Source organism: Cetorhinus maximus, chromosome 26, assembly GCF_964194155.1.
Source record: "Cetorhinus maximus chromosome 26, sCetMax3.hap1.1, whole genome shotgun sequence".
Lineage (NCBI taxonomy): Eukaryota > Metazoa > Chordata > Chondrichthyes > Lamniformes > Cetorhinidae > Cetorhinus > Cetorhinus maximus.
This window is the reverse complement of record NC_135904.1, coordinates 14,366,212-14,634,162: the sequence shown is the minus strand read 5'-3', so window position 1 is coordinate 14,634,162 and position 267,951 is coordinate 14,366,212. Positions and strand designations below refer to the sequence as shown.

Below are 267,951 nucleotides of genomic sequence, written 5' to 3'. Positions count from 1 at the left end.
GGGGGGGTTTGAGGGGGTGGGTTTGAGGGGGGGTTTGAGGGGGTGGGTTTGAGGGGGGGGTTTGAGGGGGGGTGGGTTTGAGAGGGGGGGGGTTTGAGGGGGGGGGTTTGAGGGGGGGGTTGGGGGGGGTTTGAGGGGGGGGGTTTGAGGGGGGGGGTTTGAGGGGGGGGTTTGAGGGGGGGGAAGAGGGGGTGGGTTTGAGGGGGGGGGTTTGAGGGTGGGTTTGAGGGGGGGGGTTTGAGGGGGGGGGTTTGGGGGCTTGAGGGGCCGGGGGGGGTCTCACCTGAAGCTGTGAGCAGGACCCGGGCCCCGCTGGATTTGATGCTGTGGGTCAGGGAGGTCCCTCTCAGGTTGTAGTTGAGAAAAGCGGCCGCGCAGCCGAGTTTGGCGAGTCCCAGCCACAGGGTGACGAACAGGGGCTCGTTTCCCACTAACATCGCCACACAATCCCCCGGCCGGAGTCCAGCCCGGGCCCGCAGGGCTCTGGCCACTCGGTTACTCCGCCTGTCCACCTCCGAGTAGCTGAGGGTTCGTCCCTCGAACATCAGGAAGGTTTTGTCGGGAGTTTTGTGAACTCGGAGCAGGAAGAGATCGAGCAGAGTGAAGGTCGGTGCCTTCCTCCTGTAACCCTCCACCCGCAGCCCCATCGACAACATCCTCAGGCTGGTTCTCAGGTCCAGCCACCAATAGGGGAACCAAACCCTCAGCAGCCCCGCGGACACCAGCCCCGCGGCCAACAGGCTGCACCAGGCCAGCATCCCGGCTCCGGACACCGCCCGGGACAAATCCCAGTCACTGGGGTCAAACTCCGGGGCTGGGCGGAGATTCCGCCGCAGTTGATTCAAAAGAAAAAAAAACTCTTTCGAGTTACCAACAGTCCCAGAGTGTAACTCTTTCGAGTACAATCACAGTTCTTGGTTTCCGGGAGTGGGACGCGAACCCACAACCCTCTGATTCAAAGGCGAGGGTGCTATGGACTGAGCCACAGCGGACACCTCGGCTCAAAAAAGGGGCAACCCCGGTCCCGGGTGGTATTAATAACCCGCCCAGGCTGCGCTCCTGCTGCCCCTGCAAACCCTGACCCTGACCCTGATGTTCATCATCTCATCCCGTCCACAAACTGCTCAGGATATTCACAAATGCTTCATTCTGAGTGACGCTCAACCCCAGGGCTCAAATTCCAAGTGTGACTAATCCACTAACCAATGTTAATTAATAAACAGGGCAAAGGCTCTTCAGATCAATATTTACAGCCTCGAAACAGACCTTTCGGCCCCTCGGGTCCATGCTAATCTTTATGCTTCACAGGAGCCTCCACACAATCACTGCCACATCCTCATTCTGATCCTTTTTCTTCCATAAACATACAAACTAGGAACAGAAGCAGGTTACTCAGCCCTTTGAGCCTGTTCCACCACTCCAAAGTGATCATGGCTGATCCTCTGTCTCAACCCCACGCTCTCGCCCTACCTCTTGTCGCCTTTGGGGGGTCCAGGAATCTGTTTCCTTCTTAAATATATTCAGCGACCTGGCCACAATTCAATCGAGGCATTCAAGGGGGCATTCGATGACTATTTGAATAGAAACAATGTGCAGGGGTACGGGGAAAAGGCAGGGCAATGGCACTAGGTCATAATGCTCGTTTGGAGAGCCAGTGCAGACACGATGGGGGCAAATGGCCTCCCTCTGTGCCACTAAAATTCTGTCATTCTATGATACCACAAAGGCTATGGGCCCTGACAATATTCCAGCAATAGCACTGAAGACTTGTGCTCCAGAACTTGCCACACCCCTAGCCAAGCTGTTCCAGTACAGCCACAACACTGGTATCGACCCAGCTATGTGGAATATTGCCCAGGTATGTCCTGTACACAAAAAGCAGGACAAATCCAACCCGGCCAATTATCATCCCATCAGTCTACACTCAATCATCAATAAAGTAATGGAAGGGGTCATCAACAGTGCTATCAAGCGGCACTTGCTTAGCAATAACCTGCTCAATGATGCCCAGTTTGGGTTCTGCCAGGGCCACTCAGCTCCTGACCTCATTGCAGCCTTGGTTCAAACATGGACAAAAGAGCTGAACTCCCGAGGTGAGGTGAGAGTGACTGCCCTTGACATCAAGGCCTATTTGACCGAGCGTGGATCAAGGTGATGTGTCACTTGAATGTTGAAATCCAGAGGTCGATAATCGCCACCTGCTGGCACTTCCTGTAAGTGCGGGTGCTTTACCTCAGGACTTACCGTCAATCTCAATCTTAGTTTTCAGGCATATCTGCCAGTTGTTAGTTATGAAGTCACTTGTTCACTTTTTGACTTGGTGGTAGTTTTGTGGTGCTCCCAATTACTGACCCTGTGCCTGTGCTGTATTTATATCACTCTCCCTCTGTCTGGACTGTATTTATGTTACTCTCTCTCTCTCTGTGCTGCATTTATAACACTCACTCTCTGCCTGTGCTGTTTTTATCTCTCTCTCTCTCTGCTGTATTTATGTCACCCTCTCTCTCTCTGTTCCTGTGCTGTATTTGTCACTCTCTCTCTCTCTCTTTGTGCCTGTGCTGTATACATGTCACTCTCATTCTCTGTTCCTGTGCTGTATTTATGTCACTCTCTCTCTCTGTGCCTATGGTGCATATATTAAAAATAGAGAAAAAAAAATTCCCTAAGATGTCCCACATGAGCTGGGACATGTTCATAATTTCCAAAAAAAACTTTATTAAAATGTTTAAAACCCTACAGGAAACCTCAACCCGCCCGTGGATGAGGTTTCATGTTTTTTCTACTTCCCGCCGGGGCTCCTGGCCTGCCCGCTAACCTTAAGGTTGGACGGGCCGGTCCACTAATTAATTTAATTGATCTGAACGTCGGCCTCGATTGGCCATTGACAGGTCGATGGGCCAGTAGCTGATTTTGCTGAGCCCCCGCCTTCCTGAAAATTTAAACGGGGCACGGTGAGGTCAGGAGTTCCGCCCGACGTCATCCCGCGTCATTTTACACATCGGCGAGCGGGGGCGGGGCCCTCCTAATGGGGTTCCAGACAATCCTTCCGTCAGAAGGTCTTTACGAACAGGTGGTCCTCTGGCTCGTAGGTAAGGTCGACCGCAGCAGCTGCTTCCTTCTGTGCTTCCTTTACCTGAGAATGAGAACTTTGCAAGGTCTTAGTCAGTGCTATGCAGTAAGCAAACATATTTTCACTCATGTCGTGTACGTTCATTTCCCTGATGGTCAGGGGAGCGCTTATAGGCAATTTTACAAGACGGCCCATTATTATCTCACGGGGGGACAGTCCTGTCACTTTGTTGGGGCTAGATCTCATTAGCGTAAGTGCTAAGGGAAGTACTTCCGGCCACTTTAATCCTGTTTCTGTACAGAGTTTTGCTATTTTTGTCTTGAGGATACCATTTTGTCTTTCTACTGCTCTGGCTGATTGCGGGTGGTCGATGCAGGACAAGTCTTGCTTACATTGTAGTCCTTTCATCACTTCCTTGACCACTTGACCTGTAAAGTGGGGTCCGTTGTCGCTAGAAATCCGTTCAGGTATTCCAAACCCAGGGATAACTTCTCTTAAAAGTAATTTGGCTCCCGTGGTAGCATCATTTTTCTGGTGGGGAACGCTTCTACCCATCTGGAGAATAAGTCCATTATTACTAACACATGTTGTAGTCCCAAACATTTGTATAAAATCCATTTGCATATGTACAAAGGGGCCCCATGGCTGGGGTTATGAAGCAGGTTTAACACAAGGCGTTTTCCCGCATTGTACTTTTGACAAGTCATACAGTTGGTAGCAATGCTTTCAGCAATAGAAGCAAATCCAGGTGCACACCAGGATTTTTGCCTAATATAATTCATCCCCCCTTTTGCACCATGTGTGAAAGAATGACAGGCATGTGCAAGCCAGGGGAGCAGGTTCTTTGCAGCCACCACGCGGCCGGCAGTGGAGATCCAAAGACCATCAGGCCTCTGGCAACAGCCAGCGGCAAGCCAAACCCTCTTTTCCTCAATATCAGCCGTGCTTTGTAATCGGGACAAGTCGTCAATTGTTAAAGGGTTAGAGGGAGCACTGGAATGGATTGGTTAACCTCCATCCGGTCAGGTCGGGCTGCTGCAGCCTTAGCCGCCCGATCTGCATTTCCTTTAGAAACATCATCTCTTTGATTGGTGTGAGCAGCGCTACAGACTTGGGAAACAAAATAGCCTGTAACAAGTTTCTGATAAGCAACCCATGTTTGACGGGATTTCCAGGGGCAGTAATAAAATCTCTCAGTTTCCAAAGTGGACCAGAATCGTGAACTACCCCGAAAGCATGTCGCGAATCAGTATATATATTGACAGGTTTCCCTTGGGTTAAGACGGAGGCCCTGGTAAGTGCAAAACGTTCCACAGCCTGTGCAGCTCTGAATGCTGGCTGGGTTAGGCACTGCCGGGAAGGTTGGGATTACACAGTCATTAACAGCTGGCAGATCTTGGAACAAATCGCCATTCTTCCTTACCGGGTTTTTTTTTACAGGTAGGATTGGGGTATCGCAGGGGCTCATGACTGGGATGAGAACTCCTTGCTGGAGGAGGGCTGTACCTCCTGAATGCCCTTTTCCGCCGCCGGACTTAAGGGGTATTGCGCTTTCCCAGGCAACGGTTTGGCGGGGTTAACTTGAACGCGAAACAGTTCGGCAGATAGAGTTCGTCCTACCTCATTCGAGTGCTTAGCCCACAGCCGTGTTGGTACTTGCTGAAGCAATTCCTGTTCCTGTTGTCTCGCTGTTTTCGGGGAGGAATCATAAGACCATAAGACATAGGAGCAGAAATTTGGCCATTCGGCCCATCGAGTCTGCCCCGGCATTCAATCATGGCTGATAAGTTTCTCAACCCCATTCTCCCGCCTTCTCCCCGTAACCTTTGATCCCCTTACCAATCAATAACCTATCTATCTTGGTCTTAAACACACTCAATGACCTGGCCTCCACAGCCTTCTGTGGCAATGAATTCCATAGATTCACCATTCTCTGGCTAAAGAAGTTTCTCCTCATCTCTGTTCTAAAAGGTCTTCCCTTTACTCTGAGGCCGTGCCCTCGGGTCCTAGTCTCTCCTACTAATGGAAACATCTTCCCCACGTCCACTCTATCCAGGCCTTGCAGTATTCTGCAAGTTTCAATCAGATCCCCCCTCATCCTTCTAAACTCCATTGAGTATAGACCCAGAGTCCTCAAACGTTCCTCATATGTTAAGCCTTTCATTCCTGGGATTGTTCTCGTGAACCTCCTCTGGACCCTCTCCAGGGCCAGCACATCCTTCCTGAGATACGGGGCCCAAAATTGCTCACAATATTCTAAATGTGGTCTGACCAGAGCCTTATAAAGCCTCAGCAGCACATCCCTGCTTTTATTTTCTAGTCCTCTCGAAATAAATGCCAACATTGCATTTGCCTTCCTAACTACCGACTCAACCTGCAAGTTAACCTTAAGAAAATCCTGGACTAGGACTCCCAAGTCCCTTTGCAATCCATATTTCTGAATTCTCTCCCCATTTAGAAAATAGTCTATGCCTCTATTCTTCCTACTAAAGTGCATGACCTCACACTTCCCCACGTTGTATTCCATCTGCCACTTCTTTGCCCATTCTCCTAACCTGTCCAAATCCTTCTGCAGCCTCCCCGCCTCCTCAACACTACCTGTCCCTCCACCTATGTTTGTATCATCTGCAAACTTAGCCAGAATGCCCTCAGTTCCTTCATCTAGGTCATTAATGTATAAAGTGAAAAGTTGTGGTCCCAACATTGACCCCTGTGGAACTCCACTAGTCACCGGCCGCCATCCTGAGAAGGACCCCCTTATCTCCTGGTTGTTGGCGCCCAAACATTGTGTGGATCTTCCTTCGAGTAATGACGATCTGCTGCTTGTTTGTGAATGTGTTTGAAGGTATAAGGGGAAGAGAGAGAACGCAGGGTGTCTCAAGGGAAGTAAGAAAACAGGTACAGCGTAGGAATCAGTATGGGAGCAGCTGCAGCAAAAAGGGGATAAGGGAATGCTGGCATATTATATGCATCAGAGTTATGGCCCGCCCAGTTGTAAGTTTAAAAAAAAATGGAATTGGATCACCCGTGTTGTCCCCAAGAAGCAATTCCCATTGGAAGGCACTTGGGGATCTCAATAAATTAATGCACTTAAGAGGAGCTCTAGAATCAAAAAGAGGCAAGGTTAAACAACCCCAGTGGGATGCCGATTATAATTGGTATTTAGAAGATTTAAGGGAAAGATGAAAATTTTGCAACTGAACAACCCATTTGGTCACCTGTTACCCCCAGGTTGTAGACTGGTTTAGAATAGACCTCAGAGTCCAGTAAAGCATCGATTCTTCCATAGGGCGTCAGCCTTGAGTATGTGGGTTTCCGAGTCAAGAATCGCTTAACCCCTGGGCCCAAATCTTTTGCGTAGTGGCCGGGACGAACATACAAGGTGCAATGCGGTGCCGATATGTCTGTATGATGGAATAGCAGCTTCGCTGTTGCTGGCAAGTCCATTTGCAAGGCTATTCCTCCATGGCCCATAGAAATGTTCCCTGTTTCCAAAAGAAAGAATGATCCCACTTGTGGGGCTGCCATTATTGCATATTCCTGGTCATGGCCTTCCTTATCATAATATGCCGTACAATGTAACTCATAGTGCTGTCGCTCACTGTCTATGTCATCCACGGGTAAGATGTTATTCAATTGAGATGATGTTTCGTTCAGAAGGTGGCACCCTCATTGCTGCCACTGCTGGGGTTGTGGGGACTGACCAAATGGGTTGTTCAATTGAAATTATCTCCGTTCTGCCTTCCTCTATACCACCCTCTGCCTCTTTGCTGGTGCCCGCTGTACGGTGAGTGTGGAGCAGGTTGAACCCGACCTGCGAACATAAGCATCTCGCTCGTATTTTTTTTTAAAGGGTTTCTGCTGCTGATGCTGATTCTGGCGTTGGCAATGTTGCAACACACTCGTTACCTCAACCAGGGGTTTGGCTTCCCATCCAATACAAGTTGTACAAAACATATTCTTCATACCGGGTTGCAAACTGTTTACAATAACATTAACCATTGCAGGTCCTCCTTCACCCTCTTTTAGACCTGAACATTCTGAAAACACTTTTCGTACTCGTTTAGCATAATCACCCATGTCTTCGCCAGGTTTCTGCTGTGTGGCATTAATTCTAAACCCGTCTACAACCGGGGGGTATCAGTCCCTTATGGCCGTTAAGATTCGATCCCGGAGGCTAGTGAGCTCGCCCCCTGGGATAGGCCCTTCCTGCCATTCACTTTTGTCCTTAACCTGTTTGCATTTGTTTGTCCCTAAACAGGCGTCCATCAACACCTCAATATCCTCTTTAGTGGGCTGGTGGCATTGTTTCGAGTCCGTATGACTCTTCAACAGAGCTAAGGAAAAATAGAAAAGATGTGAAATTTAAGCTGGTTTAAGGGGGGGTGGGACAGGTAGAGCTGGAAAGAGGGTCAGTGATAGGTGGCGATTGCCAAAAGATGTCACAGACAAAAGGACAAAGAGGTGTTGACGGTGGTGATATTATCTAAGGAATGTGCTAATAGGCAACATTAAGGGCAGAAAGCAGGACGAGCAAGGTACAGATAGCCCTAGTGGGGGTGGGGTGGGGGGGAAGGGATCAAAATAAGCTAAAAGGTAGAGATAAAACAATGGATGGAAATACATTTAAAAATAATGGAAATAGGTGGGAAAAGAAAAATCTATATAAATTATTGGAAAAAAGGGGGGATCGGAAAGGGGGTGGGGATGGAGGACAGAGTTCATGATCTAAAGTTGTTGAACTCAATATTCAGTCCGGAAGGCTGTAAAGTGCTAGTCGGAAGATGAGGTGCTGTTCCTCCAGTTTGCGTTGAGCTTCACTGAAACAATGCAGCAAGCCAAGGACGGACATGTGGGCATGAGAGCAAGGTGGAGTGTTGAAATGGCAAGCGACAGGGAGGTCTGGGTTATGCTTGCGGACAGACCAAAGGTGTTCCGCAAAGCGGTCACCCAGTCTGCGTTTGGTCTCTCCAATGTAGAGGAAACCGCATTGGGAGCAGCGAATGCAGTAGACTAAATTGAGGGAAGTGCAAGTGAAATGCTGCTTCACTTGAAAGGAGTGTTTAACTACAACTATATAGATAAAGATTACATAAATTACCATATCAGCAGATTTAATCAGGGCACCATTGTTTCATCTAGCACATAACAGGATGCAGTTGTAACCACAAACTTTTCAAAGATACTCTGCTTGATTAGTTTATACTGCTTGATTAGTTTATACTGCTTGATTAGTTTATACTGCTTGATTAGTTTATACTGCTTGATTAGTTTACATCATTCATTACTGCAATATAATCACTTTTAGACCATTTAACCCGTTAGACACTTTAGCTGACTAAAGCTCTATTCCACAATGTCACCCTCTCTGTCTGTGCCTGTGCAGCATTTATGTCACTCTCTCTTTACGTGTGCTGTATTTATGGGCAGAATATTCCCCCCGTTGGGGGGGAAGTTGATGGGCGGGCGTACTTCCGATCGGTGCACCTGATCGGAGGCGCGGCACCATTTTACATGGGCGGGCCAATTAAGGGCCGCCCAGTGTGATGTCCGCAGGGAAGCGCTGTGTGGGCGGGGGGGGGGGAATGCCTAAAATCGAGAGTGCGCTCTTTCACGCATGCGCACGACAGAGCGCACTCATCTCCCTGAGGCTAAGTGCTGCCTCAGGGAGATCGCCTCTATTTTCAAAAATATTAAAAATAGAGGAAAAAAAATTCCCTTACATGTCTCCCTCATGTCACAATGTCACATGAGTTGGGACATGTTCATAATTTCCAAAAAAACTTTATTAAAATTTTTAAAACCTACATGAAACCTCATCCAGCCCGTGGATGAGGGTTTCTTGCTTTTTCTAATACCCGCCAGGGCGCCCGGCCTGCCCGCCAACCTTAAGGTTGGACAGACAGATCCACTAATTACTTTAATTGATCCTGTCAATGGCCTCAATTGGCCACTGACAGGTCGACGGGCCCACAGCTGATTTTGCTGAGCCCCCGCCTACCTGAAAATTTAAATGGGGCGGGGTGACATCGGGGGTTCCGCCCGACACCATCCTGGGTCATTTTACACATCGGCGAGCGGACGGGAAAATCCTACCCTATGTCTCTCCCTCTCTGCTGGATTTATGTTGCATTCTCTCTGTGCCTGTGGTGTATTTATGTCTCTCTCTCTCTCTCTCTCTGCTGTATTTGTCACCCTCTCTCTCTCTCTCTCTCTCTCTGCTGTATTTGTCACCCTCTCTCTCTCTTTGCGCCTGTGCTGTATTTATGTCACCCTCTCCCTCTGTGCCTCTGCTGCATTTGTATCACTCTCTCTCTCTCAGTGCCTGTGCTGTATATATGTCAGTCTCTCCTTGTGCTGTATTTATGTCACTTTCTCTTTCCCTCTGCTGGATTTATGCTGCATTCTTTCTGTGCCTGTGCTGCATTTATGTCTCTCTCCCTCTCTCTGCTGTATTTGTCACCCTCTCTCTCTCTTTGCGCCTGTGCTGTATTTATGTCACCCTCTCCCTCTGTGCCTCTGCTGCATTTGTATCACTCTCTCTCTCTCAGTGCCTGTGCTGTATACATGTCAGTCTCTCCTTGTGCTGTATTTATGTCACTTTCTCTTTCCCTCTGCTGGATTTATGCTGCATTCTTTCTGTGCCTGTGCTGCATTTATGTCTCTCTCCCTCTCTCTGCTGTATTTATGTCACCCGCTCTCTCTCTTTGCACCTGTGATGTATTTATGGCACTCTCTCTCTCTCTTTCTCTCTCTGCTGTATTTATGTCACACTCTCTCTCTCTCTGTGCCTGTGGTGTATTTATTTTAGTCTCTCTCTCTCTGTTCCTGTGCTGTATTTATGTCAGTCTCTCCGTCTGTGCTGTATTTATGTCACTTTCTCTCTGCCTGTGCTGTATTTATGTCACTCTCTCCCTCTCTGCCTGTATGTTATGCTTTCCAATCCTCCCTGTCCATTATGAAGAAACAGGAGAAAAATAAGCAAAGAAAATCCAGTGAGAAACCAGGAGACCATTGACAAACAGTAAGGAGCATAAATACGATAACCTTTGCACACACTTTTTCTGCACATCCAACAGCCCACACAGTGAGAAATACAAGCGAGTTATTCCATATTTACTATAATTTTCCCAAGTGTGGATAAAATTGTGAGTTTACACAATAAATTAAATGGAAACCAGCAGAATATGGACAAAAGGTCAAAGCACAGGAGCAATCATGTGATTTTCGATGAGGGTGTTCACCAGGACATGCTGACTACAAACTTTGAAACAGCAGCTGTTGAACCATTATTAGTTCAGAGGTCACTTAGGTCAAGAGGTTGTCACGTACTCCCTGATTTATTACAATGATCTATGTCCCACTGTATCTTTAGGAAACTAGGAGATGGAGGAATAGAGACTGCCTCTTCTTGGTCTTCAGTCACTTCCACAACTAAATCTGTGCAGAAGTGGACTGAACTGGCTTTGTGCGTTATTATACAGAGGGTCACTGGCATTGTCTTCATAGCTGTTGGTTTATTTTCTTGTTCGCAAATACTGAGGCTCCAAGTTTCTGCGTGTGAGGATTGCACTGTCGATACAGCATTGATAATTTCTAATTCGCCATCGTTCTACCAAGAACCATAGGGCCTCTCTCTCCAATAGCGAGAGACAATGGGTTATATAAAGCTTGAGAGGCATCACTCCACAAGCCTGTGGCGAGGTGAGGCGCAGGTGTCCATGAAGCACCACAGTCAGTATGGGGATTGAACCAGCAGCCTTGGGGTAGAGACACTGTGAACCACATCAGCTCTGGACATGTAAACGCTACCTCACATGGGCCAGAATTTTACGCTCCCTCCCGCCCGCCCACTCCGCCCCTGGCCGGTTCTGAGGTGGGGGGGCTGGTGGGGGGAGTGTGAAATTTCAGGGATGGGATTCCCTCCGGACTCCTGCCCACCCCGACCTCGCAGCAATTTTAGCCTCAATTTTGAGACTGGCGGGTGGGTGACAGCTCGGGGTGGGGGGATGCGGAAATAAAGTAAGTTCGATCTCAGGCGAAAAGGGCAGTGGGGGGTTGGGCGGGGGGGGGCACCTCTATCAGAAACCCCCTTCTGACTGGGGGACACCCTCCGCATGAGACGCGGTGACCTCCGGCCACTGCAGCGCTGTTGCTGGAGGGACTGGAGAGCTACCGGCCAACCTGGCTCTCCAAGGCGGAGCTTCCTACTGAGTGAGGGGGTGGCAGCCCCGCCTTATGCAAATGACTGAGGGGGTGGCAGCCCCGCCTTACGCAAATGAATGAGGGGGCGCCAGCCCCGCCTTATGCAAATGACTGAGGGGGTGGCAGCCCCGCCTTACGCAAATGAATGAGGGGGCGCCAGTCCCGCCTTATGCAAATGACTGAGGGGGCGCCAGCCCCGCCTTATGCAAATGAATGAGGGGTGGCAGCCCCGCCTTATGCAAATGAATGAGGGGGCGCCAGCCCTGCCTTATGCAAATGAATGAGGGGGCGCCAGCCCCGCCTTATGCAAATGACTGAGGGGGCGCCAGCCCCGCCTTATGCAAATGAATGAGGGGTGGCAGCCCCGCCTTATGCAAATGAATGAGGGGGCGCCAGCCCTGCCTTATGCAAATGAATGAGGGGGCGCCAGCCCCGCCTTATGCAAATGAATGAGGGGTGGCAGCCCCGCCTTATGCAAATGAATGAGGGGCAACAGCCCTGCCTTATGCAAATGAACGAGGGGTGGCAGCCCCGCCTTATGCAAATGAATGAGGGGTGGCAGCCCCGCCTTATGCAAATGAATGAGGGGTGGCAGCCCCGCCTTATGCAAATGAATGCTGGTTAGAGCGTGAAGTGGCAGCGGGGCAGTCCGAGTGGGCACGGACTGCACAGACCAGCTGTGCCTCGGTTGGTAAGACCCCGAGTCAGAAGGTTACAGGTTTAAGGTCCACGGCAGACACTTGAACACAAGATCCAAGTCAACAGTCCAGAAGCTCTGAGAAAATGCTGCACTGCTGGACGCGTATCTTTCAGATGGGACTTTAAACCAAGGTCACTGCTGACCTCTCAGGTGGACATAAAAGATCCCATGGCATTCTTTCAAAGGGCAGCAGGGCTGATTGTCTCAGTATTGTCACCAATATGTATCCCTCGACCAACATCAATTAGCAGATTTCCAGCATCCGCAGTTTTTTGCTTTCAATAAGCAGATTACCTGGTCATTATTTCACTGCCCTTTGCTGCCCACTTCCTATGTTACAACAGTGACTACACTTCTAAAAGTACTTCATTTGTTATCCAGTGCTTTGGGATACCCTAAGATCATGAAAAATGCTACATAAATGCAAGTCTTTCTGTACAACATGTGCACACACATGCACGACATCAAGTGTGGAAATGTGTTCTGTGTCAAACATGCACATCATGCACAGGGAGGTGGATATCACATCACCTGCTGTGTTTGCATGTCTAAGCATTTTTAATGGATGGATCTACGACCCTCCTGTCAGCTTTGAAATCATTTTATCCCCAAATGTCTACTGCCCAGAGATCCAAGCGAAAGTGTGTTGGGGATTTCAACTCACAGACAGACAGACAGTCAGTAAATCGAGAGTAGATACAGCTCATGAAGCTTTTTATCTTGGTTTGTTTGGCTATTAGTGGAGTTGGCAGAGTATCAGACTGCGACTTTCCTAACTTCAATTAGTGTAACATGGGAAAGTAGTGGGTGACCTAACATCTCAGCATGCAGAGAGCCATCATGTGATGCACTACCTTATATTGTTAGTTAAAGTTGTTGTGCACTGTGTGTTCTGAATAAGAAAACATGCAATAGGAGCAGGAGTAGACCATTCAGCCCCTCAAGCCCTGCTTTGCCATTCCCTGAGATTAGGGCTGATCTTTACCCAACTCAACCTTCCCCCCCTGTCCCCATAACCCTTGATTCCTTTAGTCTCCAAAAACCTATTGATCTCAGTCTTGAATATGAATGGACTGGATTTTCAGCCCTGGTGATCAGAGGCGGGCGGGAGCTAAAATCAGCCCCACATGCCAGTCAGTTCCCAGCTCCATCCAGTCTCCGGGCCATTCACACAGTGGGTAACTAACCCGGATCATTAAACCCCCTAATCGAGGCCAATTAAAGGAGTTTGAATGGAACTTTCCAATCTGCCACCAGGTTCCCACAGGGACCAGTCCAAGGGGGGTGGGAGGTGGGGTGGGAGGGGAGTGGGGTGGGGTGGGGTGGTGGGGTGGGAGGGTAGGGGGGTGGGGTGGGGGGGGGGTGGGGTGGGAGGGGGGTGGGGTGGGAGGGGGGTGGGGTGGGGTGGGGTAGGGCGGGGGTGAGGTGAGTGGGGGTGGGGTGAGGGTGGGGGTGGGGTGGGGTAGGGCGGGGGTGAGGTGGGGGTGAGGTGAGTGGGGGTGGGGTGAGGGTGGGGGTGGGGTGGGGGGGTGAGGGTTGGGGTGGGGTAGGGCGGGGGTGAGGTGAGTGGGGGTGGGGTGAGGGTGGGGGTGGGGTGGGGTAGGGCGGGGGTGAGGTGGGGGTGAGGTGAGTGGGGGTGGGGTGAGGGTGGGGGTGGGGGCGTGAGGGGGGTGCCCGGGTGGCCCAGAGCCCTCCCTGCCAGTCTGGATGCAGGAGTAGCCAGGGATTGCCCTGTGGAGGGGTATCCCACTCCCCTCCCCCATAATGCTGGCCTGGCTGTTGAATTTATTTTTTAATTAAAGGTTTTAAACAGAGGCGCCTCTGTCTTACTCACCTTCCACTGCTGCTCCTGTCAAGCTGGGAGATGTTTGATTGGCCCTTTGAGAGCTCGTGGATGGTGACCCCGCCCTCTCTCCGTTAATCGGGGAAAATCACAGGTGAGTGGCTGTTTCCCCCAAGGGGTGGGCTCTGGACCCAGAAACAGTCCCGACTCCCACCCCTGATGGGGGTATCCAGCCCAACATCTTCCCATCCACAGCTCTTCAGGATAGAGAATTCCAAAGATTCACAATCTCTGACTAGATACGTTTTTCATCGTCCTCCTAAATAGCCAAAGCATTTACATTGAGATGATCCTCCACCCCCCGCAGTGCCCAGTTCTACACTCTGCAGCCAGGGGGAAGCAGCATCTCAGCATCTACCTTGTCAAGTCCTCTCACACATTTTATACAGTTCAATGAGGTCACCTCTCATTTTTCTGAACCCAAAGAATATACACCCTTTCTATTCAATCTCTCCTCAGGGCAATCCTTTCATCCAGGAATCAATCTAAACGTACCTTTGTTCCACTCTCTCTAAGACAAGTACATTTTCCTTTGGTTACGAAGACCAGAACTGTAAACAGTCTTCCAGGTGTGGTCTCACAGAAGCTCGATATCATTGCAGAGATATTTCCTTAGTCTAACACTCCAACTACCTGGCAATGAAGTTTAACATATTACTTGCCTTTCCTCATTGCCTGTTGTACTTACATGTTAACTTTCTATGATTCACGTACAAGGTCACCCAACTCAATCTGCTCGCCGATGTTTATGAGTCTCTCACCTTTTAAAAAATATTCTGTTTTTTCATTCTTCCTACTAAAGTCAACAACCTCACATTTTCTACTCCAGCTGCTACCTTCTTGCCCATTCATTTAAACCCGTCTATCTCCTTTTCAGACACTGTTGTGTCTTCTCACAGCTTACACACTCTCCTAGTGTTTGTTGATCACCAGCAAACTTAGATATATTACAAAACAAAAACAAAAATACCTGGAAAATCTCAGCAGGTCTGACAGCATCTGCGGAGAGGAACACAGTTAATGTTTCGAGTCCGTATGACACTTCAACAGAACTAAGGAATGCTGTCAGACCTGCTGAGTTTTTCCAGGTATTTTTGTTTTTGTTTTGGATTTCCAGCATCCGCAGTTTTTTGCTTTTATCTTGGATATATTACACTTGGTCCCTTCATCTAAGTTATTGCTGTAGATTGGAAATAGCGGAGGCCCCAGCCCTGATCTTTGCAGCTCTCCACTAGTTAAAACTTCTAAGCCAATACATTACTCCAAATGCCATAATCTCTAATCTTCTGTGACACTTTATCAAATGCCCTTGAAAATCCAAATATACACATCCACTGATACCCTCCACGCTGCGAGGGACACCCTCAAGAAAATTCAAACGGATTTGTCAAACACAATTTCCCTTTCAGAAATCCCGACGCTGTCTAATCACATTATGGGCAGAATTTTACCCCTGATGTGTGGGCTCGGTGTGGGTGGGTGGGAAGCCAAGCGCTGCCCACGATCGGCAGTGCCCCGCGATTTCACACGGGTTGGCCAATTAAGGCCGGCCCAGCATGAAAGGCGGCTGGGAATGAGCGAGAAGGAGCGGGCGTGGGCGGGGGGCATGATGTCCGCCTGGTCCAATGGTGCCCCAGGCAGCCCCCGGGAAGGCTGACCCGGATGGACGCTGAAGTCCCCATGGATCCGGTTGTGGGTGGACACGGCAGGCGGGAGGGCAGGTCACCGGGGCAGCCGGCCCCACGTTTCTCTGATGAGCGCCTCAGTGCCCTCCTGGAGGAGGCGGCAGCCAGGAGGGAAACCCTCGTCCCCGGAGACAGGAGGAGGCCCCTGGCACCTCACCAAGAAGGCCTGGGAGGAGGTGGCATCCAAGGTCAGCAGCCACGATGTGGTGAGGCGCACATGGGTCCAATGCCAGAAGCGCTTCATTGATCTGCTGCGATGGGGAAGGGTGAGGACTGCGTTGGCATGGGTCACTTTGCAGAACAGGTAAGAGCTGCTCAACCCCCCGCCGTGGACCTCAGAGGTGTTAGAGTGTGAGTGGCAAATGTCAATGAGGCAGGAGCTGGCCCAGGGGGTGAGCCCTGGCTGCTTGGGCTGAGTGTCTTGTGGGTCCAGGGTCACAAACCGGCTCAGCCCTGTGAGGTGTTCCTCAAGTGGGGTTGGCCAGGCTGCAATGGTGCTGCAGGTAGAGGGTGGACTCATCGATGCTCCTCTGTCCTTTCAAGAGAAGACATCCCATAACAATATTGAGAGGTTGTAGACTGGCGGGGGACCCCTACACCTCCTCATCCTCTCTCTGGAGCTGGAGAGGCACCATGCACCTCGGTCAAGCGGCCGTGGTGAGGTTGGGGTGTCAGAGGGAGGTAAGAGAGCAGTGCACTGAGGTGAGAATATCAGTTATTGCAATCATTTAATGTGGTCCCTATATTGATGTGAGCCTCGAACCTGGAATCCCCATTGATAATGGAAAGACGAGGGCACCATGATGCAGACCTCTGTCTCACCAGGGTGCCAGGGATACACAGTGACAGTGTCACTTATGTGTCATGTCCTTCGTGTCCCTTTCAGGTTCACCAGCAGGCGGCCGCTATGAGGAGCCTGAAGGCCCACCCCTGACCCTGGAGGACCACCATGCTGAGCCCGCACCTGCTCACACCCTCTCTGTCAAGCAGGCACCAGCACAGATACCAGCACCTCGGTGGGCACAAGATCAGCATCTAGTATCTCGGTGCACATTGGTGAGGGCACTTCAGCCTCGCTTGAGGTGCAGGCGGAGGCAGAGAGTGCCCAGGGCACCGGCAGTCAGAGGACTGCTGGAGACCAGGACAATGCTCAGTCGATGGCTGATGATGAGCCTCTGGAGTTGTCCATTAAGTGGCAGATGCTGGATGTCCAGCAGGGTGTGCGGGAGGACCTGGTGGAGATACATGAGGGTCTGCGTGCCATTGTCTCTGTTGTGGAGGAGTCCATGTGGGGCATGACCACTGCGATGACCCTCATGGCCGAGCGTACTGCCTCCTCCATTGAGAGAGTGGCGACTCTCATGGAGAGGCTGCTCCAGGGCCTCAATCAGGGGCTCCTGGGGATACGCTCAGACCTGGAAGTTCTTACAGCGGCAATGACCTCAGGTGGTCAGTGTCCATGTCCTCAGCATTTTCCTGGCTGTGCTCATCCTCGGACTCACTGCTGGACTCATCATCTGTGGCCTGTGGAGCTGCATCAAGATCCTCTTCCTCCAGTGGGTCCCCCCTTGCCAGTGCCAGATTGTGGAGAGCGCAGCATGTAACCACTATCAGTGGCACACGTTCTGGGGGTTACTGGAGTGCACCCCCTGAACAGCCCAGGGATCGGAAGCGCATCTTGAGGAGACTGATGGTTCTGTCTACCACAGCCCTTGTGGAGCCATGGCTCCTATTGTACCGCTGCTCGGCCTCTGTTCGTGGATGGTGGAGAGGCGTCATGAGCCACCTTCTGAGAGGATAGCCCCTGTCACCCAGCAGCCATCCATCCAGCCGGGCTGGAGCACTGAAGGGCCCCAGCATCTGGGAGTGTCTGAGGATGTAGGTGTCATGGGAGCTGCCAGTGTACCTTGCACAGACTTGTAGAATCTGCATCCTGTGATCACACACTATCTGCACGTTCATGGAGTGGAAGCCCTTCCTGTTGACAAAGGCACTGGGCTCACCTGCTGGCGCCTTGATGGCCACATGTGTACAGTCTATAGCACCCTGGACACGGGGGAAGCCAGCAATGGCTGTGAAGCCTCTGACTTGCTCAGCCTGGCTGGCCTCGTCCATATGGTAAAGAATAAAGGTCAGTACCTGCCTGAATAGAGCGTCTGTCACCAGCTTGACACAACCGTGGACAGCTGATTGGGAGACTTCACACAGATCCCCCACTGAGTCTTGGCAAGAGCCGGAGGCAGAGAGGTTGAGGGTCACTGTGACCTTCAGAGCCACTGGCATTGGGTGTCCACCCACACAGTCAGAGCTGATCTCAGGCCCGATCACCTGACAAATGAAGGTCACTGTCTCCCTTGAGAGACGGAGCCTCCTTCAGCACCTCAGACATATTGAGGTAGCTGCATTGCCGTCTGTAAACCCTGGCGATAGTGGCGTCTTCTGCGGCCCCTTCCTCCTTGACCTTCCTGCTGGCCCTGCACCCCTTGTGCCTGCACCTCTCCTCTCACAGGTCCCTCCCCTGGAAGCTGCATTGGGACACCTGGCCTCCTCTCCCTTCTGCCCCTCTCTTCCCCCACAGAGGAGGTGCCTCCAGCGGAGACCACAAACCCCATTCCCAGGGTAAGGGAAGGCTGTCTGATACCTGGAAGGGTCCACACGGTCTGAATCCTCCAGGGGCCTGGAGGACAACACTGAGTCCTGAACTGAGACCTGGATATGCTCAGAATGCAAATGTGAAGCGAAATGAAGCTGTCCTGTTGACAGAAGCAACCAGCAGCAAATAAGATCCAAACCTCCTCACCACTCACAGTGACAATGCCCCTGACCCTTCATATCCCACCTGTGGATGAGCTTTTGCTGAGTGTGGCCTGCCCGTTTTGCCCGTGCGATGGCCAAAAAAAATGGCACAGGCTACGTAAACTCAGAGACAATTGTTGTGTCAGGGGCTTTAACTGGTCTCTTCACTAATGGCGGGCGTGCCTCCATCTCCATTGCACGCCCACCTAGTGAAATACCGCGAGAGTGCGCGCTGATGTCGGCCGAACATCCTGAGTTATTTCACGCTCCAGTGGGTCAGGCGTGTACCCACCGAGAGAGAAATTCTGCCCTATGACTTTCTAAGGGCCAAGTTACTATGTCCCTGACATTAGATTCTAGAATTTTCCATACGACTGATGTCAGGCTAACTGGTGTTTAGTTCCCTATAGTTTGGAACATTTAAGTTACATTTGTTGTCTTCCAGCCCACGGGAACCATTCTAGATTCTCGGGAATTTTGGGAGATTACAGCCAATCATCCATTATCTCTGCAGTTACCCCTTTTAAAAGCTCCAGGATTTACGCCATCGGGTCTAGGGAATTTGTTGGCTTTTAGTCCCATTCATTTCTCTGGTACCTTTTCTGTATTAATTACGTTAAATTTCTCACTCTCATTAGACGTTGGTTCCCCACTATTTCTGATATGATTTTTGTTTCTTCCACTATGAAAACAGATGCAAAATATTTTTGTTTAACATCTTTCTATCTTTAATTTCTAATTTTTCTGCATCTTAGGGACCCATCTTTACCTTTGCTACTTTTAACATATTTGGAGACAACTTTACAATTTGCTTTTATCAATCTTACCAGTTTATTATTTATTTTTATTTACAATTTATTCTATTCTCTCCATCTTTATCGATGCCTTGGCCATCATTTGCTGAATTCTAAAACCCACAGGTCTCATGACCATGTAAAAGGCATTTCCTTAAAGTGGTCCGCGTGTGTGTGTCTGTGTGTGCGTGCGTGTGTATGTGTGTATCTATATGTGTGCACGCGCATACATGAGTGTGTGTAAATGTATGTGTGTGTGAGTGTGCGTGCGACTGTGTGTATTTATGTGTGTGCACGCGCGAGTGTGTGTGAATGTATATTTATGTGTGTGTGCGCATGAGTGTGTGTGAATGTGTGTGTGCGTGCGCGCGAGTGTGTGTGTGTATGTGTGTGTGTATCTGTGTGTGTGCGCGCGCGCGAATGTGTGTGAATGTATCTGTGTGTGTGCACATGCAAGTATGTGTGTGTATCTGTGTGTGTGTGCGTGCGCACGTGTGTGTGTATCTGTGTGCGCGTGCACGTGTGTGTATCTGTGTGTGTGCACGTGCACACGTGTGTGTGTATCTGTGTGTGTGCGCGAGTGAATGTATGTGCGTGTGTGTGCCCGTGCACGAGTCTGTGTGTGTGTAGCCCCCTCTTAATTTGTGAGTGGTTCAATTTAAAAATAACCAGATAAACTTAGTCTTTAGCAAGATAAAGTTTAGTTTATTACAAAACTACAGCTGAAAATTACTTAAGTAAAAATGATAAAGTTATTAACTAAAGTACAGATACAAAGATTAAAATGCAGACAAAGGAAAAAGATACTTAAAGATGAGATTTCAAATTAGTCTCTGTGAGATAGTGTTGTGGGCCCATTTCTTGAGTTTCTTCTTACTGAAGGGAAGGGATTAAAACTTGAGGTTCAGTTTAACAGCTGAAAGTTGATGGCTCCTGCAGTCGACTATTTGGAGGTTTGCCTTTTCAGGCGGGTGGGGCTCAGCAGGTTTTTGGAAGAGAGAGAAGGCTTCCTATTCCTCACTAATTCTGTAGTTATGGCACTTGCAGGTTGCCTGGACTCTCGGCAGAACAGCAGTTGATTTCTTAGTACCTTCCTCTTTGTCCACCCTTGGCCAAGTACCCTCTCTGATGTTGTTTCTCAGAGTTCTTCCTGGGGTTCTGCACAAAATGGCTGTTGTCAGCCTGTCTTTATCACAACCAAAACACAATGGCTGCTATGTTAATTGTGATGAAGCATTGTTCCACCAGTCAATTAAGTTAATTACATTGAGGTCCTTTGATGTCCGTTCCCGCCTCCTTTTCCTCAGGGGTAAAAGGGTTTTTCACACCTTTTAGAATTCAACGGAAATCTTTGCATTTTCAGTAACTCCTTGTAGCCACCTCTAGAGATTGGAGTCTGACAAGGTTTGGATCAACACTGGAAGGCACCACATTGTCAATTCTTCCATTTGGAAAAAGGCTTTTAGACTCAAATATAAAGATTTGAAAACAGAAATGGGCCTTTAAAACAATTTCCTTAAAATATTTGGACAAAATCATGCAGATTGTGTCAGGAACAGGGAGGGACAAGTTTGACACACCACCCAATCTTCAGGTTTATGACTCATTTTGACAACATTGCACCCCTCTATTTTTATCTAATATCACCCTCACCTCTCTAGTCAATTGTTGAGCCACTTTTCCAGTGCAGTTTTTATTCCTCAAGGGAAGGTTATATTAATAATTGAGTTATTTCTTGAAATGCTCACTGTTCATCTCCAAACATATCTTTTATTTAATTTCCCAAACTACCTTAGCCAACTTGCCTCTCATGCCTATGTAATTGGTATGTTGAAATTTAAGAGTTTAAATTTATTTGAAGTTAGGTCTTAGTTTTATACTTATTCCCATCACTTTCAAGCTCAACATGAAATTTAACCATAATCACACTTCACCATAACAGCTTTTCCTATAGGGTTATTGATTAACTCTGTCTCATTACAAAACACTAGATTGAAAATAACCTGCTCCCTAGTTGATTTCTTGACATATTGCCCTTGGAAAATGTCTCAAATGTGTTCCATAAACTTGCCCACCAAATCACTGTTGCCAATTTGAATTCAAGTCTCTAGTTGTGATATTAATTCATCTATCTTGTTACAAATGCTTTGTGCGTTCAGATATAACACCTTTAATTTTAACTTTTTATTACTTTTCCCTTGTGTGTTCACTTAATGCTTGGTGATCTTCATGCAACTCTGTCCCTTCCTGTTCCTGACACAATCTGTATGATTTTGTCCAAGTAGTTTAGTGTTCTACAGTCTTGACCTTTCTCCTTTGGCTTATAAATTTACCCTTTCTTGAACCCTCCCCATTCCCATGTTAGTTTAAATCTCTATCTACTGCCTTGGATAAGTTATTGCATTTAAAAAGAATACGTTTTTGCATTGAGTAAACCAAATGATTGAGAAAGGACAGTTTATATCGATTGGGTCGGAATTTGCTGGATCAGGGCATGTCCAGTTTGTAAGACATGTTGCAACATCCTTTAGCTCAAAAGATGTTTGGCCCACAATGTTACTGACGTGTAAACTGATGGGCATTTGGGACCTTGCTAAACGTTGGATCAGGAGATACACTGACTGTTACCAATAAGAATTGAGTATTGAGAAATGAATAGAGGAAAGACTGTGATGGAGACGAATTCAATGTTAAATCAGGTACAGAAACACAAAGAGAGAGAACGAAACATTGGATTTTGAGAGAAAAGAGCCAGAAAGGAAAATTAAGAAAAAAAACAGCTATTAGAAGGGATGAGACTCCAAACTTTTATTTATTCACTTCTTGGGTTACAAGGGTTGATAACGAGAGGTCATTAACAATCATCATGTGATTACTGAATCACAGAAATGTTGTAGTGCAGACGGAGGCTATTTGGCCCATTGTGTCTGCACTGGCACTCTGAATGAGCAATTCCCTTACAGCCGAACCTCTGCACATTCTTTCTTTTTGGATAACAGTCTAATTCCCTTTTGAACGTCTTGATTGAACCTACCTCCACCACACTCTCAGGCAGTGCATTCCAGGTCCTAACCACTCCTCCAGCTCCTCCATCTCCTCCTCAGCCAGCTCCTCTCCCCATTGCAGCGCCAGGTTGTAAAGGGCGCAGCAGACGATGACGATGTGTGACCCCCCTCTGTGGACTGTAGTGCAGGGCTCCACCAGACCGGTCCAGGCACCGGAACTGCATCTTCAGCATCCCGATGGTCTGCTCCACCAAGTTGCGAGTTGCAGCATGAGCCTCATTATAATGTCACTCTGCTGCAGTCTGAGGCCGCCACACAGGTGTCATCAGCCACGGCCTCTGCGGGTAGCCCTTGTCCCCAAGGAGCCAACCCTGCAGCTTCTGTGGACCCTGGAAGACTCCTGGGATCTGTGAACGACTGAGGTTTTAGGCGTCGTGCACACTCCCTGGAAACCGTGCGCAGACCTGCAGGATGTGTTTCTGATGGTCGATACCAGCTGCACGTTCAGTGAGTTGAAGCCCTTGCGATTGATGAAGTCCACCGAGTGTAGCGATGGAGACCTGAGCCCCACATGAGTGCAGTCAATCGCACCCTGCACCTGTGGGAATCCCGAGATCAGGGCAAATCCAATGGCCCTTGCATCCTGGCTGTCCCGGTCCTGGGCGGAATGCACAAAGTTGTTGCCATGGAGAAGATGCACCCGTGACCTCATGGATGCATTTGTGGGTGGCAGATTGTGAAATACCATAGGGGTCACCTGGTGGAGTCCTGAAAAGAGCCACTGGCATAGAAATTGAGCGCCGTGGTCACTTTCACAGCCACTGGCAGTGGGTGCCCTCCATGTCCCCTTGGTGCCAAGTCCTGCAATAAGTGGTAGATGTGAGCCACCAGGTCCCTAGACATGCGCAGTCATTGGCGACACTGGTTCTCAGTCATCTGCAGGAATGGCAGCGTCTACAGACCCTGAGTGTCGCTAGGCACCGACCAGCCACGGCTCGCTGTCGCTCCTAGGCAGCGTGTGCAGGAGCCCCTGCTACCCCTTCTCCATGAGGCTTCTGCTCCTGCTTTTGTGCGGCCAAGAGCCACAGTTGCTCTCTCCTCCACCTTCTATGGTCTCTGTGGGCCATCAGGCATACAGCCAGGTCACCAGAATCCATGGTCCATGATCCTGACGTGGCCCTCCTACAGAATGAAAGAGAGAGAGACATGGTTATCATGGCTGTACTTAGCACCTTTCCCGGGCCTGTGTGACTGCCCCTTAATGCTTCCCGGAGAGTGCTGGTCACCCCTTGGATGGCCAAAGATGAGTGCGCTGCACGGCTGCCCTGTCAACCTGCGACATGGGGGACACTGGTCCGAACCAGGATGCTGAGATTGCAAGAGGCTGTGAGCACCTCCAGCAGTGACTGCTACATGGCCAGCATTGGTGAGGAGATTGTACAACGTGTGCAGTCCAACTGCTCCACGGTCCACCGGGTGGTGGCGGACTCAACGTCTGTGCTGGGGGGTGGGGGTGGGGGTGGTGGTGGTGGCAGGGTGTGGGGTGTAAGGTATGGAGCGCTTTGTGGCCCTTTGGTGCCTCTGTGTTGCTTGCATGGGCGGGCAGGCTAGGAGCCTGAACCCAATCATATCACTGTGGCTGTGCCTGATCTGTCTCAGTTGCAGAGGCTCGGTCAGTTTATACAGGTGTCCCTAATGTGTGCTACTCCCCTCGCCTACCCTGCCCCCCTCCTCCATTGCCTGTGCGCGGGATGCAGCACCAGGGCAGCACTTGACCCCTTCCCTCAGCAGTTGCCTCTGAGGCTGGCCAGCACTTGCCCTCGGACATCATCCACCCCTGCCCCCCCTCAGCAGACGCCTGCGGGGCCAGGCATCAGTTGCCCCCACCCTCCGGCACCCCTGTGGCCTGTAAACATCGGGCGAGCTGTGGAGAACGCTGCTGCTCACTAATCTCAGTTCCCCCAAAGTGAAGGCCGCCAAGTGCACGTTGCCTTGTGCTGTAGTGAAACACGTCGGAGTGATTTCCCACCAACGTGAACGGACGATACGGTGGGGTTCCAACAGCCTAGCGGGATGGCCTTTTAATTATATGCTAATGTATTACAATTAGCTCCCCGCTGACCGATGGCGGGAAACGCGGCCGCTATCAGCAGGCTGAGTGGACAATCGCCACCTGCCTTCACACCATCGTGAAGCAGGTCCCGCCATGTTTTCCACACCCACCACCAGTCGGAAAATTCCACCCAGAGTTACCGTTCCTTACGACTCTCCTTCAGAGCTAGAATAGTGAATATCATTGTTTTGCTTACAAAGGGGTAAAAGTGTTGCTGGTCCCTGAGTGGCTTCTGCCACGTGGCAAAAAGCAGCGGCAAATTCACGCACAAAATGTGTATCAAAAATAAACCTCCCGTGAGTTACGCACCCGGGATGTGGAGAGGTCCGAGTTTCTGGCAGCAGCTGGAGGCCATTCATCAACTGCTCATGTTGTGCTTGACCCTGTGAAATCGCTGCAGCATCAGCTACACAGACAGGGAGATGAAACGAGCTGAGAATTTGCCAATGCCCCTGAGTTGATTCTCAGCCCAGTCGCTCAGAAAACAGACATCAAACCTCACCACCTTGCAGCTCCGCTGACCCCAGTTTAAACACGGGTCACAGAGGGATCCACTGCCTTGTGTCAATAATGGGTCTGGGGGGTAGGAGATAGGAGAAGGGCCTCCTGTCTTCCATCATCAGCGACTGTGGAACTTTTCTGTTCTGCTTCTCTCTGTTTCCTTAGACATCTGCCTATCCTGGGACTGTGCAATTTTATGAAATGTGCTCCCAGTGTACGCCAAGAATAGTACAGTGGAACTTTTAATACATAATCAGATTTCTAAAATGGTCATATGCTGAAAGGTGCTGGTGTGGCAGAGTCTTTGAAACACTCTTGTGGAGAGCGAGGGGGAGACAGACACTGGTTGAAGTCTCCTGGTTTAGTGCAATCATTTAAATTTGCCTGAAGATTGCCAGACGTAACAGGGTTGGGATTCCTCCAAGTTCAGGAGCATTAAATTTCTCCTGTGTATGGAAGCCGCTGATCTTGCAGTCACGGGAAAGGTTAAAGCTGTCCTTACCCTTTCATACCTTGCCTGGAAGTAACTGACCGGAGAAGCAGAATTTCTCAATAGATTAAAATGAAGTGATCACATTTACCCCTGAACATTGAGGCAGTTGGAGAGCTGCTTTAGCTGCAGAACTCTCACTGAATACAGGGTGTTTCTCTCTAGTAAGCAATTCATCTTGTTCTATTTGTATGTGAAATTTCAAATTACACCAATATCTCCGAGACAGCTCCCATTCCCCCCACTGTCCGAAAATAAAATACTGCAGCTGCTGGAAATCCGAAATAAAAATAGAAAAAGCTGGAAACACTTAGCAGGTCAGGCGGCGTCTGTGGAGAGAGAAACTGTTAATGTTTCAGCCCCATCAGCTCATGTTAGAACAGGAAGAAGCTGGAGTTGCAACAATTTCTAAGGAAGTGAGCTGGGAAAGGGGGAGGGAGGGGAGGGAGAAGAAAAGGGAAGCTGTGTGAAGGCAGGAGAGGTTAAATGACAAAAAGGATGATGGTGCAAGGTGAAAGGAGACGGCGATGGGAACATTAAAGAAACAAGAGATGGGTCTGGAGGAACTGTAGATGACAACAGTAGAATCATTATCAACAGCTACTGTCTGAAAATGTGGGAGCAATGGTTATGATCTGAAATTGTTGAACTCAATGTTGAGTCCAGAAAGCAGTAAAGCGTCTCATCGAAAGCTAAGGGTCTGTTCCTCAAAGTTCTGTTGAGCTTCACTGGGACAGTGTAGGAAGCCAGAGTCGGTTTGGGATTGGGGTGGAGAATTGAAATGGCAAATGACAGGAAGCTCAGGGTTGGGTTTGCAGACTGAGCAAAGGGTGTTCCGCAAACACTCAGTCAAACCCAACCTGTAGAGGAGACCCCACATTGTGAGCAGCAAGTATAATATATGTAACTGAAAGAAGTACAAATAAGTCATCTGATAGTTCTGATGACAGGTCACAGATCTGAAAGGTTAACTCAATTTTCCTCTCCACAGACTTGCTGGATTTTCCCAGCATTTTCTGTTTTTATTTCGGATATCCAGCATCCGCAGTATTTTGCTTTAGTTCCGGTAAATCAGTGGGTGGATTGATTAGAGCTCGCCAGATGGTCATGGGATAATGGGGAGTGGGGCTGGGAGAATCAGACAGGAGAACCTACATCAGATTCCTAGCACCAGGAAAACTCTCCCCAGTTACGTTGGGATGGGAAATGCCTGATTCCTGCCGGCCAACAGGGGGATGTTGATTAGACTCATCAATGAGTCACTTACTGGCGATTATCCCTGAGCTCATGGGAATTTCGTGGTGGCTCAGGGATTTAATGGGAGTCACGTGGATCTCCTGTGCCTCCTGAAAGACCCTCTTGTGTTTGCCTGCGGCCTCATGGGGTGGGGGTCTCTTGTTGACAGTGCCTGATCGAGCAACCCAGCACCAGTATCAGGAAGGGGGTGGGGGTGATGCTGAAAGCCACCCTATGCCCTCGCCTGAAAACCACCCCTCCCCACAACCACCCCCTCCCCCTCCCCCACCACCCCCACCCCCCCCACCACCACCCCCCTCCCCCCCACCACCACCCCCTCCCCCTCCACCCCCACCCCCCCACCACCATCCCTCCTCCCCCCCACCACCCCCCACCCCCCACCCGCACCACCCCACCCCCCCACCACCACCACCCCCCTCCCCACCACCACCACGACCCCCACCCCCCACCCGCACCACCCCACCCCCACCCCCCACCCGCACCACCCCACCCCCACACCCGCACCCCCCCACCCCCTCCCCCCATCCCCTTTCCACCACCACCACCCCCTCCCACCCCACCCCCCCAACCACCACCACCCCCTCCCCCCCAACACCACCCCCTTCCCCCCCATCCCCCTTCAACCACCACCACCCCAACCACCACCACCCCCTTCCCCCCCCCCCAACCAACCCCCCCACCACCACCCCCACCCCCCCTCCCACCCCACCCCTACCTCCCTCCCCCCCACCCCCTCTCCTCAGGCTTCCTTGCTGAATGATAGATCAAGTTGTTGTAGAGCAGAGGTTCACTAGATTGATTTCTGGGGCGAGAGGGTTGTCATATGGAGGAGGGATTAACCAGAATGAGTCACTGAAGTTTAGAAGAATGAGCTTTGAAGCTGCTGGGACAGGTTGAGAAGCTGTTTTAAAAAAAAAGTAGGAAATCCTTGGTTTTACAAAAAGAAACATAGGAAGTGGTGCTAAATCTTTATAAATCTCACCGGCAATTATTGTGTTCAATTCTGGGCACACTGCACTTTAGGGTGGATGTGAAGTGATTATTAAGGTACAGGAGAGATTTACTAGAATTTTATGGAGGATCAGGTGCTTCAGTTAACTAGAGAGATGGAGACCTTAGGAGCAGAGAGATTTAGGAGATGTGATAGAGGTATTCAAAATCATGAATGGTTCTGACAGAATAAACAAGGGCCAATTGTTTCTACTGAGTTTATGGTCAGTAAGGGGAGGGCACAGGTTTAAAGTAATTGACCAAAGAAGCAGAAGGGCAGATGAGGAGAATGTATTTTACACATCAAGTTGCTGTGATCTGGAAGGCGCTGCCTGAAAGGGCGACGGAAGCAGGTTCAATAGGAACTTTCAAAAGGGAATTAGTTAAATACTTGGAGGGAAATATTTTACAGGGCTACGGGGAAAGAGTTGAGGAATCAGATGAATTGGATAGGTGTACACAGCACAGGCACAATGGGCTGAATGGTCTCCTTCTGTACTGAATCATTCTGAAAATAGACAAATGAGGAATTCACTGGATTAAAATGCAGCTCCCGGAGTGCCGGATTGCACGTGGGATACTGTACAATGTCGTTCACGGAGGGGGTTCTGACCTGACCGAGGGTTAATATGAATCCATTTCTCTACTTTCACAAGTGTGTTGTGTTTTTTCATTGGGAGTTTAGTTGCATTTATCAGAGTTTTGGCTGGTTTATTGAGTGAAGCTTTGTGGCCATTGTGTCTGCCAAACTAGGCGGCTGGAATCGTGTGGACAATTCCAAACTGGAGAAACTTCTTTCAGACCAGGGTCAGTGTGAACCCAGCAGAGCTGCTGTGGGGAACACGGTGGTCAGTGTGAACCCAGCAGAGCTGCTGTGGGGAACACGGTGGTCAGTGTGAACCCAGCAGAGCTGCTGTGGGGAACACGGTGGTCAGTGTGAACCCAGCAGAGCTGCTGTGGGGAACACGGTGGTCAGTGTGAGCCCAGCAGAGCTGCTGTGGGGAACACGGTGGTCAGTGTGAGCCCAGCAGAGCTGCTGTGGGGAACACGGTGGTCAGTGTGAGCCCAGCAGAGCTGCTGTGGGGAACACGGTGGTCAGTGTGAGCCCAGCAGAGCTGCTGTGGGGAACACGGTGGTCAGTGTGAGCCCAGCAGAATCCCAGAGGCGGCCTCTCGCTCCATTCATTGTGGCCCCGACACTATTTCTAAGTTTGGAAATCTTGAGGTCGGGTTTGGAGCGTCAGACGGACCGTCAATAGCGACCAATGGGAGGTCGGGAATGGCCCCTTTAAAAGTCTGAAGCTGGCACTTGGGGCTTTGGCGGCCGATCCCAGGATCAGATCCCAGACTCTGACCGACCGGGAGAGGAGATTAAAGCGGAAAGCAGCTCAGCACCATGATCCGGGTGAGGTGTCTCCGGGGAGGGAGCAGAGGAGCCGAGTCCGCCCATTTCTTAGGAGCTCTGGTCAGTATCGCCGCTTCCAGCCGCTCCCGGCTCCCGGCTCCCGGGGCGGGGGGGATTCCCGCCGGGGGGTGGGATTCCCGTCTGGAGCCAGGGACCCGGCTCCCGGCTCCCGGGGGCGGGGGGGATTCCCGGGCGGGGGGGATTCCCGCCTGGAGCCAGGGACCCGGCTCCCGGGGGCGGGGGGATTCCCGCCGGGGCGGGGGGGGGGGGGTGGGGGGTGGGATTCCCGGGGCGGGGGGGATTCCCGTCTGGAGCCAGGGACCCGGCTCCCGGGGGCGGGGGGGATTCCCGTCGGGGGGTGGGATTCCCGTCTGGAGCCAGGGACCCGGCTCCCGGGGGCGGGGGCGATTCCCGGGCGGGGGGGATTCCCGCCTGGAGCCAGGGACCCGGCTCCCGGGGGCGGGGGGGATTCCCGCCGGGGCAGGCGGGATTCCCGTCTGTCCCGGCTCCCGGGGGCGGGGGGGATTCCCGGGGCGGGGGGGATTCCCGCCGGGGCGGGCGGGATTCCCGTCTGGAGCCAGGGACCCGGCTCCCGGGGGCGGGGGGGATTCCCGGGGCGGGGGGGATTCCCGCCGGGGCGGGCGGGATTCCCGTCTGGAGCCAGGGACCCGGCTCCCGGGGGCGGGGGGGATTCCCGTCTGGAGCCAGGGACCCGGCCGGAACCCTCCAGTTAGAAACTTCCAGCCAACAAGTAACCTGTAAGAAACAGGATTAACACAGACACAGTCTCCGCCCGGGAAGGAATGATTTACAAAACCCCCAATTCTCATCGGAAATTTCGAGACAGATTCATTGGGGGTGAAATTGGGACAGGAACAGGGGGGAAAAACCCTCTAAAAGCGAGAATGTAAGATGGATATTTCCTCAGTCCCTCACTCCCCTGAGAAATTGCTGCATTTCCAGCCTTTTCCTGCCCTGACCTGAGCTGTTGGGGCTGAAACATGAAGAGTTTCTCTCTCCACAGACACTGTCTGACCTGCTGAGTGGTTCCAGCTTTTTTGCTATTTTTATTTGGGATTTCCAGCAGCTGCTGGGTTTTATTTTCGGACATTGGGGTGGGGGAAGGGGAGCTGGTCTCACAGATATTGGTGTAATGTGAAATTTCACATACAAATAGAAGAAGATGAATTACTCACTGGACAGAGAGAAACATCCTGTATTCAGTGGGAACTCTGCAGCTAAAGCAACCCTCCAACTGCCTCAATGTTCAGGGGTCAATGTGATCTCTTCAACTTAATCTACTGAGAATAAATATGTAAAAAAAAACAGACGTTTCCAACTTTTACGAGAAACCTGTTCTTAAATTGACAGCAAGTTTGAAGGGACTTTGGCGAGAAGTTCGATTTAGAAATTATTGATCATTCAGAGTTGATTTTTGTGTTAATATTGACTTTAATAACTGGCGCCAAGTAAATAATAAAAGGCGAGTTCTCCCAGCAGCTGTGTATTTTTATAGTTAAGTACTAAAGATGATAGTTGTACCTGTCAGATTTTGGTGCTCCGGGATGGTTTCTAAAGCCAGACAGAGCCGCACTGCCCTCGATTCCTGCAACCCAGTCCTTCCCGCAGTTATTTCTGTTATTCCCGCTGTGAAATGTGTGAGATTGCTGTTGATCCCGGATTACAGGCGATGTCCTGCACTGTTAACAACACTTAACACACCTAAAATTCACTTTGGGTCCCAGGGCTGAACCCTAAACCCGCGTTTTCAATAGAGCCGAAGCTGTTTTTGTTTAACAGACTCTGAAGAGCGGACATCCCGAAATCCCACTCCCCTCGGGTCTGGTTCCCCGGCTTTTTTACTGAAGTTGGTACTTGGAAGCTTGTTGACCTGATGCTGAACTCATTTCATTAACTTTTATGTTTAAATCTGAAATGTGAATTAAAGAATTGCAGAAATCCCCATTGGGAAAATGTCTTTGGGCATTTGCTGAACATTAAACTGAGTTTTGGAACAAACAATTTCTGCCCCAGTAAAATCTCTGCTAACTTTCCAACAAAAGCTGTTTCACGGCTGCTGACCCTAATGAATCGGTCTCCAAAAGCCAGGAGGAGAGTCAGGGAAAGAAATGGTGTTCACAGGGCCTGTGTTGGGTGATGTAAATGATCCCCTGCGTGTTCCAAACGTTGTCATTACATCTTACATTAATAAGCTGACTTTCACAGAGAAATGGCCCTTCACTAAAGTAACATCTCATGTAACCTTCACCTGATTGAAGGGGAGAGAGTGAGACTCGGCCAGAGAACTCTGAGATGCTTCATCGTTTTCACAGACTCTGCTTTCTTTAAAGGGTCACTAAGTTGAAATGCCCAGAGAGCCAGTACCGACACGATGGGCCGAATGACCTCCTTCCGCACTGTAACCATTCTGTGTAATTCAATATGCTTCTCTTTAAGAGTCCATTCAACTAATTACATTCGTTCTTCTCCTGCAATTCTCCTGGGTTTAGTATAACATGAATGAAAGTTCTCTGTCAAGTGAGAGCAATTTATCCAGACAAGTCCCTGACAAGTGAAGTTTATACATTCAGGGTACCTAGGGATGGACAATAAATCCTAGGAATACAGACTTTAAACGATTACCTGGTGGGAGAAGGTGAGTGGTTAGCATTCCTGTGCCCATCCTGTTGTGAAATGATAATCCAAATTGGATTATCTACTCCTGCTTCCCTCCCTCCTGGTAAAACTGTACCTTTGCCCAACCTGGGCCTGGTTGAGATTGAAGAGTTTACCATGTGTTGAACGCCAGAAGTACTCGTGCTGGCAGCGGCTGCAGCTTCAGTGTGGGGGTTTTAAAAAACACTCATTCTCGGGGGGTGGGTGTCGCTGGCTGGGCCCAGCATTTATTGCCCATCCCTAATTGCCCCTTGAGAAGGTGGTGGTGAGCTGCCTTCTTGAACCGCTGCAGTCCCTGTGGTGTAGGTACACCCACAGTGCTGTTAGGGAGGGAGTTCCAGGGTTTTGACCTAAAATCAAAACCTAACAAAATCAGCATCATTAGACTGACTGGATGGAACAAACATTGATCCTGTTCTTGTTAAATGAGGAACTGTGAAGCATTTAAAAGTTCCACACTGTCGGTGTTGGGTAGATTTGATTTGTTCTGGTTTTTTTTTAGAAAAGTAATTGAGCTGAGTGACCAGTTCCTTTTTGAGTAATTATCTCTGGGTACAGTACCGCTCCATCGTTTTGCTTACCCTGACATTCCCTTTCACAAGTGTTATCCGTCTCCGAGCACTAGAAATAGCAACATCTAGTCCAGCAACTGCCCTTTAACAGCTGGGCCAGAAAAAGAATTGAAAGAAGATATACGTCTGCAGCACTAACTGAATGACCATAAAAGTTTGAGTGGCCTTAATAGTCCTCAGGTTACAAAGCACTAAGTAGCCATTCATTTTTTTTTTCATCCTGTTATCCCGACATTATAGCACGTAGCAAGTGTAAATACAGAGCATTGCCAGTGCTGCAATACTGGAGTGCTCGGAGAGTGAGGAGGCCTGATCACCTAACACCTGAACAGTGACATGTGGAATGGGTTAAATATTCTTACACTGTAAACAGGTGGAATATTTAGTTATACTGCTAATGTTGAAACTGCAACTTTCGTTGTATCAAATAAACTTTTGGTGGTTGTATTTATTCCTGAACTTTCATTGTGGTGTTGGGGAAAATACTCAGTGCAGTGCAGCAACATGATATATGTTGCTGAGTGTCTTCACACTCTCTTATGTTTTACCAACTTTTCACAAAGTCACTTTCACTGGCTACATCATTAACCCGAATCTGAAACGAGAAGATGAGAACCATAGACTATGAAACTCTGGTGGCTCCTACTCCTGTACAGTCCCCAAATGATGTCCACTCTCCGGAAGGGTTTACAGGATAGTGACCAGGAGCAGAAGTCACGGCCAATTTTATTTTCCCCCTCCCTAATCTGGGAGTTCGAAAGCCATTTGCTGCCCCTGCGGTTTACTGACGATCCTTGTGGTTTGTGTGTCTCACACTGCTTTTCTCAACAAAATCACCGCGGTTATTATCAATTCTAACCCTATAAAGAACCTATTTAGTTATGGGAGTATATCAATTCAAAACTGATTGTGAAATGTGAAAATAAAATCAAAATTTGCAGAATTTTCGGGACTGTTGTGATTTGTCATGAGCAATCTTGGGCAGCAGCTGATGAATGCCGGCTATCTGTGGTGCCTGTGTGGTTGTGTAGTCATTCATTCATTAGTGTAAATTGTCCTTTGGTGCTGGGTCTATTCATCACCCTGTGTGACGCTAAGGAAGAACTCATTTTAACTGCAGATCCAGCTCCTGGAAGCATAGGAAATTTACAGCACAGGAGGGGTCCTTTCGGCCCATCATGTCTGAGCTGGCCAAAAAAGAATTATCCAGCCTAATCCCACTTTTTAGCTCTTGGCCCGTAGGTTACAGCACTTCAGGTAAATATCCAGACGTTTTTAAAATGGGCTTCTGCCTTTACCATTCAGACAGTGCGTTCCAGATTCCCACCATCCTCAGGATGATAAAAAATCCTCCTCAGCTCCCCTCTGATCCTTCTACCAATTACTTGAAATCCCTGCCCCCTGGTTATTGCCCTGTCTGCTAAGGGAAAGAGGTCCATTCTATCACGGCTAAGGCTCTTCACACATCACATGATCTAATGTCCGCTGGCATATAAAAATGACCAACCTTTGCAGACTGAGTCACATGTGCAAGCACAAAGACTTCTTAACCACAAAACATTGTATAAATGTTTGCAATGTTCTCGTGAGTTAGGGTGGACAACAGGCAATGTTTGCACTTGTTCCAGCCTGGCTGCGATTGTGGTTGTCAACCTCCCAGATTGTCCTGTGTCTTCATGAATTAAAGGTTAACCTCCCGGGCAATTCAAGCAATTGGGAGAAAAATCACGGGGGCATTAAAAATTGCATTTTTTTCATTTACTCTTGAGTTTTTCGCGATAACATTAGGGATGATGGTAACGGGGAAAGACTGTCTAATAATTGAGAATCATCCAATGTGATCATGAAGAGTCAGCTTATTTTCCGATTGGATGCTGTGAGGATGTGGGTGTCAGGCGATCAATGTCGGGGGTGGAGGCGTAGGGTGATGGGAAGTGGGAAGCCACATGTGGCATAACCTCCTGGAATATGTACAACCAGAGCTGCTGCCCTTCGTTGTGATTCTTTTACAAGCCCATTGTTATTGCTTTGTGATGTCATCATTCGGTCTAATCTTTCCTGTCCCACAGCCCCTCCAATTTCCAATGATGGATGAGTGTCGTTGACTCCAAACTCAATATTGAACCCCACATTGAAACCCTTCCACAACATCTGCTCAGTCTTGGTACCTTCTGATGGCTTTGTCTTGTTTCTTTCAGATTGGCCGAGCTGTTGCAGGATGGGTGCACAAAACTTTCCAAAGCACTCAGACTGCTGCTGCTGCTACTGCCATGGAGAGTCCCTTTGTTGCAGATGACGATCACAAGGAGAAGGCTACTGATTCACTTGCCGAAGAGTGCCCTGTCTGTTCCTACAATGAGTGGGACACTCTGGAAGAAGTCATTGTTGGGAGACCAGAGAATGCATGTGTGCCCCCTTTTACAGTGGAAGTAAAGGTATAATTCAGAGCCCTAGAGGTGCACCTCTATTTTACACCCATGGTATCCAGTAGAATATACAATTATAACACGTTACTTTCTAAATATGCTCACTATACCAGCATGTTGGCAATCCGTTATCACACTGAAGTTTAAGCTGGTTCATTTGCTGCTCAGATTAGGCACATAAACAAAATGAGTTTACACCTGTCTAGAATTCTAAAGTATTCTCTCCTTCATACATTATTTTGCCCAATTATCAGTTGAAATATGAATTGTTATTGGAGCTAGCTACAGTAGTTGTGTTCTACAGTAGCAAGCTGATCTTTCACTCCAGTATTTCTACCTTTGAAAAAGAGTGAAGAGAAATTCACAGATAAAAACTATTTGCGATAGGTTAATAATGGAGAGATTTGGAAAAGGAAGGGGCAATGTATCTCTGGGTGGTTAAGCCCTGGTAGAGGTTTGCTTGCACTGAGGTTAGGACATAAGCACATAAGAACTAGGAGCAGGAGTAGGCAATTCAGCCCCTTGGGCCTGCCCCGCCATTCAATACGATCATGGCTGATCTCATTTCAGCCTCAACTCCAATTTCCCACCCTTTCCCCATAACCTTTCAATCCGTTACTAATTAAAAATCTGTCTATCTCCTCCTTAAATTTATTCAGCGTCCCGGCATCCACTGCACTCTGAGGTAGTGAATTCCACAGATTCACGACCCTTTGAGAAACGTAATTCCTCCTCATCTCTGATTTAAATCTACCACCACTTAGCCTAAAACTAGGGCCTCTCATTCTAGAATGCTCCACAAGGGGAAACATCTGCTCCACGTCTACTTTGTTTATACCCTTTAGCATCTTATATACCTCAATTAGATCTCCTCTCATCATTCTAAACTCTAGCGAATACAGGCCTAAACTGTTCAATCTCTTCTCATAAGACAAGCCCCGCATCTCTGGAATCAATCTAGTGAACCTCCTCTGAACCACCTCCAGTGCAACTACAGCCTTCCTCAAGTAAAGGGACCAAAACTGTGCACAGTACTCCAGGTGTGGTCTCACCAATGCCTTGTACAGTTGCAACAGCACTTCCCTATTTTTATGCTCTATTCCTTTAGCAATAAATGCCAAAATTCCATTTGCCTTCCTTATTACCTGCTGTACCTGCATACCAACTTTCAGCAATTCATGCATGAGGACACCCAGATCCCTCTGCACTGAAGCATTCTGAAGTTTCTTTCCATTTAAATAATAAGTCGCCTTTTTATTCTTCCGACCAAAATGGATAACCTCACACTTACCCATGTTAAACTCCACCTGCCAAATTTTGGCCCATTCACCTTACCTGTCCATATCCATTTATAAATTTCTTATTTCTTCATTGCAACTTACTTTCCCACCCATTTTGGTGTCATCTGCAAACTTAGCTATAGTACCTTCGATCCCTGAATCCAAGTCATTAATATAGATTGTAAATAGTTGGGGCCCAAGGACCGAACCCTGTGGCATCCCACTAGTTACAGCTTGCCATCCAGAAAAATACCCATTTATCCCGACTCTATGCTTTCTGTTGATTAGCCAATCCTCTATCCAAGCTAATATATTACCCCTAACTCCGTGTGATCTTATCTTGTGTATTAATCTTTTGTGCGGCACCTTATCAAAGGCCTTCTGGAAGTCCAGATGTACTACATCTACAGGATCCTCATTATCCACTTTGCTTGTCACATCTTCAAGAACGCTAACAAATTAGTCAAACACGATTTACTCTTCATAAAACCATGCTGACTCTGATGGATTGCATTTTGACTTTCCAAATGCCCCATTACTACTTCCTTAATAATGGATTCCAATAATTTCTCAGTGACAGACATTAAACTAACTGGTCTATAGTTTCCTACTTTCTGCCTCCCCCTCTTTTTGAATAAGGGCATTATATTAGCATTTTTCCAATCCACTGGAAACTTTCCAGAATCCAGGGAATTTTGAAATATTATAGCCAATGCATCCACTATCTCCACTGCCACTTCCTTTAAGACCCTGGGATGTAGGCCATCAGGTCCTGGGGACCTGTTACCCTTTAATCCCAACAGTTTGCTCAGTACTTTTTCTCCCGTGATGGTGATTGTTCTAAGTTCCTCCTTCTCTATACCCTTTGCACTACCTGTTAACTATTGGGGTGGTACTAGTGTCCTCCACCGTGAAAACTGAGGCAAAATATTGACTGAGGGACTCTGATTTGGCCCGCTCTATTCAGCACCTCACAAGAGCAAAAAAATAACCATCGTGAAATGATTGAGGAGCAGGAAGCTTTGGGTTCAGAACCCATCTGTCATGTGACACTTGCTGTGGTCAGTGTCCTGTTCTGAATAGCCAATTAGAACAGAATTGAGGAGGACTGGAAGCAGGAACCTTGGGTGGAATTTTCCGGCCCCTCCCACCAGTGGGATTTTCCGGTCCTGCCGAAGTCAATGGACTTTTGAACAGCTCGCCACATTTAAAAGACCCACTCCCACCCTCGATGGGGCCGTAAAACTCCGTCCCTTGCAACTACCAGTGATTGCGTCATGACAACAGCACAGAAAACAGGAGGAGGCAGGAACTGGCCAATGCTGGAAAACTTAAAAAATGTTCATCAGGATTGGATAGGCCTTGAGGGAAATAAACTTGCAGGGCTATGGGGATAGAATGGGGGTGTGGGACTGACTGGGCTGCTCTATAGAGAGCCAGCATTAACCCGATGGGCTGAATGGCCCCCTTCTGTGCTACGATTGTGATTCTGACTGAATTTGTGTGAATTTTAAAGCAGCCCTATCATTGGTAACCATGGGCCTGTTCATGTTGGGAATATAGTAGAGCAGCTGTGGAAAAGGGAGCAGTGAGCTGGGGAGGTGTAGAATGAACAGAGAGTGTCGCTTCACTAAAATTCCAGCATTGACATCCACTGTGTGACATTTAATCTCTAAGCACTGAGAACTGGAGTAAAGGTTACTGATCCCAGGAACAAAGTTGTGATTCCAGTCCAATTCTATCAAGAGCAAATCCTGTTATCCGAGGTGAAATGGCCTGGCACCAGCTGTAATGAACAATTCCCTTTCAGACTGTTACTCGTTTATCCCAGACTGACCCCACTTGGCATAAACCACATCTGAAACATCTGCTTTGTAAGTGGAGGAAAAAACTATTGGATCATTTCTAAAAACGAAACAACTGAAATAGTTGGAAAACACTCTACAGCAACGTTAGATCACATTTATGTGGCATTGCCCGTGTAACAATGCTTCAGTAGAGGGAGGGAGGTGAACACTGAGCAAAAAATGAAAGAATTCATGGGGACAGAAGGTACCTCATCTCCCTGATTCAAACTTGGTACGCACAGAAACTAAAGAAGGAATGAAAGGTGTTCCTGGGAGAAATCCCTCACTATTAGGGGTCAGTCCACAAAGAGTGTTCAGCAGCTTGTGTCAAACTTTGTTTTTTAGTCTATCAGATGTCCTTAATGAATATTGCAGTGAAGCATTGAGGTGAAGCTGAGGGACACTGATTCACATTGTTAACTGGAGTCTGATTTTTTTTGAATGGAGAGACTTGGGGAATCTTTGAAAGGTTTCGCACCCATTACAGAGTTTGGTTTAATTTGTTGAGTGAATGAAGTAAATGCACTTGATTGAGGGCATGCCAAATCTTTAGGCCACATGATTCTGGGCCGGGTGTGGCACCTTGCAATGTTTACCCAACTGCGTTTGACTTTCAATCGATCTTTTACAAATAAGCAAAAGCAAATTGAAGCCTCCTGTGAATAGAAAGTGAGAGAGATTAACTACCACTGCTGAATTCTTCTAACCAGCTCTGCTTTTAATCTGCTCTACTTCCTTCAGTTAAAACGATGAGGAGACACTGGGCCATCAAACAAAAGATTCAATCAAAATGTCCTTTTTTAGAGACAGATAATGAATGATTTGGATTTTTTAAGAAAGACAAAGGAAACTCAACAATTTAAATAAATGTTTCTGCCCTTGTCGAAAACGCACTCCAGCCCCTGTGGTGCCCACTGGTAACAGAAGACCTCAAGCATACTGGCAGACGCCACATGCACCTTCTCAAGGATCACTTGGGCATGGCTAAAGCCACGGAAGAGAGGCAGCTGGAGTGACCCCCCTCCCCACCCCCACACATGGGCGGTGTCCAATCTGGACCTGTGGATAGCCACCTTGGTAATGGTCCAACAGGAGACCCACCAAGACCCACCCCTTCACCCACCTGAAGCCCTCCTCACTGGCTAACCTGGAAGTCAGGGTTTTATGCAAGTGTAGGTTAGTAAGACACTGATGGAGGCATTTACTGGGACCCCCTGCACCCAGTGCATTGCCATTTCAATTTTGCCCAGTAACATGCTTTCACTTCCCCACAGATGCTGCCGGACTTGCTGAGGATTTGTAGCTTTTTCTGTTTTATTTTAGATTTCCAGCATTGCCGAATTTTGCTGTCGATTTTTTAAGTGTCTCATTTCCTGATTGGAATTTAGCCCATATTTACAAACTATACCCGCAGCAAAATAGAGACCACTTAGCAGAAAGAGGCTCACTCACAATCAGGTGGTTAGTGGGAAGAGGGACTGTTGACTCTTTCTGTTGCCAGGGAGCTAAACTGGAGAAACGAGAAGCAAGTCACAAATCTGCTAAATACAAATAGCAGATTTAACTGTGATTCTAAGGAACTGAATCAAAGTAACTGGAGTAGACTCCCTCCTCCAGGGCTGATGTTACTTTCTAATGAGCAGCTCATTCCAGATCACTTTCAGTTCATTGTCAATCTCTTTAACACTTGAAGTTTAATTGGTTGGAATAACAACTGAAACGTCTTTCCACAATCTGAAAGTAACTATTAACAGACACGCGCCATGCTCTAAGAATTATATTTAATCCTTTCATGCGTAATGTTAAGAGCAGAATTCACAATTGTTAACACATGTTTGGGAGAGGAAGAAATTATTTCAGCTGAGGGCTGGGACAAGAATATAAAGTAACAAATAAAGCACTTAAATTATTGGAATAAAGATCAAGGAAAGTTTCAAATTAATGTGTGGCCATTAAAACAAATTGCCTGCAGTTACAATGTGGCATTGTGAGTGAAGTTTAGTCAGTAACAGCGCTGTAAAACAAGCAAGGGTGGCATAGCGTGTAATTTCATGGAGTAGCTGTTTATCAGCTGTATCACTTATTTAAAAGCAAAATACTGCGGATGTTGGAAATCTGAAATCAAAACTGAAAATGCTGGAAAAACTTAGCAGGTCAGTGGAGAGGGAAACAGTTAAAGGTTCAAGTCAGTGTTACTCTTATTTAGAGTACTATTTATATAGTTTAGTTAAAACTGAGAGTAGTTTGTATTGCCCAGTGTGGGTAGTGACAACAATTTAATGACAACTTGCGCGCCAAACAGCATAAGCAGCAAGCGATAGACAGAGCTAAGCGATTCTACAACTAATGGATCAGATCTAAGCTCTGCAGTCCTGCCACATCCAGCCATGAATGGTGGTGGACAATTAAACAACTCACTGGAGGTGGAGGAGGCTCCACAAATATCCCCATCCTCAATGATGGAGGAGCTCAGCACATCAGTGCAAAACATAAGGCTGAAGAACTTGCAACAATCTTCAACCAGAAGCACCAAGTGGATGATCCATCTCGGCCTCCTCCGGAGGTCCCCAGCATCACAATGCCAGCCTTCAGCCAATTCGATTCACTCATCGTGATGTCAAGAAACAGCTGAAGGCACTGGATATTGAAAAGGCTATGGGCCCTGACCATATTCCAGCAATAGTACTAATGACTTGTTCTCCAGAACTTGCCGAGCCCCTAGCCAAGCTGTTCCAGTACAGCTACAACACTGGCATCTACCCAGCTTTGTGGAAAATTGCCCAGGTACATCCTGTACACAAAAAGCAGGACAATTCCAACCTGGCCAATTACCACCCCATCAGTCGACTCTCGATCATCAAAGTAATGGAAGCAACAGTGCTATCAAGCGGCACTTGCTTAGCAATAACCTGCTCACTGAAGCCCAGTTTGGGTTCCACCAGGGCCACTCAGCTCCTGACCTCATTACAGCCTCAGTTCAAACATGGACAAAAGAGCTGAAGTCCCAAGGTGAAGTGAGAGTGACTGCCCTTGACACCAAGGCTGCATTTGACTGAGTGTGGCATCAAGGAGCCCTAGCAAAACTGGAGTCAATGGGAATCAGGGGGAAACTCTCCACTGGTTGGAGTCATACCTATCACAAAGGAAGATGGTTGTGGTTGTTGGAGGTCAGTCATCTCAGCTCCAGGATATCACTGCAGGAGGTCCTCAGGGTAGTGTCCACGGCCCGACCATCTTCAGCTGCTTCATCAATGACCTTCCTTCCATCAAAAGGTCAGAAGTGGTGATGTTCGCTGATGATTGCACAATGTTCAGCACCATTCACGACTCCTCAGAAACTGAAGCTGTCCATGTCCAAATGCAGCAAGACCTGGACAACATCCAGGCTTGGGCTGACAAGTGGTAAGTAACATTCATGCCACACAAGTGTCAGGCAATGACCATCTCCAACAAGAGAGAATTTAACCATCGCCCCTTGATGTTCAATGGAATTACCATCACTGAATCCCTCACTATCAACAGCCTGGGGGTTACCAATGACCAGAAATTGAACTGGACTACCATATAAATACTGTGGTTACAAGAGCAGGTCAGAGGCTAGGATTTGTGTGATGAGTAGCTCACCTCCTGACCCCCCAAAGCCTGTCCACCATCTACAAGGCACAAGTCAGGAGTGTGATGGAATACTCCCCACTTGCCTGGATGAGTGCACCTCCCACAACACTCAAGAAGCTGGACCCCGTCCAGGACAAAACAGCCCACTTAAAAAAAATATTCACTCCCTCCAACACCGACACACGGTAGCAGCAGTGTGTAGCCTCTACAAGATGCACTGCAGGAATTCACCAAGGCTCCTTAGACAGCACCTTCCAAACCCATGACAATTACCATCTAGAAGGACAAGGGCAGCAGATAGTTGAGAACATCACCACTTGGAAGTTCCCCTCCAAGCCACTCACCACCCTGACTTGGAAATATATCGCCGTTCCTTCACTGTCACTGGGTCAAAATCCTGGGACTCCCTCCCCAGCAGCACCGAGGGTGCACCTACACCACATGGACTGCAGCGGCTCAAGAAGGCAGCTCACCACCACCTTCTCAAGGGCAGCTAAGGATGGGCAATAAACGCTGGCCCAGCCAGCGAAGCCCACATCCCGTGAATGAATTTTTAAAAAACTGTTCCTGAGGTATAGTTCTTTACAAGTGTTTAAAAGAGCCAGGTATTCCGGTCTCTATGAACTATTATTCATTAAATCTTTTATCATTTGATGGTTTCATTCCAATACAAGCTTTTGGTTTAGTGGGGTTCTGTATTTGTATTAATTTAGGGTTTAGTTGCTTTATAACATCAGCTCTGGGACTGACTGCGCTCAGTGATTGGGTTCCTGATGATGCTGAAGTTCGGACAGCAGTTTGAAGGTTAATTTTCAATTGCAGCTTTTGAAAAGACCTTTAATTATTTCACAAATGGTTTATTGTTGTTTTTGACTGAGGAATATGCCAACATTCATGAATTTATCCAACATCCAGTGTATCACAATAAAAATAAACTTATTATAGAATCGTAGAAAATCTACTGTACAGAAAGAGGCCATTCAGCCCATTATGTTTGTGCTGGCCAAAAAGGTGCTATTCAACCAAAACCTACTTGCCAGCTCTTGATCCATAGCCCTGTTGGTTATGGCATTTCAAGTGCATATCTAAGTATTTTTTTAATGCGATGAGGGCTTCTGCCTCTACCAGCCTTTCAGGCAGTGACTTCCAGACCCCCACCATCTGGGTGAAAAAACTTCCCCTCAACTTCGCTCTAATTCTTCTTCCCAATTACTTTCAATCTATGTCCCCTGATTATTGACCTATTGTAATGGCCCTTCCCAACTATTCTATCCAGGCCCCTCAAATGTTGTACACCTCAATTAAATCTCCTCTTTCCCAACCTGTCTAATCTTTCCTCAGAGCTAAAATGTTCCAATCGTGGCATCATCCTCATAAATCTCCTTTCTAACCCTCCTCTGTGCAAACGCATCCTTCCTGTAACGTGATGACCAGAACCATATGCAGCATTTGAGATTACAGTCTTAACTAGTGCTTTGAATTGCCTAGCATAACTTCCCTGTTCTTATACTCCATGCCTTGGCTAATAAAGGAAAGTATCCCATTTGCTGCCTTAACCACCTTCTCTATCTGTCCTGCAACCATCAGGAATCTATGGACATACACTCCAGGTTCCCTCTGTTCTTTTACACTTCTCAGTATCCTCCCATTTACTGTGTATTCCCTTGCCTTGTGTGCTTTCTCCAAATGCACTACCTCACACTTCTCTGAATTGAATTTCATTTGCTAGTTTTCCACCCACTCGATTGTCCATTAATAGTTTGCTCTAATCTACAGCTTTCTTCTTCTCTATCCCACATGGCTAATTTTTGTATCATCTGCAAAGTTCCCTACTTTCAAATCTAAATCATTGATATATAGTGTGTACAGGAAGGAACCCAGTACTGAGCCCTGTGGATCCCCCAATGGAAACAGCCTTTCTGGCCACAAAAGCACCTGTCAACTCGAACCCTTTGTTTCCTGCCACTGAGCCAATTTTGGATCAAACTTGCCACTTTCCTTGGATCCCACGAGGTTTTAGTTTTCTGCCCAGCCTGCCATGTGGGACCTTGTCAAAAGCCTTGCACAAACCCATGCTGATTACATCAAACACACATTAGCTTCTAATTATGCTGAAACATCTGAGTGGTTCACACAACGAATTACGGTGACTTTAGTGATTGTTGTGTTGTAGGCAGCCATTTTGTGCATAGCAAAATCCCAAGAGAGGCAACGAGCTAAAGGCCTGTTACTCTACTCATGGTGTTGGTTGAGGAAAGGATGCTGCCTCCAAGAGAGCTCCTGTCCCTTCAAACCCTGGCAAGAGATCATTACCATCCATAGGAGTAACAGAGAGGACCTTGATCTTAGCTGAAGGAAGACTGCTCAAACCTGAGCTGCACTCCCTCAGCACTACACTGGAACGCTCGCAAATTCAAGTGCTGATGAGAGTCAAGCCCACAACCCTGGCCTGGAAACGAGCATGTCTAATGAATCAGACTGATCTTAAAATTAAAGCACCAGCCGGAATTTTCCAGTCCCTGACGCCGGCGGGATCTTCCGGTCCCGCCGATGTAAACGGAGATCTCAAGGGTTCGCCAGCCCCGCCCCGCCCCGCCCTGGGGGTGCTGGAACATTCCGCCCGCCAGTTCTGTTTCACTCTGTTCATGCCCAAGAGGATTGCCCTGATTTGTAGTTTATTTTTCAGGCCAACACTTACGAGAAATATTGGCCCTTTTACCAGCAACATGGAGGTCAGAGGTTTCCAAAGGAACATGTGAAGAAAGCTGTTGCAGAAATCGATGAGATGTGTAATGTTCTCCGTGGGGAGGGAGTCACCGTCAGGCACCCAGAGCTCATTGACTGGTCTGAATGTTATAAGACACCAGACTTTGAATCTACAGGTAAGTAAAAATTCTGAATTTCCTTGAAGTATTGTTCTACAATAATAAGAGTGATGAATCCAAATAAAAGCATATATTTGGTGACTGTTTGTGTTTATCAAGGTGAGGCCTAACTAGAGCAGAGCAATGCATTTTCTATTTTATTCAGGTATGTGATCATAGTGGGGTCTGGGTAAAGCCCCGCCCACCATCACTGTCCACCAATGGATCTTGGCCCTTTTTCTAACTTTGCCCCTCCTTTCCTGAAGGTACTGCCTCTCTCTGTGACCAACAGCCCTCTGCTTCCCACCAATTGGCTATTTCTGAGTGAGCCCAGCAGGCAATTCGACCAAGAAAGATCACCTGTGGAGTTTGTCCTGTTCAAACCTGATGTCTATGCAGGGCAATGAGGAGCAGGGACCAGGGCTGATAATCTCTTTTGTCCCAGTATTTGTCCTTTGTAGTTGAAGGTGACTATGACATCAAATAGAATTCATTGAGTAGTTTTAGATGCGATGTGTTTGAAGATGCTAATCAGAGCTCAGAAGTACACCATTGGTCAGGAAAAGGAAAAGGCCATTCAGCCCCTCCATCCTGTTCCACCATTCAATTACAGCATGGCTGATCTTTACCTCAACCCTATTTACCTTCCATATCCCTTAATACCCATACCCAACCCATACCTTCATACCCAGTATACCCAATATATACCCTTCATACCCAATCCATACCCAACCCATACCTTCCATTTGCCTTAATACCCATACCCAACAAAAAATCTGCCGATCTCAGTCTGGAAAACACTGATTGATCCCCGGCATCCACGGTCTTTGGGGAGACGGTCTCAAATATTCATTGTCCCTTGCGTGAAGTATAAAAGTTGGGAAATCTTGCTACAACTGTACAGGGCATTGGTGAGACTGCACCTGGAGTACTGTGTACAGTTTTGGTCTTCTTACTTAAGGAGGGATATACTTGCATTAGAGGCAGTTCAGAGAAGGTTCACTGGGCTGATTCCTGGGATGACGGGGTTGTCTTAGGTGGAAAGGCTGAGCAGACTGACCGTATCCTCATTGGAGTTTAGAAGAATGAGAGGGTGACCTTATTGAAACATGCAAGATTCTGAGGGTGTTTGACAGGGTAGATGCTGAGTGGCAGGATCCAGGAGAGGGGGCGCACAAAGTGTAAAACACCGGGGCCCATGCCCTAAGGAAAGGGTCTGGGCTCGAGCTAATATTTTCCATGTATCTGAGTGATTGCTTCATGACGCGGCCGCTCCCTCATTTCCTGAATAGTGGCGAGTGTGGGAAGAGGGGGAAGGTACCTGTCAATCAAATGGATTTTCAGTGGCTTTGATCCAACCATTTCCAAGACCTCGTTTATTCCAGTTCCTCAATCCCGAGACATTCAGACTTGCTTTTTACCTTAAGAGTGAATGTCTCTCTGATACTGTCATCCTTCAGCATGTTAAGGTCTAAATTGTCACATATCTTTTTATTCCTTAGTATTTTCAATTTTAACTTCGCTTTTGCCACAAGGAGACAATGATCTGAATTTATATCTGTGCCAGGATACGTGTGAATGTTATTCATTTTGTTTCTAAGATGTCGTTTCACCATCACATGATCTATTTGATTTCTATACACTTCGCCTGGACTTCTCCGATTGGACAGTCATCTCTTTGGTTGTTTCAATAAGGTCTTTGCCACCATCAGATCGTTTTCTTGGCAAAATTGTTTCAGGCTCTCTGCTCCTTCATTTCTGGTTCCAAGGCCATATTGACCAATACGTGTTCCTGATGCACCTTCACTGATTTTCGCACTTAAATCGCCTGTTACAGTTACCGCATCAGTGGATTTGATCTGATCAGAACACTTCAAGATGTCACAAAAAAACGTCCCTATTTCCTGCTCACTCTGATCTGTGTTGGGGCATAAACTTGTCTGACAACCAGGTCAAAAGGCTTTCCTTTGATCTTAATCATGATCACTCTTCCTGAGATTGGCCAGCCTTGAAATGGTCTCTTGTTTTCTGGATTCCCACTCCATTCCTCTGCTTCTCACCTCTCGAGAAGTAAAGCACATGATTCCTCTTTTCCATCTGACCAGATTCTAACTATCTTACTTATGCAAGTTCTACTAAGTCAGTACAGTGTCGGTCCATTACCTGGACACAGTTATCAAACTTCCCTGCCTGATATAAATTCCTTATATCCCACGTCCCGACTCTTAAGAAGCTACCACTTCCGTTCAGGCTCAGAAGTTGATCTCCCTTCTGCGTTTAGGTCAGCTCTGTCATAAATCTGTTGGCTCATTTGTTGAGCAAGGGCTTCACCTTCTCTGTCATTATTTGCAACAGAATTGGCTGTAGGAAGCCCAACTTCTTCCATATCTCCTATTCTTTCATTATGACTTTGAGGCTTATACTGTGAGTGACTGGCCACATTGCCTTGCTGAGTGTCAGGACTATGCCCTTGGGTGTGTCACACATCTCACTGGGCTCGAGCCTTCTAAGCCATTGTCCTACTAACTTGTTAGGATCTTCTGCCTCTTCCACCTTTCCCAGACTTTGTGCACATTAGAAGGATGGTGTCCCCATGCCCACACCAGCTGAAGTGAAAAACAAGTTTCAATGTCTCAAGGATTGAGGAATCAGAACAAACAGAGGCCTCGGAACAAGAAATGAAAAGCAAATGGGAAGCATGACAGTTTACAACATGCTGCAAAATGGAAAAGAAAGAGAGACAAGGAGTGGGTGACAGTTGAGATACCAGCAATGATAATAGAAAGAGGAAAGAAAAATTGTATAATGAGAAGTGGGATGAAGTATTGGAGCTGAAAAGAAATCAAAAAATGAGAGTTATACATGAGAAGGTGAAATCGGAGGGATAGAAAGAAAGGGATAACAACAGATAGTAGGTGCATAAAAGACAAAAATGGCAAAATATAATTTGAAAGGAATGCCCATTTAAGACAGGGGCGAGAAAAATTTTCTCTCTCAGAGGGTCGTGAGTCTTTGGAACTCCCTTCCTCAAAAGGCAGTGGAAACAGAGTCTTTGAACATTTTCAAGGCAGAGGTAGATGGATTCTTGATAAACAAAGGGGTGAAGGATTATCGGGGGTAGGCAGGAGGTTACAATCAGATCAGCCATGATCTTATTAAATGGCGGAGCAGGCTCAAAGGGCCGAGTGGCCTACTCCTGCTCCTAACTTGTACGTTCATATGTTCGATGCAGCAGCAAAAAGATAAACAGAATTGTACGATGATCCAAATAGAGGGGGTCCGCAAGATATAGATGCAAATGAAGGACCAAACATTAAGATGCCAAAGGTAAAGAATTTTTAAAATTGATGTGTGCAGGAAAAGATTCAGGCGTAGATGAAGCAACAACAGAACATCTAAAAGCCCTTGGAGAAAGAGAATTAAAAGTTTTAACAGGAATTTGTGATCATATATATATATATATATATATATATATAGACCAAAGGATACATTCCAAGTGACTTGAGACATTCATTATTTGTTAAGATACCCAAGAAACTTAAAGCAATAGAAAGCAATCAATCAGCTTTGAACAATAAACTTAATGAGTCATCTCATCAATTTGATTTTGAAAACCATAATAGAAAGAAATAATAACACATTTGTAGGAGAAATTGAAGAAACACAGTCTGGACTGAGATCTTGAGTAGGAACAAAAGAGGGAATATTTAACCTAAGAATAATCTTCAATAAATATCTAGAAATAAACAAGAACGTTTACATATGCTTCAGAGACAATGAAAAAGCGTTCGATCGTGTTTATTACCAAAAGCTAATAGACATGTTGCTGAAATGTGACATTGACAGTAAAGATGTGAGATTTATCCAGAGTCGATAATTGGGACCAAATAGTGAACATCAGGATAGAAGATAGACAATCAGACATGTTTCAAGTGAAGAGAGGAGTACGACAAGCCTGTTTACTGTTGCCAAAATTATTCGTCTGTAATGGAGCTAAGTTGCACCTTGTTATCTCTGAAGAGGCACTAATGACTCTGTGGGCTGCAGACACAAAATTCAAAGGGAATTATACCAAGGCCATCTACATTTCATTAGCTAGGCCTGGCTACTGGAGTGTACTAGTTTGCTAGGACAAAGAGCCCTGCCACCTTCCTTCATAATTCCTAACGGTTGGATAATTAACAATCTTAGGAACACAGATAAAGGAATATACACCCGTTGCTAAAGCCAAATTGGAGGGATGGGAGTCATGTGACATGACCTCTTCCACCTCCCCCCCCACCGGCCCCCAACCCCTTGCCCAGCTGGAGGAACCAGTAATATTGCCTTGTGGAGCTCCAAAGCTCAGTTTGTCATCTTCCATCTAGATATCAGCAGCTCAGAACGAGGGGAAGGGTTTTCGGTTTGTCGGGCGGGTGTGGTGGGCGGGTCCGGGAGCGGCTGGGGGACAGTCCGCTGCCTGCGATTGGCCCCCTGACTGCGATATCACGCTGACAGGCAGTGTGAAGGGCTCAGCGCTGCCGGCATGGGGGCGGGAGGAGGGCAAGTGCAAGGGTCCGTGCCTGCGCGGGGGAGGGCAAGCACAAGGGTCCGTGCCTGCGCGGGGGGAGCATGCACCGAGAGCTTCCTGAAGGCCGGGGGAGCTTCCTCACGGAGCTGAACCATTTTAAAATCAAAAATAAAGACGGCTGCTCCTGCCCGCTGTGATCGGTCGCGATTCCCATCAGAGGCCAGCGTGAAACTGATTCGCGTCTCACTTACGGGATGCAGATGAAGGCCCGACCGGAATGGCACCAACTCCCCCCACTCTCCCCATCCACTTCCTCGATTGTCCAGACCCCCAGCAGGAAATCACATCAGTCCAGAACACGTCTGCATCAACCTGGTTCTCCCCGATACCTGCAGCAGGGGTGGGGGCCTGTTGTCTTGGGCAGCCTTGGCAGTCGTCCTCTGGAGCCTCAAGGCCTGGAGGGCCCCGTCTTACTCTAACTGTCCTGCTGTGGGCCGGCTGCTCCCTCTGTAGTCGCAGAGATCAAGGCTGGAGGGGTCGCAGACAAGGAGGGGTTCCCAAAGGGCCAGACACCCTCAGAGAGTCCTGAGTGGACGTCCCAGGGGTGTCCAGCTGCTGTTCCTCTTCCCTTTGGGTGTCTGCAGGCTCCTGCCTGACTCCTTGATGGGAAGGGGCACCTGGAGGGATGTCCAGATGCCCCGCGCCCTCTCACATAACCACAGCAAAAGCTCACCCACGGCGACAGCAATGGAAATCCGGTCTTCCCACATCTCCGGCAGAATCTGCTGGACCAGGTTTTCCATAACTTCTGCCACCCTCCCCATGGCGACCTCGATGTGTACACAAGTCGGCACCACTTCATCAGCCAGTAGTCTGACAGACTCCACCCCACGTGCCGCTCTGTCGAGGGCCCCCAACTCCTATGCCTCAGGTGCCATCGCTTTTTGCCGCCTCACCAGCATCTTGTGGACGGCCAATCCCTGAGGACCCTCATTTGAATCAGATGTTGCAGATGCCTCTTCCCCAGCCGCCCTCTAAGTGCCGGTGAGCTTGGCTGACCCTGCATCCTCCTGCCGCGGACACGTGTCCGTGAAGTGACCACCAGAACGTGAGAAACCTTCGAAATTAGATCTGGTACCCACCAGGGTGTGTCTCTGGGCTGGTGGAGGGGGTGCAGGTGACAGTTGTGACACCTCTACAGGTGCACTTGCTTCACCCATGATCCTCTCCAGGCTTGTCTCACCGCTGGACTGGGCTTTGGGTCCCAGGCCACTGGACTGGGCTTTGGGTCCTTCTAGCCTCACCCTCCTCCTGCTGGCACCTGTGAGAGAGGAGAGAGCGAGTGACTGGAAGAGCTGCCTCCAACAGGAGGAATGCATCACCCTGAGGTTCCTGTGTGACTATCTGAATGGATCCTTCCCGGATCTAGGCCGCCCGCTGACCTCTCCATCTCCACAGGCTCTGCCCCTATCACCCCCTGCCAGCAGAGGTGCCCGCTCCTCGAAGCCAGTGCGGTTTTTCAGGTGTGGTTGACCCCCTTCCATTTTCCCCTTCTCTCTCTCTCTCTCTCCTCTGCAGTGTTAACCTATCCTGCACAAAGGAGGCATCACTAACTTTGGGTGCTGGAGCTCCCCTGTCCCTTTCTCCCTGAAGGTTGGGTGATTTGGAAGTCTGGGCACCTTTTAAATATGGCTCCCGGGTCTGACAGCAGGGAGGGCACCCGGGAACCTGCCCCTCGACACGAAGCCTCAGGATGCCCCCGGATGCATAATTAATGAACGGCCCGCGCGATACAGCACGAATTCCCAGCGGGATCCAAGGTGAGAAACACTCACCAAACCCACCACTGGGCACAGTCCCGGGATGGAAATTTCCACCCACATTGTCAGTATTTCAAACACTCGATCAGAGCCGGAAAGCTACAGAGATCTCTGCTCGAGGGCAAAGGGGAGGGCAGCAGATAGAGGGGGCAACCTGGGCTAGCTGGATGACAGGCGTCACCAAGCGGTTGGCAGTCGAGCTGCAGCGGATGTGTGAGGATGGCACAAGGCAGACGAGTGGCACAAAATCCTGACAGCGAATCTCCTGGGGGGAGGAGCTAAAAGCAGTTGCAGCGGATCCAATCCGAACAAGACGGGGCGGAATTGACTACAATCCCCAGAATTCTGCAATTCTCTGCTCTAATTATAGGTCAGTATGGGTGGGGATGGTCCAATGTGAAACAGAGGGTCCTGCAGATACTTCCTAGTGTTGGCTCCTACTCTTTGGCGCGATTTCTCCTCCAGTGTGAGCACCCTGGTCTGTAAGATAAGGCAAATAAATATGTCCAAAAACAAAATAGATTTCAATTGAAGGGAGAACGAAATAAATACTTTTGGTATCTTGTTAATAAACATTATAATTTTTTTTGAGTCTTTCCTGGGATGTGGGTGTTGCTGACCAGGCCAGCATTTATTGCCCATCCCTAGTTGCCCTTGAGAAGGTGGTGGTGAGCTGCCTTCTTGAACCGCTGCAGCCCATGTGGTGTAGGTACACCCACAGTGCTGTTAGAGAGGGAGTTCCAGGATTTTCACCCAGCGACAGTGAAGGAACGGCCAAGTCAGGAAGGTGAGTGACTTGGAGGGGAACTTCCAGGTGGTGGTGTTCCCATGTTGTCCTTCTAGGTGGTAATGAGGTGTAAGATCTCAGTATAATGGTTAACTGTCTGATCTGTTGAGTAACTAAGTGAAAAACGTTTACATTAGCAGCTCTGTTGTGAATTTTCCAGTAGCCAGCTCCTAATGGAAAGTTCAAGCTGAATTTCAGAGCATAACTTTCCAAGCTGGAACCAGGAGGGGAGTGAGGAATCTAGGGAGTCCAGAAAGTCATCAGATCCCTGCCTAGGGTTGAGATTGCTGTGCACTGAAAACACAGGCATAAGCTGTTGATCTGGACGGGCAAATAATGGCCAACAGTTCAAATGATAATCTTACACTGGGCAACAAGCTAGAAATCTAGAATTCCACACATATTTCTATTGCTCAGTGCTAATAAAAAACAGGTTTTCCAGTGATAACGATGTTTTCTTTGTGTAGCTAATCAATCAGGAGTGAGGAGGGGAGTCCCGGTGAGCATGTCTATATTTGCAGAGTTGACCCTCAGCAGGAAACTTTGAAAGCTGCTGTTTTTAAGCTGCTGCAGTTATTCCAGTGTCTCAGCATCCACCTCATAGCACTAAAGTAACTTTTTCTGGGGTTGGGCAGGTTAAGAAAAGTATAGGGCCAGTTTGAACTCCCGGTCTCAGTCCCCAAATCCTTCAAGGGAGTTGCTCGGGGTATTTTCTGATTTGCCATTCCGCACAGTTAGAATCCACAAAGAGTCCTTGCACATTGTTATTCATCCGGGGGTAGGGTCTCTACCAGAGGTAAAGAAATGAGTTTTCTAAAGTATGTACGTTCATATTTTTATAACAATCATTTTTTCATCAAATGAGAAAAAAACTTTGCATAAAATGTACCTTCTTCAAACACTGCTTCCCTTTTGAGCAGAATGGATTAATGGATTGTGGATTCTATCAGTGATTTCTCGTATTTAATGTTGGGATAGACAGACTTTTGGTCTCTCAGGAAATTAAGGAATATGGGGAGTGGGCAGGAAATTGGAGTTGAAGCCCAAGATCAGCCATGATCATATCGGATGCCAGCTCGATGGGCCGAACGGTCTGTTCCTGCCCCTAAATCTTGTGTTATGATATCGAGGGGTAATAGTGAGGGATTCAAACCTAGTTGTTGGGATTATTGTAACTCTGACACTGATTAGTGGGAATTTTCTCACACACATAACAATATTAAATGGAGACATGATAAATGGTGAAAAAGCATTGTAAGGATGCACTTGATGATTGGTTTAATGATGATGCCCATCACATTTTGGGAAGAAAAATACAAGTGTATTCATGGTATTTTAACTAAAACAATTAATGTAAAATAATTGTCTTCCACAGAGAGCAGTGGGGGATGGGTCATTGAATGTTTTGTTAGGACCAGATGAGGAGGGGTCGAGTGGTTCCTCCACGTTCCCTCTCCTCGTTTGGCTGCAACAGGTTTTTTTTTTGTTTGAAAGGGATATACTTGCCAATTCTGTGAGTACTTAACTGTTTACACACTGTGACCATAAAAGAACCAATAGGACAGGTTTTCTTGAATGTAACCAAGAAAGAGCTTCACTTTATTATACAGAAACTAATCTAAGTAAAATAGTAAAATGTGCACTGACTTACATGCGCACACACACACACATACACACACATACAGATGGAAAGGATAAGTTGGCCTAATTAGAGCCCATAAAAGTTAAAAGGAATTCACAGTCTGTAGTTTGTTGGCTCAGTTGGCTGCAGGCTGAATCTGGTGCTCTTCTGTTTTCAGTATCAAGGTGATTTAAAACTTCAGGTGGATAATCTATTTTTTCTTGTGGAAGTACAGATGTGGAGTTGAGTTCTTTCTTTAAAACCTCTGTCTGCCGCACATGGAGAGAGAGTCAAACAATGGCAGACAGGGCCCAAAAACTTCCAAGTTGGGCGGAGGGAGAGAGAGAGAGAGAGATAGTGATGGAGGGATCTCTCTCAGTGTCTCAGCTGCTTGTCCTCAGTTGTGCTGAGCTGCTTTTCTATCCTTCCTGCCAAAGTGGACAAGTTCACATTTTCCCACATTATATCCCATCTACCAAATTTTTGCCCATTCACTTATCTTATCTATATCCCTCTGTAGACTCTTTATGTCCTCTTGATAACTTTCCTTCCTACCTATCTTTGTGTCATCAGCAAATTTAGCAACCGTACATTTGGTCTCTTCATCTAAGTCATTGATGTAAATTGTAAATAGTTGAGGCTGCAGCACTGACCTCAGTGGCACTCCACTCATCACATCCTGCCAACCCAAAAATGACCCGTTTATGCATACTCTCTGTTCGTGTTAACTAACCAATTCTCTATCCATGCTAATACATTATCCTCTACAACATGAGCTCTTATTTTGCTGAGCAACCTTTGATGTGGCACCTTGTCAAATGCCTTCTGGAAATCTAAGTATGCCACATCCACAGGCCCTTAATTCACATTGCTTGTTACTTTCTCAAAGAACTCCAACCAAATAGTCAAACATGATTTCCCTTTCACAAAACCATGTTGACTCTGCCTGATTGCATTGAGATTTTCTAAGTGCCCCACTATAACCTCCTTAATAATAGATTCCAGCAATTTCCCTGCTACAGCTGCTAAGCTAACTGCCCTGTCGTTTCCTGCTTTCTGTCCCCCTCCATTCTTGAATAGAGAAGCCTTCATCCCCTAGAGATAAAGGTCAGCATTCCATTAGACTTTTTGATTGCTGAGTCTGGACAGGCTATAGATAACACTTGGGATATTTGTGGCCTGTGTTCCTCAGTAACTGAAACAACATTGGGGTCATTCACCAAGATATTGAGGAGCCATACAAATGAACCGTAATCCTAATGTTAGAATGGGAACTGATACTGATGACACTGGGGAGGGGTGGGGTGGGGACTTGACATCCATCACCTTGATGAGCACAAAGGACCATCCCTTCCCTCTATCCCAATTCTGCTACATTTTCTGAACTAGACACTGTTATGTTGGATATTGGCTGAGACGAGTTTATCACATTATGTTGTACTGACAGTAATTTCCTCTCCTCAGGAATGTATGCAGCTATGCCAAGAGATATACTGCTGGTGGTTGGGAACGAGATCATTGAAGCACCAATGGCATGGCGTGCTCGCTTTTTTGAATACAGAGCATACCGGCCGCTCATCAAGGATTACTTTCTGCGGGGAGCAAAGTGGACAACTGCTCCTAAACCACAAATGTCTGACAAACTCTATGACATGGTAAGCATTGATTCACATGGACAGTTTGCATCAAAGTGACTATTCCTTACACCATTAAACTGTTCCTCAGGACAAGGCAGCCCGCTTGATTGACACCCCATCCACAAACATTCACTCCTTCCACCACCAATGCACAGTAGCAGCAGTGTGTACCGTCTACAAGATGCACTGCAGGAACTCGCCAAGGCTCCTTCAACAGCACCTTCCAAACCCATGACCACTATCATCTAGAAGGACAATGGCAGCAGACAGATGGGAACACCACTGTCTGGAGTTCCCCTCCAAGCCACCCACCATCCTGACTTGGAAATATTGCTGTTCCCTCACTGTTGCTGAGTCAAAATCCTGGAACTCCCTCCCTAACAGCTCTGTGGGTGTACCTACATCACATGGACTGCAGCGGTTCAAGAAGGCAGTTCACCACCACCTTCTCAAGGGCAACTAGGGGTGGGCAATAAATGCTGGCCCAGCCAGTGACACCCACATCCCATGAATGAATTTTTAAAAATTAAAGATTCAGCAGAAGTGGTGCAGTCAATACTGTGTGAAATTCAGATGGTCAGAGTCCAGAGTGCACAGGACTAGACTTTCACATAATGAATTCTCTATCATAATCATTGTGGCCAAAATCCTCTCTCCCTTCCTCCCTCCCCAGACCCTTCAATGGATTTGTCCACCTTTGTTTCGAACAGAGGGGTGTGCTTCCCACTGGAGTTGGGATTCTAATGGAGAATAGGATCCCTCAGTAAACTCTGTGTTAGTTCAGGAATTTAAATTAATTTTAAATATTGTTGATTCATGGTCTGATAGTAAATGTGACAGAGATTTCCTTTCTGCTGCATGGAAAAAAGCTGCAAGTATTCCTAAGAATTATAGAGTAGTTATAATGGGGGAGATTAATTTCCAAATATTGGCTGGGATAGTATTAGCGTAAAGGGGAGAGAGGGGCAAGAGTTCCTAGAGTGTGTTCAGGAAAATTTTCTACAGCAGTATGTTTCCAGTCTATCGAGAAAGAAGGCACTGCTAGACCTGGTTCTCAGGGATGAGTTGGGCCAAGTGGATCAAGTGTCAGTAGGACAACATTAGAGGATAGTGGTCACTGTGTCATAAGGTTTAGGTTCACTATGGAGAAGGATAAAGAACAATCTAGAGTTAGAATAATTAACTGGGGGAAAGCCAACTTCACTGGGTTGAGAATGGATCTTTCCCAGATTCATTGAATCGAAAGGTTGGCAGGAAAAATGGCACCTGAACAATGGACTACCTTTAGAGAAGAGAGAGTTCAGGCACAGACAAGGTATATTCCCACGTGTATTCCAACACATATCCCTGGGTGACAAAGTGATAGAGATTAAGATAAAGAAGAAAAAGTGCTTTCGACAGATTTCTGGTGGATAACACAACCGAGAACCAGGCTGAGTGTAGAAGGGGAGGTGAAAAAGGAAATAAGAGAAGCAAAGAGAGACAATGGGTGCCAACATAACAGGGAATCTAAAAGTCTTCTATAGCTATATAAATAGTAAAAGAGTGGTAAAAGGAGGAGTGGGGTCGATAGGTTCTTGACTAACGAAGGAGTCAAATGTTATTTGGGGTCAACACAATGTGGAGTTGAGGCCACAGTCAGATCAGCCATGATCTTATCGAATGGCAGAGCAGGCTCGAGGGGCTGAATGGCCTACTCCTGCTCTTAATTCATCTGTTCGATTAGGGACCAAAAAGGGGATTTATATATGGAGGCAGGACATGTCTAGGGTATTGAATGAATATTTCACTCCTGTCTTTACCAAGGAAGAGGATGCCACCCAGGCCTTGGTGAAAGAGGAAGTAATTCAGACACTAGAAGGGTTTAAAATTGATAAGGTGGTGTTATTGGATAGGCTATCTGTACTTACAGTGGATAAGGCATCAGGACCAGATGAGATTCATCCAAGGATATTGAGGGAAGTGAGAGTGGAAATTGCAGAGGCTCTGGCTGTAATTTTTCAGTCTTCCTTAGATTCAGGAGCGGTGCCAGAGGACTGGAGAATTGCAAATATTACAACTTTGTTCAAAAAAGGGTGTAAAGATAAACCTGGCAACTACAGGCCAGTCAGTATAACTTTGGTGGTGGGTAAACTTCTAGAAACAATAATTAAGAACAAGATTAATATTCACATGGACAAATGCGGGTTAATTAAAGAAAGCTAGTCTGGATTTGTTAAGTGCAAAACATGTTTAACTTGCTGGAGATTTTTGAAGAGGTAACTGAGAAGGTTGGTGAGGGTAATGCCATTGATGTGGTGTACATGGACTTCTGGAAGGCTTTAGATAAAGTGCCACACAACAGACTTGTGGGTAAGTTAGAACTCATGGAATAAAAGGGAAAGCAGCAACATGGATACAAAATTGATTGAGTGACAGGAAACAGAGAGTAGTGGTTAATGGATGTTTTGCATGCTGGAGAAAGGTTTGTAGTGGAGTTCCCCAGGGGTCAATGTTGGGACCCTTGCTCTTCCTGATACACATTAATCAACTAGACCTTGGTGTACAGGACGATACAAAATTTGGAAGCACTGTGAACTGTGAGGAGGACAGTGTAGAATTTCGAAGGGACATAGTCAAGTTGGTGGAGTGGGTGAACAAGTGGCAAATGAAATTTAATGCAGAGAAATGTGAAGTGATTCATTTTGGTAGGAAGAACATGGAGAGACAATATAAAATAAAGGGTACAATTCTAAAAGGGGTGCAGGAGCAGAGCAACCTGAGTGTATATGTGCATAGATCATTGAAGGTGGCAGGACAGGTGGAGGGAGCAGTTAATAAAGTATATAGTATCCCAGGCTTTATTAATAGGGGCATAGAGTACAAGAGCAGGGAGGTGATGCTGAACTTGTATAAAACACTGGTTCAGCCTCAGCTGGAGTATTGTGTCCAGTTCTGGGCACCACAGTTTAGGAAGGATGTGAAGGCTTTAGAGAGAGAGTGCAGAAAAGATCCACGAGAATGGTTCCAGGAGTGAGGAGCTTCAGTTATGAAGACAGATTGGAGAAGTTGAGTCTGTTTTCCTTAGAGAAGAGAAGCTTGAGAGGAGATTTGGTAGAGGCATTTAAAATCACGAGGGATTTGGACAGAGTAGGTATGGAGAAGCTGTTCCAATTGGTAGAAGGGTCGAGAACCAGAGGGCTCAGATTTATGGTAATTGGCAAAAGAAGCAATGGCGACATGAGGAAAATCTTTTTCACACAGTGAGCAGTTAGGATCTGGAATCCACTGCCTGAGAGTGTGGAGGAGGTAGTGTCAATCGAGACATGCAAGAGGGAATTGGACTGATATCTGAAAAGGAAGAATGTGCAGGGGTTACAGGGAGAGGTTGGGGAATGGCATTAATTGAATTGCTTCTTTAGAGGGCCAGCACAGACACAATGGGCCAAATGGCCTCCTCCCCTGCTGTAGCCATTCTATGATTGATTGTGAAATTTGATTTTATTACGCTGTGATCTTGGAGCTGAAGAGTAAATGTTGCTGCTACAGGATTACCCCATTCGTTCAGTGGAGGACAGACACAAACTCGCTGCAGAAGGGAAATTTGTAACCACCGAATTTGAACCGTGCTTTGATGCTGCCGATTTCATGAGAGCTGGGAGGGATATATTTGCACAAAGGAGCCAGGTGGGTACTCTACATCACTCAGTCCTTCACACCTCCGTCAAGGTACCGTCCCATTGTCATTCGGTAGGACAGAACTTGAGTATTGCTGAAAAAAGAGACATGTCGAAGCTTTTCATCTTGCACTCATCAGGACACCACAAGAATACCAACATAAGGGGAAAACAAGAATTTATACTGTATGAGAAGAGAGTGCTAATTGGCTGGCAAATGGACTCTGATTGGTAGAGGCATGGCCATGGAGAATGCACCATTGATGGTGACTGACAGTAAACTGCCAAGTATTGTTTGAAATTTAAACCAGGCAGCTTGACCCTGACTGGTCAAGGCATTGCCATGAGGAATGAGTCAGCGAATGGCTGTCACTTATTTTGTTTAGCTGAAACAGGCGCAATGTGTGTATATGTTCTTTCTGTCTGCAAAGAACAGGGTCCTGTGTATTAATATATGTAGCTTCCAGTGCACGCAAATGGGTCAAGTCTGACTGACGATCTTAAATTGGTTGTCAGCGTAATTCTTAGCACACTGAGGATTATTTAGCAAATGGTGCATTCTCCATGGCAATGCCTCTACCAATCAGAGTCCACTTGCCAACCAATCGGCTCTCTCTTCTCATTGAGTAAAAGTTATTTTTCCCCCTTATATTGGTATTCTTGTGAAGTGTCCTGATGAGTGCAAGACTGAAAGCTTCTACATGTCTCTTTTTTAAGCAATACCATTGTCTCCCTAATTTCCCCTGCCCAGCCTCAGGTTACAGCTATTGTCCCCACATACAAACTCACACTTTCTGATTTAATTCTTTCCATTGAAGTCAGGGCTGTGACCGTAACCTGTGGACTGTCTCGCTTTTTAGATTCAATATTAAACATTAACAACTCTGACAGGTTGAGATCCAGTGTGAACGATGGGCTTGTTTCCATTTTCTAGGTGACTAATTACCTGGGGATCGAGTGGATGAGGAGACACCTTGCACCAACATACAGGATTCACACCATTTCCTTCAAGGATCCAAACCCCATGCATATTGACGCCACCTTCAATATCATTGGACCCGGTTTGGTATTAGCGAATCCAGACCGCCCCTGTCATCAAGTAAGATTATTGAGAAACACTGCAGCTTCTAATTCTGATAAAGGATGTAGGAACAGATAAATGCTTTTATTGTTTTTCACTCCTGATGCTTCACATTGTTGCTCTTTACCAGACTAATACATGTCAATATAATTGATAACTGAGGGTCTCATTCCTGGAGCTGTGTACCTCTGTTTTAAGAAATTAAAATAATGAGGGATTTTCTGATATTGACCCTGCTATACAAGGTGGGGAGGGGAGGTCCATAACCTTTTTACAGCATCTTCTCTGCATTAAACGGTCTGTTTCCTACATTTGATGAGGAAATTCCTCTTGTAAGATAATGAAACAACCATACCCCATTCCAAACTCTGCAATACAAGATTTCTATTGTGGTGGTGGAAGGAGGGAGGTGGAGGGGGGTGGAGGGGGTTAGGGAAGGGTGGAGGTGGGTGAAGGGTGGTGGAGAGGGATGAAGGGTGGAGAGGATTGGAGGGGAGTGAAGGGGGGGTGGAGGGGTGAATAGAGTTGGGGGGTGAAGGATGGTGGAGTGGGGTGGAAGGGGAGGAGGGGGTTGAAGGGGGTGGGGATGGAGAAGGGGTTGGAGGAGGTTGATGGCGGAGGATGGTGGAGGGGGGTGGAAGATGGCGGAGGAGGTGGAGGATGGTGGAGAGGGTGGGGATTGGTGAAGGGGGTGGGGGCTGGAGTGGGGTGGGGGTGATCATCAGTACAGCTCCAATCCCGCTGCTCTTAAAGGTTAGGGAGGAAATAGAATGATAAAGGAATGAGAACAGAAAATGCTGGAAATACTCAGCAGGTCAGGCAGCATCTGTGGAGAGAGAGAAACAGAGTTAACGTTTCAGCTCTGTGATCTTTCACAGTTCTGATGAAGGTCATTGACCTGAAACATTGGGGAGAATTTTCTCCCTGTCGGGCAGGCGAGTTGGGAGCAGGTGCGGGTGGGCGCAGAGCCGATCGTGCACGCCGCCATTTTACATGGGCGGGCCAATTAAGGTCCGCCAGTGTGACGCGCACCCAGAAGTGCTGTGCGCTCCCCGTGCGGGCGGTGGGGGGAGGAGGGAGAGTCAGGGCCTGCGCACGAAAGAGCACAGAAATCTCCCTGAGGCACAGAAATCTCCCTGAGGCAGATTAAGTTCAGTGTCAAAGATGGTAAAAATAAAAAAATAAAATTATTCAGACACGTCCCCTCATGTGACAGTGTCACATGAGCTGGGGCATGTTTATAAATTTTCATTAAAAATCTTTATTCAATTAATAAATCCTTCATGAAACCTCGTCCCGCCCATGGATGAGGTTTCATGAAAAATGTGAAGGCCGCCTGGGCTCTTCGCCTGCCCCCCCACCGCCAACCCTTAAGGTTGGACGGGCGGCCCTGACAATTGCTTTAATTAGTTTATTAAAGGCCATAACAGGCCTTTGACAGTTCGGTGGGCTCACAGCCGACTCCGGTGTCCCGACATCACCGCGCGTCATTTTGAAGATTCTGCCCATTAACTCTGTTTCTCTCTCCACAGATACTGACTGACCTTATGAGTATTTCCAGCATTTTCTGTTTTTATTTCCAATTACCAGCATCTGCAGGATTTTGCTTTTGTTTGGAATGATAAATGTTCACATTCATAATTACTTAGATAATATTCTCAGAGTCAGAATGGTAAATATTAGCTTTCCACTCATGTCTATTTTGTGACTGTAACACTGGAGAGAATTTCCAGTGCCCTGCAGTCTTGGTCACAGGACGATAGGGGCAAGAGGATACCCTATACACCACTCAGCCCCATAGGGGCAGGTGGATACCCTATATACCACCCACCCCCCATAGGGGCAGGTGGGTACCCTATACACCACCCACCTCCCATAGGGGCAGGTGGGTACCCTATACACCACCCACCTCCCATAGGGGCAGGTGGGTACCCTATACACCACCCACCTCCCATAGGGGCAGGTGGGTACCCTATACACCACCCACCTCCCATAGGGGCAGGTGGGTACCCTATACACCACCCACCTCCCATAGGGGCAGATAGGCACCCTATATACCTCCCACCCTCCATAGGGGCAGGTAGACACCCTATATACTACCCCCCCCCCCCCACCACATAGGGGCAGGTGCATACCCTACACACCGCCCCCCCCACCCCCCCTCACTGTAGGCAAGGGGTTATCTTGGCAGCGCCTGAATGGTGGAGATTTTACTCAGGAATTTGCTGGGAGGCCAAGGAGAGAAAATAAGTGACCAAAATAGAATTGAATGTTGTCTTTGTGGATCTGGTTGTGAAAAAAAAATCAGACAATTTCTTGTCTCTCTTAACTGTGCTAAAAAGGGAACCCTGTTGGCAAACTGAAGAAGGAGTTTGTATCTGTCCAGAGTGCAGATTCTCAGAACTTGTGCCTACATCTCACTCAGACTGGGAAAGATAAAAGTTGTTATCCACTGCCTGACTTGTCATTCTTTAACTCTCAGATTGATGTTTTCAAGAAGGCTGGTTGGACGATCGTCTCTCCGCCAACTCCTCTGATATCTGACGGTAAACATTACTTCACCATTCCAACATTAGGAAAAAAACATGAACATTTCACCCTAATAACTAATGTGATAAGATTATTTTTTTTCTTTATTTGTTCATGGGATTTGGCTGTCACATGCAAGGCTAGTATTTATTGCCCATCCCTAATTACCTTTGAACCAAGTGGCTTCAGAGGGCAGCTAAGGGTCAACCATATGGTTGTGCATCTGGAGTCACACGTAGACCAGGCTAGGTAAGGATGGCAGATTCTCTTCCCTAAAGGACATTATTGAACCAGATGGGTTTTTAAGACAATCATTGATAGTTTCATGGTCGCTATCGCTGAGATTAGCTTTCAATTCCAGATCTTATTAGCTGAATTCAAATTCTGCCAGCTGCCCTCATGGGATTTGAACTGATGTCGCCCGGGCATTAGCCTGGGGCCTCTAGATTATTGCCACTTGGTTTAAGAAATGACTTTGGGACAGCCAAGTCCAATAGTTGGGTTAGAACGCTGGAGTAGTTTTCCCACTAGGTTGTGTCATGTTCCTGGCGCAATTGGCCCGAAATCAGTCAAACCAGTGCAAACATCGCAGAATTTCGAGCGCCAGTTACGTCCTGCGCTAATCGAGTCTCTGTGACCTTTTGCACTGGTTTAAAAAGCATCACACTGGAAGATGGCCCAACCCACAAAACTGGCCACACCCTCAGGTTAAATTAATCGCCATGGTGATTTTCCGCTAATTGCGCTCGTTTTTAAACCTCCAAAGAAGGCTCTTAAAAACATTCTTTGGTGCAAGGAAGGTATGTTTTAAAACTTTTAAATATTAATTATAAGAACGGACTACTGTAAACTAATGAAACTAATGAATGGCTCTGTGTAGTTGTTATGGACAACGGAGAGAGGCAGACTGAACTCTCAATTTTTCTTGCTGTCTGTCCATAAGCAGGAGGTGTTTTAATTTTTGAAACAGACTGTGATGTATTCCCCCCAAACCCTCTGTTTGTGAAGTCAATTTTAAAGGGACTCACAGCAAACTCTCTTGTATTCCATAGCACTGGTTGATTATGCTGATTCATGAATGATTTTATGCTTGTGATTATGCAAATGTGTTTGAGCTGAGACTTGAATCAAAATCAATTTGGAAAACTTTCACATTTTCGAGCTCAGACTGCTGCTTGTGCCTAAAGTGGAAACTCAAGTCCGCCGTACTCAGGCGGTGTGAGTCCAGCCCTGGGTTATTTCACACTGTTGTTGAGGTGCTCTGGACTGTGCCCAAGCCTGGTCACCATCTGATCCAAAGCCCTGGTCAGTACTAATTTTAGAGACCGTGGGTTAGGTTTTCTAATCGGTGATTATTCGGATGGTTTGTTATTGGCTCCCATCAGACTGATGGTATGTTGACTAGGCCTGAACTGTTAGCGTGCTGACCAGGCCTGAATTTGTACCATTAATTTACATGGACAGTGGCATTGGGAGATTTTTTATCTGTGGGTGTGTAGGAGAAGGTGCGTACACAGATTGTTTGGGTTTTGAAATGCAACAGCACTACATGTCCTATCTGGCTTGCTGTAGCCATGTGACCTCTGCCATGAGGGCCTCTTTATAGGCTGTCATTTTACAGGAGAGAGGACTAGTGTGTTGGTGTACGAGCTGGTATCAGACAGGGGCAAAATACAGGGAACGTGCGCTGTTTTTAAAAGAAAATGACAAATTTCTTGATGGCCAATTTATAAATCTCTAAAATAATATTGCCCAAGAATGCAGATTGTAATGGAATGCAATATGAGGAGATTGTGATAATGCTGCATTTCATGTTTCCCCGCAGATCATCCCCTGTGGATGTCATCCAAATGGTTATCCATGAACGTTCTGATGTTGGACGAGAAGAGAGTGATGGTTGAAAGTAATGAGACTACAATTCTTAAGATGTTTGAGAAACTGGGTAACTTATCATTCACAATTACTTATATTTCTTGAATTAAAATGCACAATGCCTCTGCCTACACAGATAAGTTGATTGGGAATTTTCTGCATTAGGGTCAGTATCAGGAACATTAAACCTCCTGCAATGAGTCCCAGGTACTTGCTATTTGTGAACTGTTGATTCATTACATGGCCCCATTCACTGGCCCTTTTATAGAGTTCCATGCTCCATGACCTGCCACGGTTGTGGGTGGGGGAGTTATGGTGTGTTCTACTCCTGACTTTACTCAGTGTAATTACAGCCTACAGTTCACTCCTCACTAGCCATCGATTTCTATTCATGCGTACTGATAACACTAGCTTGGGTCATTGACCTGCTGCTCTATTCCTCAGTTGCTGGTCCAACTGACTGACCATTAGCCTGGACAGTTCAAATTCTAAACAGTGCTGCCTTATGTACTGTTAAACATTAAGAAAGGACATGTAAACGTGCTGAATATTGGCACCAAGCCACAAGCAGTTAAATGAGAGAGAGAGAGAACACAGAATGCTGCTGAAAACTTCACAATAATAATGCAAGTTTTCAAAATTACTTTTTACTAATTGATATGGAATAAAAACATAGTATCAGTAATGGTGACCATGGAACTACCGGATTATCATAAAAACCCATCTGGTTTGTTAATGTCCTTTAGGGAAGGAAATCTGCCATCCTTAGTTGTTTTGACCTACAAGTGACTCCAAACCCACAGTAATGTGGTTCGATCTTAATTGCCCTATGAAGTGGCCAAGCAAGACATTCAACTGTGTTTATGAAGGTGACTCACCACCCACCTTCTCAAAGACAGTTAAGGATGGGCAATAAATATTGGCATTGCCTGCGATGCTCACATCCTGTGAATGAACGCTAAATGGCAGCCCAAGACTTTTACAAAATATTTTCTTTCCATTTTTTTTTGTGAAAACCATAAACCCGTGGCTTTCCTTTCTTCATGTCTTGCCCGTGAGTGGGGAAAAGTCTGACCCCCATCTGCAGCATCTTACAGCAAGAGTCCAATGAAGAGTCACTCATCAATAGGCTGAGATCAGCACCTCAGTCCTCAGGTACAAGGTGAGCATCATTGGGATCTCACCTTCAGTAACTCTGCTTGAATCTGTGGCTCTCGACACAGAGTCAGGAAGCGTCTCAAACCATCAGAAACCCCTTGATTGGAATCTCGGCTTGGAATTCTCCCAGGCCTCTGTTATGCTCGACCTACACATCCTGAACCTCCCGATAGATTATACCTTAGAAATAGCCCTCAAATATACACAATTCACCTTTAATGTAAAGGAATCCTTTCATCATATTGCAGCCTGGGGGATCCTGTCCTAAGTACTGGTTTCTCTGAATAGACTATCCAAACCTATTGATTGCTATATGCACTGATCCCAGGGGGTAGAACTACACTGTCCTTAATCAGTGGGGTAAACACACTCACCCAGACAGCCAGCAAAGCCACTGTAGGGCTGGAGCGAATGGCCACAGATCACTTCTCCTTGCCAATATTCAGAGATGTAAGTAAATAGAGTTGCTGGTTTTTAAACCTTCCTTAATGCCTGTTCTGTAAGAGTATTTCTCAAATTGCTTTGGTTGAAGGCCCACTTTTCAAATGGATTAATGATCACAGAGTCACCCACCTAAATTATAATCCTACAAATTTCTGGCATATTTACATATCTGAATGTAAAGCTCATCAGTGTCCTGTTAAAGGGACTTGCATGAAATGTTGCAAGAGCTGTCTGACGCATTGGAGACATCAGGAGATGAGTCCACCATTAACTAGAAAATCTTCTTTTTTCCTTCTCCAGGAATTGAAACAGTTAAAGTCAACATCCGTCATGCAAATTCGTTGGGTGGGGGCTTTCATTGCTGGACATGTGACGTCCGTCGTCGTGGCACCCTCCAATCATATTTTGACTGAGTATTGCAGGGGGTCAGGTCATTGAGAAATCAAAGAGGCTAATGGAATATTGACCCTTATCTCAATGAGGCTGGAATACAAAGGGATGGACGTTTTATATAAAGGTCTGCATTCAGTTCTGGCACTGCACCTGGACAAGACCTTGGAGATGTAGATTCACCAGAATGATACCGGGGCTAAAAAGGGTTAAATTAGGAAGACAGGTTGCATAGACTACTCTTGTATTTACATGAACATAGAAGATAAAACACTAATTAAAAACACAGGCCCTACTCCCGCTTCTAATTCGTATGTTCATATATAAATATGTTTGTATGTAATTGGTATGATTGAGATGTTTAAGAAAAGTGAAGGATTTGCTAGGGTAGATAAAGAGAAAATATATCCACTGAGGAGATCTTGAACAAGGGAATTACCCTCAAAATTAGGGCTAAGGTATTCAGTGGGATAATGTCAGGAAACGCTTCTTCACAGAGGGAGAATTTTAGAATGATACAGCACAGGAAGCCATTGCCCAATTGTGTCTCTCTCTACTCTTTGAAGAATTATCTTATTCATTCCACTCTCCTGCTTTTTTCCATAACCCAGAAAATTTCTGTCCTTCAAGTATTTATCCAATTCCCTTTTCAAAGTTATGCTTCCATCGCCCTGTCAGGCAATGCATTCCCGATTGCAACAACTCACTGTGTAAATTCTCTTCCCTCAACTCATCTCTGGTTCTTTTGCCAATTACTTTAAATCTGTATTTTCTGGTCACTAATTCTTCTGCCAAAAGAAACAGTTTCTCCTTATTTGTCCTATCAAAACCCTTCATGATTTTGAACAACTCTATTAAATTTCCTCTTAACCTTCCCTGCTCTAAGGAGAACAATCCCAGCTTCTCCACTCTGTCCACATTACTGAAATGCCTCATCCCTGAAACCATTCTAGTAAATCTCCTCTGAACTCTCTCCAAGGCCTTGACATCCTCCCTAAAGTGTGGTGCCCAGAACTGAACACAATACTCCAACTGTGTCCTAAACGGTATTATAAAGCTTTAGCAAAATATCCTTGTTTTTGTATTCTGTACCTGCTAAAAAAGCCAATGGTCCTATAACAGCTTTCTCAACGTGTCCTGTTTCCTTCAGAATTGGTGTGAGTACACCTCCTCCCCCCCAAGTCTCTTTGTTCCTTCACCCCTTTTGGTTATATTGCCTCTCCTCATTCTCCTGATCAAAATTCATCACTTGGGTAGGTGGTCAAAATCTGGGATGCTGTCACGCAAAAAAGCTGTTGAGGCTGAGGCCAATTGGAAATTTCAAAACTGAGATTGTGAGATTTTTGTTAGGCAAGAATATGAATTGACCTAGTTGAATGATGGAACAGGCTTGATGGGCAGAATGGCCTCTTCATGTTCCTATTTTCTTACGTTAACTAGGTCTAAACCTAAACACAAATACAAGTTGGTGATTCATTTTGGTCAAGCACATGCATGAACTGTAGGTTTTTTTGAACAGTGCCTTCCTATTTCAAGCCTTTCTTTTTCATCATTCTCCCCTTCAGGAGATGTTTAAAATTCACTTGTGATCTGCAACAGAGGTCCTCTGGCTATCTTCCAAACATTTCCTTCTCTTCTAATGAATGTGGCATTTCAATTTCTATTGAGTGAGCAGTAGTTTCAGGATAACTGTGAGACTATTACCTGGTCCTCAGCTTACTATTGTCATTCCCGTTACTGGAAATTTGGACGGTCACTTCACTGGATCATTTTATACTTTTATTAAATTGACAGAAATTTTAACAAGGACCATGTTTATATTTGAGGTATGAATTGGCAGTTATGCGTTGCCCATTTAAAAAAAAAATCATGTCTCAGGTGTCATTTGGCAGTTATATCAAGGCAAATGATTTGGCACAGTACAGCACATCACCACAAATTCTTTAACTGTCTGTACGTACCCCACCCGGTGCTCAAGAGCCAAAACTTTTCTTCATCAGCCTGAGTGACAGTATTAACGACAAATTACTTCTGTTATAATTGGTGCTTCACAAAGACATCTCACACGGCTGAAGATCCCAAAGTGACTGGGGATTACACAGGGAAAGTATTTGCAATCAGCCATGTATGGGATTCCTCAATGTGAAACTCTTTTAAAAGGTAGCGAGGGATTATAAGACTGGAAGGCCTCTGATTTTTGCCTTTGTTTAATTTGTTGTCAGTCTTAAAGTGTTTCTAGGTTTTGTTTGAATGATGCAGTCACTTGAACCCTGGAATGTAGTTGTTATACTGTTCCTCAAACACAGCCTGAAGCTCCATGTTGTGCAGTAGCTTTCTGTTTGGAAATCATAAAAATGGTGTTCATGGAATTAAAATTTCTCTCAGCTGGAATTTCACTGTTATACACTGATACTGAACTAGACACCCAGAGAATCCATCGAGAGGGGTTTTTAAAACATAAGCCCAGGAGAGGGTGCTGCAGCCTGAGTATTAGTAACAGGCACTGGTGTTCAGGGACTCTGGCTGCCGTCTCGCACCACTGCTCTCAACTTTTGGTGAGATCAAACCCCTTAGCCCGTTTTTTCCTGTTTGAGGGATTTTCCATCCTTTGGTTCTCTGGTTTTTGCTGCTTTGAGCAGTCTCAGCGTTTGACACCCAGTTCTTCCGAGCAGCCTCCAACATGGATGGCTCCTTGGCATTTTTGAGAAGAAATTAGTATTTCTGTCCCTGCGTCAGACACAACCACACCGTGCCCCCTGGGGGAAAACCCAGAGTATCAACTGCCAGCAATATCCACCAGGCACCACCCTGGATCCATAATTCCCCAGGCTTTTCCCTTGTGTCTGGGAACTAAATGTTTCCCAGGTGCAAAAAGCTGGACAACTATTAGAATTCAGCTACCACAGAATCAGTGCAAAACACTGTTCCCTGAAAACAGAATAAATGACAAATGTAATAAAATTCTGGCATTTCTTTTGTGAACATGAGATTTAGAATAGCATTAATTCAATGGTTTATTCGTATTTTGCTGCAATATTCTGAATGACCATGCTTCTACTTTTAATTTGTGCTCTTTCCCAATAAAAGCTCTATTGCATTTTATCTCTGGTGGTTTGGCTGTGATAAATTATCCAATGTCGGTTAAAATTGATTTAAGAAACTGAATGGCAGCATTGGGCTCGAGATGGGAGTGGGGTGATTTTGAGGGGTTGAGTTTTTAGACAGGAACATTGTTAGGGGTATTTTGAATTTGACAGGAGTTATCAGCACCCAGAAGGGGTGATCCCACTGCCAATCCTTTCATCCAGTCTGAGCTGGGGGAGCAGCAGAGCTGGGAGCTGGTCTGAGAGTGGGTTCTGGAAGCGGTTAATCTGCAGAATCCCTGCTCTGGGGTCTGTCCCCGGAACGGTTGGACCTCACCGGCACAGGTGTCTGGCTCAGAGTCCAGGCATCTTCGGGGCTACAGCGATAGCCGGAGCCCAGGAACCACAGCCTGAGTAAAAGGCAATAGATACCCCAGGAGTGAGCAGTCACCGGATAAGGAGCAGGTTGAAGACTCTCCCCAGGACAGGCCCCCTCCAAACACTAAACCCAAACAGTTTGTTACCCTGATGGCTCTGGGGGAATGAACGAATCAGCGGCCAGACATGTAACCACAATGGTGAGGGATCACTGAATAGAATGGCTGCAGCACAGGAGGCCATTTGGCCCATTGTGTCTGTACTAGCTCTCCGCAAGAACAATTCACCATGTGCCACTCCCCTGCCTTCTCCCTGTCGCCCTGCAAATCTTTCTTCTTTAGATAACAATCCAATTCCCGCTTGAAAGCCTCAATTGAACCTGCCTGCACCACACTCTCAGGCAGGGCCATTCCAGATCCTAACCACTCGCTGCGTGAAAGAGATTTTCCTCGTGTTGCCATTGCTTCTTTTGCCAATCAGGTTAAATCTGTGCCAGCTCGTTCTCGATCCTTTCACAAGTGGGAACGGTTTCTCTCCATCTACTCTGTCCAGACCCCTCATGATTTTGAATACCGCTATCAAATCTCTGAGCCTTCTTTTCTCCAAGGTGAACAGTCCTAACTTCTCCAATCTATCTTCATATCTGAAGTTCCTCATCCCTGGTATGATTCTCGTGAATCTTTTCTGCACTCTCTCTAATCTTAACATCCTTCCTAAAGCGCGATGCCCAGAACTGGGGCTGAGCCAGTATTTTATGCAAGTTTAACATAACCTCCTTGCTTTTGTACTCTATGTCCATATTTATAAAGCCCAGGATACTGGATGCTTTATTAACTGCTCTCTCAACCTGCCCTGCCACCTTCAAAGATTTATGCACACATACACCCCCCAACACATACCTCCCTGCTCCTTCAACGCCTTTAGAATTGTACCTTTATTTTATAAATGCAAAATACTGCGGATGCTGGAAATCTGAAATAAAAACAGAAAATTCTGTAAAAACTCAGCAGGTCGGGCAGCGTCTATGGAGAGAGAAACAGTTAAGGTTTTGAGTCCGTACTGCTTTTCTTCATTTGACATTATTTGACCAATTTGTTGCCCAAATTATTCCTCTAAGGAATTGATCAGCTCATTAAAAATATAGCATCCCTCCTCGCTGAGTGACAGGAAACAGAGAGCAGCAGGGAACAGTTGGTTTTCAGACAGGAGGAAGAGTCACATGGATTCGAAACGTTAAACCTGTTTCACCCTTTATGTTATGTTGTGTCTCTTCGCTCTTTCCACCAAAAAATGAATCTCGTCACATTTCTCTGCATTAAATTGAATCTGCCAGTTGTCCACCTGTCTGTCCTTTTGAGATTTATCACTATCCTCCCCCGCAGTTCACAATACTTCCGGGTTTTGTGTCATCTGCAAATTTTGAAATTGTGCCCTGTGCACCCCAGTTAATAAATATCAAGAAAAGCACGGACCATTTCATGGCTCCCTGGTGAACCTCACTATATGCCTTCCTCCAGTCTGAAAACCCGACTGTTCACTGCTGCTGTCTGTTTCCTGTCACTCAGGGCGGGGGGGATGCTGTATTTCATGAGCTGATCAGTTCCTTCAAGGAACAAGTTGGGCAGCAAATTGAAGCGGAACAATCCTAACCCTCAAAACCAAAACCAAAACCAAATCCTGCGGATGCTGGAGATCTGGAATAAGAACACAGAATGCTGGAAAAGCTCAGCAGGTCGGGCAGCGCCCGTGGAGAGAGAAACCGAGTTAATGGCTGGGAGTTTTCCTCTCCCTTTGCAGCGGGCGTCATGGTGGGTGGGAGAAGGCCAAAAATCGGTTTTATGGCGTCGTGACACCCGGTCGTGATTGTGCCCTCCGGCTGTCAATGGTGGGCCGCGATTCCTGTCGCAGAACATCAGGAACGTCATTTCCATATTTTTGCATGTCATTATAAGGACTACTCGCTAGAATCACCCACCCCTCACGCTGGAACATCCGGGGTTGGGGCACATCGGTGTGCGATTAGAGGGATGTGTTTCACAAACCGGGAGATAAACTATTTGCACCCGGCGACCTGCATTTTGTTCATCACTTCGAGGTTCGTTCACCTACCTTGCATCGGGTAGGGCTCGTGGGAATCAGCGCCAGGCTTTGCAGGCAGCACCACTTCACTTTCGGGGCGTTATCACGGGCAAGTCTCTACCTACCAGACCAGCGGTAAGGCGGGGGTGCAGGGCTAGGGCTTCCCTGGGAAAGCTGGCTCAGGCTGGAGAAGGGGCAGCAGGGCTAGGCCTATACTAGGAGTTATGAGTGGGGAAGGTCGCACTCAGACACATGACTGGGGGGAGGGTGAGTTGGGGGGTATATGTTCTACAGTGTAAGTAGCCTCAAGGTGGGGATGAGTGAGGTCCACATGGGCCATAGGCACATCCACCTCAAAATGTTCAGCGGCTGACAGACAGACAGCAGAAGCATGATCGAGGGATACAGCGGGTGGATGAGGAGGTCTGTGAGGGATGGAAATCTGAACATGATGCTCCTCCCGGATGATGGGAGGGATTTCCACACTCACACGGTGGGGTCTAAGCTGGTCTGGCAGTGAGAGCTCAGCACCACCATCTTCCAACCTGCAGCGATGGCGCAGTAAAAATTACAATGAGGAAAAGCTCTGCTGGCGAGAGCTCTGAGGGCAGATTGGAGGCAGCTGCATGTACTGGGGGGGCGGGGGGGGGGGGCTGGTGGTGATTACATTGGCACCCAATTCCCAAATGAGGAGAGAGGCACAGCTGAGACATGTTAGGAACCTTTCAATGACAGTGCAGGGAATCAGATGAAGCAATGATGCCCGTTCATGCGAGACTAATCCCGCAAAGTGACGCTAATCGATCTCCTTGTTTTAACCCTTTGTTTGCAGTGTGAAAATTCTCCAGGGTAATAACAAACTCCAGAGCAACTGGACAATCTCCAGAAGCCTGTTAGAAAGTTAGCACTGGATGGTTCACTGAAGAGAGGCCTCAGGCCCCATCAAATCTCATTTCCTGAATGAACATTTATCCTCATGCAGGGAGTATAGTTAATAAAACTGGGGAGTTACAGGCACAGATTGCCTTGTGGGATTATGATGTTGTGGTGATAATAGAGACCTGGTTTAAGGAAGAGCAGATCTGGGTGCTAAATATTCCTGGTTACATGGTGTTCAGAGAAGAGAGGAAAGTGAAAAAAGGAGGAGGGGTGTTTTTGGTTAAGGAGAGTATTGCATTAGGGGAGAAAGAGGATGTGTTAGAGGATTCAAGAACAGAATCGGTTTGATTAGAGCTAAGGAATAAGAAGGGTAAAATTACATTGCTCAGTGTAATATATAGACCACCAGCTAGCAGGAAGGATACAGAGGAACAAATCTGCAAGAAAATTAGAGAGAGGTGCAAACATTGTAGAGTAGTTATAATGGGGGACTTTAATTACCTATATATAGGCTGGGACAGTGGTAGCGTAAGGGACAGTGAGGGACAAGCATTCTTAGATTGTGTTCAGGAGAATTTCCTGTAGCAGTAAGTGTCCAGTCCAACAAGAAAGGAGGCACTGCTAGACCAGGTTCTTGGGAATGAGGCGGGCCAAGTAGATCAAGTGACAGTGGGGGAACATTTAGGGGACAGTGATCATTGTATCATAAGGTTTAGGATGATGGTGGAAAAGGACATTGGTCAATCCAGAGTAAGAATAATCAACAGGCACTGAGCAGACTTCAACGGGGCAAGAATGGAGCTGGGCTGGATAGACTGGAACCAAAGGTTGGCGGGAAAAACAGTAGCTGAACAATGGGCTACCTTGAAAGAGTAGATGGTTTGAACACAGTGAAGGTATGTTCCCTTAATCGGGAAGGGTAGGATAACCAAATCCAGAGCTCCTTGGACGACAACGGAGATAGAAATTAAGTTAGAGAAGAAAAAGTGTGCTTACAACAGTTGTCAGGTAGCAAATACAATTAAGAACCAAGCTGAATACAGAAGGTTCAGAAGTGATGTGAAAAAGCAAAAATGAGAAGCAAAGAGGGATTATGAAAAAAGACTGGCAGCTAACATAAAAGATAATCCCAAAGTATTCTATAAGCACATCAATAGTAAAAGGGTGGTAAAAGGAGGAGTAGGGCTGATTAGGTGCCATAAACGGAATTTACATATAGAGGCAAGAGGCATGGCTGAGGTGTTAAATTAATACTTTGCATCTGACTTTACTATGAAGTAGATGCTGCCCAGACCATGGTGACAGAGGAGGAAACTCAGTCACTAGAATGGTTTAAAATTGATGAGGAGGTGGATTTGGATAAGCTGTCGGAACTTAAAGTTGAGAAGGCACCGGGACCGGGTGAGATGCATCCAGGAATATTGAAGGAAGTGAGAGTGGAAATTACAGAGGCACTGGCAATAATCTTTCAATGTTCCCTGGATGCGGGGGAGGTGCCAGTGGACTGGAGAATTGCAAACATTACACCCTTGTTCAAAAAAGGTTGTAAAGATCTGCCCTGCAATTACAGACCAGTCAGTTTAACTTCGGTGGTGGGGAAACTTCTAGAAACAATTCTTCAGGATGGAATTAATAATCACATATAAAAATGTGGATTGATTCGGAAGAGTCAGCATGGATTTGTTAAAGGAAAATTGTGTCTAACTAACTCGCTGGAGTTTTTTGAAGAGGTAAGAGATAGTTGATGAGGGCAAGGCTATTGATGTGGTGTATATGGGCTTCCAAGAGACGCTCGATATAGTGCCACACAACAGACCTGTGAGGAAAGTTATAGGTAATGGAATAAAAGGGACAATAGCAACGTGGATACAAAATTGGCTGAGGGATAGGAAACAGAGAGTAATGGTTAATGGGTATTTTTCAGGCTGGAAGAAGGTTTGTAGTGGAGTTCCCCAGGGGTTGGTATTGGGACCCTTGCTTTTCCTCATATATATGAATGATCTAGATCTTGGTGTGCAGAGGACAATTTCAAAGTTTGAGGATGACACAAAACGTGGGAGAATTGTAAACTATGAGGAGGACAGTGTAGAACTTCAAAAGGGCACTGACACATTGGTGGAGTGGGTAGATAAGTGGCAGGTAAAGTTCAATGCAGAGAAGTGTGAGGTGATACACTTTGGTACAAAGAACATGGAGAGACAGTATAAAATAAAGGATACTATTCTAAAGGGTGTGCAGGAGCAGAGAGACGTGGGTGTATATGTACATAAGTCATTAAAGGCGACAGGGCCAATAATCCAGAGGCCCGGGCTAATGCCCTGGGGACTTGGGGTCAAATCCTACCATGGCAGCTGGTGAAATTTGAATTCAGTTCATAATTCTTGAATATAAGAGCTAGTCTCAGTAATGGTTAGCATGAAACTATCATTGATTGTTGTAAAAACCCATCTGGTTCACTAAAGTCTTTCAGGGAGGGAAATCTCTCATCCTTACCCAATCTGGCCTACATGTGACTCCAGATCCACAGCAATGTAGTTGACTCTTAACTGCCCTCTGAAATGGTCTAGCAAGGTCAGTTCAAGGGCATTTGGGGATGGGCAATAAATGCTGGCCTTGCCAGCGATGCCCACATCTCATGAAAGAATAAAGAAAAATGACAGGTAAAGAGAGCTGTTTCCAAAGCATACAGTATTCTAGGCTTCATTAATAGGGGCATTGGATACAAGAGCAGAGAGTTTATGGTGAACTTATATAAGACACTGGTTAGACCTCAGCTGAAGTATTGTGTACAGTTCTGGGCACCACATTATAGGAAGGATGTGAATGCATTGGAGAGAATGCAGAAGAGGTTAACATAAGAATATAAGAAATAGGAACAGGAGTAGACCATTTGGTCCCTCGAACCTGCTCTGCCATTCAACAAGCTCATGGCTGATCTTGTGTTCCGATTTCCACATTCCCATCTAACCCCGATAACCTTTGATTCCCTTGCCTAACAAGAATCTATCTACCTCTGCCTTAAAAATATTCAATGACCCCGACTCCACCACCTTCTGAGGCAGAGAATTCCAAAGTCGCAGAACCCTCTGAGAGAAAAAAAATTCTCCTCATCTCTGTCCTAAAAGGGTGACCCCTAATTTTAAAACAGTGCCCCCTAGTTCTGGACTCACCCACAAGAGGAAACATCCTTTCAATGTCCACCTTGTCAAGGCCGTTCAGGATCTTATATACTTCAGTCAAATCACCCCTCACTCTTCTAAACTCCAGTGGTAACAAGCCCAGTCTGTCCAACCTTTCCTCATAAGACAACCCACTTATTCCAGGTATCAATCTAATAAACCTCCTTTGAACCACTTCCAATGCATTTACATCCTTCCTAAAATGAGACCAAAACTGCACACAGTATTTGAGGTGCAGTCTCACCAATGCACTGCAAAACTGAAGCATAATATCCTTACTTTTATGTTCAATCCCTCTTGTAGTAAAGGATAGAATGGTATTTTACAATGGTTTTTGTTTTACAAGAATGAGACACTTCAGTTTTGAGGAAAGATTGGAGAAGTTGGGACTGTTTTCCTTGGAGAGGAGAAAGCTAAGAGGAGACTTGATAGAAGTTTTCAAAATAATGAGGGGTCTGGACAGAGTAGATAGGGAGAAACTGTTCGGACTTGTAAATGGATCGAGAACCATAGGGCACAATTTTAAAGTGTTTTGCAAAAGAAGCAAATGCGAGGTGAGAAAACAGCAGGTAGTTAGGGTTTAGAATGCACTGCCTGGAAGTGTGGGGGCAGGTTCAATTCAGGCATTCGAGGGTATTGGATGATTATCTAAATAGAAACAATGTGCAGGGTTATGGGGAAAAGGCAGAAGATTGTTAAAATGCTCAGAGAGCCGGTGCAGACATGAAGGGCTGAATGGCCTCCTGCTACAGCGTAACAATTCTGTGATTCTGTGATGTTTATTCCGAGAGTGTAGTATTAGAGTGCAGTTAGTGAGGACCCCAGCGCCTGGGCTGAAAACAGCACTTCCAAGCACATGGCCAAAGCAATGTCATAGCAGACGGTCATGTTGGGAGGGGTGCGTGGGGGGAAACCTTGACACGCACCCCCCATTTCAGAGACGTGTTCTCTTCAACACGGGAACAAAGCCCTTGAACCACATTCACTGAGAAGTCGTTGGGAGAAAGAGGGCCTTTGGAGATTAACGCTGACACTTGTCTTTTTCTCATTGATGCTGGAGAGAGGAGACCATCAGGAAGATGGAGGGGGGATTTATCGCAGCCTGCATTATCGTTTAGGGGCAGGAGAGAAGAAGGAGAAGATTGAGACGGAGGAGCCAGGCTTGCCAAAGAGGGAGTAAGACCCTCAAGATCAAGGGCCAGCAGGGTCTCCACTGAACCCAGGGGATAAGGCTCACAGGCACATTGTGTGTAGACAGTTCATAAGACCTAGGGTCTACAGAACTCGCATGTCTTACCTACAGATGAGTGAGAGACAGTGTCGCCGACAGCTCCGCATGTTCAGGGATCTGGTGACTCACATTTGCCACATTCTCCACAATCTACCCGGTTATGTACACAAAAAGCAGGACAAACCTAACCCAGCCAATTACCACCCAATCAGTCTACTCTTGATCATCAATAAAGTAATGGAAGGGGTCATCAACAGTGCTATCAAGTGGCACTTGCTTAGCAATAACCTGCTCACTGGCATCCAGTTTGGGATCCATCAGGGTCACTCAACTCCTGACCTCATTACAGCCTTGGTTCAAACATGGACAAAAGAGCTGAACTCCAGAGATGAAGTGAGAGTGACTGCCCTTGACATCAAGGCAGCATTTGATCGAGTGTGGCATCAAGGAGCCCTAGCAAAACTGGAGTCAATGGGAATCAGGGGGAAAACTCTCTGCTGGTTGGAGTCATACCTAGCACAAAGGAAGGTGATTGTGGTTGTTGGAGGTCAGTCATCCCAGCTCCAGAACATCACTGCAGGAGTTCCTCAGGATAGTGTCCTCGGCCCAACCATCTTCAGCTGCTTCATCAATGACCTTCTTTCCATCATAAGGTCAGAAGTGGGGATGTTCGCTGATGATTGCACAATGTTCAGCGCCATTCACGACTCCTCAGATACTGAAGCAGTCCATGTCCAAATGCAGCATGACCTGGACAATATCCAGGCTTGGGCTGACAAATAGCAAGTAACATTCGCACCACACAAGTGCCCAGCAATGACCATCTCCAACAAGAAAGAATCGAACTATTGCCCTTTGATGTTCAATAGCATTACCATCACTGAATCCCCCACTCTCAACATTCTGGGGGTTATCATTGACCAGAAATTGAACTGGACTAGCCATATAAATACTGTGGCTAAACGAGCAGGTCAGAGGCTAGGAATCGTGCAACACGTAATTCATCTCCTGACTCCCCAAAGCCTGTCCATCATCTACAAGGCACAAGTCAGGAGTGTGATGGAATAATCTGCACTTGCCTGGATGAGTGCAGCTCCCACAACACTCAAGAAGCTTGACACCATCCAGGACAAAGCAGCCCGCTTGATTGGCACCCCATCCACAAACATTCACTCCCTCCACCACCGACGCACAGTAGCAGCAGTGCATACCATCTACAAGATGCACTGCGGGAATTCACCAAGTCTCCTTCAACAGCACCTTCCAAACCCACGACCACTACCATCTAGAAGGTCAAGGGCAGCAGATAGATGGGAACACCACCACCTGGAAGTTCCCCTCCAAGTCACTCACCATCCTGGCTTGGAAATATAAATTGTCGCTGGGTCAAAATCCTGGAACTCCCATCCTAACAGCACTGTGGGTGTACCTACACCACATGGACTGCAGAGGTTCAAGAAGGCAGCTCACCACCACCTTCTCAAGGGCAATTAGGGATGGACAATAAATGCTGGCCCAGCCAGCGAAGCCCATAACCCGTGAATGAATGAAAAAATAAGCTGGTGTCACAGGGACTGGGAGGGCACACATTGCCAGTGGCTCTGAATGTAACAGCCACTCTGAACATGGTTGCTCCAAGGCTCCACTGGGGACCTCTGTGGGATTTCTCAAGTGTCCACGCACAGATGCATTAATGAGGTCACAGGCGCCCTTTTTGCCAAGGCCCACAATTGACCGAGATCAAGCAAACCAGGAGGCCAGAGCACTGGGCTTTGCTGAGATTTCTGGATTGTGGATGAAGTGCAGGGTACCATCGACTGCACTCATGTGGCTATTGAAGCTCCTTGGCAACAGGCATTGCAATATATAACACAAAAACAGAATTACCAGGAAAAACTCAGCAGGTCTGGCAGCATCGGTGGAGAAGAAATCAGTTAACGTTTCGAGCCTTCACGACCCTTCGGCTGAACTGAAGCATAGTTAGGAGAAAGGAGAAATATAAGCTGGTTTAAGGTGGCGGGGGCGGGGGGAGAGAGAAGTTGAGGGTGTGGTGATTGTGGAGATAAGCAAGCAGTGATAGGAGCAGATAATCAAAAGATGTCACAGACAAAAGGATCAAAGAGGTGTTGAAGGTGGTGATATTTGTCTAAGAAAAGTGCTAATTAAGAATGGAAGACAGGATTTTCAAAGTACAGCTCTAGTGGGGGTGGGGTGGAAAGACTAACAAGGTTTTAGTTTTAGATTTAAAAATATTGGAAATAGGTGGGGAAAGAAGAATCTATATAAATTATTGAAAAAAAAAGGGGGAGGGGGGAGAAACGGGGTGGGGATGGGGGGAGGGGGAGTTTAAGATCTAAAGTTGTTGAATTCAATATTCAGCCCGGAAGGCTGTAAAGTGCCTAGTCGGAAGATGAGGTGCTGTTCCTCCAGTTTGCGTTGGGCTTCACTGGAACAATGCAGCAAGCCAAGGACAGACATGTGGGCAAGAGAACAGGGTGGAGTGTTAAAATGGCAAGCGACAGGGAGGTTTGGGTCTTTCTTGCGGACAGACCGCAGGTGTTCCGCAAAACGGTCGCCCAGTTTGCGTTTGGTCTCTCCAATGTAGAGGAGACCGCATTGGGAGCAACGAATGCAGTAGACTAAGTTAGGGGAAATGCAAGTGAAATGCTGCTTCACTTGAAAGGAGTGTTTGGGCCCTTGGACGGTGAGGAGAGAGGAAGTGAAGGGGCAGGTGTTGCATCTTCTGCGTGGGCATGGGGAGGTGCCATAGGTGGGGGTTGAGGAGTAGGGGGTGATGGAGGAGTGGACCAGGGTGTCCCGGAGGGAATGATCCCTACGGAATGCCGTCAGGGGGGGTGAAGGGAAGATGTGTTTGGCAATATATAAACTGGAAAGGTTACCAATCGCTCAATGTACAGCTGGGCTGCGACCATAAGATCCTGATCATGCAGGTTTGGGCCAGACACACCCAGGAAGTGTCCATGACTCATACATCTTGAGTAGATCACAGATCCTGGATATCTTCGAGGGACCACACAGGATCCAGAGGGCTGGCTCCTCAGTGACAAAGGGAACCCGCAAAGGACATGGCTGACGACGCCTGGTCAGCAGCCTCAGACTCCTGCCGAGAGAAGGTATAACAAGGCTTATGCCACTAGCCAAGCATTGGTGGAGCACACCATAGGGCTCCTAAGATGTGATTCCGATGCCTGGACAGATCTGGTGGTCACTGCAGTACGGTCACCGGGGGGTCTCACAGATCATGGCTTGCTACGTGCTGCACAGCCTGGCGCTGTAAAGGGGGGAGGATCTGCCAGATGATGAGGTGAAGGAGCTGCATGTCTCTTCCACTGAGGAGGACCTCAAAGGGGATGAGGCTGGTGAGTTGCTATTGCTCTCATTTCGCCTATGGACTTCAATATGAGAGTGAATAGTTACGCATCAGGCTCACATTGTCCTGACCCTTTGAAGGATGATGAACCCTCGGCAGCGTGTGTCCTGGCTGAGATGAGGTGCTAACTGAGGAGGGTGTCCCGGCATCAGACGTCAGAAGGTGCTGCCTCTCCAAGCGTCTCTCCAGCACCCCAGTCACAAAGGCAGTGTACAAGAGCCAGGAGCTGTTGGTGAATCCTCAGTGGTCCCATAGCTGTGTGACAAGGCTCCTCAAGGAGATCCATCTCAAGCAATGGAACTACGCACTCTGTCTAATATTAATGGTGAATCAAATAATTCACACTTGGGACAAGACCAGCCAATGATGTCCTGCTGTTGTGAATCCATTTAGAGATTCTTCCAAATCACACTGATATCCAGCACTCTCAGCCAGGGATCCTGGGCTGCATTTATCCTCAGCTTCTGCAGCACCTGAGCATGACAACGTCAGACACTTGTCTGCCAGGCATTAAAATGCCTCCTCTTTAACACAGACATTGTGCCCTCAAGGCCTGCGCCTGGCCCTTGCCAAGCCCAAAATGCACGCACCATGAAGCCCTCAAGGGCACGCATCATTGCGAATGAAGAGCGCACTTCAGCTTCAGTACATCCTTGCTCCTATCCCATTGCACCCCTCCACATTGTCCGAAGCTACACGTGTGATTCCAGAGCCTGCTCGAAACCTCTATTGGCCGCCAGGAAACACCATTTGCGATCAGTGACCTGGGCGAGTGCCCGGGTGAGGGGACGCACGGCGCTGCAACCGGAGTTTGTGACGAGATCCTTGTCTCTGTAAGACACGGGAGCGCAGGGTGAGAGACACCCAAGGTCGGGCGTTCGGGCGCCAGGACAATAATGTGGCTGAGAGCGGCTGAGTTTCATCACCTTGAGGTGGAGGAGTCCCCAGTTATTGGTGAGCTTAGCAGACATACACTCGGAAAGTCGAAAATGCAGCTGTCTGGGCCCTGCCGGGAGACAGAGAGCACATGGAGTGGCATGATATACGTCCCTTCTCCAGGCGTGAACACATCTCTGCTTGTACACTATAACTTCACCTTTCAAGAATGAAGACAAGATAGGAGAACACCTCTTCCTCAATCTTACACAGCCAAGAATAAACAGGACCTGACCCTGCAAAGCATGTGAACGAGGTTCAGTCCACAAACATACTTAATATTAAGGTCGAGGCATCACTGATGTCGAGAATGATCTGTAAGAGGGGCACACTGTGTGCTGATATGGAAGCACACTACATAGACAAGAGGCCCATGATAGTGACATCTGCGAAAAGTGGGAGGAGGAGCCATGGTACCTGATTGACAGCAACACAACTCATCATAAAAAGGAGGCAAACACAAGGGGAGATGTGAAACGGGTGTGATTTTATTTACATTTGTGAACATTATGTTGTGAACACCCATGCTGCCGCTGTGCTCCTAAATCTTTGTAGCTTTCCTAACCTTACCGCTATGTCTTGGTGCTTCTCCAACATCCACAACAGAGGTGGAGGCAGCCTGCTGACTGCTACACTCTGCTGTCTGTGATGACCTTGGCAGGTATCCTCTGGAGGGCCCGGACCTGCTTTGGATGTCTTGCTGTGGGGCAGGTGCACCCTCCTGGGCCTGTGGAGCTGGAGGTGATGGGGTCACAGGAAGAGGGATCAGCCGGAGAGTCCTGAAGTCACCTGGCTGGTGGCCCCGGGGTGTTGAGCTGCTGGTCCTCTTCCCTATGGGTGCCCGAAGGCCTCTGGCTGACTCCTTGAGAAGAAGGGGCAGCAGGGGTAAGGTCGAGGTAGCCACTGGTGGATGCCAACAATGGCTAAAGCAATGCAGTGCAGCTCCTACAGCAGTGCAGAACCGATGTCCTGGACCAAAGTTTCCACAGCAGCTGCCAACCTGCCAGTGTTGGCCCCGGTGAGTTGGCATGCTGGCACTATCACCTCAGACTGAAGGTGGATGGACTCCTCCATTGTGCGTTGCAATCTGAGGAGTGCAGTGGACATCCCTTCCCGATGTCCCTATGATTGTCGCTGCAGCTCCAGCAACTGATTGGGGATCGGGTCCTGAGGCTCATCACCTGATAGACACACTCAGCAGAATCATGGCCTCCAGCTGTCCTCCGAGTGCCACCGACCTCGGGTGTCCCGGCCTCCGCCTGCTGTGGACCAGATTGTGCGTCGTGCTCACAAGATCGTGACCCCGAGCCTGCTCTAGAACTAGGTCTCACCGAAGTCTGTCTCTGTGATGCTGCAGGGTGTGGGTGAGCGCTGTGACAGATCTTCTATGGTTCTCTTCTCTGTTCTTTCTTTTCCCCTTCAGGTAACCTCAACTGTAACTTATCTGCCAACTCTGTTAACTTGCCTTTAGATACTTTTTCTAACCCAACCAGAGTTATATCCTTTACTTCCAAAAATGTTTTAGCCATGGATACACCCATTTTTGCAGTCTCACCACTTTAAAAATCCCTCACACAAACCTCTGAATTCAGATGGCTTCTTGTATTTGTACCCTTAAGATTCACCAACTCCAAACCAATCAAGGAATTTCAAATATCCCACAAAAAGCCCCGATTTGTTATGGCAAATGATGTGTGCCAAGTGGATCAAATCCATGAGGGAAACCTGATCACGTGGTCACAACAGTTTTACAATTGTATTTATTTCGAGATGTGTGCCCTGAATTCAGAAGTAATAAGTCCACCAAGATTCACTACCCCCTGAGAGAAGAAATTCCTCCTCATCTCTGTGTTAAATGGGGGACCCCTTACTCTGAGATTATGCCCTTTGGTCCTAGACTCTCCCACAAGGGGTAACAACCTCTCAGCATTTACACTGTCAAGCCCCTAAGAATCTTATATGTTTCAATAAGGTTGCCTTACTGAGTATAACTCTGATCCACATGGTCACTGTGTCCAATACAGCAACTCTGAGTATAACTCTGATCCACACAGTCACTGTGTTCAATACAGTATCTCTGTGAGTATAACTCTGATCCACACAGTCACTGTGTTCAATACAGTATCTCTGTGAGTATAACTCTGATCCACACGGTCACTGTGTTCAATACAGTATCTCTGTGAGTATAACTCTGATCCACACGGTCACTGTGTTCAATACAGTATCTCTGTGAGTATAACTCTGATCCACACGGTCACTGTGTTCAATACAGTATCTCTGTGAGTATAACTCTGATCCACATGGTCACTGTGTTCAATACAGTATCTCTGTGAGTATAACTCTGATCCACATGGTCACTGTGTTCAATACAGTATCTCTGTGAGTATAACTCTGATCCACATGGTCACTGTGTTCAATACAGTATCTCTGTGAGTATAACTCTGATCCACATGGTCACTGTGTTCAATACAGTATCTCTGTGAGTATAACTCTGATCCACACAGTCACTGTGTTCAATACAGTATCTCTGTGAGTATAACTCTGATCCACACAGTCACTGTGTTCAATACAGTATCTCTGTGAGTATAACTCTGATCCACACAGTCACTGTGTTCAATACAGTATCTCTGTGAGTATAACTCTGATCCACACAGTCACTGTGCCAAATGCAGTACCAGTGTGAGTATAACTCTGATCCTCTTTAATTTTTCCGCCTCGGCTCCGGCGCCGCCAGTGTCCAATCAGAGAGGGACTTGCATTGACGTCAGCGTAGGTCAGAGGTGAGGCGGACCCGAGTGAGAACCCCGGGTCCCACACGCGGGAAGCGACAGAGTCGGCGGAGCGGGTTCGGGGGATCGGAATCGGGATCAGGAGCCGCCGCCGCGAGTCTCTGAGCGGATCGTCCCCCTCACCCGCCCCGGGAGCGGCACCGGGCCCTGTCCCCGGGGCCATGAGGCCGTGAGCGGAGCCCCCGCTCCTCCTGCCGCCGGGGGCCGGGCTCCGGGCTCCGGGCTCCGGATGGAGTGAGAGAGGCTCCGGCGGGGAGAGGTCCAGTCGCCCGCGCCGCCTCCCGCCCGCCCCCCGCGCTCCCCGGGCCGGCTGACCCTGGCCATGCTCGGCCGCTCCCGGGTGTGAGGTGTGACCGGGGGCCGGGGCCGGGGCCTGTCCGGGCCGGGGGCCGGGCCGAGGGGAGGCTGGAGCCGGCCGCTCGCCATGGGCTGCGCCCCGAGTATCCATGTGTCCCAGAGCGGGGTGGTTTACTGCCGGGACTCGGACGGTTCCAACTCCCCGCGTCAAACCACCGCGGCCTCCCAGCAGAGCGGGGCACTGGCCGGCTTCTTCATCAGGACAGAGCGCTCCGGCTCCGCCTCCGCCTCCGGCTGCCGGCCCCCGGCCAACAAGGAGCAGAGGGACCCCGGCCACAGCATCCAGGAGGAGAGCCAGGCCAACCGGAGCTGGGCCAAGGTGAGGGGGTGGGGATTGGCGGGGGGGGCGGGGGTGAGGATAGGGGATGGGGGATGTGGGGATAGGGGGTGGGGGGGGGGGATGTGAGGATGGGGGATGTGGGGGGTGGGGGGATAGGGGGTGGGGGGGGATGTGAGGATGGGGGATGTGGGGGGTGTGGGGATAGGGGGTGGGGGGGGATGTGAGGATGGGGGATGTGGGGGGTGTGGGGATAGGGGGTGGGGGGGGATGTGAGGATGGGGGGTGTGGGGGTGGGGGATGGGGGTGTGGGGATAGGGGGTTGGGGTGGTGAGGGGATAGGGGGTGTGGGGGATAGGGGGTGGGGGGTGTGGGGATAGGGGGTGGGGGGTGTGGGGATAGGGGGTGGGGGTGGTGAGGGGGTGGGGATTGGTGGGGGGGTGTGGATAGGGGGTGGGGATTGGTGGGGGGGTGTGGGGATAGGGGGTGGGGATGGTGAGGGGGTGAGGATTGGTGGGGGGGTGTGGATAGGGGGTTGGGGTGGTGAGGGGGTGGGGATTGGCTGGGGGTGGGGGTGGGGATTGGCGGGGGGGTAGGCATAGGGGGTGGGTGTGGTGAGGGGGTGGGGATTGGCAGTGGTGGGGATTGGCGGGGTGGGGATTGGTGGTGAGGGGGTGGGGACTGGCGCTGGGTGGTGGTGGTGGGGAGGGGGATTGGCGTTGGGCTCTGGGGAGTGAATCCCTGGCTTGGACCTGTTAATTTTTCTGCCCTGTTTCTGGCTCTTGAAGGAATCCTTCCATTCGGCCCCTCTTTCTAGGGATACCTCTGCCAGCCCCCTGCCAGAAAGGGGAAAAGATAACCTATATCCAGGATCTTCTCCTATCTGCAATGCCCTGTGTGCTGAAAACCATAGAAAATCCCTATACGTGGAGCCCCTCTGATGTCTTGGATTCCCCTGTGTCCGGAGGGATGCTTCTCTCCTGGCCCCTCTCCATTTTGTGGAGAACCCCTTTCCCCTCCCCTCTGCTTTCCCCTCCCCCCACTTTCCCCATCCCCATCCCCATCCCCCCACTTCCCCATTCCCCAGGTTGTATTCTGCCCCATTGTCCCACCACAGCCCAGTACTGGGTTGGCTTTCGTTCCCCTGATACCACCAGATGGATGACAGGAACTTGTCAGAATTTTTCAGTAACGATCCCACTCACATTGCCCCTTGAAAAGTGCCCACACAACTAGAACTTGTTTTCAGTTGATTTCAGAGATTAAAGTTTGTTTCCTTAGTTTAAATACAAATTCAAGCTTTGATTGGGGTTGAGTAAGATTGTTTTTGGTCTTGTCTGTAGACTTGGCAGGAGAGCGGGGTCAATTTGTTTGTTCATGGGAGTATTGAGCTCCATTTTAAAAAGAGACTTTTCAGTTTTTTACTCAAGTGTGTGTTTATTATAGTAGGTTTAATTTTATTTAGTGATCTTTGCTCTAGATTCAGAATGGGCTGTAGGTTTATTTGGCAGATCTCTTTATACAAAACCTTCTTATACAGTTGCAAAATTTGAGTCCTTCATGCAAGCAGTTACCTTTTGTACGTATTAACTATTGGTGGATAAACATTGTCATCAGTCAGTGCCAGCAATAATATACAGACATCCATGCTTGGGCATTATTTTTCTGAAGTTGGTTTTGATTGGGGGGTGGGAGTGGATCAATATTAGTGAGGAGATGTGATGAACTTGCTCTTTGAACAATGCCATGTTAGCTTTAAAATTCATTTCAGATTGATCCAGTTTCTTATCCTCGAGTTGTTGGTTTTTGCTTGATCTTTATTGATAACCACTTTGAATTGTAATTTGACTTGATGCCAAGGGCCTTTTACCAGTAGTTCCCATTCACAGACTGGTTAGGCTGAATGGGATGTTTCTGGGCTCTAACATTTATATTTATATAATGCCCTGTGTCCAGATGTCTCAAACGTGGAACACGTTTAATTTTGGAGTGTAGTGATGGTTATCTAGACGGTATTTCCAATGAACTTTTTTGTACTGAAATAGGTTAATCATTTTTGACAATAACAGTTTGAGCTGTAGTTTATTGTAACGAAGGGAGAAATTTAGATGATTTTTTTAAATTTAAAGACTATCAGTTTTTCAAGTTGCAAACAGATAGCTTTCCCAGTCAGAGGCTGGTACATTGCTCAAGAGGCCACCAACTGACAGTTGGTGTGGTCTGATGTACCACAGTGTAACAGAAAGGCACGTTCCCTGCATTCTACTTGCTGTTACACCACAAAAAAACCTTGAGCCTTATTACAAAGTGCCTTCAGTTCTTGCACTGTGGATGTGAAGTACTATTTTCCTATTCCTGTTGATTTTTGCTGCCTGTGGACCTGGTGGGTTTTGAACATTTGCCGTTACAAGGTGCCAAAAGGATAATGCTGGTTTCGTTGCATTAAATTTGAGGTTGAAACATGAAAGAGGGGTTCATGGCACTGAAGCTGCTGCCTGCCCCATTCATGGGCCCTTTGATCAATTTTGTGATCTGGATGAGCACTACTGGATTTGGATATTGTCCTAATTTGACTGTCCAGCATCAGTTCACATCACACCAAGTGGCAGCATGGTTAGCTGCATAGTAAAGCTTTCTCCATGATGCTCCAACAATCTTTCTTAACCCCAACCTTTGGAAAACATTCCTGTCTTCTCTGCTGCCAACCTTCAGCCATCCTGCCCATAAGAATGGAAAAGGTGTGACACTTGCAGATGTTGAATTTCAGAGGGTCTTGAGTGTGCTCATACAAGGGACACAAAGTTAACATCGAGGTACAGCAAAAAATTAGGAAGGCAAATGGCATGTTGGCTTTTATTGCAAGGGGGTTGGAGTGCAAGAATAAAGAAGTTTTGCTACAGTTGTCCAGGGTTTTGGTGAGACCACACCTGGAATACTTTGTGCAGCTTTGGTCTCTACGTTTAAGGAAGGATATACTTGCATTGGGGGCGTTACAGCAAAGTTTCATTAAATTGGTTCCTGGGACGAGAGGGTAGTCCTATGATAGACTGAGTAATTCGGGATTATATTCTCTGGAGTTTAGAAGAATGAGAAGCGATCTCACTGAAATCTACAACATTCTGAGGGGGCTTGATAGGGTGAACGCTGAGAGATTGTTTCCATTGGTCGGGGAATCTAAAACATGGGACACAGTCTCAGGATAAGGGGCCAATTATTTAGGACTGAGATGCTAAGAAATTCTTTCATTCAAAGGATTGTGAAGCTTTGGAACTCTCTACCCCAGTGGGTTTGGATGCCCCATCGTTGAATATATTTAAGGCTGAGGTGGACAGAGTTTTAGTGTCTTGGAATCGAGGGATATGGGGAGCAGGTGGGAAAGTGGAGTTGATGCCAAAGATCAGCCATGATCATGTTGAATGCTGGAGCAGGCTTGAGTGGCTCTATTACCCACTCCCTGCTCCTTTTTGTTCTTATGTCTCTGCATGAGGTTGGCATTTCAGGACACTAGAAAGGCAATTGTACATCCCAGAAACTGGGTTTTGACACTTCCGCTTCCTTTCAAATAAGGTGCACTATCTGGGGAATTTTGTCTCTTCAGATTCAATTAAGCCCATAATTCCAAACATTTAATTTTTCCAGCTCTTTTAGTGACAGTGCACCTTCTATTTACAAGTTGCCTTCTTCCAAAACTTGTGTTCTGTAATTAGCTGCTAGGAGGTGTGGAAAATCACTGAACACCCCTTTTTCCTGTCTCTCTGCCTGCGGTCACCCTCATGACAGTTTGATTGGCAGTGAGCCAGGGGGTTGCAGGAACACCTCACTTGGCATAGTGCATTAACACTTATAATCCAATCACTGAGAACCTGTGTCAGTTTCAACAATTAATGGATTGTCTACTCGAGGGCTGGCTAAAGACTGACCAGCCCTGTGGATCTGATGGCCTGCATTCTAGGGCCGCAAAGGAATTGGCTGTAAAGATGGTGGATGCATTGGTTGTAATCTTCCAAAACTTCCTAGATTCTGGAAAGGTACCAGTGGATTGGAAAACTGCAAATGAAACAACTATTCAAGAAAGGAGGGAGACAGAAAGCAGAAAACTCTAGGCCTGTTATTCTAACATCTTTCATTAGGAAAATGCTAGAATCCATTATTAGGGTGGTAGTGGCAGGACATTTAGAAAATCATAATACAATCCGACAGAGTGAACGTGGTTTTGTGAAAGGGAAATCATGTTTGACAAACTTTCTAGAGTTCTTTTGAGGGTGTATCAGGCAGGGGGCAGATAACGGGGTACCAGTAGACGTAGTGTATTTCGATAAGGTGCCTCATAAAAGGTTATTGCACAAGAGCTCATGGTGTTGGGGATGATATATTAGCATGGATGTAGGATTAGCTAACAAGAAACAGCCGGGATACATGGGTCATTTTCAGGTTGGCAAACTGTAACTAGTGGAGTGTCGCAGGAATGGGTGCTGGGGTCTCAACTATTTATGATCTATTTTAAGGGACTGACTGTATTGTAGCCAAATTTGCTGAAGGTGCAAAGATAGGAAAGCAAATTGCGAGGAGGATATAAAGAATCTGCAAAGGGATGTAGATAGGGTAAGTGAATGGGCAAAATATTGGTAGATGGAGTATAATGTGGGAAAATGTGAACTTGTCCGTTTTGGCAGGAAGAATAGAAAATCGGCATTTTTTACAATGTAAAGAGTCTGCAGAATGCTACAGTACAGTGGGATCTGGATGTCCTTGTACATGAATCGCAATATATATAAGGCTGAGTTAGATAAACTTTTGATCAACAAGGGAGCCAAGGGTTATGGTGACAGGCAGGAAAGAGGAGTTGAGGCCACAGTCAGATCACCCATGACCTTATCGAATGGTGGAGCAGGCTCGAGGGGCCGAATGCCCCACTCCTCCTATTTAAATTATATTATCAATACACTCATCAATTTAATATCAAATATCTTAATGGATTCAGTCTGGGGGACAGTTCAATGGGACTGTCTTAGCCGCTATGTAGTAAAGAACTGGATCTCTGCTACACATGATGGGATAGCCTGGCAGCTTCTCTGTAGCATTTAACATTGGCTACCTTCTACACCTTGTAGCAGGAGCTGGGCACACTGATGTACTTTTGTAAAACAGTGTGATGCTATTGGCTATCACATTAGATGTTGTGAAGCAATCCTTGAGGTTTTAATGCATCTTATTAGAACTGCATCGGAAAGACTATTCCAAAGGCCAGTGAGCGTTTACATTTTTTTATTCATTCATGGGATGTGGGCTTCGCTGGCTAGGCCAGCATTTATTGCCCATCCCCAGTTGCCCTTGAGAAGGTGGCAGTGAGCTGCCTTCTTGAACCGCTGCAGTTCATGTGGCATGGGTACCCCCACTGTGCTGTCAGGGAGGGAGTTCCAGGATTTTGACCCAGTGGCAGTGGAGGAACGGTGATATATTTCCAAGTCAGAATGGTGAGTGACTTGGAGGGGAACTTGCAGGTGGTGGTGTTCCCATCTATCTGCTGCCCTTGTCCTTCTAGATGGTGATGGTCATGGCTGTTGAAGGAGCCTTGGTGAATTCCTGCAGTGCATCTTGTAGATGGTACACACTGCTGCTACTGTGCATCAGTGATGGTGTGAATGTTTGTGGATGTGGTGCCAGTCAAGCAGGCTGCTTTGTCCTGGATGGTGTCAAGCTTCTTGAGTGTTGTGGGAGCTGCACTCATCCAGGCAAGTGGGGAGTATACCACCACACTCCTGACCTGTGTTTTGTAGATGGTGGACAGGCTTTTGGGTGTCAGGATGTGGGTTACTTATTGCACGATTCCCAACCTCTGACCTGCTCTTGTAGCCACAGTATTTATATAGCTAGTCCAGTTCAGTTTCTGGTCAATGGTAACCCCCAGGATGTTGGTAGTGGAGGATTCAATGATGGCAATGCCATTGAACATCAAGGGGCAATGGTTGGATTCTTTCTTGTTGGAGTTGGTCATTGCCTGACACTTGTGTGGCATGAATGTTACTTGCCACTTGTCAGTCCAAGCCTGGATATTGTCCAGATCTTGCTGCATTTGGACATGGACAGCTTCAGTATCTGAGGAGTTGCGAATGGTGCTGAACATTGTGCAATCATCAGTGAGCATCCCCACTTCTGACCTTCTGATGGAAGGAAAGTCATTGATGAAGCAGCTGAAGATGGTTGGGCCAAGGACTCTACCCTGACGAACTCCTGTGGTAATATCCTGGAGCTGAGATGACTGATCTCCAACAACCACAGCCAACTTCCTTAGTGCTAGGTATGACTCCAACCAGTGGAGAGTTTTCCCCCTGATTCCCATTGTCTCCAGTTTTGCTAGGGCTCCTTGATGCCACACTCAGTCAAATGCTGCCTTGGTATCAAGGGCAGTCACTCTCACCTCACTTCGGGTGCTCAGCTCTTTTGTCCATGTTTGAACCAAGGCTGGAATAAGGTCAGGAGCTGAGTGGCCCTGGCGGAACCCAAACTGGGTGTCAGTGAGCAGGTTATTGCTAAGCAAGTGCTGCTTGATAGTACTGTTGATGACCCCTTCCATCACTTTACTGATGATGGAGAGTAGACTGATGGGGCGGTAATTGGCTGGGCTGGATTTGTCCTGCTTTTTGTGTACAGGACATACCTGGGCAATATTCCACATAGCCAGGTAGATGTCAGTGTTGTAGCTACACTGGAACAGCTTGGCTAGGGGTGTGGCAAGTTCTGGAGCACAAGTCTTCAGTACTATTGCCGGAATATTGTCAGGGTCCATAGCCTTTGCAGTATCCAGTGCCTTCAACTGATTCTAGATATCACATGGAGCAAATCGAATTGACTGAAGACTGGCATCTATGATGCTGGGGACCTCCGGAGGACCATCCACTCGGCATTTCTGACTGAAGATTGTAGCAAATGTTTCAACCTTATCTTTTGCACTGATGTGCTGGGCTCCCCATCATTGAGGATGGGGATATTTGTGGAACCTCCTCCTCCAATGAGTTGTTTAATTGTCCACCACCATTCACGACTGGATGTGGCAGGACTGCAGAGCTTAGACATGATCTGTTGGTTTTGGGATTGCTTATCCCTGTCTATCACTTGCTGCTTATGCTGTTTGGCACGCAAGTAGTCCTGTGTTATAGTTTCAGCAGGTTGACATTTCATTTTTAGGTATGCCTGGTGCTGCTCCTGGCATGCCCTCCTGCACTCTTCATTGAACCAAGGTTGATCCCCTGGCTTGATGGTAATGGTAGAGTGGGGTCTATGCCAGACCATGAGGTTGCAGATTGTGTTTGAGTACAATTCTGCTGCTTCTGATGGCCCACAGCGCCTCATGGATGCCCAGTCTTGAGTTGCTAGATCTGTTCAAAATCTATCCCATTTAGCATGGTGGTAGTGCCACTCAACACAATGGAGGGTATCCTCAATGTGGGCGGGACTTCATCTCCGCAATGACCGTGCAGTGGTCACTCCTTCCGATGCTGTCATGGACAGATGCATCTGCAGCAGGCAGGTTGGTGAAGATGAGGTGAAGTATGTTTTTTCCCTCTTGGTACCCTCACCACCTGTTGCAGGCCCAGTCTAGCAGCTATGTCATTTAGGGCTTGGTCAGTAGTGATGCCACTGAGCCGCTGTTGGCGATAGACATTGAAGTCCCCCACCCAGAGTACATTCTGCGCCCTTGCCACCCTCAGTGCTTCTTCCAAGTGGTGTTTGACATGGAGGAGCACTGATTCATCAGTTGAGGGAAGACGGTACGTGGTAATCAGCAGGAGGTTTCCTTGTCCATGTTTGACATAATTTCCAAGAAATTCTATTAATGATTTCGCTGTGCATTGGGTAAAGTTGGAATTCAGAAGATTAAACATGGTGCCTTTCACAAACCCCAATGATCTGTCACATTTCATAGACCATGAATTACTGGTCAAAGGTGGTTACTGTTTTGCAGGGATTACTGTGAATAGTTAAGGTGAAATCGAGGCAAAAAGAACAATTTACAATGGAAAATCAGTGGTTATTGTGTTGATCCCAACTGGGGCTTTGTGTCCCCTCAATGCTTTATATAAGTGTAGGTAATGGCTGCAAGCCATTGGAAGGGCATAATCCTCTTGTGAGTTACTATCAATTTGCCCTGAACCTGTGGCATTTACTCTAAAGAAAGACCTACATTTATATAGTGCCTCATACTTCTCAGAAATGCCCCAAAGAACTCCCTATATAATGAGTTTTTGTACTTTGAATGTGGTCACTGTTATACAAGCCAAGGATTAATCATAATGCCATTACGTAGAGTTTATTGTACAGCTAGCAGTTGAAGGTTATACAACTGTGCAGCTAACCTGTGTAATAAACCAAAGCAAACACGTCATACAGAGACGTAGGTTGAGTTTGTCCAGTAGGAACTGGTTCTGGGTTCTTGAGTTCCCAGCCTAGTAAGGAGCTCCTTCCTTGCAGTGTGTGTCTATTTTCACTTTCTGTCTGAAGCAGATGTAATGAAAAATGTAACTATTTTTAGCGTATCAGTGCATTGCATTTTGAAGTAACCATGTTTTTTTTTCTGTGGGAGGATTCCGTCAAATCCTATGGGAATCAACAAATCTTGATCCCTACTCTTCCTCAGATTTTCATTCCTATATTGAGAGTTTTGTAACTACTTAAACAAACTCTTCAGCCTTTTAATTGGTTTGGAAAACAATTCCTGATGGAGATGTGTGCTGTTAGTGCCAGTGTGTAGAATACTCTTTCACCTGAACCGAGTGTCAGCATAGAGCACTCCTGAGGTCATATATACAATGAGTTGGATGTACAGCCACGTGCAGCATTCCTAACAATGTGCTTAAACCCCCAGCACCACTGTGACATTTCCACTTCCCACCCTGCGAGCCAAATGGTCCTTTTGAGCAAGACTGTCAATTTCAGAATGAGCCCTGGGCAGTTTTGAACTTATTCCCTGGGAGCTAGATTACAATTATTCCAAATTTGCATTCAGGATCTTTCTCTCTTGCAGACTAGAGACTTATTATCGATCACATTAGTTAAAGGCTCTGCCACTCACCTGGTTGGTAGTGGGTTTTTTAAAACACTGAGATACAGACCTTGTAATACTTGGATGAAGCACCAATGAGTGAATCCACTATGGCTAATTATGGAACCTAGTAGATAGGGGAGTTGAATGGCTGAACAATGCCTGGATTTTCAATGATAGTCAGAGTTGCACTACACCAACTGCCCCAGGAAATTCTCAAAAGCAGATTCGCACCTCTCCATAACAATATCGTCAATTTATTGCCCAACCCCACAATTTGGAATGTGAAACAACAAGTACTAATTCATTATTTTGCATGAGAATTCTTGATGAGATTTGCTCTTCAGATTACAGTCGGTCAGATGGCTCACTGTGGTCTATTTGCATGTGTACGTTTGTAAGTTCAAAGATCATCTGGTTAAACAGCAACTTTCATAAGCAGTTATAACCTATTAGTGCTGTCATCCTGAATGGATATGTGAATCATTTGGACAGTGATGTCAACACCGACTTGTCCCATACTGCAGCTTATTGCTGAGCATGGGTATGGAGTACATGGTTTCCAGTCTGAAGTGCATTGATTTATATCTTTCACATTAATTTAGAACATTAATGTCCCAATCCCCTGCTCGTTCCCCATAGTCCTGTACATTTTTTCCATTCAAATATTAGTTCAATTTTCTTTTTAATGATCCACTGAATATGTTTTAGGCATTGCATTCCAGATCAAAACAACTTGCTGTGTTGCCCTAACAGGAAACCTCGCAGGTTACTAATAAAGCATGGCAACAGGTTAAGAATTCTAGAGTTCAACTCTCAGTCACCAAAGTTATGACTCAAATGAAGCCTGAATGACGTGTAGGGAGATGATTCAGTGTGTCAAATTCTCACTAAGGAAATGGGTCAGTGCATCATTGCAAAAGTGAATTTTGTTTTTAAAAAAAGTAATTTGATTGCTGTCCACGTATTCACCTGATTTCTGATGGTAGTTGCACTGATTAAATTCTCTTCGGTTTGTGGGCCAGATTACACAGTCACCTTGTGCAGAGTGATTTATAATTACTGCAGCTTGCTCTTCCGTTGAGTAATTGTAGCCAGTGTTGGTGTTAATTTGGTAATCTCCCACTACATAGTGAGAAATGTGAAAATACACAATCAGCATTCTCCCTCGTATTTGTGATAAGTGGATTTTGATGACTGACTTGCAAGGCATTGACTAATGGTGTGCTTGTCTGAGGTGTTCTAGGTCGTAGTTTGGTCAGTGGATTGAGATGTTGGGATTGGTTTACTATAAATAGATGTGTCTTGGGTAGCAGGGAGATATGATAAATCTCTCAACAAGTGAGGCTTCTTGGTAACTCGAGACATTCCCTCCAATATTTCATCATGCTGCTCAACCCTGACATTCTATTTCTAACCCTCAATTTTTACAACTTAATATTTAATGAGTTGTTTTAAATTACAGAAAATCTGAAAAATCTCTGTGTAATTCTGACACCAATATTGTAGCAATTATTGTAAATGAAAACTATTTCCTACTGTAAGGGGGAAGAGCTTTGCCACACATGCTAATTGGGAACCGGCCCTTGGATTGGTGTTTGCTTCAGTTTGGATCAGTTTGATTGACCCCGAAATCTCCAGCTATAATAGGAATCCTTTCGATGATCTGAATGAACAACATTTATTCTCTTCCTCGTCAAGACCAGAACAGCTTCCCCCTCTTGGTGATATTTTTTTATTGAAAAAATACTTTATTCATAAAATATCTGGAAGAACATTACAAAACATTTCTAAATTGCCATCACAAAAAGTACAATCAGATTCAACTTTTACACATGGATCATGAGGTGCTTCAATACAATCAATGAATATTACAATCATTTCAATATGGTCATTACAGACAATCAGACAGTGCAATGGTATTGGAGTTATCAATATACATCATGTTGCACTCTGAGGTGCTTCAATACAATTATAATACAATTAGTATTCAATGCATACATTCATTGTGAGCCGTACAGCCCGAGGGGTCTATACAATTCCCAGCCCCTCGGTGCACTATGGCAGAAAGGTCTTAGACAGCGACCTTTCCCCATTGCGCCTTTGTGGCAGCTGCCCCAAGCTTTAGTGCGTCCCTCAGCACATAGTCCTGGACCTTGGAATGTGCCAGTCTGCAACACTCGGTCAGGCACAGTCCTTTGCACTGGAAGACCAACAAGTTTCAGGCAGACCAAAGAGTATCTTTCACTGAGTTGATGATCCTCCAGCTGCAGGTCCGGATGATTTGTGTTCCAGACTGCTGAGGGAGGCAAGGGAGGAGATCGCAGGGGCTCTGACCCAAATTTTTAATTCCTCTCTGGCCATGGGAGAGGTGCCAGAGGACTGGAGAACAGCTAATGTGATTCCGCTATTTAGGAAGGGTTGTAGAGATAAGCCAGGGAACTACAGGCCAGTGAGTCTCACGTCAGTGGTAGGGAAACTTTTGGAGAAATTTCTGAAGGAGAGTATCTATCTCCACTTGGAGAGGCAAGGTTTGATCAGGGATAGTCAGCATGGCTTTGTCAGAGGGAGGTCATGCCTAACAAATTTGATTGAATTTTTTGAGGAGGTGACCAAGTGTGTAGATGAGGGTAGTGCAGTTGATGTAGATTAGATGGATCTCAGCAAAGCCTGAATGGGAGACTTATAAAGAAGGCAAATGCACATGGGATACAGGGTAATTTGATAAGGTGGATTCAAAATTGGCTTAGTTGTAGGAGATAGAGGGTGATGACAAAAGGATGCTTTAGTGACTGGAAGCCAGTGTCCAGTGGCGTACTACAGGGATCTGTGCTGGGTCCCCTATTATTTGTCATTTATATAAACGACATAGATGACTATGTAGGGGGTTAGGATTAGTAAGTTTGCGGATGACACAAAGTTTGGCCGGGTGGTTAACAATGAGGTTGAGTGTCTTGGGCTACAGGAAGATATAGATGGGATGGTCCAATGGGCAGATAAGTGGCAGATGGAATTTAACCCTGAAAAGTGTGAGGTGATACACTTTGGAAGGAGTAATTTGACAAGGAAGTATTCAATGAACGGCATGACACTAGGAAGTTCTGAGGAACAAAGGGACCTTGGCGTGTGTGTCCATAGATCTTTGAAGGCGGAGGGGCATGTTAGTGGGGTGGTGAAAAAGGCATACGGGACACTTGCCTTTATCAATCGAGGCATAGATTACAAAAGTAGGGAGGTCATGTTGGAGTTGTATAGAACCTTGGTGAGGCCACAGCTGGAGTAGTGTGTGCAGTTCTGGTCACCACATTATAGGAAGGATGTGATTGCACTGGAGGTGGTGCAGAGGAGATTCACCAGGATGTTGCCTGGGATAAAACATTTAAGTTATGAAGAGAGGTTGGATAGACTTGGGTTATTTTCGTTGGAGCAGAGAAGACTGAGGGGGCAACCTGATCGAGGTGTACGAGATTATGAGGGGCATGGACAGGGTGGATAGGGAGCAGCTGTTCCCCTTAGTTGAAGGGTCAGTCATAAGGGGGCATAAGTTCAAGGTGAGGGGCAGGAGGTTTAGGGGGGATGTGAGGAAAAACTTTTTTACCCAGAGGGTGGTGACGGTCTGGAATGCGCTGCCTGGGAGGGTGGTGGAGGCGGGTTGCCTCACATCCTTTAAAAAGTACCTGGATGAGCACTTGGCACGTCATAACATTCAAGGCTATGGGCCAAGTGCTGGTAAATGGGATTAGGTAGGTAGGTCATGTGTTTCTCACGTGTCGGTGCAGACTCGATGGGCCTCTTCTGCACTGTGATTTGTCTCAGCCCGTAGAGCACAGAGTCCTGTGTCGCAGAACTGCTCGGGATGAACCTCAACAGAAACCACTGCATCTCTCTCCAGTCCTTCTTTGCAAAGGCACATTCCACAAGGAGGTGAACAACAGTCTCGTCCCCACCACAGCCACCTTGAGGGCAACGTGCTGAGGGGGTGAGACTCCTAAAGTGTTGGAAGGATCTGATGGGGGAGGGTCTTTCTCACCACCAGCCAAGCTACATCTTGGTGCTTGTTGGAAAGTTCTGGCGATGAGGCATTCTGCCAAATGATTTTGACAGTCTGCTCGGGGAACCATCCGACAGGATCCACCATCTCCTTTTCCTGCCAGGCCTCCAGGACGTTATGTGCAGACCACTGCCTGATGGGCGTGTGGTCAAAGGTGTTTCTCTGCATAAATTTTTCCACGAGGGACGGGTGGTACGGCACGGTCCAACTACTTGGAGCGTTCTGCGGCAGCGTGGCCAGACCCATCCTTCACAACACCGGGGACAGGTAGAACCTCAGCACATAGTGACACTTGGTGTTTGCGTACCGAGGGTCTATGCACAGCTTGATGCAGCCGCATGCAAAGGTGGCCATCAGGATGAGGGCAATGTTGGGTACGTTTTTTCCTGCCTTCTAGAGGCTTGTACATCGCGTCCCTGCGGACACGATCCATTTTCGACCCCCAGATAAAGCGAAAGATGGCACGGGTGTTCGCCACCACACAGGAGTGTGGAATGGGCCAGACCTGTGCCATGTACAGTAACAGCGAGAGTGCCTCACGCCTGATGACCAGCTTCTTACCGGCAACAGTGAAGGGGACAAAGGATCGGTCAGCCCAGTTCCCAAAAAACATGGTCTCGCTCTTCCCACGATTTACCTTGACTCTCGAGGCCAGTTCGAACTGGTCGCAGGTGTGGATCAGTCTGCGCACCGACAGCGGATCCGAGCAGAAGACGGCGACATTGTCCATGTGCAGGGAGGCTTTGACCCGAGTGCCTCCACTGCCTGGGATCGTCACTCCTCCTACGCCCGGATCCTTCCTGATGGACTCAGGAAAAGGTTCTATGCAACACACAAACAGAACAGGGGAGAGAGGGCAGCCCTGCCTGACTCCAGATTTAATAGGAAAGCTTTCTGATTCCCACGCATTGATTGAGACTGCGCTACTGATGTTAGTGTAGAGCAGTTGGATCCAGTTGCAGATTCCCTCCTCAAACCCCATTTTGGAGAGCACATCCACCATGTAGGTGTGCGATATCCTGTCAAAGGCCTTCTCCTGGTCCAGGCTGATGAGGCAGGTGTCCACATCCCTGTGCTGTACATAGGCAATCGTATCCCTGAGTAGCGCGAGGCTGTCAGAGATCTTCCTGCTAGGCACAGCGCAGGTCTGGTCAGGGTGGATCACGAATTCCAGAGCGGACTTGACCCGATTGGTAATGACTTTGTACAGAATCTTATAGTCCACATTCAACAGTGAAATGGGTTGCCAATTTCTAATTTCCTCCCTTTCCCCCTTGTGCTTGTAGATGAGGGTGATGATGCCTTTCCTCAGGGATTCTGACATGCTGCCGGCCAGAAGCATACTCTCGTACACTTCTAGCAGGTCTGGGCCAATCCAGTCCCACAGAGCAGAATACAACTCAGCTGGCAAGCCGTCGCTTCTGGGAGCCTTACTCTTCTCGAAGGACTCAAGGGCCTTGGTCAGTTTGTCAGGAGTTAGCGGTTTGTCCAGGCCCTCCTGTGTACTGTCTTCTAAGACCTCCGTGATAGAGGACAGGAAGGACTGGGAGGCCGTGCTGCCTGTCAGCTTCACGTCATACAGTCCAGCAAAAAAGGATTTGTTGAGGCAGCATGAGCAGGTTTTCTGGTTCAAAGTTGGAAAAGCAAAGTGGATCAGTGCCATTTACCTCCCCCATCCCCCTCTCTCTGTCATGCTTGTGACTGGTGTCTTGTGGTTTGTTTCTGCTTGCCCATTCCACTAACCAGCCCTTTGAACCATAAGATCAATTTGTTCCCCTTTAGTACCAGCCACCACTGGTTAAAATTAATGTTTGCCTTTGTTTAGCGTAAAGGTGGTTTAATTTTTAAAATACTCTAGTGCTGCCATCATCTTGCAACATTCAATATTTCAAATTAACTTTTGTGTTAATAAATTCTGAACACCTTGTTACAGGAACAGGCTGATCCTCTCTGCATTTAAATAAGACTGTGTATGCAATAACTGAGCCAGCATGTGTTAAATGAGCAAACCATCCAAAAGTGACCTCAGTGTTCCACTCTTAAACTTTTTTGCAGAAGTAGAGAAAGAAAACCAACTCTAGAGTGAAAGAAAGGGAGGAGAGGTTAAATGATGAAAGGGATGATGGTGCAAGGCAACAGGAGGCAGTATTAAAAGAAACAAGGTGGGTCTGGAGAAGCAGAAAATGACAAGAGCAGAATCATTATCAACAACAGTTCTCTGAACAAATGGGAACGGTAGTTATGATGTGAAATGGTTGAGTTCAGTGTTGAGTCCAGAAGGCTGTAAAGTGGCTCGGCAACGTGATGTTCCTTGAGCTTCAGTAGAACAGTGTTGGAGGTTGAGGAGAGGGGAGGGGAGGGGAGGAGGAGGAGGGAGGCGGGGGGGCGTGGGGGCACCTGAAGCTCGGTCATATTTGCGGACTAAATGGAGGTGTTCTGCAAAACAATCGGCCAATCTGCATTTGGTCTCCCTAGTGTAGAGGAGGCTGCATTTTGAGCAGCAAACACAGTTTACTTAATTGAAAGACTCAAAGTAAATTGCTGTTTGATCTGGAGGGAATGTTTGGGGCCCTGGATAGTAGAAATGGAGGAAGTGAAATAGAAGGTGCAGTAGGATGATGTTGGGTGGGTTGAAGGGGTTCATGGAAAAGATAAAGCCTTTACAATTCTGGGAGGGGATAGGAAGAATATGCTTGGTGGTGGCATTGTCCTGGAGGTGCGAGAAGTAGCAGAGAATGATCCATTGCATGTGGTGGCCGGTAGGGTGGAAAGTGAGGACACGAACCCTAATGTGGTTCTGGGGAGGGCTGGAGGGGGGCAAGAGCTGAAGTGCAGGAAATGGGAAGGACATGCTCAAGGATCCTGTTAACTACTGTGTAGGGGAATTTGTGGTTCTGAGAAAAGGAAGATGTATCGGATGTACTGACATGCAAGCTGGCGGTGCCATAACCAATGTGACGGGGGTGAGAAAGCTGGAAGAATAACAGGAAGATGGGGGTAGGAGGAAGTATATTCAAGGTAGCTGTGGCTGTCAGTGGGCTTAAAAGTAGTTTTTGGTCAACAGGCTTTTCTCAGAAATGGAGAAGTCAAGGAACAAAGAATTGGAGATGGACCTTGTGAAGGTGAGGGATGGAACTAGAAGCAAAATCGGTGAAATTTTCTAGTTCAGCCAAAAGCAGCATTGATACAGTCATCGATATACTGGCAAAAGAGGTGGGGGAGAGGGCCTGAGTAGGGCTGGAACAAAAAACACATCGTAGGCTTAGCTGGGACCCATACAAGTTCCCATAGCAACACCTTTTGTTTGGAGGAAATAAGTAGAGTCAAAGGGGAAGTTGTTCAAAATGAGAACAAATTGAGCTGAGCAGAGGAGGGTGGTGGTCGGTAAGGACTTGTTGGACCTCTGGTCAAGGAAGAAGCGGAGAGCCCTTACACTGCACTGAGGGGGGCAGATGGATGCTTACAGGAACTGGACATTCATTGTGATAGTGACATAGTTCAGGCCAGGAAATCGGAAACTATTAAGTGGCAAAGGGCATCTGAAGAATCGTGGACAAAAACAAAAATACCTGGAAAAACTCAGCAGGTCTGGCAGCATCTGCGGAGAGGAGCACAGTTAATGTTTTGAATCCGAATGACCCTTCAACAGAACTAAGTAAAAATAGAAGAGAGGTGAAATATAAGCTGGTTTAAGGGTGGAGGGGGTGGGACAGGTAGAGCTGGATAGAGGGCCAGTGATAGGTGGAGATAACCAAAAGATGTCACAGACAAAAGGACAAAGAGGTGTTGAAGGTGGTGATATTATCTAAGGAACGTGCTAATTAAGGGTAGAAAGCAGGACAAGCAAGGTACAGATAGCCTTAGTGGGGGTGGGGTGAGGTGAAGGAATCAAAAAAGGCTAAAAGGTAGAGATAAAACAATGGATGGAAATACATTTAAAAATAATGGAAGTAGGTGGGAAAAGAAAAATCTATATAAATTATTGGGGGAAAAAAGGGGGCGAATCGGAAAGTGGGTGGGGATGGAGGTGAGAGTTCATGATCTAAAATTGTTGAACTCAATATTCAGTCCGGAAGGCTGTAAAGTGCCTAGTCGGAAGATGAGGTGCTGTTCCTCCAGTTTGCGTTGAGCTTCACTGGAACAATGCAGCAGGCCAAGGACAGACATGTGGGCATGAGAGCAGGGTGGAGTGTTGAAATGGCAAGCGACAGGGAGGTCTGGGTCATGCTTGCGGACAGACCAAAGATGTTCTGCAAAGCGGTCACCCAGTCTGCGTTTGGTCTCTCCAATGTACAGGAAACCGCATTGGGAGCAACAAATGCAGTAGACTAAATTGAGGGAAGTGCAAGTGAAATGCTGCTTCACTTGAAAGAAGTGTTTGGGCCTTTGGACGGTGAGGAGAGGGGCAGGTGTTGCACCTTCTGCGGTTGCATGGGAAGGTGCTGTGGGAGGGGGTTGAGGTGTAGGGGGTGATGGAGGAGTGGACCAGGGTGTCCCGGAGGGAACGATTCCTGCGGAATGCCGCCGGGCGGGGTGAAAGGAAGATGTGTTTGGTGGTGGCATCATGCTGGAGATGGCGGAAATGGCGGAGGATGATCCTTTGAATGCGGAGGCTGGTGGGGTGATAAGTGAGGACAAGGGGGACCCTATCACGTTTCTGGGATGGAGAAGAAGGTGTGAGGGCGGATGCGCGGGAGATGGACCGGACAGCTTGAGTGCCCTGTCAACCCCCGTGGGTGGAAACCCTCGGTTAAGGAAGAAGGAAGACATGTCAGAGGAACTGTTTTTGAAAGTGGTATCATCAGAACAGATGCGACAGAGACGAAGGAACTGAGAGAATGGGATGGAGTCCTTACAGGAAGCGGGCTGTGAGGAGCTGTAGTCAAGGTAGCTGTGGAGTCGGTAGGCTTGTAATGGATATTGGTGGACAGTCTATCACCAGAAATTGAGACAGAGAGGTCTAGGAAGGGAAGGGACGTGTCAGAGATGGACCATGTGAAAATGATGGCGGGGTGGAAATTGGAAGCAAAATTAATAAATTTTTCCAGGTCCAGATGAGAGCATGAAGCAGCACCGAAGTAATCATCGATGTACCGGAGAAAGAGTTGTGGGAGGGGGCCGGAGTAGGACTGGAACAAGGAATGTTCCACGTAGAAGAATCGTGGATGTCAGTGGAAGAGGCTGGATAAGGGGAGAAACATTAGAGTCTGGTATTTCTGGACTTGCTGCTTGATGTGATTGATTAACCATCTTGGCCCTTGTGCTGTATGATTTAAATTCATATCTGTGCTTTGGAAAGGTTTAAATTACAACTGAACTTTGTTATTTCACAGGGAGCAGTTGCTCTAGTTTAGGAATCTTTCGAACATCTTTGAAATCTTGACTCGTACTAAAATTGCTGAGTTCAAGCAGCTTTACCTCTCAGTGATTTATCATTGCCATAATTACATAGGAACAAGGAGTAGGCCTTTCAGTCCCTCATGCCTGCTCTGTCATTTAATAAGATCATGTCTGAGCTGTTACTAACCTGAAACCTGCATCCCACCTACCCCTGATAACCTATCACCCCCTTGCTTACCAATAATCTACCCACCTCTGCCTTAAAAATATTCAAAGATTCTGCTTCCACAGTCTTTTCAGGAAGAGAGTTCCAAAGACTCGCGACCCTCTGAGTGAAAGAATTACGCCTCATCTCTGTTTTAAATGGGCGACCCTTTATTTTTAAACAGTGACCCCCACCTAGTCCTAGATTCTCCCATAAGAGGAAACATCCTCTCCACATCCACCCTGTCAAGACCCCTCAGGATCTTGTATGTTTCAATCAAGCCTCCTCTTAGCCTTCTAAACTCCAGTGGATACAAGCCTAGTCTGTCCAACCTTTCCTCATAAGACAACCTGCCCATTCCTGGTATTAGTCTGGTAAACCTTGTCTGAACTACTTCCAGTGCATTTACATCCTTCCTTAAATGAGGTGACCAGTACTGTACACAGTACTTCCAATGTGGTCTCACCATTGCCCTGTACAACTGAAGCATAACCTCCCCACTTTTGTATTCAATTCCCCTCACAATAAACAATAACATTCTATTAACTTGCTGTACCTCTATACTAGCCTTTTGTGATTCATGCACTAAGACACCCAGATCCTTCTGAATCTCAGAGGTTTGCAGTCTCTCACCATTTAGATAATATGCAGTTTTTGAAGTGCTGGATAGTATTACTTTGTGTGATTGACCATTGTAATGTTGGGTGCAGTGAGCTGATGTTTGCAGGGCCTCTGCATGAAGAGTGAGTTGTATACTGGTACTTACTGGAGAGCACAGAAAATTGCTCATATTGTCATCAATTGAGGGTGATTTTGTAACTTGTGGCTTTCACAAATGATCTGTCACCGTAACTTGTGTTCTGCATTGAATAGATAATTGTGATATACAAGAATATCATTGAGGGGCTCTGATTCCAGCATGGCCTGGTTGGGCTGAATGGCCTGGTTCTGTGTCAAAAATCCTAGGATTATATAGATTAATTGAGATTTGGGAGTGAATTGCAACCAGTAATTGAGCCCACCGATTCCTATTATATTGCTACATTCAAGAGGAATATTATTGTTGTTAATAGCCAGCTCTTGATTAGATTATCACACTGTAATCACTTCCAGATAACTGTTTTAGTCTCTATAACCTAGCAAACCTCTTGATTAGACTACACTGCCAATTCTCCAATTATTTTTTGTATACTGTGCGTGCATTGTGTCAGCTGTGGCTCAGTTCATAGCACCCTCGCCTTTGAATCAGAGGGTTGTGGGTTCATGTCCCACTCCCGGAAAACCAAGAACTGTGATTGTACTCAGAGTTGCAATCTGTGACTGTTGATAACTTGAAAGAGTATAACTGGCTCTGACTTCGTGGGATCTCTCTGTTCAGAACCATTGCACATGTGGAATATTTGAAGAGTGATATTCGTCAGATGAAATCTTGTCCATATTAGGAACACTGAAATGTTCCCAACAAGAGAGAATCTAACCGTCGTCCCTTGACGTTCAATGGTATTGCCATCACTGAATCCTCCACTATCAACATCCTGGGGGTTACCATTGACTAGAAATTAAACTGGACTAGCCATATAAATACTGTAGCTACAAGAGCAGGTCAGAGGCTAGGAACCATGTGACGAGTAACTCACCAGCTGACTCTCCAAAGCCTGTCCACAAGGCACAAGTCAGGAGTGTGATGGAATACTCCCCACTTGTCTGGATGAGTGCAGCTCCCACAACGCTCAAGAAGCTTGACACCATCCAGGACAAAGCAGCCTGCTTGATTTGCACCACATCCACAAACATTCACTCCAACACTGACGCACAGTAGCAGCAGTGTGTACCATCTACAAGATGCACTGCAGGAATTCACCAAGGCTCCTTAGACAACACCTTCCAAACCCACCACCATTACCATCTAGGAGATCAAGGGTAGCAGATAGATGGGAACACCATTACCTACAAGTTTCCCTCCAAGCCGCTCACCACCCTGACTTTGGAAATATATCGCCGTTCCTTCACTGTCACTGGGTCAAAATCCTGGAACTCCCTCCCTAACATCACTGTGAGTGTACCTACACCACATGGACTGCAGCAGTTCAAGAAGGCAGCTCACCATCACCTTCTCAAGGGCAACTAGGGATGAGCAATAAATGCTGGCCCAGCCAGCGACACCCACATCCAATGAATGAATAAAAAAAAACAAAAATAAGGTGGTGTTCATAGAGATTTTCATTTGGCCCTTGGTTGAGCTGTAAATCCTAGAAGAAAGGGCTCTGTAGGAAAAGCAGTAATAATTACAGCTTTATTTTTAAAGTTCAAGGCAATGTCAGACTTGATTATATTTAAAGAGGCATCTCATGATTTAAAGCAAGATGTTCTCTTAAAGGGACAGTTAGCTGCTCCTTTTTAAAAGAAAATGTAGTTGTTTTTTACGTTGAAAAATCCGAATTTGTATTGTAGCTATGGTGGATCAGGCTAAATGTGAAATGAAAACTTGCATGGTCCAGAATAAAATTGGATTATGTTCATTTAGTGTATCAAGCGCCATTATTCATTATCAATGTGTGCTGGCGTCTGCTGACCCAGTCAGTCCAAAGCTATGAACTGCGTACTAGCGAATATTAGCTAACAGATTATTCTAACATAGCAATCCAGTTATCCAAGCAACAGTTACTAATCTTTGGCAGAAACTACTTTCACAAACTCACTTGCTAGATTTAAGGCATGACTGTTGCAGCTTGTGTTGTCTTAGCTTCCTACAGCTTGCATTGGGTAACAAGAGCAGCAGGTTTTAAATAAGAGGGTCAAGCCAGGCTAATGACAATGAATGTGCGTGCGTGACAGTAGAGATGAGGGGTGCTTGTTAATTTAAGCAGCATTTGCCTGATATCAGCTCTGGAGCAAAACACTCGTACCGATACTAAAATTATTGTTTAAATCCAGAGAGGTAGCCCAGTTGAACAAGGTTTGCTGATGTTGCTAACGACACTGAGGTGAACATGAATGAGCTGTTCTCACACTAATACCCCACTCGTTCCTGGTTCTCCTGCTCCGCACAAGTTGGATTTCTTTTAAAACACAAATTACCTGTTTGTTGTGTGGAAGAAAAAAAATCTCTCAAAAGTCACTTTTAAAAAAGACTTGCATTTATATAGTGCCTTTCATGCCCTCCAAACATCCCTGTAAAGCACCTTATAGCCAATGAGGTACTTTTGAAGTGTAAAGTAGAAAACACTAATTAAATTGCAGGGAACGGGCTCTAACCAAGCAATATGATAATGACCAGATAAAATGTTTTTATGGTGAATGAGAGAGAAATGTTTTCCGGGAAACCAGTGTTAACTTCCTCCTTGTTCTTCAAAATAATGCCATGGGAACGTTAATATCCACCTGTGAGGGCAGACGGGGCACCTGTTTAATGTCTCATCAGAAAAACACCTCCAGCAGTACTATACTGGAGTGTTGCTGTAGATTTTTGTGCTCAAGCCTCTGGAGTGGGATCCACAACCTTCTGACTTGGGTGAAATGCTACCAACTGAGCCACGACTATTATAAGGGCTGATTCTAAATAAAAGAGGGCCTATTCTGGACCGCAGGAGGTGGGGTGGAGGTGCAGGATGACCTGCCCTGGGATATGGTCTTTGTAACTGCCTGTTGGTGCATCATACCTGAACATCCGGTGTCTCTTTTAGATTCTGACTGACTTGTGCATTTCTAGCAGTTTGAGAAGTGCAGAACCACTGTGTTAGAACACACAATCTTTCATTACTTGCGTCTGATTAGTTCCAGTTATATTTCCTCAACTGGTTCTTTAACCTGTCTAAGCATGCTATGCTCACTTATTTAGGCCACTGACTTGTGACTGTTTTTAACAAGAAGTTAATGTCACCACATCTCACAGGCATTGCATTGGACTGTGTTTATTTGCCTGGCACTCTGACCATGTGCATCTGTCATTCAAGTTCCCAGGAAGGTACAGTTCCAGTTTGCTCAGTAACAACCTGAATAGAAATGGATTCGGTGTCTAAATTACCCGAAAAGGGAAGATATTGTGTCAGGTGAGGAAAACGTGGGAGAGAGAGAGTCCACATGTGTTGAGACCAATGGATAACTTTACCAGTCATATACCTACCATCTGAAAACTCTGACCGGCTATTGAATTTTTATCCATTCACGAGATGCGCATGTCATTGGCTAGGCCAGCATTTATTGCCCATCCTTAATTGCCCTTGAGAACTGCTGCAGTCCATGTGGTACACCCACAGTGCTGTCAGGGAGGGAATTCCAGGATTTTGACCCAGCAATAGTGAAGGAACGGCGATATATTTCCAAGTCAGGGTGTCGGGGAGTTTGGAGGGGAACTTCCAGGTGGTCGTAGTGGTCGTGGGTTTGGAAGGTGCTGTCTGAGGAGCCTTCGTGAGTTCCTGCAGTGCATCTTATAGATGGTACACACTGCTGCCACTGTGTGCTGGTAGTGGAGGGAGGGTGGTAGAAGGGGTGCCAATCAAGCGGGTTGCTTTGTCCTGGATGGTGTCAAGCTTCTTGAGTGTTGTTGGAGCTGCACTCATCCAGGCAAGTGGGAAGTATTAAATCACACTTCTGACTTGTGCCTTGTAGATGGTGGACAGATTTTGGGGAGTCAGAAGGTGAGTCACTCACCGCAGGATTCCTAGCCTCTGACCTCTTGTAGCCACAGTATTGATGTGGCTAGTCCAGTTCAGTTTCTGGTCAATGGCAATTAAGATAAGGGTACGTTTGAGGGATTTTATTCACAGCCAAGGGCAAAACTGTCCTTCATGCTGACTATGTCTAACTCGATGTGACCCATAGGTTAATTGCTGGATTAGGGGCCTAACTAATATTATTATTTATCCACCAAGGACAGACACTGGTATCCAGCTTTTATCTGAAGGGTTGCTGTTGTGCTTGTGTCATCAAATGTTTGTGTCAATTACTGGGAGCTTGCACTTGTAATCTGCGGGCGTCACAGGCTTATACAGTCATTGAGCAATATGTGGCACGTGAGACTGATTAAACACTAGAGAGTTGATTAATCCAGATTGAAAGAGCAGCTGGTTTGGACTGTGTAGGAGATGGGGAAGGGGGATAGATCGCTGAACACCTGATAAGCTGGATCCAGTGACGAGCGAGTGATGTAAATCCACGTTGCTTCACATTGTTTATGTAAATCCACGTGGATTCACATTGTGCTGAAATGTGACGTAACTGTCAGGAGAGTATGTCACAGATTACACTCTGCTGCCTGCGTTCCTTTAAGTTACAATATCCTCATTAATAACCCTTTTCCCCCCAATCTGCATTGTCCTTTTTTTCCCCTTCCCCTTCTGTGTCATTTCTGAAAACTGGTTCTCTTGGTTTCAGTGGTTAACATCTTAAAGTGCCTATTATGCGTTGACCTAGACAACCAACTATTGAGAATATCAGAGCCGGGCCTATATTCCCATAGGGGCCTCTGTACAGTGACGTAAACAACAACCCTAATCCTTCCTTGACCTCTCTGTCTCAATTTCTGGTGATAGACTGTCCACCAATATCCATTACAAGCCTACCGACTCCCACAGCTACTTCGACTACAGCTCCTCACACCTCGCTTCCTGTAAGGACTCCATCCCATTCTCTCAGTTCCTTCGCCTCTGTCGCATCTGTTCTGATGATGCCACTTTCAAAAACAGTTCCTCTGACATGTCTTCCTTCTTCCTTAACCGAGGTTTTCCACCCACGGTGGTTGACAGGGCCCTCAACCATGTCCGGCCCATCTCCCGCACATCCGCCCTCACACCTTCCTCTCCCTCCCAGAACCATGATAGGGTCCCCCTTGTCCTCACTTATCACCCCACCAGCCTCCGCATTCAAAGGATCATCCTCCGCCAACTCCAGCACGATGCCACCACCAGACACATCTTCCTTTCACCCCCCCGGCGGCATTCCGCAGGGATCGTTCCCTCCGGGACACCCTGGTCCACTCCTCCATCACCCCCTACACCTCAACCCCCTCCCACAGCACCTTCCCATGCAACTGCAGAAGGTGCAACACCTGCCCCTTTACTTCCCCTCTCCTCACCGTTCAAGGGCCCAAACACTCCTTTCAAGTGAAGCAGCATTTCACTTGCACTTCCCTCAATTTAGTCTACTGCGTTCGCTGCTCCCAATGCGGTTTCCTCTACATTGGAGAGACCAAACGCAGACTGGGTGACCGCTTTGCAGAACACCTTTGGTCTGTCCGCAAGCATGACCCAGACCTTCCTGTCGCTTGCCATTTCAACACTCCACCCTGCTCTCATGTCCACATGTCCATCCTTGGCCTGCTGCATTGTTCCAGTGAAGCTGAACACAAACTGGAGGAACAGCACCTCATCTTCCGACTAGGCACTTTACAGCCTTCCAGACTGAATATTGAGTTCAACAATTTTAGATCATGAACTCTCTCCTCCATCCCCATCCTCTTTCCGATCCCCCCCCTTTTTTTTCCCAATAATTTATATAGATTTTTCTTTTCCCACCTATTTCCATTATTTTTAAATGTATTTCCATCCATTGTTTTATCTCGACCTATTAGCCTATTTCGATTCCTTCAACCCACCCCACCCTCACTAGGGCTATCTGTACCTTGCTTGTCCTGCTTTCTACCCTTAATTAGCACATTCCTTAGATAATATCACCACCTTCAACACCTCTTTGCCCTTTTGTCTGTGACATCTTTTGGCTATCTCCACCTATCACTGGCCCTCTATCCAGCTCTACCTGTCCCACCCCCCCACCCCCTTAAACCAGCTTATATTTCACCTCTTTTCTATTTTTACTTAGTTCTGTTGAAGAGTCATACAGACTCGAAATGTTAACTGTGTTCCTCTCTGCAGATGCTGCCAGACCTGCTGAGTTTTTCCAGGTAGTTTTATTTTTATTTTTGTTTTGGATTTCCAGCATCCGCAGTTTTTTGCTTTAACCCTAAACCAGGGTCTTGCCACCTCATTGTGCCAGTCGAAATGGGCCAATGGTATGGGTTATGGTAGGAGCCATCTTGTGCTCTGGTCTAGGATGGTGACTTTCTTTCTGAAACATCAACAGTACGTGTGGCAAGTGGCAGAGAGGAGTTGGTGAGCTGAAAAAAACACAAAAATGCTGGAAATACTCAGCAGTTCTGGCCTCTGTGGAGTAAGAAATGGAGCGAACGTTTCAGGTTGATTAATCTCATATCTCTAGTCTTTCCAATTCTAATGAGAAAGTTTTAAACAAAAATAGAGATAGGGAAAGGCAAAATGGGAGGAAAGAACAAAAGGCAAGGTAGCGATAGGGTGGAAGGCAGGAGAGATTAAATGACAATGGATGATGTTGCAAGGCCAGAAGAGGTGATAATGAGGCAGACAAAGAAACAAAAGATGCACAAAAGATGCGTCTAGGAGGGTGTGAATAGGAAAGTAGAATCATTACCAACAGCAAAAAACAATGGGGGCAGAGATTATAACCTGAAATTGGTAAAATCAGCATTGGGTTCAGAAGGCCCTAATGTGCCTTTTCGAAAGATGGGGTGCTGCTCACCGAGTTGACATTGAGCTTCATTGGAACACTGCAGGAAGCCAAGGTCAAAATGGAGTGCAGGATTAAAATGACAGGTGACCAACAGCTCCGGGTCATGCTTGTGGATTGAATGGAAGCAGTCTCCCAATTTGCATTTAGCTTCTCCAGTGTAGAGGAGTCCACATGTGAGCAGAGAATACAATATTAACAGTTGTTTGGCAGTACAGAACTTGAATATTGCTGAAAGGAGAGACACGTTGCTAAAGCTTTTCATGTTGCACTCATCAGGACAAATGCAAGAATGACAAATTTCAAACAGTCAGAATTTCTACCACAAGAGCAAAGTAGTGCTGATTGGTTGGCAAGACAACTTCGATTGGCTGTTGCGTTCCCATGGAGAAAGGAACAGGAAACTATAGGCTTCCCAAGCTATGGGGTAATTCAAAAAAGGCACAAGAACTTGAACATATTCCTTTTGTTTGCAGAGAATGGGTGCCTGTGTATGAATGTATGTTGTTTCTAGCAAGCTCATTTACACACTTGCATGGTGCGGGGTGGGGGAGTGATTGAGTAGTGGACCAGGATGTCACTGAAGGAACGGTCTCTATGCATTGCTGGAAGGGAGGAGTATGCTGGAATTGAGGGGAATGTATTGAACATGCAGGCTGGTGGAACGTAGGTGAGGAGAAGGAGGACCCCTTTTTTAGTTTTGTGGGGGAAGATTGGCGGAAGAGAGGAAGGAAGAAGTGTGGGAATGGAATGGACACAATCGATCCTGGGTTGAGAAAGGAGGATGTATTGAGCACAGGTTTGGAAGGCTGAAATGGAAGTCCTGATGAAAGCTAATCAACCTAAAACATAACTCGTATTTCTCTCTCCACAAATACTACCAGACCTGCTGAATGTTTCCTGAATTTTCTGTCTTTATTCCTGCATTCTCAATATATTGCTTTTAAGTGAGTGAGCTGAGTTGTGTGAGGCTGAAGTAACCAGATCACTGAAGTACCATGGTTAGTATCTGGTAAGATGTATAATTAGTTTGGTTTGAGCTAAAAAAAAACAGCAAGGGGCAAACATTGGTAGGAATTTATAGGCCACCAGACTAGTGGTCATGTCGGGCACAGTATAAATCAGGAAATTAGAGGTTCATGTAATAGAGTAATCATGGGGACTTCAAACTACATATAGACTGGGTAAAACTAATTAGCACTAATGCTGAGGAGGGCGAATTCCTGGAATGTATACAGATGGTTTTCTAGAGCAGTATTTTGAGGAACCAACTGGAGAACAGGCTACTAGATCTAGTATGGTGCAATGAGAGAGGACTAATTAATAATCTCATTGTAAAGGTGCCTCTAGGGAAGAGTGACTGCATATGATGGAATTTTGCATTAAGTTTGAATGTGATGTAGTTCAATCACTAGGTTGATTGAAGACTAGGGTCTTAAATCTAAACAAAGGAAACTATGGAGGTATGAGGGGCAAATTGGCTGAGGTCGATTGGGAAACTACCTTGAAAGGTATGATGGTAGACAGGCAATAGCTAGCAATTTAAAGAATTAATACATGGGTTACAACAAATTTAAGCTCCTTTGAGAGACAAAATCCCAGCAGGAAAGGTGATCCAACCATGGCTGCTAATGAATTCGGAGTGAGAGTCAGCCATTCGGCCCCTCGGACATGCTGTGCCATTCAATAAGATCATAGATCTGATTGTGGCCTCAATTCCACTTCATTCCTACCCCCTATAAACTTTCACTGCCTTGTCAATCAAGAATCTATCTAATTCGGCCTTAAAAATCATCAATGACCCTGCCTCCACCGCTCTTCTGGGGAAAAGAATCCCACAGACTCACGACCCTAGGAGAGAGAATTCTAATAGCTGTTTGGTAGTACACAACTTATCAATCAGGCTTGCAGTGTGGTGCATTAGTGTGTACTGGAAGCTACATATATTAATGCACAGGGCCCTGTTCTTTGCAGACAGACAGAATATGTGCACACATTGCGTCTTGTTTCAGCTAAACAAAATAAGTGACAGCCATTCGCTGACTCATTCCTCAGGGCAATGCCTTGACCAATCGGGGTCCAGCTGCCTGGTTTAAACTTCAAACAACAGTTGGCAGTTAACTGTTAGTCACCATCACTGGTGCATTCTCCATGGCAATGCCTCTACCAATCAGAGTCCACTTGCCAACCAATCAGCACTCTTCACGTACAGAGCAAGAATTCAGAGTGTATTTGGGACATTTTCCTAGAACAATATGTTGTGGATCCAACCAGGGATCAGGATATTTGGATTTGGTAATGTGTAATGAGGTAGGTTTAATAAATGATCTAATAGTAAAAGATTCCCTAGGAAACAGTGATCATAACATGATGGAATTTAGTATTCAGTTTGAGAGTGAGAAACTTAGTTCGGAAGCATCTGTGCTAAACTTAAATAAGGGTAATTACAAAGGAATGAGGACAGAGTTGGCTGGAGTGGACTGGGAAAAGAGTTTAGCAGAAAAGATGGTTGATGAACAATGGCAGACGTTTAAGAAAATAGTTCATGACTCAAAACAAAGATATATCCCAGTGAGGAAGGATTGTAGGAAGGGGATAAACCAACCATGGTTAACCAAGGAATGTAAGGATTGTATCACATTGAAAGAAAGAACATACAATGTGGCAAAGATTAGTGGTAAGCCAGAAAGTTGGGGAAAATTTTAAAAACCAACAGAAGATGACCAAAAAATAATAGAGGGAGAAAATAAACTTTGAGGGTAAACTAAACTAGCAAGTAATATAAAAACAGACAGTAAGAGCTTCTTTAAATATATAAAAAGGAAGAGAGAGGCCAAAGTCAATATAGGCCCCATTGAGAAATAATCATGGGGCAAAAGGGGGAGGAAATAAATACTAATTTTGCAACCATATAGTCAATCCTGTCATCTAAATCATTAAGATAGGTTATAAATATATGAGGCTGCAGCACTGATCCCTGTGAGACTACATTTGCTACACCTTGTCAACCTGAAAATGCCCCATTTATGCCTACGCTCTGTTTCTTGTTAGCTAGCCAATCCTCTATCCACAAGGGAAAAGAAAGTAAAGATTGCAAAATTTGATGACAAAGATGGGTAGGAAGGTGAGTTGTGAAGATGATGTAAGGAGTCTGCAAAGGGATACAGATAGGTTAAGTGAGACGGCAAAAATTTGGCAGATAGAGAATGTAAAATGGGGGGATAGTGGGGGAGAATGGCGTGGAGGTAGATGATCATTCACAGGATGTGGGCTTCGCTGGCTGGGCCAGCATTTATAGCCCATCCCTAAAATAATGGTAGGGTTGAGCAGTTTCAGCATGGATTTATAAAAGGGAAATCGTGTTTGACAAAGCTGTTAGTTTTTTGACAATGTAATAAGCAGAATAAATAAGAGGGGACCTGTGGATGTGGTATATTTGGATTATCAGAAGACTTTCTCAATAAGGTCCCACACATGAAAGTCTGCTGATGACAAAACCAGGTGGGAATGTGAGTTGTGAGGAGGATGCAAAAAGACTTCAAAGGGATTTTGATAGGTTAAGTGAGTGGGCAAGAACAAGGCAGATGGAATATAATGTGGAAAAATCTGAAGTTATCCACTTTGGTAGGAAAAATTGAAATGCAGAGTATTTCTTGCACGGTGATAAATTGAGCATTGTGTACAGATTTGGTCTCCTTACCGCAGGAAGGATATATTTGTCATGGAGGGAGTACAGCGATGGTCCACCAGACTGATTCCTGGGATGGTGGCATTGACCTATGAGGAGAGCATATAAACATATGAACAAGGGGCAGGAGTAGGCCATTCAGCCCTTCGAGCCTGCTCTGCCATTTAATAAGATCATGGCTGATCTGATAGTAACCTGAAACCTGCATCCCAACTAACCCTGATAACCTATCACTCCCTTGCTTACCAAGAATCTACTCACCTCTGCCTTAAAAATATTCAAAGACTCTGCTTCTACTGCCCTTTCAGGAAGAGAGTTCCAAAGACTCATGACCCTCTGAGTGAAAGAATTTCACAGCATCTCTGTTTTAAATGGGTGACCTCTTATTTTTAAACAGTGACCCCCCTCATTCTAGATGCACCCACAAGCGGAAACATCCTCTCCACATCCACCCTGTCAAGACCCCTCAGGATCTTATCTGTTTCAATCAAGTCGCTTCTTACTCTTCTAAACTCCAGTGGATACAAGCCTAGCCTGTTCAACCTTTCCTCATCAGACAACCCACCCATTCCAGGTGGTAAATCTGGTAAACCTCCTCTGAACTGCTTCCAATGCATTTACATCCTTCCTTAAATATGGTGACCAATAGTGTACACGGCACCCCAAATGTGGTCTCACTAGTGCCCTGTACAACAGAAGCATAACCTCCCTACTTTTGTAGGGAGATTGAGGAGACTTGGCCTGTGTTCTCTAGAGATCAGAAAAATGTGGGGTGAGGGGTCGGTGCAGACTCGATGGGCCGAAGGGCCTCTGCAATGTGATTCTGAGTCTGTGATCCCATTGAAACATACAAAATTTATACAGGATGTGACAGGGTAGATGCAGGAAGGATGTCTACCCTGGCTGGTGAAAAGAGGGGGCTTGTGTCTTGAACCAGGAGACACAGTCAGAGGAGGAGGAATTTTTTCACTTAGGGTGGTGAATCTTTGGAATTCCGTACCCCAGCAAGCTTTTGAGGCTCACCATTAAGTATATTCAAGACCGGATCGATAGATTTCTAAATATTAAAGATATCAAGGGATATGGGGGTAGTGCAGGAAAATGGCATTGAGGTAGAAGATTAGCCATGATCTAGTTGAATGGCAGAGCAGACTCGAGGGGCTGAATGGCCTACTGCTGCTCCTACTTTCTATGTTCCTGGTGAGGGGCTGCACCCTGAATTACAGAAAAGATCCCTCTTAAAGTCATCTACTGGTCAAGTGACTCAGATTGTTTAAGCATTTATTTTGTTTTGTTAATTCCAAGGTACACAGATATGGATAAGTTATAATCATGCAACGTTGGACATATGTACTCAGTGCAAAGCTGAAATCACTTTATAAGTAGGATCACAGAGCTGGGTACATCACATAAGATATACAACACAGAAACAGGCCATTTGGCCCAACAAGTCCATGTTGGTGTTTATGCTCAATAGATCTTCCTCTCATCTTTCCTCTAAATCTATCATCCTAACCACCCATTCCTTTCTCCCTCATATGCTTGTCCAGCCTCCCCTTAAACACATCTATACTGTTCACTTCAACCGCTCCCCATGTTAGTAAGTTCCACATTCTCACCACTCTCTGGGTAATGACGTTTCTTCTGAATTCCCTATTGGAATTCTTGGTGACCGTCTAGTATTGCTGGCCTCTATTGTGCTCTTTCCCCACAATAGGAAACCTTCTGTGTCTACTTGATCATGGCTGTGAATAATTGGCACTGTATCGAAGCATGGCTAGGGTTGCTGCTTTACTGTAGAACAAGGTAGGATAGTGACTTTATTTTATGGCCTGTAAGAAGTCTATTTGCTTTTCCCATAAATTGGCTCCCTTGTTTCATATTTGAGCTCTGCTTATGCGGAGCTTAACAGCCTGAGTGAGCCTGGCATATAAACAGCAATGTGCGATGGGTAGAAGTACTTGAATCGGTGCCAGCTTGTTTTACCTTGCTGTTACCCAAAGCAAAGCCCCTCCTCTGCATTTTTTTTCAAACTCTTCCAAGAAATGTCTGCTATTTGAAACTGAATTGTGATCGAGCTCTTTTACTTTTGGCTTTTGCAGTTTTTCTACATATAAACAATTGGAAAACTCTTTTGCATCCATGAGTAAATATGTATTTACCATGAGCTTGTGATTCGGAGGCATAAAAACCATAGAAAATAGAAGCAGGAGTAGGTCATTCGGCCCTTCGAGCCTGCTCTGCCATTCAGTATGATCATGGCTGATCCTCTATCTCAACGATGTACTCCTGCGCTCTCCCCATAGCCCTGGATGCCTTTAGAGTCCAGAAATCTATCTATTTCCTTCTTAAATATATTCAATGACTTGGACTCTACAGCCCTCTGTGGTAGAGAATTCCATAGGTTCACCACCCTCTGAGTGAAGACGTTTCTTCTCATCTCAGTCCTAAATTGCCTACCTGGCATCCTGAGATTGTGACCCCTTGTTCTAGGCCCCATCCCAACCAGAGGAAATAAAGACTGCATCCAGTCTGTCCATCCCTGTCAGAATTTTATGTTTCAGTGAGATCTCCCCTCATTCTTCTTAACTCCAGTGAATACAGACCTAGTCTGCCCAACCTCTCCTCATGCAACAGCCCTGCCATCCCAGGAATCAGTCTGGTAAACCTTTGCTGCACTCCCTCTATGACAAGTATATCCTTTCTTAGGTAAGGAGACCAAAACTGCACACAATATTCCCAGGTGTAGTCTTCCTCCATGAAGACAGAACTAAAGTAGTTGTTTAATTGCTCTGCCATTTCCTTGATCTCTATTATAAATTCTCCAGTTTTGGACTGTAAGGGACCTACATTTATCTTCACTAATTTTCTTCTTTTTACATACTTATAGAAGCTTTTATGTTCCTTGCAAGTTTGCTCTCATACTCTATTTTTCCTTTCTTAATCAATCTCTTGGTCCTCCTTTGCCGAGTTATAAACTGTCCCCAATCCTCAGGCTTGGCACTTTTTCCAGCAACTTTATACTTTTCTAGCAATTCCTCTTTTGGATCTAATACTATCCTTAATATCTTTTGCTAGCCATGGTTGGGCTGCTTTTCTTGTTATGTTTTTGTGCCAGAAAGGAATGTATAACCATTGCAATACATACATTAGTTCCTTAAATATTAGCCATTGTCTATCCACCATCGTGCCTTTTAATGAAATTCCCCAATCTATCTCAGCCAACTCAAGCCTCATACCTTCAAAGTTTCCTTTAAGATTTAGGACACTAGTTTCAGATCGGACTACTTCACTTTCCATCCTAACGAAGAATTCTATTATGTTATTGTCACTGTCACCTAAAGGATCCCACACAACAAGATTATTAATTAACCCCTTCTCATTACACAATGCCAAATCTAGGATAGCCTGTTCCCTGGTCGGTTCCTTGACATACTGGTCTAAAAAACCATCTTGTACACACTCCAGGAATTCATCCGCCACAGTTTTATTGCTAATTTGGTTTGTTCAGTCTGTATGTAGGCTGTAAGTGTTCTACTCAGAACTCCTTTGTTTTACAGTGAATGCTTCTAGGTGTTTCTGGAGATGCACTGTTCTATCACCACGGTACGTGTGTGTAAACGGCTAAAGGATTCTGACTGAGGCCGCAATGAATTGTAATCCTGGAGCATTTCGGTATCCCAGAGGTGGGTAACCAGGGATAACAATGAGGGAGGAGTGAAAGGATAACAATGAGGGAGGAGTGAAAACATGAGAAGTATCCATGGTATCGAGGTACAAGAACAGATGTTATAAGCATTTCCATGCTGAGCATTTGGTCTGACTTCAGATTAATGAAATAAAGCCAAGTTCACCTGATCAATAACTAGTTTAATTTTAGGTCAAGTTTAAGGTTGTGGTGATAGGATAGTGCACGTGTCAGAATTGAGAAGAGCAAACTTTGGATTTTTGAAGAGACTGGAACAAACAGTAGAACTAGAAAGAATTTGAGAGACTGGAGCTTGAAACTTCCAACTGATGCTAGCAGGAGGCAAACACTTAAATTCAGCCTAAATTCCTCTGTTTTTTTTTGCTTGAAGTACTTATTTCCATTAAACTAGTGAAGAAGGGAATATCTGAGGCACAAATTCAGATATTTGTTTACTAATATCAAAACTTTAAGTCTTACATTTTGAGGATCACAAAAATATGAACATGCAAGCAAAGTGATGGCCCAGGCTATTTGCATAGTTGCAATGATCTGTTCATTTTCCCCAAGTTCCTTGAGGCTCGATGCGTAGCATGTTTGTCTCTGGGTCAGAAAATAGAGCTTTCAAACCGCAGGCCAGGACTTAAGGCTGATGCCTGGCTCAGTGTTGATGGCTGTGAGGTTACGTTGAGGCTTTTTCTGCCAGGAAAAAGCTGCAGTGGGAGGAGTGTTTCATTGTTCTAGATCAAATGGACCATCTTGAATTGAACCCTTTCAAAAAGTTCTGAAATCTGGGAAACCCTATCTATATTAGAGTATGTTCAGTGATCTGTGTAATCCATCAAATCTCCCAATAGAGCATCTGGAAGCTATGGAAAATTGTACTTACAAAACGTTCAGTTCTAGTTTAGCTTTGTCCTCACTTGACATTATTTAACGGCTAAGCGTTTTTTAAAGATCAGCCAACAGTAAGGATTTAGTGCCGCAAAAGGATAAAATAGCTAAGGGAACTTAGAGTGCAGTATTACAGCCTATTCAATACAAAGATGTTTAGTTTGAATTGAGTTTAAATTCTGTAACAACACATCCTTGTGCAGTTTAAGGTTGTTTGATTCGGTTTGCTGGATCATCCACATTTATTCTGAGAGAAGTGATTAAGCAGGAGGGGTGGTTTCCCCCTGCAGTGTTGTTGCAGAGCAGAGAGCCTGCTTTACTCCCTCTACCCCACATTATACTTTCTCCAACTATTGTGCAAAAAGTTGCACACACTGACTAAGATGTTTCTGTGGGCAGTCCCTCACTGTATAAATCGTGGTTTGTTCAGCACCAGGAGCTGCACCCAGCATTAGGGAATGGACCCCTGTTAATAGGATCGACTCTCGCTGTGTTGCAGTTACTTGCAGTCTGTTTCCTGACTCAGACCTCCCTAACCTCTGTAGACTCTGCTATAATCTGTGTTGGAACAAGCAGCAATGTGACTGGAATGTTTTCGAAGGATCTATATTTCTCCAGAATCCATAGAGCAAAGGCTTAAGTTGTTTTCTGAATGTATGTGCACTTTGTCTCTCTGACAGTCTGAGGGTATTTGGTGACAAATTTGGAACATGAATCTAAGAATTGAATGGACATTTGAGGGAAATAAATTTGCAGGACTATGGGGATCAAGTGGTGGAATGGGACTGATCAGATTGCTCTACAGAGAGCTGGCAGGGAATTGATGTGCCGAATGGCTTCATTCTGTGCCCTAATGCCTCTATGAATCTGACTCTCTCACCCTGAACTACCTGCAGCACAGATGATGCTTTGGTGTGAACACTGTTGGCTGGAGAGTTGGATGGCACATGGAAGTAAATGGGCCTCTCACAAAGGCTCCACACACATCTCATTATTTAATGGGAAGGACAAGCAATACAGGTGTGACTATATTGGTGTGAGAGCAGCAGTGATGCAGGTGTGAGTATGGTGGTGAGAGGGGAGCAATAAGCTGGCTTCTGTATGTGGGTTAGGGGAGGCAATTACTAATGTGGTGTGGTGTGCTTGGTTTAGCTCTTTTAATCTCTAAATTCCAAAAGAGTTTTGGAAAATGTACTGTAAAATGGAATATTAAATGGGATTTATTCCTGGTGATTGTCACTTATTGAAACCAGCTCCTTCAGTCATTCACTGCTCTCCCGTTGGTTGGAGCTTCTTTGATTTATAATTGGATTATTTTGCTTGGTGCTTTCACTAAAGGATATTTTACACTTTGCATTCTTTAATACAGCTGAGGAAGTGTAAACCGCCACTATTAGTATAAAAATGCACTGGTGTTTACATGTCGAATCATGAATTCTGCTGAAAGCCCAGCCTGAGGCTCTGAGCAGCAACACAACTGTTCCAAGGTTACGGACATAATCGTATTAAACACAGGATTCTTCAGTAATCTGGATAAGGAGAGAGAAATTCAGAAGGTGAACCAGTGAAGGGGGTAAATGGTGAGTTAGGTTTCTGCCTGTGCTCCGCTTTTTGTCTTAACTTTAATAACCTTCTATCTCTGTGAATTAATTAACACGGAACATTAAAGGTAAAAATCTTGCTGAACTTGTTTCGCTAAAGTCGTGGTGTTTTAGGCAGAGGCTAAAGCACAGTGAGGCGTCTAATGTTTAAAATTGCATTTCAGAAAAGCATCATGTTCGGTGGAGCCCCTCACTAAATTGGTTTAATCTTTGTGTGTTGTGTGTGTGTGTGTGTATGTTGGGGTAGGGTCAGCGGGGAGGTGGTCTCTGTCTTATGTATTTTTTAAAATTGCATCTGCGTGCGCTTTCTGCTGATGAAGCCGTGCCTTTCTTTGGTTGCACTTTTATGCCTGTTGTGCCGTTATGAATCTCTTTGGGATGTCCGGTGGATGCAAATGGTGCTATATGCAAATTTTTTCATTCCTTTCCTATGTCAGCTTTTAAAATGTAAACTTTCTGTTTAGCTTTTGTGAACCTGTTTGCTCTGATGTAAAAATTTGGATTTCTCCATGTATCTAATCACCCAGGGTGCATCTGCTGTACTGACGGAGGATTTTCCTTTGGCTCCGAACGGTCTTTGCTCAGTAGTTTCTCTCTGTTATTGGAAAGAGATAGAGGACATATTTCAAAATGTTGTTTTTATGTTGAATGTTCCTTTGAAAACCAGTTTTTTAAAAAAAAAATGACAAAAGCATCTAACGACTTATGGGTGGTTCACACTCCCACTGTATCTGTTTTTTGCCACAATTTTCTGGATGATTTGCACATTGGCAATGGTGTACACATTGAATTTGGCATAATTTACATACAAACATAAGAATTAGGAGCAGGAGTAGGCCACTCGGCCCCTCGAGCCTGCTCCACCATTCAATAAGGTCATGGCTGATCTGATTATAACCTCAACTCCACATTCCTGCCTACCCCCGATAACCTTTCACCCCCTTGCTTATCAAGAATCTATCTAGCTCTGCCTTAAAAATATTCAAAGACTCTGCTTCCACCGCCTTTTGAGGAAGAGAGTTTCAAAGACTCATGACCCTCTGAGAGAAAAAAATTCTCCTCATCTCTGTCGTAAATGGGCGACCTCTTATTTGTAAAGAGTGAACCTGAGTTCTAGATTCTCCCACAAGAGGAAACATCCTTTCCACATTCATCCTGTCATGTCCCCTCAGGAGCTTACATGTTTCAATCAAGTCGCCTCTTACTCTTCCAAATTCCAGCAGATACAAGCCTAGCCTGTCCAGTCTTTCCTCATAAGACAACCTGCCCATTCCAGGTATTAGCCTGGCAAACTTTGCCTGACTGTGTCCAGTGCGTATACATCTTTCCTTAAATAAGGAGACCAGTACTGTACACAATACTCCAGATGTGTTCTCAACCATACCCTGAATAATTGAAGCAGAACCTCACTATCACTATATCCCTTTGTAGCCTCCTTATATCCTCTTCACAACTTACTTTCCTACTTACCTTTAGAGTCAGAGTTATAGAGCACAGAAACAGGCCCTTCGGCCCATCGTGTCCGTCCGGCCATCAAGCACCTATCTATTCTAATCCCATTTTCCAGCACTTGGCCTGTAGCCCTGTATGCTATGGCTTTTCGAGTGCTCATCTAAATACTTCTTAAATGTTGTGAGGGTCCCTGCCTCTACTGTTAGTCCTCCCACTGCCCCCTCAGACAGCGTGTTCTAGATTCCAACCACCCTCCGGGTGAAAAAATGTTTCCTCAAATCCCCTCTAAACTTCCTGCCCCTCACCAAAAATCTATGCCCCTTGGTTATTGACACCTTTGCTAAGGGGAAAAGTTGCTTCCTATCTATGCCCCTCATAATTTTGTATACCTCTATCGGGTCCCCCCTCGGCCTTCTCTGCTCTAAGGAAAACAACCCTCGCTTATCCAGTCTCTCTTCATAGCTGAAACACAACAGCCCAGGCAACATCCTGGTGAATCTCCTCTGCACCCTCTCCAGTGCAATCACATCCTTCCTATAGTGTGACGACCAGAACTGCGCACAGTACTCCAGCTGTGGCCTAACTAGCGTTTTATACAGCTCCAACATAACTTCCCTGCTCTTTTATTCTATGCCTTGGCTAATAAAGGCAAGCATCCCATATGCCTTCTTAACCACCTTATCTACCTGTGCTGCTGCCTTCAGGGATCTCTGGATATGTACACCAAGATCCCTTTGATCCTCTGTACTTCCTAGGGTCCTATCATTCATTGTGCATTCCCTTGCTGTGTTAGTCCTCCCAAAATGCATCACCTCACACTTCTCAGGATTAAATTCCATTTGCCACTGCTCTGCCCATCTTATCAGCCCCATCTATATCGTCCTGTACTCTAAAGATTTCCCCCTCACTATTTACGACACCACCAATTTTCATGTCATCTGCGAACTTACTGGATCATACCTCCAAATTCACGTCTAAATCATTAATGTAGACTACAAACAGCAAGGGTCCCAGCACCAATCCCTGCGGTACACCACTTGTCACAGGCTTCCAATCGTAAAAACAACCTTCGGCCATCACCCTCTGCCTCTTGCCACTAAGCCAATTTTGGATGCAATTTGCTAAATTGCCCTGGATCCCATGGGCTCTTACCTTCTTGACCATTCTCCCATGCAGGACATTATCAACAGCCATACTGAAGTCTATGTAGACTACATCAACTGCACCACCCTCATCTACACAACTAGTCACCTCCTCGAAAAATTCAATCAATCAAATTTGCCTCATCAAATATAACAATCATACCTTCAGTCCCTTCATCTAAATCATTTATATAAACTGTAAGAGCTGAGGCCCCAGCATTGATCCCTTTGGCACACCACCATTTACATCTTACCAACCAGAAAATGACCCATTTATGACCCTACCCTGTTTCCTGTTAGCCAATCTTCTATCCATGCCGATATGTTACCACCTACACTATGAGCTTTTATTTTCCGCAATAACCTTTGATATGATACTTTATCAAATGCCTTCTGAAAATCTAAGTACAGTACATCCATTGGTTCCTCTTTGTCCACAGCACATGTTACTTCTTGAAAGAACTCCAGTGAATTGGTTAACATGATTTCCCTGTTAGAAAACCATGTTGACTCTGCCTGATTGCCTTGAATTTTTCCAAGTGCCCTGCTGTAACTTCTTTACTAAAATCTTTCAACATTTTCTCTGACATGTGAAGCGAACTGGCCTGTAGTTTCCTTCTTGTCTCGTTAATCTTTTAGTCATGCTTTGTTGTTTTTATATTCTGTCCAATCTTCTCACCTGCCACCCTTCTTTGCTCAATTATATGCTTTTTCTTTAAGTTTTTAACTTTCTTTAACTTTTTTAGTTAACCACGGATGGTGGGTCCTCCCTTGGGAATTTTTCTCTCTTATTGGAATGTATCTATTCTGTGTATTCTAAAATATCCCCTTAAATGTCTCTATTGACCCATCCCTTTACCTAAATTGCCAGATCACTTTTGCTAGCTCTGCTTTACACATTGGCAATGGCGTGTGCATTCGACTTGGCATTATTTTGGCAGTAAATTCTGATCCATTAAATTCTGAAGTTAACTGTTTTATTGACAGTTAGAATACAGACATCTTAATTGCTAACAGTTGTGAATGTGTCTTTCCTTATCTTGACTTTTGTGTCTTTTAGAAAAGACTAATTAAATTTTGAAGGGAAGTAGATAGGAAATGAAGTGGGGGGGGGAGGTGAAGGGAGCCCACATTGAGGTTGAGGAGACCCCTCACATTCTATACCTGGAGGGGACAAGTGAAGAGAAGACGTTAAATTGAGGGTAAAGTGGAGCAAGGGAGGGATTAAGGAGTTGAATGGATAGGTCAAAAAGAATGAGTTGGGGATAGATATTGGTGTGAAGAGCAGTGGTGGGAATGTGAAGGGCTAGGGACTAATGGGAGTGATGGGATGAAGCTTATGGCCATTGGCTTCCTTCCTTGCCATAACAGTGACCACCTCTCACTAGAAAGAAAGAGGACAGAGACAGAAGTAAAATGATTGGAGCAATTTTGAAGAGGAATAATGAAAAGGAAGTAAAAGACAAGTCAGAGAGAAGTAGCACAGACAAAGAAGGATCATATTCTTCATTACAGGACATCAACTAGTTTTAAAATTAAAATTGTCTATGTGCATCTCCTGCCACCTTTTCCACCATCGATTCCTATGTCCACATTTATAATGGGTGCTCCCTCTGTAGTGGTTGTACTGTAATTTCACCTGAAATATGAATTTCAGTCCTCTAACCAATCATGCATTTCTCTTTCCCAAATTGCCACAAGTTTATATTTTTAACTAGAATAGCATGGAATGAAAGTGTTATATAAAAATAGTAATGTAGAACTTGAAAAGGGGACTGATGAGGTGCACACCCTGATCCATTACCCCCCAGCCTTTTAACCCTGAAGCCTACACTTGACTTTGACCTCATTGTGACTAATGCCACAGGAGGTGAACTAGTATATATAATTTCAATTTGTTAGGGTGCTGAGGACTTGGCCTGGATGGAGCTTTTAGCTTGGGAAGCTGCTTATTCATTTAGCCCTTGGCAAACAGTAGGTGTTTGAAGTGGTATATCTAACGTCAGGGGAGCAGGGCCTTGTGCTTTCCAGATTCTACCCTGGCACATTGCTAAAAGTGCAAACAAAGTGTGCCATCTACCTTTTAAAAATGCTCCTGAATTTTTGATAAACTAATAGGTGTAAAAGTTTGGGATGGTCTTGACCCAGTTCTCTGTCTCCCCACAGTACAAAATTATCTACAATTCTTTGCAAATTGGCATAAATTTGACTTTTAATCAGAGCACAAGAATGTTTTTTAAAAAGAAATTAAAAGGGAATTTTCCCCCATGCAGGATTTTCATTAAAATTTGTTCTACAAACAAATGAAGAACTGTCATAGAAGGTACCAGGGATAGTCTCATCATTTTATTCCCCCTCACCCACAGTTCCTGGAGAGCCGCCATGCTGCCTGTTAGACTTGGAATGAAGCCATTCTACTGACGCAAGTGCTTAGATTGTCAACAGATGCCACTGCTAGCACATAATGCTGTGGCTGGCACCCCCTTTTTCCCTCCCCACTGACTGATCTGGATTTTGATCAAAAGGGGTCATCAGTAAAAATGAGTTCTGTACCTCCTGGTGTCAGCTGATACTGAAATCCAAAATTGCTGCCCCTCCTGAACCAGACTCTTGCTGCCAACTGCACTGGGAACTTAGCTGTGTTTTGCTGGGGGGATGGGGAGGCATGAGTGGGGGGGGAGGGTTGGGGGTGGGGGAGGAAGTGAAGTGGGGTGGTTCCCCTGGATGTATGTCTACGTTTATGGGGGTGGTGCCTGGGAGCAAGTCCAGGTTTGCAAACTCCGTTAGATTGACACTGATGCTTTTTCAAAAGAATTGCTTGCTGAGGTGAAACCTGCTTTCACTTCATTTTTTCTGTCTTTAAACTATGATCACAATTCAAAATGTAGACTTCCGAGCTGCATTCTCTAAGGTAAAAGAAAAATACCGTGGACGCTGGAAATCTGAAACAAAAACAAAAATTGCTGGAAAAACTCAGCAGGTCTGACAGCATCTGTGGAGAGGAAGACAAGGGTTAATGTTTCGAGTCCGTGATGTAGAGTCATACGGACTCGAAACGTTAACTGTGTTGCTCTCCACAGATGCTGTCAGACCTGCTGAGTTTTTCCAGCTATTTTTGTTTTTATTAGCTGCATTCTCTGTTGCTTCCTGCTTGCTGCACATGGCTGCTATAGGTTAATCAACAGTTTTGCTATATCTGAGCTTGGCTTACTGTAGGATTCTTTCACTCGCTAGTTGGTAAACAGAATTAAATGTACGACACTGGGGAATGATCTGAGTTGGATGAGAGTGCCTTTGAACTTTGCAAATTGGAGGGAGAAGGTTGGAGGGGTTATGGGGGTATGCTGGTTCCTGTATAAGTGGGTTGTTTGTAACAGCATGGAGAATGTGTTCCCTGTGAGTGGTAGGAAGACACCCAGTATCTCTTGTTCCTCCCACGGCTGAGCGCCCACAATGTTCCATGTTCTGTTATCCTCACACATAGCTACAGCTTTGTGTAGTGAAGGAGGGGAAATGCATCCATCTTGAAGTTGTTTTTCTGAAGCTGAAGTACAAAATAATTATTTCTAACTTCTGTGCTCTTTGCAGCATATTTAAGGGCTGTCTTGATAATTCAGTCGCATTATTATTGGGTAATGTGAACTGTCCTTCTTTAAAGCAATGCCTTTGGAGGTGCCATATTCCAGATGCTTTATTTGTATTACTGGATAATTCTTGTTGTACAGCCAACTCATGGAAGCATGTTTGGCAGTGTCTGCTTCATCCTGTTTTGTACCTTCAGGAGAATTTCAGCCAATTTTCCATCTACTTCACAATTTTATATGTTCACAATGAAGGGGTATTGTGCTGTCAACATGTGCAGTGTACCCTGTCAGATTGTGACTGAGATGCTTTAAAGAATCAAGTTAATGGGCACTCCTTTCTTTCTCATCCCTAAATGAATAATTCAGGCAGCAACAAGGATGTGTTTGGTAATTTTATGCAGTGAAATTCTAAGTAGAGCGTATGATTACATGTGAAAGGCTGGATGAATGGCACGGCAGGAAGCACTAATACAGGGAAGTTGATCCAGGAGGTTCCTCATAAGATAAAAACAAAAAGCTAAAAGCTACTGCGGATGCTGGAAATCCAAAACAAAAACAGAATTACCTGGAAAAACTCAGCAGGTCTGGCAGCATCGGCGGAGAAGAAATCAGTTAACATTTCGAGCCTTCATGGCCCTTCGGCAGAACTGAAGCATAGTTAGAAGAAGGGGGAAATATAAATTGGTTTAAGGTGGGTGGGGTGGGGGGGGTGGGGGGAGAGACACATTGAGGGTGTGGTGATTGTGGAGATGAGCAGATAATCAAAAGATGTCACAGACAAAAGGGTCAAAGAGGTGTCGAAGGTGGTGACATTTGTCTGAGAAAAGTGCTAATTAAGAATGGAAGACAGGATATTCAAAATACAGCTCTAGTGGGGGTGGGGTGGAAAGACTAACAAGGTTTTAGTTTTAGATTTAAAAATATTGGAAATAGGTGGGGAAAGAAGAATCTATATAAATTATTGAAAAAAAAAAGGGGGGGGAGGGAAAGAAACGGGGTGGGGATGGGGGGAGGGGGAGTTTAAGATCTAAAGTTGTTGAATTCAATATTCAGCCCGGAAGGCTGTAAAGTGCCTAGTCGGAAGATGAGGTGCTGTTCCTCCAGTTTGCGTTGGGCTTCACTGGAACAATGCAGCAAGCCAAGGACAGACATGTGGGCAAGAGAACAGGGTGGAGTGTTAAAATGGCAAGCGACAGGGAGGTTTGGGTCTTTCTTGCGGACAGACCGCAGGTGTTCCGCAAAACGGTCGCCCAGTTTGCGTTTGGTCTCTCCAATGTAGAGGAGACCGCATTGGGAGCAACGAATGCAGTAGACTAAGTTAGGGGAAATGCAAGTGAAATGCTGCTTCACTTGAAAGGAGTGTTTGGGCCCTTGGACGGTGAGGAGAGAGGAAGTGAAGGGGCAGGTGTTGCATCTTCTGCGTGGGCATGGGGAGGTGCCATAAGTGGGGGTTGAGGAGTAGGGGGTGATGGAGGAGTGGACCAGGGTGTCCCGGAGGGAACGATCCCTACGGAATGCCGTCAGGGGGGGGTGAAGGGAAGATGTGTTTGGTGGTGGCATCATGCTGGAGTTGGCGGAAATGGCGGAGGATGATCCTTTGAATGCGGAGGCTGGTGGGGTGATAAGTGAGGACAAGGGGGACCCTATCATGTTTCTGGGAAGGAGGAGAAGGCGTGAGGGAGGATGCGCGGGATATGGGCCGGACACGGTTGAGGGCCCTGTCAACGACCGTGGATGGAAAACCTCGGTTAAGGAAGAAGGAGGACATGTCAGAGGAGCTGTTTTTGAAGGTAGCGTCATCAGAACAGATGCGACGGAGGCGAAGGAACTGAGAGAATGGGATGGAGTCTTTACAGGAAGCGGGGTGTGAGGAGCTGTAGTCGAGGTAGCTGTGGGAGTTGGTAGGCTTGTAATGGATATTGGTGGACAGTCTATCATCAGAAATTGAGACAGAGAGGTCAAGGAAGGGAAGAGAAGTGTCAGAGATGGACCATGTGAAGATGATGGAAGGGTGGAGATTGGAAGCAAAATTAATAAATTTTTCCAGGTCCCGACAAGAGCATGAAGCAGCACCGAAGTAATCATCGATGTACCGGAGAAAGAGTTGTGGGAGGGGGCCGGAGTAGGACTGGAACAAGGAATGTTCCACATACCCCATAAAGAGACAGGCATAGCTGGGGCCCATGCGGGTACCCATAGCCACACCTTTTATTTGGAGGAAGTGAGAGGAGTTAAAGGAGAGAGATGTCAGGCATGGCTCACTGGTAGTACACTTACATCGCAGACAGAAGGCTGTGGGTTCAAGTTACCAGTACTGAGGGAGTGCTGCACTATTGGATAGTCTGTCTTTCAGATGAGACATTAACCTGGAGCTACATGTACCTCTTGACTGGACATGCAAAAACTGTGAAACAAGTAGATGGAAAATTGGCAGAAACTCTCCTGAAGATACAAAACAGGATGGAACATTCACTGCCAAATAGGCTTCCACGAGTTGGCTGGACTGCAAGAATACAACCTGCGCCTCTGTTATCGGAAGAAGAGCAAGAGAGTTCCCCCTGGTGTCCTGGACAACATTTACCCCTCAATCAGTATCACAAAAACGTTTGCAGGTCATTATTACATTGCTGTAAGCGGGGCTAAATTATCTGATGTTTGTCACACAGGACCAGTGACTACACTACAGAGGGAATGAGTTTGTTGTGAAGCACTGAGAAGTTCCTCTCTTGTAATGTGACTTGAACCTGTGATCTTCCAACCTGAGCCAAGCTGACACGTCTGACATTTCTGCATCGGCCTTACGGCTGTGTTGTGTGTTTTTGCTGGTGAAGCTCACAATAAATTTGCCCTTGCAAATATGATCAAAAAATTCAAAATAGCAGGAATGAAATATGAGAGGTTCTGGTAACATCTATTATTAATATTCATCCTGCGGAATGTCATCACTGAGACAATGAGCTCAAGACCTCCTATCTCTCAAACAACAAAACCATATTATTTCTTTTTCCAAACAATGTTTTGTGGCAATCTGTACAATAACTTTTTACCCCATTCCTGAGGCTCATGTAAAGTCACTTATATCTTTTGTCACTTTCTCAAGCTGTGATTTCCTAATGTGAGGGAATATAAATCTCATCACCTCAAACTCACTGAACTCCGTCTCATATGGGTCTGAGTTGGTGAATATTATATTTTAACTTTTCAAAGACAGGTAAAAGTGCTTTGTCATTTGAAGGAGAAGTTTATGGAACACAAAAACTGTAAATTAGATAATTTGGTTTCAAAAATAGATTTGTAATTGTAGAGCTGTGACCAGTGATTTACCCCCTCCCACATCCTCTGTCAGTCAGTCTGGTTCAAGTAGAATGTCTGGAGCTGCAGATGATGCAATTCCCAGCTTTGGGAGAAACAGGATGTTTTGGGAATGGACGGAATGCCATGATATGTGCTGAAGGGATTTAATACTGCATAATAAATGACAATGCAGGCCATGCTTACAAGCAACAAGTACCACAATGATCTGTTCAATGTGAGTCAGGGAAAGATCAGAGTGCATTAACTGGAGAATAAGGACATTCAGAGTGCATTAACTGAATAAACCCTTTGTCACTGCCAATACTGCTCTAGAAGCACTTTCAAAGACAAACTTATCAGATTGATGGAGTACATGTCAACATAATGGCAGTGATGCATCAGTGAGGCCCTGTGAAGCTGAATTAACTGTGCCTGGAATATTAAAAGATTGTTGAATGGTACAGAAGAACAATGGGCAGCATTCCAGATTAACATAGAGTTACATAGGATGTACAGCACAAAAACAGGCCATGTGGCATGACCAGTCCATGCTGGCAATATACCCTCTACCCACTTCTCCCTCCCATGCCCTTAAACACATCTATATTATTATCCTCAATCAAAGTATTTAGAAATTGTGTGGTAAAATTCCTGGGAGTGGGAGGTGGTAAGGGGGTGGCTTTTTTTGGGAGTGGCTGGCTGACTGAGTGAGTCACCCTGGGAGCGGTGGCCTAAACATATGAACAAGGAGCAGGGGGAGGCCATTCAGGCCCTTGAGCCTGCTCTGCCACTTAATAAGATCATGGCTGATCTGACAGTAACGTCAAATCTGCAGCCACCTATCCCCGATAACCTATCACCCCCTTGCGTACCAAGAATCTATCTAGCTCTGCCTTAAAAATATTCAAAGACTCTGCTTCCACATCCTTTTCAGGAAGAGAGTTCCAAAGACTCACGACCCTATGAGTGAAAACATTTAGCTTCATGTTTGGTTTAAATGGGTGACCCCTTATTTTTAAACAGTGACCCCTATTTCTAGATTTTTCCACAAGAGGAAACATCCTCTCCATATCCACCCTGTCAAGACCCCTCAGGATCTTATCTGTTTCAATCACATCACCTCTTACTCTTCTAAACTCCAGCAGATACAAGCCTAGTCTGTCCAACCTTTCCTCGTCAGACAATGCACCATTCCAGGTATTAGTCTGGTAAACCTTCTCTGAACTGCTTCTAATGCATTTACATCCTTCCTTAAATAAGGTGACCAGTACTGTACACAGTACTTCAAATGTGGTCTCACTAGTGCTCTGTACAACCGAAGCATAACCTCCCTACTTTTGTATTCAGTTCCCCTCGCAATAAATGGTAACATTCTATTAGCTTTGCTAATTACTTTCTGTACCTGCATACTAGCCTTTTGTGATTCATGCACTAAGACACCCAGATCCCTCTGCATCTCAGCTCTGCAGTCTCCTTTTTAGATATTATGCTTCTCTTTTATTCTTCCTGCCAAAATGGACAATTTCACATTTTCCCACATTATACTCCATTTGCCAGATCTTTGCCCACTCAACCTATTTATATCTTTTTGTAGCGTCCTTATGTCTTCTTTGTAACTTGCTTTCCTACCTATCTTTGTGTTATCAGCAAATTTGGCAACCATCCCTTCAATCCCTTCATCCAAACCATTTATATAAATTGTAAACAGTTGAGATCCCAGCACTGATCCCTGTGGCACACCACTCGTTACATCATGCCAACCTGAAAAAGACCCATTTATGCCTACTCTTTGCTTCCTGTTAGCCAGCCAATCTTCTATCCATGCCAATATGTTACCCCCTATACATGAGATTTTATTTTCTGCAAAAACCTGAGTGGGTTACCATGGGTTTGTGTGGTGTGCTCCTCGTGAGCCAAGGCTGATATCTGAGGAGTCAAATACTGTGAATTCCAAGTGAGAGCTTGAACCATTGGGTATGACCAAGGACCAAAGCCTTCCTTCCTGGACAAAAAACACAGTTTGAATGATGTGGAAAGGTGAAGTGTACTGGCAGAGCCGAGGATGCAGTGATATGACCATCTGATCCTGCAGTCTGGGCTGATTCTACCATCTTAACTGCAAGTCTCTTTATTTCATTTTAGTTGTGTTTGCAGACGCAGGAGCTGATCATTGTAAACCATTATAGCAATAATGTGTTTGCTTAATTATAGGAATTTATAGATGTTGTATCACTTAGCATTGATGTTTCACTTTAAAGAAGTTCCCTCAAATTTCAGTTAAGGTCCTGACTGAGCGAGTTTGCAAGTTGGAGGTTGTAAGCAGAATTTGCAAATGCTGATCAGTTAAGTTCTTTTCAACCGAGTAAATTTAGTTATTCCTTTAATAGTTTATGGGGTTATTAGGAATCCTAAAATGCTATAAATATAATAAAAGCCACCACATAATTTGGACGAGGTTCCATTGGTCAGTGTTCGTGTCCTTATTTGGAAGGTTTTGAACCGGATTTCAAGTGGATTTTACGATGATCCAGAGTGTTGTCCAATTGACCCTGTTGGCAATTACTATAATCCTTAAGTCTAGGATGACCTGCATTTGTGACTATGCTTTTATTCTGCCTGCTCATAATTGGTCATGCAGGAGATTTTGAACATATCTGATCATTTCAGATGGGAATGATTTATCATCCTCTACAGGTCTAAGGTTGGCGTAACCCATTACTGTTGAATTTCTTTAAGCATGGGCCAGGATTGGTCTTAAATTTTATATTACTAATTACTTTGTACTGAACAAATATTAACATGTACATTGTGCACTGGACTTAATTTCCTAGCAATGAACTATGGATAATTCCTCATAAATCAGCTGGGTTGATGTCCCAGTTGTTAATCGTGCAGTAGAACAGCCTAGTGCATATCCAGTGTGGAATGTTGCAACATAAACAGACCTTCTTAAAAATGTAAATGTAAAACATTTTTGAGGAAAACTACATAACTTGGGGTTTTTTTGCACTTTAACCTGGCAATTTCTTAACCCTCTTGTGTAGTCTAAAATTGGATGCGATGTGGTGCATGAATGATGTTTGCATCAGCTACAATAAACAACAACAACATATATTTACATAGTGCCATTAACGTAGCAAAGCATCCCAGACTGCTTCACAAGAGCATGGTGGGACCAAACTTGACACTGAGCTACAGGAGATATTGGGACAGATGATCCAAAGCCTTGATGTAAGGAGCATCTTCAAGGGGGGAGTGAGATGGAGAGATTTAGGGAGGGAATTCCAGAGCTTCAAGCTTAGGTAGCCAAAGAAAATCAGGGATAGACAAGAGGTCAGAATTGGAGAAACTGCAATGGGATCTTTCCCTGCTTTTATTTTGCATGAAACCCTTGGTAATGGGTGCCAACATGGGTGCAGCCCAAATGGAAACATAGAAAATAGGAGCAGGAGTAGGTCATTCGGTCCTTCGAGCCTGCTCCACCATTCAGCATGATCATGGCTGATCCTCTATCTCAACGTCGTTTTGTCGCATTCTCCCCATACCTCTTGATGCCTTTAGAGTCCAGAAATCTATCTATTTCCTTCTTAAGTATATTCAATGACTTGGCCTCCACAGCTTTCTGTGGTAGAGAATTCCACAGGTTCACCACCCTCTGAGTGAAGAGGTTTCTCCTCATCTCAGTCCTAAATGGCCTACCCGATATCCTGAGACTGTGACCCCTTGTTCTAGACTCCCCCAGCCAGAGGAAATATCATCCCTGTATGCAGTTTGTCCATCCCTGTCAGAATTTTATATGTTTCAATGAGATAGAATCTCAGACATTTACAGCACAAAAGGAGGCCATTTGGCTTATCGTCTTTGTGCCGGACCTGACTACACTAATCCCATTTTTCAGTGCTTGGCCCATAGCCCTGGAGGCTATGGCAACGCAAGTGAATATCCAAATACTACTTAAATGTTATGAGAGTTTCTGACTCAACCACCCTTTCAGGCAGTGAGTTCCAGACTCCCACTACCCTCTGGGTGAAAAAATTTCTCCTCAACTCCCGTCTTAGCCTTCCACCTCTTACCTTAAATCTATGCCCCTGATTGTTTCCCCCCTCTACTAATGGAAAAATTGCCTTCCTATCCACCCTATCTATGCCCCTCATTATCTCATACACCTCTATCAGGTCCCCTCTCAATCTTCGCTGCTCCAAGGAAAACAACCCCAGCCTATCCAATCTTTCACAGCATCCTGGTAAATCTCCTCTGCAGCACTCCAGTGCAATCACATCCTTCCTATAATGTGGTAACCAGAGCTGCATGCAGCACTCCAGTTGTGGCCTAACCAGCGTTTTATACAGTTCCAGCATAACCTCCCTGCTCTTGCCTTTATTAGCCGAGGCATAGAATACAAGTATCCCATATACCTTTTTAACCACCTTAACTACCTGCCCTGCTACCTTTAGGGATCTGTAGATATGCATACCAAGGTCCCTCTGATCCCTTTTGTGCTTTTTACTTCTCTCCATATGGCCTCATTTGATTACCCTTTCAAGATATCATCCCTCCTCACTGCTATAATTGATTCCTTGACGCTCCCCCCCGCTCTTCTTCTTATATCCTCCTCTCTATCTCGTCTGAACATCCTATAACCTGGAATGTTGAGCTACCAATCCTGCCCTTTTAGCCCAGTCTCGGCCCTAGTTATGATACCATACTCCCACGTGCCTATCTGTGCCCTCCGCTCATCTGTCCTATTCCTCAGGCTCCTTGCATTAAAATGTATTCCATTTAGCCTTGCTAATCTCACTTCTTTCTTATCTAGCCTATGTTTCCTCCGTCCTCCAGATTTGCTTATTAGTGTTTTAACTTCTAATTCCATCTCAGCTTCTTTCCTCTCTCAACTACTTTTCAGGATCCCATCCCCCTGCCAATTCAGTTTAAATTTGCCCCAACAGCATTAGCAAACCTCCCCGCGAGGATGTTGGTCCCGTTCCTGTTCAAATGTAACCTGTCCAACTCACACAGGTCCCACCCCCTCCAGAAATGGTCCCAATGCCCCAGGAACCTAAAGCCTTTCCTCCTGCACCATGTCTCTAGCCACGCATTCATCTGCTCTATCCTTCTGTTCCTATACTCACCACTGCGTGGCAATGGAAGTAATCCTGCTTTTCAATTTCCTACCTAACTCCCTAAAGTTTGCTTGCAGGACCTCATTTCTCTTTTCCCCAATGTCATTGGTCCCAACATGTTTCACAACCTCTGGCAATTCACCCTCCAACCCCCACTTCATAGTGTCCTGCAGCCATTTCATGGCACCCAGGAGGCAACATACCATCCTGGAGTCACGTCTACGGCTGCATAAGCGCCTGTCTACTCTCCTCACTAACGAATCTCCTACTGCTATTACCCTTCCACACTTCTTCCCCCCCCACCCCACTGTGCAGCTGGACCACCCACAGTGCCATAGCCTTGGCTCTGGTTGGCCTCCACAGCGGAACTGTCACTCTCTCAGTTTTTCAAGGCTGAAAAATGGTTTGCGAGCGAGATGCACTCGGGATTCATTCACTACCTGCCTGGTCCCCTTCCTCTGTCTGGCGGTCACCCGTTCCCTCTCTGCTTACACTTCCTTAAGCTGTGGGGTGACCACGTCCTGAAACGTGCTATCCACGAATCTCTCAGCCCCATGAATGCACCGTAGTGCCCCCAGCTGCTGCTCAAGCTCCAAAACTCGGAGCTCAAGTTGCTCTAGTCGGAGGCACCTACTGCGCACATGGTCATCCAGACCACCAGGAGCATCTAGGATTTCCCACATGGTGCAGGATGTGCAAATCACAGGACTGAGCTCCCCAGACATTTCTTAACTAAATAGAATACGGACCCTTGCTTTTATTTTACCCTTACTCCTTCTTGAGTATTGACTAGATGCTAGATCCTCTAGATAGACTAGATCCTCTAGTTGTAGCTGACTCCCTGCCCTAGGGACCCCCTCTCACACCCTCCTCTGATCTCCTTGCATTCTTCTAAACTCCAGTGAATAAAGGTATGGTCAGCCCAATGTCTCCTTGTATGACAGTTCTGCCATCCTAGGAAACAGTCTGGTGAACCTTCACTGCACTCCTTCTGTGGCAAATATATCCTTTCTTTGGTAAGGATATCAAAACTGCACACACTACTCCAGCTGTGGTCTCACCAAGGCCCTGTACAGCTGCAGTGAGACACCCTTGCTCCTGTACTCAAGTCCTCTCGCAATGAAGGCCAACATACCATTTGCCTTCTTAACTGCTTGCTGCACCTGCATGCTTGCTTTCAGTGATTGGTGTACAAGGGCACCCAGGTCCCTTTGTTCATCAATATTTCCCACTTTATCACACTTTAAATATTACTCTGCCATTCTATTTTTCCTACCGAAATGGATAACTTCACACTTATCCACGTTATGCTGCATCTGCCATGTATTTGCCCACTCACTCAACCTGTCTAAATCACCTTGAAGCCTCTTAACACCCTCCTCATCACTCACATTCCCACCAAGTTTCATGTCGGCAAACTTGGAAATGTTACATTTGATTCCCTCATCCAAACCATTGATGTATATTATGAATAGCTGGGGCCCAAGCACTGATCCCTGCTGTACCCCACTAGTCACTGCCAATCTATCTCAGCCAACTTGCACCTCATACCTTCATAGTTTCCTTTAAGATTTAGGACCCTAGTTTCAAATCGGACTATTTCACTTTCCATCCTAATGAAAAATTCTATCATGTTATGGTCACTGTTCCCTAAAGGACCTCACACAACAAGATTATTAATTAACCCCTTCTCATTACACAAAACCAAATCTAGGATAGCCTGTTCCCTAGTTGGTTCCTCAACATACTGGTCTAAAAAACCATCTCGTACACACTCCAGGAATTCATTTGTCACAGTATTATTGCTAATTTGGTTTGCCCATCTATAGGTAGATTAAAGTCACCCATGATTACTGTAGCACCCTTGTTACATGCATCTCTAATTTCCTGTTTAATGCCATCCCCTGCCTTATCACTATCACTACTGTTTGGAGGCCTATAGACAACTCCCACTGATGTTTTCCACCCCTTGTTGCTTCTTAGCTCCACCCAGACTGATTCCACATCTAGATTTTCTGAGCCAATATCCTTTCTCACTATCACACTATCATCCTTAACTAACAACACCACACCACCTCCTTTTCCTTTTTGTCTGTCCATCCTAAATAGCGAGCACCCTTGGATTTTCAGTTCCCAGCCTTGGTCACCCTGCAACCATGTCTCCGTAATCACACTCATATTGTACCCGTTTACATTTATTTGCGCTGTTAATTCATCTACCTTATTGTGAATGTTCCGTGCATTCAGATACAGTGCCTTTAGACTTGTTTTTTTAACATTTTTACACAATTTTGTTGTACTATGGCCCAATTTGCTGCTAACCCTTGTTTCCTCTGCCTTCCACCTTTGCTTTCTACTTTCCTGTCTTTCATTTCTATCTTTGTTTCCCTCTCTTGTGCCTCCTCGCTCAGGTTCCCATCCCCCTGACACTCTAATTTGCTGGCCTTGATGAATGCATGTTGTGGTATGTACAGTTCACATTACTCACCGGTTCTAATCGTACTGCGCCTGCTCTGATTGCTTAGTTAGTTCATGCTACCTTTAAGATACTGTGTTTCCGTGAGAGACTCCCACGTCTAAAATTGCAGCATTATCTGGGGAGGGGAGGCAAACTTCTTTTTTGGATGAGATATTAACTTGAGGTGGCCTAATAGGTGCATGTAACAGATCCATGGAACTATTTGGAGGAGAGCAGTGTTGAGTGTTTATCAACTGTGTTTAATTGAGTGCAGCTGGTAGACATTGGGGTTTCACAGCAGATATAATAAAGGGACACTTTACTGATACAGAGCTGGTGGCTGAGTTAGGGGAAGTATGCTTGTAATGTTTCACTCTGTAAATGTTAGATTGAGCAAAGATTAGCTCCAGTATCATTCTTCACCAACCAGCTTTCTGGAGTATAACAAGCAGGAGAGTTCTCTGATGCCTTAGCTAATATTTATCTCTCAACCAACATGATTAAAACATTATCTGGTCAATATTTCATTGCTGTTTATGGAACCTTGTGTGTATTTTGGATGCTGTGTTTACTACATTTCAACAGTGATTACATTTCATAAACACTTAATAGATTGTGAACAGCATTTGGATATCCTGAGGCTGTATATATTTTTTAAAAAAAGCACCCTATGTAAATGTGAGATTTTTGCTTTAACTCCAACCTGATGCATTATTCTCCACATATCCACACTTGTGTCTGCAATTCTATGTACACCACTGCCAGTTATCTCAACAAATGTCTGTTCCAGATACATGGTGGTGGTTGTGAGAGTATCCTAGCAATGAATTAATAATTACAGAAGCACGTGGCACAACCACTCAGTGGAATTGCCCTGAGTGAGGTTACCCCCTGATATTTGCATTGTTAGCTGCTGTGGTATCAGTCTGGTGGCAGCCACTGTATGAGACTTGCTTGATTGTTGCCCAGTGATCTCAGCCAGGGCACAGTTCCACATGGCTTTGGTTTTCTTGAGTTTTATTTGATCACTTTCAGTAGTTGTATGCAGATGGGGACTTGCTGCTCGATTGCTTTGTGCAAAGTGTTTGCACAAGATGATTAATGGCTGTGACGTTAATGTAGGTTTATCACAGTCTGTAAGTTTATCACAGCCTAGTTGATTGGGAGTAAATTCCACGTGCAGTGTGTGCGTATGTTTAAAGCTGCAAATAGATGAAGATCTGACTGCTGCTAGTTCTAATCCTGATGGACAGTGAGAATTACACTGAAAATGGAGGTCCCCTCAATGGCTCAGCTGGTTCAGACAGTGAGTAGCTGATTCTTAGTCCGTGTTGTGCAAGCTGTCTCAGGTGGAGCATCAAGCTAAGTTAGGGTGCTTACTGTTCCTGTTTGCTTGCTGGCTGTGGTGATGTGCTCGTGCAGGTGATGAGAGAGTAAAGTGTTGAATGACCAGCATTTCAACCAGCATCTGTGGAGGCAGCAGACCTGATATTTCAGTTGCAGACATTTCACAACTAGAAACGAAACACGTGAGCAGCATTTGGAATTGGATAGAAGAAGGGGGAAAAGGTTAAAACGTACGAGGGAGGATGTAGAATATCCTGTAAAGTGTTTAAATGGGAAACAAGTGATGTTTAAATGATATTGAGACAGAGGCACAATGAGAGAAGTTGAGGATTTATGAGAGATGCAGAACCTTTGGAGAACTGAGGAGCTGAAGGAAGGGGGCTAGGCAGATAAAAAATATATTAAGAAAAAGCTGGTGACCTGGAGCAAGCTCCAGCCTGATAAAAGCCACAAGGTTGCAGACTGATCCACTGCCTGCCGTTCTGACTGAGGGTACCCACCCTTTGTGCTGGCCCATTTCTCCTTTTCTCTTTTCATCGCAGGCATGGAATCAGCAACACAACATTCAACACCAGTTGCTGGAGAGGAAGTGGGAGCTGGAATTATGGCCTGACATTTAGTCAGTATAAAGGCTCTTGGATCATAGAATCATAAAAAGTTTACAGCACTGAAAGAGGCCACTTGGCCCATCATGTCTGCACCAGCCCAAAAACGACCTTCCCAAACTAATCCCACTTTCCAGCATTTTGTCTGTAGCCCTGCAGGTTACAGCACTTGAGGTGCACGTCCAGACACCTTTTAAATGAGTTGAGGGTTTCTGCCTCTATTACCCTTCCAGTCAGAGAGTTCCAGACTCTCTCAACCCTCTGGATGAAAAATCTTTCCTCACCTCCCCTCTTACCTTTCTACCAATCACTTTAAATCTATGCCCCCTAGTCACTGACCTCTCCGCTAAAGTAAATAGGCCCTTCCCATCCACTGTATCCAGGCCCCTCACAATTTTGCACATCTCAATCAAATCTGCCCTCAGCCTCCTCTGTTCCAAGGAGAACAACCTCAGTCTATCCAATCTTTCCTCATAGCTGCAATTTTCCAGCCCAGGCAGCATCCTCGTAAATCTCCTCCAAACCCTCTCTAGTGCGATTCCATCCTTTCTGTAATGAGGTGACCAAAACTGCACACAGTACTCAAGTTGTGACTTAACTAGTGTTTTATATAGTTCCAGCATAACCTCCCTGCACTTATATCCTGTACCTCAGCTAATAAAAGAAAGGATTCCATAGGCTTTCTTAACCACCTTATCACTTTAGGGATCTGTGGACATTCACTCTGAGGTCCCTCACTTCCTCTACACCTCTCCGTATTCCCCCATTTATTGTGTAATCATTGCCTTGTTTGACCTCCCCAAATGTACCACTTCACACTTCTCTGGGTTGAATTCCATTTGTCACTTTTCTGCGCACCTGACCAGCCCATTGATATCTTCCTGCAGCCTACAGCAATCCTCCTCGTTATCAACCACGGCCAATTTTTGTCATCTGCAAATTTCTTGATCATTCCCCCTACATTTACATCCAAATCATTAATATATACCAGAAAAAGCAGAGCACCCAGTACTGAGCCCTGTGGAACCCCACTGGAAACAGCCTTCCTGTCACAAAAACCCCTGTCAAAAATTACCCTTGTTTCTTGCCAGTGAGGTAATTTTGTATCCAACTTGCTACATTCACTTGGATCCCATGGGCTTTTATTTTTTTACCAGTCTGCCAAGTGTGGGATCTTGTCAAAAGCCTTGCTAAAATCCATGTAGACCACATCAACTGTGCTACCCTCATCAACCCTCCTTGTTACTTCTCAAAGAATTCAACCAAGTTAGTCAAACACAATCTTCCCTTAACAAATCCATGCTGACTGTCCTTGATTAATCTGTGCCTTTCTAAGTGACAGCTTATCCTGTGTCTCAGAATTGATTCCAATAATTTGTCCCACCACTGAGGTTAGACTGACTGGCCTGTAATTATTCGGTTTATTTCTTGCTCCCTTTTAAAACAAAAGTACAACATTAGCAGACCTCCAATCCTCTGGCACCTCATTTGTATCCAGTGAGGATTGGAAAATGATGGTCAGACCCTCTCCAATTTCCTCCCTGGCTTAGTTTAACAGCCAGGGGCACATTTCTTCCAGCCCTGGTGATTTATCCACTTTCAAGGTTGCCAATACTTCCTCTCTTTCAATGTTTATTACACCCAATATTTCACACTCCTCCTCCTTAACTACAATATCTGCATCGTCCCCCTCTTTTGTGAAGACAGATGCAAAGTATTCATTAAGAACCCACATCTTCTGCCTCCACACACAGGTTACCTTTTTGGTCTTTTATGGGCCCTGCTCTTTCCTTCATTATTCTCTTACTCTTAAATGTGTTGATCAAACATCTTTGCGATCACCTTGATTTTGCTTGCCAATATTCTTTTCTGTCCTCTCTTTGCTTTCCTAATTTTCTTTTTGATTTCACCCCTCCACTTTCTAGACTCCTCTTGGCTTGCTGTAGTATTGAGCACTTGCTGTCAGACATAAGCTTCCCTTTTCTGCCTCATCTTACCCTGTAAGCTCCTTGTCTAGATTGGGCTGTCCCACCCTTTTTCTTTGTGAGAACATGTTTACTCTGAACCCCTTGAATCTCCCCTTTTAAATGCCTCTCACTGCTCTGACACTGATTTGCCTTCAAGTAGCTGTTTCCAGTCCACTTTTGCTAAATCACTCAGCTTAGTAAAATTGCCCCAATTTAGAACTTTAATTCCTGTTTTATCTTTGTCCTTTTCCCTAATTATTTTATAACTAACTGAATTATGATCACTGCCACCGAAATGCTCTCCCACTGTCACTCCTTCCACCTGCCTAGCTTCATTTCCAAGCTAAGTCCAGAACCGCACCCTCTCTTGTTGGACTTGCTACGTACTGGCCAAAAAAGTTCTCCTGAATGCACCTCAAGAATTCTGTTCTGTCCATTCCTTTCACACTAAAATGATCCCAGTTAATATTGGTAGTTAAAATCCCAGACTATTACTGCCCTACTGTTTTTGCACTTCTCAGAGATTTGTCTACACATTTGCTCGTCTATCTCTCTCTGACTGTTTGGGCTCTATAGTACGCTCCCGATACTATGACTGCCCTTTTCTTGTCCCTAAGCTTAATCCATATGGCCTCAATTGACGACCCTTCTAACGTATCTCTCCTCACAACTGTAATTGCTTCTCTAGCTAAAATCGTCCCCCCCTTCCTTTTTATCCCCTCTATCTCGCCTGAAAACCCTGTGACCAGGAATGTTGAGCTGCCATTCCTGTCCCTCTAAGCCATGTTTCTTTAATAGCTTATTGAGCTAACATGGCTATTTGAAAGATGAGGTGACGGTGAGTTTAGTGGGAACAGTGTGGAAGACCAAAGATTAGAGCTGGATTGGAACTTTGAATTCAGTGATGGAGAACTTTGGGCCACATTTGCAGGTAAAATGGTGTTAGACAAAGCTGTAGCCTGACCTGCGTTTGACCTCTCCAGTATAATGGAGGTTGCACTTTTGAGCGGTGGCCACAGTATAATGGGTTGGAGCACAGAACTGGGTTTCAGTGATTGAATCTGGTGTGGAAGGTTAATGGTGGTGTGGGAATGTGGAGTTACAATCTTATTGAATGGCAGAGGAGGCTCAAGGGGCTGAGTGGCCTACTCCTGCTCCGAATTCACACGCTCATATGTAACCACGCAGCCTGTTTCGCTCTGAGCATTTTGACCCCAGATCTGGTTTGTTATCTGTCTGCCTGCCTTTCGTCTGTCCTTGTTCTGAGGGTTGGCCACACTATGAACAATCTTTCTCCATTAATTTCTGTTCTCTGCTGCCCTCACCGCCAGCCCCATTGAGAGGTAAGTCCACGTTCTGATGTTATCCTTCCATGCCCTCTTGGGCCTTCCTTGTGCATGTTTTCCAGTTGTTTGGCCTTGCATTACCTTTTTTTCCAACACTCCCTTCTGTTCGCATCACATGTCATATGAGAGCTTCCTTGATATCACTGCCTCAAACAAGTCTCTCTTAACACCAGCTTTCTTGTTTGTCTACTTGGCTGTCCTTGATACACATATTATCCGTCTGTGTCCTTTCAAATGTTAGTACTCAAGTCTTGTCACTTCTTGATGGTGCAGCTTTCACAGCCACACATCGTCACTGGCCACCCAAGGGCTTTCAAAAGACGAATTTTCATTGTAATCGAGATGCTGTGACTACTCCATTATCTTTTAAGTGAGTTCACAGCACTATGACCTTTAAGGGTTGTTACCTAGGGCACCCCATGCTCCCCTGTACTGCTAAAACTTTAATACATTCCACCGCTAGGGTTTGATTTTTCAGATGTTCACCTCATCTCCACCATTCCTAAACCTCAGCTAATCCAGAACTCGATTCACCTCACCAGGCCTGCAAACCCACCACCCCCATCAATGCCAAACTGTTCTGGGTCCCTGTGCCTAGTGAACCCCACCGTGTTATCCACTCTCTAACAGGATTGTTTCTCATTCCTCTCTCTTTCTGATCTTTCCGTATGCCCCAATGTTCTGGAGCTTTCTTCCCAAAACCGTGTTGCCAGACTGCTTTATTATCCCCGGTCAATAACCTCCAGAAAACCCCTCTGTCCATTCAGTTCTTCAGCTGTTTTCTCTTTAATCTCCACCACATTCTTCCTTCGGCTCCCCTTGTTAGTGTTGTGTTTTGTCACGTGCAAAGCCTTGTTAAAATATAACTTTAAGAGCCAAGAATACTGGCATGAAGCACAATGTATCTTCTGACTGTTTTGGGTCATTCTGGGAATGCAGGTGTAATGAAGTTAAAATTGTTGACCACTAAACATTAGTTTACTGAGCTAATGAGGAACATGTGGCTTTAATCTGACTTCAGTTCAGTTTGAGTAAACTTGGGTTGGTTTATCGAGGAATGTTGATAATTTTATTCATATGTACTCTGAGCTTGCTGCAGGTCAAATCAAATTCTGACTTTTTAAAAATTGGATATCAATAACTCGCTGAGATGGAGTCTGCTCTTTTAATCCTTTGGATTTGATACCACCTCAATAAAAGAAACAAAAATTACTGGAAATAGGGGATTTGGCAGCATCTGTGGATGGAGGCACAGGGTTGATGTTTCTGGTCTATGACCCTTCATCAAATCAAAGGATGTGGACCTTCAACGTCAGCTCTGTTTTTCTCTCCACAGATGCTGCCACACCTGCTGAGTATTTCCAGCAATTTTTGCTTTTTGGATTTCCAGCGTCTGCAAAGCTTTGCTTCGAGAACTTTCAATGGCCACTGACAAAGACTGACTTTCATTAAAGATCGAAATATATCCGTTTACAGATTTTTAAAAAACTTCCATGAAAAACAATTATTTAATAATTCAGTCTTTGTGTAAACCCTGTTGTAAAAATAAATTAATAATTAATAAATGCATTAATTCGTATATGGGCATACATTTTAACCTAGTATTTACTGTTGAGTAGTTTGGTAGGGTTCTGTACATTTCTGCTGTAGCTTTGTATTCTCCAGGGTCTTTGTGGGAGCAGGCTTATGTGGGCAAATGGGATATTGTACTTTATCAGCGGTGTTGGTTCGAGTCTCTGTGGGTTTCCAGTTTGTGCTGAGGATCAGAGTACTGCCCACACCCTGCAGCCCTCCCTGAACAGAGTCCCTTGTGGATGGGAAGTGGTGGAATGGATTTGAGTGTATCTAGGAAGTGGATCCAAAATAAACGGGCACTTGCCTAGTCTGAGATGGATTTGAAACAAAGTTGAGATGAAGGGCTCACCCTCTTGGGAAAAGCCAATTCCCTTGGGAACCTTTCAGTTAGTGGAACACTGCTCTGTCCAACTGTCTTAAGGTTTAAAATTGCCCTGAGACAGAATTCTATCTTTTCCCTGACACAATTCTGCCTTTTCCCTACTCCAAAAATAACTTAATCACCCTCCCTCTTGCCTAGGTTTTAAGTCTGGCCCCCAAATAAAAAGATTAGGGGCCAACATCTGTTGTAATTTTGCAGGTTTATATGAAGTGAAGAGATGTGTTTCTAATTCTATTTTTTTCCCCTCACTCTGCAGGGAGCAGTGACTGAAGTTCAGTTTGGACCAATGAAGATCCATCAGGATCCCATTCAGGTATTATTGATGCAGCTGAAGATGCTGAGAAATAGTGTGGTTCATGAAGTGGAGATCTCGATCAACCCCATAGCTTTATTTAGAGCAAGGAAGCCTGAAATACTGTGGGTTAGAATTTACAAAATAACTGGCATGTACAAGAACTTTGAGTGTATGGTTACATTTAACTGTCCAAAGAGCCAATTAGTTTGATGTAAGTGTTTACTATATGGTATCGACAAGGTGTTATTCAGAAATTTCTGCTGGTCTAATCTGATGATACAAGTTGATTACTGTGATCAATGCACTCCAGGTAAAATTGGTTTTGAGGTATTAGGATATATAGTGCCATTCACCATTTCTAATGTGAGGAAATTTTGAATGGATTCTTCCCTCTTGAAGTGAAACATCCTGGACAAAGTAACTTTGTCTTTATATCTTATATAGAAGCTCAGTAAATTTATTGTGGTTGAATTGATCTTCAGTTTGGAAATGCTGGGATTGGAGAAACAGGGTGGTTGTGTTAGGGGAAGTAAGTAGTTGTGCTCACTTTTTTTTTGTATAAATTTCTCAGGTGGTATTTATGGGCCAGACATTGAGACATCCCACTGAGCATTGACCTTTCTGTAGTGTGTTCCCTAGATCACCCTAGATGTCTTGGCTGTGAGATCCATGAGTGAACTCCTTCTGGAGGAGTTCTGAGTTCAGCTCCATTTGTTTTAGCTGGAGTCTCTGCAGGATACAAGTAGCGAAGGTGGGAATATAGCCAAAAATATCATTATGCTTTGTGTTTAAACCTGAAACAAGATTTTCCAGTACCTTAAGTGCAAACATTGTATAAGAACATAAAATAGCAGCAGGAGTATGCCATATGGCCCCTCGAGACCTTCATTAAGATCAGGACTGACCTTTGACCACCACTCTTTTTCCACCTGGCTTTTTAAAAAAATATATTGTTCATGGGATGTGAACATTGCTGGCAAGGCCAAGATTTATTGGTTTCCCTGTTTGCCCTTGAGAATATGGTGGGCTGCCATGTTGAATCAAAGGATGTTGGTGTCAGTCTGTGGTAGAGGCACACACACTGCTGCTGGGAAGGGAGTTCCAGGATTTTAGCCCAGTGTGGTGTGTGATTTGGAGAGGAACTTGCAGGTGATAATGTTCCTTCACAGTGATTGCAGGTTGGTAGATGCTGTTAAGGAGCCTTGGAAAGTTTCTGTAGTCCATCTTGTATATGGCACCCACTGTAGCCATGGTGTGCCAGTGTTGGAGGGAGTGGATGTTGAAGATGGTGGATAGGGTGACAATCGAGTGAGTTGCTTTGTCCTGAATGGTGTCGAGCTTCTTGAATGTTGTTGGAGTCACACATGCAGGCAAGTGGAGAGTATTCCATCACACTCCTAACTTCTGCCTTGTAGATGGTGAACAAGATCTGGGGAGTTAGGGGGTGAGTTACTTGCTTCAGAATTCCCAGCCTCTGACCTGCTCCTATAACCAGAGTGTTTATATGGCTAGTGCAGTGCAGTTTCTGGTCAATGGTACCCCCTTCCCCCAGGATATTGATAGTGGGGATTCAGAAATAACATTGCTGTTGAATGTTAAGGGGAGTTGGTTAGATTCTTTTGTTGGAGATGGTCATTGCCTGTATGACACCCATATCATTGATTCCCTTAGAATCCAAAAATTTATTGACCTCGACCTTGAATAAACTCATGATTTGCTGTAGGTAATTCCAAAAATTCACAATTCTCTGAATGAAGGAGTTTCTCTTCATCTCAGTCCTAAATGGTCAACCCTTTATCCTGAGACTCTATCCCCGAATTCCTGGCTCTTCAGCCAGAAAAATGGCCTCTCGGCATCTACCCTTTTGAGCCCCCTCAGAATCTTATGTTTCAATGCGATTACCTCTTTTTTTTATAAACTATAGAGTGTAGGCACTTTCTGCCACAATCTCTCCTCATAGGACACCCCTCATCCCAGGTATCAATCTAACAAACTTTGTTCCACTCTATCTAAGGAAAACACATCCTTGGGTATGGAGACTAAAGCTATGCAATTACACAAGTATTAGGAACAGCTAAATTAATATTGAAGTATAGGGAATTGCTTTGTGTCTGATCCCATATTAACTTCAGCATTATATATACTGCGGCCAGAAACACAGCAGGAACAGGCTCTGGCTGATCTGAGTATAGGTGTTGCGGTAAGTGCCTGAGATCCCTTTGCTGTTGACCCCACTGAAGTACAGGGGATCGGAGGGTATTCTCTTTTTTATCAGCCAGTGTTGGGGCCCTTGTAGCAATGCGTGCCACCTAGGGCCCCTGCCATTAGAAAGAGGCCAGCAAATCTGGCCATGGGTGAGGGGAGCATTGGGGTAGGGGAAGAGTATAGAAACCCCAACTCTCGGAAATTAAAGGAAATTGTTCCCAGGATTGCTCTCTATAAGGGAAAGCAATATTTCCTGTTGAGGTGGGGTCCATATCAACATCCCTGGGGAAGGTCCCACATCCTCAGGTGATGAGTGTGATATTCCTGGTTTCACTAGCTGCTCCTAAGCCAAGTTCCTCTGAGGGCATGGGACACCCAACCTGTGCAGCATCAGCCTCTCGTGCACTAAAGTTTTTATTTGGGACCTGTGGAGGCTGTGCTGCAATTGGCCGCCTCAGATATTCTGAAGTTTGGTGCCTGAGCTGCAGTGAGGGAACCTGAGACTCCTCCCAACGCTCAGCAGGGGTACCTGACCAGGGCTGCAGACTCTGGGTCTGTAATTTCACAAAGGTTGAATTAATGTGACAGCTACTTTGTTGTCAGTAAACAGAAAATTAATTAATCCAGACATAATTCATTTTGAACATTGTCTGATGTAATGCCTCTTGGCCATCACTACTACCGGGAGTTAATGATCTGGGCATTACATTTTCTTCATGCTGTATGTATAATGAGCAATGTTCAGCATTGTAAAAGGCGTTATAGCCAAACTGCAGACAATCAGGCCCCATTCATTCAGCAATTAACTGTTTCAGCTTTTTATAATGTTTTTGAAAAATATTTAATAACTAAAAGCTATTGCTTCTGGCTGATACTTAACAGCACATTTTAGAAGTTGAACTACTTTTGTGTAAAATATTTGCTTTTGCTTGGATTAAATAAATGGGCAGTGAGGTATTTACCCATGGGCTTTATCTGCAGATTATGTAGAATTCAATCTAGATAGGAATATTACTGATGAAGTAATTCAGCTTTGATCAGTATCTGGTGGTACGTGGCCTTTGTATGAGTGTTTCAGATCACATCACCCTGTTGGGTGAAAACTTGATCCACATGGCCGGTTTATCTGGACATGCTACAACAACATTTTGGCCAGGCTCTACTTGTAATTCACATTTAAAAGGTGAGATGAGTTGCTCAATTTGAGCACGAACCATGTGTGAAAGTTTTGAAATTCATCAGGCTTTGAGCAGCGGGGCTTATTCACATTGAGCCTGGGTGACTCCTGCTGTTAGCTTACAGGTGAGAATGCAGGAGTGAGAATTGGTGCTTTGTACAGTCAGCTGGAAGGTACCTGATACCTGTATGGTGTTGAGTTGAACTCAAGCCTCTGCCCTTTTACACCATTCCACTGTCCTGTTTTTAAATTGGGCTTTGTGGGTCTTGGTGGCAATGGCATGGCACAGCCAGTAGAAGCGGTAAATTAGCCGCTTCACTGAATCTAGCTGCTGGAAGACCGAGTGCAAATTGCTCAAAGTTGCCACAACACTGTGAAGATTTTATAGCCATAATGGAAATATTTCTTTGGGTCTGATTTGGACAGTTCATTTTGTGAACCTGTCTCATTAGATATCTTTTCCTCTCGGTGTGTATTTTTTTAATGTTGAAATACTTACAACAAGCCAAGTTTTCTCTCCCGCTCTGGAGCTGTCATTCATTTCAGATCAGTCAGGGTGCTTCAATATGAATCTTTTTTCCCCCCTCCCCAGGTACTTCTAGTGTTTGCCAAGGAAGATAGCCAGAGTACTGGATTCTGGTGGGCGTGTGACAGGGCGGGGTACAAGTGCAATGTGGTACAGACGCCAGAGGCTGCACTGGAATGTTTCTTAGACAAGGATCATGAGATCATCATCATAGATCATAGACATTCCACATACTTTGATGCAGAAGCGCTGTGTCGGTGAGTTGTTGCCCTTGACTGCAGTCTACAGGCAATTGATTCATCATTGAGTCTGGCCAGTTTCATGAACACAAATGTTGATGATAGTTGTCAGATTCAGTTTCTAACATTTGTATCAGGTTTGAAAACCAAAGCCAAATAATGCAGATGCTGGAAATCTGAAATGAAAATAGAAAATGCTGGAAGTACTCAGCAAGTTCTAGTGAAAGGTCATCAACCTGAAATGTTAACTGTTTTTCTCTCCACGTACACTGTATGACTTGCTGAGTGTTTCTAAGTCTTTCCTGTTTTTAGCTTGTATTCGGTTTCCTACTAAACACTTTCGTTTTGAGTATTTGTGCCACTCAATTTCATATACACCAACTAGCAGCTATGGAAATAATTTCATCTCTTTGAGAGACCCTTGTTGATTTAAATAATCCAACAGATGGAAAGGAAAATGTAACCAGTGTTACATTGAACATCAGTCCTTTGGGAATTGAAAAGAGAGAAGACCATTCAATGCTTTAGGTAACAGCCCTCTGAACTGACTTTGGGTCTCTAGGAGGAGGTTAACCTGCCCCTCTCCTATTCAGATATGAATGGAACATGTTTCGAGAACATTTCAGCTTCTACTTTTAATGAGGCACAATTGGAGACCTGCAGCTAGGTATCAGTAGCACATGACAAATACTTACCCCCGCCCCCATGCTTCCCTCTGACTCTAAATACATCATTTGAGTTCCTAATAATGGAACATTATAGCTTGAAAATGCTTTAGTTTTAAATCTCAATTTACCTTTTTTTTTTATCAAATGCCTGTTTGAACACACATGCCTTTGATGGTTTTTAGCACACCTTGGCCTGTTGTTAGAGTGACATGATGTTCCCCAAACTGCTGAAAATGACACTTCACCCGCTGGAGTACAGAACAGTATCTACTCCACACCCAGTGCGTGATGTTAGCTAATTTTCTCATTACCTTTTTAGTTCATATAGTTTGTGTGTATACATGCACACAAAGGGGTGGAGTAAAGGGAGGTTGAGGTGCTTCATATGAAAATTTTCCAGGATCTGTGCCTTGTGTAAGTTTCCCTAGAATGAAGTGATTAGGTTGACGCTTGCATTGATCACTGGACGTCCAGTTCCATGGTCCAGTGTAACTGTGATTCTGATATTTATCTGTACACTCTGTATTGTATGTGATGGTAAAGTAATTGTGGCCATTACTTGTAGATCCATCAGAGCAACAAAGTCGTCAGAAAATGCTGTCATTGTTGCTGTTGCGAAACGACCGTAAGTACTTTATTATTTTTTGAATGGGAGCGGAAAGAAAGGCATCCTTCATTAAAGTAACTGGTTCAGACTTGGTAAGACGAGGAGATGGTGCAATGCTTTAAGGCCTCGTGATATCAGAGAACCTTAGAATGGTACAGCATACCGAGCCTATTGAACAGCACCTTCCAAACCCACAACCACTAACATCTAGAAAGACAAGGGCAGCAGATAGATGGGAACACCACCACCTGGAAGTTCCCCTCCAAGCCACTCACCATCCTGACTTGGAAATATATCGCTGTTCCTTCACTGTTGCTGGGTCAAAATCCTGGACCTCCCTCCCTAAAAGCACCATGGGTGTACATACACCAGATGGACTGCAGTGGTTCAAGAAGGCAGCTCACCACCACCTTCTCGGGGTCAATTAGGGATGGCAATAAATGCTGGCCTAGCCAGCGATGCCCACATCCCATGAATAAATTTTTAAGAAGAGGCATGTTTGGCCCGTTGTTCGTGTGCCAGCTCTTTGAAAGAGTTATTCGTTTTGTCCCACATCCCTACTCTTTCTCTATAGCCCTGCAAATTTTTCCCCTTCAAGTTTTTACGCAAAACCCTTTTTGAATAATATTTTGGAATCTGCTTCCCCCGCCCGCTCATGCATTCCAGATTTTCAAAAGTATTTTTTTTCCCCCTCATGTTGCCTCTAGTCCTTTTGCCAATTACATTAAATCTGAATCCTACTGAAAACCAGTCCCCTTACTCAATCTATTAAAACCTCTCATGATTTTTAACGATCATTATCAAACCTCCTAGTTTACAGACTCCCTAACAGTAACGATAGCGTTGGACAGAGTGTAAACCAGGAAATTAAAGCAGCCTATAAAAAGGATAATGCAATAGTCCTGGGGATCTTCAATCTTCATATAGACTGAGCAGACCAAATTGACAAAAGTAACACAGAGAGCAAGCCCATGGATCACATTCAAGGCAGCTTTTTAGAACAATATGTCAAGCAGCCAACCAGGAACAGGCTATTTTCAATCTAGTATTGTGTAATGGGACCTTAGAGTAAAGGATTATCGGAGGCAAAGTGATCATAATATGATTGAATTTCATCTTAAATTTGAAAGTGTTATGGCTATGTCCGAAACTAGGATCTTAAATGTAAACAAAACCAATTAATGGTATGTGAGGCAAGTTGGCTGAGGTAGGTTTATAATTAAATTCAAAGATATGATGGTAGATAACCAATTACAAATGTTTAAATAATTCATAATTCTCTGAGTATACAATCCCTTGAGGAATAAGATCTTCACTGAAAAGCCAATCCAACCTTAGTGAATTTAAAGATTATATAGCTTAAAGGTAGAGGAATAGAATGTTGCCAAAAGGAGTAATAAGCCCGAGGATTGGCTGAGTTTTAAAATTCAGCAAAAGATGACCAAGAAATAGATAATAATAGAATGAGAGTAAAATAGCAAGAAAGGTAAAATCTCTTAGTCTGCTTTTATGAGCACATTGAAGGGAATATATTAGCAAAAGTAAAAATGGGTCCCTTAGAGGAAATTATAATGGGGAATAAGGAAATGACTTAAGATGTTAAACAAGTATTGTTTGTCTTCACAGCACAAAACACAGATCATGCTGCTGTCGGGGAGGATTTAAACTAATTTGGCAGGGGGTGGGAGCTAGGATGTAGCATTAGAGAAGAGAAACAAAGTGCAGAAAAGATTGGGAAGATGGATAGCCCTAGAGTAAGAAATAGTTAGGTTTTAGGTGGATGAAGACCTAACAAGAAATGCAATAAGGTTTAAATTGGGTTTACTATGCATGTTGGTAAATGCACAAAGCGTGGTAAATAAGGTTGGTAAGCTGTAGGTGCCGGTAACCCCATGGGCTCAAAGAAGGGCAGTACTAGGCACTAAATATTCTTGATACAAAGTGTTCAGGAAAGGTAGGGAACAAAGAGAAAGGAACAGCATTGATTAAGGAGAAAATTAGTGTTGAAGTGAGGATCTGTTTGGTTAAGAGTTTAAAAAAATACACAACTAGGCAACTGTTTGCTAGTACAGAACTTGAGTATTGCTGAAAAAAAGAGACATGTCAAAGCTTTTCATCTTGCACTCATCAGGACACTTCGCAAGAACACCAATATAAGGGGAAAACAACAATTTGTACTGTATGTGAAGAGAGTGTGATTGGTTGGCAAGTGGACTCTGGTAGAGGTGTTGCCATGGAGAATGCACCACTAGCGACTGGCAGTTAACTGCCAAGCATTGTTTGAAATTTAAACCAGGTAGCTTGACCCTGATTGGTCAAGGCATTGCCCTGAGGAATGAACCAGCGAATGGCTGTCACTGTTTTGTTTAGCTGAAACAGGTGCAATGTGTGTATATGTTCTTTCTGTCTACAAAGAGCAGGGTCCTGTGTATTAATAGATGTAGCTTCCAGTGCACACAAATGTGCCACACTGTGAGTCCGACTGACAATATTAAATTGGCTGTCAGCGTAATTCTTAGCACACTGAGGATTATTTAGCAAATGTCCAATCGCAGGATCACACCTTATGTTGGGCACTGTTTTGAGTTTTGCAAGCACGGGCTGGTTGGGTACCTTGCCCATTGCGATCAGCGGCTGGGGTGATACGTTTGATACGATTCGCCAGTCTTTGGGACGTCCGGCCTACAAACCTAGCATCACACTGGCACTGATATTCATAAACCACGTTATTCATTTGTGAGATAGGCAGGATGTCTTTTTGGCTTGACGGTGAGAACAGATCTGCCCCAGGTAAATTGGAGTCAAAGATTGGCATGCAGAACTGTAGCGGAATAATAGGCTGCCTTTTAAAAAGGCAAGAGTTCGGGCACATTCTCACAAGGTGGAAAGGTGAGGCAACCAATGCCAGAGCTTCCTTGATGACGGAAGAGATGGAGAATAAAATGAAATGGAAAAAGGAACATATGACAGCTCTCAAGTTGATAATACAAGCGCGAACTAGGCTGAATATAGAAAGTTCAGAGGGAATATGAAGAAAGAAATGGAAAGGCAAGGAGTGAATATGGGAAGAGACTGGAAGATGACATAAAAGAGAATCCAAAAGTCGTCTTTCGATATATAAATAATGAAGAGGTAGCAAGAGGTAGGTGGGTTCAATTAGAGACCAAAAAGGGGATCTATTTATGGAGAAAATGTTTAGGGTTATGGGGAAAGGACAGGGGAGTGGGACTAGCTTAGTAGCTATTAGAACTGGCATGAACACAACAGGCCAAGTTGCTTCTTTGTGCTGTTACCATCCTATCAATCTATTCCATAAATTAGTAAAGAAAATGTGCTAGAATATTATTGAGACTGACACCTGACAGATCCCCAGGACCCAATGGCCTACATTTTAGGATTTTAAAAGATGTGGCTGCAGAGATAATAAGTGCCTTAGTAATGATTTTCCAGACTTATGTCGAATGGCCCCTGTACATTGGAAGATAGTAAATATAACCCCACTGTTAAAGAAGAGTGGTTGAGAGAAAATGGGGAACTGTAGGTTAATTAGCCTGACTCAGTTGGGAAAATGCTGGAATCCATTATTAAAGACATGGTAACAGGGCAATTGGAAAATTGCTTTGATGAGGCAAAGTCAGCATGGTTTTCTAAGAGGAAAGTTGTATGACAAACCTATTCTTTGAGGGTATAGCTGACATGATTGTCAAGGGGGAGCCAGCAAATATAGGTTGAATTTTAATAAGTTATTTGATAAAATGCCACATGAGAGATTGTTGCACAAGATTATAGCTGTTTGACGGACTGAAAACAGTTAAGTAAAAAGGGTTATTTTTGGGATAGCATGGCGTATTTGCACGTACTGGACGCTACATATATTAATACACAGGACCCTGTTCTTTGCAGACAAAGAACATATATGCACATTGCGCCTGTTTCAACTAAACAAAATAAGTGGCAGCCATTCGCTGACTCATTCCTCAGGGCAATGCCTTGACCAATCGGGGTCAAGCTGCCTGGTCTAAATTTCAGTTAAATGTCACCATCAGTGGCGCATTCTCCATGGCAACGCCACTTGCCAACCAATCAGCAATCTCTTCACATACAGTATAAATTGTTGTTTTCCCCCTTTATATTGGTATTCTTGTGAGCGTCCTGATGAGTGCAAGACAAAAAACTTGGACACATCTCTTTTTTTTCAGCAATACTCAAGTCCTACTCTACCAAACGACTAATCTAATATTAACGGCTTGGGTGAGGGGGCCAAGCGTAATGTATCCCCAGTTTGTTGATGATACAAAGCTAGATGGAAAAGTAAGCTCTGAGGAAGACACAGACTGAAAAGAGATATAGATAGGTTAAGTGATTAGGCAAAAAGGTGACAGATGGCCTATGGTGTGGTGATGTGTAAATCTTGGGATTCAGTGTGATTTGGGTATCATTGCAGGTGAACCATGCAGGCGCAATGAGCATTAGAAAAGCAAGTGGTAAGTTTGCCTTTTTATTGTAAATGCGTTGCAGTATAAGAGTAAGGACGCCTGGCAGCAATTACGTGGGGCTTTGGTGAGATCACCTGGAGTGCTGTTTACAGTTTGTTTACTTTGCGTAAGGAAGGAGGGTATGGAATGAAGGTTCACAAGATTGATTCCTGGAATGGGAGGGCTGTCCTCCAAGTCCAATAGGCTTTATATGCTCTGGAATTTAGAGGAATGAGAGGTGGTCCCACTGAAGATTTAAAAACTGGAAGAGCTTGACTGGGTAGATGGTAGGGACTGTTTCCCCTGGCTGGAGAGTCTAGAACTAGAGGTCAGTCTCAGAATTAGAGGTCAAATGAGATTTCTTCACCTTGGAGAGTTGTGAACCATTGAAACTGTCTCCTCTAGAGGCCTGAGGATGCTCAGTCAGTGAGCATTTTCAAGATTCGAGAGGTTTTTGGGACATTTAAGGGAATTGAGGAATATGTGGATGGGGCAGGAAAGTGGATTTGACCTGAAGGTCCCATCATAATCTTGAATAGCAGAGCAGGTTCCACAAGGGACCACATGGCTTATTCCAAATCCTGTTTCTTGTGTTAATCTTCTCTGCTTTAAGGTGATCAACCCCAGTTTTTCTAATCTCTCCACATAACTGAAATCTTTCATTCCTGGTACCATTTTAGTAAATGTCCTCTGCACCCTATTGAAGGCCTTGACATCCTTCTTGCACTTTGCTGCCCAGGCTCAATACTCCAACTGGAGTTTAACCAGAGTGCTATTTTGCTCACTATTATCTGTGCAATAAAGCTCTAATCTCAACTTTCTGTCAGAAGGTGATTCTGAGCACAGGAAGGGCAAAGAGAATTGGAGGGGAAGTTACCCAGGACTCCACTTGAACACCACCCCAACTATGCTGGGACTGTCAGGGGCCTGGTGGGTATTTTACCTATTCTCTTGACTTGGGCACAGGAGACGTGAAAAGGGAACAAAAATATTATTTAATAGTGTAGGTATGCTAATATGACTGTCATCAAATGGCAAAACTGAATAAAACAGAGAAGTTGGCCAGGTTTAATGAAGTACAAGTTGATTTCTTCTAAGTGTCATCTTAGTTTAAGTGGTAGCACTCTTGCCCTGAGTTAAAGCTCGAGGGTACAAGCCCTACTCCAGACACTTGAATTCGTAATCCAGGCTGGTTCCAGTACTGCATCGAGGGAATGCTGAGCTATCAGCTACTATCTTTCAGCTGAATTGTCAAAGCACAGCTTTTGTCTGCCCACCCCATTAGATATACAAGATCCTGTTGCATTCTTCATAGAAGAGCGGTTCTCTCCCACGATCTAGGTCAACATTACCCCTTCAACTTATCCCATCTACCTGACAACTTTAACTGCATGTTTATCTCAATACTGCTTGTGTGCAGGTTAGATGCATAATTTTCCAGAATAACAATAGTTGCATGTCAAAAATAATTAACTACTGAAATTCTTTGAGGTCCTAAGGATGTGAAAGGATCTATGTAAATACAAGATGAAATGTTGGATGTAACTATTGTGACTAATCTGAGGCCTAATGTGTTATAAGAGAAGTTTATTTGTCTTTTAACAAGTTCAGTGTTATAAAAAATTTACCAATCCACATGGCTTTTTATTTTAAAACAGATCGTATATTGACACTTTTTCGAAACCATTATTAATTTCACAATTGCACTGTTGTTGCATCTTAGACAAGGGGATCAGGAGGAGAGCTCCGTGATGCCACTAATTGCTGCAGGCTTCACACGGGTAGGTTACTGATTTTTTTTCTGTAGTTTAGCCTCGGGCTACTGATTGTGAGCATGATGAAGCTACTCTGTAACAGTGGGATGGGATTAGTGACCCCAGTCATGGGAGTTGTGAATTCTTTAAACAGGACTTGTGCTTCTGATCTGTAGATCACAATGCTCAATAGCTAAAATCCCAGATGGAATACAAAAAGTATTAATGTTGCCGATAGCTTATTCGGCAGATGGTGGAAATTCCTTAGAAATTCATTTTTCAAAGAACTCTGTGAGGTCCTTCATCATTTGTCCAATAGCTGCTCTGATGGGGCTTTATTAATTTGGGCAATAGATTATTTTAAACCTGGGAGTGCAATAGACAGGTGGAAGGTAGACTTGCACGTCAAAACTTCATTTCCAAGCCTTTCAGTTGGATCATTGGTGTAATATATAATGTAGGTTATGTAAGTTTAGTATGTGTTGCATTTTTTTTGTTCTGTACAAGTTGTATTTCCTTTGTACTTTAGGTTCCCTGCTCAGTCCCCCAGTGCTGATGTATCTGTCATATTTGTTGTACCTCATTTCATCTGCCTTATCCATGACCAGTTTGCTCCACTTCCAGCCTCAGTGTTGTGCCAAAAAAAGTTTCTACTGCACTGAAGAATCACAGCTCCGGTATCAATTTTGTTTTGGTCTTCGGTTTAAATATTGCCAGAGTCCCTGCCAAATGGGAGAGATGAAAAGGAAGTAAAGTTGCGAAAATCTCCCTGGAAATAGATGATTTTGAACATTTAAACCGTACTCAACCAACCCTTGCTTGCAAAACTCAGAACATAATATCTAACATTAGATGTGATTCCGCGATTGGGAAGCACTTGCTGAGTAATCCTGAGTGTGCTAAGAATTGCAATAACAACCAATTTAAGATCGTCAGTCAGGATCACAATGTAGCTCACTTAAGCTTGCTAAAGGTTACACAGGGACCTGTCCTCTGCAGGCAAAAGGAATATATCCAGACATTGTACCTTTTTTTGAATAAGCAAAGGCATGAGGGGGAACAATAGCTCCCATGGCAACATCTTGGCTAATCAGAGTCCACGTGCCAACCAATCAGTAACCTTTTGTCATGCAGTATAAATTGTTGTTTCCTTTGAAATTTGACATTCATGTGCCTATCCTGATCAGTGCAAGATGAAAAACTTCGATAGAATGTCTTCCTTTTTCAGCAACATCTCCAAGACATGGCACTTAACCTTTTAAAAATAATTCATTTAGAGTCTGATTTAAACATTCTTATCCAGAGCTTGAAAGCAGATTGCTTTCCTTTCATGTTCAATATACATTAGATTAATCATGGAATACAGTGGGAGGCCATTCCACCCACTGTCCCTGTGTTGGCTTATTACGGTTAGCATTACAAAGGATAAGGTAGGGAGGGAAGAAAATGCAAAATAGCCTCAAAGCAATAGTGGGGATAATCGAAGGGGAGACCTTCTGCACTCTCCTAAAAATAAAGTGGCTTTTTCTGTGCATAATAGATGGTAGATGTTAGGTAGATTTGGTAAGTATAAAGTAACTGGTGTGGGAATAATGAACCATAAAGAGAGAACTAAATGGAACAGCTGTAATGCATGCTGGTAGGAGTGAGATCTAGGGAATATCAGTGAATCCGTCAGCACTGGCATTATAAATGAAATTGCAGTAGCTGGGCAGCATACAAATCAGAAGAGATTATTTTTGGAGAACTCTATTTCTAGCTGACTAATTGACCAGATTCATCTAGATAACACTCCGCAGAGGGTTCATGATCTGTCCATAGAAAAGGAAATTTAGAAGAATCTTTCCTTAACATAAAGGTAAACAGGTTAGGAGAACAAGTGATATGTAGGTTCAAGAGCATTTGGCAACAAATTATTTTCTGAGCGAATTGGAGGTTTGGTCAGGGGATGGGTTGGTAGGCTTGGAAATAACTAAAGGCTGGATTGCTGCACGAAAAGCCCTTTTTCCTGTTCTCAAACATTCCTGGGTCTGGGTTCCCTGAAGTAGTTATTCATTCAGTCCCATTTTCGCTCCATTTTCCTAATCTCTTTTTTTAATACTTTTTTCTTATTTTGAATATTTACCCAGCTCTCTTAAAAGCTACAACGGAATCTGCTTTCTCCACAGTTTCATGTCCTAACAAACTTGGTTTTTTTTATCTTCTGCCATAGTTTTCATCATTAAATTGCGTTCTTTAATCTCAAACCTGTGGAGCAATAGAAATAGCTTTTGCTCAATTTAACCAATCAACTTTTCCTGAGTTTGAACCTCTTTCATCGGCGGCTCGGTAGAAATCGGAGTCCTCGTTCCTCTAGCCTCTTCATAACCAAAGCTTGACTTCTCTGGTAGCATGGATGGGGATCAGTTGCAGAGCTGGCTAGCTAATTTAACTTACCTTGTTAATATTGGGGCACATTGGGGGTTTGCTTGTGCAGTTTCACTGTTGATGTGTTTGTCTCCCCAGTGGTACATTGAAAATCCCAGTATCATTGCCTGTTACAATGAACTGATCCAGTTGGAGTTTGGAGAAGTACGTGCACAGTTCAAACTGAGGTAATTCAGCCTGCTTCATTGATGTATAGCGCTGGTGGATTGGCTGGATATTACATACAGCAAGTGTTATATTAATAATTCAGCCCTGGTTTAGTGTGTACAGATTCATCATTCAGATCATGGCATCTTTCTGTCCACTTCTGGGGGAAATCTCCACAATTCCCGTCGGCCCCTTTCATTTAAATCTTCAGATGCATAATTGGTCCATCTAACCTCTGCACTGCAGGTGGTGCTGGGTGGGTGGGTGGGTGGCTAAGGCATGTTTTTAATATCAAAATGTGCATGCAGTCCATCTTTTTGGAAAGAATAATAAAAGGTCACCTTTAAAAGAAAAATGTCCAAATAAATATATTTGTCCCTATGTTTTGGAAATTCTGTATACTCTGAGGGTTCAGCTAGTTTTCATACACAAATTGCACGCAGTGTGAATTGCCTGCTCACTATTGTGCAGCTTTCATAGAATCATTGTCTCTCTGTCTTTCAGGGCATGTAGTGCAATCTTCACAGCTTTGGAACAAAGTCAAGAATCAATAGAAATTACAAGCGAAGATAATATTATTCAGGTTTGTTAATTAATGTTTTCAGTCTCCTCACTCTGAAAGTGGTAACAACCAGCAAACGTCTTCCATATTTTCAATCACTATATTGTATCAACGTTCTCTATTTTCACCTTTAAATGCAAAATTCACAGAGTGTAAACAGCACATAATTAACCCACCATGATGCTGATTAAAATCAAAGGCAAAGTACTGTGGATGTTTGAAATCTAAAATATGAACAGAAATTGCTGAAACTTCGTAACAATTCACACAGTTTATGAGAGGAATAAATTGTGAGTTTGAGCTCAGTGGCTTCTCATCAGAACTAGATATTGATGAAATAGCCTCGCAGGTTAGAAGGCCGGGCTGTATTAGTGCCATACCCAAGATGCTGGCCTGTCTCATCCTGCACTAGCAGTATACATTGAAGGGGCTAAATGATCCTTGTGAAATATTTTTTAGAAATTAAACTGACCAATGTAAGCTTGCAACATTCTCCTTTCTGAAATGGAAAATTGCAGTTTTAAGCTTTGCTCCAGGATCTATGAAATCAATCAGCAGACATTGCAGTACAGCGTTAAAGAACAGCTGCCTCGTTGCAGCCGGTATTTTTTGGGTCAAATGTTAACATTCGTCTGACTATTCCACTGGTTTAAGTGAATGCTAAAGATTCAGCAAAAAGGAGTTCAGAATGCTTCCAATGCCCTGTGCAGCATCCCTCCCTCAATGACCAAGAACAAATTTAATTAGCTATTCATTCCATTGCTGTTAGAAGCACAGAAAATTTGCAGCAGAGGAGGAGGCTGTTCGGCCCATTGTTCCTGTGCTAGCCAAAAAAGAACTATCCAACCTAATCCTAATTTCCACCTCTTGCTCTGTAGACCTCTAGGTTACAGCACTTCAAGTGCATTTCCAAGTATATTTTAATGTGATGAGGATTGTTTCGGGCAGTGAATTCCAGATCCCCACTACCTTCTGGGTGAAAAATTATCCTCAACTCCCCTCAAAATCCTTCTTATCAATCACTTTAAATCTATGTTTCCTAGTTACTGACCTCTCTGCTAGGGGAAACAGTTCCTTCCTATCCACTCTTCCTAGGTCCTTCATAATTTTGAACACCAATTAATTGACTCTCAGCCTCCTCTGTTCCACAGAAGTCAACACCAACTTATCCAATCTTTCCTCATCGCTAAAATACTCCACTCCTGGTAACATCCTTGTAAATCCCCTCTTTGGTGCAGTCACTTGCTTCCTATAATGTAGTGACAAGAACTGTACACAGTCCTGCTTCCAATAGTTTGAGAGCTTTGATGAGCTGTTAAATAAATGTAAGTTTTAGCTGACCCTTTATTTTGTTTCTTGAGGAAAGCACAGACTGTGCAACAAAACAGTGAGTGACGTACTATGGGACTTTGAGGATGCCTGAGCTGTGTGATTGGCTTATCTGCCCCCTGTTCAATGCATCCTTTCACCTACCTCCAGTATTCTCCGTCTACCTGGACACCTCCTTCTGGCCTCTTACCTGCTCTTGATCTTCTCATTGAGAATTGTTGGCGTGCCATCAGCCGTCTTAATTTCTCTGATCCTCTCACCCACTCCAACCTGTCTCCTTCTGAACTTGCCTCACTCCGTTTCCTCAGGTTAAACCCTGACTTTATCAAACCTGCTGAAAAGGGTGGTGCTGTTGTTGTCTGGCAGAAGCTGAGCGCCAACTCTCAGGCACTCTTCTACCTCCCCCTGGACCATGACCCCACCACTGAACATCAGGCTGTTGTTTCCAGGACTGTCACTGACCTCATCTCCTCCAGAGATCTTCCCTCCATAGCTTCCAAACTCATAGTCTCCCAACCCTGCACAGCCCGCTTCGACCTCTTTCCCAAAATCCACAAACAGGATTGTCCTGGTAGACCCATCATTTCAGCCTTTGTTGCCCCACGGAACTCATTTCTTCCTATCTTGACTCCATTCTCTCTCTCTTTGTCTAGCCTCTTCCCACCTACATTTGTGATTTCTCCGATGCCCTACATCATATCAACAATTTCCAGTTTCCTGGCCCTAACCACTGCCTCTTCACCATGGACTTCCAATCCCTCTACACCTCCATCCTCCATCAGGATGGTCTGAGGGCTCTCTGCTTCTTCCTTGTATAGAGGTCCGAACAACCCCCATCACCCACCACTCTCCTCTGTCTGGCTGAACTTGTTCTCTCACTGCACAATTTCTCCTTAAACTTGTCTCACTTCCTCCAGATAAAAGGTGTGGCTATGGGTACCCGCATGGGCCCCAATTATGCCTGTCTTTAAGTGGGGTATGTGGAACATTCCTTGTTCCAACCCTACTCAGGCCCCCTCCCTCTCTCTTTCTCGTACATCGATGACTGTATTGGTGCCGCTTCATGCTCTCGTCTGGACCTGGAAAAATTTATCAGTTTTGCTTCCAACATCCACCCTTTCTCACCTCTCCATGCACCATCTCTGACACTTCCCTTCCATTCCTTGTCCTCTCTGTCTTCATTTCTGATGATAGACTGTCCAACAATATTCACTACAGGCCCTCCGACCCCCACAGCTAACACGACTACAGCTCCTCACACCCTGCTTCCTTTAGTGACTCCATCCCATTCTCTCAGTTCCTTCGCCTCCATTGCATCTGTTCCGATGATGCCACTTTCCAAAAAGGCGCTCCTGACATGTCCTCCTTCTTCCTTGACCAAGGTTTTCCACCCACGATGGTTGACAGGGCCCTCAACCGTGTCCGACCCATCTCCCGCGCCTCTGCCCTCACACCTTCCTCTCCCTCCCAGAACCATGATAGGGTCATCCCCCTTGTCCTCACTTTTCACCAATCAGCCTCTGCATTCAAAGGATCATCCTCTGCCATTTCCCATCATGCCACCACCAAACACATCTTCCCCTCGCCCCCTATTGTCAGCATTCTGTAGGGACCATTCCTTCTGGGGCACCCTGGTCCACTCCTCCATCACCCCCAATACCTCATCCCCCTCGCATGGCACCTTCCCATGCAATCGCAGAAGATGCAGCACCTGCCCCTTTACGTCCACTCTCCTCACTGTCCAAGGCCCCAGCGCTTCACTTTCACCTCCTTCAATTTGCTCTACTGCATTTGCTGCTCCCAATGCGGTCTCCTCTACATCGGGGAGACTAAACGCAGACTGGGTGACCGCTTTGCTGAACACTTCACTCAGTTCGCAAGCATGACCCAGACCTTCCTGTCACTTGCCATTTCAACACTCCATCCTGCTCTCATGCCCACATGTCTGCCCTTGGCCTGCAGCAATGTTCCAGTGAAGCCCAACACAAACTGGAGGAACAGCACCTCATCTTCCGATTAGGCACCTTACAACCTTCCAGACTTAAACATGGAGTTCAACAACTTCAGACCATGAACTCACCCCTCTTGACTCCTTTTTTAATCCAATTTTTATTTATTTCTTTAAAAAGGTGTTTATTTTTTATATTTAATGATTTATTCATTTTTTCTTTTCCCCAAACCTGCCCTCCCCGCACACGGCCATCTGTCACTTGTTTTTATGTTGTGCTTTCACAAGTTCTGACCCTTGTTCTGCTATTAACACCTTCTGCTATCTTACCTTTATTCCACTATCAGCACCTTCTTTACTCTTTGCCACTAACACTCCCTTTGTCTTGTGTCCATGACAATCTTAATCTTTTAGCTTTTTGTTTTAATCAATCTCTCCTTAGCTGTCACCTATCCCTGACCTTTTATCTTGTTCTACCTGCTCTGCCCCCTCTTAAACAGTATAAAATCCATCATATTTTTACTTTTTAGCTCTGAAGAAGAGTCAGACAGTCTTGAAATGTTAATTCTGTTTCTCTCTGCACAGATGCTGCCAGACCTGCTGATTTTGTCCAGCATTTTCTGTTTTTATTTCAGATTTCCAGCAGCCACAGTATTTTGCTTTAATCTTGGTTTATTACAGTTGTTTAACTCTCATACTGCAACACTACAACTACTACTACTGAAAGTCATTTGGAGCTTTTATATCAGTGCTTGTCGTGGTGGGGGATGGGGGAGTTCTTGCAATTGGTTCCTGTCAATGTAGCTAACCCTTGCATTGCATAATTCAACCCAGATTGTATTAATCCCATGTTGGAGGGCAATGGCAATTCCTGTGTATGCTCTAACCTAGTGCAGTGTCTAGTGCCAATAAGTAGCATGTAGCTTATAGTTTCTAATGCTGTAGACACAACCTGTAGGACTCCTACAAATAGAGATCAATCTGGGCTGAATTCAGATATTGAACTTGGAGGTGAAAGGGCATATTGCTACCTCGCTCAGAGTATCCTGTAGATAGCCACAATGATTTATTGTTGCTAAACATTCTGGAACAGTTCTAGCAGACTGGAGGGTGGCAAATGTAACCCCATTATTTAAAAAAGTGGGAGTGAGAAAACTGAATTACAGACCAGTTAGCCTAACATCAGTAATAGGTAAAATGTTATAGTCCATTATAAAGGATATGATAACAGGACACTTAGCAAATATCAATGGGATTAGATAAAGTCAACATGGATTTATGAAAGGGAAATGATATTTGACAAACCTACTGGAGCTTTTTGAGGATGTGAATTACAGACATCTCTGGATTGCTGGCACACTCCCACTCTGCTTGCTTAGCTGAAAAAAAAAACCAGGAAGCTGCAGGGAGTGCAAGCGTTTGCGAGTGCTCGATGTGGAGCATTAGCCCTGTAAGAAGAGTCACTGAACTCGGAGTAAAAAACGTGTGGTTGTTGAAGGTGAACGTTGCCTCAGGATTGAAACAGCGATGCCAAAGTTATAAAGTTGTGTTTTTCTGAAGAAATCCTATTACCAAATAAAAGCATTGACTGCATAATATCAGGCCTCCTTTAGCCCAACAATGCAACCCCTGTGTCTACAGCAGCTTGTTGAGCAGTAATATTTCTTGAGTGGGAAAAGAATCTGTACGTTTGATTTCAAAATGTGTCACTGGCAATGAATGACATTTGAAGTGAAGTCACTTATGCAGGTAAACACCAGCAAGAGAGAGTCCCACAAACAGCAATGAAATACTGGTAAATGGCCAGTCAACCTGGTTAATATTTGTTTGAGGGATGAATCATCACCAGGACATTAGGGGTACTTCTTGCTCCTCTTTCAACAGGCAAATGGGGCCTTGGCTTAACATCTCACCATGTGGTGACACAGCACTGTCTTGGCCTTCATTGACGGGCTCAAGTCCTACATTGGAGCTGCAGCCCATGACTTAAGATGTAAGAATGTTGCCAGTTGAGCCTAGCTGACGCTTAACTCATTGTCCTTTCCCCCCGCCAGTAAAATGTTGGTGTTCTGTAGGATGGTATAGTGTTGATGGAGAGAATCTGCTCCTCTGTGTTTTGAGTGAAGCTTTCTCCTATCTTTTATAAAGCTCTAACACAGTTTCTGCTTCCTGGCGATAAACGAGTGATGAGGATGGAGAAGGCTATCGATTGAAAATAACGTCACAAAGAACATTTCTGTAATGTAGCTGGGTGCTGAGACTAATTCCTCCAACTAAAACTTCACAAGTGAAGCAAATCAACTGCAACACTTCTGCAAGCCTAACCCACCTGGCCTGTTCTACAATTACATGTAGAATACAGTTCAGCCATGGTGATTCAGGAGGGCTGATGTCACTCTGCACGGATTGTATTCACTCCTATAGTTGGTCAGGAACGACAGAGATTTATTCCCTCAGCTGACGAGGGCTGTTGAGTGCTAATGCTGTTCAATTCCTATTACAGTTGTCACTAAGAAGTAAACATTAGGATAGAATCTGAACAACCATGAACCATAAACTTCCAATCATTTCATTGTTGAAGGAAGTTCCTCTGCACAGCAGAGACCCTAACCAACAGTTACTGAACCATAAGCATTTAATAAATCTTCCATTTGGAGCATACACATCAGGCCTGAAATATCTGGTTGATATAAAATTTTGCTTGTGTTCCACAGTATGTGAATCCTACATTTGAAGTGATGATGGGTTACCAGCGAGAGGAATTGATTGGGAAGGAGCTAACAGAAGTGCCTAAAAGCGATAAAAATAAAACTGATCTTTTAGACACGATCAACTCCTGTATTAAAAAAGGAAAGGTGAGTGATTGGTGATGTGACCCCTCCAGGGGATGGGGGTTGATTGCCAATGTCTAATTTCACCCCCACTCACCCCGCCTCTCTCATCCCTTTCGTCGTCCCCTCTCTAACCCCCCTCCCCCTCTCACTCTTGTGCAGAGTATTTAACTTAAACAAACAGTCTGTCGTAATCATGCATTTGATGTGGCCTGCTTGGACTTCAGCAAGGCTTTTGATAAGGTCCCGCATGGGTGACTGATAACGAAGGTAAGAGCCCATTGGATCCAAGGCAGTTTGGCAAATTGGATCAGAATTGGCTGAGTGACAGGAACCAGAGGGTGATGGTTGAGGGGTGTTTTTATGACTGGATGCCTGTGTCCAGTGGGGTTCCACAGGGATCGGTGTTGGGTCCCTTGCTGTTTGTGTTATATATAAACGATTTCGACTTGAATGCAGGAGGGTTGATCGGTAAGTTCGAGGATGACACGGGAATTGGTGGGGTGGTAAATAGTGAGGAGGATAGCCTTAGATTACAGGGGGATATAGACGGGCTGGTCAGATGGGTTGATCAGTGGCAAATGGAATTTAATCCGGATAAGTGTGAGATGATGCACTTGGGCAGGACAAACAAGGCACGGGAATACACATTGAATGGTAGGACCCTGGGAAGTACTGAGGATCAGAGGAGTGCATGTCCACCAGTCCCTTAAGGTAGCGGGACAGGTAGATAAGGTGGTTAAGAAGACATATGGGATACTTGCCTTTATTATCTGAGGCATAGAATATAAGAGCAGGGAGGTTATGCTGGAACTGTATAAAACGCTGGTTAGGCCACAGCTAGAGTATTGCGTGCAGTTCTGGAATCCGCATTATAGGAAGGATGTGATTGCACTAGAGAGAGTGCAGAGGAGATTTACCAGGATGTTGCCTGGGCTGGAGAGTTTTAGTTATGAGGAGAGATTGGATAGACTGGGGTTATTTTCCCTGGAACAGAGGAGATTGAGGTGTATAAAATGATGAGGGGCATAGATAGAGTAGACGGGAAGGAACTTTTCCCCTTGGTGGAGGGATCAATAACCAGGGGGCATAGATTGAAGGTAAGGGGCAGGAGGTTTAGAGAAGATGTGAGGAAGAATTTTTTCACCCAGAGAGTGGTGGGAGTCTGGAACTCACTGCCTGAAAGGGTGGTAGAGGCAGAAACCCTCATAACATTTAAGAAGTATTTGGATATGCACTTGTGATGCCATGGCATACAAGGCTATGAGCCTAGTGCTGGAACATGGAATTAGAATAGTGACCTACTTGTTTGATCGGCGCAGACTTGTTGGGCCGAAGGGCCTTTTTCTGTGCTGTAGACCTTTATGACTCTAAAGACCTCTCTGTGACTGGTAATTACTTTTGGTGAATACTCAATCATACAACAAACTAAAGACACTGATCCAGACCATGAGTATGAATTGATCAAGGTAGTCCCATTACCTAATCTGAGGAATTCCTCACAAACCAATGAGAGAAAACTGAGCTGCCCTGATCTCAATGCTGCCACAATACAAATCTATTTCAGTTTGATGAATTCCTATTTGAATCTATTTGCATTTATGCTTTTTCAGGAGTGGCAAGGAATGTACTATGGCAGAAAGCGAAATGGAGACAGTGTACAACAAAATGTGAAGATAACTCCTGTCATAGGACAGGGAGGGTGAGTACAGCGGTCTTTGCTATCTAGTTCAATCTAAACAAGTGACTACAATATAAGCCCAACATACAAACTGAACTTTAACTTCTGATCCTGTGTTTCTGTCCCCGTTTTAACTGATTAAACTTCCTTGTTTTCTGATTTCCAATCCTCTAACACTTCATTGCAGAATGAGTTATTTTCTGTCTCCTTTCCCAGTCTGTTTTTGGCCATTTTATTTTAGTATTCCTCTTATTCAAGTTTCTATCCTCTTTGCCCCTCTCGCTCCTCTCCTCTCTTCCCACCCCCCAAAAGAACTGAAAACCTAACAATTTATTGGAAGAAGTTCTCCAAATCTCTGCCAATGCTTCTTGGTGAATGCCAAGCTGGATGGATGGAAGTAACGCCATCTAACGTCTTGCTTGGCTTCTTGCCCCCTGGTCCGACTTGGATATTTATACCTTACCAGTTACCTATACCAGTTCTATCCTGGCATGCTCAAAAGTTGCAAATTAATTATTTCTTGAACTGAGTGGTGCACGTGGTTTGAGGTACCCATGGATTGATGAATCAGGAGATGGAAATCTGAATCCAAATTAACAAAGGTTGTGAGATGGATTTTCATCTGAGCCTCTTGCTTGTATTTCTGCCTGGAGCCTCGGTCTATTTTACAAGGCTTGGGTGTAGCGGGGAAGGGACACCACATGTGTTTTTATGCATCAGTGGATTGGAAGCAATAGCAATAAACAATTTCTATTTTGGCTTCCATTTAAGGATTCATATCTCCATTTTCATTGGCTGGCTTTTATGCTGCTTTTTTTGTGCAAAAAGATTAATATTTGTTCAGAACAATGAAATTGAAGATTTGAATTCTGGTCCACGGCAACTGATTAGAACAGGCAATGAGTGTGGACATGATGTTTTATTGAAGAATTAGGGGCTTGGTGGTGGAGTGGAGACCTGAGCCTGTTTGTTGCACAGGCCTCTAATCAAGTTCAGAATTGGGTTTGGACCAGATGGAATTTGTACAGTTTATTATATATTTTTTAATTGTTTTCTAAAAGGATCTTCTAATTCAGGTAATATTTTAATGTTGTTTAATTGCAGAAGCAAGATCTTTCCAAAGGGCTGTTACCGCATGCTCACTATTTTTCCTTTACTCAGTTTATCTGCTCAACTCTCCCCGATTTTAGATTTTACTTATCATTCAAGATCTGTGTTGTAGGAATTTAAAAATATTCTAATTAGAGCTTCTTTCTCAATAGGAAAATTAGACACTATGTGTCTATTAAGAGACCATGTAATGAAAACAAGGTAGGTGTAAGCGATCTGTGTTTACTTCCTTTCCTCTGCTTCTCAATCTTATCTGGAGCGGTATTTTTCATACAATCCTCTTGTTTTTCTACAGGCTGACAAATTTCAGTCATGTGATCGGGTTCAGGCCGAATCCCAAACAGGTAAAGTTGTTTGTACCTCTTGTGTGCTCCCATCAGTCTAGCAAACTGATTGCAAGCTTTGTTTCCTAAAGTAAATGAATAATATGTATCTAGTGTGAGGGTCATTCCTTGATTAGAATCTGGTGAAATAGTTACTTCCAATTAGCCTAAGGTCATGCGGCAGAGGAAGCAGTTTCTTCAAAGGGAGTTCTCTAGATTTGGCTCCCAGATGAGTCTCTGTCTTATTACTGAGCACATGCAGGTTTTTTTCCTTTGTCTCTTCTCCAGCTGCTGCACAAAAAACCATGCACAAAGTAGGTCTTGGGAAATCTGTCATTTGGTGGGGAAAGGGTGAGAAGACAGAGTACATGTTACTCTGGATGAATGTGGCTGTAACTGTCTTGCAGACGTTGAGACCTGAGCACTGGTTTATTGTGCAGCTTTCCAACTGAAGTCTGACTTGGTTTGGACTGATTGGAATCTGCACAGTTTAATATCAATAAAAAGTTTCCAAAAAGCTCTCCTGATTCAGGCCAGTTCAGAGGTCATTTCGAGAATTAAAGGCATTTGAAGTTTGCTTTTTTAAAAGAAAACTAAATGACAACATAATGAGCTATTCCTGAAATAGAATGTGTTTGTAGAATCGTAGAATGATGCAGTACAGCAATTTGGCCCATTGTGCCTGTGTCAGCTCTTTGATAGTTATCTGATTAGTCACACTCCCCTCCCCTTTCCCATAAATCTGCAATTGTTTCCCCTTCATGTATTTATCCAGTAGCAGGGCAGGTAGATAAGGTGGTTAAGAAGGCATATGGGATACTTGCCTTTATTAACCGAGGCGTAGAATACAAGAGCAGGGAGGTTATGTTGGAACTGTATAAAACGCTGGTTAGGCCACAACTGGAATACTGCGTGCAGTTCTGGTCACCAGATTGTAGGAAGGATGTGATTGCGCTGGAGAGGGTGCAGAGGAGATTTACCAGGATGCTGCCTGGAGTGGAGGGTCTGAGCTATGAGGAAAGATTGGATAGGCTGGGGTTGTTTTCCTTGGAGCAGCAAAGGCTCAGAGGGGACCTGATAGAGGCGTATAAGATTATAAGGGGCATAGATAGGGTGGATAGGAAGGCACTTTTTCATGTTGGTAGAGGGGTCAATAACCAGGGGCATAGATTTAAGGTAAGAGGTAGAAGGTTAAGAGGAGTGTTGAGGTGAAATTTTTTCACCCAGAGGGTGGTAGGAGTCTGGAACTCACTGCCTGAAAGGGTGGTTGAGTCAGAAACTCTCATAACATTTAAGAAGTATTTAGATATTCACTTGCACATTGCCATAGCCTCCAGAGTTATGGGCCAAGAACTGGGAAATGGGATCAGTGCAGTCAGATCTTTGTTGACTGGCGTGGACACGATGGGCTGAATGGCCTTTCTGTGCTGTAAGCGTCTGAGAGTCTTTTGGAAGTTATTGGCTCTGCTTCCACTGCCCTTTCAGGTAGCAGCACATTCCAGATCACAAACTTGCTGTGTATTTTTTTTAATTTCCTCAACATCTGGTTGTTTTGCCAATAACCTTAAATCTGTGTCCCCTGGTTACCGACCCTTCTGCCACTGGAAACAGAGTAAATAAGGAGAAATCATTAAAATCATTCAAGCTTTTTCACCAATGTATGTGAGCAAACAACTCTTTGTGCATGGTGGAGGAGATCCAATGAACTGCTAGGATTGGATTCATAACCACAGTTCTGCAAGTTGACAGTCCTGCTCACTGATGTCAACTGAGGCCTCTGACACTGAACTCCAGTGCCCATTTCAAAACCCAGTCCCCGTGCTGATCCTTTCAAGGCAGATAACTTTTCAGTCATTTAGGTGCATGTGGGTGGAAGAGAAGAATGACTGATGGGTTAAGGATTTCTGTTGGTGGTATCCATGGAGATAGGGAGGTTAGACCGCAGCATCCCATTATCAGGGGGAGGATGTGAGAATGGGGAGGGGAAGGAGAGGGAAGTTTGTGTTCTCTGGTTTATTAGTTCATTGCTTCCTTTACAGACATCCATACTTGTAAACACAAAGACAGGAGGAAAAGTTCAGATGTCCGATCCAACACTTCACGGGGGAGCGATGGTATGTTAAGTGCTACAAGGTCACAGTAACTTCTGCTGTCGATTTATCTCTGTGTGTTTGTGGAGCGGGTGACCTTGGAAAGCATCAGTCAAAACTACAATATGTTCCAGGAGTTGAAGTATTGGTTGAAGTACTTGGTTAAAAAGGTAAAAATGCTTTTTAAGGCCTTCCTAAAAGTAATAGTTAATCTTGCTATAAGAAATAGGACCAGAAATCGGCCATTTGACCCTTAAACTGCTACACCATTCAATACGATTACAGCTGATCATCAACCTCAACTCCGTTTACCTTCACTGTCCCCATATCTCTTAATTGCCTTTAGTACCTAAAAATCTATTTCTTTTTATTCATTCATGGGATGTGGGCATCACTGACTAGGCCAGCATTTAATGCCCATGCCGAATTGCCCTTGAGAAGATGGTGGTGAGCTGCAGCCTTGAACCGCTGCAGTCCATGTGGTCCATAGTGCTGTAAGGGAGGGAGTTCCAGGATTTTGACCCAGCGACAGTGAAGGAACGGTGATATATTTCCAAGTCAGGATGGTGAGTGGCTTGGAGGGTAACTTCCAGGTGGTGGTGTTCCCATGTAGCTGCTGCCCTTGTCCTTCTAGATGGTAATGGTTGTGGGTTTGGAAGGTGCTTAGTGAGTTCCTGCAGTGCATCTTGTAGATAGTACACATTGCTGGCAATGTGTGTCGGTGGTGGAGGGAGTGAATGTTTGTGGATGGGGTGCCAATCAAGAGGGGCTGCTTTGTCCTGGATGGTGTCGAGCTTCTTGAGTGGTATTGGAGCTGCACTCATCCAGGCAAGTGGAGAGTATTACATCATACTCCTGACTTGTGCCTTCTAGATGGTGGACAAGCTTTGGGAATCAGGAAGTGAGTTACTCGCCACAGGATTCCTGGCCTCTGACCTGCTCTTGTAGCCACGGTATTTATATGGCTAGTCCAGTTCAGTTTCTGGTCAATGGTAACCCCAGGATGATAGTGAGGGTTCAGCGATGGTAATACCATTGAACATCAAGGGGCGATGGTTAGATTCTCTCTTGTTGGAGATGGTCAGTGCTTGGCACTTATGTCCTGTGAATGTTATTTGCCTCTTACCAGCCCAAGCCTGGATATTATCCAGGTCTTGCTGCATTTGGACATGGATTGCTTCAGTATCTGAGGAGTCGCAAATGGTGCAGAACATTGTGCAATCATCAGCGAAGCAACCCCTTGATCTCTCTCTTGAATACACTCAGGTAGAGAATTCCAAAGATTCGCAACCCTTTGAGTGAAGCTTTTCTCCCTTCATCTCAGTCATAAATTCAGAGGCTGTGATACTGAGTTTTAGATTCCCCAGCCAGGGGAAACATTGTCCCAGCATCAAACCCTTAAAAATGTTGTCAATGAGATCACCTCATTCTTCTAAACTCCAGGGGATATAGGACTAATGTACTCAATCTCTCCTCGGGCGATCCCCTCATTCCAGGAACAAATCCAGTGAACTTTAGCTGCACTCCCTCTAAGGCAAGTATATCCTTCCTTGGGTAAGGAGCCAAAATTGTACACTGTATTCCAGGTGCGGTTTCACTAAGACCCTGTACAATTGCAGCAAGACTTCTTTACTCATACTCCAATCACTTTGTAATAAACGCTAACATACTATTTGCTTACCACCTTACTCGCTCTACCTGCATGTTAACTTCCTGTGATTTCGCCCCAGGTCCCTCTACACCAATATTTCCCAGTCTCTCACCATTTAAAGTATATTCTGCTTTTCTATATTTCCTTCTAAAGAGAATAACTTCACATTTCCCCACATTATACTCCATCTGCCATGTTCTTGCCCACTCACTTAGCTTGCCTATATTCCTCTGCAGCCTCTGTCGTCCTCCACTGCTTACTTCCCACCTAACTTCATATTGTCAGCAAACTTGGCTACGTTGCACTCCATTTCCGTCTCCTTATCTAAGTCATTGATATCGATTTTAAATAGCTGAAGCCCAAGCACTGATCCTTGTAGTACCCCACTGGTTATAGAGCCTGCAGGGATCCCCAAAATCCTGTGGGCTTCGGAAACTTGGACGACCTACAGCAAGCACCTCAAAGCACTGGAGAAGTACCACAAGTGGTGCCTTCACAAGATCTTCCAAACCTGGTGGCAAGAAAGGAAATCCAACAGCAGCATCCTCTCCCAAGTCATCATGCCCAGTATCGAGGTGCAAGTTGCTCAAAACCAGCTCCACTGGGTCGTTCGTGTGTCTGACACCAGATTCCCTTAACACCTTCTCTACCTGGAACTCGGTCACAGTAGGAGACTCCCTGGAGGACAGCAGGAACGCTTTAGTGATGTCCTCAAAACATCCCTGAAGAGGCCAAACACCCCCACCGACTCCTGAGAGATGTTGGCTTGTGCCAAGCAGTTAAGGAAGGCTCATTCAGGAAGGCACCAAACACATTGAGAGATTTTGGAAGTGTACGGAGGTGAATTCGAGGCCTTGGAGAGAACACACAAATCTCCAGACAGCCCATCTACCCAGCCCCTCAAGCACCACCTGCCCCGCATATGGTAGAGTCTGCAGATCACGCATTGGCCTTATCAGCCATTTCAGAATCCACTGGAACCAGAGTGGAAGCAAGTCAGAAGAAGAGAGGACGAATAGCCTGCCAACCTGAAGGTGACCTGTTTATTCCTACTTTTTTTTTCTGTCTGCTAACAATTATCAATGCTCGCTAATACATTACCCCCAATCCCAATACCCCTAAATTTTTAATAACTTTTTGTGTGGACCTTATCAAATGCTTTTTGAAAATCCAAGTACACGATATCCACTGGTTCTCCCTTATCCACCATGCTAGTTACACCTCCAAAAAAAAACCTCTAGGCAGATCCAACATAAAGTTATGACAAACCTGTTAATCATATTATGATTTTCCACATGCCCTGTTACCACATCCCGAATTATAGATTCTAGCATTTTCCCTTTTTCTAATGTTAACTTTTAAGGCTGACTCGCCTATAGTTCTGTGTTTTCTCTCTCCCTCCTTTCGTGAATAGCTGGGTTACGTTTGCTACTTTTCAACCTATTTGGAGATTGTTCTAGAATCTAGGGAATTTTGGAAAATCAAAACCATTGAATCCACTTATCTCTGCAGCTACCACTTTGAAGCCCAAGGATGCAGGCCATCCAATCCAGCCGATTTGTTGACACATTTCTCTCGTGCTATTTCCTTACTATAATATTTGAGTTCCTCATTTTCACTAGACATTTGGTTCACCACTGTTTCCAGAGTGTTACCTGTATTTCAATACTTTTGAATACTACTTCAAGTTTTACATCTCAATTTATAACCTGAAAGTAAGGCAAGCGAAGGATAAGGAATCCTATAGCCTGCTTTCCCACTTCCTAGTGGCTGGCCATGGGCTTATTTGCAAATGTCAAACCGACCAATGCATTTGCTGGAATTGAGGTGGAAGGAGGCCCCTCAGGAAGTAGAATCAAATAGTGCTGCAGTCTACCTGTGACCTAACTGACTTACTGGTGTTTGATACATTACATAACCTCCTAGCTGTTTGGTAATGTTGCTTTATGAACGTTCTGAGATCTTTACATCTGGTTGGTTGCTACAGAGGTAGTCAACGCATCTTGTTTGCATCTTGTACAAAGGGTGGAGAAAGATTGTGAAAGATGCAATCTCCATAAGTTCTAGCCTCTTTGGAACACAAGAATTAGGAGTAGGCTATTCGGCCCCTCGAGCCTGCTCCGTCATTTAGTCAGATCATGGCTGATCCAATTGTGGCCTCAACTCTACTTTCCTGTCTACCTCCTATAACCTTTGACTCCCTTGTTATTCAAGAACCTTATCTAATTCAGCCTTAAAAGTATTCAATATTCATAAAAATATTCCACTGCTCCCAGGGGAAGAAATTCCACAGTCTCTATCTTTATTAATCTCTCTCTCGTATTTTGTTCAATCCACAGGTAGCTCCCAGTTCAGAAGATCCTCTATTGCTAGGATACATTCCATGACCATTGAAGCTCCCATTACCAAGGTAGAACCTGAATTGGAAATCCTATATTCAAGTAATGCAATGCAGTCTAGTTTTTAAAGTATTTCCATTATATTAAATTTTCCAGTGTTTAGCGGTATTTCAGGAACGAACTCCAAAGCAATGAAATCAGAGAGTTTAATGTGTTTGACCTGATGCCAGTTTTGGCTCACTGGTGGTCTTTGCGACTTGTTGGAAGGATGTGGATTGAAGCCCCAATCCAAAGTCAAATGAGGTGCAAATTGTTTCTGAGGAGCTGATTATAAATAACTCTGACATGAAGCATTTATTGTACATTCTTCATGGGATTCTTTTGTTAAACTATTTTTTAAGGTAATAAATATCATAAATGTTGCACAAGAGAGCAGCTCAGAGCCAGTGGCCGAAGCTTTGGATCGGGTGCTGGAAATTCTTCGAACCACAGAGCTATACTCTCCACAGCTTGGAAGCAAGGATGATGACCCACATGCCAGTGATCTGGTCGACGGGCTAATGTCTGTAAGTTCAGTTTGAACCACGTCCTTCAGAATCATTTTACAAAGCCCCCTGGAATGTTTCTGCATTTTTATGCACCTTTGTTATACTGGGTTTACGCACATGGGGGTTATGCGTGTGGAAAGGTTTGTTAAGTATGAAGTGTAGGAATCAGATGAAGCTGTTCAAACCTTTGTTACCTGCGCCCTGTTTGATTTCTTCTAATCTTCACTCAGTTGTCAGCTCTGGCTCAGTTGTTAACGTGCACTCATCTCTAGTTCAGAAGATTGTGGGCCCAATACTGCAGAGGCTTGACCATAAGGATCCAGGCTGACACTGCAGTGCAGTACCGAGAGAGTGCTGCACTGTCAGAGGTGCAGTCTTTCAGATAGGATGTTCAACTGAGATCTGTATATCCTCCAGTGGACGTAAGAGATCCCATGGTACTATTTTGAAGAAGAACAAGGGAGTTGACCCCTGTGACCTTGCCAATATTTATCCCTCTACTAAAAAAAAATGTAGTTATCACCACATTGCTGTTAGTGGGATCTGGCTGTGTGGAAATTGGCTGCCACATTTCCTGCAACAGTGACTATACTTCAAGAGCACTTCATTGACTGTAAAGCACACTGGGGTGTTCATGGTTGTGAACAGCACTATATAAATGCAAGTCTCTGTCTTTCTTTCTTATTCACTAGCTCCCAATTCCACACTTTAGTCTCCATTTTCCTACAACCAAGCCAGGGTTCAGTGTTTAGTGGCAGAATTTTTAAAATGTGGACGAACTGGCGATTTGCGTCCCACTGCAGTGCAGAGTTCCAGACCGTTGGGCTGAATGGTCTCCTTCTGGGCTGTATCTTAATCTTCTGTGATTTTCAAGAAAGTGTCCCTGCAGATTCTGCTTAACAATTTGAGCTCCCTCTTGAGGAGTCAGCCACCAAGTGTGAGGTTGTTACTGCTGAAGTATGCTGTCAACCCCTTTTACTTTTGTGGACCCTCATTTTTCTATTCTGGAGCATGAATGCCCATCTAAAGATGGTGCACCAACTGCATCATTAAATGTAATGACAGTTTTCTGTCATGGGAGGAAGAAGAAGAGCATTAGTGAGGATTCTTGATCCTGATTGCTATTGGGTGACCCCTGCTTCTTGTGTCTAGGGACCTGATGAGAAGAATATTGACCCTCCACAGTCAAACAATACGCAACACTTTTTGTCTAGGCTTAAACATGAAAAATGACTTCAGTAAGGTCTTGGAGGGCCGGAGAGATCAAGGGCCATATGGCAGCAAGCACCACTGCTTCAGCAGAAGGGGAGTGGGGAGAAAGGGCTAAGAGATGTCACTATAAATATTAGCTCAATGGATCCCTGACCAGCCAGATGCTAATGCACAGTGTGGGGCAGCTGGATTTCTCGTTGAGCAATTGGCATTTAGATTTGATTATCACAAGGGGACCAACATCGAGTCAAACCTGAAATGTAACAGCAGCGCGTTTCTTTCAGAATGTTGAGGATGAGGCTGATTTATATCAATTATTCTTTTGAGAAGGCTGACTTGAGATTGAAATGTGTTTAGTGGGCCTTCAGTGGTTTTGGGTTCCCAGATGTTACAGTCTCTATTTTTAAAGAAAACTCACTGAGGGGTTTATTTAATATAAATAGATGGAGGAGATGTGATGCATTTAACTGTTGCGTTTTGTATGACCCCCAATTCTGCTGAAATGAGCAGCTACTGCTGTGACTAACACACTCAGACACGGACTGCAGAACCATTCCCTCAGAATCCCATTAGCCGGGCTCCCAAAATGACTACTCACTGGCCCTTGTCTAAGACAAAATAAAAAATTTACTAAACAAGAGAAGAACTCATGGCGTTGGGAGTAACATGTTGGTGAGGATAAAGGATTGGTTAGTTCACAGGAAGTAGTGAGTAAAGAAAGCACGTGGAATGCTTTCCTTTATCGGATGAAGTATAGAATACAAAAGCAGGGGTGTAATGCTGAAACTGTATAAAATGCTGATTTGGCCACAGCTGGAATTTTATGTACAGTTCTGGTCACCACATTTCAGGAAGGATATAAGTGCTCTGGAGAGAGTACAGAGCAGATTTACAAGAATGTTGCCAGGGCTTGAAAATTGCAGCTATGAGGGAAGATTGAAGCGGCTAGGGTTATTTTCCTTTGAACAGAGGAGGCTGAAGGGTGACCTGATTTGAGGTGTACAAATTTGGGGGCCTAGATAGGGTAGACAGGAAAGACTTGTTTCCCCAAGCTGAGGGGTTAATTACCAGGGGCCATAGATTTAAGGTGATTGGTAGAAGGATTAAAGGGGACATGAGGAAAAAAATTTTCACCCAGAGGGTGGTGGGCGTCTGGAGTTCGCTGCCTAAATTGGTGGTTGAGGCTGAAATGTTCAACTCCTTTAAAAGGTATCTGAATCTGCACCTGAAGTGCTGTAACCTGCAAGGCTATGGACCAGCTGCTGGAAAGTGGGATTAAAATGAGTGGCTAGTTTCTTTCTTTTCTGGCCAACGCAGACACAATGGGCTGAATGGCCTCTTTTTGTGCCGTAACTGTTCTGTGGAACTAATGGAGTGCCACAGGGATCAGTGCTGGGGCCTCAACTATTTACAATCTACAGTAATTATTTGGATGAAGGGTCAGAATGTACTGTAGCCAAATTTGCTGAAGACAAAGATAGATAGGAAAGCAAGCTGTGAGGAGGATACAAAGAGCCCATAAAGGGATATGGACAGGTTAAGTGAGCGGACAAAAAATTTAGCAGATGGAGTATAATGTGGGAAAATGTGAGGTTGTCCACTTTGTCAGGAAGAATAGGAAAGCAAAATATTATTTAAGTGGAGATAGAGTGCAGAACTCTGCAGTGTAGAGGGATCTCGGTGTTCTTGTACATGAATGATAAAAAGTTAGCATGCAGGCACAGCATAGTCTTTAGAATTCTCTTCTCCAGAGAGCAGTGGAGGCTGGGCCATTGAATGTATTCAAGGCTGAGTTGGACAGATTTTTGATCGACAAGGGAGTTAAGGGTTATGGGGGGCAGGCAGGAAAGTGCATTTAAGGCCACATTCACATCAGCCATGATCTTATTGAATGGTGGAGCAGGCTCGAGGGGCCCAAATGGCCTCCTACTCCTTTCTCATGATCTCATTCTTATAAACATGACAGGCATGAAATTTTATTGGAGGCTATTGTAACAACTTGTTGGTAATAGCGTGTCTGCTTTAATTCTCCTCTCTCACTACCTGCAGGACGGTTTGCGGAGACTGTCTGGAAATGAATATATCTTCACCAAAAGTAAGTTGGCCTTGCTTCCAGCTAGAGTTGACCGTTGGGAGTTCATATCCGATTCTGGGAGACAGTTTCTCATAAGTGGATTTTATTGCCTTTCAATTTCTAATTTGTAAGTATTTGTGCAATAAAAGAACAGGAGGAGGCTATTAGCCCCCCCCAGTCTGTTCTGCCATTCGTTAGATTATGACTGATCTGTAACTGACCTCATTTACCTGCCTTTGCTCCATATCCCTTGATACCCTAACCTAATTTATTGATCTCCGTCTTCAGCCTTTGGGAAGAACATTCAAGATTTCCACTATCCTTTGTGTGGACAAAAAGTGCTCAGTCCTAAGTGACCTCACACTAATTTTAAGATTATGCCCCTTGCTGTGAAGTCCCTGTTAGAAAAAATCAGTTCTTTGCATCTACCCAATTGAATCCCTTAAAGAAAAACAACATATTGTATTGATATAGTGCCTTTAATGTGATAAAATGTGCTATGGTGCTTCACAGAAACATTATCAAACAAAATATGACACCATGCTACCTAAGGAGATATTGGGTCAGATGACCAAAAGCTCGGTCAAAGAGAGCGGTTTTAAGGAGTGTCTTAAAGGAGGAAAGTGAGGCAGAGAAGTTTAGGGAGGGAATTCCAGAGTTTAGGGTCCAGTCAGCTGAAGGTAAAGCCACCAGTGAAGGAGCAATTAAAATCACGGATGCTCAAGAGCCCAGAATTGGAAAAGAGCAGATATCCAAGGGTTGTGAGCTGGAGGGGATTAAATAGATAGGGAGTGGTGAGGCCATCGATGGATTTGAAAATGAGATTGAAAATTTTAAAATCAAGATGTTGCTTGACTGAGAACCAACATAGGTCAGCAAACACGGAGGTGATAGGGAAATGGGACTTGCTGCAAGTTAAAAAGCAAGCAACAGAGTTTTGAATGACCTCAAGTTTATAGAGGATAGATTGTGGGCAACCAGCCAAGACTGTGTTGGAAAAGTCAAACCTAGAGACGTGAATGAGGGTTTCAGCAGCTGATGTGTAGAGGCAGAGGGGAAGTTGGGTGATGTCATGGCAGTGAGAATAGACGCTCTTAGTGATGGCACAAATATGTGGTCGGTAGCTTATCTTGGGGTTTAACATGGCACCAAGGTTATGAACAGTCTGGTTTAATATCAGATCGTTGCCAGGGAGAAGGATGAAGTTGGTAGCTAGGGAACATAGTTTGGAGCAAGAAACAAAAACAATGGCTTCAATCTTCCCATTATTTATTTGATGTAAATTTTTGTTCATCCGGCATTGGATGTCGGATAAGCAGCCTGATAATTTAGCAAAAGCAGAGGAGTCAAGGGAGGTGGTGGTGAGGTAGAGCATGTGAAAACTAACATTCCTGCAGATGATGTTGCTGAGGGGCAGCGTGTAGATGAGAAATAGGAAGGGGCCAAGGATAGATCCTTGGGGACACCAGAGGTAACCGTATGGGAACAGGAAAAAAATGCTATTGCAAGTGATACCCTGGCTACAATTAGAAAAGAATGGAACCCCATGAGAGCAGTTCCACCCAACTGGATGACCATGGAGAGGTGTTATAGGAGGATGGTGTGATCAGCCTTGTAAAAGGCTACAGATAGGATGAGAAGGGAAAGTTAACCTCTGTCACAGTTGGATAGGATGTCATTTGTGACTTTAAGCTGTTTTGGTACTGTGGCAAGGGTGGTAACCTGATCAGAGGGATTCAAATGTGGAGTTCCAGGAAAGATGGATACAGGTTTGGGAGGTGACAACGCATTCAAGGATTTTGGAAAGGAAAAGGAGATTAGAGATGGGACAGTAGTTTTTGCAAAGGCATTGGGGTCAAGGGTTGTTTTGTTTTGAGGAGAGGGCTGATGATAGCAGATCTAAAGGAGAGAGGGACAACACCTGAAGAGAAAACCCGTTAACTATCTTGGCTTAAAATTCCTTGATTAGGTCACCTATAACCTTCTAAACTCAAAAGTTTATGCAACCTGCCTTCATATGTAACCCTTTAAGTCCCAGTGGCGTTTTAGTGAATCTGCACTACAACCACCTAAAAAGGCAATATGTTCTCCCTGAGGTCAAAAACTGAACACAGTATCCCAGCTGGAATGTGACCAATGCTTTGTACAACTGAAGCATCACCACCTCAGTTTTGTATTCTAACCCCCTTGAGATGAGGACCAATATTTCCATATGCCTTTTCAATTACATTTTGTACCTGTCCACTGACATTTAATGATTTACATACTTAGACATCAAAATCCCTTTGCTCCTCCACAGTTTCTAGTCTCGAGCATAACAGGAATAGGTTATTCAGCCCCTCTGGCTTGTTCTGCCATTTAGTAGCTCATGTCTGATTTGTATATTTAACTCTATCTGCCTTGGTTTCATAACCTAAGATTTTTGTTAGGTAAAGGTTTTATCAGTCTCGGTTTTAAAATTTTCAATTGATCAAGCCCCTCAAGGTTTTTAGAAGAAGAGTTCCAGATATTGCCTACTTATTTCCCCCTTGTTCTGGGCACTCAAAGGAAACACATTCCCTCTACTTTATCCTTTGATCTTAAATACCTGAATTGGATCACCCTTTAATCCTCCATATTCAGGGAATACAATCCGAGCCTATACAACTTGTCCTCATAAATTAACCTTTTTAACTCCAAATTATCTTGGTGAATATTGCTGCACTGCCTCCAAAGCTGGTATATCCTTTAAGGCATGGTTGGCAGAATTGAATACACCAGAGCTCTGTACATAACAGCTGAAAGATAGCTTGAACCCCTTTGTATTTAAGCCCTCTTGGAGATAAAGGCCAACATTCCACCAGCCCTTTTAATTATTTTGTACTTATTCATGAGTTTGATATCTGTACTTGGATTCCTAAATCACAATACTAAAACATCCTACAATAGCAAAATGTTGCAGATGCTGGAAATCTGAAATAAAAAAAGAAAATGCTGGAAATGCTCATTCTGCAGTCCTGATGAAAGATCACAGACCTGACATGTTTGCTCTGTTTCTCTCCCAGCAGATGTTGCCAGACCTGTTGAGTATTTCCAACATTTTTATGTTTTTATAGAATCATAGAATGGTGACATCACAGGAGGCCGCCATTCGGCCTGATGTCTGTGTTGGCCTTCTGAGAGGGAAATCCACCTCGTGCTACTCCCCTACCTTTTCCCCTTAGCCCTGCAAGTTTTTCCTTTGGAGATAATGATTCAATTCCCTTTAGAAAGCCTCCACCACACTCCAGAGCCTAACCACTCACTGCATGAAAAAGCTTTTCCTCATGTCACCATTGCTTCTTTTACCAGTTTCCTTAAACCTGTGCTCTCTGGTTCTCGATCCTCCTACCAATGGGAACAGTTTCTCCCTATCTACTCTGTCCAGACCCCTCACGATTTTGAATACCTCTATCAAATCTCCTCTCAGCCTTCTCTTCTCCAAAGGGAGCAATCCTAACTCCTCCAATCTATCGATGTAAATTGCTCTGCTTATCCACATTCCCAGCTCCTTGCTACTCTGATCTACCTTGCTGGTCCAAAGAGGTTGATCTCTCGCTTTCCCACGTTGAACTCCATCTGCCACAGCTTTGCCCACTCACTCAATTCCTCTTAACTTATAGCTCTTATTTACATCATTTACTGTGGTGCTTAAATTAGTGTCATCAGGAAACATAAATATACAGTGCTCTAATCCTTTACCTAAACCGTTTAGGAATATACTGTAAAGCTGTGGCCCCAGTACAGATTCCTGGAGGGAACACCACTAATCACATCCTGTCACCTTTGAGCCCATACCCATTACCCCTACATTCTGTACCCTACCTCCTAACCAATTCTAATCCAAACCAATAAGTTGTCTCCAATTGTGTTCTCATTTTCATTAACAGTGTCGTATACGGGACCTTGTTGAATACCTTCTGGAAATCCATATAAAAAACATTCTGTTTGATTCGTTAGAGATTACTTTCCGAAAATGGAATAATGCTGGTTCTCTCTGGCTCATTTTTGTTCAAATGCTTGTTACTCTTTCCCTAATAACAGAAACCAGTAACTTCCCCACAGCTGACCTTAGACTAATAAGCCTAGAATTTCCTAGTTTCTCTCCAATTGTGCTTACATAATGGAGTGACATTATTCATCATTAATAAAATATTCTGATTTCTATTTCTCAAAATCCAAAGTGCATGACCTCACTTCCCCATATTGAGTACCATCTGTCAATGTCCCTCAGTAACTTCCTGCTCCCATCTGGACAACTTGCTGTGTATTCCTCACTTAGTGTCATCTATAAACTAGAACTATATATAACTATTCCTTTGATGATTTTTGTGTGGTTTATTATGATGTTCCTTTGCTTATTTTCTTTGTGTCTTTTTCCCTCAGATGCCCACACTACTCTCACTCATCTTCATATTCCTGTCTCGCTCCATGATATCCCCCCAAGGATAACTGAAACGATGGAAAATGAGGATTCCTGGGACTTTGATATATTTGAATTGGAGGCTGCAACACACAAAAGGTAAGTTTAAATTATTGGAGCAATAAGCAGATTGGGAAGAGATTGATGACAATTGGATGTCAAAGTGCAGCTGTCGAGTTAATTCTTTGCGGAATTGGAATGTCACAGTTCAGCTAATATTTTTGGAAACATTTTGAAAGGGTTATTGGTTGAGGAGTGAGTGAGACCTGAATACTAGGAAGTATATAAATGGGAATGAAGGTGAGTGATATCCTGCAGCTCTGTCACTGCAGCAATAGAACAGACCCGCCTGAAACAGGGTCAATAAAATGTGCCTGAGTCAGGAATGGGTTCAGTTTCTGATCTTCCATTGAGAAACAGGCTTGTGAACTGGAAGGTTTCTATTGACTCGGGTAGCGACTGATTGCATAGAGGTTCCTATTGTTTCACCGGGTGAAGATGATTCTGACAAGAGGTTGTCTTTGTGACCCTAGTAAATTTGCAGCAGGGTTTATACCAAAGTTTCACTTTTCATTTCACCAGTGGAACCATTCCCGACTCTCATATTTTAACACCTGAGTCTGGTGGGCAGGGTCCATGCCTGTCTCTGCCCTTGCCCTGGTGGCCCCTGCCCTGGTGGTGCCTGCTGCTGCCCCTGCCAACCCCGCCCCTGTTACTTACCGGCTTGACTATTCCAATGCTCTCCTGGTTGGTGTCCCACTTTTTACCCTCTGCAAACTGCAGTTCATCCAAAACTCCTCTACCTATATTCTAACTCTCACCAATTCTCATTCACCAATCACTCCTGTGCACGCTGACCTACATTGGCTAGTTACAGAATCATGATTTTTCTCTAGATTTTCCTCCCTATACATGCCTTAATCTCCTTAGTGGTTCATTGTCAAAGTCTGTTTGATTACAGTGCTGCTGCAAAGCACCTTGGAACATTTACTATGTTAACAGTGCTGTATAAATGCAAATTGTTGTCTTTCATGGTAAGATCAGTCTCATTTCCTCGTACCTCACACTTCGATTCTTCTAATTCTAGCCTCTTGGACACACTTGATTTTAATCGCAACGCCATTGGCAACCATGCCTTAAGTTACCCTGGGTTCTATGGTCTGGAATTTCCTCTCTAATCCTCTTCACCCTCACTGTCTCTCCTTCCTCCTTTAAGATGCTCCTCAAAAATTCACATCTCACCAAGCTTTGGCCGTTTTCCCTCATATTGCCTTACATGCCTCAGTATCAAATAACGCTGCTGTGAAGCACCTTGGAATTTTTTATTCCATTGACAGAGCTATAGAAATACAACTTGGTGTTTATCCTAACATGGGCCCTGCCCTTTCCAAATATGCATTGTGGTATGGTTCTGTGCAGAATATGTTTCCCAATAACTAGTAGTTTATTTTCACTCAAACTTAGCCATTGCATTCCATCCTTCATTAACAGTAGACCAGAAAAGCTATTGATCACTGATATCAGATGCTAACTTGAGGCAGAAATACCCAGCACAGCTTGAATGTGGCAGTGTGAAACCTGGAACAAACTCTGGCCTAAGTGGAAACCATTTCTGAACTCGTGATTGGATTACTGCTTTCTAATCCTTGGTACTACTTATTAACCATATTCAAGTTGAATATGGCCAAACATGCAAGGTAATCAGTATTCAGCCTTGAGGCTGTTTAGAGTTTGCAAATTGAATAGACCTGTTGTTTGGATGTGATAACTATCTCCTTGTGCATCAATATAATAGGAACAGTGTCAGTATAATTAACTTCCATTTGTAGCTCTATTTATTGTAAGATATTTTGAAGGCAGCACTTATTTGAATTTTGGAATGCTGATTAATACATGACGATACGATGTTGATTGACTGGCCCAGTTAGTGAGCTGATCTGCATCACTGAACAATAGAACTCTTGGCTTGGTGCCTCCATCTGTTGGGCGAATTGTTGGCCAGAGATTTACACGGCACTTTGCATCTCCTGGGAAAAGGATCCTTGGTGGAATCCATCCCATGTCCTGACGCATTAGTCCCACTGACATTGCACTGTCTACGTACAGAGTAGGGAGATGAAGTGCTACAGTAAAAGTCCCTACCCATTATCAGGAACAGAAGCAGGGAAAGTGCTGAAGCCTTAATGTTTTTAAGTTTACATTTTTTAAAAAACAAAATTGTACTAAAATTATTAGTCTTTTCCCTGAGGTTCGCAGAAATGCTAGGACTCCATGAAGCAAGGTTATCCTACCATGCCTCTGATACTGCTCTCGAATCACTTAGAATCAAGAATGTGACTTGTGGCTGGGAGGAGGAAGAACAGGAAGAGATTTCAGCTGAAAAATGACACATGTGGATATGCCCAGCTCTTAGTCCATGACAAAATAAAACCTGTTAGCAGGAATCCTCTCTAAACCTCTCACCTTTTTCTCTAGGCCTCTGGTCTACCTTGGGCTGAAAACATTTTCGCGCTTTGGAGTCTGTGAATTTTTAAACTGTTCTGAATCAGTATTACGGTCCTGGTTACAAGTTATTGAAGCAAATTACCACTCCTTGAATTCCTACCACAACTCAACGCACTCTGCAGATGTGCTGCACGCGACTGCTTATTTCCTTTGTAAGGAAAGAGTTAAGGTGAGTTGGGTGTTTTCTAAAAAGACAATTTCCTTTCCTCCTACTCCCAGTGACCCACCTCAACTTATGATAAAGATACGGATTTTTTAAAAAAAAAATTCTCCAGATATGGGCTGTAAGAATCCTGGGAAATCCCAAATTGGGCTGTCTTGTTAATTACCTGTCTTGCTAATTAAAAACTAATTTATGTACCAGGTATCCACACTTCTTTGTAAGATTCAGTTTATCAATGACATTAATGAGCTATATTTTTTTTATCCTTCCCTTTGTAATTAATACACTCTAGGTAAAAGAGGCTGAGAGGTGACTTGATGGGCAATTATGGTTTGGGTCTTTGTTGATCAAGTGTATCTGAGCCCAAGATTTTGGAATAGTCCAATCGTTAAAAAAAATCCTAAGAAATCTAGCAGGATGTGCAAACAGGCAGCCTTCTGCAAGAACTAAAAGATAAACACCGAGCAGAACCTGAGGCCCAGATGTGTATTGAGCCCAAAGAACATAGCTGAGGACCGAGGCCACTGAGTTTATCTTGCTTTAGTCAAGCTTGGCTTTGAAGTATTTGAGTTGATGGAAGCCTGAGCTTAAGAAGTCAGAGATTGACATGGCATCTTTTGTAGTTGGGCTGTTTAAATAATAGCAAGGTGCTGATTGGGTTAAACCAGTCTCCCATAGGCTTTGCTGTGTAAAGAAAGTCCATGAGGAGATTCCCCAAGCACAGAAATTGTGGAGATCGCGCCTGATATTGACTGATGTGACGTTACCTGGAGCATGACCAGGGAGCAGTTATGTGGATGTTGTGCTTCTACCCAGAGCGTAATGGTAATGCTGTTGTGCTTAATACCACTGCTCAGATATTAGTATGTGTGAAGTCTTTCTTATACTGAATAAAATATAACTACTATCACCAGTAAGGGTTATCACTTTGAATGACTTTAGAACTTGAGAATAAGAGTTAAACAGTTAATTAATTCTGATATTCCCAACTCCAACGAAACGTTGCTTGGAACGTCAGCATTTATTGTCTGTTTCTAGTTACCCTGAGCAGATGATGTTGGACTTTCTTGAACTGCTGCAGTCTCTGTTGGTGATAGTGCTCCCATAATGGGAAGTTCTGCAATAGAAGCTGACTGCAGAGGTATTAAAAATTAGTTGGACCACAGCTTGAGTAGTGTGTACAGTACTGGTCGCCACATCACAGGAAGGTTGTGGTTGCAGTGGAGAGGCTGCGGATGAGATTTACAAGGATGTTGCCAAGACTGGAAACTTGTAGCTATGAAGAAAGAATTGGGTAGGCTGGGATTGTTTTCCTTGGAACAGAAGATGCCGCAGTCTATAAAATTGACTCAAAAAAACCAGGGGGCATCAACCTAAGGAAATTGGTAGAAGCATCATAAAGGAGATGGTGAAACATTTTGTCACCCAGAGGGTGGTGAGAGTCTGGAACTTACTGCCTGAAAAGGTCTAGAGGTAGAAACTCATCATGTTGAATAGGAGAGATAGCAGGAAATAGCCCTTTGGCCCCTCGAGCCTGTTTTACCATTCAATACAATCATGGTTGACCTGGTTCACTTTCCTACTTGTCCCCCCATAACTTTTGACTCCCTTAAAAGTACTTGGATGTCTATATGAAGAACTGTGAGCTGCGGTACTGCATCCATAGCAGTGGAAGATGGGATTAGGCTGGGCAGCTGGTCTTCATCCGGCACAGACACAATGGGCTGAATAGCTGCCTCCTGTTCCATAAGGTTTCTATGATTCTAGGCATACTGTACAAAATGAATTTGTTAGCTTTCATCAAAACTAGCACAGAGGTTCTTTTATGTGCAGATAATTATTCTACGCATCCACTTGTGTTCTGACTACCCTGCCTGTACTCTCCGTGGCATCATTCTGAGCTGGAATGCAGTAACACTGATGAAAGAGTCGTACATTAACTGCCCTCATCCCATTGTGAAATAAATCTGCTTTATTGTTTAAATTTTGCATTCACTGTTCGGCCAAGAGCGTCTTCAAATTGTTTTCAACACTTTGTCCATTTTTCAGCAAAGCTTGGACCGGACTGATGAGGTGGCAGCTCTCATTGCAGCCACAGTACATGATGTTGATCACCCTGGCAGGACAAACTCTTTCCTGTGCAATGCAGGCAGTGAACTGGCACTCCTTTACAACGATACGGCAGTGCTGGAGAGCCACCATGCGGCACTGGCGTTCCAACTGACTACACGGGACGACAAGTGCAACATCTTCAAGAATATGGAGAGGTAAGGAGTCTGAAACCCATTCAAAAAGGGCCCGGTTCTTGGTTGCACTTGGAGATTTGCTCTGCTAGTTTTAGCAGTAAAGGCTCTTGGGATGAAAATTGCTCTTAACATTTATGCTGCAGTTTAAATGGAGAAAGGCCCATGAGAGAAGTTGGGGGAGCTAACCAAGAGCAGAGGAAGTATAGAATGAATCACATTTTGACCTGCAATCGCTATATGCTTAGTATGCCTAGACCTGTCGTCCTGATGTTTGGTTTTTTGACGAAAATACAAGCACCAGGTGGGTTAACTGATTATTTGCAGCATAAGCTACTGCAAGGTGTTTCAAAAATCATACCTTTATAAAAAATACATTTTTAAAAATAAATTTAAGAACCGAGGGTGCATCGCCAGTGATGAGCTCGCTCTTTGACAGCCTGAGTCTGTACCTGTTGCTTTGATGTAGTGTAGCCCAATTTGAACATCACCCTCACGATCACAGCTTGTGTTTGAGCTGTAAAAGTGTGATCAATGTTGTAATTTGTGAAATATGAGGCAGCCCATTTGTGCCGTAAGGTCCCATAAACAGCAGTGAGGTCAATGATCGGATTATTTTCAATGATGTTGGGTTGAGGGATGCATATAATCATGCCCATTTCACTGATTTCTGATGGTTGAGGGGGAAAAAAATCAGGAGATGCGGAAGCACGGTTTAAAAAAAATAGTTTAACAGAAGAGGAAATGACAGAAATGCTAGCATAGCAGGCTTGGAGAGGAGTAACATACTTGTGTTGGAAGCATTTGCTTTTAATGCTGTTAATTCCAGCTGCCAAGAATTCCGGGTTAATTCCAGCTGCGGGAAGCCACAGGGCTTTGCTTCTTTAGCAGCTTTACTGAATAAATCCTACCTGAGGAAACTAGAGAAAACAGGGAAGCTTTGCAGTGGAAAGGACTCTGGAAGGAGCAAAAGAGATGTTTTCTATGAATGGTTTGTAGCACTAAGCTTATAATTCAGTTTAAATTTCATAATCTCACTCAACCCACAGAGCTGTCTTGTGCGCGAGATCGATCTGTTATCCTAATGCATTTATAGGATAGCACTAAGATGATATGGATGGGTTTACCCTGCATGTGTGACCTGTGGCATACCTGACTCCACATTGCTCGGTGAGTTAATGTAGAGGAGGCTGCAGCTTGGACCTGGCCTGTGTATAACTGAGACTGGCAGAAGAGACTGCATTGTTATGTAGATGCACCCTGACTGTGCAGAGTATAAGGGCTGTTTGATGAATATTTGCAGTGCTTCTGTTGAGAGCAACACAATCTTAAAGAAGGGCGTATCCAAGCTATTACAGCTAGGAATTCTCTAGGGAAGCAAGCTCCTGCACTGTCAGTTCCAGATTTCAACTGTGGAGCCAACACACAAAGGGGAAGCAGAGTCTTTACTCCTTACCAAAAGGAGGGAAATGTGAAGTCTAATGTTCACCACGTAGCCAGAAATTTCCAGTCAGGCTGCTCTACTGACCAATAGCTTAATTTACAGTTGACTAAAGAAGCAATCTAAATGAGTAAAACACTTGAAAGGGGAAGTGTTTTTCCCCATCTTACTGATGCTTAAATAGCAGTTTACAATCTTAAGCAGGCAGAATTATTTTATTCACATTTCCTAGCTGTTGCTGTTATTGTGACACATTCACTCTGTGACTGGGCATTGGAAGTTCCTTCACCCTCTTTCTGCCCAAAACCTTCCCCAGACCCCTAGTGTTCATGCTGGGAGGGAGGAGTTACTGAACTCCTTGCCTGAGTGAGCTGAGCTACCAGTGCTGAAGAAACAGTCACTAATTGAGTGTTTCAGCTAAATCACTAGATTCCAGTGCTAATGTGTTTTGCGCAGTTAGCACTTCAAGTCCCAGTTCCCATGGTGCTGCTACCTTCTCAATCGGTTGAAATAATGTATCTAATAAAGCCAATTAATCTTGGTCCGTCTTCTCATGACAATTAGATGTTGGCTTTTATTTGTACTTTTGGGCATTAGATAAAACTCACCAGTGTTTCAAGACCAAGTTAAAGACTTGTGGTTTTACTCTTAGGTGTTGCTGCAGATGTGATTATTTCAATGTTTGCATCCTTCATAAACTTCAGCTCATCCAAAACTCTGCTGTCCATATCCTCACTCACCCATCACCTCTGTGCTTGCTGACCTATATTCACACCCAGTCTACCAACACCTCGATGTTAAACTTCTCACCGTTCTGTGCAAATCCTTCCATGGCCTCGCCCCTCCTATCTCTGTAACCTCCTCCAGCCCCACAACCTTCCAAAATCTTTGCATTCCTCCAATTCTGCCCTCGAGAATCTGCCCGGCTCCCTTTACAGTGCCTTCATCCTAATCTCTGGAGTCCTGCTCCTAAACCCCTCTGCCTGTGCACCTTTAAAATGCTGCTTAAAACCTACCTTTTGGTCACCTGTCCTAATATCCCTACGTGGCTCAATATCTGATAATGCTTCTTGGGTCATTTCCTTACATTAAAGATATGATATAATGCACATTTATTGTTGAATTGAGAATGAACTTTTTTGGGCAGGAATGAATACCGGACACTCCGACAAGCTATTATCGACATGGTCCTTGCAACAGAGATGACAAAACACTTTGAACACGTCAACAAATTTGTAAACAGCATCAACAAGCCTTTGGCTGGACTGGAGGAGAATAGTTCTGGGGTAAGAATTGGGAGACATTCTGTGATGTCCAGAACTGCTCACAATAGGATTGCAATATGATGTGACAGGTTAAGTGGCAGCAGTGCTTTATGTACTGTGGTGAAACACTCTAGAATCTTTACAATGCAGGAGGAGGCCATTCGGCCCATCAAGTCTATAATGGTTCTCTGAAAGAGCATTCTACCTAGTCCCACTCCCCTGCCTTATTCCCGTAACCTTGCCCATTCTCTCTTTTCAGGCAGCAATCCAATTCCCTTTTGAATACCTCGATCGAACCTCCACCACCCTCTCAGGAAGTTCGTTCCAGACTCCAACCATCCTCTGGGTGAATAAACTTTCCCTCACATCACATTTACTCCTTTTACCAATTATGTTGATCTGTGCCCTCTAGTTCTTGATGTTCCTATAAGTGGGAACAGTTTCTCCCTATTTACCCTGTCCATACCCCTCAGGATCTTGAATACCTCTATCAAGTCTCCTCTCAACTGCCTTTTCTCCAAGGAAAACAGAAACAATCACACTCTGGATTGAGGTATGGTCAGCTTTAACTGGAGCTGGTAGCCACATCTCAATGGACTAACTGTAAATGTTCTACAATATAAGGAATTGAATTTCTTAGCATTTAGTTTCCACCATTCACTCACCCCACCCCTCTTCTCCACCACCACCTCCTCCTCCTCCTCCACCCCCCCCACATGCCTCACCAACCCCCCAAAAAAATGAAAGATGACAACAGTTCAGGGTCTCTCAAATGCAGCTGCTGAATTTCCACAATAAATGGAGGAAGTTTGCGTTAGTGCGAATTCTGGCAGTTCTGTGTGTTTGTAGCTGAGATTGGACCAGCGATGGTTAAAAACGGCCAAGGCCTGGGGAAAGGCATTGGACTCTGCAGAATGTTATAGACAGCCTTTAGTTTGCACACCACAGAGAAGAAGCTGCTGCTTGACGACATCATAAAATCCCAATGTTAGTGATCAAAACAATTTATTGTGTTTAAATATTTACCCAAAAGCTAGATATTTAGATTTCTAAATAACAATGATGGGCATCTTCACTGACAGCAGAGGTGATCATGTAACAAGTCATTGGATTAACATTTATTTTTTTAAAAACTTTGAAACCTGCCACCTTACCTAGTCTGGACCTTACCTACTCTAACCAATGTGGTTGACTCTTAACTGTCCTCTAAAGTAACCTAGTGTACTTCGCAGTTGTGGTAAAGCACGACAAATAATAACACTTTCACCACGTCAACTGCAGTGGTTCCAGCAGAAGGCCGCCCACCACCACCACCGCCACATTGTGGCAGCTAGAAATGCTGGTCTGGTCAGTGACACTGAAACCCTTGGTTTTGGCTACATTCACTTCTTCACCGAGGATGTCACCTAAAGGTTTTGGGGACGCCCTTTGATATGCTTCAAACTTTTCCAGATACCCACATTCCCAATGCAAAATTCAACTCCTGGAGAAGTCTCGAAACAGCAGGGAGACCGTCTGCCCAGAGCAGCCTGGGACAGCGCACCTATTTGATTTTTCCGAATTGATGTACAATTTCCAGTCCACACTCCCATGACTTTAGACAATTTCAAACACTTAATTCTGAAAAACAATCTAAGCTGCTGAATTAGTTTGTCCACAAAAATGAGGCGCTTCTCAGTGGCTGACACAAATAGTGACAACTTTGAACCTGCTAATGGAGGTTAAAATGATTTCCTTTGTCTATCGTTTATTTTAAAGATTTACAATAGGTGAGCTCATCTCAATGAAAAGTCACCTGATCTGTACTTATTGGTTTTTCCCAGCATTATATAGGTGTGCTAGTCGGATGAATGCCATAACTGACTGATATATGCAAAGTAAATAAAAAACAGAAAATGTTGGAAGTACTCAGCAGATCAGGCAGCATCCGTGGAGTGAGAAACAATTAATGTTTCAGGTTGATGACCTTTCATTAACATTAAGATTAACTCTGTTTCTCTTCAGAGATGCTGCCTGACCTGCTGAATATTTCCAGCATTTCCTGTTTTCATTTCAGATTTTCAACGCCTGTAGCATTTTGCTAATGTGCTGTGGTATATGCAAAATGTCTGATTCTTACATCCGCAAAACTCCTTGAAATGTTATCTCTCCCTTGAGAAAATAGGATGCCTCATTGAAGAAGTTCCATGATGGTATGTGTGCAGATGGCCACCTCTTGTGTCTGTTGAGTGCTTTCTTTATTCAAACTACCCTAATCACCTGGGATTAGATAGGCCCGGCAGAGAAACAGGTCATTTGACCTAACCAGTCCATGCTGCAATTTATGCTCCACTCAAACCTCCTTTTATCTTGTCTCATCTAAATCAACATTGTAACCCTTTATTCCCTTCTGCCTCTTGTACTTGTTTAGGGAGGCAATGGCGTCGTGGTATTGTCATTTGTCTGGCAATCCAGAGACCCAGGGTAATGCCCGGGTTCAAATCCCATCACGGCAGATGAATGCAATAAAAATCTAGAATTAAAAGCCTAATGATGACCATGAAATCATTGTCGATTGTTGTAAAAACCCATCTGGTTCACAGATGCCAGTCTTCAGCCAATTTGATTCACTCCACGTGACATCAAGAAACGGCTGGAGGCACTGGATACTGCAAAGGCTGTGGGCCTTGAGAATATTCCGGCAATAGTACTGAAGACTCGTGCTCCAGAACTGCGCACCTAGCCAAGCTGTTCCAGTGCAGCTACAACACTGGCATCAACCCGGAAAATTGCCCTTGTACACTAAGAGCAGGACACGTCCAACCCGGCCAATTACCACCCCATCAGTCTACTCTCGATCATCAGTAAAGTGATGGAAGGGGTCATCAGCAGTGCTATCGTGGCTCTTGCTTAGCAATAACCTGCTCACTGATGTTCAGTTTGGGTTCCGCCAGGGCCACTCAGCTCCTGACCACCTTACAGTCTTGGTCAGGAACTGAGTGGACAAAAGAGCTGAATTCAGCGAGGCCCACATCCCGTGAATGAATAAAAAATAAAACCTCCCATAAGGCCCCAAGTGGGGATGTTCACTGATGGTTGCACAACGTTCAGTACCATTCATGACTGCTCAGATACTGAAGCAGTCCATGCCCAAATGCAGCAAGACCTGCTCAATATCCAGGCTGGTGCTGACAAGTGGTAAGTAACATTCGCACCACACAAGTGCCAGACCAACTTCAACAAGAGAATCTAACCATCACCCCTTCACATTCAATGGCATTACCTTCGTTAATCCCTGACTATCAACATCCTGGGTGTTACCATTGACCAGAAACTGAATTGTACCAGCCATAAAATACTGTGGCTACAAGAGCAGGTCAGAGGCTAGGAATCCTGCTGTGCGTAACTCACCTCCTGCCTCCCCAAAGCCTGTCCACCATCTACAAGGCACAATTCAGGAGTGTGATGGAATACTCCCCACTTGCATGAATGAGTGCGACTCCAATAACACTCAAGAAGCTCAGTACCATCCAGGACAAAGCAGCCCGCTTGATTGGCACCCCTGCCACAAAATTCATTCCTTCCACCACCATGGCAGCAGTGTGTACCAAGTCCAAGATGCACTGCAGGAACTCGCCAAGGCTCCTTAGACAGCACCTTCCAAACCCACAGCCGCTACCATGTAGAAGGACAAAGACAGCAGATCCTTGGGAATGCCACCACCTAGAAGTTTTCCTCTAAGCCACACACCATCCTGACTTGGAAATATATCGCTGTTCCTTCACTGTTGCTGGGTCAAAATCCTGGAACTCCCTAACAGCACTGTGGATGTACCTACACCACATGGACTGCAGCGGTTCAAGAAGGCAACTCACCACTGCCTTCTCAAGGGCACTTTGGGATGGGCAGTAAACGCTGGCAAAGCCAGCGACGCCCACAACTCATAAATAAAAAAAGAGTTTCCGCTTAAATGCATGGTAGCACATTCCACGTTTTCACCACTCTTTGGGTAAGGAATGTTATTCTGAATTCTCTGTTGGATTTCTTGGTGACTTCCTTATTATTGATGACCTTTAGTTATAATTTTTCACAAGAAAACAGAATCACAGAATCTTTGCAGTGCAGAAGGAGGTCATTCGGCCCATCAAGCCTGCACTGGCTCTCTGAAAGGGCATTCCACCTAGTCCCACTCCCCTGCCTTATCCCCATAACCTTGCACATTCTCTCTTTTCAGGTAGCAATCCAATTCCCTTTTGAATACCTCGATTGACACTGCCTCCACCACCCCCTCAGGAAGTTTGTTCCAGACTTCGACCATCCTCTGGGTGAAAAAATTTTCATCAAATCACTGTTACCCCTTTTGCCAATTATTTTGCATCTCTTCTCTAGTTCTTGATGCTCCCTTGAGTGGGAACAGTTTCTAACTATTGACCCTGTCCATATCCCTCAGGATTTTGAATACGTCTATCAAGCCTTCTTTTTTCCAATGGAAACAGCCCCAGCCTCTCTAATCTATCTTCATAACTACAGTTCTTTATCCCTGGAATCATTCTTATGAACCTCCTCTGTACTGTCTCCAATGCCTTCACATCCTTCCTCAAGTATGATGCCCAGAACTGGATGCAGTACTCCAGATGAGGCCTAACTAGTGTCTTATACAAATTTAACATGACTTCCTTACACTTGTACTCAAAGCTCCTATTAATAAAGCCTGAGATACTATATGTTTTATTAACTGCTCTCTCAACATGCCCTGCCATCTTCAAAGACTCATGTACATATACGTCTCTTGATTCCTGCATCTCCTTTAGAATTTCTCCCTTTATTTCATACTATGCCTTTATATTCTTCCTGCCAAAATGAATCACCTCACATTTCTCCACATTGAACTTCATCTGCCACTTGTCCACCAACATGTCTATGTCCTTTTTGAAGTTCAGGACCAGCCTCAACACAGTTGACAAGTTTCCAATCTTCATATCATATGTAAATTTTGAAATCATGTCCTGCACATCACAGTCTAGGTCATTAATATATATATATCAGGAAGAGCAAGGGTCCCAACACTGACCCCTGGGGAACTCCACCACAAACTTTCCTCCAATCTGAAAAATATCCATTAACCGGTACTTTATTTCCTGTCACTCAGCCAATTTCTTATCCAAGTGCCTACTTTCCCTCTTATCCCATGAGCTAGAATTTTTCTCACAAGTCTGTTGTGGCGCTGTATCAAAGGCCTTTTGAAAATCCATGTACATCACTTCAACAGCATTGTCCTTATCAACCTTCTCTGTACCTCCTCAAAAGCTCCAGCAAGTTAGTTAAACGTGATTTTCCCTTAATGAATCCATGCTGGCTTTCCTTAATTATCCTGCACTTGTCTAAATGACTATTGATTTCATCCTGAAGTATAGTTTCCCTACCACTGATCTAAAGGTCGAACTGACTGTCTATAGTTGCCAGCTTTATGCTCGCATCCCTTTTCTGAACAAGGGTGTAACGTTTGCAGTTCTCTAGTCCTCTGGCACCACCCCCGTGTCTAAGGAAGACTGGAAGGTTATCACTAGTGCCTCTGCAATTTCCACTCTCACTTCCCCCAGTACCCTTGGATGCATCTCATCTGGTCCTGGTAGCTTATCTATTTAAGTAAAGATAGCCTTTCCAGCACCACCTTCTCAATTGTAAATTCTCCTCGTGTATCAGTTATCTCCTCTCTCACCTCGGTCAAGGTAGCATCTTTTTCCTTTGTAAAGACGGAATCAAAGTATCGTTTAATAGCTCTGTTATTTCTCCAGCCTCCACGTGTCAGTCCCCTTTTTTTGTCCCTAAGCATCCCTACTTTTTATTTTAACCACCCTTTTATTATTTACATGCTTATAGAAGACCTTGGGATTCCCTTTTATGTTAGCTGCCAGCTTCTTTTCATGCTCTCTCCTTGCTTTTCTTATTAGCTTTTCACTTTCCCTCTGGTCCTTTTATATTCAGCCTAATTCTCCATTGTATTTTCTACCTGACGTCTATTGTACACACACTTCTTCCTTTTCATCTTCACTCCTCTCTCTCTCTCTCTCTCTCTCGTCATCCAGGGCACTCTGGATTTATTTGTCCTATCTTTCCCCTTCAAGGGAATATACCTTGACGTTGCCTGTAATACTGTTTCTTTGAAGGTGGCCCATTGTTCAACCACAGTCCCTTCTGCCAACATTTGATTCCAACTCACTTGACTCGGACACAATGTCATCCCATCGAAGTTGGCTTTCCCCAGTTAATTATCCCTGCTCTGGATTGTTCCCTGCCCTTTTCCGTGGCCAACCTAAGCCTTATGATACAATGGTCACTGCCCCCTAGAGGCTTTCCCACTGATATTTGATCCACTTGGGCCAGCTCATTCCCCAGAACCAGGTCCAACAGTGCCCACACTCTCACTGGACTGGAAATATACTGCCGCAGAAAATTACCTTGAACACATTACAGGAACTCTCACCCCTCTTGTCCATTTGTACTATTCCTATCCCAGTCTATATTTGGATAATTGAAGTCCCCCATCATAGTTACTCAATAATTCTTGCACCTCTCTGTAATTTCTTTGCAGATTTGTTTCTGTATATTCCTTCCACTAGTTGGTGACCTCTATACTATATACTACACCAATCGATGTTATTGCACCTTTTTCATTCCTTGCCTCTAGCCAGAGAGATTCTGTCTGTGACCCCTCTCTCTCTCTCCAGTACTGTAATGCCATCTTTAACCAATACTGCCAGCACCACCTACACACCACCATTCCCCCCCGCCTTTTCTCCTTTTCCTGTCTTTCCTAAACACCTTGTACCCAGGAATATTTAACGCCCAGTCCTGCCCTTGTTTGAGCCAGGTCTCTGTTAAAATAGAAAACAGGAGCAGGAGTAGGTCATTCGAACCTTTGAGCCTGCTTTGCCATTCAGTATGACCATGGTTGACCCTCTATCTCAACACCGTCCTCCCGCTCTCTCCCCAAACCCTTTGATGCCTTTAGAATCCAGAAATCTATCTCTTTCCTCCTTAAATATATTCAGTGACTTGACCTCCACAGCTTTCTGTGCTAGAGAATTCCACAGGTTCACCACCCTCTGAGTGAAAAGGTTTCTCCTCATCTCAGTCCTAAATGGTCTACCCCATATCCTGAGACTGTGACCCCTTGTTCTAGACCCACCCCAGCCAGAGGAAATATCTTCCTTGCATCCAGTCTGTCCACCCCTGTCAGAATTTTATGTTTCAATGAGATCTCCTCTCATTCTTCTAAACTCCAGTGAATACAGGCCTAGCCGGCCCAATCTCTCCTGGTATGACAATCCTGCCATCCCAGGAATCAACCTGGTGAACCTTCACTGCACTCCCTCTATGGTAAGTATATCCTTTCTTAGGTAAGGAGACCAAAACTGCACACAATACTCCAGGGCCTCACCAAGACCCTGTACAGCTGCAGTAAGACATCCTCGCTCCTGTACTCAAATCCTCTCGCAATGAAGGCCAATATACCATTTTCCTTCTTAACTGCTTGCTGCACCTGCATGCTTGCTTTCAGTGATTGGTATACAAGGACACTCAAGTCCCTTTGTACATCAACATTTCCCAATCTATCACCACATTTCCCAATCTATCACCAAATAATATCATAATTCCATTTGTCAGCCTGTGCCTATAGTTCACCAATCTTATTAACCACACTCCATGCATTCACATACATGCACATGAACCCTGATTTTAGGCTTTTTTACTTTCTCCCTTATTCTGACCCCATCTAAGAGGAGTATTATTGCTTACTCTAATTCTATCAAACTCTCCAAGTATTTTATTTACCTTGATACTACTCTCTGATGTATCCTCCTTATCAGTTAATATTTCTAATCAGCATTCTTTGTTTCCATACTATCAAAAAATGTCATCATTTTAAAGACCTCCAGGTCACTCCTCAACCTTTCAAGAGAAAAGAGACCCAGTCTATCAATCCTTTCCTGATATGTATATCCTTTCGTTTGTTGTACCCTCTTTGTAAATCTTCTGCACCCTCTCCAGTGCTTCTATACCCTCTATGATAACATAGTGACCAGAACTACATGCTGTATTGCTGTGTGGTCTAATCAAGGTTCAGTACAGGTACAGTTTCGTACTTTTCAATTCTGTCCCTCTAGAAATAAAACCTAGTGTCTGGCTCATTTTTATGGCCTTGCTGACCTGTGGTGCAACTTGTAGTGATTGTTGTATTTGTATCTCAAGATCAGATCATGTTGCTCAGTTAATTTCATCTGCCACGGTGTTTTTAGTGATTTATTGCCCCAGTACGCATGTCTATTATTAATCAGTTGTTCTGGCTTCATTCCGGTATATTCTGAGCAAAGCCAGAAGTACAGAAGCCAACTCATGAGTTTCAGAAACCGTTGAGAATGGCAGCGGGTTGTGTTTTTCCAGCCCCCTCCTTCCACCTCAACTCGCGGAGAAATTTGCATCTCGATGAAATAACAACCTGTCTCCAAATTTCTGTACTCCTGTCAGGAAGGTGGGCGATGAGGGTGCAGCATATAAGTTGTTCAGTTGGCATTAATGCTCAAAATTCAGGTTTATATATTTGCTCGTACCTTGGTTTCAGACACTATTTCAGCAACCAGTGACTGTGTTAGAAATGAAACTAAGCTAAAATGGTTCCCACCCATCTCATCCTTGTCCTTTGAGTGCTGTCTGTTTTGTTCAGTTCTGTGCAGTGTGCTCTCACTGTTTCCATTACAGAATGGTGGCAGTAATGAAGATCCATGCAATACCATCCTCACCTCCCCTGAAAACCGAATTCTAATCAAACGCATGTTGATAAAATGTGCGGATATCTCCAATCCCTGCCGACCCCTGGACCTTTGTATCGAGTGGGCTGCACGTATTTCAGAGGAGTACTTTGCTCAGGTGAGAGGCTAAATTTTTTATTTACTTTCTCTCCTTGTCCTCAGAAGTTGATCATATTAAAATATAGCAAACTAAGAATAGTTGTTTGGCAGTACAGAACTTGAGCATTGCTTGGAAAAAAGTGACATGTCTAAGCTTTTTGCCTTGCAATCATCAGGACACTCACAAGAATTCCAATTTAAGGGGAAAACAGCAATTTATACTGTATGTGAAGAGAGTGCTGACTGGTTGGCAAGTGGCAGTGCTATGGAGAATGCACCAGTGATGGAGCAGCCAAATGAACTCCCCTTCCTTAACGTACTAGTTGATGTTGCCAGGGGATTCTCTACCGCAAGCCTACCTTGCCAATGTATGCATTGGGATTCTTACAGTTCTGCACACTAAGATTGGTCTTATTGGCAACCTTGTAAGTAGGGCCCGAACCATTTGTTCGCCATGCAAGATTGATGCTGAAACAGGGCGCATCAAAGATACCCTGCAGGATAATGGCTACCTTGATCAGATCGTTTTGCGCTGAATATCTCTCAAACTCATGAACGGGCCTAAGGCCGTTGCTTTCAGCTCTGAAAAGTGCCCAGTCTACCTCGGATTACCCTGGAAGGCCAAGGTATCTCAAAAATTTGAGCAACAGGTGAAGCTAGCTGTTTCACGCTGCTGCTGTGTAGTAGCAACACGAGTGGTATTCGCCACTAGCAGGATGCTGCCAAAAAGACGACCTGCCTATCATACAAATGAGTAACGTGGTGTATGAATTTCTGTGCCAGCGCAATGCTGGGTATGTAGGCCGTACGTCACAAAGACTGGCGGATCATATCAAACAGCATGTCCCATCGCTGTGCGTAACTACCCAACCAGCCTGTACTTCAAAACTCAAAACACAGTGTCCGACATTAGATGTGATTCTGTGTTTGAGGATTATTTAGCAAATATTGTCCAATGTGCTAAAAATTACGCTGACAACCAATTTAAGATTGTCAGTCGGGCTCGTAGTGTGACACATTTGCATGTACTGAACGCTACATATATTAACACACAGGGCCCTGTTCTTTGCAGACAGAAAGAACATGTGCACACATTGTGCCTGTTTCAGCTAAACAAAATAAGTGACAGCCATTCACTGACACATTCCTCAGGGCAGTGCCTTGACCAATCAGGGCCAAGTTGCCTTGTTTAAATTTCAAACAATGCTTGGCAGTTAACTGTCAGTCAAATACCTCATCCACCCCATCCCCACCCCTTCCTAACTCTCTGGTTCTCTTCAAACCCACCTCTCAATGACCCTTAATTCCAATGCCTCTGTACTGTTTGGCAACAGTTTTTGCCTCCTGAAATACCTTGAGACGTCATGAGTTAAAGGCAATATACAGGTACCAGCTGAAAGATTTTTAATTGTTTAGTCTTTATGCTTTTTCTCTCAATTCTTTTACAAATAAAGTAAATCTGAAACGGTAAGAATACTAGAGGACCTACCCCACTGCTCAGTCACTTGGAATACTCCCCACACAGAAATCCACATCCAGGTTTGTTAACCCATTTCCAGTGTCTGTTTTTAACTAATCAGTGTGTCTTTAAAAGAGTCTTGGTGCTTTTCTGTTTGAGAAGGAGACCTATTGCAGAAACTCCTTCATCTGGACATGCCCGTCCTTCCCCCATCTCTTGTCCCCTATTGCCCAGCCTGACCAATTTATGCCAACTTCGTTACGAGAAGCAGAGGAGAACCAAGAAACCAGAAGCCTGTGACTCTGGCAAAGTACATTGTGCACCAGGGCTGCCCCATAAACCTGACTGGCTGAGCTCTTCAAACCTCTCATTGTTTTTTTAAATGAATAACTGCCACATTTCTCTTGCTCTCAAGTGCTGATGGAGGCCCCATAACCCCCAGCATGTACCAACCCATCACGTTCCAGGGTGTTGGATAGTCAATCCAGAGCTTGGTGCGTCTCATTTCTACTTTGTCCCTCCCTGCAGGGTAGTTCAGCTCCACTGAGATCTGAAGCCTTGTACACAGAAAGCTGGGGCAGAGAAACCACATTCTACTAAAGTGGACTGAGTTCATGAGCATGATGGCTGCCATGTTAATGTATTGCATTATTTGATATGCGGAATGTTATTGTGATTACTCGAACTCTTTTGCCTCTGTCTTGTTCACAGACCGATGAGGAGAAGCGACAAGGGTTACCTGTGGTAATGCCCGTATTTGATCGAAACACCTGCAGCATTCCCAAGTCTCAAATCTCCTTCATTGATTATTTTATAACGGATATGTTTGATGCCTGGGATGGTAAGTCTTTTGATTTTTCCCTAATAGACCTTGCCTTCTCATCAAAACTGTCAATATGTTTTATAGTTCAAAGGATAATGTAATACTGTCATTAAAATTGTTAAATCACTGACATTCCTTTAATCATTTTTATCCTTTGCAATATTTCAAGTCTTTCACAAATTCATTTTGGCATCTTATTTCTTTCCTCCTATTTTGCAGTCTGTCATTCATCTTAAGTGTTGATTGTTCGACTCTGCACAGGCCACAAGTAAAACAGCTCAGCCATACGGGTGATGCATTTACCCATTGGGAATGGCATTACTATCACTAATTCTGCTGAATGGAGCTGATCGTAGTCCTCTTTACCTGGTGTTCACTGTACACAGAGAAATCCATACTGAGGCACAAGCCAAACCTCTCAACCCAGTTTTTAAAAAAATATTCGTTTATGGGATGTATATTTATATCGCTGGCTGGGCCAGCATTTATTGCCCATCCCAAATTTCCCTTGAGAAGATAGTGGTGAGCTGCCTTCTTGAACCGCTGCAGTCCATGTGGTGTAGGTACACCCACAGTGCTGTTAGAGAGGGAGTTCCGGGATTTTGACCCAGCGACAGGGAAGGAACGGCGATATATTTCCAAGTCAGGATGGTGAGTGGCTTGGAGGGGACCTTCCAGGTGGTGGGGTTCCCATGTATCTGCTGCCCTTGTCCTTCTACATGGTAGCGGTCGTGGGTTTGGAAGGGGCTGTCTAAGGAGCCTTGGTGAGTTCCTGCAGTGCATCTTGTAGATGGTACACACTGCTGTTAATGTGCGTCGGTGGTGGAGGGAGTGAATGTTTGTGGATGTGGTGCCAATCACATGCTTTGTCCTGGGCGGCGTCAAGCTTCTTGGAGCTGCACTCATCCAGGCAAGTGGGGAGTATTCCATCACACTCCTGACTTGTGCCTTGTAGATGGGAGACAGGCTTTGGGGAGTCAGGAGGTGAGTTACTCACTGCGGGGCTCCTAGCCTCTGACCTGCTCTTATAGCCACAGTATTTATATGGCTAGCCCAGTTCAGTTTCTGGTCAATGATAACACCCAGGATATGGAGAGTGGGGTATTCAGTGATGGTAATGCCATTGAACATCAAGAGGCGATGGTTAGATTCTCTCTGTTGTTGGAGATGGTCATTGCCTGGCATTTGTGTGGCATGAATGTTACTTGCCACTAGCCAGCCCAATCCTGGATATTGTCCAGGTCTTGCTGCATTTGGACACTGACAGCTTCAGTATCTGAGGAGTCGTGAATGGTGCTGAACATTGTGCAATCATCAGAGAACATCCCCACTTCTGACCTTATAATGGAAGGAAGGTCATTGATGAAGCAGCTGAAGATGGTTGGGCTGAGGACACTAACCTGAGGAACTCCTGCTGAGGTGATTGACCTCCTACAACCACAACCATCTTCCTTTGTGCTAGGTATGACTCCAACCAGTGGAGAGTTGTCCCCCTGATTCCCATTGACTCCAGTTTTGCTAGGGCTCCTTGATGCCACACTCAGTCAAATGTTGCCTTGATGTCAAGGGCAGTCACTCTCACCTCAGGAGTTCAACTGTTTTGTCTATGTTTGAACCAAGGCTGTAATGGGGTCAGAAGCTGAGTGGACCTGGCAGAACCCAAACTGTCAGTGAGCAGATTATTGCTAAGCAAGTGCTGTGTGATACTTTATTGATGATCGAGAGTAGACTGAAGAGGCGGTAACAGGACAGGTTGGGCATCCTGCTTTTTGAGTACAGGACATAACCTGGGCAATTTCCCACATTGCGGAGTAGGTGCCAGTGTTGTAGCTGTGCTGGAGCAGCTTGGCTAGGGGTGCGGCAAGTTCTGGAGCACAAGTCTTCAGTATTATTGCTGGAATATTGTCCAGGCCCATAGCCTTTGCACTATCCAGTGCCTTCAGCCATTTCTTGATATTATGTGGAGTGAATGAATTGGCTGAAGACTGGCATCTGTGAGGCTGGGGACCTCCGGAGGAGGCCAAGATGGATCCTCCACTTAGTACTTCTGGCTGAAGATTGTTGCAAATGCTTAAGGCTTATCTTTTGCACTGATGTGCTGGGCTCCTCCATCATTGAGATTGGGGATATTTGTGCAGCCTCCTCTTCCAATGAGTTGTTTAATTATCCACGACTATGAAAACAAAAAATGCTGGAACGGACAAAAGATGCATACAGACTCAAAACGTTATCTGTCTCTCTCCACAGATTGTGTCAGACTTACTGAGTTTTTCCAGCATTTTTGTTTTCATTTCAGATTTCCAGCATCTGCAGTATTTTGCCTTTATTTTATACTATTTGTGACTAGATGTGGCAGGACTGCAGAGCTTAGACCTGATCCGTTGGTTGTGGAGCAGCTTACCCCTGTCTATCACTTGCTGCTTATGCTGTTTGGCACGCAAGTAGTCCTGTGTCATAGCTTCACCAGGTGGACACTTCATTTTTAGGTATGCCTGGTGCTGCTCCTGGCATGTCCTTCTGCACTCTTCATTAAACCAGGGTTGATCCCCTGGCTTGATGGTGATGGTAGAGTGGGGGATATGCTGGGCCATGAGGATACAGATTGTGTTTGAGTACAATTCTGCTGCTGCTGGTGGCCCACAGCGCCTCATGGATGCTCAGTCTTGAGTTGCTAGATCTGTTTGAAATCTATCCCATTTAGCACGGTCGTAGTGCCACACAACATGATGGAGAGTATCCTCAGTGTGAAGACGGGACTTTGTCTCCACAAGGACCTTGTGGTGGTCACTCCTACTGATACTGTCATGGACAGATGCACCTGCAGCAGGCAGGTTGGTGAGGATGAGGTCAAGTATATTTTTCCCTCTTGTTGGTTCCCTCACCATCTGCCGCAGACCCAGTCTAGCAGCGATGTCCTTTACAACTCGGCCAGTTCGGCCTGTAGTGGTGCTACCGAGCCACTCTTGGTGATGGACATTGAAGTCCCCCACCCAGAGTACATTCTATGCCCTTTCCACCCTCAGTGTCTCCTCCAAGTGGTGTTCAACATGGAGGAAGCACTGATTCATCAGCTGATGGGGTCGGAGGGAGGGCCAGTACTGGTTTCCTTGCCCATGTTTGATCTGATGCCATGAGATTTAATGGGGGCTGGAGTCAATGGTGAGGACCCCCAGGGCAACTCCCTCCCGACCGTATCCCACTGTGCCCCCACCTCTGCTGGGCCTGTCCTGCGGGTGGGACAGGACGTACCCAGGGATGGTGATGGTGGTGTCTGGGTCATTATCTGTAAGGTATGATTCCATGACTATGACTGTCAGGCTTTTGTTTGACTAGTCTGTGAGACAGCTCTCCCAATTTTGGCACAAGCCCCGAGATGTTCATAAGGAGGGCTTTGCAGAGCCGACAGGGCTGGGTTTGCCTTTGTCCTTTCTGGTGCCTAGGTCGATGCCGGGTGGCCTGTCCGGTTTTGTTCCTTTTTATTGGCTGATATTTCTGTTGATGTACAATTTCGAGACAGTAATCGTTCTTGTCACCCTGTGCACACAGCTTTTTCTCTGTCAATTGTTAAAGCACTCGCCGCATTACACTGAACTAGACAGCGCAGAAGCAAACCACTTTGTCCAATCGGTCTGTGTTGGTGTCTGTGCTCCATATGTGCTTCCTCCCACTCTATTTACTACACCTGTCCTATTAGTCAGTTTGTGCACAGCAAGGTCTCACAAATAACGGAGATAAATAACCAAATAATCTTATTCAGTGATGTTGAGATTTACAGGGCAGAAACAAGATGTTGAGCCCAATGTGCTCAGGCCAGTGTTTATGCTCCACACCAAGTTCCTTCCCACCTTAACTTCATCTTAATCTGATCATTATATCCCTCAATTTCTTTCTCCAGCATGCTTCCCCTTGAACACATCTATGCTACTCAACACATCTCAACTACTCCCTGTGGTAGTGAGTTCCACATTCTAACTCTAACCACTCTCTGGATGAAGAAGTTTCTGCTGAACTTCCTATTGGGTTTATTAGTGACTATCTTATTTATAGCCCCGAGTTTGGACTCCCCACAAATGGAAACACCTTCTCCACCCTATCTACCCCTTCATAAAGACCTCTATCAGGTCAACCCTCCGCCTTCAGTCTTTCTAGAGAAATGAACCCCAGCCTGTTTAATCTTTTTAATAATTAACTCTGATTTGAGTCTTCATTTTTTTTTTATTTGATCATAGCGTTTGCTGACCTGCCCAACTTGATCCAGCACTTGTCAACTAACTTCAAATATTGGAAGTCTCTGGATGAACAGAAGCTGCGCTCTCTCCGTCCTCCTGAGCAGTGACCAGGCCATGAACTGCCCGGATACACTCAGACTCATCGCCATTTGTACAAGTTCTGCACTGCTTTCCGTTGGATTTATTCGAAATGAGGCAAAGCCAAATGTGACATCCCAAGGGAAATCTGGAAGTAGGAAAGCTTTGCTGCTACTTGGCTGTCTGTTTTTACACTGGATTGATGCTGTGTAACCCTGCTGCAGTGTAAGTTCCCTAGCAGGACTGACAAGAAAAAAAACAGTTTGCGTTTGACCCTCTGAATCAGCTGCTGCAGAACATTGTTACACAATTTTAAAAACTCAGTCTGAACAGCGTAGCTCCTTTCTTTCTTAGTGTTGGGAATGTATTGGGTACCTGTGTGTTTATTACGGAACAGTTTGAGTCAGAGATTGTCTCATCACCTGCACAGAGAGACCCACAAAACAAATCTGTGCCACCCAGAAATGCAAAGACATGAAGGAAACCTCAGCATGTAGTGAAATGTATCCTGTTTATTTTTCAGATCTATTCGAAGAAGCAACTCCCTCCTCCCTCAGCACTACTGATCCTGGTTTATAAGTTTGAAGAAAAAAATATATATATGTGAATCTAGGAGCAAATGTTTAAAAAAAAAAGCTTTTCAAACATGATCATTAACTATTATGATTTAGATGATCTGTTTATTTATTTTGTTAGATGTTTAATATTTTCTATGAATTTATATAAATACTAAAGCCAAAGCCAACTTTCGAATGACATAAATTGACTTGATTCAGATACGTTGATGTACTGACCTTTTTATTTTCATAATGCAAATACAGAACCTTCTAGAAACGATTGCCCTATATGCATAGATGTATCTGTTTAGCTACCTATTAATGGGGATTTACGTTACTAGGAGGCTGTGATACCTGCAGGGTCTCCTGAACTCTCAATCATCTTTGACCTTTTTGGTAACACTCAGTTACCATTTGCCCTTCTATAGGATGACCTGCAATCTGCCAAACTAAAATCAGCAGTAGTTTCACTGTAGAATACCCTGGGCTTCTACAAGTGATTTGTCCCACCAGTTTTTTAACTAGCTTTCCCTGTTGGGAATGTTTCCCATTTCTGCTGTATTTTATACAATATATAATACATTCCAGTCTACAAATAGAATATCTGATTTATTTCTCATTCTTTGATAACAAGGATTTTTATTCATTCGAGTTATATGTCTTGCCATTGGTTATTTCCTTGTAGCTGGTTAAGTAATGCAACATTTTTTTTCCCTTTCCTCCATTCTCTGACCAGTCAGGTAAATCAGTAATGTACTTTTCTTGTATCTCACTTTTCGGCCAAGTGATTTAAGAGTTAACATCCCTTGATAAATTGTGTAACTTCCTACATGTCCCAGATGTTCAGTTTGCTGCCAGAGTATACAAATTTCATACAGATCGAAGCAGATTCCAGCATAAGAAATAAAGAGCTTGCATTTGTATAGTGCCTTTCATGATTCCGGACAGCCAATCAAGTATTTTAAGTTTCATCGCTGTTGTAATGCAAGAACGATTTGTACAGCAGCCAATTTGTGCACAGCAAGCTCCCACAAACAACAATGTGATAATGATCAGATAATCAGTTTTTAGTGTTGTTTGAGGAATAAATATTTGCCAGGACACCAGGGAGAACTCCCCTGCTCCTCTTGGTGACCGTGGGCTCTTTCGCGCTCACTTGAAAGGTTGATAGGCCTTGGTGCAAAGCCTCATCTCTGACAGTGCGCACTGCTCCTTCACTACTTAGCTGGAGTGTCAACCTGGATTATGTCTCGAGTGGGATTTAAAAACACAGTCTTCTGATTCAGGTGAGAGTGTAACCAAGTGAGACACAGCAGACACTAAAATCACTGTGCCCACTCGTCATACCCAGGAGTGTTCCTGCTTGCTAACTGGCTCCCTGCTCGCATTTTCACTGTCATTTAGAATTTCAGTAAAACTCTTAATTGTTGGAAGGCAACATTTTCACACAAACACTGGAGTTACACATTTTTCATTCAGGCCAGAAGGTGGGGCACGGAACAATAGAATGCCAGAGAAGACTGGTGGGCACAGGCATGAGAAGTTTCAGGTAATGAGTGAAACCCATTAGACAACAACAAAGTGCTGGAAAAACTCAGCAGGCCTGAGAGCACCTGTGGAGAGAGAAACAAGAGTCAACGTTTCAAGTCACACATGACTCCTTCGAAACTTCCCCGTGTTCTTTCCTTCCAATAAATAGATCGAGCGCGACCATCACTTTCACACTTGTAAGAGCCACCAGAAAGAAAATGAAGATGTTGTTTTGTTGGAACACAGGATCTGGAACCTCCCTAATTCATTTCAATATTCTCAAGGTGTGGCCAAGTAGTTGTCCAACACAAGATGCTCCTGACATAGACATAACTGACCAGCCTACCCTTGGCTTCCCAGCATGGAACACATGCTGACCCATTAACGAAAATTGGGCTCTACAAATGCAAAATGAGCATTAGTGTCAGTTGCACTGTTACTTAACAACCTGGAAACAGGAGTGGGCCATTCAGCCCCTCACCAGTTCTGTCACTCTAAAGAGATAATGACTGCTCTAATGAGAAGGCTCTGGTGGTTCTACAAGCTTTACAACATGAGGCTTGGTCATCTACTTGATTTTCCTACCCCTGCCTTATATAAAAAATATCCTCAAACAACTACTCACTGCTGGGAGTGGGAGCTTGCTATTGTACAGAGTGGGTTTTATTCTATGAATTAGTTGCTGATTACTTGTATCCGTCACTCCTGGCCTTGGCAGCTTCATTCAGTTGTTATCGATGTCGGGACATCTCTGTCCAGTTGCCCCACCCCTCAAACAACAAACTTGCCACTTTGGCCTTCTTGGCAAACATCCTGTGCTCCCTATTGACTCAGTGAATATGCTGAGGATCCTAAATTTATGTTGGCTTTTTCTCTAAGCTAGTAAATGGGAAAGGTTAGCCAGAGCTCCCACATCTTATCATTATCCACTGACACCCCCACTCCCAGCTGTAAAGTGCGCAAACTGGTGATGTGACCAAGCTCAGTTATGATGCCCCTTATTTTCAAATAGCCATTAAATACAAACTATAGATTTCCACCACAGTTATGGCCTTAAATTGAGATGATGAAAGGTTTCTAGAATCTGTGGAATCTTGCTGGATAGGATTGATAGGGGATGAAAGAAAGAGTCTCTGTCTTTTAGCCTTATTTTCAGATCTCTCTATGGCCTTGCCCTATCTTAGCTAAGTGATTTCCTTCCTTACATGCCGACATGTACCCCCTGCACCCTCTGCTCCAATATTATCAGACATTTCCTCATCTCTCACTCCCTCTGCTCTATTTGCAGGCTGCTCATTCAGTTGGTGCATTGATGTCCTCTGAAAGTCTACCTAGTTCTTTGCTTCACTCTCTCCCTCTTCAAAAACCTCCTCAATCCTTCCGCTTGGAACTTGCCTTCAGTTTTCCATCCCATTATCTCCATTTCCCTCTTCCACCGTACCCTTTCCCTTCTCCTTGTAACATTCTCTGGGAAATCTTTCTGCCTATGGGGAGCACTGTAAAAAAAAAAACAAATTGCAGTAGATCCATGGTGATTCAAGGGAATTAATTTCGATAGTGTTAGTGTCCCATTCTTGGGTAGACATCAGGTAATTTATTCTCCAAAGTTATAGCCCAAGCTCTTTGGGTCAAATGAGCAAGAATTCTACCCGATTATCCTTTGCCATCTTGTTTTCATTGGGAAACAACGTTAATCCTGCCGAGCATACGGGGCAAGGCAAGCTGCTATTTCCGATGATGTAGGAGTGATGTATCTGCTTCAAGGTCTTACCTGCTGCTCTGTGTGGTCCTTTGATGTTGAAAATGGCACAATTTTTGTCTCACCCTCACCCCCAGACCCCCAAGACTCAGTTTGAAGTTTTTTGTTTCCTGCATTGAGATTAATGTCTAAAAATATCCCATTTTTATAGGAATATCAAAAATCTTTAACTCTTCGATATCCTGACAATTTTGATCTTTAGTGATCCCTCAGTCCCTCATATGCCACTTAGCTTTAGCAAAGTCTCGTATGTTATCAGTTCATGAGGGCGCTTAGTCTACATTTGACACGCCAGCTTAAAATCTTGATTACGCTGCATAAGTCTTGGTATGAGCCTGTGTTGCCGTAGACCCTTGGGTTTTTGAAACTCCTGCTCTTAACTTTAACTCGTTTAATGAAATTAGTTGCTGAAATGACTTGGCCATGTATCAGCACTTGAGTTAACCCTCTCAAGGCCAATTTAAAATTCCTTTCTCCTAAGGGAATGTGGTCACTTTTTTTTCCCCCTAATATCACATTTTGGAAATCTGAGGGTATCATTGCATCCCTTGAGAATGGGACTAAAAATTAAATAATCTCATTTCTGTTGGTAACTCGTGCAAACTTCTAAACACATTTGACAAAGCAGTATTATAAACGGGCTGAAGATTGTGTGACTCAAAGCAACGGTGAGCAAAAACCTCACTGCCCCAATATTTGCTAATTGTGTAATAACTAATATTGATAACTATCCCACTGATAACTGAAATCTGGAGCTAGCTGTTGAAATCCAGTTCCATATTTGAGCTTCATGTTTTCCTGGGGACCCACTGTTTAACTGAGGCAGCAGCTTTGATGTCCCTAACCTGGGGATTGATGATTATCAGCAGTTTGTAGATAAATCGTCGCTACAGCTCAAAGTGCTTCTCAAAAACAAATTACTTATTGGATGCCATGATCAGTAACCTGTATTATCAATAAACCTAAAATCAATATATTGGTCTGTTTAAGGGAGGTAGAAACCGTTCATTAAAATGTTCAATGTTTCTCTCCTGTCAATGTTGTACTGCTTCTTGACCAGGTTTGTTTGCTTCTGTGTTTCTCACTTTCTCTTTGTCCATTTCTTTTTGTCTGTGTTTCTGTCTCCTTCACTGTGTCTCTGTGTCTGTGTCTTTGGTTCTCAGTCTCTTTAGAGAGAGAGAGGCGCTCTTTATTTTTGCACTAATGCATTTCATTTCTTTAGATGAATCAATAGGAGTATTGCACATACAAATTCAGCTTGGGAAAGGTAACTATTCTGCAACAGCCAGCCCGAGTGTGAATAGATTCTTGAGGTCATGAGTCCCATTCTATAGTCAATCTTTTTCTTTAAGCCATTTGTTAACCAGCTGATTATTCTAGAACTGTAAGTACATAAACCCTGGAATGTAAAAAAAAACTTCTAACAGACTGTTTACAATTTGCACTGGGAATTGAGTTAACCCCTTGACTGCTGCAAGAGTCTGCAGAACTCTTTCTGTGGGCTGGACCAGTTCGAGGCCAGGGGTACTGAAAATACACACTGACTGTGTATTGTGGCTGAAACCTGAATAGTTTAATAAATTTAATCTTAAAGTGCCAAAACTTGCAACACTTCACCTATACTTGTCTCCTTGTTTCCCTTTCTCTCCCCTCCTCTCTCACCACTGTTCTGTCTATTGTGTGTAAATTATTGCTGTTCCCTAATAACCATAAGGAGGCTGCTGAGAGAGTAAACTCTCTACTACATCATCAGGTTGATCTGAGTGAGGTGAATAATTAAAACTAATAGTTCCAAGAAAATAATTTTCTGTAAAACAGACCCTCTCACACACTTGATTGCACTCTCTGCAAAGAACATCCTGACATTAATCCTAAAATTAACCTCTCACTAGTTTGAATTTATAAGTTTGCCCTGAATTCCCATATTTGTCCTGATGAGTGCAAGACGCAAAGCTTCACCAACACGTCTCTCTTTTCAGCAATATTCAAATTCTGTACTACCAAATGACTATTTTCCTAACTCTGACCTGCCATTCTGTTTAAATTAAACTCCGTCCATTTACACTACAGGTATCCAACTCTGGTGTTTAAAAACATGATTAATGTGCCCTCTTTAAAATGAAAATGTTCAAACCTAAACAGAAGTGACACTTCCTTATTTAAAAAATTATTTTCTTTGCTCCCAGTTTGCTTGGTAATGACATTTTCCCTCCTGGGCAGTGAATGGAGGATGAAGCCGCAGAGTAATTAATTCGTACAACAATCATGAATAATGAATCTCTGAGACAGCTTCACCCCTGCCGTCTCACAGAAACATTCCTGGTTATTGGTAAATTATAAGCAGTAATGTGGAATTTTGAAAAAAAATTCAAGGCAACCACTCCTTGTCAATGCCTGTTCTGATGGACTGTAACTGGGAACAGCTGTTAAGGAGAAGGAATATATTACAGAGAGGTTCCCGTGTTGGGAAAATCATCAGACAACCCTGTGAGGCTGCATCTGTCCTCCAACAGTCATGACTCCACCCCACATAGAAGCCAGACCTCAGTCACAGCCTCAAACTAAAGTAGCAGCAGAACAAATATCTCGAGACAAGCAATGTTAAAAGTAAATGTGTGTGTGGAGGTCTGAGTGTGAATCAGTGTGTTGCCCGTGTGTTTTTGATAGAATCATGGCAGGTAAACCAGCAAACACGGGTTTAAAAAAAACAATCCCAGACTTCAAACTGATAAAATGAGGTTAGGTACGCCGACTTGGTGTGGCTAGTGTGTGTAAATTTCTCCTGGCTGATACAGCATGATGGGTGGCGGCCAAATCACTAACATTTGTCTTGGGCAGCTGCCCATGGCTAATCTGTACACCACCGGTGTCTCCTGGTCTCTCCCTGTATTAACTGGGGAACTGGTGTGACCCGCTGCTGGATAACCAACAATGATTAACAATTTCAGACATTGTGATTTGGGAATCTCATTGTTTTCCAACTGAGTCACTCCAGTCGGTTGTGCCCTGTGAAGAGCTTTTCGAGAAGCACTGGCTATGATGGCCACTTGTGTTTGTTGCCTTACTACAGCTATATGCTGCCCGAGGCCAAACAAATTATGTAGTCTAATGCAGTAAGGACCCCAAAAACAATAATTTTAATCTTCCGATTGAAGCATCAGTATCCAAGAGGTACCCTTGGGTTAACGCTACAGGTGGTCATGGTTTGAGAATTGCTGTTGGATTCCCTTCTAAAGTTTGAAATGTTTGAAGCTCATGGCCCTGTATCTTGTTTTGTGTGAGTCACATCTTTAGCTGGCTGAGACTGTTTAATGCTCCTTGAATTACATAAGAACTAGGAGCAGGAGTAGGCCATTCAGCCCCTCAAGCCTGCTCTGCCATTCAATAAGACCATGGCTGATCTGCTTGTGGCCTTAACTTCACACTCTCTGCCTGTCCCCATAACCCTCGACTCCATTATAGATCAAAATGTGTCTAACTTGGCTTTGAATATATTCAATGACCCAGTCTCCACTGCTGCCTATGGAAGAGAATTCCAAAGATTAACGACATTCTTAGGGGAAGAAATTCTTCCTCCTCCATCTTAAATGAGAGATCCCTTATTTTGAAATTTTGCCCCCTGGTTCTAGATTCCCATATAAGAGGAAACTTCCTCTCAGCATCTACCCTGTCAAGCCCCATCAGAACCTATGTTTCAATAATATCGTCTCTACCCCTCCTCCCCCCCACTTTCCAAAATTCCAATGAGTATAGGCTCAACCTTTCCTCATAAAAGACAGCCCCTTCATCTGTCCAACACTAGACTGGCCCCAAGTGTGAGTCATGTGTTCTCTTACATCACTGTGGGCAGGAACTGTCCTAAGTCCCATATTAACCCTATATGTGCCAGACCCTTATACAACAGTATTTACACCAGTTTGACACCTATTTTAGCTGCACCTGGTGTTGCTCCTGACGTCTTCTACACTCCCCTGGCTTGATGGCAGTGGTAGAGTGGGGTATATGCCTACCCATGAGATTGCAGATTGTTGCTGAATATAATTATGCTAATGGCACACAGCACCTCCTGGATATCCAGATTTGAGCTGCTGGATCTATTCTGAATGTATCCCATTTAGCACAGTTTTAATGCCACAAAACGCAATTCAATTCAAGGTGTCCTCAATGTGAAGGCGTGACTTTGTCCCCACAATGATTGTGCGGTGGTCGCTCCTACCAACACTGTCATGGGCAGATGCATCTGTGACAGGCAGATTGGTAAGGGCAAGGTCAAGTTGTTTTCCCTGTGTCTCACCAGCTGCTGCAGGCCGGTCTGGTAGATATGTCCTTCAGGACTCGACCAGCTCAGTCAATGGTGGTACTACTGAGTCACTCTTGATGGTGGGCATTGAAGCCCTCCACCCAGAGTGCATTCTGTGCCCTTGCTATCCTCAGTGCTTCTTCCACGTGATGTTCAACATGGAGGAGCACTGATTCATCAGATAAGGGATGGTGTGGGTGTGGTAGGTGGTAATCAGCAAGAGGTTTCCTTGCCCATTTTTAACCTGATGCCATGACACGTCATGGGGTCTGGAGTCAATGTTGAGGACTCCCAGGCCACTACCCCTGACTGTATACCGCTAATTTCTCAATTTCAATTCCCCAATGCTGTGGTGGGATTTTGAACTCCCATCATGATTAGTTCAGTCGTCTGGATTACTATCCTAGTAACATAACCAGGATGCTGTGGTTCCTCTATACACAAAGGAATGGAGCTGTATAACCCTAGATTGCCCTCAAAACCACTGCCACCCATCACAGTTACATTCCTTCATTGTCACATTACAGATGGACACCGGTTCATTCATCATTTGGATTTGCAATGTAAAAGCTTTTCTTAGTACAGTACAGTGCAGCTAAACAGTAATTCTTTTGAAGTGTTTGGAGTTATTTACTGGCTTAATTCAGGTTGAAGAGGTCCTACAATCTGTGCTTAATGAAGAGAATCCTTGTATTTCCCTTCAGAGTTAATTTACAATGAGGTGTGGTACAGTGCATCCATTTAGTACCAGTTGATTAATAGTTTAATGAGACTATTATTGTTCACTCAGGGATATCAAATTGTGTGGTTTAGAGCGTTTATTGATCTAACAATTGGTGCCTATTTCAAAGTTCAGGAAACAAATTTATAGTCAGAGGGCAGATTCTGGTAAAGATTTCAGTCAATCAAGCAGGAATTTCTTTGATCGATAGCTAATCCCCCTCTTTTCATCAATGGCATTTTGATCCAATTGTCACAACAATTTTAGAGTAGATTAAAAGATGTAAGCTCCTCTCCTCCCTCTTATCCAGTTCACCAATAGTCTGAGTCCTTTGAGGCTACTTGATAATACGTGACCACGAGATATGTCATATGCCCAGAATTATTTCACTCATAGATAAATAATATTGGATCTAACTGCTGTGATGACAGAGGGATTTAGCTGACTAGTGGTTTTGAGAGCAATTTTAGGGTTATACAGCTCCCTGTCGCTGTGGTTTGTTGTTTGCACTCACAAGGCTGCAGAGATGACAACATATTTAATAACATATTAAAGGTCCAGTACCTCCCCCAGCTGATGTGATGGAAAGAGGTGGAGAGTCTCCCTTTTCACACGTATATATCTCTTTCTCTCTCTCTCTGTCTTTCTGTCTCTCTCTCTCTCTTCATTGTAGGATGTGGAGATGTAAACTGTCCTGTAATAAATCTCTGAACTTGTATAGCTGAAATAATGTTACATTGCTCTGTGTGTACATCTAGATGTATTTATTTGAAACAGCATATTTTTAAAAAGCTTTGAGCAACCATAGCCTTGCCCAGGTTATCCATGTGCAATACTAGAACTTGGGGTCAATGTAAATGGCTGTTCTGGTATCAGCAGCAATGCAAGGGACAATTGATGTTCCTTAAATTGATGCACATATCATATGATGAGCTGTGATTGATGTATTTAATAAGAGGACAAAAACTATTCTGTTCTACTGTCAGCCTGGCTGTTGGCAACACCCTTGCCTCTGAAGGTTGTGAGCACATAATTGAACCTAATGTTAGTGTGGCACTGAAAAGTGTTGTTGGAAAGAGCATCCTTTCACTGGTATATTATCCAAAACCCTGTTTTCAAGTTCAGGTGGGTGTTAAAGTACTCTGCTGTGCCATTTGAAGAACAGGGAGTCACCATGGACAATCATTCTTCCTCTACTAACAACAGCAAAAACTGATTAGCTGGCTATCACTAGTGAAGAAACACACTGGCTTTTTAGTCTGTATCATAATTACTACATGCCAAAGTATATTCATTCTGCATGAAGTGTTTCAGATTTACAAAGGAACTACAGAAGGTGAGGTCTTTTATAAAGAGGTCCAGTGAGAACAATCCTTACTATCCTGATTTTTTTTTCATTGAGTAAGTATATTAAGGTTGCTGGAGCTAAGATGGGTAAATGGATTTTGGGCACAAATCAGCTAGGATTTCATTGAATAGCAAAGCCGTCTCGAGGGGCCGAATGGCCTCCTACTCCAATTTGTGTCTCAATTTTCTTTCTCCACCTGTTGAACACCTGTTGGACTTTTGGAGTCTGAGTGAGTTCCTTGTTTCATTATCCCTGGTCTAATAGCTGTCAGTGCCAATGGGAATTGAAACTGAGTTAAGGATATTAGATTTAACATAATGATCATCTTGTGATTAACAGGGTGGTGTTTTCTCCAAATAATTTTATCTACTGTTACTGAATCTAGAACAGGCCTCAGGTGCTTTCTGCAGTCTCATGGCCTCTGGATGAGAAATAGAAGCAAATGAAGATGCTTGTAGCTGCATTGTATTCCTCTATGCAGATGCTGTCAGACCTGCTGAGTTTTTCCAGGTACTTTGGATTTTGTTTTGGATTTCCAGCATCCGCAGTTTTTTGCTTTTAAGCTTGGAGCTGCATTGGTTATAATCTTGCAAAATTCCTTAGATTCTGGAGGGTCTCAGTGAATTGGAAAATAGCTAATGCAATAGCTTTATTCAAGAAAGGAGGGAGACAGAAAGCAGGAAACTATAGCCAGTTAGCATAACATCTGTCATAGGGAAAATGTTAGAATCCATTATTAAGAAGGATACTTAGAAAATCATAATGGGATTAGGCAGAGTCAGCATGGGTTTGTGAAAGAGAAATTGTGTTTAATTAATTTATTAGAGATTTTTGAGGAAATAAAAGCAAGGTGGATAAAGGGGAACCTGTAGATGTGGTGCACCTGAATTTCCAAAAGGCATTTGATGGGGTTTGTAACCACACCAAAGGTTACTATACAAGATGAGAGAACATGGTGTAGGGGGTAACATATTAGTATGGATAGAGCATTAGTTAGCTAACAGGAAGAAAAGATTAGGGATAAATGGGTCTTTTTTTGTGTTGGCAAGCTGTAAGTGCCACAGGGATCGGTGCTGGGACTTCAACTATTTACAATCTATGTCAATGACTTGGAAAGGGACCAAGTCTATGGCAGCTAAATTTGCCGATGACACCAAGATAGGTAGGAAAGGAAGTTGTCAAGAGGAGGTGGAGTCTGCATAGGGGCCAAATGAGTGGGCAAAATTTGGCAGATGAAGTATAATCTGGGAGGATGTGAACTTGTCCATTTTGGCAAGAAGAATAGGAAAGCAGTATACTATTTAAATGGAGAGAGATTGCAGAACTCGGTGATACAGAGGGATCTGGGTGTCCTGAATCACAAAAAGTTAGTATGCAGATATAGCAAGTGATTAGGAAAGCAAGTGGAATGTTGGCGTTTATTGCAAGGTGAATGGAATATAAAAGTAGGGAAGTTTTACTGCAGCTGTACAGGGCCTTGGTGTGACCACATCTAGAATACTGTGTACAGTTTTGGTCCCCTTATTTGAAAATATATATAATTATGTTAGAAACTGTTTAGGATAGGTTCACTCACCACATTCCTGGCATGAGGGAGTATCTTATGAATAAAGGCTGGACAGGTTGGGCCTGTACCCATTGGAGTTTAGAATAATGAGAGGTGATCTTATTGAAACATGTAAGATCATGAGGGATGTGACAGAGTGGATACCAGGAGGATGTTTCCACTTGTGGGAAGACTAGAACCAGGGGACACAGTTTAAGAATAAGAGATCTCCCTTTTAAGATGGAGATGAGAAGTTTTTTTTCTCAAAGGGTCATTAATATAGAGTCTTAGAGGTCTACAGCACAGAAAAAGGCCCTTCGGCCCATTGAGTCTGCACTGGTCAAACAAGTACTAACTAAGTACCAGCTTATATTTCACCTCTCTCCTAACTATACTTCAGTTCTGTTGAAGGGTCATGTGGACCCGAAACGTCAGCTGTTTTCTTCTCCACCGATGCTGCCAGACCTGCTGAGTTTTTCCAGGTAATTCTGTTTTTGTACTAACTATTCTAATCCCATTTTCCAGCACTAGGCCCCTAGCCTTGTATGCCATGGCACCGCAAGTGCACATCCAAATACTTCTTAAATGTTATGAGGGTTTCTGCCTCTACCACCCTTTCAGGCAGTGAGTTCCAGATTCCCACCACTCTCTGGGTGAAAAAATTCTTCCTCACATCCCCTCTAAACCTCCTGCCCTTTACCTTAAATCTATGCCCCCTGGTTATTGATCCCTCCACCAAGGGGAAAAGTTTCTTCCTGTCTACCCTATCTACTCCCCTCATAATTTTTATACACCTCAATCATGTCCCCTCTCAATCTCCTCTGCTCCAGAGAAAATAAGCCCAGCCTATCCAATCTCTCCTCATAACTAAAACTCTCCAGCCCAGGCAACATCCTGGTAAATCTCCTTTGCACCCTCTCTAGTGCAATCACATCCTTCCTATAACACGGATTCCAGAACTGCATGCAATACTCTAGCTGTGGCCTAACCAGCGTTTTATACAGTTCCAGCATAACCTCCCTGTTCTTATATTCTATGCCTCGGCTAATAAAGGCAAGTATCCCATGTGGAATTCCCTTCCCCAGAAAGCAGTGGGGTCTGGGTCATTGAATTTATTCAAGACTGAGTTAGACAGATTTTTGATAGACAAGGGAGACGAGGGTTATGGGAGGCTGACAGGAAAGTGCAGTTGAGACCACAACCAGATCAGTCTTGATCTTATTGAATGGTGGAGCAGGCTCGAAGGGCTGAATGGCCTACTCCTCCTAAGTCCTATGTTCCTATATATGTTCCTCTGCAGCAATACAAGCATGAGCCAGTCTCCCATCTGACAGGGAGACACAGGGCATGAATGTTGCTGGACAAGATAAACTGTACTGCCCACATACAAGGGGTGTAATGGCCAGCAATATCTGTCTGTGCATTAACTGAATCATATCATTTAGCAACTCTGGTCAAATATTGTCCCACACAAGGCTGCCTGTAGTGAGAGATTAGTGCAGGAGGTCATGGTGAAGTGACATTTACCTTGTAACTTTTAAAACTAATTCATCAGCAGCTGGAATATTTTGCCTCACTTGGGCTCAATTCCAAGCCAATTTCAGAATGGTCTGTAATTGAACCGATTTAAAGGTTTTGATAGCAAAAATAAAAACTCTTTTTCCTCCGGTAAGCAAGCCTAGAGCAGGGAGACATAACCTTAAAATTTGAGAGAGACTGTTCAGGGGTTTCTTCTGGAAACTTCTTCCCTGGCCCCACTGCAACCCTCCCCCTCCCCCACCCCCGGCAACCAAACAAAAGCTAAGGCTAGGGAATCACCTGAAGATTTTGAAACCAAGATAATAAATGTTGGTTAGGGAAGCGTATTGAGGGGCTATGAAACCAAGGCAGGGAAATGGGGTTAAGATGCAGTTCAGTGATGATCCAACTGAAAAGGCTTGATGGGCTGAATGGCCTCCTCTTCCTATGATTTTCATGGGAAATGGGTCTTGTTTTCAGATTGGGTGATGCTTTGGCTTTGAAAGGGTCCTTGAGAGGCTCTGTGACCTTGTTCACGTTTTTAAAGATTCCTTTCTCTCAGATTGTACTATTTATTTACATTGCCAACCCCTTGATCCTTTTTGTCCCTCCAATGTGTCTGTCAAATACGGTGAACTTACCCAACCGAGAACATATGAACGCCAAAAATCTTGAGTAACTCTCTGCTCAAACGGATTTTTCTGCAATTTCTTCACCAGTAATCAGAGAGAAAAACAAACCCCCTCCCCACCTCCCCCCCCCAATATCTGTGCGATAATGTGCCCAAGCGTTAGCACGGGACAGGAGGAACCCTCCCATTCCAGTACCGTGATTGTTCATTAACACTCTGTCTGACCTTCTGATGTCAGGACAGATTTGCTTCTATCAACACAGCATTGCTGAAATATTCTTCCAAGGTTCTGAGTTCGACACCTGCATGCTAACTGTCTGCTTCCATGGGGACTGTTTGCATTGCTTCTTCATTGAGGGCTGTTGTCTGTGAATAGCGTCACTTTCATGCCAGGGACACAGTGCTCGGCCAGAGTTGAACAGGCCAATGCCTGTAGGGCCTGCCACCGGTTCCAGTGCGTTGCTCGGTTAAATTCATTCCTTACCGCTGTGCTGTACACCCTCCTGGGGTAAATGTGTTTCATGTTTCTTGCCTGCACCCGCACCATCCTGAAGGCGCTCACTCTCTCTAGGGCACGGGTCCCCCTCCTCTCCTGAATGTGTTGACTCTCACTGGTGCGCGGATCTTATTAAATCTCTCTCTATCCCTCCAAGCAACACAAATACATTTTAAGTGGAGAAGTGCTATTTGTATGTGTCAGAAAGACTGCTTTCCTCTGAACTTTTCCTTAGCTTCACCACTCCTGTCCTGCCCACTCTCCTCCTCCCCACCCCCACTCCCCACTTAGAACATTCCTCTCTTTCCTGCATGGGGTCCCAGAATGAGTTCTGCCCGCAGTCCCACTCATACGTTTGAGAGAAATCTCTACGTACAGATGAGTTTCCTCAAACAGATTTTATAAAATTGGGATCAATTTGGATGTTTTTAAATACTGTTTAAGAGTTACACTTCAATCGTTTGTATGAAATTTGATTGCACAATTTAACTTGAACGAAATGTGAAATAGAGGACGTGTGAGTGGCCTGTGTCTCAGCTTTCACTCTGACTCTTTGAGGTGTGGGGATTGGCAAGTCACTGTTATTGGCCCTGGGTTCAAGTACTGAGTCAGCACGAGGTCAGAGAGGGGTGAATTACCCCAGCTTCCTGGTCCTGATCAGATTCTCCCCACACCAACTCCCTCCACCCCCTACTCTTTGACAGGACCCTCGATTTATATCTGCTGTTATTCCCCCCCACCCAGAACCATAATAGGGGTTCCCCTTGTCCTCATCCACCAGCCTCCACATTCAATGCATCATCAGATGTTATTTCCACAACCTCTAGATTCTGCCAGACCTGTTGAGTATTTCCAGCTTTTTCAGCCTTGATGGATTTTCTGTACCTGGTCATGACGTTTTGTTGATCAATGTACACGGAACTCTGAGTCTCTTTGGATTTCCTCTGTTTCCAGTTTTCATGAATGTGGTGCCAATCAAACGGGCTGCTTTGTCCTGGACGGTGTCAAGCTTCTTGAGTGATGTGGGAGCTGCACTCATCCAGGCAAGTGGGGAGTATTCCATCACACTCCTGACTTGTAGATGGTGGACAGACTTTGGGGAGTCAGGAGGTGAGTTACTCGCTGCAGGATTCCAAGCCTCTGACCTGCCCTTGTAGTCACAGTATTTATATGGCTATTCCAGTTCAGTTTCTGGTCAATGGTAACCCCACCCCCAGGATGTTGATAATGGGGGATTCCGTGATGGTAATGCCATTGAATGTCAAGGGGGTAATGGTTAGATTCTCTCTTGTTGGAGATGGTCATTGCCTGGCACTTGTGTGGCACGAATGTTACTTACCACTTGTCAGCCCAAGCCTGGATATTGTCCAGGTCTTGCTGCATTTGGACATGGACTGCTTCAGTATCTGAGGGGAGTCATGAATAGTGCTGAACATTATGCAATCATCAGCAAACATCCCCACTTCTAATCTTATGATGGAAGGAAAGGTCATTGATGAAACATTTTCCCACATGATGCTCCATCTGCCAAATTTTTGCCCATTTACTTAACCTATCTATATCCATTTCCTTATGTCCTCTTTACAACTTACTTTCCTACTTATTTCTATGTCATCAGCAAATTTAGCAACCGTACATTCAGTCCCTTAATCCAAGTCATTGATATAAATTGTAAATAGCTGAGGCCCCAGCACTGATCCTTGTGGCGCCCCACTTGTCACATCCTGCCAACCTAAAAATGACCCATTTATGCAAACTCTCTGCTTCCTGTTAGCTAACCAACCCTCTATTCATGCTAATATGTTACCCCCTACAACATGGGCTCTGATTTTGTGTAGTAATCTTTGATGTGGCACCTTGTCAAATGCCTTTGGTAAATCTAAGCACACCACATCCACAGGTTCCCCTGTATCCACATTACTTGTTACTTCCTCAAAGAACTTCAATAAATTAGTCAAACATGATAATAATGGACCTTCTGAAAAAAAATAGGCACAGAATGAGTTCTGATGAATTGCCGTTGACCTGAAATAATAACTCTGTTTCTCTTTCCACAGATGCTGCCTGACCTGCAGAATATTTCCAACATTTTCTGGTTTTGTTTTATAATTAGATACAGAATAAGTAAGGATGGATGAACACTGAATGCAGCTTTCTCTGTTTGTTTGTTTCCTTCTTTAGGCTTTCCTTTGTATACGAGTCTGCTGACCGTGGTTCCCAAGCCTTGAGCGAGGAGATGGTGGGGGGATGTGCTGCAGCTTTAAATTTAATCCTGTCTTGGCTGTAAGACTGATAGCACCAGAACTCCTGGCTTCTGTCAGCAGTCTGCTGAGAATGATGCAAGATTTCACACAAAGCTGGGAATTGAGTGTTCCAAAGCTGTACAAGGATGAAGTAATTTACAACATTGTCATTGTTTGTTTGGAGCCACATCTCTAATAATACAGACCCAGCGACAGTGTGACAACAGCTTGCCAATCTGACACCTTCCACTGGAACTGAGGGCATTGACACTCTCTCTTTATTTCCCAAAGGTTTAGTCCTGAGCTGTTAAATTCATCCCCTTCATTGATTTTTGCAGGATACAGACGGGATTCCTTGGGTGAAAGGGTGCAGACAGGCAATGCCTTCTCTCTGCCCACACCAGGACCAGACCCTGTACCAGCTGTTGGCAGGGATTCTGGGGGTTGCACTCACACAGGGATCTGGGTAAATCCACCTCCCCCCTTTCTCTTCACTTAATTTTTCTGCTACCTCTCTAAACAAGGTCAGAGAGCGACAATTCCCATTGCTAAAAGCTCTCAAGGTAGATGGAGAGAAATTACTCCTGCTGGTAACACTTCTACACACCCATATTTCTACAGCAGGCTCGAAGGGCTGAATGGCCTACTCCCCCTAAACCCTCTGTTCCTACCCAAACAGTGGTAGAAGTTTGGAATTCTCTCCGCAAATGACAATTGATACTCGGTCAATTATTAATTTTAAATCTGAGAGTGACGGATTTCTGTTAACCACGGATACTAAAGGATATGGGATAAAGCTGGGCTTATGAAGTTAGGTCACAGATTAGCTGTGATCTCATTGAATGGAGGAACAGACTTGACAATCTAAATGATCTTCTACTCCAATGCTCCTAAAAAGGGAGACGAACCAACACCAAGATTTTGGTTTTAATTGGAGCCTTGACAGCTTGTCAGGCCGTAGAATTGTGCACCCCTGATGGGATAAAACGTTTGTAAATAATTTGAGGAACAGTTCTGTGATGTGATGTGTAGAGGAACCCCACGGAAACATCTCGATGACCAAGTGATCGTTGGCCCTCCACGTCTGATGGCTGGGCCTCGGGCTCTGCCTGGGCCTCGGGCTCTGCCTGGGCCTCTGGCTCGGGCTCGGCCTCTGCCTGGGCCTCGGGCTCGGCCTCTGCCTGGGCCTCGGGCTCGGCCTCTGCCTGAGCCTCTGGCTCGGGCTCTGCCTGGGCCTCTGGCTCGGGCTCTGCCTGGGCCTCTGGCTCGGGCTCGGCCTCTGCCTGGGCCTCGGGCTCGGCCTCTGCCTGGGCCTCGGGCTCGGCCTCTGCCTGGGCCTCGGGCTCGGGCTCTGCCTGGGCCTCTGGCTCGGGCTCTGCCTGGGCCTCTGGCTCGGGCTCTGCCTGGGCCTCTGGCTCGGGCTCTGCCTGGGCCTCTGGCTCGGCCTCTGCCTGGGCCTCTGGCTCGGGCTCGGGCTCTGGCTCAGGCTCGGGCTCTGCCTGGGCCTCTGGCTCGGGCTCAGGCTCGGGCTCTGCCTGGGCCTCTGGCTCGGGCTCGGGCTCTGCCTCTGGCTGGGCCTCGGGCTCTGCCTCTGGCTGGGCCTCTGGCTCTGTCTCTGGCTCTGGCTGGGCCTCTGCCTCCACTTCTTGTCCCTCTAAAAATAACCTTCATAATATTTCTTCCAGAAATAAATTGTTACTCTCAAATTGCTCTAAACATGAACCTTTTATAAAAAATAATATTTACTAATCAACTGTGAAGCAAAGTGGCAGTAATGAAGGGTAGGGTCAAAGGTTACATAGGGCCAGGGTGATTGCCCCTTAAATTCCACTTCAGTGAAGATCAGCACTCGGAGGAGAGCCCTGCTTGTTCTTTGTTCTTACATAACTCCACAAACACTGACCTTTAGCTTTAAAACAAAACCAAAAACAAAAGAGAAAATGCTGGAAAAACTCAGGTCAGGCAGCATCTGTGGAGAGGGAAACCTTGAGCTCACCTTTGTTACCCAGTTTTATAGCAGACACAGATTGTTGTCAACACTCGTGACAATCACAGCAAAGCAAAAATCCAGGAGCCATTACACTGGCAGCTCATGGCCTGCTCCGGGCGACTCACCTTAGAGCAGCCCAGGAAAGGTCCTGCATGACAATTCTTACATTACATCAGCTGCTGGAAAGTTTCTCTGGCCAAGTGAGTGGGCAGGTAACTGTGCCAGGTTTGTGCAAGTGCCGCACCCTAAACTGCTGGAATGATTAGAGCTAGACTGAGCCTGGGGTCTTTTGCTTCCCGCTTATAGAGTAACCTCACATCTCCATTCATGGCAACTAACTGTTACTCGGGTGACACCTTGAGAACGGAGCTTGTCCCATTCATGGAGGTCAGATTATTTTGTGTAGGGCGCAAGAGGAGAAAAAAATCTCAAACAGGTGTGACGTAAGTTAGTTGATTGGTAAGTATAGGCCTTTTTGGACTTGGCACAGAGGAGGTGATAGGTGAGTTATTATATTATACCATGCTACAGTAAACACTTTATGTAAAGGTTAAGGTATGTCAGTGCAGCTCTAACAATGTGGAATGTGCATCCTGCAGGATGTGGGAAGTCATGCAGGCACAAAATGCCCTTGATGATGACCTGCAGGAAGTGTCACCAGCTGTAGAAACTTGAGCTCCGGGTTGTGGAACTCGAGTGGTGGCTGGAGTCACTGTGGTGCATTCGCAAGGCTGAGGATTACATGGATAGCACATTTAGAGATGCAGCCACACTGCAGCTAAGAAGTACACAGGCAGAGAGGGATTGGGTGACTGCCACAGTATCTAAGAGAAACAGGCAGGTAATGCAGGAATCCCCTGAGGCTATTTCGCTCTCTAACTGCTTTTCCATTTTGGATGCTTGTGAGCGAGATGGTTCCTCAAAGGACTGGAGCAAGAGCCAAATTCATGGCACCACAGGTGGCTCAGCTGAACAGGAGGGGAGGAGGGAGAGCGGAAATGCCATAGTGGTAGAGGATTCCATGGTTAGGGGAGCAGACAGGCGTTTCTGTGGCCGTAGGCATGAATCCAGGATGATATGTTGCCTCCCTGATGCCAGGGTCAAGGATGCACAGAGTGGCTGCAGGACATTCTTTTGGGGGAGGGTGAACAGCCAGAGGTCGTGGTCCACACTGACATAGGTAGGAAAAGGGATGAGGTTCTGAAAGATTTTAGGGAGTTAGGAAGGAAATTAAAAAGCAGGACCTCCAGCAGTAATCTCAGAGTTACTCCCAGTGCCATGTGCTCGTGAGCGTAGAAATGGGAAGATTGAGCAGTTCAACACGTGTCTGGAGAAATGGAGTAGGAGGGAGGGCTTTAGATTTCTGAGGAATTAGGACCAATTCTAGGACAGGTGGGACCTGTAAAAGAAGGATGGGTTACACCTTAACAGGACAGGGACTAATGTCCTTGTGGGGAGGTTTGCTAGTGCTGCCGGACAGGGTTTAAACTAGATTGGGAGGGGGATGGGAACCTGAGGGGAAATTCAGAGTGAAGGGGAGAAAAAACTGGCAGTGGCAAGTAGAGAAGTATCAACAGATAAGGGGGATATATCAGAGAGTAGTATCAAGGTACATAAAATACTTGGAGAGTTTGATAAAATTAAAGTAGGCAACAGTAAGTCATTAGATGGGGTCAGAGTAAGGGGGAAAAGTAAAGCCTAAATCAGGGTTAATGTGCATGAATGTGAATACACGGTGTGTGGTTAATAAGATTGGTGAAGAACAGGCAAGATTGACAAATGGAGTCACAATATTTTTGCTACAACAGAGACCTGGCTCAAAGGAGCACTGGGCATTAAATATTCCCAGGCACGAGGTGTTTAGGAGAGACAAGAAAAGATAAAAAGGCAGGGGAGTGGCAACATTGATTAAAGATGGCATTACAGTACTGGAGAGCAAGGATGTTCCAGACGGGTCAAGGACAGAATCTCTCTGGCTAGAGATAAGGAATGAATTCAATAACATTGATCAGTGTAACATATGGACCAGCTACGAGTGGAAGGGATGTAGAGAAACAAATATGCAAAGAAATTAGAGAGGTGCAAGAATTATAGAGTAACTATAATGGGGGACTTCAATTATCCAAATATAGACTGGGATAGGAATAGTGCAAAGGGACAAGAGGGGTGAGAGTTCCTGTAATGCGTTCAACATAATTTTCTGTGGCAGTATGTTTCCAGTCCAGTGAGAGTGTGGGCACTGTTGGACCTGGTTCTGGGGAATGAGTTGGCACAAGTGGATCAAATATCAGTGGGAGAGCATTTAGGGGACAGTGACCATTGTATCATAATGTTTAGGTTAGCCATGGAAAAGGACAGGGACAATCCAGAGCAGGGATAATTAATTAGAGGAAAACCAACTTTGATGGGATGAGAATGTATCTGAGTCAAGTGAGTTGGAATCAGATGTTGTCAGAAAAGGCAGTGGCTAAACAATGGGCCACCTTCAAAGAGTAGTATTGCAGGTAATGTCAAGGTATGTTCCCTTGAGGGGAAAGATAGGACAAATAAATCCAGAGCGCCCTGGATGATGAGAGAGATAGAAGTGAAGATGAAAAGGAAGAAGTACATGTACGACAGACGTCGGGTAGAAAATTCAAAGGGGAATCAGGCTGAATATTCAGACAGGATAGAGTAGGAGATAAAAAAGGAGGGGGGGTAGCACTAATGGTTAAAGAATCAATTCCAGTTGTGAGAAGGGATGATATACTAAATGGGTCAACAAACGAGGCTTTATGGTTTGAGCTTAGAAATAAAAAAGGGGCAGTCACACTACTGGGAGTATACTGCAGACCCCCAAATAGTGAAAGGGAGATAGAATAACAAATATTCTGCTTGTAAGAACAAGAGGGCAATAATAGTAGGAGACTTCAACTATCCTAATATCAACTGGGATTCAAACAATATAAGGGGCACTGAGGGAGAAAAATTCATGCAGTGTGTCCAGGAAAATTTTTTCAACCAATTAGTGACAAACCCAACAAGAGGAGATGCAATTCTAGACCTAGTCTTGGGGAATGAAGAAGGGCAAGTGGGTGAAGTGACAGTTGGCGACCATATCGGGGACAGTGATCACAATTCAGTTAGATTTAGCATTACCATGAAAAAGGACAGAGATAAGGCAGGAGTAAAAGTCTTGAACTGGGGAAGGCAAATTTTGCAGAAATGAGAAGGGACTTGGCTGAGGTGGACATGGTCAGCACTGCTGGAGGATAAAACAGTGGAAAACCAGTGGGAAGCACTAAAAAGCGAGATCCTAATTGTACAAAGTTGACATGTCCCCAACAAAAATAAGAGCGGTACTGCCAAATCTAGACCTCCCTGGTTGTCTAGAGGAATACAAGGGAAGATCAAACAGAGAAAGAAAGCGTACGATAGGCACAAAGAACTAAGCACTGCAGATAGCCTAGACGAATATAGGAAGTGCAGGGACGAAGTAAAAAAGGAAATCAAAGAGAGGGCATGAAAAAAGATTAGCAAGTAAAGCTAAAGATAACCCAAAGATGTTTTACCAATACATTAATGCTAAAAGGTTAGTTAAGGATAAAGTGGGACCTATCAGAGATGAAGATGAAAACTTGTGTGTAGATGCAGAGACTGTGGGAAGGGTTTTGAATGAATATTTTATCTCTGTATTTACAAAGGAAAGGGAGGATGTAGATATAGTAGTCCAGGAGGAACACTGCGAGATATTGGACAGGATAGTCATAAAGAGAGAGGATGTACTCGAAGAGTTGAAATCCTTGAAAGTTGATAAGTCACCAGGGCCAGATGGATTGTTTCCGAGGCTGCTGAAGGAAGTCAGGGAGGAGATAGCAGATGCTCTGAGGATCATTTTCCAATCTTCACTAGATACAGGGGAGGTACAGGAGGACTGGAGAAATGCAAACGTAATTCCATTGTTTAAAAAGGGATCAAAGGAAATGCCAAACAATTATAGGCCAAGTTAGTCTTACATCGGTGGTGAGCAAATTGGTAGAATCAATCCTGAGAGATAGGATTAACTGTCATGTGGAAAGGCACGGACTAGTCAGGGATGGTCAGCATGGATTTGTTAAACGAAGGTCTTGCCTCACAAATTTGATTGAATTCTTTGAGGAAGTGACAAGAAGGGTTGATGAAGGTAGTGCAGTGGATGTTGTGTACATGGATTTTAGCAAGGCATTTGACAAGGTCCCACATGGCAGATTGGTCAGGAAAGTAAAAGCCCATGAGATTCAGGGTAATGTGGCAAACTGGATAAAAGGTTGGCTTTGTAACAGGAAACAAAGGGTAATGGTCGATGGATGTCCTTGCGAATGGAAAGTTGTCTCAAGTGGTGTTCCACAGGGCTCGGTGTTGGGACCCTTGCTGTTTGTGTTATATATTAACGATTTGGACGTAAACGTGGGGGGCACGATTGGGAAATTTGCAGATGACACAAAGATTGGCCGAGTAGTGGATAGTGTAGAGGATAGCCATAATCTCCAAAATGATCTAGATGGGTTGGTGGAGTGGGTGGTAAAGTGGCAGATAGATTTTAACATAGAGAAGTGAGAGGTCATACATTTAGGGAGGTCAAACAGTTACAGGGATTACACAATAAATGGGAATATACTAAGAGGGGTAGATGAAATGAGAGATCTTGGCGTACAAGTACACAGGTCCCTGAAGGCAGCAGTTCAAGTAGACAAGGTTGTAAAGAAGGCATATGGAATGCTCTCCTTCATTGGCAGAGGTATAGAATATAAAAGTAAGGACATAATATTGGAATTGTATAAAACACTGGTGAGGTCACAACTGGAGTAGTGTGTGCAGTTCTGGTCACCACATTACAGGAAGGACATAATAGCTCTGGAGAGAGTGCAGAGGAGGTTTACAAGACTGTTGCCAGGGTTAGAAAAGTGTAGCTACGAAGAGAGATTGGGTAGGCTGGGGTTATTCTCCTTAGAACAAAGAAGGCTGAGAGGTGACTTGATTGAGATGTACAAAATTATGAGGGGAATAGATCGAGTGGACAGGATAAAATTGTTTCCCTTGGTGGAGAATTCTAGAACCAGAGGACATAGATTCAAGATAAGTGGCAGAAGGTGTAGGGGGGACATGAGGAAGAACTTTTTTACGCAGAGGGTAGTGAATGTCTGGAATTCACTGCCCAAGTTGGTGGTAGAGGCAGAAACTTTAAACTCTTTTAAAAACTACCTGGATCTGCACCTAAAGTGCTGTAAGCTGCAGGGCTATGGGCCGGGTGTAGGAAGGTGGGATTAGAAAGGGCACCTGGGTGTCCTCGGGCTGGCATGGACAAGATGGGCCGAATGGCCTCCTTCTGTGCTGTAACTTTTATATGGTTCTAATATAGCAGGACCAGAGGGGAAGTGAAGAAACTAATAAGAAAAGCAAAGAGAGAGCATGAAAAGAGACTGTCAGCAAACATAAAAGGGAATCCCAAGGTCTTCTATAAGTATGTAAATAATAAAAGGGTGATAAAAGAAAGAGTAGGGCCGATTAGGGGTAAAAAAGGGGACTTGCACCCGGAGACCGGAGAAACAGCGTGGTGTTGAATGAGTACTTTGCTTGGAGCCTTGGGCAGACTCCTCTGGGGTAAACTGCATTCCTCTGGTGGGGAAAGTTGTTAAAATGTTAAAATTGGAGCCAGGTCATTTGAGAGGGAAATCAGGAAACACTTCTTCAGCTGAAAGATATTCAAAATCTGGAAAAGGCTCTGCTATAAGGTTGTGAATACTGGATGTCAATTGAAAATTTTCAGACAGAATTTGATTAAAATTTGGTTGGGTAAAATTATCAAGGTACTTGGAATGAAAGCAGTTCAATGGGTTTGAGGTACAGATCAACCATAATTTAATTAAACGGAGGAGCAGCTCAAGGGCTGAATGGCCTCATCTTGTCCCTATGGCACCCATTTTAATTTTCCCTCCAACATGACTTATTAACCTGGGACATTCACCTCTTTTTAATAAAACTGTCTTTGCCTCATTGACTAGTTACAATTTACTTTTATCAAACAGGTTTGTCACAACTTTAAACATAGATTCAAAGCCTCTAAACTCTCCAAGTTTGTGCTCAATATCCTACATCACTAGATACATTGACACTGCTATTTCCAGTTAGAATGGCAAGAGTAATTTATGGCACAGAAGGAGGACATTCGACCCATCAAGTCCACGCTGGATGATTAGATAATTTCCTGTCAATCTCACCTGGACACTGCAGTGGTAAGTGACTAGAATTGGTCTTAAGCACAACATTTGTATCCCTGTAATGTAACTATCCTCCACTCACTGCATTTTACTGGAAATATCACCCTGGTTTTATCAGGAGACTTTACTGTAGTTTCAGGCATGAGTTCTGTTCGTTGTAGCTCGCAGAGACGCTTTTTAAATAGACTCTGTAGACTGTTTGCTATAAGTCCCACTCTGCGTCCAACTGATTGTCTGACACAGTGGTATCAGTATTCACTTTGTTGTATAAATTGACAGATCCTCTCGGAGCAGGGGGGGTGGGGAACAGAGTGTTAGGTTTTATATAGAACAGGAGTTGATGATCTCTGGGCAGTGCAAAGAAAAGCTAAAATTGCCCTTGGAACCCCTGGGTAAAAGAGAGGAGAAATTGTCAAAATTCCTTTTCCTGATTTTTAAGCTATGGCTGTTGTGTGTGGCCATTGGGTGGGGTTAGGATCAGGTTTGGGCAACTGGCATGGAAAAAATGAATGAAGATATGAGGGCGTGGTGAGGCGGGGACTAGTCCTGAGGCAGTGAATGAATGGGCCTGCAGTACCAGTGTCCGCCACTAGGTCAATGCTCACTGGGCCCCTCTGGTGGTTGAACTGTGGCACTGCAAACCCACAGACCCCATCAGCATCTCATCCCTGTGACTACTCCTGAAAAGCACTGCATGTTTAAATGATTTCCTTTGAACTAAAACCCAATCCCACACAATGTTTGCTGCGGCTCACCCTGAAGGGAGATTTTTCATGGTCATTTTGTAAACTCGGGGATGGGAATCCCATGACCGATTTTTAAAATGCCAGAACTTTCCAAAGCGAAACAAGGATTGACGAGGTTCTGAAACTGCTGAGAGAATGTGAAGAGATGCTGAGGGATGTCAGGATTGAAGAAGGAAAGTTTCCCCGCGTCGTAATCCAAAAGAATTCCGATTCTCTTGGGCGGGACGGTGATTCTCAAGTCCGGGGTGATCCCATTGTGAAGGAATTCGAACTTACTCCTGCAGGTACAAAAGAGAAACTTAAAGCACAAAAGAATGTCTCCAACAGAAACAGCTCACTCTTCCATTTCACAGAACCACAGATCATTCCGACACGGATATTCGGAGACTGAAATGCATCAGGAAAGGTAGTAAATCAGTCCTGCCACTTGACATTGTCTAAAACGTAGCTCAGAGTTCATGACTTATGGCTCCATCTCTAGTTCCCATCAATACGGCAGGGCAAGAGTGAGAGCTAAGGTTGGGGAGAGGGGCGGCATCTTCTAGTTCCTTTCCAAACCTGTCACCTCTCCCATCTAGATGAACAAGGGCAGCAGATACATGGGAACACCACCAGCTGGAAGTTCCCCTCCAAGTCACTCACCGTCCTGACTTGGAAATATATCGCCGTTCCTTCACTGTCGCTGGGTCAAAATCCTGGAACTCCCTCCCTAACAGCACTGTGGGTGTACCTACACCACAGGGACTGCAGCGGTTCAAGAAGGCAGCTCACCACCACCTTCTCAAGGGCAATTAGGGATGGGCAATAAATGCTGGCCCCCCCAACCAGCGACACCCACACCCCGTAAATTAATTTTTAAAAAGTAACGGGGGGTCTGGGGTGAGGGTGGGCATTCGACTAACAGGCAGTGTCAGCTCCTGCCCTGCTGCACCCGATTCAGGCTCTGGAATTATTTACAAAACCATCAGCCAAGTCCTGACTCAATCAGGAGGGAATGGAATAGGGGGAGGGTGACTGCGGTCACTACTGCTGAAGAGGCTTCTGTTTTCCTCCACCCCACCCCCCACTGTGAGTGAGAGTGACAGGTGGGGTTTCCCAACACTGCCCCCCCCTCCCACCTTCCCCCCCAGTGTGAGAGTGATGTGGGGGGGGTGGGGTAGGTCCTGTCCAGAACAGGCTAGGGTTAAATTTAATGGCAAAGCTGCTGTGTTTTGATTAACCACCTATTCCAATGATCCAGAGCAAATGCGGAGGAATACAAGATTGAGACATGGATGGAAAGGATTTGAGTGACTGCTGCAAGAGCATTAATGAAAGAATATTCGGAGATAAGAGGATTTCTTAATCCTACTTCCTTCAATTTCTCACAAATGGAAAGATAGAAAGATAGAAACTAGGAGCAGGAGTAGGCCATTCGGCCCTTCGAGCCTGCTCCGCCATTCATTATGATCATGGCTGATCATCCAACTCAATAGCCTGCTCCCGCTTTCTCCCCATATCCTTTGATCCCTTTCGCCCCAAGAGCTGTATCTAACTCCTTCTTGAAAACATACAATGTTTTGGTCTCAACTACTTTCTGTGGTAGTGAATTCCACAGGCTCACCACTCTCTGGGTGAAGAAATTTCTCCTCATCTCAGTCCTAACTGGTCTACCCCGTATCCTCAGACTGTGACCCCTGGTTCTGGACTCCCCCACCATCGGGAACATCCTTCCTACATCCACCCTGTCTAGTCCTGTTAGAATTTTATAGGTTTCTATGAGATTCCCCCCTCATTCTTCTGAACTCCAGCGAATCTAATCCTGACCGACTCGATCTCTCCTCATATGTCAGTCCCGACATCCCAGGAATCAGTCTGGTAAACCTTCGCTGCACTCCCTCTATAGCAAGAATATCCTTCCTTAGATAAGGAGACCAAAACTGCACACAATATTCCAAGTGTGGTCTCACCAAGGCCCTGTATAATTGCAGCAAGACATCTCTGCTCCTGTACTCGAATCCTCTCGCTATGAAGGCCAACATACCATTTGCCGCCTTTACCGCCTGCTGCACCTGCATGCTTACCTTAAACAACTGGTGTACGAGGACACCCAGGTCTCGTTGCACATTCCCCTCTTTCAATTTATAGCCATTCAGATAATCTGCCTTCCTGTTTTTGCTACCAAAGTGGATAACCTCACATTTAACCGCATCTACTGCATCAGCCATGCATTTGCCCACTCACTCAGCTTGTCCAAATCACCCTGAAGCATCTCTGCATCCTCCTCACAGCTCACCCTCCCACCCAGCTTTGTGTCATCTGCAAATTTGGAGATATTACATTTAACTCCCTCATCTAAATCATTAATATATATTGTGAATAGCTGGGGTCCCAACACCGATCCCTGCGGTACCCCACAAGTCACTGCCTGCCATTCGGAAAAAGACCCGTTTATTCCTACTCTTTGTTTCCTGCCTGCCAACCAGTTTTCTATCAATTTCAATACACTACCCCCAATCCCATGTGCTTTAATTTTACACGCTAATCTCTTATGTGGGACTTTGTCGAAAGCCTTCTGAAAGTCCAAATAAACCACATCCACTGGCTCCCCCTCATCAACTCTACTAGTTACATACTCAAAAAATTCCAGTAGATTTGTCAAGTATGATTTCCCTTTCGTAAATCCATGCTGACTCTGTCTGATTCTGCCACTGTTTTCCACATGCTCAGCTATTAAATCTTTTATAATGGACTCTAGAATTTTCCCCACTACTGACGTCTATAATTCCCTGTTTTCTCTCTACCTCCATTTTTAAATAGTGGGGTTACATTAGCTACCCTCCAATCTGTAGGAACTGTTCCAGAGTCTATAGAATCTCGGAAGATGACCACCAATGCATCCACTATTTCTAGGGCTACTTCCTTAAGTACTCTGGGATGTAGATTATCAGGCCCTGGGGATTTATCGGCCTTCAATCCCATCAATTTCTCCAACACCATTTCCCAACTAATGCTGATTTCTTTCAGTTCCTCCCCCTCATTAAACCCTGTGTTCCCCAACATTTCTGGTATATTATTAGTGTCCTCCTTTGTGAAGACAGAACCAAAGTATGTATTTAGTTGGTCAGCCATTTCTTTGTTCCCCATTATAAATTCCCCTGTTTCAGTCTGTAAGGGATCTACATTTGTCTTCACCAGTCTTTTTCTCTTCACATACTTATAGAAACTTTTACAGTCAGTTTTTATGTTCCCCACAAGCTTACTCTCGTACTCTATTTTCCCCCTTCTTAATCAATCCCTTGGTGCTCCTTTGCTGAATTCTAAAGTGTTCCCAATCCTCAGTTCTGTTGTTTTTTCTGGCCAATTTGTATGCCTCTTCCTAGGATCTAATACTATCTCTAATTTCCCTTGTAAGCCATGGTTTGGCCACCTTTCCTATTTTACTTTTGCGCCAGGCAGGAATAAACAATTGTTGCAGTTCACCCATGCGCTCTTTGAATGTTTGCCATTGCCTATCCACTGTCATCCCTTTAAGTAACGTTTCCCAATCCCTCATAGCCAACTCGTGTCTCATACCATCGTAGTTTCCTTTATTAAGATTCAGGACCCTAGTCTCAGAATCAACTACGTCACTCTCCATCTTGATGAAGAATTCTATCATATTATGGCCGCTTATCCCCAAGGGGTCTCGCACAACTAGACTGCCAATTATTCCTTTCTCATTACACAATACCCAGTCTAGGATGGCCCATTCTCTAGTTGGTTCCTCAACGTATTGGTCCAGAAAACCATCCCGTATACACTCCAGGAATTTCTCCTCTACGGTATTGTTACTAATTTGATTTGCCCAATCTATATGCAGATTAAAGTCACCCATAATTACAGGTGTTCCTTTATTACACGTGTCTCTAATTTCCTGTTTAATGCCATTCCCAACATCACTACAGCTTGGGGGTCTATTTACAACCCCCACTAACGTTTTTTGCCCCTTAGTGTTTCTCAGCTCTACCCATACAGATTGCACATCATCGGAGCTAATATCTTTCCTCACTATTGCGTTAATTTCCCCTTTAACCAGCAGTGCAACTCCACCGCCTTTTACAGATACTGTGTGAAGGAGCCAAACTTACAGAAGCACAACTTCAGTAACCAGGGGCTGTTAGCTCCAGGACAACCCCCAGAGTCGAGGCTTCATTATTCATGATTTAAAGTTTAAATGATTTCTATATAAAAGAATTCAGAGGGAGACACGGGGTTAGTAGAATAAGGTTGTTAAAAGTTGTGACTCTTGTAAAGGATTAATGGTCAGTGGAGTTTCTCCAGTGTGATTGAATGAGTTTGTGTTCACTCCATACCTGGATGGTCTGAGTGTGTGTCTCATGCACCAAGATGTGATGTTTGAGCCGAGGTAACTTTCCCGTGGGATGTTCGGTGAGGCAACACCAATCCTGTACTCCGTGTGTTCAGTCACTTCGACCTCCCAGTAATGTTTTCCTCGAATGGGCACTAACTGACCCATGACAGCGGCACAGCTACCAGTAAGAGCAAGTCACAACATGAGCAATCAGTGAGTTCACACCTATCAATGTTACTGACCAATGAACAGTGGGTCAGGAGGAAACACTGGTGTTTCTAGAACCAGTGACTAATCACAGGAGACACATCAGACCTGCCCCTTTCCAGCCAGATGCACTGTCCCCCCCCCCGCTCTCTACCCCTCCCCACCTGCCCCTTCTCCACCCAGACCCACTTCCCCTCCCCGACTCTTCCAATGAGATCTGCCATCTGTACCCAATATTATTTTGTTTCCATAATGTTTGCTGGCTGAAGTTTTGGTCTTACACACCAGCTGATACCCAGTGAGCAATAACCGAGAAAGTAAATAGCCCCGGAGTTTACACTTGGACACTCTTCAACCTCATCATTTTACTGGCAAATGCACAAAAAGGTTAAAGTTGACACGTATTCTGTGTGAATGACCGTCATGTGACCAATGAGTGCCAATATATTTATTTACTAATTAGAAATACAATTAGCCATATCTGGATTCCCAATTAGCCAAATGTGACTGGAGTCTATGGTTTCCTGTTTCTATCACAATTCCCTGAAATATTTGAAAGCATTTGACATATTGAATTATATTAAAGTTCAGTGACTTGTTTTGTTGGCTAATTAATGAAAAGGGGAAATGAGATGAATGACCACTTCATCTGATCTCTGAATGAGGGATGAATGTTGACCAAGACACCAGGTGTTCTTGATGTCAGGAATTTTCAAAGTGTACCTGGAAATTTGGAACAGACAATCTGGACTTCGGTTTAACATTTCATCCAAAAGATGGCCTCTCCAACAATGCAGCACTCCCTCAGTACTGACCCTCCGACAGTGCGGCACTCCCTCAGTACTGACCCTCCGACAGTGCGGCACTCCCTCAGTACTGACCCTCCGACAGAGCGGCGCGCTCCCTCAGTACTGACCCTCTGACAGTGCGGCACTCCCTCAGTACTGACCCTCTGACAGAGTGGCACGCTCCCTCAGTACTGACCCTCGGACAGTGCGGCACTCCCTCGGTACTGACCCTCTGACAGTGCAGCATTCCCTCAGTACTGACCTAAGTGTCCCCTTATGTTATAAGCTCAAACAACAGAGTCTTTCAACAACCAGTATCGAGGCTTAACGGCTAAATAATAAGTATTCAACAAAGTGGTAGACAGTCCTACCTAAGCAAAAACAAAAATACTTGGAAAAACTCAGCAGGTCCGGCAGCATCTACAGAGAGGAACACAGTTAACGTTTCGAGTCCGAATGACCCTTCAACAGAACAGTTCTATTGAAGGGTCATTCGGACTCGAAACGTTAACTGTGCTCCTCTCCGCAGATGCTGCCGGACCTGCTGAGTTTTTCCAGGTATTTTTGTTTTTGTTTTGGATTTCCAGCATCCGCAGTTTTTTGCTTTTAGTCCTACCTGAGTGTCTGTCTGGTTAGTGGCTTTAGGCCCAGGGAACGGAAGAATATTGGAAATTGAAATGTTCTTTATTTTCACTAACTCACCTTGTAAATTGGTCGTCATAAGCTGGGCGGTCGATGAAGACACTCTCCTCGTCATGAACAATTGTCAATCCATCCTCGAGGATAGAGAGTGCGAGATGTGCTGTCTGTTCAATCAGATACAACTGGGTTCCTGTGACCAACAGAGAGTCCGTCAGAGAAAATTCCAATCTTCAGGCAAAGATTCATGACTAAAATAATAGAGAAACAGTAAGAGAGAACGAGTGTGATATGAGAAAGGTCTGTCTTATTGATATTGGATATGATGTAGCCGATCCCCAGGCAGTTGGAGATCTGGATGTAACTCCTGCAACATGTGATAGCCTCAGGTTCCACACAGCTCTGGGAAAGGCTTCTCCTACACTTACCTGTGGTTCGAATGTTCATGGGTGAACTCCTCTCGCTGCAGCCACCTTCATTCAGCGCTCTGACATAGAAAAGGTAATTCTCATTGGCCTCCAGCTCAATTAATGTTTTACATGAAGTTATCCCAGTCAGAGACCTAGAAATAAAAACAATCTGTTTTTGTTCAGTGCCAGAAGCAGCCCTTTCGAAAAAAAATTCTCCAGCATAAACTGGATTCTGGAAATAACACACTGACTCTGGACCTAACACACATGCTCACTCCGACCAGGGATGGACCTGACTCGGGGGTCATTCCGACCAGGGATGGACCTGACTCGGGGGGGGTCACTCCGACCAGGGATGGACCTGATCGGGGGTCACTCCGACCAGGGATGGACCTGACTCGGGGGTCACTCCGACCAGGGATGGACCTGACTCGGGGGGGGGTCACTCCGACCAGGGATGGACCTGACTCGGGGGGGGTCACTCCGACCAGGGATGGACCTGACTCGGGGGTCACTCCGACCAGGGATGGACCTGACTCGGGGGGGGGGGGTCACTCCGACCAGGGATGGATCTGACTCGGGGGTCACTCCGACCAGGGATGGACCTGACTCGGGGGGGGGGGTCACTCCGACCAGGGATGGACCTGACTCGGGGGGTCACTCCGACCAGGGATGGACCTGACTCGGGGGTCACTCCGACCAGGGATGGACCTGACTCGGGGGTCACTCCGACCAGGGATGGACCTGACTCGGGGGTCACTCCGACCAGGGATGGAGCCGACTCGGGGGGGGGTCACTCCGACCAGGGATGGACCTGACTCGAGGGGGGGGTCACTCCGACCAGGGATGGACCTGACTCGGGGGGGGGGGGTCACTCCGACCAGGGATGGATCTGACTCGGGGGTCACTCCGACCAGGGATGGACCTGACTCGGGGCTCACTCCGACCAGGGAGGGAGCTGACTCGGGGGTCATTCTGTGCAGTGATGTGGGGTTCGGGTGTTGGGACACTATCACTGCCTATTTTTTTGGGGGGCGCTGCAGCCCCAGGTCCTGCAGACTAGGAGGGAGGGTTGAAAGGTTGGGCCCTTTGTCTTTATACCTGAACGGTGGGCAATCCGCTGGTTTCATGTTAATCTTTGTTCTGTAATCTGATTGGTACTCACTCTGTGAGAGATTCCCTCCAGTTGCAGCCCCTGCAGACCTGGCAGAATTCCACCGTGTAGGAATTTGCGGGATTCCCGCTCCCAGGTTCCCACTCGATGAGAATGGCATCCTGGCAGCTTGCTACCGCTCTCCTCTTGATAGTGGGAGCTGAGGGAACTGAAATGCAGAATCAGTGTGAGCATCTCGGAGCCTCAACAGAGCGGGAGCATCACAGAAACTCGATCCAAATTCCACTCAGTCGCCTGACCAACTCTATCCACTTGATGGGGCTAAACCTCCTCCCAGAATATCTGCTCCTTGTTCCTGTGCTGAATGACCTTTTGTGTCTGACCCTTTTCTCCGGGTCACCTTGTATTAAGCAGCGGACACACACACATAGGGGTGAAATATCAGCACTTGTACAGCCTTGTGTCTGGGGGGACGTGTGGTTGTGGAACCGTAGCTTAGTGTTAACCCTGGGGTCACCTGTTAGGTTGGGAACCTGTGCACTTGGTCACTGCTCTATCCTGAACATTTGATCTTTTCTCCGAAATCGCTGCCAGTTCTAGATTGTGGACGATCGGATTAATTCCGCGGCTGACACCAGCACAGTCCCAGGAAATGTCACCGTCGGGTATTTCTGATCTGTACCACAGAGGCACCCGCTCATGGCCAGTTTTCCCCTGGTGAGCACCCAGTGTATTTACCTGTCGTGTGTTTGAGCCGGTCACTCTCGACACTTGTCCCGGCTGAGTTTGTGGCTGTGACCCAGAATTCGTACACGGTGTCAGGCTTCAAATTCCTCACCGTGTGGTACATTTCCTTCACTTTCAGGGACGTGTCTGTGGAGAGACACAGGAGACATCAGTCACTAAAGGAGCAGCTCAGCAGGTGGACAGTTTGAAGCATTTATGAATTGGTGGCTGCAGGGGATTAATGAGTAATGCAGTAATTGTCTGGCAGGTCAATGTTGTGATTATTAAGAATCGAATGAAAGGACCAGAATCAGCTGCAGGAAACTCTGGGACAATTCTGGCAGTGACTGTAGTCAGTTCAGGACAGTGCAGTCAGGGGATTTCAGACTGTGATCCTGCTGTTTTGGGGTTGAAGCCATGGTGTGCATTGCACTGGTCGGGAATCTTCTGTCCAGTTATCAGGTCCATGGGACTGGTGTTCGGGAAGTTCAAAAGGACATTGGGACAAACTGCAGCAATAAGCCAAGGGTGAGAGGCTTCAGCTCAGAGGAAAGAGTAAACGAGCCCAGTCTCCACTGTTGGGAGCAGAACCACCGACAGGAACCCCACACACTGAGCATGTTTGTACCATTGTCTCCATTCCCTCGCCACTGACACCATCCCATGCCCTGGCAACAGTCTGAGACTAAACCAGGACTGTTTGCAACCTCTGGATTATATTTGAGCCTCTAATTAGCTTCCAATCTTGTATTCGTGCCATCACTGAGACAGCTTATTTCCACCTCTGTAACATCGCCAGGCTTCACCCCCATCTCAGCTCATCAGCTACTGAAACCCTCATCCAAGCCTTCGTCACCTGTAGAATGGGCCATTCCGACACACCCCTGGCTGCTCTCCCACATTCTCCCTCCGTCAACTTGAGGTCATCCAAAACTCTGCTGCCAACAGCGAGTGCCGTCCGGGATCAGCCTCTGTCCCACCCGCCCAGGCTCCCAGTCAGGGAATGTCTTGATTTTAAAATTCTTATCCTTGTTTTTGAAATCCCCCCCCCATGGCCTCTCTCCTCTCTATCAGTGTAACCTCCTCCCAGCACCCTCCGAGATATCTCTGCTCCTCTAACTCCGTCCTGTTGAGCGTCCCCGATTTTAATCACTCCACCATTGGTGGCCTGGATACCCTGAAACGGGAACGAAGCCCGCGGCCTGAGATTGTGTTTAGGGTTCAGGGTGAAGAGCTGTTGGATTGCAGAGCACGAGCCAGGATTTGGGACTGACTGTGGATCTGCTTCTTGACCATCACCACCAATGTGAACATGTCACTCCACCATCTGAATTCAGTTTCTTTCATTCCCCTGCCCCTCAGTCACAAACCTCCAGGTGCCTCGTCTTGCTGTGTGCTGTCTGCAGGTAGTTGTCTATAGTACAGTTGATAATGTTCCACAGTATCGTCAGCTGAAAGACTCCAGCGGACTCTCACTGAGTTGGCTGTTGCTGTATCAGGAGCTTGTGGACACATCAAAGGAGCTGAGGGAACTTGCAAAGTGAAACAGACAAAGGAAGATGGATTATTGACCACAGCTTCACAATCAAACAATGGGAGACCCTCACTGTAACTCATTAACCCGGTGATGGGGAGACCCTCCCTGTAACTCATTAACCCAGCGATGGGGAGACCCTCACTGTAACTCATTGACCCGGTGATGGGGAGACCCTCACTGTAACTCATTGACCCGGAGATGGGGAGACCCTCACTGTAACTCATTGACCCGGTGATGGGGAGACCCTCCCTGTAACTCATTAACCCGGTGATGGGGAGACCCTCACTGTAACTCATTGACCCGGTGATGGGGAGACCCTCACTGTAACTCATTGACCCGGCGATGGGGAGACCCTCACTGTAACTCATTAACCCAGCGATGGGGAGACCCTCACTGTAACTCATTGACCCGGTGATGGGGAGACCCTCACTGTAACTCATTGACCCGGTGATGGGGAGACCCTCACTGTAACTCATTAACCCGGTGATGGGGAGACCCTCGCTGTAACTCATTGACTCGGTGATGGGGAGACCCTCGCTGTAACTCATTGACCCGGTGATGGGGAGACCCTCGCTGTAACTCATTGACCCGGTGATGGGGAGACCCTCGCTGTAACTCATTGACCCGGTGATGGGGAGACCCTCGCTGTAACTCATTGACCCGGCGATGGGGAGACCCTCACTGTAACTCATTGACCCGGTGATGGGGAGACCCTCACTGTAACTCATTGACCCGGTGATGGGGAGACCCTCACTGTAACTCATTGACCCGGTGATGGGGAGACCCTCACTGTAACTCATTAACCCGGTGATGGGAAGACCCTCACTGTAACTCATTGACCCGGTGATGGGAAGACCCTCACTGTAACTCATTGACCCGGTGATGGGGAGACCCTCACTGTAACTCATTGACCCGGTGATGGGGAGACCCTCGCTGTAACTCATTGACCCGGTGATGGGGAGACCCTCACTGTAACTCATTAACCTGGTGATGGGGAGACCCTCACTGTAACTCATTAACCTGGTGATGGGGAGACCCTCACTGTAACTCATTAACCTGGTGATGGGGAGACCCTCACTGTAACTCTTTAACCTGGTGATGGGGAGACCCTCACTGTAACTCTTTAACCTGGTGATGGGGAGACCCTCGCTGTAACTCATTAACCTGGTGATGGGGAGACCCTCGCTGTAACTCATTAACCTGGTGATGGGGAGACCCTCACTGTAACTCATTGACCCGGTGATGGGGAGACCCTCACTGTAACTCATTGACTCGGTGATGGGGAGACCCTCACTGTAACTCATTGACCTGGTGATGGGGAGACCCTCACTGTAACTCATTGACCCGGCGATGGGGAGACCCTCACTGTAACTCATTGACCTGGTATATATTTTATATGCCTGGGGAAGCAGTTATAGTTCGGTATCAAGGTTAACAATCCATTCAATGGCTTCAGCTGATGCAGTGTGAATGGTGGAGATGCCACTAGGAATGGATCTCTCAGGGCAGAAGTTCAGTGTGTGGGTGATGCTCTGACTTGGACAGCCACAGTCTCAGCTTGAGCGGTTCCTCATGTTCCACTTGTGGAGCACACGGCCACAGATTCCCTGACCCGTCCCCAAGCAGTTGAGGATTGTCCAGATTTTCGGTGAAAGTTTGAAACCTGGACTTTGCTCGGGTCAGTTCCCAGGTTGTGGTTAGTGATGTTTGCAGTTAAGCAGGAGGCGTGAGGTGTGACATCGAGAGGTGGGACTGTCATCTTTGAGAAGGATGTTTTCCCTGCGTATGTCAGGAGGTTCAGTTTGTGCTAGCACAGTGAACCACTCGAGCTGTGTCAGTCTCAATAGTCCAGAAATAATCCTCATGACTTCCTGGGGGTGGATATCTATTAGGTAGATTAATCTAATCTAATCGACATGGTAGATTTAACCTGGTGACATCATCTCATTGAATTCCATTGTTTATCTATACTTTCCATGGAGAGGAGGGAAACAGACCCCTGAAACTGATGGGAGATGATACAGGAGCCCCTTCCCCAAGGACCCCTCGGAAACTCCTCAGCCCACGACAGCAAGCGGACTGTGTGAGGGTGGCTACCCACCTACCTGGGAGGCTGCTGACTGTGTCTATTAATCGCTGCACCTCGGGCATGTCTGTCGGAAATTTCTCAAACTCCGATGTTGTTGGAAGCTCTGGGTTAAAATCCGCTTGGAGAAACTCTTCCAGTCTGTTTGGGGGAAGAGAGAGGGGAGTGACTGATGGTAATGGGGGCATTTAATGGGACTCAGTCTTCATTGGGGTGGGGGGGGAGGGACCCTCAGGTACCTCACTCAAGTGGAGCTTCCTCTTGTACAGCTCTAGGCAATGAGTGCCACCTGACTAACTGAACTAGATCCAAATGCACTCCCATAGCTACATATGTACACTTTCTAACAGTGTTCGCAAAGCAGCAACCAGGACCGTGAATCCTGCACAGTTACATACAAACAAGGAGCAGGAGGCCATTCGGCCCCTTGAGCCTGCTCCGCCATTTAATAAGATCATGACTGACCTGATAGTAACCTCAAATCTGTATCCCGCCTCCCCCCTCCGATAACCTCTCACCCCCTTGCTTATCAAGAATCTATCCACCTCTGCCTTAAAGACTCTGCTTCCGCCACCTTCTCAGGAAGAGAGTTCCAAACGCTCACGACCCTCAGTGAAAAATTTTTGTCTCATTTCTGTTTTAAATGGGTGACCCCTTATTTTTAAACAGTGACCCTTAGTTTTAGATTCTCCCACAAAAGGAAACATCCTTTCCACATCCACCCTGTCAAGACTCCTCAGGATCTTATATGTTTCAATCAAATTTCCTCTTACTCTTCTAAACTCCAATGGATACAAGCCTGGTCTGTCTAACCTTTCGTCATAAGACAACCCACCCATTCCTGGTATTAATCTAGTAAACCTTCTCTGAACTGCTTCCAACGCATTTACATCCTTCCTTAAATAAGGTGACCAATACTGACATCATACTCCAGATGTGGTCTCACCAATGCCCTGTATAACTGAAGCATAACCTCCCTACTTTTGTATTCAATTCCCCTCACAATAAGCAATAACATTCTATTAGCTTTCCTAATTACTTGCTGTACCTGCATACTAGCCTTTTGTGATTCATGCACTAAGACACCCAGATCCCTCTGCATCTCACAGCTCTGCAATCTCTCACCATTTAGATAATATGCTTCTCTTTTATTCTTCCTGCCAAAATGGACAATTTCACATTTTCCCACATTATACTCCATTTGCCAGGTCTTTGCCCACTCACTTAACCTATTTATATCTTTTTGTAGCCTCCTTATGTCCTCTTTATAACTTGCTTTCCTACCTATCTTTGTGTTATCAGCAAATTTAGCAACCATTCCTTCCATACCTTCATCCAAGTCATTTAAATAAATTGTAAACAGTTGAGGTCCCAGCACTGATCCCTGTGGCACACCACTCGCTACATCCTGCCAACCTGAAAAAGACCCATTTATGCCTACTCTCTGCTTCCTGTTAGCCAGCCAATCTTCTATCCATGCCAACATGTTACCCCCTACATCATGAGCTTTTATTTTCTGCTATAACCTTTGATGTGACACTTTATGAAATGCCTTCTGGAAATCTAAGTACAGTATGTCCACCAGTTCCCCTTTAACCACAGCATATGTTACTTCCTCAAAGAGCTCCAATAAGTTGGTTAAACATGATTTCCCTTTCACAAAGCCATGCTGACTCTGCCTGATGATCTTGAACTTATCCAAGTGCCCTGTTACAGCTTCTTTAATAATAGCTTCTAACATTTTCCCTATGACAGATGTTAAGCTAACTGGCCTGTAATTTCTCGCTTCTGTCTCCTTCCCTTTTTGAATAAAGGAGGTACATTCGCTATCTTCCAATCTAATGGGACCTTCCCCGAATCTAGGGAGTTTTGGAAAATTAAAACCAATGCATCAACTATCTCACTAGCCACTCCTTTTAAGACCCTAGGATGAAGTCCATCAGGACCCAGGGACTTGTCAGCCCCGCAGCTCCAACAATTTATTCAGTACCACTGCTCTGGTGATTGTAATTTTCCTGAGTTCCTCACAACCTTCCATTTCCTGGTTTACAGCTGCCTCTGAGATGTTACTTGTATCCTCTATAGTGAAAACTGATGCAAAATACCTGTTCAATTCATCTGCCATTTCCTTGTTTTCCATTATCAATTCTCCAGACTCACGTTCTATAGGATCAACGCTCACTTCGTTAACTTGTTTCTTTGTAAAATACTTATAGAAACTCTTGCTATCTGATTTTATATTTCTGGCTAGCTTTTATCTCGTACTCTAATTTTTCCCTCGTTAATTTTTATCCATTCTTTGCTGTTCCTTATATTCTGTCCAATCTTCTGACCTTCCACCTACCTTTGCACAATTATACACTTTCTCTGTAAGTTTGATACAATCTTTAACCTTTCTAGTTAACCACGGAGGGTGTGTCTGTCCCTTGGACTTTTTCTTACTCGTTGGAATGTATCTATTCTATGCATCCAGAAATATCCCCTTAAATATTAGCCACTGCATCTCTATTGACCTATCCCTTAACCTAATTTGCCAATTCACTTTAGGCAGCACAGCTTTCATGCCCTCATAATTGTCCTTACCTAAGTTTAAAAACATAGTCTCAGGCCCGCTCCTCTCTCCCTCAAACTGAATGTAAAATTCAATCATATCATATGGTAGCTGCTACCTAGGGACACCTTCACTATGGAGTCATTAATTACTCTGATCTCATTGCACAATACTAGGCCTAGTATAGCCTGCTCTCTGGTTGACTCCAGACATACTGTTCCAAGAAACTGGACCGAAAACATTCTATGAACTCCTCATCTAGGCTACCTTTGCCCATCTGACTTTTCCAGTCCATATGTAGATTAAAATCTCCCATGATTATCGCCATGTGTCTCTGAAAAGCTCCCATTATTTCTTCCTTTATGCTCAATCCTACCATGAGGTCACTGTTAGGGGCCTATACACAACTCTGACAAGTGACTTCTAGCCTTTACCATTTCTCATCTCTACCAAACCGTTTCCACATCCTGGTTTCCTGAACTTAGGTCATCCCTCTCTGTGTTAATGCCATCATTAACTAACAGAGCAACCCCTCCACCTTTTCCTCGCTTCCTGTCCTTCCTAAATATCCTGTACCCTTCAATATTCAGGTCCCAATCCATGTCCTCCTGCAGCCATGTCTCTGTAATGGTTATCAAATCATAATTATTTATTTCTATGTACACTCTCAGTTCACCTGTTTTGTTTTGAATGTTTCATGCATTCAGATACAGAGCCTTAAGTTTGAGTCTTTTATTCTTTTTATAATCTCTAGTCTGTTCTGTTGATTTGCTGTTTGGTTTGTATTCTCTATCCCTTCCTGTCACGGTCTGTTTTTCATTTCCTGGAATAATACCTTTCTCCTTTGCCTTGTCTCTACTCTTTGGTTTACCACATCTTCCCAAATTTGATCCCTTGTCCCCACTATTTAGTTTAAAACCCTCTCTACTTCCCGAGTTATGCAGCTCACAAGAACACCAGTCCCAGCACAGTTCGGGTATAGACCGTCCCAACAGTACAGATCCCACTTTCCCCAATACTGGCGCCAGTGCCCCACAAACCAAAACCCACTTCTCCCACACCAGTCTTTGAGCCACACATTCATCTCCCTAATCTGATTTGTCCCATGCAAATTTGCAAGTGGCTCAGGTAATAATCCAGAGATTATGCCCTTTGAGGTTCTGCTTTCTAATTTGGTGCCTAGGTCCTCATACTGACTATGCAGAACCTTCTTCTTTGTCCTGCCTATGTCATTGATACCTAAATGGACCATGATAACTGGGTCCTCCCCCTCCCACTGCAAGTTCCTCTCCAACCCCGAGCAGATGTCCTGAACCCTGGCACCGGGCCATCTCTTTGCTGCAGAGGATGGTGTCAATCCCCTTGACTATACTGTCCCCTACTACCACAACATTCCTTATAACTCCCCCCACTTGAATGGCTCCCTGTACCATGGCACCATGGCCAGTTTGCTCATCCTCCCAGCAGCCCCCACTCTCATTCAAACAAGCTGAGAGAAATACTCAAGCTTGTTGGACAATTTCAAGAGCCAAGGCTACTGCACTCCTGGGTCCCCTTACCTGCCTCACTGGCAGTCACACCCTCCTGTCCCTGACCTCTGACTAACTCAGAAGACTCTATGTTAAGGGGTGTGACCGCCTCCTGAAAAGTGCCCAGGCTTGGGCTAACAAGTGGCAAATAACATTCGCGCCACACAAGTGCCAGGCAATTACCATCTCCAACAAGAGAGAAATTAACTATCGCCCCTTGACATTCAATGGCATTACCATTGCTGAATCTCTCACTGGCAACATCCAGGGTGTTACCATTGACCATTGACTGGTCCAGCGTACAAATACTGTGGCTACAAGAGCAGATCAGAGGCTAGGAATCCTGTGGTGAGTAACCCACTTCCTGACTCCCTAAAGCCTGTCCCCATCTACAGGGCACAAGTCAGGAGTGTGATGGAATACTCCCCACTTGCCTGGATGAGTGCAGCTCCAACAACACTCGACACCAGTGCTCGACACCATCCAGGACAAAGCATCCCACTTGATTGGCACCCCATCCACAAACATTCACTCCCTCCACCACCGATGCACAGTAACAGCAGTGTGTACCATCTACAAGATGCACAGCAGGAATTCACCAAGGCTCCTTTGGCAGCACCTTCCAAACCTGTGACCTCTGCCACCACGAAGGACATGAAGTGCATTGATTAGAATTTTTGTCCTTTGTCTTCATCAATTGAGATATTGAGGAATAGAAGTTTCTACTTTTATTTTCATCCAGTATCAATTCTGAGCATTTCCAATGGGTTAATCCTTGGTGTGCACTGCCCCTTCTGTGGGGCTGAATTGTCCTTTGAATGGAAGACGTGAGAATTCCTGTTTTGCATTAACAAAATGGAAGGAGAGTGTGACTTGAAAGGAGCATTATTAGTGACAGAAATATCACCATCACTCGCTCTCATTAAGGGAGCAATTTCAAACCCTAAAGCTCTTAATCCTAGTGTCAACATTGCAGTGCCTGCTGTACCTTGTCCAGTTCTCACCTTGCTAATTTTCACAGTGAGTCTGTACCCTTACTGCCGGTTATGACTGGGTTTACGCTCACTTGAACTGGAATGTAAGAAGTGGGAATATGGTTAATATCCCAGCTCATGAGCATCCCTCAATCACCACAAAATAAAATACAAGAGGCGACATCAGGGATAATGTACATACCAAACCATCGGTATGTTCCAGTGTGAGGTGAGTGAGCAGAGATCCCACTAATGGGGAGCCACATTCCCCACCAGACTCAAGGATTACCTTTAACTCTGAACTTTTATTAGTTAACTTGATAGCTGAGAGATGGGTCCCACAGTGAGCCATACCAATAATACTAGAAAAAAGCAAAATACTGCGGATGCTGGAAATCGGAAACAAAATCAAAAATTGCTGGAAAAACTCAGCAGGTCTGACAGCATCTGTGGAGAGAAAGACAAAGTTAACGTTTCAAGTCCGTATGACTCTTCTTCAGAACTGGTCAATCATCTCTCAAAACTTCAGTTCTGAAGAAGAGTCATAGGGACTTGAAACGTTAACTTTGTCTTTCTCTCTACAGATTCTGTCAGACCTGCTGAGTTTTTCCAACAATTTTTGATTTTGTTCCAGTAATACTAGAGACGCGGTGAGACATGCCAGTGTTCCCGGAGACGCGGTGAGACATGCCAGTGTTACCGGAGACGCGGTGAGACATGCCAGTGTTCCCGGAGACGCGGTGAGACATGCCAGTGTTACCGGAGACGCGGTGAGACATGCCAGCGTTCCCGGAGACGCGGTGAGACATGCCAGTGTTCCCGGAGACGCGGTGAGACATGCCAGCGCTCCCGGAGACGCGGTGAGACATGCCAGCGTTCCCGGAGACGCGGTGAGACATGCCAGTGTTCCCGGAGACGCGGTGAGACATGCCAGTGTTACCGGAGACGCGGTGAGACATGCCAGTGTTACCGGAGACGCGGTGAGACATGCCAGCGTTCCCGGAGACGCGGTGAGACATGCCAGCGTTCCCGGAGACGCGGTGAGACATGCCAGCGCTCCCGGAGACGCGGTGAGACATGCCAGTGTTCCCGGAGACGCGGTGAGACATGCCAGTGTTCCCGGAGACGCGGTGAGACATGCCAGCGCTCCCGGAGACGCGGTGAGACATGCCAGCGCTCCCGGAGACGCGGTGAGACATGCCAGCGTTCCCGGAGACGCGGTGAGACATGCCAGCGTTCCCGGAGACGCGGTGAGACATGCCAGTGTTCCCGGAGACGCGGTGAGACATGCCAGTGTTCCCGGAGACGCGGTGAGACATGCCAGTGTTACCGGAGACGCGGTGAGACATGCCAGTGTTACCGGAGACGCGGTGAGACATGCCAGTGTTCCCGGAGACGCGGTGAGACATGCCAGCGTTACCGGAGACGCGGTGAGACATGCCAGCGTTCCCGGAGACGCGGTGAGACATGCCAGCGTTCCCGGAGACGCGGTGAGACATGCCAGCGTTCCCGGAGACGCGGTGAGACATGCCAGCGTTCCCGGAGACGCGGTGAGACATGCCAGCGCTCCCGGAGACGCGGTGAGACATGCCAGCGTTCCCGGAGACACGGTGAGACATGCCAGCGCTCCCGGAGACGCGGTGAGACATGCCAGCATTCCCGGAGACGCGGTGAGACATGCCAGCGCTCCCGGAGACGCGGTGAGACATGCCAGTGTTACCGGAGACGCGGTGAGACATGCCAGCGTTACCGGAGACGCGGTGAGACATGCCAGCGTTCCCGGAGACGCGGTGAGACATGCCAGCATTCCCGGAGACGCGGTGAGACATGCCAGTGTTCCCGGAGACGCGGTGAGACATGCCAGCGTTCCCGGAGACGCGGTGAGACATGCCAGCGCTCCCGGAGACGCGGTGAGACATGCCAGTGTTACCGGAGACGCGGTGAGACATGCCAGTGTTACCGGAGACGCGGTGAGACATGCCAGTGTTACCGGAGACGCGGTGAGACATGCCAGTGTTACCGGAGACGCGGTGAGACATGCCAGTGTTACCGGAGACGCGGTGAGACATGCCAGTGTTACCTGGCCAGTGCTGTTTGTCCATTCTGTAGTTGTAGAAAAAGAAACAAAATGATTCAGTCGGCTGCAAAAATGTCAGACTCTTACCGAAAAGCAGCTGAATTATCTTTCAAACAGGAACTACATCAAGCAATCAATCAATGCATTTATTCAATCCTCCCCATGCCTAACACAGCATTGAGACATCACCCTGAACACCCCAAACTTAACCGAGCCCAGGGATTTCTTTGAGAGAGTGAAAATCCCAGAGTGAGAATCTGCAATCATCTCACCAGCTTTGCAGGAATGTCGGGCACAGCCTGGGTGCTTACCTTCAGAAAGATTTGCTTGTCTTCAGTCTTGAACAGTTCCTCGGTGGATTCGAGTAGCTCTTTATACAGGTCAGCGCTCTGCCCACAGCTCACCAGCTTCCCATACAACTCCTCCAGCTTCCGGCTCTTCTCCTCCTCCAGCTCCTGGCTCCTGTCTTCATGACGTTCCACCAGAAACTGCATCAAATCATCGTACTGCAGCTCCAAGTAATGTTCCTGTTTACCGATGTTCTCCTGTTGGTCCAAAAATAATTTGCTGTTTAAGTCTCAGTGTAGAGCTTGGCACACAGATCGACAGCCCTAGGCTTTACCCCACACCAGGGGCAGCTCTATAGCGCCAGCGACCCGGTGGTGTGTAACAGTTCAATCAGGGAGTCCAAACTGTTATGGCAACACACACTTTTCCAAGCATGTTGTAACCTGGAGCTATGGATAGTGATGGTAGAAGCTCTAATTTCTTTCCATCACAGACCAGGGATCTCTCTGCTCTTATCACCTGCCATTGGTGTGTGCTGGAAGGATTTACAAGCTGATACTCACCCTGTTTGGCTACGTTATGAACCCACCTTCCTTGATCATCAATTCCTAGAGTGGGACTTGAACCCAGAGCTTCTGGCTCTGTGGCAGGGACTCTACCCACTGCGCCACAAGACCTCCAACTCAGACCGAGACAGTGGGGAAAGCAACCGGGATTCGCACTTCCTGGTTACTATGTTATAAATTTCTAGTTCATGGTTCATGTTAATATTTTAGAGTTAATTTTTAGTTCTGGGAAGATTGAAGTTTAACTGTAGAAAATAGGGTAAATGCAACTAAAGCAGCTTTAAGTTTATTACACTTGAAAAGCTGGGACCATGTTGACCTAAGGGGTTAACAGCTAGAAACAGCAGGTGGGCTTACTTAGCTGGAGAGTTAGAAATAAGATGTCAACACTGCTTGCAAAGAAATGCAGCCCAGAGAGTTGTTTTGTTTTGGGAGTCAGAACTGCAATTAGTTTAAAAGCATTCAGGGAGCCCTGGAAGGCTCCTTCATCCTGGAGATGGGTGGAGCTGAAGAAGGTCCTGGGTTTCAGTTTATCTGTGTGTTTGCTGGGGCAGTGAGTGTTCTGCAGCAGGGGAAAAGGCCTGGGGAGGTGGGGGGGGTGGCAGAATGTCACTGGCTCCGTGCTGGAAAGGGTTGGGGCTCAGAAGAAACGTTGGGAGATATTTATAACTTGGTGTGGTTGGGGAGATTGGAGCTTGGTGTCAGCCCAGTGAAGCTAGCTGGCTGGTAAAGAGCTGAAATTGCACCAGTAAGGAGAGGCTGGGGTGCAGACTCTAAAATCCAGGGGAACGGAATCTCAGGAGATTGAAACCCTGGGAGGTGTGCAGTCTTTGAGACAGTCCGAGGTGAAGTGGCTCAGAGAATTCAGAGATTTGAGTTTTGAAAGTGAAAAGTTTGGCGTCCTTTGCGAGGGAGATAGAGTTTTACCAAGATTGGTTGACTCACTGTGTTCACTGATGTCTGGGTGGGTTGCTGAGAAATCCATGGGATCTGTCTTGGTCACATTTGCTATTTATTGTATAATGTGGTGTGTTCAACCACAGTTTGTCTGTTAATTCACATGTACCTCATACCCTAACATTCAGGGTTAATATAAGACTGATATTGTAAATTGTTTTATCTTTCTGACCTTGTATAATCAAGTTTATTTTTGTCTGTTCAAAGCTGGTGGAATCTTGAGGCTTTATTCTCTTAGCAAGTGTCTTAAATATCAAATTTTGTCTACTTTGAACGAAACTTTATTGATCCCTAACTGGATCGTACCAAAAACTTGGGAGTCTGTTCAGGATCAGAACAACTATCCAGTGGTTCCTGTGGGAAGGTCAGTTAAAGACAATTGGACTTGGTTTTAATGCTGCCCATGTGGTCAGATAGGCTGCTAAAAATCACTTTCACACCTGATGGATGATCACGCGGGTGTGATATTGAGGGGCAGCCAGTGCCTATGGAACTACTGTTTGCCCCAGAGAGGGTCAGGGCTTCCAAACAGGAGCTTGTACACCCATAAAACATGGTCTTAGAGTAAACCTTGTACCTACAAGTAACACTGACAGCTTCCTGAGGAGAGCCCAGGGGTCAGAGGAACATGGGGACAGGAGGAGGCCACTCAATCCCTCAAGTCTATTCTGCAATTTGCTGATCTGTATCTTAACTCCATTTACCTGCCTTTTAGATTGATTCCTGGAAATGAGAGAGACATTAAGTAGAATGGGATATATATAACTCTCAGCTGGGTTCTGATGAATGGTCATCGACATAAACATTACCTCTGTTTCTCTCTCCACGGATGCTCCCTGACCTGCTGAGTATTTCTAGCATTTTCCACTTTATTTCAGATTTCCAACATCTGCAGCATTTTGGTTCTGACAGGGTCGATGCTGAGAGACTGTTTCTCCCGACTGGAGAGACTAGAACTAGGGGACGTAGTTTCAGAATAAGGGGTTTTCCATTTAGGTCTGATATGAGGAGAAATTTCCTCGCTCGGAAGGTTGTGAATCTTTGGAATTCTCTACTGTAGGGGGCCATGGATGCTCAGTCACTGAGTCCATTCAAGACCGAGGTTGGTAGGTTTTTGGGCAGGTAGGGAAATGAGGATAAAACAAGAAAGTGGAGTTGGTGTAGATGTTGGTGTAGATGTTCACCATGATCTTAGTGAATGGAGCGAGGGGTCATATCCTTTTCCTATTTCTTGCGTTTTCCTCACTATTCTTGCAAACAAATGTTGGCCTATCTCAGGCTTGAAAGTTCCAATTATCTCCCAAATCCACAGCCACTTGGAGGAGACAGTCCCAGATTCCATTGTCCAGCTTCCTGGTTTGACTTCTGATTTAAGATTGTTCTGATTCGCACAGCCAAGGATCTAGTTTCTCTGGGCCTAAACCATTTTATTATTTTAAACACCTCAATCGGATTATCCCTCAACCTTTTAAACTCGAGGAAATACCAACAAGTTTTGTTCTTGTAACTTAACCTGTCGAGCCCTGGTATTACTCTGCTGCATTGGGAGTTAGTTTAGGATGATCCAGTGTTATTAAAAAAGGAAAGAAAGGTTTGCATTTATATAGTGCCTTTCACAACTTCAGGGCGGTTCATTTTTTAACAGCCAATAAAGTATTTTTGGAAATGTAGTCCCTGCCACAATGTGGGAGAGGTGAGAGATCATTTGCGCACAGCAAGATCCCACAAGCAACAAAGACATAATGACCAGGTAATCTGTTCTTTTTAGTGATCTTGATTAAGGGATATGTATAGGCCATGATTCCAGGAAGAACTCCCATAATCTTCTTTGAGTGATCCTGTGGGATCTTTTACCTCCACCCGAGAAGGCAGACGAGGCCTCGTTTTAACATCTCATCAAAACTCAGAGCCTCCTTACCTCCAGGCGCAAGTCTTAAAGGGAGGGTGTTGGCACCTTACAGCTCCCTCAGAGCACAATCCTTCAAGATGAAGCAAGAGATGACGTTTCACCAAAAACTGAACACATGAAACTCTTACTTCGACAGTGACAGAGATTTCTTCCAGATGACTAACGAATGTGTCCATCTCAATCAGTTGCTGCTCCAGTTTTTTCAAATTGTTCTGACATTCAAGCTGAGAAATGAGATGTGAAACTGAAGTGAGTTAGACACAGAACTTATTACACATTGTTCATAGAGTTGCGGAATAATACAGCATAGAGGAGGCCATTCAGCCCATCGAGTCTGTGCTGACACTGACAATCTTCCCCCATAACCCTGCAATTCTTTTCTCCTTCAATTATTTATCCATTTCCCTCCTGAAGGTTATGATTGAATCTGTATCCACTGTAGTATCAGGCAGGGCCTTCTAAACCCATCCACTCTTCTGTCAAAAAATGTCCTCGTTGCACCTTTTGCCAATTACCTGAAATCCTCTGGTTACCATCTTGTCAGCTACTGAACAGCTTCTCTTTATTTACTCGATCGAAACCCTGCATGATGTTAAACACCTTGATCAAATTCTCACTTAGCTTTCTCTGCTTAATGGAGAACAATTCCAGCTTCTCCAATCTATCCATAACTGTATCCCCTTATCCCTGGGACCATTCGAGTAAATCTTTTGTGTTCATTCCAAAGCCTTCGCATCCTTCCTAAAAAATATGTTGCTCAGAACTGAAAGCAGAGATTGACTCGGGATGGACCAGGGATGGAGTGAGGATCATTTTGTTTTTATTACTGAGCTGCAAATGGATACATCAGTCAGAGGCATCCTGGGAGTTACCCCCACTGAGCAGAAACTGAACTGGACCCCCACGGAATCCCCCATTATCAACATCCTGGGGGTTACCATTGACCAGAATCTGAACTGGACTAGCCATATAAACACTGTGGCTACGAGAGCAGGTCAGAGGCTGGGAATCCTGCAGCGAGTAACTCACCTCCTGACTCCCCAAAGCCTGTCCACCATCTACAAGGCACAAGTCAGGAGTGTGATGAAACACTCCCCAATTGCCTGGATGAGTGCAGCTCCCACAACACTCAATAAGCTCGACACCATCCAGGACAAAGCAGCCCCGCTCGATTGGCACCCCATCCACAAACATTCACTCCCTCCATCGGTTTTAAACATACCAAGTTATGTAGGGTCCGATTTAGTTTTTCCCAGTGAGGTGTAAAATTGGTTTTCTCTCCATACCTTAGTAGCCTCCACAGCCAATGGGAGCGGGGCCACTCGGTGGTGTTTGTGGGACCCAAACAGCTTCTCAAAAGCAGGAATTGGGGTTTTGCAGGACTGGCAATAAACATCAGGAGTTGAGTCGTCAGAGATCTCCCAGCTGTCCACTTCATAGCCAGTCTCTCTGGAAATCTCCACAGTCGACAATGCAGCAGGACCTCCGCCAACCTCTGAAACGTGACATCCGGCCCCAGCTGCCTCACATTCTTCCGTTCTGTCCGACACGGGACTCAAGAGTGGATCGTTGTATAGACTGGCACTCTCCGAACAATCTACAACCTGCTGGAAGGGATCAAATTCACTTCCTGTGAAGAAGCTGGAAAAATCCATCAAATTCCCACCGGTTGCAAACTCTTCCGTTGGAAATTCCAGGTCGACGGGGCTCCGGGCGGAGACCTGGGTGGGGGAGCTCCCGGACCGAGCGTGGACGCCCGGACCTGATGCTCCGGGCACCTCGGGTTTGTCGGCGAAAACCTCCAGCCGCTGCCCGGGTTCGTACAGGTCAGCGTGGTAGAAGTGAAAGCCGGCAGCTTCCTCACTGCCGAGCGGTCCCGCTGCCTCGGAGGCCGGAATCCCTTCACCCGGAGCATCCTCGGCCTTTCGGGGATCTTCAGGAAGCGGCTCCTCTTGGCTCAGACGGTCCGTTTGAGCCAAATTGTCTGAGTGTGTAAGAAGCTGCGGTTCCTTCATGAACTCAGTGACTGGGTTCAATCCACTCAAACCTGCCAAAACCCAACAAATAAAAACAGATGAAGAATTGCTTCCCCGTGAACATATTTGTCTGCATTTTAAATAACACCAGTAACTCCAGCCCCAGCCAGCCGCTGGACAGATTAACCCAAGCATTTGGTAACTAAAGTTATTTTCCTACAGATCAGAGCCTACAAACATATGAATTAGGAGCAGCAGTTGGCCACTCGGCCCCTCGAGCCTGCTCCAACATTTTATAAGATCTGGATAAACTGGAGGAACAGCACCTCATCTTCCGACTAGGCACTTTACAGTCTTCCGGACTTAATATTGAGTTCAGCAATTTCAGATCGTGAACTCTCTCCTCCATCCCCACCCCCTTTCCGACCCCCCTTTTTCCAATATTTATCATTTTTTTACAAATATATTTTTCTTTTCCCACCTATTTTTAAATTTATTTCAATCTATTGTTTCATCTCCACCTTTTAGCCCATTTCGATCCCTTCCCCCCACCCCACCCCCACTAGGGCCATCTGCCACTAGCTTGCTTCCCTTAATGTCCCCATTAGCACATCCTTTAGATAATATCACCACCGTCAACACCCCTTTGTCCTTTTGTCTATGACATCTTTGGCAGTCTCTTCTTGGCCTCCACCTATCGCTGGCCCTCTATCGAGCTCTGCCTGTCCCACCCCCTCTACCAGCTTATGTTTCACCTCATTTCTATATTTCTTAGTTCTGATGAAGAGTCATACTGACTCGAAACGTCAACAGTATCCCTCTCCGCAGATGCTGTCAGACCTGCTGAGTTTTTCCAGGTATTTTTGTTTTTGTTCTAGATTGCCTTAAAAATCTGCCTTAAAAATATTCAAAGACCCTACTTCCACTGCTTTCTCAAGAAGAGAGTTCTAAAGACTCTCAACCCTCTGAGGGAAATTTTTTTTTGCCTCATCTCTGTCTTAAATGGGAGACCCCTTATTTTTAAACAGTGACCCCCTAGTTCTAGATTCTCCCACAAGAGGAAACATCCTCTCCACATCCACCTTGCCAAGACCCCTCAGGATCTTATATGTTTCAATCAAATCGCCTCTTACTCTTCTAAACTCCAGTGGGTACAAACCTAGTCTGTCCAACTTTTCCTCATAAGACAACCCGCCCATTCCTGGTATTAGTCTGGTAAACCTTCTCTAAACTGCTTCCAATGCATTTGCATCTTTCCTTAAATAAGGTGACCAATACTGTACACAATACTCCAGATGTGGTCTCGCCAGTGCCCTGTACAACTGAAACATAACCTCCCTATTTTTGTAATGAATTCCCCTCACAATAAATGATAACATTCTATTAGCTTTCCTAATTACTTGCTGTACCTACATATTAGCCTTTTGTGATTCATGCACTAGGACACCCAGATCCCTCTGAACCTCAGAGCTCTGCAATCTCTCACCATTTAGATAAAAAGCTTCTGTTTTATTCTTCCTGCCAAAATGGACAATTTCCCATTTGCCCACATTATATTCCATTTGCCATATCTTTGCCCACTCACTTAACCTATCTATGTCTCCTTATGTCCCCTTCACAATTTACTTTCCTATCTATCTTTGTGTTGTCAGTAAATTTAACAATCATTCCTTCTGTCCCTTCATCCAATTTATGTAAATTGTAAAAGGTTGAGGTCCCAGCACTGATCCCTGCAGCACACCCTCATTACATCCCGCCAACCAGAAAAAGACCCATTTATGCCTAACTCTGCTTCCTGTTAGCCAGCCAATCTTCTATCAATACCAATATGTTACCCCCTATGCCACAAGCTTTTATTTTCTGCAATAACCTTTGATGTGACACCTTATCAAATGCCTTCTGGAAATATCAGTACAGCACATCCACTGGTTCCCCTTTCTCCACAACACAAGTTACTCCTTCAAAGAACTCCAATAAATTGGTTAAATATGATTTCCCTTTCACTAGTCCAGACAATCTGCCTGATTGTCTTAAAGTTTTCTAACTGCTCTGTTATACCATCTTTAATAATAACTTCTAACATGTTCCCTGTGACAGATGTTAAGCTAACTGGCCTTTGGTTTCCTGCTTTCTGATTCCCGCAGTTTTTGAAGAAAGGAGTTACATTTGCTATTTTTCAGTCAAATGGAACCTTCCCTGAAACTAGTGAATTTTGGAAAATTAAAACCAACGTATCCAGTATTTTGCTTTTATCAACTATCTCACTAGTGACTTCTTTCAAGGCCCAGCGATGAAGTCCATCTGGACCCAGGGATTTGTCGGCCCGCAGCTCCAACAATTTGCTCAATACCACTTCTCTGGTGATTGTAATTATCCCGAGTTCCTCCCTCCCTCCCTTCCATTTCCTGACTTACAGCTATTCCAGGGATGTTACTCATATCCTCTACAGTGAAAATCAATGCAAGACACCTGTTCAATTCATCCGCCATGTACTTACTTTCCATTAATTCCCCAGACTCACCTTCTCTAGGACCAACACTCACTTTGTTAACTCCTTTCTTATTTAAATATCTATAGAAACTCTTACTATCCATCTTTTATATTTCTAGCTAGCTTTCTCTCATACTCTTAATTTTTCCCCTCATTAATGTTTTTGTCATTCTTTGCTGTTCTTTGTATCCTGTTCAATAATAGGCATTTGAGTGAGTGAGTGAGTGAGTTTGTGTGTGAGTGATTGTGAGCAAGTATGTGTGAGTGAGTGAGAGTGTGTGAGCGTGAGTTTGAGAGTAAGAGCGAGTGTGGGAGGTGTATGTGAGGTCTGTGTGTGAATGTTCACTGTGCGTTCAAATATGTTTTTGATGCATTGATTTTAAAAATCTAATTTCATTTAGACAGTTAACCTCACTCTTTTTTCTCTCTCTCTCTCTCTTTCTATCTCTCCCCCACGCATGTGTATTCAGGTTTCAGGAGGTATCTGTTCTATATTTGGCTTCAGTTGCTTCTGAATATCAATGTTGAGAAGTTTGTGACAGGTGGTGGTGACAGGGTCGTGGTGAACACTCGCACTCTAACTGTTCCAACTTCACTAACAGTCTCTCACAAACACCTCAATAAGCTACAAGCTGCACCAATTACCCCCAGCCCCATTTTAAACAGACCCGAATTCACAAACAGAACCCAAACTGCAAAAAAAGAATGTTTTCAAATGATCGCCCCAGGTGTACAGCTTTGCCTGGTAGTGAATACAACCCATGTGAAACTCAGCACTAAACACCAATTCCAAAAATCTATACTGAATGAATCATTAACTTTACCTCTGATCTATTTTGTCTCCAATTAATTTAAATACTCTAATCTGTTGTGAGGATTTGACATCAAGCTGTAGCTGTCTTTCTCCCCCTGCCTTTCTCTGACCCAGTCTGTCTATTTTCTCTCTATCTCTGCCTCACTCACTCTTTGTATGTCTCTGTCTCCCTCTCTAGAACCATAGAACACTACAGCACAGAAAACAGGCCATTCGGCCCTTCTAGTCTGTGCCGAAATATTATTCCGCTAGTCCCATTGACCTGCACCTAGTCCATAACCCTCCAGACCTCTCCCATCCATGTATCTATCTAATTTATTCTTAAAACTTAAGAGTGAGCCTGCATTTACCACGTCAGATGGTAGTTCGTTCCACACTCGCACCACTCTCTGAGTGAAGAAGTTCCCCCTAAACCTTTCCCCTTTCACCTTTTCTTTCTGCCTCTATGACTCAGTCTATTTTTCGGTCTCTCTCCCCCTCTCCATCTCCCTCTGTTTTTCTCTCCCTGTGTCTCTGTCTTATTCTCTCCCTCCTTCTGTTTCTGTCTCTCTCCTTGACTCAGTTTGTCTGTCTATCACTCTCTGTCCCACACTCCCTCTCTCTTTACCTCCGTCCCTCTGTTTCTTTGTGTCTCTTTCTCTCTCTATCTCCACATGTTTCACTCTGTTCTTCCATCTGTCTCTAACTCTCTCTGTTTGCAATGAAGCAGCAATGCTCAGAATGGCCTCAGAATTTAAGCAGCAAATCAGATCTATGAAGATGGGATGAAGCTATTTGGATTTTTAGGGACAGGTTGGGGTCAAGGGTCAAGCGTTCTTTGGCACATGGATTGGGAACAGGGACACAACTACACTGAGTCAGCATTAAGCTCATTAGGCAGGACATTATATATTTTAATAAATGTGATTTATAATATTTGCTTGTTTCCACTGGAGTTTAGAAGAGTGAGGGGTGATTTGATTGGAGTATATAAAATCCTGAACGGCCTTGACAAGGTGGATGTAGAAAGGATGTTTCCTCTTGCGGGTGAGTCCAGAACTAGGGGGCATTGTTTTAAAATTAGGGGTCACCCTTTTAGGGCAGAGATGAGGAGAAATGTTTTCTGAGGATTGTGCGAGTTTGGAACTCTCTGTCTCAGAGGGCAGTGGAAATGGGGTCATTGAATATTTTTAAGACAGAGATAAACAGATTCTTGTTAGGCAAGGGAATCAAAGGTTACCTGGGGTAGATGGGAAAATATAACTTGAAACACAAACAGATCAGCCATGATCTTATTGAATGGTGGAGCAGGCTTGAGGGGCCGAATGGCCTATTCCTTCTATTTTGTATGTTTGTACATTTACTGTATGATCCTGTGTAGAAGTCACGTTAGTGAATAAGTCACTCTGTGGATGGTGTTTCAATTAAAAATAACCTAATGACCACACAACCTCATATTATATTGCTTTTGATTTTATGAATTTTCCTGATTATTGCTATTGAATTTATATATCTAGAGCTAAATCTGATGGTTTCATGTTTGATATGTGATCCTTCTCCCACCCAGAATCCCATCGTATTTACAGCACAAACAGACCATTTGACCCAATGGGTCACTGCTGGTGCTTGTACTCTTTTATGATCCTCCTCCTCTTCCTCCTGCCCCCACCCCCATCCCCACCCCACTATTCCATTCCCTTCACCCTCGTCTATGCATCAACTTTCCAATCTCTTAGTCCCTCACAACCGTTCTGCTGCTGATATATGACTCTTCTCTTTAGTCCTTTCTAAGCTTCACACACATTAAACTAATGCGCTGTCATCTACTCTTGATGAACTCTTCACCAGGATCTCAAAGCTGTGAATTTCTCAGCCCTCTTGGATTGACATTTCCTCCTGCAAATTACAGGCAATTAGAACCAAAATGTAAAGCCACATTAATTAGTACAGATCCTGTCCTACACTGAATGAGTCACATTGTGTGCCCATGCCCTGAGCTTCTCAACTTAAAATAATTCATGAGCAGGAAGAATATACAGAGCCTCTTTTTTAAAGAATAAGTTCCTTACGGATAAAGAAATAAAATCTGGAAATACAAATTGATCTCCAAGGTCTAAAAATCAATGCAGTGTTATATACTCGATATTACGGTACATATTTATACACTCAATATTACGGTACATATTTAGGTTCCATTTGCAATCAGCCTGCAGTTCATGTGAAATGTAGCTCTGTACATAGACTGGTCTTTCAGTGATTGAAATATTGTTTCATTCACACAGCAATAGAGACAACTCAGCAATCATACCTGTTCAGGAATCTGTACTGTGGGATGGTTATTTGCTCTGTGTTCTTTAGCCCCTTCACTTTCTCCCTCTTAGCCTCACTCTCTTCCTCGGTCTCTCACCCAGGGTTTGGGAGTGTGGCCGCGATATATTTAGCTATTGATGTGCTAGCAGTTAGAGACAGACTGTGACAGCGCAAGTGACATTCAGCAAAGTCCCTCTTTACAGGCCAAACGGAGAATGCAAACAACCCAAAGAGACTGACCAAGGATTCCGCTCGGTGCTGCATTCAAACCGATTACAATTTCTTTTTTTTTAATAATGTAGATGCTCTCTGGAGAATATTAAAGAAAGTTAGGGAATCACTCTTTGTAAAAACTGAACCAAGTTGCAGGTCCTTCAGTATCTGCAAGAGAGAGGGTGTTCGTAATGTTCTTCCATCCACCTATTCTGATGATCTGGCCTCTTCCTTGGGTGAATATTGGACACTAGTACAGAGATTAAAGGGAAACTGATGTTGGAACCCTAAAATATAAGATACAGATAAAACTTTCAAATGCATTTGTGCAATTTTATATCCCTATTGGCAGAGTTGGTGTTTGTAGCACCTGGTAATATGGTGGTAATTAGATCACACTATTGCCAATCTCAGTGTAGCACATCACACTGCCAAGCAGATCAATCCTCTGAAAGTGCACAGGAACATGGGAACTCATCTCCTGGGAATTATGTCAAATTTTACAGCAGAGAGACAGGCTGTTGGAACAAACAGATCCATGCCCCACATGAGCCTCCTCCAACTGTACATTATCCAAAATCTAGCAGTAGGACCTTCTGTTGCTTTTCAGCCTCAAGTCCTTATCTCGCTTCCCCTTAACTACAGTTCTGATGTAAGATCATCAACCTGAAACGTTAACTCCGTTTCTCTCTCCACAGATGCTGCCCGACCTGCTGAGTATTTCCAGCATTTTCAATTTTCATTTCAGTTTTCCAGCATCTGCAGGATTTTGCTTCTGTAACAGAGTCGTGGATTTATTTCTAGGGGTAAAGAATTCAGGAGCAGTGAAATTGTTGGGTGTGATAAAGGAAGTCATGATATATAAACATGTAGGGCAGTGTGTACTGTTCTGATCTCCGTGCTATAGAAAGGACATTGAAGCACTGAAGAAAATGGAGAGAAAAGAAAAGGGAATTGTGAGAAATATTGAACAGGTTGGGACAGTTTTCTTTACAGAAGAGAAGACTTTAGAGGTGACCTGGTAGAGATCTTTAAACTGATCAATGGGTTGGGCAAGGTAGATGTGGAAAGAATGTTTGCATTTGTGGCGAATCCAAAAACTGAGGCCATAAACCCAAGACAGTTACTGATAAATCCAACAAGGCAATGAGAAATGTCTTTATGCAGAGAGCGGTTGGAACCCAGATCCGCAGGAAATGGTTGAACCAAATCACTGAGATGCTCTCAAGAGGAATCTAGATGAGTAGCAAAGTTAAGAAGTCACTTGTGGGAGTAGTTTATAGGCCCCCTAACAGAAACTACGCTGTAGGATGGGATACACAGGAAGAAATAGTGGGAGCTTGTAAGAAAAGTACTGCAATAATCATGGATGATTTTAATCTTCACATGGATTGGATGAGTAAAATTGAAAAAGGTAGCCTGGAGGATGAGTTCACAGAGTATATTTGGGATAATTTCTTAGAGCCGTACATTCTAGTGCCAACTAAGGAGCAGGCTATTTTAGACCCGGTAATTTGCAATGAGGTAAAATTAAATAATGCTCTCATAGTAAATGAGCCTGTGATCACAGCATGATATAATTTCACATTCAGTTTGAGGGTGAGAAGTGTGGGTCTAAGGCTAGTGTCTTAAGCTTAAATAAAGGCAATTACAAGGGTATGAAGACAGAGTTGGCTAAAGCAAACTCAAAAAATAGGTTAAAATGTAGGACAGTTGAGGAACAGTGGCAGACATTTAAGAAGATAGCTCATAACGCTCAGTAAATATATATTCCATTAAGAAAGAAAGACTCATGAGAAGGAAGCACCATTTGTGGCTAACTAAGGAAGTTAAGGATAGTAACAAGTTGAAAGAAAAAGCGTACAGTCCTGCAAAGATTATTGGTAGGTCTGAAGATTGGACAGATTTTTGAAACCAGCAAAGAATGACTAAAAAAAAAAATGAGGAAGAAATTAGAGAGAAAGCTAGCTGGAAATATAAAAATAAATAATAAGTATAAACAAGTATTTTAAAAGGAAAAGAGTGACTAAAGTGAGTGTTCATCCCTTACAAGGTGAGACTGTGGAATTAAAAATGGAAAACAAAGAAATGGCAGAAGCATTGTGTCTGTCTTCACTGTAGAAGACACAAAAACATCCCAAGAATACTTGAAAACTAAGAGGTAGAAGAGAGGAAATTAAAACCATCACAATCACTCAGGGAAAAGGTACTAGGGAAACTATTAGGACTAAAAGGTGACAAGTCCCCTGGACCTGTTGGGCTGCATCCGAGAATCTTAAAAGAAGCGTCTGCAGAGATTGTTTGTGAACTCCTAAAATTCCCCAGATTCTGGAAAGGTCACAGCTGATTGGAAAATCGCAAATGTGACACCTCTATCCAAGAAAGGAGTAAGACAAGAAGCAGGAAACTACAACTTAGTTAGCTTAACATCTGTCATAGAGAAATGCTAAAATCCATTATTAAGGAGTAACATCTGGACAGGTAGAAAATCATAACTTGATCAAACGAAGTCAACATAGTTTTGTGAAAGGGGAATTGTGTTTGACTAATTTATTAGAGTTTTTGAGGAAGTAGCAAGTAAGGTGAATAGATCTGCTGTATTTTGATTTCAATAAGGTGCAACGTTTTTTATTCATTCACAGGATGTGGGCTTCACTGGCTGGGTCAGCATTTATTGCCCATCCCTAATTGCCCTTGAGAAGGTGGTGGTGAGCTGCCTTCTTGAACCGCTGCAGTCCACATGCTGTAGGCACACCCACAGTGCTGTTAGGGAGGGAGTTCCAGGATTTTGACCAGCGACAGTGAAGGAACGGCGATATATTACCAAGTCAGGATGGTGAGTGACTTGGAGGGGAACTTGCAGGTGGTGGTGTTCCCATGTGTCTGCTGCCCATGTCCTTCTAGATGGTAGTGGTTGTGGATTTGGAAGGAGGGGGTGGAGACTTGGTGAATTCCTGCAATGCACCTTGTAATGGTGCACACTGCTGCTGCTGTGGCGTCAGTGGTGGAGGGAGTGAATGTTGAAGGTGGTGGATGGGGTGCTAATCAAGCGGGCTGCTATGTCCTGGATGGTGTTAAGCTTCTTGTGTTGTGGGAGCTGCACTCATCCAGGCAAGTGGGGAGTATTCCATCACACTCCTGACTTATGCCTTGTCGATGATGGACAGGCTTTGGGGAGTCAGGAGGTTAGTTACTCGTCTGATTGAAAATTCTTTTGCCTCATCTCTGTTTTAAATGAGCGGCTCCTTATTTTTAAACAGTGACCCCTAGTTCTAGATCCTCCCACAAGAGGAAACATCCTCTCGACATCCACCCTGACAAGACCCCTCAGGATCTTATATGTTTCAATCAAGTCGCTTCTTACTCTGATGTGTTCAGTCTGTGTAGACCTTCATTCTCAATTTCTGGGCAAATTTTTAAGGCTTGCTTGTCTGGTTCAAGCACACCTGAATCAAGCTCTGTACGCTGTTTAAACATTTTGAATTCAGATATTAGGTCAGATACACCCAATTCAAACAGGGGAATTTAGTGGACATTGTCACAATTATCTCTTTGACCTTTCTTCTCCTATATTACCTAGGGTGAGTGTTGCTGTAGCTGCTTTCATCCTCCTTTCTGAAATTCTGCCCATTATAATTGCAACCTTCTCTGGCCTGATTTTACCAGGTTTTGTTTTGTCTTTATCTAAGGGGGCTGTTCCTCAAGTTTTGTTTGCACTTTGGCCCCACCCTCCTGATCTTTGGCCACCTGGTGTGGAGGGAGCTGGAGAGATCGGAAGATCTCCACTTTAACCTCCTCCTAGGCCTGGCTAAGGTGGTCTTTAACTGGTCTAGGCAGTGGGCATTTCAGGGGTTGTTCAACCTGACTGTCTGCCTCTCTTTCTTGGTTACATCTAGACCCAGGTGACTCTGGAGAGGGAGCATGTGGTGTCTGCTGGTACACTTGAGACCTTCTGCAAGCAGTAGGTGCTGCAGGGACTGGAGTGCATTATCACTCCCGATAATGACATTTCAATTTAAGTTTCCTTTGATATTTTTGTTGTAGGTACAGTACCCCTTGAAGGGGTACTTAATTTGTTTATTTGTTTATTTGATTTTACTCAAAGAAAAAAGTATAAGGCAGTCTCTTGCGACGCTGGATTAGTAGTGAGGAGGCAGAGATCTTTAATACTGCATCCTGTGAATAAATGAGGAAAAGATGTGAACTGTTTTGTACTTCACTGTCTAGTTTAGATTCGTTTAACAGTCAGTCTGTGGAATTCTCTTCCCCAGGACGTAGTGGAGGCTGGGCCATTGAATCTATTCAAGCATGAGTTGGACAGATTCTTGAGGGCAGGACAGTCAGTTGAGGCCAAAATCAGGTCAGCCATCATGGTCTTATTGAATGGTGGAGCAAGCTCGAGGGGCTGAATGGCCTCCTCCTTCAATTACTTGTCCTCTTGTGAATACAAGAAAGAGAAGCCAAGAGGCTGGGCGAGGGAATGGAAGGAGAATGGAGACCAGCACAGGCTGGGTGGAGCAAATGGCCTCAATAACCTGTACCTCCTGCTAATGGGCTCTTGCTGTGTCCTAGTGACATCATGATTTGTATGATGCAATAGCAAGGGCGGGGCCTGGTCGAACCAGCCAATGGTGAGCGAAGGGCGGGGCCGGCACGAACCAGCCAATGGTGAGCGAGGGGCGGAGCCTGGTCGAACCAGCCAATGGTGAGCGAGGGGCGGGGCCGGGTCGAACCAGCCAATGGTGAGCGAGGGGCGGGGCCTAGTCGAACCAGCCAATGGTGAGCGAGGGGCGGGGCATAGTCGAGCCAGCCAATGATGAACAAGGGGCGGTGCCGAGTCGAACCAGCCAATGGTGGGTGAGGGGCGGGGCCAGGGCGAGTAGGCCTCAGGCCTCGGCTTAATGGACTCGGAGCAGCCGGACAGCCTAGAGGGCTGGGTGGCTATCAAAGCCGATGCGTTCGCAGAGGCGGAGCGGAGCCACCTGAGGTTCCTGGTGGCCTGGAATGAGGTGGAGGGAAAGTTCGCCGTCACCTGCCACAACCGCGGCCTGCAGCGGGGGAGAGCGGTACCTGAGACCGGGGCTCCAGCCGAGGCCCAGTCCAGCTGGGCCGCGCTCTACCGCCCGGAGGAGCTCCGCTGGATCCACTGGCAGCTGGCGGCGAGCTGCTCGGCCCTGGAGCCCTGCTTCCCGGTGCTGCCCGAGCTCAGGCCTCCCGGCCTCTGGGGCCTCCTGTTCCCGGGCCGCCCCCTGGCCGAGGGCCCGGAGCCCGGAGCCGGACTCGACCCCGTCTGCCGACAGCTCGAGCGATACCTGAGCGCCGCCGCCGAGCTGTGCGGCCGCCGCATCCTCCTGGAGTCGGTGTTTCCCGCGGCCGCGGACGGGGAGTATTTCGAGAATCTGACCGAGTTCCGGAGGAAAAATCTGGAGCAGAGAGTGGGCTACGGCCGGGAGAGGCTGCGGGAGGTGAGGGGGCGGGGGTAGGGGAGAGGGTGAGGGAGGTGAGGGGGTAGGGGTGAGGGAGGTGAGGGGGTAGGGGAGAGGGTGAGGGAGGTGAGGGGGTAGGGGAGAGG

General features: G+C 45.1%; 4 protein-coding genes across 6 annotated transcripts in view; 2 read left to right on the top strand and 2 right to left on the bottom strand.

Annotated features, from left to right (window-relative positions):
• Positions 1–758, bottom strand: part of LOC144668304 (long-chain fatty acid transport protein 2-like) — a 29,586-nt gene extending 28,828 nt beyond the window's left edge. The window contains exon 1 of the mRNA XM_078530161.1: positions 284–758. Within this exon, the coding sequence (XP_078386287.1) occupies positions 284–758 (475 nt within the window). The remainder of the gene's footprint in view (positions 1–283) is intronic.
• Positions 759–28,493: 27,735 nt separating this feature from the next.
• On the top strand, positions 28,494–68,740 carry gatm (glycine amidinotransferase (L-arginine:glycine amidinotransferase)). The gene is made up of 9 exons (XM_078530200.1): positions 28,494–28,913; positions 34,300–34,536; positions 43,956–44,151; positions 54,336–54,526; positions 58,037–58,174; positions 59,099–59,263; positions 61,728–61,791; positions 63,600–63,716; positions 65,549–68,740. The coding sequence occupies exons 1-9, from the start codon at positions 28,845–28,847 to the stop codon at positions 65,659–65,661; spliced, it is 1,290 nt and encodes a 429-aa protein (XP_078386326.1). The 5' UTR covers positions 28,494–28,844; the 3' UTR covers positions 65,662–68,740.
• A 15,246-nt stretch (positions 68,741–83,986) lies between these two features.
• On the top strand, positions 83,987–207,763 carry pde8a (phosphodiesterase 8A). Of its 3 annotated transcripts, none has more exons than XR_013573470.1 (23): positions 83,987–84,259; positions 144,789–144,845; positions 148,802–148,992; positions 150,208–150,267; positions 156,448–156,505; positions 158,984–159,072; positions 159,557–159,635; positions 165,606–165,746; positions 167,336–167,424; positions 168,666–168,714; positions 168,809–168,857; positions 170,876–170,950; positions 174,917–174,987; positions 175,318–175,482; positions 178,726–178,771; positions 183,155–183,290; positions 185,667–185,865; positions 187,909–188,126; positions 190,691–190,829; positions 199,548–199,715; positions 201,867–201,996; positions 206,208–206,510; positions 206,809–207,763. XR_013573470.1 is itself a non-coding variant. In XM_078530160.1 (23 exons), exons 2-23 carry the CDS (start codon positions 120,237–120,239, stop codon positions 206,312–206,314), a joined length of 2,319 nt encoding a protein of 772 aa, XP_078386286.1. In that variant the 5' UTR covers positions 84,138–84,259; positions 120,029–120,236; the 3' UTR covers positions 206,315–207,763. The 3 variants fall into 3 exon arrangements, 2 of the variants coding, with proteins under 2 accessions (XP_078386285.1, XP_078386286.1); XM_078530160.1 differs by adding an exon at positions 120,029–120,239 and having other exon boundaries at positions 84,138–84,259; positions 206,208–207,763; XM_078530159.1 differs by having other exon boundaries at positions 206,208–207,763.
• A 23,078-nt stretch (positions 207,764–230,841) lies between these two features.
• fsd2 (fibronectin type III and SPRY domain containing 2) lies at positions 230,842–262,194 on the bottom strand. The gene is made up of 13 exons (XM_078530197.1): positions 262,165–262,194; positions 255,884–256,644; positions 254,726–254,821; positions 251,189–251,422; positions 250,881–250,903; positions 243,766–243,887; positions 241,494–241,655; positions 240,136–240,270; positions 239,449–239,605; positions 238,302–238,435; positions 237,937–238,066; positions 236,241–236,417; positions 230,842–232,184 (listed from the first exon to the last, which is right to left on the bottom strand). Exons 2-13 carry the CDS (start codon positions 256,610–256,612, stop codon positions 231,938–231,940), a joined length of 2,346 nt encoding a protein of 781 aa, XP_078386323.1. The 5' UTR covers positions 256,613–256,644; positions 262,165–262,194; the 3' UTR covers positions 230,842–231,937.
• Between the last annotated feature and the right edge of the window lie 5,757 nt (positions 262,195–267,951).

Excerpts from the sequence above, each read along its gene's own strand:
- gatm (XM_078530200.1), top strand. The coding sequence starts at position 28,845 with ATGATCCGGGTGAGGTGTCTCCGGGGAGGGAGCAGAGGAGCCGAGTCC. Across the intron at positions 34,537-43,955 it reads CTTTTACAGTGGAAGTAAAG|GCCAACACTTACGAGAAATA; the intron begins GTATAATTCAGA and ends TTTATTTTTCAG. Across the intron at positions 44,152-54,335 it reads ACCAGACTTTGAATCTACAG|GAATGTATGCAGCTATGCCA; the intron begins GTAAGTAAAAAT and ends TCCTCTCCTCAG.
- pde8a (XM_078530159.1), top strand. The coding sequence starts at position 84,008 with ATGGGCTGCGCCCCGAGTATCCATGTGTCCCAGAGCGGGGTGGTTTAC. Across the intron at positions 174,988-175,317 it reads TTGAAGCTCCCATTACCAAG|GTAATAAATATCATAAATGT; the intron begins GTAGAACCTGAA and ends CTATTTTTTAAG. Across the intron at positions 183,291-185,666 it reads GAGGCTGCAACACACAAAAG|GCCTCTGGTCTACCTTGGGC; the intron begins GTAAGTTTAAAT and ends CTTTTTCTCTAG.
- fsd2 (XM_078530197.1), bottom strand. The coding sequence starts at position 256,612 with ATGAAGGAACCGCAGCTTCTTACACACTCAGACAATTTGGCTCAAACG. Across the intron at positions 241,656-243,765 it reads CACAGTCAGCAGCCTCCCAG|TTCCCTCAGCTCCTTTGATG; the intron begins GTAGGTGGGTAG and ends TCACTTTGCAAG. Across the intron at positions 238,067-238,301 it reads CATGAACATTCGAACCACAG|GAACCCAGTTGTATCTGATT; the intron begins GTAAGTGTAGGA and ends TGTTGGTCACAG.